The sequence below is a fragment of the Mesoplodon bidens genome (assembly GCF_964165515.1).
Source record: "Mesoplodon bidens genome assembly, chromosome: 12".
Lineage (NCBI taxonomy): Eukaryota > Metazoa > Chordata > Mammalia > Artiodactyla > Ziphiidae > Mesoplodon > Mesoplodon bidens.
Window position 1 is genome coordinate 23,469,586 of NC_138168.1, and position 288,358 is coordinate 23,757,943.

At 40.6% G+C, this 288,358-nt stretch overlaps 1 protein-coding gene and 1 long non-coding RNA gene across 4 annotated transcripts; one reads left to right on the forward strand and one right to left on the reverse strand.

The window, feature by feature from the left end:
* Positions 1 to 35,809: 35,809 nt before the first annotated feature.
* Positions 35,810 to 67,886, reverse strand: TBX18 (T-box transcription factor 18). Its single transcript, XM_081250783.1, has 8 exons — positions 65,899 to 67,886; positions 64,484 to 64,688; positions 62,195 to 62,296; positions 58,863 to 59,034; positions 49,932 to 50,099; positions 46,581 to 46,645; positions 40,634 to 40,728; positions 35,810 to 38,782 (listed from the first exon to the last, which is right to left on the reverse strand). Exons 1-8 carry the CDS (start codon positions 66,203 to 66,205, stop codon positions 38,058 to 38,060), a joined length of 1,839 nt encoding a protein of 612 aa, XP_081106909.1. The 5' UTR covers positions 66,206 to 67,886; the 3' UTR covers positions 35,810 to 38,057.
* Positions 67,887 to 75,606: 7,720 nt separating this feature from the next.
* On the forward strand, positions 75,607 to 190,433 carry LOC308625838. Of its 3 annotated transcripts, none has more exons than XR_014017155.1 (9): positions 75,607 to 75,788; positions 77,696 to 77,763; positions 85,706 to 85,844; positions 118,933 to 119,041; positions 120,017 to 120,138; positions 121,287 to 121,324; positions 176,937 to 177,080; positions 183,626 to 183,691; positions 190,342 to 190,433. It is a non-coding gene; the product is annotated as an uncharacterized lncRNA (long non-coding RNA). The 3 variants fall into 3 exon arrangements; XR_014017156.1 differs by having other exon boundaries at positions 120,020 to 120,138; XR_014017157.1 differs by lacking the exon at positions 77,696 to 77,763.
* The last annotated feature ends 97,925 nt before the right edge of the window (positions 190,434 to 288,358 follow it).

Below are 288,358 nucleotides of genomic sequence, written 5' to 3' on the forward strand. Positions count from 1 at the left end.
ACAAAACCTTTGAAAACATGTCATTGGAGGAAAAATCAATGTACTTTACATCAAATTTAAAACAAAGGTAACAAATCTTTAACAGACTGAGAGAAGATACTTGTACCTTCTAAAATCCACTAGGATTGATTTGTAATATACAAGAAACATCTACCAGTTAATAAGAAAACAAGAAATTATTTTAAAATGGCAGGAGAAGTCTAATCTAACTGGCTAACAAATATAAGAACCTCATATTCAATCAGAGAAATTCACATCAGAAACAACAAAATTTATTTCTTCATACCCAACAGATTTGCAAAAGTCCGAAAGTCAATACCTATTGTTGGCAAGAGTATGGGGTACCAAGAAACCTTATGTTATGGTGAAATATAAACTAGAACAGCCATTCAGTTCTCAATGAAATTATCTCTGCAAATGTCCAGTGACTCAACAATCTCATTCCTGGATATACTCCTAAGAAACTCTCACAGATTCATAAGAAGACATTTATGAGGATGTACATATCATACTGTTGTTTGTGGTAAAAAGTCAGTGGGAACAACCTCCGCATTCATCAGTAGGTGAATTAATAAGTAAAATGCATACTATGAAATACGATGTAGTGGTTAGGAGCACTGAATTCCATGTATATATACAACAACATGGGTAGATATTAAAAACATACACTTGATTATAAAAAGGAGAGGAAAAATATGTAGAATAACATCATGTATTAATTAAAATGATATATGCCCAGAAAACAGCATTATATATTTTTCAAGGATGCTTGCATATCCAAGGATATATATGCTAAGGCATCTGTCAGGTAGAAAGATGGGACTAAGGGTGGATTTCATGAATGATGGGGGGAAGCTAAGATAATAAAATTAAACAAGAGAAAAGCTGTACACAGACCAATAGCAACAGTGTGCCATGAACTAAGGAGTAAGGTTAGCTCAGTTTTCTCTGCATCTGAAGTCCAAATAAATAAAACCTTTTCTATTCTGCACTGGTGAACATCATATGAAAGAGTAGAGTAACTAAAAATAACAGTCCTCACTGTTTTTCTTCAGTTAATGTGTTAATTTGGGAAAGCAATATCTAGAAAATAGTCTTTTAAAAAATACTGGTGATTCAGAAAGTCATTCTTAAGAAGTCCCATGAAAGCAGGGACCATGGCTATTTTCTATGACTCTTTTTAACTGCTACTAGCACAATGACTGTCACATAATAGGTCATCTATAGACATTTGGGAATGAGTAAACAGAACAAAAAGAAATGCACCTGAAGTGCTTTATGGGCTATGTAATTACAGACACTGAAAGAACTCAGTCTGTTGAACATTGGAACCTGTGATGTTTGAATCACTTTTCTGTCCCCTGGGAGATTTAGGGAATAGGAGACAGTGTGGATCAAATTCTCTTTGAGATATCTCCTTACTAGACATGGTGGGATTAACTACACACACACACACACACACACACACACACACACACACACCCCTCTAGCCCCCACTGCCCTATTTTTTGTTTGCTTGTTATTACTGTTGCTTTGGCATTTGTCTGTTTTCTCAAAAGGAGCTTAATCTAGATCTTAATGTGAATGGTGTCATGCAAGTCCCACTTGAGTCTGGAGCATGGTCTACCCAGGATAAATGGTGCGAAGTTGTTCTCTGTGGCACTTCACTGCATGGAGCCTGGGAAGACCCTACCTCTGTGCTCCTTGAAACAGAGGCCCAGCCTTATCATTTATTTTGTATCCTCTATTAAAGCACTTAACCCAGAGTTCTACACACAGCAGATGCTCTGAAAACGCCCTTTAACATTCTGAAGCATGAACTGCAGCTGATTTTTACTACATGAACCTGATTCGGACTACAGAACTATTGTATCCACTTGACAAACTGCACACTGAAGATCCAATGAGCACAGACAGAGCCCAGCCTGCTTCTGGAAGATGGTGCCTGGAAGGACTGCTTTGTCAATTCAACAATGTATATGGACTTAAATAAGAAAGGAATACATGCATACTTTAATGAACCAGCAAAGATAAACAGAATGGGCTAGAGAGTCCTAAATGTTTAGAGAATGATAGGAGTTGAAACACCTAGGCTCAAACCAACGGTACGGCTTCAAACAGTGTGACCTGGAGCAGACCACATCATCTGTCACAAGTTCAGTTTCACCTTTAAAATACATGTATAATACACACACTTACACTAGTCATTCACTAGTGAATCATTCACTAGGGATTTTTTTAAAAAGTAAAGCAATTTAACACAATGTATAATGTTTAATTAAATTATAGAGCTTATGACCTGATCTGAAGTAGGTCACGTCATTTCTCTAAGGCTGTTTCATCTTTAAAATAAGCATATAATATATATATATATATATATTCATATTCCTTCTCACTGGATTCTTAAAAGTACCACGCAATTTAATATATCTAGTATTTAATTAATGTTATAGAGTTTACAGAGCAGTTTCATATAAATTATTTCATTTTAAGCCCGAAAACTTCACTGTGAGGTTCATATTATTAGCCCCATTTTTCTATTATTCACTTTCCATTAGATTGTAAGTTCCTTGGGAGCCTAGACTTTGTCCTGTGTATCACTGTACCCCCGGAACATAATGTTCTACCTGAAGCATTGTGGGCACTTCCATTAAACAAAAATAAGTAAAAATTAAGCCTCAGAGATATCATGACTTGCTCAACCTGGGACCCACGGGAAGAGCTTTTCTATTGACATATCATAGTACAGAATAATATTATGGTCTAAAGCCTTTACTTCCTAAAGAAAGTAACACCATCTTATTTATTCCATCCAAAACTGATTTGGATAATCTACAATCAAACAGCAAGTAGATAATGCTAGAGGCTCTATTAATATTCTTTAATGAAATCACTTTGGGAATTATACAAGGAAACAGTAATGTTTATTCAGAGATTTCTTTTTCCTCTTTAAAATGTATTTGGAACACATAGTTCCCAGGCTTAACAAATGAAGGATATCATTTTTAACAGTGTTTTGAAAGTTTAGAGTATTATTGAAAACAAAAACTCTGGTGTTTCCCTTAGGAGAAAATGAATAGAGAGAAAGTAAAAAAATCTGAAAACAGAGGCTGAGTGGGGGAATTTCCTTAAATAAGTAATTGGGAAGCAATAGATCTCATAACAAGCAGGGGAAAATTGCTGAGGGAATTTTAATTTTAAACCTTGCAAACAGCTTATGAATAATCTAAGAGTAACCTGTTTGTAGATAAGCCAAAGTTCGTACTTGTTTTGTAAGATGTCTTGAGAATAAAGGAGGAAACCAGAAAAAAGTTAGTGGTTTTTGTGCAAACTGAGTAAGAGTGAGCACATTATGCCTAAATACTATATCTAAAAAAAAATCTTGCTGTACACTTCCTTTGTGTTTATTTCATCTCTTACCAACTTATCTAATTTGTAAGAACATAGAAACGAGCAGTTAATTTTTCTAAAAAATAACAGGGTTCATTCATATTTTTATTTCCCTTCTTAGTTGCCTTAACCAAACTACAGCAGCTCCTTTGTCCACCTGGTGGAAATGCCTGAAATTGCAGGAATAGTTTTCAGAAATGCAAACCTCTCCAGGACATAAAGGAAACCCAGATGTCCTTTCCTGTGTTCAACAAACAATTATTAGATACTAAAAAAAAAATGAGATATTAGAACATAATGATGAATGTCAGTGGCAACAAAGTTTTTAAAAGTTTAAAAGTACATCATATACTGGTTAGCAAAGTTTAAATGCAACTGTGAAGTACCTAGCATATATAGCACTCAGTTATTGAATTTAAAATGCTACAGTCTAATGAATGTTTACTCTGGTTGCACATCTATCAGCATTCTAATTAAAACCATGTGTCTTACAACAGCATTCCAGTTCCTGTGAGACAAATTCAGCCCAATATACATCTCATGAAGATCACTTGTCTACCCCCCGACTGTATTGGGCCAGTTTGAGTACCTGTTGCAACTGAAAGTTGCCCAAAAAAAGTAAAACTAAGAGAAAAACAATTACGTGTTCTGATGAGTAATTTAATATAGGATGAGTATTATTCATTTTTCTTGGATACTGCTCAATTTTCCCACTCCTCAGGGGGAAAAGAAAAGCCTATATTTGCTTTATTTTGCAACAAAATAATCTAAAACACTATGACCTGTGAGCTGAAGTGCCTCTTTAAAACATGCTGAAAACTATGACTTTGCTGACTAGTTCAAAACAGTTGCAAATACATAGTCTATAATTTAGGGCGCTGAGCAAATTAAAACTATTTCCTAGCCTGTCCAAGGCCACAGAACTTGCTGTAATAGGCTCTGGAGCCAGTTTGCAAGGGAACTAGTAGATACATGGAAGCCTTTAAAAAATACCCATTTTCTTTTGTTTATCTCTATATCACTCAGGGATACAGAATGAGCCAAGAGCCCATATACTCCGTCTCTTGATTAGGAGGCAAACACTTGATTCAGAGATGTTTTTCTGTCTTTGGACCCAGCTCTGGTCTTGAAATAGGATGTGCATGTCTAGGTGTAGACTGCCTCCTGACTAAGGTGATGAAATGACCACACTGGAAATTCATTTCTAAGGTGTCTGTTTGAACAGCTCCAGATAAACTCATCCATTATCCAAATCAATTCAAAGGTTTTCATTTTTTATTCAAACATTTATTGACCAGGTACCGTATACTTTGTCAGTTTTGGGGATACAAAGAAGATGAAAATTGAGCTCAAAGAACTTACTGTCTAGTGGCCGAAAGCCTAAATTTTATTCTTGCTGAGCTTGTGAAGTGTCCTCATTTCCCTCCAGGACTGCCCTCTGAAGCACACTTTTTAGTTAATAATTTGCTTGGTTTCCAAAGGGTATATAAAACTTAAACCCTTCAATCAGTGGGAGAAGCTTGCTCAGGGATTTCATTCATTCCATCCTATTCCCTGCCCACCTTTATAGAACTAGAATAGAGGGGAGGTGTTATAAGGGAAGCGTGTTGACACCAGAATAGGGAATAGCATAGAGAAAACTCCATTCAACAAGTCATAAAGGGGAAGAATGGCTTTGCTGAATTTTTCTCCTCTCAGGGCAAAGTGATCCCACTTTAAGAGACAAATCTCTGGGCATACATGTTCCAGGTACCTCAGTACTCAGCAAACTTTTTAACTCTATAAACCACTTCCTTGGAGCTGAAGTAGGTCTCTGGGTAAAAATGATGGGTCTTAGCCAGTGGATGAGAAAGAAGGAGAAAAATCAAGAGAAAGGAAGTAGAAAGTAATGAAGTTAAAGAGGAAATGAGGGGCAGGGGTAAAGAAAAGGAAAAAGGAGCTCAAGACAAAAGACAATAGAGAGAATTCCAGTTTGGACAAAAAGAAAGAGCTTATGATGAGCTATTATACTAACAGTGACTGCCTTGGATGCACCACTCTGACACCCACATTCAGACCACTACCCTGTGATTTATTCTTTTCATAGTGTTGGCTTGCTCTTATTGAGATAGTCTAAACATAATAGCAATTGTGATGCAAGTAGGGACTTGGAAAGCACTCGGGTTTGCCTTTTCTTCTTGCTCTTAGAACCCATAAGAAGAAGCCTGAGCTAGCCTGCTGGATGATTAGGAAAACATGATCCAATCACTACTGTTGTCTCAACCAACAAAGAGCCAAGTGTCACACATGGGCAGGAGACCGTCCTATACCTACCAGCTGACTTCAGAGGCAGGAGTGAGTTGAGCCGAGATTAGTTAAGCTACCCAGATCAGAAAAGCTGTCAAGCTGACCCACAGAAAATTTTTAAAAATCCATTTGGAAGCATTCATGTATCTTCCCTAAAGAACTCATTGCTGAGGCAATAGGAGTTGGGAAGTGTTATACGGACACAGAAGGCCAATTGTTTTCTGTTATGTCCACAGAGGAAGATCTCTCTTTCAATGGAATATGCAGGAATTTGTCACCTTGGATGAATTCCGGATTCACTCCACCCTAGTTTTTGATTCCACTAAATAAATATATTTTGAAAGGGTAACAAAAACTTTAATAGCTATTTTTAGGAATCTCCTCTCTTTTTTTTTTTGTGCATTTGGCTCTCAACTCCCTTTGGAACCGCCTTCTACATAATATACTTCCTATTTGTTACTTAAATGTTCTTGTTTCTTCAAACAAAATGTAAAAGTAAAGGAGTTTGATCAGCAGGGCAAAGTTGCTCTCTGCAAAAGGGCCCAAAACACACAGTCTTGAAATCGGAAACTTCCAAGTCTTTTCCTCCACTGGCCCTGGAGTTAACCCTTTTTTGGACCCAGCTGCTTCGGGAGGAATGAGGACTGAAGGAATCAGAGTTGGCAAGAAAAATGTCTCTCCTCTGCTGCTTCCAGCTTCACATTCACTAAAGATGGGACATTTGAAGTAAGAGCATAATCTACCTGTCAGAAACACTTTGATTTTGCTTAAACACCAGGCAAACCGACAACCACTTTTCCCATAACTGAGAAGAATCTCCTAACATGAGAGGCACTTGAAGATGTGTTAAAATTTTTGCAACTATTAACACATTCCTAAGAAAAATACTTCTGGAGAGACAAGAAAGCCAAGGATAACAACCTCCTCTTTCCCATGAAAATGTTCTGTCTGTTTGATTAAAGGAGGGTAAATGAGGGGGCTAGGCAAGCTCGCCTCACATTTTGTACTACAGTTTGGTTCACCTTGAGACCAAGTGGCCTAGCTTAGGAAACATACAGTCTGTCTTCACGTCCCTGCATTCCTGGAGTGGAGGATCTCACAAGGAGCCACGTACCTTCAGCGGAAGAGCCCAATGTTCCCTGGCAACCTCTGCCAGGGGAGGCAGGAGAGAGAAGGCAGAGCAGAGCCATTAAGTGTATGTGTCCTTACACTTATCCCTGTTTCAAGGGATTCAAAGGGAGCCGCAAATTGTCCTAAGAGAACATGACCCTCTGGACCAAGAGAGCTGAGCTCTGACCCCAGCTCTGCAATAACAGTGACTTCAGACAACTCTTTTCTTGTCTCTGAGCTTCAGTGTTCTCTTCCAGTAAACAAAGGGGTTGTTCTAAAATAGTATTTTTCAAGCTGTGAATTGTAGCCATTAGTGGGATATGAAATCAGTTTAGTGGATTGCAACAGGCAATTTTTAGAAAGAAAGGGATAGGATAGGATAGGATAGGATAGGATAGGATAGGATAGGATAAAAAAATTATACTGTATCACATATTGTTTCATTAGACTTTTGTTTCAGTTATTTGGTTGTGTGTGTGTGTACGTGGTGTTAAATATAGTTCTCACTATGTATTTTGTTCTTTAAAAAGGTTTGACTGTTTTTTGTTGTATGCTCATCTTTATAATTGCATCCTTTTTAAAAAAAAAAACATTTAAAGCTTAGCATTCCATGGAGGTCCAAATCTATTGTTTGTTCTTTTTACCACCTCTGCTTCATCGTGGTCTTCCTTCTAGCGGGTTTGGTAATCCTTGCATGTGACTTTATGGCTTGATTGTATTTTGTGGAACTCCTACAGCCCTAATTTGGGGAAACATTCCTTCAGAGAAAGTTTGGTTCTGCCTCAACTGGTCATCAATGAGTACCTATGGCCTGGAACTACTTCAGCCTTTCTAAACAGTTTTAGCTCAGAGCCAGAGATCAATTCAACTTCTCCTCACTACCATTCCAGTGCTTTCTATCCTCATCACAGAGTTGCTGTAGTAACACAGCCTTAAAGGTATACGGATTCTTCCCTCCAAGCTACTTACAGAATCTGGTATACTCCCTACTGCTCTGACACCCTGCTGTTCCAATCCCCCTATTGCTTTGGCCCAAGTTCCCACCTCTGCAGTGTTGATCTTAGTCACCCATGCTCAGCCCAGCTCACCAAGTCTTCTGACTGCCTTGAACCAAGATCAGGCATGCTCATGCCACATGTTTCAGGGAAGGCAGAGAAAGTAGCATCAAATAAAATGCATTAAATTGGGCAAAGGGCAACTCCCTCTGCCTGAAATGGTCTCCTGCCCCAGCTCCATGCCTGACTCTCATCTACTTGGAAGCTTTCAAAACTCAGCTTAAACTTCACTTTTAGAAAGACTTTGATGACCATATTCTATTTGTTCCCCTACGTACCCCAGTAGGATTTAGGACTGAATCCTTCCTTGCTCCCAGGTAGTATCCTTTCTGTTTTTGTTTGTCTGTTTGTTTAATTTTTAATTTGTTTTAAAAGAGGACATGCTCACAAAATTATGGGCAACTATGCCTAAGATTAATAACAAATTTGAAAAACTGCTCCCATATGCAACAAAATTACCAATATCATAAAAAGAAGTAATTGGGAATCTTAACTTCTGACCAATTCATTATTTTACTAAATATACCCTTAATTTATTTCCTACCAAATTGCTTTGGATAGAATCATCACTTACTCTCTTGTGACTCTACTGGATCCCACATGCATTTTAATCATAGCATCTTCAACCTTTTATTTCTGTATTTGTTTCCTAAAATACTAAATTATAAATTTCTTGGAGGCAGTCACCATTTACCCCTATTCCCAGAACATAGTAGAATGTTTAGTATTTATTTCTCACTTAATATGATTAAAGTAATGAATGAATTATGTCCAGAATGATCCCTTTCTGTCTAAATAAAGTATACTAACTCTGTAAGAAAATAGCATACATTTTGTACACTCTGTTTATGACATAAATTTGGGTGCGTGTATTAATGTTAAGTAATTGCTTATGTATAAAAGGTCTTTGTGAAATGATGATCATGAAGTTTAGAATCGTGATCCTGTGTATAGTTCATAGATTTTACAAAAGAGAGCATCCAAGGAAGAGAAAGCTGGTTTTTCTTCACCCAGATTTGCCCGCTTGAGGATCGCAATTCACTTAATTATTTATTGTGAAAGTATCTATACCCTGCCAACTATCAGAACTTGTGAGATGAACCTAACAGTGACTGGTCAAGTTCCAAAAAGGTGAAAATGAATTCTAAAGCTCAGAATTTATAGTATGTCACTTGCTTTGCTAAATCCTCCTTTAATTTATTTGTTGCCAATTTTCTTAATTGAATGCTTTTTTCGGATGGAGGGAATAGGGAAGGCTGTCGTTTTTCCCAGAATGTACCTCAATAAACGTTTACTGAATTAATTATTATTAATCTTATTCATCTTCTTTCATATTGATTTTTTTGAGCAACTGAATGGAACAATTTAACCTATGCATTCTATTAAAAGCCATTAAAAGCTGAACCTAATAAATAGGACTCTCCAAGTATTCTCTATCACATCCTATAGTGATGGATTTGGATTTCTGATACTGCAAAGGCTCTGTATTTAATTTCAACATCTTGATAAGCATGGTTCATGACTTTGTCTGGGTGTATTTCTTTAAAATATGTGTAATGCTTTCTACACTGAAATGTCCAACTCATTGAGCAGAGGAAACTTAATTTCATTATTATTGATCCCATTTTTAAAAATAAGTAAGGTGGTCAAATAAATTTTGAAGTAAAAGCTGAAGCCATCTTAGATTGTATACTAACGTTTAGCAAACATGACAGAACATTCAGGTACAAATCCATTTGGGAAGCAACTGCCAAACATTTTTTCAATTCATTGATTTTCTATTTTGAAAACACAGTTTCCATTTTGATGTTATATAGTGGGGAACAGAGGGATAAATGGTGACAGGTCACCTTTCCTGGGGATTCTTAACTGGATTCAAGGGGAAGGAGTGGGAGATGATGAGGGAGGGGCTTATCAGATTGCTCTGTGGAGGTTTTTTTCACAATATATCTGTTGGACCCCAAGAAAATCTGACTATGGGACATGTAAGAGAGATGGCTACCTGTGTGTATATCTCCACCTCCCATGTTTGAGAGCTGTCTATGTTCAAAATCTAAGTTATCCTGGGTAATATTTATGCACACTCCATATTTTAAAGGCCCTTTGGGAGATTAGGATTGACATATACACACTACTATATGTAAAATAGATAACTAATAAGAACCTACTGTATAGCACAGAGGACTCTACTCAATACTCTGTAGTGACCTATATGGGAAAGGAATCTAAAAAAGAGTGGATATATGTATAACTGATTCACTTTGCTGTACAGCAGAAATTAACACAACATTGTAAATCAATTATACTACAAAAAAATTTTAATACAAATAAAGGCCCAAAGGAAAATTGATATGCAAAGTAATACCCCTTTACAATGAAGATATAATGGTCTCAGACATAACAGTTTCCATACTGTATATTGTATAGTTGGTATAATGTCAACTTTTCCCCTGAACAACTCTAGTTGGTCAAAAACAGCCTAGATACAGCAGAAACTAACACAACATTGTAAAGCAACCATACTCTAGTAAAAATTAATTTTAAAAATAGCCTAGAAAAGGTGATAGTCATTTTTCATTTCTAATGGCATCCAAACTTCTCCTTTATAGAAATTCTGTTAGTTGGTAAATATACTTAAGTTAGTGATGCTGTGTTTACATAATGCTGATTTCATACAGGCACCGTTCTAACTGCTTTACATATATGAGATGATTTAAACTCACAACATCTCAGTGAAGTAGACACTATTATTATCCTCTTTTTTATATAAGTTTATTTATTTATGTATTTAGTTTGGGTTGCGTTGGGTCTTCGTTGTCACGTGCGGGCTTTCTCTAGTTGTGGGGAGCAGGGGCTACTCTTCATTGCGGTGCACGGGCTTCTCATTGTGGTGGCTTCTCTTGTTATGGAGCACAGGCTCTAGGCACGTGGGCTTCAGTAGTAGTGGCTCGCGGGCTCTAGAGCACAGGCTCAGTAGTTGTGGCGCACAGGCTTAGTTGCCCCGCGGCATGTGGGATCTTCCTGGACCAGGGATGGAACCTGTGTCCTCTGCATTGGCAGGCAGATTCTCAACCACTACAACCAGGGAAGTCCCTATCTCCTTTTTTACAGATAAAGAAATTCAGAGGAGTTATGGACCCTGTGCAAGGCCTTAAAGCTAGAAAGTGTAAGAATCTGAACGTGCACTTGCAAATTTAGCACAAAGTCTCTTTCATAAGAATGTGATACAGAAACCAAATGATTTTTTTCTGTACCTATAGAACCCAAAGAACTATCCAAGAATGTCAGATGAAAAGCATGATAATTGAGGTCATTTTAAAAACAGGTAAGGAAGTCAAAGCTCAGGAGAATTTAAGTTATGTGGACTATCAACTTTCCTTGATTTTCTTTCTCTTACGGGGTCTTCCATTCTCTATTTATAAGAATAGGAAAGCTGAAAGTATCCATACAAAATTAAAAACAAAATACACATTCCCTGTTGAAAGTTGGGGTGAAATCAGGTATCTTATATCATCATTATTCTTCCCACAGAGCTATTTCAGAATGGGTCTTGAATAATTGTATGTGAATAGCATAGAGTAGTTCAGGAGCCATTAACCTAATTGTAGGTATACTTTAGGATTTTCAGAGATGAAACAATGTATCTCCATACAATTGGACAATAGCTTCCACACACCAGGTAAACCTCTGTCCCACAATAGTTTTATGCAAGAGGAAAGAGGCAGGGAGAGGATGCTTAAGAACAATTCAAGTACCATCAAGATATGTTCTATATATATATATATATACATATTTTTTAGCCAAATACTATCATTATTATTGCTAATGTTATATTGTCTTGCCCCTTTCTTTCCTCACCCAACGTGAACATGAAATGCTTGCCACCAATAGGATTGGCTGGAAAGGAAAGGCTAGACTGATGACACAAAAGCACTCATCTTCATAAGTGTGGACCTATTCTATAGAAGCATCAGTGTTGGAATATGAGTACAAAAATCACCTTAGGGGCAACATGGGTGACAATGCCTGGTAAACAGCCTGTGATGTTGAATTTCTGTATCAGTCAATGTGTATATTCAAGATGACAAAGCTATAAAAGAAAACATGTTTTTGGATCTCAGCCACAGATTGATCATGAAGGAGAGAGGAAGGGTAACCACTCTTTAGACAAGACAAAAAGTAATGAAAAAGTATTTCTAACTTAACAATATTTTGAGGGAGTTGAGGTGGGAACTGGATTTCTGATGGACAAGCACTTGGGTCAGCCAACCAATCAACAAGACGTAATCTGGGGAGGCCACTTTGTCCTTCATTCCATTGGAGGCAAAACCGTGTTGATGTATAAATGTGTCTCCTGGCTTCCAACTGTTGTTCTCACTCAGCAGTGAAGCATGAAGCCTGGGAAACCACACATATTTGGATCTAAGAAGGTATTTTATTTCCATTCTCCAGGGCTGTAGAGTGGAAAATACACAAGGGTACTTTATCTTAGTCCTGAGAGTTCTCGTATACCTATAGCTCTCCTCCTCTGAGCTTCAAGGTTATTAATTTGATCTGTATGTAATTTTATTATCAAGCGGGCTCCCTGATACACACATCCCTGGCCAGGAAGAAGATGAGTGAATTTCTTCCCTCGTCAAAGGCCACACACCTTATCCTTCTAGCTTTTCAGGTGCCAGAAACAAACCACCATAAAGCAAGGCAGGAACAATCTCTTTGCCTAGTTATTTACCCTCCATAGGCTTTGCTTAAGCAAGCTTCTCACTGAAAAGGAGAAAAATGGTCCTCAGCCCTCCCAACACACACACACACGTGCACACACGCACACTTCTTTTCCTGAAATCTCCATATCATCTTAATCCTTTCAGGACCTAGTCAATCCCAGTGTCTTCTATGGGGGGAAGGGGGCGGTGGGCAGAGGGGCGACAGAGCAGTGGATTCAGGGCTTCCCAGCATGGTTTTTATTTTCCTGAATCCATAGAGACTTCCCTCCACAACTTTTTCCCAGCTGTACTTGGAAGCAGTAACAGATCCAGAGACCATTTTAGAACCTCATTTGTATTATCCTGACACTTAGGAATCCAGTTTCTGTTACAGGGATGTCATCAAAGTTGGTGGGCTCAAAACATGACCTACTTTTTAAAGCCCATCTGTTAGGAGCCTATAGATTTTCTTGGTTTGTTTGTTTCTGACTGTCTACAGAAAGGGCAACAAAAATGTTCTCACTTTCCAAGCCCACCCCCAAATAGCAATCAACTAAATGCTCACCATGAAGGGGATGAATGCCTTCCAAATATGCAGCAGGCCAAAAAAAAAAATCCAGAAAACAATGATTTTCCTTAATCTGGAGGGAAAAGGGTGAGGGCAGGAAGTAGTATTCAGTTTAATTTATGCACATCTAGGCTATTTCCCATCAAAAGTTCACTCCAGACCAAAGAGCAGTATTTGAACATAGAGCACGAGATCTACCAGTTAGCTTGCCAAGCTTTCACCACCGTGGGGTCATGAGGTTATGGTTCCAGCTAACAGTGAAGTTCGAATATCATGGAGCCAAAGAAGGAAGATTTGGGGACTGTAAATTGAAGTTAATGAACATAACATAACATAAACCAATAATGCCCTTGGATAGTATCTCTTCGGTGTGTCCTATCAATCGATTTTTACCCTAGTTCGATGGCTAAATGTACGCATGTGTGAATACACACACACAAACACACACACACGTGCATGCAATGAAATCTCTAAGTTCCCCAAAGTGATCATTCCCGGATTCGAATAAAGCTACAAATAAGGAGGGTGAAGAGGAAGGAGGGAGGGAGGCAGAGAAGGAGGGGGAACGTAAGAAGGAAAAACAGGACTTCCATATATAGTGACTATTCAGCTAAATTGTTCATCTCTACCTAAAAGTCAGGTTCCAGATTCTATTAACAATCAATTTTACATCCAGGGCACCGCAACCCAGTTTTAGTTAGTGATTCAGGTGTTCACCGTAATATGGTTCAAGATCCTAGTTTAGAGTCCTTTGAGTAAAGCCCAGCCTCCTCACGTTCCTACCTCCGACCTGCCATTCTGTAGCATCTCCCCTCTCTACAGCTGACCCTACATGCCACTTTACCCTTACGACTCTTATCCTTAAAGCTGTCAGTGGTTCTTTCTGGTCCCCTGGGAAATGTCTGCAGTTCATGGTCTGACCTACAAGACCTCTGCATCTTGCTCAGATCTTCCATTTTAAACTTATTTTTAGTATACCTTGATTTTGATGTTCACAAAATATCTCTTCCACCTCTGTGATTATATCTGTGTTTTAAGTGAGTAGAAGAATAAAAGTGGAAGGGAATAAGAAATCAAAGGCGGCACCTGGGGCACAAAGGAAAGCAAAACTTTTTCAAGTTTTTCAAGCACATCAATTTATATCCTATTGGCCTAAAGTCTTCACATAGTCAATAACAGCTGCAAAGGAGTCTGGCAAGGCAAATTATTCCCAAAAGAAAACTGAAGTTCTGATAGTGAGGAAGAAAGACAGAATGGTTACTGGCTAGGCAACTTGCAGTGTCTCCCAAAGAGCCCAAAGCCAAGAGTGCAAAGAGGTTACAATATATTTTGGTAACAGACATTAGACAAATACATCAATCGAGTAGGGATAAGCTCTGCATAGCAGCCTACAAAGTGACATAGGATTTTGTTATAACCAGTCAGCTCTAGACAGATGGGATGTAAAAAAAAAATTATTACATCCAGATATAAATATTTTTACAATCTTTTTGTTCTCTTTTCTGAATTCTGAGACCAAATCATGAATTGCTAAGAAACAGAAGGTGGTATACCCAATGAGCTAAGTTACCAGAACATTGACTACTCAACTATTCTTTCTAATTAAAAGAAACCTAGCCCAGGAATAAAAATGAATATCAAAATCACTCAGCATTGTAGCAAACAGCTTGAGCTCAGGTACATTGAGGTGATGGATATTTTTGCATTGAGCCAAGCAAAAATTGTATATTTACATAGCATCAGTCTGAAGGAAAAGAATCAGAACAACAATAAATCAGCTTCTATATGAGAATTTGCATTAAAATGGAAAATAAATGCAAGTGTGGTATTAAAAAAAAAAGTATCTTCCATCGCTTTCAGATAGGTCAACCCTAGATGTGAGGATGGGCAGAAACAATTGTTTTTGTGATCTGGCCTGCAAGCTCAAGTGAGTCACATTCTCTGAGAACTCTGGTAGACAATGCTGAAATGTGACCTGGAGGAAAAAAAAATGGAGTTTTTTCATAACCCCCTTGAACTATGTGTAAGCATTCCTTAAAGGAACTCTGGAGAAGTCTTTCCTGGGTGTGGCAACAGCAGGAAACCTTCCCATCCTTCTTCCATTCTGTCACCAGTATCTGCTAATTTGGGCTGGGCTTTCTTGCTGGTACTCTTATTTTGGCCTCTGCACTATCTTCTCTTTAAACTATAAGCTCCCAGATATCAGGGTTTTTTGTTTTGTTTTCATTTCAGCAAGCTTCTAAGCCAACCCCAAAGATAAGTGTTCAATCTCAGATCTGAAGAAACGCAGGCACAGCCCAGGGACTCAGCTTCCAAGCTGTACTTTGCGACTGACTCACCGTGTGGGCTTCAGGCAATTCATCTCTTTCCTTCCATTCACTCATCTTTGCAGTGGGAATAATAGCAGCCGTCCTCACTTACAGCGCTGCTTCCTTTGTCATTAAATATTTATTAAGCATCCACATGCGTGACACAAAGTTGGAGCTGTACAGGCTAAACCAGACAGACTCCGTCCCTGGCTTTAAAGAGCTTTCGTGATGCAAAACACAGGCGGAATCTGAGCACTTAAGTACAGGGCAAGAGTGTGCAGATTTGTGTGTATGTGTGTGGGTGCGTACGCACATGCTTGTGCACTAAAGAACAATACCTGGAGCTACATCTCATTGGCCATCTTTCTAACTCCATGTGTTTGCCTTGATTTTAGATTATCTTTGACCATTAATATATGGAAATATATTTGAATTTCCAAAGCCCTGGAGTTCACAGGACAGCATAACTAGATTCTGCCTCCTTTTCTATTTGCCCAAAGGGCATTCACAAAGATGTTCCCAGAAGGTATTCGCATAGCAAGTTCTCAAGATGACCTTCACAGAAGAATAAGGACAGACATTCACAGCACCAACAAGATTTCTCACGTGTTGGTGTCACCTAAGTGCATATTACCACAAGGGCATTCTCCTGTAGGATAGATGTCAACATGAGACTGAACTATAACAGCCGTTTCTGCTAAGAAAATACTTTCTCTGGGCAGAAGTGGGCATTTAGAGGAGTGGAAACCAAGAGGGTGCAGAATGGTTGTTACTATGTTAATATGTCTCCAGCTACGGATCTCCAGTCCTTCCCATTAACCTTGGGTCCATCTGTCTTAGCAAGAGACAGTCAGTTACACGAGGTACGCTATCATTCTTTTTTTTTTTTTTTTGTGATACGCGGGCCTCTCACTGCTGTGGCCTCTCCCGCCGCGGAGCACAGGCTCCGGACGCGCAGGCTCAGCGGCCACGGCTCACGGGCCCAGCTGCTCCGCGGCATGTGGGATCCTCCCAGAGCGGGGCACGAACCCGCGTCCCCTGCATCGGCAGGCGGACGCTCAACCACTGCGCCACCAGGGAAGCCCTATCATTCTTTTTTTAAGCGAGTAGTTGGAAGTCTTCATCCGGGCCCTAGCTGCATTTCCCGTTTGCTTAATCTAGGCTTCCGCTCTTCCCGAAAGATGAAAGCCTGCCATTTTCGCCTCCATGCCTCCTAATATGTGCGTTAAACCCAGCACCGCCTCATTATTTATTAATGTCAAGTTATGATACTTGAGTGGAGGATGGGAGCTGAAGCCGCAATGGTGACAGATGTTCCAACAGATCAGCTTATATAATGAGAAGTTGGGCCAAATCTGAGGAAAGGGGTGTTTTTTAAAAAAACACACTGACTTCAAAGAAATGAGTTGTGGCATCTGTAACATCTAGGGCACAGCGCCAGTGGAGGCGAGCGGGGCTGCAGCCGGGGGGAGCAAGCCGTGCGCTGATTGGAGCTTGCGGCGGGGCTGGAACAACATCTGGGCTGCAGCACGCCGGCCAGGACGTTTTAAAAGAGCTCCTGTGGTGCCTCAAACTTTGATTTTACAGAGCTGCCAGGAAAGAAACAGGCTGCGTTCAAGAGCTCGTGTGTTTTGGCTCACACGTTTGTCCTCGGACACTGGGATAGGCCAGTCCGCTGGGGAATCAGGGACGGGCTTGGACCGCCGTTCTCTGTCCACTCTGCTTGCTCTGTGGGTCTATGCCGGGGCCTGGGCAAGTGATCCCTGCAAAGGGTCTAAAATAAGAAATACCTCTTGCCAATCCATGAAAATTACACTTATTCTTTCTCAGCAAGAAACTGCTCAAGGGATGCATTTGTGCAGGAACTTGACACCTATAGCTGGTTTTGGATAGTGCGCCAGTTGGAAACGAAATAGGGTATTGTCTGCGTGTGTGTGTGTAGTGAGGGAATGAGGACTGTATCCTACAGCTGGGAATTAAGAATATCCATCCATTCCCACAGTATACCTGTATCAATTCCCAGTACCACAATGTTCAAAAAAAACTTTTTCCCTGTCTCCTTTCTAGAATATTCAACACATATTACTGTGAAAACAACCCAGTGTGACATAAAGTACACAGAGTCCTGGACAGGGACAAGACCTGGGACTGAATCGCAGCCTTGCAGCCCCCTGCTCTGTGAGCCTCAATCACTGCTCAGATGCTTTGGAAACCCTGACGTTCTCTAACATAGCACAGGTGGTGGGATAGCACGGTGATGAAAAGCATCATTTCTGGGCTTCCCTGGTGGCGCAGTGGTTGAGAGTCCACCTGCCGATGCAGGGGACACGGGTTCGTGCCCCGGTCCGGGAAGATCCCACATGCCGCGGAGCGGCTGGGCCCGTGAGCCATGGCTGCTGGGCCTGCGCGTCCGGAGCCTGTGCTCTGCAACGGGAGAGGCCACAACAGTGAGAGGCCCGTGTAATGCAAAAAAAAAAAAAAAAACACATCATTTCTGGAGCCAGAGTCCTTAGGTGCAAGTCCTAACTGGATGCAAAACCTACAGGTTGTGTGACCTTGGGCACATTATTTGATCTCTCCTTGATACTCAGTGCACAACTATAAGATGAGGGTGATAGCGATAGTAATAGTAATAACAATAACCTATTACAGAGGTTTATTCTTATGACCAAATGTGTTAATATATACGATGCATTTAGAATTTTACTTGGCACGTAGAAAGCCTTATGTAAGTGATTGCTCCTTTAAAACACACATCTGCACGCTCGTGTGCGCACACACACATACACACAGGCACAAAAGAAAGGTGTTACTTCAGAGCTGAAGCCGTCAGATGAGAAAATCAAAACTTCCCTTTCTTGTTTCTGCATCCTTCTCTTTTCACCCCTCACTTGGCCCGATTCTGTCCTGGATTTCCTGATTCCCTTGTTTTTACAACTCTGTGTGTGTCTTTTAATCAATGTAATCTTCCTTTGCCAACTTTTTATGCTTTATAAATTTTGGAAGCTTTCCATTCCCAAAACACAAGCAGGAGCAGAACCCAAAGGGCAGGTTGTACGTATAAATTAGAAATGGAAAAGGAAGCACAGGAGCCTGGAGAGACGGCAGTAGGTAGAGGAAGGGGCTGGGGCCAAGGAGACGGAAGTTTAAGACTCTCACTTAATATTCCCTTCTACATTTAAGAACCCGTGATAAAGTGGGCTTTGGAGAGAATCAGACTTGGTATGAGTCTTGTCTTTAATATTCACTAGATGTGTAACCTTGGTAAATTTTTTAATCTGGTTGAGTCTTAGTTTCCTCATCTGTAAAATGAGGGTAATGATATTTCCTCCCTCCTAGCACAGTTACATAGGTTATATGATATAAAGTAGTGGAAGGGCTTAAGAGAGTATCTGAAACATAGAAAGTATACAATTAAGAGCAGCTATGACCATTGCCACTGGCTACCCCTTAGTCAGGGAGGAGCATAGGGAAGGAATTGCCTCCACCAGGAAGAAGGAAGAGAAAGGAAACCTCCCAGGTCTCTGCCTTTCTTCCTTTCACATACTAGTAAGCATCTGAAAAAGCCTTCTCCTCATGCTTGATAGAAAAGAAATGGGCTAAGGAGAAACCCCAGGCTGTTGGCTCAGGAAAAGAAACTTACCTTTAATAGAATCAACATGAAGACCAAATTTCAAAGAACTTAGGAAGAAAATATTGTTTTGTAAAGGCCAGTGACCTCAGTTCTTTGTGCCTCAAATAAACAAACAAGCAAAAAACCCCAAGCCAAATAGCCAATAGAGCGACAGAGCAGGAGGAATTAAAGAATGACTTTAATAAGATCATAATCTTCACGAGCTATTACATTTGTTCCATTCTCAAAAAGTGACACTCATCAGAGTTGAATGGTTCAGGTTCACATGCTTCAAGGACTTACAGAATCATCCCAGTGTGGAAGCCCATAAATGAGTCACTTTGGGAACAGCACATTTTTCTCTTCTTCCTACAAATTCAGCAATAGCAGAAAGATCATAGTCTCTAGAAGCTACAGTGATAATCCTCCTTATCCAACGTATTTTCACTTCAGGAGGAAAGATGGTGTTGAGACCCAGAAGATTTTTCTTGAAGTTTATGATGGGTCAGCTAAACAGACATAAAGTCCAGCTTCCTTTATGATAGTTGCCTTTTCCCCCTTATCTAATGCCAACTCTACTTTTTATTGGATTTCCATTACTTCAGTGCGCTTCATGGAGACTCAGCTCCTGTAACTGTTACAGCTGAGGGTATTTTAGTACTTTAAACATCATTAATTAACTCGCTGCATCATGCAGGCTGGACACATTTCCATCAAAAGTTGTCATCTTGTCCTCCAGCCTTGTCTTGGCATGGTGCCCTCTCAGAAAGCCTGGATTACATCTAAAACCATGTGGCAGAGAGAGAAGCCAAAGATGGGCTCTCCTGGGAAGATTCAGGCTGGGAACAAACCTCTACTGTCCAAACAATAGGGAATCAGAATCAGCCACACTCAAAACAGCTCCACTGGCCAGCCCACAAATTTCCACATTTCTCTGAACAATTTTACTTGTTTCCATACCAACTGCCCCATCGTGACCCCCTCCACTTCTATTATAGTGGCAAATAAATCCAAAATCCAGTTTCAACTATGTCTTCTTTCCAAAATACATACCACTTTAGCATACCAGGTATACCTAACACTTGTCATAAGCCAATAATCATTTTCATGGACTATAAAAGAAATTCCTCTTTTCTGCAACAATCTTCCAATGGTTGTCTTTATGAGAATCTATCCTGAGTCACAGCCATTAGCCACCCATTGGGATAAATAAGCTTGTTTCTATCCTTTTACTGATTAAGTTATGCATGGCTACTACAATAGATATGAGAAAAGAAGTAAAGGGTGTTAACACTTAATAAGTACCTACTATGTGTCAGTCCCATTCTGTGACTTTAAGGATCTTACATTCATACTATTAATATAAGGCTAACAAATTCCCAGTAATGGCTACTGCTTTTTTTTTTTTTTTCGGTACGCGGGCCTCTCACCGCTGTGGCCTCTCACCGCTGTGGCCTCTCCCGTTGCAGAGCACAGGCTCCGGACACGCGGGCTCAGCGGCCATGGCTCACGGGCCCAGCCGCTCTGCGGCATGTGGGATCTTCCCGGACCGGGGCACGAACCCGTGTCCCCTGCATCGGCAGGCGGACTCTCAACCACTGTGCCACCAGGGAAGCCCAGCTACTGCTTTTTAAGCCATCACTTACAGTGATCCTGTGTTCTGCTTCTATGAGTTTCTCTTTTCAGCCTTTACTTCCTAAAGAAAAGATGCCCTTTTAGCTCCAAGTCCCATTCAAGCCCTCCTGGGGATCACAATGCTCATACTTCTCATTTTTCCACTAACTTGGGTATAAGACTGCATATGTTCAAGTGTTCAATAGAATGAAATTAAATTCCCAAATCACAGAGATTTGGCTCTCACTGAAGCTTGAGGATTATGCTGTCCAATATGGTAGCCACTAAACACTTGTGACTATTGAGCACTTGAAATACTGCTCATGTAATTACAGAACTAGATTTTAAATTTTACTCAATCTTAATTAATTTAAGCTTAAATTTAAAAACAGAAGCAATGTAAAATATTTTTCCATTAAACAAAAATTTAGTTTTGGAAGGGCTGCACTGAAAATTTAGCATCCAAATTGAGATACACTGTTAGTATAAAATAGATACTGGCGTTCAAAGACTTAGTCCAAGAAAACCAGAATGTAAAATATCCCATTCATTGTTTTTATATTAATTACATTTTAAATGATAATATTTAGAATATATTGGGTTAAATAGAATACTTAAGTAAAATTAATTTCACCTGTTGATTTTTTTTAATGTGTTTGCTAGAAAAGTTAAATGTCCACATGTGGCTCATTTTATATTTCTACTGGGAAGTGGTGCTCTGGAAAAGAATTATAAAGAGAATTGAAAGAGTATTTTCTATACTGAAATGCAGGGGGAGAAGGATAGAGGAGGGGAAAATGAGTAACTATTAATTTAGCCCATCTAACTTTATGAAAGGAAAGTAATTTTATTTGAGACAACACCACTGGCTCATAATTCCCTGTAGGGTTAGTTTTCCATTCCATGTTCCTAACCAAAACCCTTCACTGGCCACTTCTGAGTGCTGAGATTGTTCTGTGTGACACTGACTAAATGCCTGGACATGACATGTCCCCTCCTCTTATCAAAGTGCTTCAAATGGTATAATAAACACACAGCTTACAGCAATGGCATGAAATGTTTCCCTACAGGGTATCTGTGTGGAGCTTGATTAGATGGAAGGATTACAGGAAAAGTTTGTGTCATAACGATTCTTTAAAGTGAAACCGTAGATCAAAGTTCACCACTGCCAAATATACAACTTGAGAACAAACTCAAGAGCTGCTATTAATCATGGTTTCTGGGGATTTGATGACACAGATTAAACTGCTGTAAAGAATACTGCTGTGCATCACGTTCTTGCAACTGTCATCAACGCTTCTGCCAAGTGTTCACAGAGCAGGAAGAAAGGCTGTTCAGCCTTTGCTGTAGGGGCCTCTCTCACTGAGATTAGTCAAAAATCGGCAGCAGGTTTAAGTTCATGACAACACCTCAAGGGTATCTGCAAAGCCTCTGCTTTCCTAGAAGGAGAGAAAAGTCTTGGACAGATTGAGAGACAAAGTGGAGGTGGAACATAGGGGGACAAGTCAATGGAGATCAGATAACACATTTAATTTCACTTCCATTGAACTTCCAGTCAGATACAGAGATTCTATAACATGTTTTAAGTAACTTATAGTAGATCATATTTCAAAGATCTGAGGACATGTAACTTTTTTTCACATTTTTAACATCTTCCAAACAGAAATACTTCTTCGAATTGATGGCATCTTATAGTCGCTGTAGCCAGGCAGCAGCTACGATGAAATCATTGTTGTCTGCATGTAGTGTGCCCATTCAGTCATACTGGTCTTATTTTAATCAGTTTCTTTGAGTGCTTTTTTTTTTAAGAATTATTTTTAAAAATATTTATTTTGCTGCACTGGGTCTTTGTTGCAGCATGTGAGATGCTTAGTTGTGGCACACAGGGTCTTGCAGTTGCAGCATGCAGGCTCTTAGTTCCGGCATGTGGGATCTAGTTCCCTGTCCAGGGATCGAACCCAGGCCCCTGGCATTGGGAGCACAGAGTCTTAACCACTGGACCACCAGGGAAGTCCCTCTTTGAGTTCTTTGCACTATTTGTACAACAAGGGCTGAGTTTAACTGCAAAATAAAACGTCTCTAAGAAGATTACATAAGGATACTGTGTTGAAACAAAAGGCTATTGTGGGCCCCCATGCCGGTTCTGCAGGCACATCAGGCCCTGGACCCTCTCCATCTGCTCATGCCAGTGGTGCAGGAAGAACTAGGCGAAGAGCTTCAAGGCCACATCATCGCGGTCGAATTGGAAGGCCATGGACAGAGAAGAAGATACATTCTTTGTAGGAATGTCATCTCCATGATGTCTGAAACTTGCCTTGGAGCCTTCCAAAGGAGGTGGGCAGGTCTATCTACACCTGCAATTTGGGAGTGACAGCTTATATAATGTTCATTTCAGAGAGTGCAGTGTGGCTGACAGGGTCTTGCTGCTCCGGCTGGGTGTCAGGCCTGTGCCTCAGAGGTGAAAGAGCCAAGTACAGGATATTGGTCCACCAGAGACCTCCTGGCTCCACGTAATATCAAACTGCATAAGCTCTCCCAGAGAATCTCCATCTTAACAGTAAGATCCAGCTCCACTCAATGACCAGCAAGCTACAGTGCTAGACACCCATTGCCAAACAACTAGCAAGACAGGAACACAAACCCACGCATTAGCAGAGAGGCTGCTTAAAATCATAATAAGGTCACAGACACCCCAAAACACACTAGAAAGAGAAGATCCAGACTCATCCACCAGAACACAGGCACAAGTCCCCTCCACCAGGAAGCCTACACAACACAGTGAACCAACCTTACCCACTGGGGGCAGACACCAAAAACAACGGGAACTACGAACCTGCAGCCTGTGAGAAGGAGACCCCAAACACAGTAAGTTAAGCAAAATGAGAGGCAGAGAAACACACAGCAGATGAAGGAGCAAGGTAAAAACCCACCAGGCCAAACAAATGAAGAGGAAATAGGCAGTCTACCTGAAAAAGAATTCAGAATAATGAGAGTAAAGATGATCCAAAATCTTGGAAATAAAATGGAGAAAATACAAGAAACGTTTAACAAGGACCTAGAAGGACTAAAGAGCAAAAAAACAATGATGAACAACACAATAAATGAAATTAAAAGTTCTCTAGAAGAAATCAATAACAGAATAACTGAGGGAGAAGAACGGATAAGTGACGTAGAAGATAAAATAGTGGAAATAACTACTGCAGAGCAGAAAAAAGAAAAAAGAATGAAAAGAATTGAAGACAGTCTCAGAGACCTCTGGGGAAACATTAAATGCACCAACATTCAAATTATAGGGGTCCAAGAAGAAGAAGAGAAAAAGAAAGGGACTGAGAAAATATTTGAAGAGATTATAGTTGAAAACTTCCCTAATATGGGAAAGGAAATAGTCCATCAAGTCCAGGAAGTGCAGAGAGTCCCATACAGGATTAATCCAAGGAGAAACATGCCAAGACACACATTGATCAAACTATCAAACATTAAATACAAAGAAAAATATTAAAAGCAGCAAGGGAAAAACAACAAATAACATACAAGGGAATCCCCATAAGGTTAACAGCTGATCTTTCAGCAGAAACTCTGCAAGCCAGAAGGGAGTGGCAGAACATATTTAAAGTGATGAAAGGGAAAAACCTACAACCAAGATTACTCTACCCAGTAAGGATCTCATTCAGATTTGACAGAGAAATAAAAACCTTTACAGACAAGCAAAAGCTAAGAGAATTCAGCACCACGAAACCAGCTTTACAACAAATGCTAAAGGAACTTCTCTGGGCAGGAAACACAAGAGAAAGAAAAGACGTACAATAACAAACCCAAAACAATTAAGAAAATGGTAATAGGAACATACATATTGATAATTACCTTAAATGTAAATGGATTAAATGCTCCCACCAAAAGACACAGACTGGCTGAATGGATACAAAAACAAGACCCATATATATGCTGTCTACAAGAGAACCACTTCAGACTTAGGGACACATACAGACTGAAAGTGAGGGGATGGAAAAAGATATTCCATGCAAATGGAAATCAAAGGAAAGCTGGAGTAGCAATTCTCATATCAGATAAAATAAACTTTAAAATAAAGACTATTACAAGAGACAAAGAACGACACTACATAATGATCAAGGGATCAATCCAAGAAGAAGATATAACAATTGTAAATATTTATGCACCCAACATAAAAGCACCTCAATACATAAGGCAAATGCTGACAGCCATAAAAGGGGCAATCGACAGTAACAAAATCATAGTAGGGGACTTTAGCACCTCACTTGCACCAATGGACAGATGATCCAACATGATAACAAATAAGGAAACACAAGATTTAAATGATACATTAAACAAGGCTGACTTAATTGATATTTATAGGATATTCCATCCAAAAACAACACAATGCACTTTCTTCTCAAGTGCTAATGGAACTCTCTCCAGAATAGATCATATCTTGGGTCACAAATCAAGCCTTGGTAAATTTAAGAAAATTGAAATCATATCAAGTATCTTTTCTGACAACAATGCTCTGAGACTAAAATAGAACTAAAAATAGAACTATCATACTTCCTAGCAATCCCACTACTGGGCATATACCCTGAGAGGACCATAATTCAAAAAGAGTCATGTATCACAATGTTCATTGCAGCTCTCTTTACAATAGCCAGGACATGGAAGAAACCTAAGTGTCCATCAGCAGTTGAATGGATAAAGAAGTTGTGGCACATATATACAATGGAATATTACTCAGCCATAAAAAGAAACAAAATTGAGTTATTTGTAGTGAGGTGGTTGGGCCTAGAGTCTGTCATACAGAGTGAAGTAAGTCAGAAAGAGAAAAACAAATACCATAGGCTAACACATATATATGGAATCTAAAAAAAAAAAAAAAAAAAAAGGTTCTGAAGAACCTAGGGGCAGGACATGAATAAAGACACAGAAGTAGAGAATGGACTTGAGGACGTGGGGAGGGGGAAGGGTAAGCTGGGACAAAGTGAGAGGGTGGCATGGACTTATATACACTAGCAAATGTAAAATAGATAGCTAGTGGGAAGCAGCCAAATAGCACAGGGAGATTAGATCAATGCTTTGTCACCACCTACAGGGGTGGGATAGGGAGGGTGGGAGGGAGATGCAAGAGGGAGGAGATATGGGGATATATGTATATGTATAGCTGATTCACTTTGTTATAAAGCAGAAACTAACACACCATTGTAAAGCATTTATACTCCAATAAAGATGTTAAAAAAAAAAGCTATGGTGCTCATAAAATCATCGAGAGAGAGAGGAAGATGGGGCATAAATTGATATTAGTGAAGTCATCATTGGAGGAAAGAGGTCAAGTCCACCGTCTCTTACAAAGCAACATCTAAGTGCTTTATGGAACTCAACAAACAGAAAAAGCCACCTTCTAGTTTGCTGGAGACATGTACAAAACAATATCCTATTGCATGCCAAACAATGCAGTGGAAGGCAGAAGAAACTGCAAAGCAACAAGAGACTGGTGTGATTGATTCATGTGTTGCCCAGGACGATGGATAAGGCCTTGTGTCAAGTTGAACTGGCATCTTTTGCTCTTCCTTAGTGGTTCAAAAAAATGACGACACATGTTAGATTCCAAAAAATTCAATGTGTAAGTAAATACATAGGCAGAGAGTCATGACGAACTGTGCCCTCAGCCTATTTTGGGCCCCAGTGATACACTCCTAAGAGACATCTTTATCTTTGGTAAATAATAAGTTGTTCCCTGTTCTCCCTTCTAACGTAGGAAATGCTTAGGTAAATTTATATATTTACATTTTTAAATGACTGTTTTAAAATGTGAATCACTTGATTTTTTATAGGTGAGCAATGTTCAATTACAGAAATGATGAAATTTCCCTGTGCCCTCTTGCCCATAAACAAAATTAATCTTCCCTTCTCCTTTACTTAAGGTCTAATAGCAACGACCATAGAGATTTGCAAAATAATATTGATAGGCTGTTTTAATTGCCAGGAGAATCAAATGCCTGCTAGTTAGATGACAGATAAGACTCAAACACATGCCATTTGCATTTTTGTATCAGGCTCATTTGTGTATCAGGCTTATGTTTTCAATACCATACTCTGGTAGTTGCACAGGAAACATTCCCCATCCTTTCTTAGTAAAGCAATTTCACAAATACACTTGGCTCATGGAAATGAGGAACTTGGGAAACCAGTGCCACTCATGTTATATGTGGAGCCGCAGTATAGTGTGTCCTGTACACAAATGTGTGTGTTTAAGTTTTAACCTTAAAACTTAAAATCAAGAATCAAACGTTCCTTTCTTCAATCACATTTCTCCTAGTCTATGCTCTCATAGCACCCTGGATGCCCTTTTCATGGAGAACACTTATGCCATAGTGATTTTATATTTATTTGTTATTATTTGATTATGTCTGTTTCCTCTGCTAGATCATACACGCTATGTGTGCAAGGCAGCTGTGTCTTATTCCAATACTTAGTATTCCAATGTCTAGAATGAGACCTGATTCATAAATGATGTTCAATAAATATTTGTTAAAGATTGAAAGAATGAACACACAAATGATTGTGAGATTTTTTTTCTAAAAGCTACGAGGATTATTTTTAGTCTTTCTTACCGAATTAGTACAGTGTTATGAATGTACTAGCATTATGCCTTAAATTTTTTTTACTTTAGTAAAATATACATAACATAAAATATACCATTTTAAAGAGTACACTTCTACAGAATTAAATATATTCACATTGTGTAACTAACACCACTGTCCATCTCCAGAACAATTTCATTTTCCCAAACTGAAACTCTGTATCATTAAACACTTACTCCCCCTTCCTCTCTCCCCCAGTCCATGGCAACCACCAGTCTATTTTGTGTCGCTTTGAATTTAACTACCCTAGATATTTCGTATAAATGGAATCATACAAGATTTGCCTTTTTGTGTCTGGCTTATTTCACTCAGCATAATGCTTTCAAGGTTCATCCCTGTTGTAGCATGTACCAGCATTTCATTCCTTTTAAGGCTGAATAATATTCCATTGTATGTATAGACCACACCTTGTTTATCTGCTCACTTGTTAATGGACACTGGGATCACTTTTGGCTATGTGTGAATAATGCTGCTGTGAACATGGCTGTACACATATTCATTCAAGTCCCTGCTTTCAACTCTTTCGGATATATATTTAGAAGTGAGATAGCTGGATCATATGGGAATACTATTTTTAATTTTTTAAGGAGCCACCATACCTTTTTCCACAGTGGCTGCACCATTGCCACCTGCAATGCATAAGGGTTCCAATTTCTTCGCATCCTCACCAACCTGTTCTTTTTTTAAATGATATCCATCCTGTTGGGTATGAAGTAATATCTCATTGTGATTTGCATTTACATTTCCTAATGATTAGTGACATTGAGTGTCTTTTTTTTTTTTTTTTTTTTTTTTGCGGTATGCGGGCCTCTCACTGTTGTGGCCTCTCCCATTGCAGAGCACAGGGTCCGGACGTGCAGGCTCAGCGGCCATGGCTCACGGGCCCAGCCGCCCCGCGGCATGTGGGATCTTCCCGGACCGGGGCACGAACCCGTGTCCCCTGCATCGGCAGGCGGACTCTCAACCACTGCGCCACCAGGGAAGCCCGACATTGAGTGTCTTTTCATGTGGTTATTGGACATTTGTATATCTGCTTTGGAGAAATGCCTATTCAAGTCCTTTGCCCATTTTTTTTTTTTTTTTTTTTTTCTTTTTGCGGTATGCGGGCCTCTCACTGTTGCGGCCTCTCCCGTTGCGGAGCACAGGCTCCGGATGCGCAGGCCCATCGGCCATGGCTCACGGGCCCAGCCGCTCCGCGGCATATGGGATCCTCCCAGACCGGGGCACGAACCCGTATCCCCTGCATCGGCAGGCGGACTCTCAACCACTGCGCCACCAGGGAGGCCCTGCCCATTTTTAAAGTAGGTTGCTTTTTTAATTTGTTGCTGTTGTTGTCAAGTTGTAGGAGTTCTTTATATATTCCAGATATTAATCCCTTATCAGATATATGATCTGCAAACATTTTCTCCCATGTTTTCACTCTGTTGATAGTGTCCTTTGATGCACAAACATTTTAATTTTGATGAAGTCCAATTTATCTATTTCATCTTTTGTTGCCTCACATTATGTTTTGTAACACAGGGATTACTGCGAAAACAAATCTGGGATCAGATGAATTTGAGTTCAAATCCTGATTTTGTTCCTTTCCAGCTGGATGGCCCTGGCTAGGTGAGACCCTTATTTTGCTTCAGTTTGCTTATTTATAAAATTGTACTAAATAATACTTGTTAAGATTTTAAAAATTAAAACACGTAAAGGAGCTTTGGGATCACAATTCATGTTAAAAGATTTTCAGGCAGTGACGCCAACCATCATAATATTTAAATTTGAAGCTGGTGCAGTTTTCCTTGAGCCAATACAGCAAGATCAGTGAACTTTGGCATGAGGTCAACTTTTCCATCAAGAAACAAATTGATACAATTCTTCTCCACTCTATCTTCACTATCTCCACATATTTGCTCCCTTTTTTAAGAGGCGTAGAAAAAATAATTTTCTCAGATGAAAGCTTGACTTCAGAAATAATTTCCCATAGCATTTTGACATTTGGTACACATATTTCCAGGGGGATCATAAGAGGAAAAGCTGACCATTTCATTTTTCCTCTTTTCAATCCCTTAAATTGAAGTAAACTTAAACTAATTACACAATGAGGCCATTAGTCAGCTGTGGCTCTAAGGTCATCTATGTAAGCAAACCCAAATCTAAGTCTGCAAATGCTTCAAGGTTCCAAAATCAAATTCCTAGGGACAGCCAATCAAACAGCTGACTAGGCTAGGCTGTAAGCTAATAGTCAAGGAGTAATTCCCTCCCTTTGCTTTGCTTTGGAGTTTATAAAAGTCTGACCCCAAGGTCCTGTCTGTGGAGTGCTCCTAACCACTTCGGTTTAGCACTGCCAGGTTAGAACTCATTTTCACTCAGATAAACTCTTAAAACACTTAATATGCCTCAGTTTATCTTTTAACAACTCTAAAATTTAACCAAGACTTTCCCACTGGCTTCAAGCCAGCTCTGAATTCCTTAGCTACCCATCCAAGGTAGGGGCTGTTCCCGGGAAGCTGGTGAAAAGAGGGAGGAAAGCTGTGGTGAAGGGTTTGTTTGGGGGATTATTCCTGCCAACCAACTGCTTCCCCTAGCAGGAGTTTCGGTCATGCGGAATCAGCAAGGAACACTTTTTTCCCCTTTTTTCTCTTCCCTTCCCTCCCAGTCAGGCTTTCCCCTCAGTCATTATTTTTGCCCCAATCTCCTTCCTTCCATGCTGTCAGATGCTCTTTAGGCAACAGCAAACAGGCTGAACCCCAGTTTGTCACCTGATGGCCCAGTGATTGTGGGCAAGTCCTTAACTTTTGTGAGCTCCAGTTTCCTCACCTATAAATTGAGGATCAAAACACCTCACAGGAGTGTTGTAAAGACTACATGGAATAATGTATGTGATTATGCAGTATGTTCTACAAAATGCTATGCAAACGCTAGTCATTTTTTAATATCTCATATGAGGAATATTTTGCATTACTTTTTCCCCATCTTCTGCTAGGAGGAATTGTCTTCTTAATTCATTTAATGGGGGTAAGGCGAGAGAAAGAATCACATTCACTAATAAATGATTATCTGGGCTTTAATCAAGGGAAGAGGATGACAACCTTTCATCCTGTAATTCACCAGTGGGTACTGCACAGAGAGAGTAAAAAGCAGAGCAAGGAGAAAGGATCCAGGGCATCCAAGTCTCCTCAGCCAGGAAGAGAACCACCGATACCAGCAACTGTCTTTCCTGCTTCAGAATTAATAACCGCTCTTCCCAAAACAAGCCTTGTCAAAGAGAATTACAATGTGTAAATGCCCCCGAAAGGACTCTCTTGGCTTCTGCCTGATAGAAGGGAAATGACCTGAGGCCTGGGTCGTCACCAAATGACTGTGCAACCAGCCCAGTCATGTGGAGGACAGAGGAGAACTGTATAGGTGCTCAATAAACATGTATATCATGGATGGGTGGCCAGGCAGAGTCTTGTAGCCTACTCAGTTTTCAGTGATGGTACAGTCACCACCTACTGGTAGTAACCCTCCAGAATTACCATCCACACAGTGGGTTGAACTGCATATTGGGGAAGATTTATTCTCCCCATTGCCCATTATCCACACTTCTCTTAGGACGTGCATTGCTTTCTGTTTCACAGAGTTTTCTAGAGCTTCGCTGTTCAACGTGGTAGCCACTAGCCACATGTAGTTCTTTTTTTTAATTTAAATTCGAAATAACTAATATTCAATAAAGTTAAAAATTCATTCCCTGAATCACACTAGCCTCATTTTGAAGTGCTCAGTAGCCATATGTGGCTACAAGGGACCTGCCATGATGTTCAATCATTCCTTAGTCCCTAAAGCCAGGGACTACTGGAACTTTGTAACATTCCTTGATAGAAATGACTTTTGAAATTGTCTTTATCATTAATTAGTAAGAGCTTCTATTCTCTTTGAAAAACATACGGTTCAACTAATCTTCCCTTGAAATTCATTTAGGCAAATTAAGAAAAACAAATCTGCAAATCTCTGCAATCCATTTTACCAAATACCTTTAAGAACAATATGCAGGAGTTTTCCAAAAACCTAAACAAATAAGGTTTCCCTTCCTGTAATTAATAGGGAAATATCTACTACAGTTCTGTAAACAGAGCCAAACTGAAACAATTGCATTTAAATGATGTTAGGGTTTCCAAAGAAAACCACGGAACAAACTCAGAATTAGGCGATAATGCATCCCTGTTGTACCCTGGCATAGGAGCACGCATTTTGCAGTGACCATCTGGGATATGTAATATCATAATAAGTGCGAGGGCACCAGCTCACAGAGAAGCCAAGAGGCGACACTTTTTTCCTGCCAACTGTGATATGTTACAGTATGAAGTTTTCTTCCCTAGGAAACCAGCATTTCAACTTTTACAGGGTATTTGAAGACACCAAAATTTTTTTCACTGCAATACCTCAAATGTCTAAAATAATGCCAATGTAGATGTTCAATAAATATTTATTTATTTATTTATTTATTTTTGCGGTACGCGGGCCTCTCACTGTTGTGGCCTCTCCTGTTGCGGAGCACAGGCTCCAGACGCGCAGGCTCAGTAGCCACGGCTCACGGGCATAGCCGCTCCACGGCATGTGGGATCTTCCCGGACCGGGGCACGAACCCGTGTCCCCTGCATCAGCAGGCAGACTCTCAACCACTGCGCCACCAGGGAAGCCCAATAAATATTTATTGATTGAATAAATACTGAAAGTGCCAGCCTTTTTCTATGGTAATAAAAACTTCATGATGCTTTGGGATCTTTTCACTTTCCTTTGAAGACACTTAAGTATGTATAATTATTTACCCAAGGACATTTCAGGTGTGTTGGGAGGAGGTGTAATTTATCAACTACTATTAAATTTATACACCCAAAAAGCACGCTAAAATGCACTTCTGTTACTACTACTTCTACTAAGAATGTGAAAAGGCAGATTTAAAAATTTCATCAAAATGTCTTGGCCCACATAACAAAAGTACAAGCAACAAAAGAAAGAAATAGATAAATTGAGTCTCTTCAAAATTAACAACTTTTGTGAGGCAAAGGACATGAACAATAAAGTTAAAACACAGCCCACCAAATGGGAGAAAATATTTGCAAGAAATATATCTGATGAGACTTGTATCCAGAATATATAAAGAACTCTTACACCTCAATAATTAAAGGACAACCCAATTAAAGGTGGGTGACGGATCTGAACATACATTTCTGTAAAGAAGATATACAGGAAAAGATGCTCAACATCTTCAGTCATCAGGAAAATGAAAATCAAAAACACCATGAGATATCACTCACACCCACTAGGATGGCTATACTCAAAAAGACTGATAATAACAACTGTTAGTAAGGATATGGAAAAATCAGAACCTTCACACATTGCTGGTAAAAATGTGTAATGGTGCAATGACTTGGGAAGACAGTCTGGAAGTTCCACAAAATATTACGACAGGATCCAGTAATTTCATTCCTAGGCATATACTCAACAGAAATGAAAACATATGTCCACACAAAAACATGTACGCCAGTGTTTTTACCAGCATTATTCCTAACAGCCAAAAAATGAAAACAATCCAAATGTCCATCAATGAATGGATAAATAAAATGTAGTGTATACCTACAATGGACTATTATTCAGCAAGAAAATGAAATTAGATACCAGTACATGCTACAACATGAATGAACCTTGAAAGCATTATGCTAAGTGAAAGAAGCCAGTCACAAATGACCACATATTTTATGATTCCATTTACATGAGAAGCCCAAAATAGGCAAATCTATAGACAGAAAGTAGATTAGTGGTTGCCTAGGACTTTGCGTTAAAGAAAGAGTAGAGGGAAAAGGGGTGACTTAATGGGCATGGAGTTTTCTGCAGGGTGATGAAAATGCTCTAAAATTGATTGTGGTGATGGTTACACAACTCTTATTACACTAAAAACCACTGAATTGTTCACTTTATTTTTATTTTTTTTCTTTTTTTTGCGGTATGCGGGCCTCTCACTGTTGTGGCCTCTCCCGTTGCGGAGCACAGGCTCCGGATGCGCAGGCCCAGCGGCCATGGCTCACGGGCCCAGCCGCTCCGCGGCATATGGGATCCTCCCAGACCGGGGCACGAACCCGTATCCCCTGCATCGGCAGGCGGACTCTCAACCACTGCGCCACCAGGGAGGCCCCTGAATTGTTCACTTTAAACAGATGAATTGTATGGTTTGTGAATTATATCTCAATAAAGCTGTTATTTAGAAAAATGTCTTTGCTTTATTATTAAGTTATTCTAGTGACCTGATTAATATAATTAAAAAAAATTTAAATTATCAAATATTTTCAAATTAATATAGTTTTAAAATATTATTTTAAAATTCATATAATTTTTTAAATGAACAAAGGATTGGTATGTTGATCCAGCCTTGTGCAAACTCAATGCATTGCAGAGTAATCAACTTTTTTATATTTTGTATCTGAGTCTCAGCATGAATAAAACCCTTCAAAAAGACAAATTCATGTTTTTTTCTCAGTTAAGATTTAAATGAATTTTGAATGGCTTGGAATGATCTCTAAATATTTTACTAGATGCCATAATTATTTCACTTATTTCCAAAGTGAAACAATTTTATGCCATGCCATTAAGAGCATAATGAAAAGGAAATTTTATTAACATCTTTTTCTGTTCACTATAAAGTAGCAAATACATAATTAAGTGCAGCTTCCTTCAAATACTAATATACAAAAGTATGTCTTATATATTATAACTAAATAAAGCACAGTTCTATTTTTTAAAAACTCTAAGTAGTCCAATAAATTTTAAATAATCCTGGTGGTGTAATGTTCTTTATAAAGATAGATATATATCTAAAATAGTTTTATAAAAACATACCTTTTGGAAATATATATATCCAAATATATGTACATATCTCCCAAAGATATATTTTTATAAAGCGATTTTCCTACTATCAAGGTGAATATTATTTATTCACTAAGGTCATATGAAGTTGAAACTGAAAGGAATAGCACAGATTCTCATCCCAGACACTTCCTTCACATATAAAAAATCTGAGATCTAAAGTGGTTACCTTTTGTCCAAAATCATGTTTGGGAAACCCATTGTTTGAAACTAAGTTCCCTATTCTCAAGAAAGTGATGATCTCACCATAACAAAATTCCAAAAACAGAAAATTCATCATTTGAAAATCTATCAGCATGTAGATGGATACTAAGTTTGTAAACATCTGTTGGATGTTTCTATACTTGAAAAAAATATATACATATATATATTTGTTCATTTCCATCACTGATATTGTTCTCAAGTTTTAAGCTCCTATAAGGCCATAATCACATGTCTCCTTAACTGTTCACATGTTCAACCTCACCTACTGTTTATCTGAGCACATATTTTAAGGAATGATGATCAATGAGATTAAAACACAATATGGTAATAATTTAATAAAATGACTTAATTACCAATGGAAGGCTTAAGAAAATCTCCATGCAGATGAGTCAGTAAACTCCCCACGAGGAAACCCAGCAGAGTTACACTTTGAAATAAAGGATTCTTTACAAACCTGTCTAATTAAAGACAGCATTGGCATAGCATCCACCAACTCTGCCATGACCCCTGAAAGAAACTCATGAAATTAAATAATGGCTGGTGTAATGGCTTTACACCAGGATTGGTTAGTGATCTCTTTTCTTGCACCTTCTCCTTCGCATTCATATTTTCCCAGAACTTCCCTGCTCCAAAAATTACTCCTTTCTCTTAATCAAACCTCCAGCTATCTCTAAAACTTCTGTTTATCTATTTCATACTAAGGTGTGAGTTGCTAATAGGTTTAAATCTAGGGAGTGAGGTCTCAAGAGGAATTCACATTTTAAAAGTGAGGTGCATTTTGCTCAAAATTCCACTAATATAAAGAGTGAGTGTGATCCTTTGCTATATCAGCAACACTGTGCCCCAACCTTCTCTGGGGGCCACCAAAGTCTCCTGACCCCCTACATTCCAGAAATCAGGGGTCAGCAAGTGGGTGCCCTGCTTGTGAAAATCTGGTGACCTCTGGGAGGGAGCTTGTATGGAAGCAAGTGTTAATTTTCAAAATGTGACTGGTTGGGATAGCAGCAACCTCACCTCATCACAATGTCCCTTGGAATGTTTTCTGAGTAAGGGGTCTAAAAGTGATCTGTCATCACTGGTCAGTGGTACAAGCAGCTCATTCTTATATCCTTGCCCTTCCCCCCCCGGACCCGAAACAAAACATCCCACTCTGCCCTCCTCTTCTCACATTTGAATTTTCACGTGTTCAACATTTGTCAGGTCTTCGCCTTCAATGACATGGTCAAGGCACCAAGAAATTATATTGAACACATCAAAAACGAATACCAGGCCCATTTCCCCATGCCTTGGAATCATAAGCTACAAAATTTGTGTTTGGAGTATGCATGTGTGGGCCTATTCTTGGAACAACATTTATAGACACTTCAAATGATTCCCCTCCAAAGCCATAAAAGGGTTTAGTAACACACTTTAATATATAATTTCTTAAGCATTTTTTAATAAAATACAGATATATAATTATAATTATCAATGCCTGTATGTCATTTAATATAATGATAAAAGGCTAGTCTTTGAAGTGACATGATGATTAATATTTACAGTAAAGCCTAAAGGAAACAGCATTTGTACAATATTGCTAAATCGAAAAGAAAAGATTAATTAAAAATGCTACTTGTATTGTGGTATCATCTCAAATCACAAAGAGCAAAAAGGAAGATTCTCATCTTATTAATGCATATAGGTATAGATCATTACTTTCTATGTTTTCTCCAGATGGAAAACTCTCTTGTTCTCCTTAAATTATACCAAGCACTGAGGCTGGGAAGTACTCATAATAAGGACTTTTCCCAAATCTTTGTCAAGTTATTAATACCATACACAAACATCTTATGTAGATCTACCTATTGGATATATGTCATGTGCCTTCATGCTAATTTTAAATTTAAAGATCAATACTAATTGGACAAACTGTTAGAGAACCCATGAGGAAATTTATCAGTATATATAAAAAGAGTCACAGTCTGTGCAAATACTGTTTAAATAGTAATCTCCCTCAATATGTAACAGCCACGCTGTTTTAAAGTAAAGAAGCAAACCAGGAGTTTCGCCCTAGCCCCATCTAACCTAGGGATGGGTTAAAGCCATTCTGTTTAGCACTGAAACACGCTGCTTTCGCTTGGCAAATATATGAAATGTAGTGAGTCAATGGACAGACACATGATTTTACCCTCAATAGACATATGGTAATGCTCTTCACCTTGCATTCTTAGCCTTTCTTATTCATCTCATTATGTGCTATCAAAGTTACTACATGCTTCGAAACCCTGTCTACATTGTTTTAGGGTTTTTTAAAAAATAATGCTGTTTTCTTTTTTTTTTTTTTTTTCAGTTTCAAGGTTAAAAATGATGTTGAGGTTAAAAGTTTTACAGCTCCTTTATCATAATTGGTATCTTCCTCCTTAGTCTTCCAAGAGGAACTTTATAGTAATGGGCTTTGGCCTTTGCACTGCAACCCCCAAACGACAGATTGCTGGAGATAACCCCCTGAAATTCCTTACAGCGTTATTTAACACCATGAAGGCCTAGAATCTATCTGTTTTGAGAAAGACTTCAGACCAAGGGACAAGGTTCAGGAGGGGGGAAGGTTTCAATTTGTAGGAGTTATGAGACATAAATAAGTAGCACAAATGCCTTTTTCCCTTACTTATAGACCATGGGTCAGGAATCTCAAAGCAAGGTGAAACAAAATCCTGAATTAAAAAAAAAAACAAAACACTATAAAAACCTAAGGGATAGCTAACAATATTATTCTTCTTGATTTAAAAAGCTAGACATTTCTCATTGGAATCAAAGAATTTGAGGTGGATTTATTTTCTTTTAGCCATTCCAGTCATATCACATATTCCTTCCCTGGTGAAAACTGGAATTTAAAAATGTCTATAGGACATTCTTTAATAGTCTACTTGATACTAAATAAAATGCGCAAACAATCCAAAATACTGGAAATTTATTCTCTGCAGATGAATAAATACCTCTTACATGTCCAATAGAAAGTGAAAAAAATCACAAGCCTTTCCATTTTCCTTAAGAAAGTAACTATTATGGATTATGAATTTTTATAGGACCAAAGTCACCTAATACCTGTGATAAATAAGAGCAAGTAGGAGCACAAAAGCTAATCCTTCATGATTACAAATACCTCAGTACTATTACTAAGACTTCTACTGACTTAGGTTCTCACATTGTGCCCAAGAATAACAGAAATCACAAGATTCTGTGTGCTGGATACTGCTGGTTATCAACCCTCAAGTAGGAAACTGTGTAGAGCATTTTCCTGATAAATTAAGTTATACGTCTTAGTCTGGTTTGTGTCATTGCCAAGTTTTAAGTTTGCTGTTTGTTTTTTTAAAAAGTATGAGAACTTTGGTTAAACACACTACATTTATGCCAATACTCTGTGTAACTAGGGGGAAAATAGAGGGAGGATGTGGTTTTGTAGGCTGCAAAACTCCACATGCCATATACAGTATACATATGTACCAAAGATAATTACAATCTCACCATGAGAAAGTCAAAAAAACTCAGTGAGCCTTCATTTTCTATTATATGTACATTTTACAAGCTGCTGATAAGTTTCTTTTCATATTGCTTTCCAAAAAGAAAAGACAAGGAAAACGAAGAAAGAATATACATTAGCCAGATTCCAATGTAGTTTAACTTAAAGGCTTCATCAGACCATATGTGCAGACACTTGAGATGATGAGAGAGTTAAGCTTCCTAGGGTCCTAGAATCAAAGAAACTCTGCTGACCCCCACTGCTAAGCAGGTGCACTCCTTCCACGGGGGGCAACATCTGCCGATCCGTCATGGTCCCACTCGGTGAGGACCCCAAGAAACTTCCTTGGGAAGAAACAATTTTCTCAGGACTGGCAGCCAGTTTGGGGGATGTGGAGAAGTTATATCCATACAAGGCACAGGGGCTGTGTAACCTGAACGTGTTATAGGAACCCTGGTGTGTCTGGTTAGCAGCAAAGGCGTTGCTGGGGGGTGAAGGCATGATGTACTGGAGCTGGGGGGACATCCCGGAAATCTGCATGGACAAGCTGGTCTGTGGGCAGCTGAAGGTGTCCCCATCCGTGCCGCCCATGGACATGTTCACCGAGGCGCTGCCGCTCACGCCCACGTAGGAGGGAGTCCTGGGAGGGGCGAAGGTCTCGCCCGTCTGATTGGTGAGCCTATTGTAGGTCTCGGCCAAGGACGTGCTGTATCGGTTGAGGGTTAGGCTAGAGCGGGCACACGCGGAGTAGTCAGCCGGGGCCAGACTACACAGCTGGCTGGTGTTGGGTCCCAGATGGAAGGCTGGAGATGAGCAAGGGGAGCCGGACAGAAGATGAGGGTGGGTGGCCGCAACGCCATTCCCAGAACCTTGGAGTAAGGTGGAGGAACCTGTATTTCCTACAAAAGAAATTGAAATGTAAAGAGCATCTTTTCCTTTCAACTGTGTACACATGAGCTAGACGGACTTGTTACAAGGGGCGGGTACAAAGACGAAAAGGAGATGGACTCCGCTCTCAGGAATTGTAATTTAATTGAATTCAGACTGAAATATTTTAAGCATAGATCCTCTCAATATTTTCAAGGAAATTATCTCCCCAAGGAGTGATTTTTTTTTCCCCAGAAGATATTAGGACACTATCACATAGAATTTTCACATTTTCTCCCTCAATTAGCTTTCTCAAAGTTTTCTCATTTTTAAATAATAAACACTACAAATACTGAATTTCCTGGCAACTTTAGAAAATATAAATTTCATCTTACTCTGTATCTTGTTCCAAAAGTTCCATCACCTCACTTCTACCCAACTTTTACTCTTTCTTTCAGCAGAGCTTCCTCTGGAGCAATATATTTTCTTGCAAGAAAAAAGAAGGAATTCAAAGAAAAGAGCCAAATTGGTCAAAGACACATCCTGCCTCAAACAAACTTGCAAATTCCCACGGCAAGCTTGTGTGCATCGATGACTGTACCACTCAGGGCTACTGAAATAAGGCAACGGTCTAGAACTTTTTTTTTGGTTTTTTTTGGAGTATAGTTGCTTTACAATGTTGTGTTAGTTTCTGCTGTACAACGAAGTGAATCAGCTACATGTATACATATCTCATTTCCAAACAGAAAATGGTTTGGTGAATCACATGAATCACAGGAGCAGAGGTCCAGCAAATAAACAGTCCTGTGAAATAGAGAGGGGGGTTAACCCTGCATCCAATCAATAACAGTGGTGGCGGCTGACTCCCCCCTCTGGATTTGCTGACAGATTGATGTTTGCAACTTGACGGAACTTAGGGAGAGAAGAGAATTCCAATGGGTTGGATAGGTTGTAAAACCTTCATTGCTCTAGTGACAGTGTTTTATATAGCTTCTCAAAATAATCTAAAAAGCCCAATCTGCCCAATGATAATTATCTAAAACCCAGCAATGCTAAATTCTCAACGGGGCGCTGGGCAGGATCAGACGTAAAATGCCTGAGTGCAGGAGTGGGCCCGAGTCCTACCTACCAAGTAGAGGAGGAAGTGTCATCCCTTTCCGTGCTGCTCCCTCTGAGGAAACACCAGCCCTGGGCTAGTAGGAGATACTCAAAGGGGAGCTCAGGGAAGGTTGCCTCAGTGTGCCTGACCCTTCTCATCATAAATACAAGAGAACCCTGCCTAGAGGCAATTCTGCTGAAGGAAGAGGAAGCTGGCAAGAAAGGGTGAACCGGGACCAGCATCAGCAATTATCTGTGAAGTACGCCTGGTACCAGGGCCAACTAGTCTACCTCTAATTTTAAGAAGAGATTTAGGGTAAAGTAAAGGTTATGAAATATACAAACAGCCAAAAACATCCAAGACTTAACCTTTGACCACAACGGCCATTTTCCTGCCCCATCCCCATACCAGACAGAAAAGAGAGGGATCCTGTAATGGGAGGATGTTGGTAATGAGGTCGCCATTATAGAGGACAAGCAATGACTTGTGCAGTTTTCAGTGCCTGAGCATCTAGGCAGGACCTGGCTGTATACGTGACCCAGGAGACTATTTTTTTTTCTTTTTTTGTTTTTAAGACTTTTTTTTGATGTGGGCCATTTTTAAAGTCTTTATTGAATTTGTTACACTATTGCTTCTGGTTTATGTTTCGGTTTTTTGGCCAGGAGGCATGTGGGATCTTAGCTCCCAGCCCAGGGATTGAAACTGCACCCCCTGCATTGGAAGGTGAAGTCTTAACCACTGGACCACCAGGGAAGTCCCTGACCCAGGAGACTTTGTGATTTACCTTGCTTGGGAATTCCAGGTATATCTTCAAAGGTGAGGGTCCGTAGTGAAGGTCTCCAGAATGCATATGACTCCACAAGGGCTTCCAAACCCATTCTAAATGGAAGGGTCAGGATGAGGGTGAACACAAGAAGCCCAGTTAGGAGCGGTTGGAGTTTTCACCCATAATAAGCAGCTCAGAAAACACCACTGGTGTTGACAGTGGCCCCCCACATTGGCAGGTGAGGAGCTTGGCACAAACAGAAAAAAAAAATGGTTCAGAGATGAGCTACCATTCTGTCACCAGGAGCACAAGAGGACAGAAACCACCCAGGATGTCCTGTTAACGTTCTCAGAAAACTTAGCTGATCTCAGGGGATAAAAAGCTGTACCCCTGTACTAGGAAGTTGGGGTGAAGAGAGTCCATCCTAGCTGCTGTGAGTCCAAGGCTTTGCTGTGATCTGGAGCTCATCCTCTCTCCCTGTTACACCACTCTCCCTCTGATGCGGAGAGCTCTGCCACAAAAGCACGCCCTGTAAAGAGGCGCTTCTATCCATCATTCGGTGCCTCGGCAGCCAGCTGAGAAGAGTACTCATCCTAAGAAAACTGACTTTTCTCTCAGAGGCATGATCACCACACCCAGGGCAGCCAGGGTGGGCTCTGGGGAAGAGGGGGCAGCCCTGGCTTCTCAACCCGACCTGCAGGATGACCACAGGAAGGGGATCTCACAGGGCGCTCCAGGATATGGAGCTAGTATCAGCATCAGACATTATTTTAAAGCCCCTACATACACTTAATGAACGGACACTTAGAGAGACAGGATAACTTCATTATGGGCTACTTACATGGATATATGTGTGTTTTAAAACAAGGGTGACTACTCTAAATACATAATAAATGTATGTATCTCCTACCGTAAGTGATTCAGATATCACTGCCATACATCAGATAACGAAGTCCTCCAGGTCATAGAAATGAGGCCCTTCACTCAACTTGCCCATTCTCAAGGCCTCACCACTATTTCCTCAACCATCTCAGTGCTAAGCAATTTGTTAATCTAGGTAACATTGTGCTTTTCATGAAATATATAGCTCCACTGTAGGAAATGCCTGATTCCTGAGTATCAAACAGCACACGAACATCTCTTGTGATTGTCAGATACAGTTTCATTTAATACAGATAATCTGTATTTAATGCTGATATTAAAGACAGGGTCTATCTTTAATAGCTTAGACTCCACGTGCTACTTTCCCTCCATCCCCAAGTCATGAGCTATGAACTAAGACTAGAGAAAACCCCCTCACAGAGTCACACCCCCTATACAACATGGCGAGAGCTCTCCAAAGACCCATGGTAAGTGACCTGTGCGTGCAGATAAAACCATCTTCCCCTGCTTGCCCTGGGCTGCCCTGAGCATGAAGGACAGAGTCTGGCTTCGGATGGAATCAGTGTGCCCCGGAGAGAGGACTATTTTGTGGTAAGGACACTGGATTGGAGATCAGGAGGACTGGGCTGTGACTACAACCCACTAACCTTGAGTAGATGTTTGAAGCTCCCTGGACTGCAGTTTCCCACAAAGTGAGGATTGGAATACAAAGCTTTAAACCCTCTCCTAGCTCTAAAGTTGTTTACCACTAAGTGATTTTTTTTTTCCAAATGAGACATGTTATCTGTGTCTGACTACAAACCAGATCCAAGACCACTCTACTCAGCAATATTTTATGTACATTAAAGTATTGATTGGGGAGAAGTTTGGCAGACTGGTCAGTCCCACATAACAAAGCCCCACATAACATGCAGGTTTCATTTAATATTCAACTTATGAATGCTGGGTGCTGTTTAACTGATGACTCTATTTTTAGCTTGCACTCAATTTTTATGACTTTCTAGAAACAAGCTTTTTTAAGGTAAAGAAGTTAGGACACAGTTTTGTATAAACTGCTTTGTTAAACCACATAGATGAGTTTTCATAATTGTAGTTATAAATATTCAGGATACCAAAGTAGTCCTGGAGTGATCTCAAGGGGAATTTACAAAGAGGTAATTCATGAGCATCTATGGGACCTAGAAATTTATTAGCTGTGGAGATGAGCATCAGTGCATTATTTGCTTTAGCAGTATAAACTTTATGATGCTTCAAATACAAACCCACAGACCAAATTTTTAGGGAGAAGTTATTGATCCTCACAAATATATAACCCTAAGCTTTAAAGGGATGCTCTGAAAGTGACAGATCTACATGTGATCTGATTTGGATCTATTGATATTTTTCTTGAAGCTGTTGTTTCACACTGCAAGTTCTAGAAAGGATTTCAGATATTTTGCAGGAAACAGTTATAAAATATTTATTAGCTGAATCTGGACTTATTTTTAAAAAAGCCTTCATTTTCTCCAGTAATGGAGACTTTTCCCATCTAGTTAAAGAAAAGATAAAAGACACCTCCTGCAGGAGTGTAGCCAAGATGGTAATTTATACAAGATGCTTTTGAACAATTTCCACATTTTATCACCTCACTAATTTATGCTATCAAATGGCCAAGTTTATTTAGTAAAATGGTTATGTTTTTCCTGAAGTATTTAAAGAGAAGAAATTTTTGTACCTTCCTGAGTAAAACATTTTATAGGGTCAACCCTAAGGCCTAACTGAAGAATGAAACTATTCTCAGCACATAAATTCTCCTTCACGTAACAAATGTCTTGCAGGAGAGCTTTTAAGGGCTGAAGCTACTGATTCCTATAAAATAGGCTGCAGAACCATAAATAGCCAGGAAGGTATAATTTTTAATTAAATTGTTTTATAAAGTTTTAAAAAATCACAAGTCCAAGTTTCTTTCTTGTCCTGCATAATTTGTTTATTTCATGTCTAGGGAAAAATAAAAACAGAATGTGTATTAAAAAGCAGTAACAACAGTGCAAGAAAACTGGGGGTATTAAAGAAATATTTTGAATTTTTTCTCATGGGCTTTTTTCTCTATTAATATATGAAAACATATCACCCCTCCCCCAAGTCCTCAGCACCAACGGACCTACCTGGTCTTACAGATAACTTTTTTTTTTAAGGAAAATAATACATAAGTTAGAAATCTTTAAAGCTGACCAAATTCTCTCTTTTCATTATAAGTGTCTTTTGCATTTATCAGTGGAAAATGTTAAAATCAGATTTTTTTAAAACTGGGAATACTGATTCATAGATATTTAGCATTCCAAATGGGCACTGAAGAGCTTTTCTATGATAAGCAGAAGTCATTTAAATGAGAAAAAAAGTGAAAGTATTCATTTCACTAACAAGAAAGCTATGTATAAGTTCAACATGTTTTTCCTATACTAAGATATTGTTTAAACATTTGGAGTAAAATAAAAATTTAAAATTTTAACAACCTTTAAAAAGTGTTAAAACATAATTTATTATTTTTTGCATGTCCATTAAAAACTTTAAAAGGTTTAGAGTCAGGCAATAAACAGTAGCAAGCACCATGGATGCCATGCTTATATACTCCTGAAACAGCCAAAGGGAAGAAAAAATTTCTATCAAACCTAGCATTGGGCTTCCCTGATGGCGCAGTGGTTGAGAGTCCGCCTGCCGATGCAGGGGAAACGGGTTCGTGCCCCGGTCTGGGAAGATCCCACATGCCGCTGAGCGGCTGGGCCCCCGTGAGCCATGGCTGCTGAGCCTGCGCATCCGGAGCCTGTGCTCCGCAACGGGAGAGGCCACAACAGTGAGAGGTCCGCGTACCGAAAAAAAAAAAAAAAAAAAAAACAACCCTAGCATTTGACCTCATGGTATCAAACAAGAGACTCAGTGGTTTATTTTCACCAATGCCTCTGAGTTTTTTTCACTGATCAAATTTTTTAAAACTAATGTCTTTTCATTGTGCTGACTTATCTAGAATTCTTCCTGAAACCTTGTAATATGGATCTTATCATCTCACTTCTACTTAAAGGCTTATCCACTATGACTACTACCCAAAATACACCTTTAAAAATATGTTTAAAGTTATTGCTTCAAGAACAAACTGACAGCAATGTGCAACATGATAAATATAATGAACACTGCTGTATGTTAGAGAGGAAAGTTATTAAGAGAGGAAATCTTAAGAGTTCTCAACACAAGGAAAAAAATTGTTTTTCTATTTCTTTAATTTTGTATCTATATGAGATGATGGATGTTCACTAAACTTATTGAGGTCATCATTTCATGATGTACGTAAGTCAAATCATTATGCAGTACACCTTAAATTTAGGCATGCTGTATGTCAATTGCATCTCAATAAAAGTGGAAGAAAAAAAAAAAAGACTGAGTACAAGCCATGTGACCCCCGCCCAATGTCAACAGCAGTGAAGTCTTTGCTAGAGCCATCCTACAGGAGAGCCTGGACTTAGTTCCTGGCTGTATAGTCTCAAGCCTAAATGCTGCCCCCCTGGAGTTTCAGTGAGTTTTAATAAATTTATTCTCTGCTTTGCAAAAAAGAAAAAAAAAAAGAACTGAAAGGGTCGTAAATAGATAAATACTCTTCTGCTATAACCAAAACCACAAGAAGATTCCATCATAGTATTTGGCAAGGTAGAAAAGGAGTCATCCCAGGGGCTTCCTTCAGTCACCTTACCAGTGACCACCCCAGTTACTAGATTATTCAACTTTCAGAAACTCCTCTGAGAAGCAAAGTTAACCACGAGCTAATGCAACAGAACAAAAGCCAAGCAAAGTTTTTCTGCACATGGAAAGAGACATCTAAAATGACTGAATAATCTCAATACAGCAGACAATGTATAGTAGGAATACCTGCAAATCTTCCTACAGGGTGAAGCCCTGTTATTAGTCAGTCTTGTCAATCTGCCTGCGCTAAGTTAAAGGCTACTCCACTCTCATACATTTAGCCCTCACATTGCATGGTGTTTAAATGAATCATTGCATATGAAGATGAAATCAAGTCTTTCTGCAAGCATTTGAGTTTATTCTGAGAAAAGGTCTCTGTCTACACTACCTTGCCCAGCTAATCAGCTGAAAGAACTAAAAGTCTGCGCTACTGCTTGATTGTTTTCTCTCTACAATTTTAAGTGAAATTGTTCCTAAAATAAGATAATCGGGGATTTTGACCTCATGTAGACACCGCCTATCAATACCAAGTTTTCAAGAAGTATTTCTGGAGTAAAGTGATAAAAAAAATGTCTCAAATACTTTTTAAAAACAAAGTGCTTTTAAAAACATTTAAGTCAAAGTCTTACCCTGAAAGGGCATCTGGAGAACGTTAGTCTATTATTACTATAAACAGTTAGTTTAGAAAACGTTGCACCGAACTGTATTGGGATAGAATCATATCAATAAATTCAAAAACTCTTGGCACACAGACTAGGGTGGTCTGCTTTTTGATAAAAAGTAATAGAGTAGAATTCATTATTGTAGCTCTCCCACTTAGTACAAACACCATAAAACACGACACAGAAAAAATAAACAAGTGTGTGGCTGTCAGTAGAGCCAAGACAAATTTGGAAACCAAAGAACATCAGCTGTCTTGGCAGTGAGGAGTAGTCTCATATTCTAGTTGGAAATCTGAGTGAACAAGAGTCTCTGTCCTATTTCGAAGACAGATCAATACATAATTGTGACATCACTAAGCAAATTCTAAACCAAGAGCAGATGCAGAGAGTATTTTGATTTGGGATATTAAAGCCCCTGGATCTTGAGGGGCAGGTTTCCACAAGGCCCCTTCAGAGGCAGCATGCACTGTACACCCTGAGAACTTCCGTTTTCACCCCAGCATTTCACATCAATATTAACCTTAGAAATGGACAAAATGCCACAACCAAAATAAGTTACATCCAAGGCTCAATGATATTAGTAAATTTAAATCCTCATCAGAAGTGATTTCAAAACCATGTCAGTAAATTTAACTGTTTACTTTGTAATGGAAAATTCACAATAAAAATCAAATATATTTATCACAGCCAGAATGTTTTTCACTAAGACTCACCTGTTACGCCCAGAGTCTCGGAAGCCTTTGGCAAAGGGATTCCTATCTATCTTCAGGCGAGTAATCTGCAGAGCAGAAAAAAAAAAAAATCACATCAAGTCTTATTACAAATGCCAAGGAAGGTTATTAAAAATGGAAATGATGGAAGAACTATAAGTAACTCCAAAATGAACTGTCAGAGGATGTACTGTGTTCTTCTTCCCTGTTTCTCAGGTATTTTATTATATTAGTAGCAAAGCTACATGAAAATTTCAGAACTCATCTAGACATTCACTTGCTTTGAAAAGGACATTCCCCCGCCTCTATTCAAGCTCTGTAATAGATAAAGTTTGCTTTGCTTTTAATATCCCTGGAGAAGGAGATTCTGAATCATCTGTTGATAATTGGCCCTTTGTTTGACAATCTCTCTAAACTAAAGTTCTTCCCTTTATTAACTCTGTGACATGTGTCTGTTTCTCTTGCAGTAGTGGTGATGGGGAACAGCTAATATCCAGCTTCTATTTAACAGCCATTTATACGCTCGAATGTTGTTAACCTTCGTCAGAAATAGGCAATATACATTCCTTTAACTTTGTCTCTCCTTGAATCATCTTTATGGTTCTCATCTCCTCTTTTATCTGTGGAGTCGTGACCTGGTCAGAGCACTACAGTGAATGTCTAACCAGAGGTAACCATGACTTGAAGGTTCTAATGGGATTCAATCTTATATATGTAGGAGAAATAAATAATGGCTTCATTTTAACTACAGTTGTAATTTGTTGACTCACAACCAGATTTTTGCCCAGGAAGACCCCAAGATTTGAGGGAGACATTTTTGCAAGTGGTCTAATCGTCTCCATTAAAAACAACTTTTTTTAGTTATACCGTCCTGAAATTGACAATAATAAACAACATCCCATTTGTTTCTTACCAGATCTCCACTTTGCCCAAAGGAGTTAACAGCCTATTTTCTAAGAAGCACATCATGCTTTTTTTTCTGTGTTCCCTGGTTTAGTGGAATCTCCAAAGTTAATGAACATCCTTCCTTCTTATTGTGCCATTTTGGCCAAGGACAAATGAACACTGCTGGACGACACTAACGCAAAGAAAGTCACCCTTGAAAAGTCATCTGCAATCCCCCTATATTATGCTGTGTATGCTCTCAACCATCTGCCAATCAGCCATGCAACACCTGAGGTAGGTGTACTCCATATGCTACTGTCTTAGTTTGTGGATAAAACTACATTATAAATGAGATAATGTAAGAGTCTGCTAAGTAATTCACCATGTCTGCCACTCTGCCATTGAAAGAAACCTTTATAATTCATTATAGCTCAATTATCTGTTCATTTAAATCACATTTAAAGAACATTTAATAACTTCAGTGTTCATTTAAAATAGTATTTTTAAAAAGAGTACAGATTTATATAATGGTGCCTTGTCTAAATATAGTTTTATCACAATTACTATTATAATGATTTTTATTACTGACATCACATCTGTTGAGTGCACACCATGTATGCTGTAACATGAGTTTTGTGCATTTTATTGAATTCTCATAGCAACTCAGATGTAGTTATTATCCCAATTTTATGTTTCTTTTATACTGGGTTAAGTTTCCTATGATCATAAGGTTAACTGGTCGTAGAACTGGGCTAGCACCCCAGGCTTTAGAGCCCATGCTTGTAGCCACCAAACATGGGCTGCTTACCAATTTTCCAAAAGTTCTTCAAAATAGCAGCCAGGAAGTTTAAAAAAATGAACATGGTTTTTCATTATCAATTTTCTTTTCTTCTAATTTTTCCATCCTCTTAATTGATTTGTCAACATTTGTGAATTGGTGTTAGTCACCAACATGTACCAAAAGCCCACTGCAGCTCGTTTATTGTTATCACAGAGGCTAGTAGAAAATACACTTTTAACACAGTTAATTGGGTGTGTTGGAGAGAGACTGACAGACAGACAGACAGACAGAGAAAAAAGATGAACTGGGTAACAAATGCCTCTGCTCTTTTCTCCCCATGCATTATATTTTTCCTTTAAAAAAAACCTCATTTTCTACACCTGACATATTTTAAGAATATCTTCCTAATTATCTCCAGCCTCTTTTTTTTTTTTTTTGTGGTACGCAGGTCTCTCACTGCTTTGGCCTCTCCCGTTGTGGAGCACAGGCTCCGGATGCACAGGCTCCGGACGCGCAGGCTCAGCGGCCATGGCTCACGGGCCCAGCCGCCCCACGGCATGTGGGATCTTCCTGGACCGGGGCACGAACCCGTGTCCCCTGCATCGGCAGGCGGACTCTCAACCACTGTGCCACCAGGGAAGCCCTCTCCAGCCCTTTTAAAGGTTAATTTCATGTTCCCTCCCAAAAGTGTGTATAGAAGTGTGACAACGTGAGTATGAGAGGGCAGGACAGCCTGGGCTGTGGGACAGGTGTCGCCACATGGACGAGAACAGATGAGCCTCTCAGCCCTAAAGGAGGACGCACAGGACAGGGTCCGAATCTCCTAGGAAGCTTTAAAACAACAGAAAACACAACAGAGAGTTTATAAAGCCTAAAATTGTTAACTGAGATGTATATAAATGTAAAGAGAAGTGGAAACCTAAAATAATTCTGCTGACCATTGAAATTAAAAAAAAAATCTACCACAGACCACATCAGCCTCAACTCCATCGCTATTTCTTATGAAAACTGGCCAGAACTGGATCAAATAATTGCCTCAATTCAATTCTCCACCTGCTTGACACGGCCTTAAAGAAGTACATATACTTACTCATATAGAAAAGAAGTATTACACTTCTCAAATTACTTCTAATTTTATGAAAGGATTACTCCACAATCGCTCATCTCTCAGACTATAAGCATATGCATCACCCTCTATCAAAATTAAAGCATATCTTGAAAGAAATAGCCTTTTTGTATATATATATACTAAAATGACTGCATAGGATACGTGCTTCTGAAATATTTCCCATAATATATGGATGGTAGCTTTAAAATAAAGTGAGCTGTCCAATCCCATGCCCTGTGACACAACTCACTTTCATATCCTACATGTCTATTTCCTAGTCAATACACATGCTTTCTAATTTTAATTATGACATCAGGATTCAATGTCTCAAAATGGAAAGTAAACCTACACTGCCAGTCATGAGACACACTCTGGTCTAAAGAAATCCTCACTAGAGTAGCTTTACACGGGGAATAATGGATAAATAATTGTTATTACAATACATATATATTCTGGATGTCATACATGGCAAATGCTTTATGACAATTCATAACATTTAGATACAGTGAAAAGAAGAGCTAGCTTTCAATCTGCACATGAAATTAAACGTCTAGAAAGATCCCAATTCTGAGAACAGTACCTGCTGATTCTGATAGGCGGTGACAGTGGTGAAAACAGTTTCTGGAAAGGAGAATGCCTTCACTCCCTCCCCAGATGGAACAGGCTTGATGGGAGAAAGATCATCCCCACAGTCTTTACGGATGACATGGACTCGCGGTTGGTATTTGTGCATAGAATGAAGAATAATCTATGTCAAGGAAAGAAAAGCCAAATTTGTCAGCAACTTCTGGCTTGACTAAATATTTAACGTGCAAAACGAACCCCAGTTGGAAATAAAAATATCCAAGGCTCTGAAAGTGCCAATTTAATAAAGTATATCAAAATTGGACTGAGACTGCTGGGAAGCTGTTTGCAAAGTGTGCATAAAAATACAAACAAGAAAAAGTAATCACTATTTTGGCAGAACCCTGTGTAAAACCATACGAATGTAACATCAAATTTTCTGTTTCTGAAAACACAAGAATAAATTCATAAGCCTTTTATTTATAATGAGCCTAATGGAACACAGAGTCCAAAACAATAAAACTAAGAGTGAGATTGAAATGATTATTTGAATTCTACCACACCCATCCCCTAAAAATAAGTATTTGCACACCAAGGTTTGCTTCAGAAACATTTTTCCCTTGTTGGTGACCACAACATGTCTATTCAAGGGCAAAGGGATTCTAAGGATACCCCAGGGTGTGACTTATGTGTGGCTCACAAAGTCTCTGGTTTGCCTGGAGAGCCCAGCGTCCGTGCTCCCATCATAACAAGGCTTCCAAAACCCAGATGCCTGGTGATGCAAAAGCTCTCAGACTCAGCTAGGGGAATCTGATGATATGGTTCAACTGCCTTCTGCCCAAAGACTCCACTTCTGAGAATTTATCCTAAGGAAATATTCCAAATCCAGAAAAGCGTTTCATATACAAAGATGTGCAGCGCACCATTTATAACAGTGGAAAAACTATAAACCACTGACATGAGTAGATTGGTTAGGTAAATGAAAGTGCACACAGTGGGATACAACATTATTCAGCCATTACTAATGCTTTTAGGACATTTTTAACCACATAATGAAACGCTTCTTTTTAAATCTTAAATTAGAATAAAGGATCCAAGTTGTTTTGCAACTTATCATAACTACATAAAAGTAGACAGTAAGAAGGACCCATACAAAGATATGAAGAGTGGTCATAGCTCTGGATGATGGAATTGTGCATGAATGTTTTCTTCTTCTTTATATGTTTTATACTGTCAAGGTTGAGGAGGTGAGGTAAAGAAATAGCCCTAAGCCTCTATGCCTACTTTCTGGAGATCAGCTCGGTGCTTTGTGACCACCTAGAGGGGTGGGATAGGGAGGGTGGGAGCGAGACGCAAGAGGGAGGGGATATGGGTATATATGTATACATTTAGCTGATTCACTTTGTTATACAGCAGAAAGTAACACAACATTGTAAAGCAATTATACTTCAATAAAGACGTTAATAAATAAATAAATAAATAAATAAATGCAGTGTGTGATTCTGGATTGGAACCCAGAGAGGAAAAAACATGACTAAAAAGATATTATTGTGACAGCTGGAAAATTTTGAATACGGACTGTGTATTAAAAATAGTATAAAAATAGTATATATCAATGATTAAAAAAAAAAAAAGAAATAGCCCTATCCAATGGGATTTTCTATTTGCTGCCAGGAATCCAAATTAAGGTATTCACTAATGAGTTTAGTTAATGAATCTATATCTTTCCTGAGCTATACAATTTGAATTCAGGTTTTGAGGAGTTAAGAGTTTGGAGAAATGTTTAAACAAAGGTCTGGGAAAAACACAGTGTTTGGTTGACCTGCCTCATGTTTTTCAGGATGTGCGCAGTTTAATAAGCCAAATTCAGAATCACTGGTCAGCCCAAACACAAATAGCCCTCTACCTGTAGAGTGTGTTTGCTGCCCCAAAAGGATGTCTTTACACTCTGTTATTAACCAACAGTTTGGGGTTTTTTTTAACCCTAAAATTTTCTTTCTATCAGTGGAGGAAATGCCTAGATAGCAGATCTAATGATGGTACCCCCCAGACATTCTTGATGGAACAACAGCAGGAGTCTAAGGAAAGGACAAGAGGGGACAATAGCCTTCACCATCACCCAGGGACACACAACGCAAATCAGCAACCTCTGGAAAAGTCTTTTTCCAGGTTTAAGAAAGGACAGAATTTCAACTAACTCATTCATGGCTCACAACATCAGTGTAAAGTGTTGCAACTGGAAAGTTTTTAAATAACTAAAATTAGAAAATAAAGCAGAAAAATAGAGTGTGCTGCTTGTAGTAAGGATAGGTACTGTTTTCCAAAACACTGTCTGTTTTCTCTGTGTGTGTGTGTGTGTGCGTGTGTGTGTGTATACACTAAGTCTAACGTGAAATGTATGTCTGGCAAAAGTCAGATAAAAAGTATGAAAAAGCAAGATTTAATTCTAATGATTCTAATGATTAGCAAATTCCAGAGCAGACTAAAAATTGGAAAAAGCCACTTTATATTAAACAAACAAAAAGACAGTGCATAGCCAAGAAGACAAGAGTGAACTGGCTTGTAGTGAAGGAAACAAAAATTCATTTGGGTTTCTGTTTACTAGTCAATGAAAAGTGGGTTCTTGTTTTATGAAGTCTTTGTTCTCTCAAGCAGATTTCTCTATATAGCTATATATACTTTAATTTCATTTATTTTATTTATTTATTTATTTTTTTTGCGGTACGCGGGCCTCTCACTGCTGTGGCCTCTCCCGCTGCGGGGCACAGGCTCCGGACGCGCAGGCTCAGCGACCATGGCTCACGGACCCAGCCGCTCCGCAACATGTGGGATCCTCCCGGACCAGGGCACGAACCCGCGTCCCCTGCATCGGCAGGCGGACTCCCAACCACTGCGCCACCAGAGAAGCCCCATTTATTTGTTTATATCCTTACGCAATCTCCAAAATGACTTAAGGCGGGGTATACTGGGGTAGGGTACAGAAATAGATGAGGCATGCCCATGTTTGTACATTAAAGGGGAACTGCCAATAGTAACCTGAAAATTATTCAAGAAAAATAATATACTTTCAATATGATCTATAGGAATGTAGTATATCCCTGGAAATTTTAAGAGAACGCTAAACGAGCCTTAGTTATTCTCATAAAATAGCATTATTTGCTTTTTTTTTCATTATTTGCTTTTTAATGAACTACCAAAGTTATAATGACAAGTGTTCAAGAATATTTTTTAAACATCTTTATTGGAGTATAATTGCTCTACAATGGTGTGTTAGTTTCTGCTTTATAACAAAGTGAATCAGTTATACATATACATATGTTCCCATATCTCTTCCCTCTTGCATCTCCCTCCCTCCCACCCTCCCTATCCCACCCTTCTAGGTGGTCACAAACCACCTAGCTGATCTCCCTGTGCTATGCGGCTGCTTCCCACTAGCTAGCTATTTGACGTTTGGTAGTGTATATATGTCCATGCCACTCTCTTACTTCGTCCCAGCTTACACTTGCCCCTCCCCGTATCCTCAAGTCCATTCTCTAGTAGGTCTGTGCCTTTATCCCCGTCTTACCCCTAGGTTCTTCATGACATTTTTTTTCTTAGATTCTATATATATGTGTTAGCATACGGTATTTGTTTTTCTCTTTCTGACTTACTTCACTCTGTATGACAGACTCTAGGTCCATCCACCTCACTACAAATAACTCAATTTCGTTTCTTTTTTTTTTTTTTCTTTTTGCGGTATGCGGGCCTCTCACTGTTGTGGCCTCTCCCGTTGCGGAGCACAGGCTCCGGACGCGCAGGCCCAGCGGCCATGGCTCACGGGCCCAGCCGCTCCGCGGCATATGGGATCCTCCCAGACCGGGGCACGAACCCGTATCCCCTGCATCGGCAGGCGGACTCTCAACCACTGCGCCACCAGGGAGGCCCTCAATTTCGTTTCTTTTTATGGCTGAGTAATATTCCATTGTATATATGTGCCACATCTTCTTTATCCATTCATCAAGAATATTTTGCTTATTTAATAGAACAAGTAGAACGAGGAGAGCCACTGGCCTTATAAACAAGGAGACCACAATGATAATGCCCATTTCTGAAACTCAAATAATTATATCTGATCTGCATGTTCCGTGCTCTCTGTTCTGTTGAGATGGAGGATATTTTTTCTTTGGGGCATTACCTAGTAGCATAGATAGTCACATGGACCTCTATCCATAAACACGGGGTGCTTTCCCATGTGAAGGTCAATACAGTTTTTTCCCACATTAAAGATACTAGGTTTGAGTCAAAAGAAGCACGATGTTACGTATTTCTGATCTGATCGGCCTAAAGTGCCTGTAGTTTGACAGATACACCACCTGTCCCTTACAAAACAGCTCAATAAGGAAACACTACCTGCTGACTCTGGAAATTTTCTACATGACCTAAATGCCAGTGTTGGAACAAGTCAAGCAAAGGACCAAGAAGGAGCAGATTAAAAAAACCCTGGCTCCCTGCAGTTTTGGTGATACCAGATGCAGACTTGCTTTCAATGGTAGGGGTCAGGGTAGTTACACAGGGTCGCAAGCTCCATAGCAAAGTGGCTTGGGTTTTGTTTCAAGTGTGACTTTGTGTATGAAGCACTCCTTACAAATATGGACTTTCAAATTCATCAGCTCATTTGAGTCACTCAAAATTCTCTGGTTCCAATATAACCCATGAGAGAACCAAGGCCCAGAGAGTCAAAGTTTTTTGCTTATGAACCTTAGACCTCTAAGCTATGGCAAGTTCCTTCCATCAGGGAGATCTAGCAATCTCCCCTGTGACCTCTTGCTACCCCATCTGATTCTCGAGCAGAAATGGGAAGAGGGTGAGGACAAACTCAGAGCTAGGGTGACTGTATCAGTGAATCCTCAGCAGCTGGAAGAACAGACCCTCTGACAAGTTTCCTGGCTGTGGATGCTTGACTGTGCTTCCTTCCAAAGTACACCAGCCCTGTGGGTACAAGTCCTGCCCTGGTTTAAGGTGCACCATTACCTGTTAAATGTCTTGTAATTCTGCAGGGAAATGTTCACCTAAATGTTTCCCTCCAGACAGCAAATTCCAAGTGAAACATGCACATGATGAGAAGGAAATACCCCACCCAAGCATGCTGACCATCTGCCCCCAGGTAATCCAAGGACCAGTCTTGGTTTGTATACAATCCAAGACAAAGCTGACTATGGTCTCCCCAAAGGGCAAGTAGGGATTATAAAGTCTTCACAACATTCAAGATTAGCTGTGGAGATTGAAGTAAGTCAGAAAGAGAAAAACAAATACCGTATGTTAACACATATATATGGAATCAAAAAAAATGGTCTGAAGAACCTAGGGGCAGGACAGGAATAAAGACGCAGATGTAGAAAATGGACTTGAGGACACGGGGAGGAGGAAGCGTAAGCTGGGATGAAGTGAGAGAGTGGCATGGACAGATATACACTACCAAATGTAAAATAGATAGCTAGTGGGAAACAGCCACATAGCACAGGGAGATCAGCTCGGTGCTTTGTGACCACCTAGAGGGGTGGGATAGGGAAGGTGGGAGGGAGACACAAGAGGGAGGAGATATGGGGATATTTGTATATGTATAGCTGATTCACTTTGTCATAAAGTAGAAACTAACACACCATTGTAAAGCAATTATACTCCAATAAAGATGTTTAAAAAAAGACATACATGTGTAGTCCTAAAAATTATAAGATTAATTTTTCTTAACTTTAATAAAAAGTTGACATGCTAAACAGAAAAAAAAGATTAGCTGTGGAGTGGTGGGACGTTTCTATATCTCTAGATTCTTACCAGTATTCCTCTCTAAACAATTCTTTGTGTTTGGAAAGATGAAAAATCACTTTGGGGAAAATCACAATGGCACATAATCTCATGTTTTGTGCAGCCCTAGGTCCACTCACAGCCCCGTGACAATTTGTTTCCTCCAATCTCTCTGTGTTTAATAAAAGTCCCAGGTCTACATGGAGTTCTCAAGTCACCATGTTGAACACTTGTACCTCTTTAGCAGAATAAAACTGGGAACTGAGAAGACAAAAAGTAGGAAAGTAATTTAGAAAGCAAATTAGAAAATTACCTCGCATTTGAATCTACAGCTTGATTGGTTAGAGATTAGTGTCACTTCCTTTAGAATTGGGGGTGGGGAGGCTCAACTGTATGAGGGCAGAGAGGTGAGAGTCCCTGAGAGATCTCTGCATCAGGAAAGGGACTGCTGAATTAGTCCCATCACAATGGTACTGCTCTCTTCTCAGACGCTGAATCACATCAGCAACAGAATAAGAAATGACTTCCTACACTCTAATCTAACCTTATTTAGGATCATCAAACTGAGCAAAGAAACACAACAGACACCTTCTTCACAGAGCCTTCCCAATCTCTCCTGGCTGGAACAATGTGGCAGCTGCACTGCTCTGCGCTTACATCACGATCACCTGTGTGCCTGTCTTCTCTCCCCATCTAGGCTAGAAGATCACTGAAGACAGAGACTATGGCTTCTTATCTCTTACTACATTTTACAAAGTCTTCAAACCTTTGTTTTTAAATAAAGAACAGAAAAGAGCATTTTCCCTCCTACCTTCTCCTCTAGTATCAAGCAATAGGTACATTTTTACTATTTGCAAAGGCAATTTCCTTGCTTCCAAAATGCACAGATACATATTATTCTCTCCCTATTCCCTGCACACACTAATTACTTTCCTTTATTAAAGTATTACATCCTGTCACAACCTTAAAAGAATTTTACTGGAAGATGAAACACTTCTATAGATTTTGTCTGTTTTCTGCTATGTTTTCATTTTTTTTTAAGAGTGGAATTTTATAATTATTCAGGTATAAACAGTTGTGGCTCAAGTTGCAATCTACTCTTTTGTATTTTAAACAATGCTGTGTGATAATTACCGTTATGTGTCAACTTGGCTAGACCATGGTACCTAGATGTTTGGCCAAACACCAGTCTTGATGTCCTTGTGAAGGTACTTTTCAGTTGAGATTAACATTTAAATCAGTAGAGTAAAGCAGGTAGCCTCCATAATGTGGGTGGGCCTTACCCAATCAGTTGAAAGACTTAAGAGAAAAAAGGTGGAGGTCCCCTGAGGAAGAGGAGATTCTGCTTCCAAACTGCCTCGAGGCTCAAGCTGCAACATCAGCTCTTCCCTGGGTCTTCAGCCTGCCCACCCACCCTGCAAATTTCATACCTACCAGCCACCACAATTGTGTGAGCCAGTTCCCTAAAATAAATCCCTCCTCTATCTCTATCTCTATTTCTATCTATATCTATCTATATATCTATATCTATACAGTCTATTGGTTCTGTTTCTCTAGAGAATGCTGTTTTAAATAAAGTCTAGTGAAATTATGAAGTTAAAATCAGATAGATGGATAAATTACTAGATCTATATCTAATTTTGTAGATATGGTAGATATTAGATATAAAGCCAGTAATTTAATCTGAAAGAATTTGAATTATAGAATGACTATATTTATTTAAATTACTTAAAGGAGTTTGGCCCTTATATATGACAGTGTATAGCTTTTAGACCCACTTATCTCTTTAAAAGATATATTCTCAAACTATAGAACTCAGAAAAGCAGGGTATGTTTAAACTTTGAAAACAGGTAACACTTAGTGCCATTTATTTTTAAAATTTTTACTGTAAAAAAAATTAAAGACTCCTCAGTGGATGCACTGGCAAAATTTCACAGTTGGCTCCCTCAATGAGACAGAAGAAACTAGTGTTCTTTCATTGAAATCAAACGAAAAATAACTGTTACAACCTGACTGTGTATATACAGAAAAAAAAGGAAGAGAAGCAAAGTAGTGCACTAAAGTACAGGGCATGAAGTTGGATTCAGAAATAAACTGTACACTGTTACTTTTCTGATTCTGGTTTAGAATATGAAAGGCAACAATAAACAAAAGTACTGGCAGTTTGAGAGAGATGAGTCTTAAAAATCCAGATGCTGCATCTGTACCACAATGAAATTTGTACTTGAATGTCTTCATTAAGGTCAATTTGCTTAAGATATTATCTAGCAACTTACAAATCACATCCTGTCATCGCTGTATTACTAGCTTATGACAGTTTGCATTTTTGTTTGAAAAGATTGGCCCATAAATATGCTATCTTCATGTCACCCCTTTGAGAAATGAACTAGTTGGTATTCCTTTTACGTACCATATATGCTCTTAAAAAGGCATTTCAATCCTGCTTCAGTCAAAACCCTCTCAAATAACAGAAACCTAATAGAAATGCTAGCATTGAGTGGAAATCAGCATGTATCCAGAGTTACTTATTTATTAAAATAATAAGGGTAGTCCTGCCTAGGAACAATACTGTGTAAAAATTAATAAGGTGTTAAAAATGACTATATTATTGAAATGGCTGGCTTTAGCATATATATCATTTTTCAGCAGTTTTAAGATGAAAAGGAATTATTACAACATATTTGACACCTTAGATGTTATTACAAAACAATTGGGAGCTTGCAGGTGGAACACGCGAACAGCATAAGCCTGGGCTGTCATTGAGAAGCATGAGCTTCAGCTGGAGAAAGAACTGGATGCAGGCAGGACACAATAAATCATTATCACTGTTCACCCAACTGCCAAGAATTCATATTCAGAGTATAATAATTGGCACCTCACGGGATTTCAAACAAATGTTTGGCTAAAAATGGCTGCCTGAGGTTCTTTCATTCCAATACAAATGCAATATCTAGTTTTCCCTATTAAATGCTTCATAGAATACTCTGGCCACAGGCGTAATCTCTGATGCAACTATAACCTAGATTTTGCGCAGACTGTGCACAGGCTAGTCAACCAGGAGAGGAATTTCATGATCTTAGAAAAGTTCATTTCCTTCAGGCAGGCACAGTACAGATACAGTCCATGCCATCCAATGGAGGCAAATTAGGGAGGTCATGTACTCACGTGGCCTTGGTCATCCAGTTCATTGTTGGTGAGCTTCAGCTTGTCGAAACTGATCACTTGTCTCATCCAAGTCTCCCCTGAGGCAGGCGAGTCTGGATGAATGTACACCCGGGGTGGCACAGGGGAATCAGCGTTGCCCGCCACCATCCATTTAGAGCTGTGGTAAACATACCTAGAAGGCAATGACAAGGCTCAGTTTGTGAACTGTTGCTTTCTTGGAATTTTCAACTCAGTAGACTCAGACAAAATGTGCACCCTTTAAAAAGTCTAAAATTCGACGATTTGCTCTTTACATTCAATGCATATAAAATAAGAATTCAAGCGCTTTTTAAAAACTCTCTGAAGCAGTGGTAACCTACTGACCACTCAAAGTGGTATGTTAAGGATTTAGTGAAAAATATGCACACTATTCCCACCATAAATGCAAGTATTTTAACTTGGATGAATCACACTTAAACACATTAGACATTCTGTCTGTATTCTGATGTTTTCCATTTTTCATTTGGATGTTCAATTGACATGAAGAAACTAAGTTGTCAATCTCCCCTTTAAGGAAATCTCAAAAATACTTGAGAGTTATATCTTAAAGTGTCCCACTTTCTTTATCACTTCCCATTTTACGCTTATGTTCAAACTGATGAGATAGATGGTAGAAAGACAAGGGGAAATTGTCAGAACTTTCACTAAAGTTATTTTCATAGGGAAAAAAGTTCCATCTATTATCATTTATAATTATTTTTTCTAACTCTATTACACTATAAACTGAGGATATTCCGTTTAATTTTAAAAGTTTGTAAAATCATAAAACATAGGCCTTTATCTCCTGTATTTCTCTTTTTTTGACTATTGTAAGAAAATTCTTTAAATTTTTTTATACCACTAATTAAAATACACATCAAACTTTAAAAATTATGATATATCTAATTAACATTACCTTTCTAACTAAGAGATAAAACATCTTATTCTATTTGTTTGTGTATGTCAACTATATTGACTCTGTAAAAATTATCATTTAAATAGCAATGTTTCAAGTAGTATATAAGACAATAATGTTTAATCTTATATTCAGACCATCATTTATTAATGTTAATTTAAAATACACTAATTCAAAAACTAGAAACTAGTATATCGATGATTGACTTAGAAAAGGGTAGAAAATGAAATTATATACTTCGATGTTTTTCTTCCATTTGTTTTAAAATATGGCATACAATTTAAAGCAACAATTTACAAATAGTCTCAGAGAATTCTACCAGTATATATGCAAATTTCTTTTTAAAATAGCATGAAACATTTTCATAATATCTCTGGTGAGGCTCACTGTTTCAATATGGTCACACATTTCATTCTCTTTTGAGTTCAATATGCCTTCTATTCTTTAATTCCTTTTCTTGGGAAAAAATACATTATCACAAAATAAAGAATAATAATAAAAACAATTCCCCTTAATTGATATAGTGCAATTTCAATAAATAAGCTCCTAAGTGCATGGCCTTTTGTGAATATTAATTTTACATTCTAATAAGTCACAATCACTTTTCATTTCACCAAATACCATTCTTTGATAGCAGAGAATAAGCCAAAAATATTTGTTTCTACCATTGTTGAAAAAGTTGGAAAATAAAATGCAAATCTTAGAAATGCAAGAAAAGCAGCACAATGGGTATAGAGCTATTGCCAAAATAAATAGAGTAATATGCTCTGTCAAAACCTTGAAAAAGTATGCATATTGAATAGTTCAAAAATCCACACCCACTAAGAGAATAAATGCTATGTGTTACATATTCTTTGTGAAACATTCTCAACACAAATGCTAAAAACAATTTTTTTCTTGAGAAGCAATATAAGTGAAAGCAAATTTATGTTTTATAATTTGATCTTTTATAATATGGCATCTTAATACTAATACTTGAAATTTTTCTTGCTTTATGTGTGAATAATAAGGATCAGTTAAGTAAAATAAACCATCCAAAATATATGGAAGAGATTTGGAGAAAGAAATAGAAGACAAACTTAGAAGAAAAAGGAATAATTTCTAAGCTCATTAGAATTACATTGTCTTCCTCAGCGCAAAACCCAAATTAGAATATGGATTTCAAACCAAGTATACTTAAAGAATAAACTTCAATGCCTTCTAGCTTCTATCATGTAGCAGATAATTTTAGCAAAGCTCCCTAATGAAGTACTTAATTAAAATAAGGGATACAACTTATACACAAAACACAAATAAAAATGTCCTTTTTATTACCCATATTTTTAGTATTCCATATGTGCCTGTACTAATTAAATCTGTACACTTTTGACACCATAAACCTGTTTCCAAAAAGCGACTCCCTAAATCTTAAAGAGTAATAAAAACCAAATCTGATTTCATTTAAAAACTTACTAAATGCTCTAGCTGTTTATTTAAAAGGCAGAAACAAAGAAATGTAAAGCAGCATCTTCCGATTTTCCACTCAGAATTTCCTTTTTTAAATGTTAGCATTTTTTAAAAAAACATCTTTATTGGAGTATAATTGCTTTACAATGGTGTGTTAGTTTCTGCTTTATAACAAAGTGAATCAGTTCAGCTCCTCAGGAAAATAAAAAAATTGCCACTGACGACTGTTGATTTGCTTACTTGCAGAAGGAAAAGCAAAGGTTGGTTTGATACTGAAGAAAGTATCTTTTCCAACTTTACTTGATATCTAGATAAATATATTCTCTCAAAATCCAAACACTACAAAACTTTAAAAAAATTACTGTGTTAACTACGAGCCAAAAAAACAACAGTAAGGTAACAAATTCATTGCCAGCTTAAAGATGTCTTAATATAGTAATGAATTGAGATTTTTTTTCTAAATTGTAAAATATCTTCAATAATTTTCTCAAATTAAAGGGAAAAAAGCCTGTGAAGAGTTATGATTTTGTATGTAACACAATAAAGGGAATTTATATAAATGTCCAAAAAATCACGAAGAAAATGAAACAATTTGTTAACTATTATGTATATCTACAAACTTGACTCAACATTTCGTCTCAAAATCCTAATCAAAATGTGAATCAACATTAAAGTCACATATAGTTTAGCAACACTAAACTGACCCCTTATTAAAATTCCTCAACACTTAATGACATTTCTGTATCTACTAAAAGCAAAACAAATTTTTTTTTCACATTTATTGCAAGAGAAGGCACCCTCCAGACTACTGGAAGTGACAGGGTTTGGATTATGGATCTGATAATTCTACAGGCTTCTGGAAACAAATATCATAATCAGCACAGATTAAATAGGCGTATCCTGTAAAAATCCCAGCGTTTTCTTATCCTCTGTACCCATCTGATCACTGTACCTGTATCTTTTGTTGTCCACTGGCACAATATCCATGGCAATGTAATACTGCTGGTGAGGATCTAATCCTGATATCTTCACTCTCATTGCTGGAAACATGCGCCTATGTATAAGGGAGGGGAGGAAAGACAGTTTGGGTTCTGTTTTTGTTTGTGATTACGCTTGGAGAATGAATAAGCAAAGAAAACTCTCGAATCTGTATTTTTCACATGGAAAAACTTATAACATTCACTTTGGTAATGTAATTCAAAGAATCTGAACACAGGACGTATCAAAACTGAGTCATTTAAATGTAATTTGTTGTACCCTGTACTTGCATTCCATGTTTACTGAAATGTCAGTATAGCTAAAAGCAAAAAACCAAAAAATCGTACACTGCAGAAATAATGGCACAGAAAGCACCTCATTTTTTAAACAAAAATCGGTAAGCAGATTAACTTTAATAATACAAATAATAAAGTGTTCCGAATGGTAGAAATAGAAAATTTGAATTTTTAAAAGTGATAAAATATATTATAATGTGAAATTTTAAAAGGGTTATAAAAAAAAAAGTACAAGGAGCCAATGTGCCATGCCATAACCAAACAATATGTTCTTTATTGAGACAGAACTTCCTGTCTGCAGCATGGTAAAGGTGAAGTGCAAAAGTTGCTCTAAATTTGAAAGGTATAGTAAAACTTCTTTATTGAAAGCAGAAACTAAACACAATGTATATTTACCAAATCATTCCTTCCCCCACCAGACCCTGAAAATACTTTCTGATTTAACCACACTTATTCAAAACTTTGCTAATTAAAACAAATGAAAATCCACATTTCTCTTGGCTTCCCAGAGATGCATATAAAAGGAGATGTTAAAATAAACACACCTATCTTTTTAAAAGGGCACAGCAGCAAGGAATACAACAGCAAATTATTGTATATAAAAAAACAAATAAAGCAGTTCTCTTTAAAAGAAACAAACAAATTTCATCTAATGATTTATGTCTAGGACCCTTCTGGTTAATCTAATTTTTGCTAATTTAACCTTATAACACAAATTTTAGTACTGTTATTTACCAGAAATGTTTCCTATAACAATAAAGCCATTAAAGACCACTTCCAGAGAAAAGAAAGTCCATTATTCCTAACTAGGCATGAGAACAGTTTAATACGCTGGCTGTTTTAGTGTTATTTCAGTGCACCTGTAAGATAAAGAGTAAAGGTCTTTAACTACATCCTTTATAAGACAACTGTTGCTTTGTGTTGTTGAAGACTGAATTTGGATCATTAATAAAAAGCTCTGTGAAAATGTAGAAGGTAGCATATGGATTCAATAAAATATGTTTTTGTAATTTCTAATAAGTTTGGATACTTTTATGCTGTCCAGGTTTTTGCCATGTGTACTCCCTGAAAGAGTTGTGTGTGCTTTTTAAAGTTTCTTTTAAGGAAGAGAGTATTCACCGATTTCACTACACTAAATGAACTGAAAACTCTAAAACGCAAATATTTCTGTCCCTCCCTCGCATTAACAGAATCTGTGCAACAAATCAATTTATTTTACTAACTGACGGATGTGAAAATTTCACACTTTCAAAAAAACAGATATAACTTACAAGTTTTTTTGGTATTCCTCAGCAAATTTAGGCTAATTTGTTGGATTTCATTTAGAAAAAAAAAAGTAATCATGTAACTGTGAATCTGTAAAAAGAATGGTTTTTTTAAATCGGGGCAACAGTTTTTGCAGGGATTAAGCATGTATTACTAGTGATTCCACTAATTTTTATCCTAATCTAATATCAAAATAGCATAACACATCACATTGTCATACTGCCAGCAAATCCTTTGATAAAGAACCAACTGGAAGTTTCGAATCTAAAAAAGCAAATGATAGTTTGCTAAAGAGTAAACTGCGTTTTATTATAAACGGGGGAAGGGGTGGATAATCTGTTCCTTAATTTCAGAAACATAACTAAAGCCTAAATAAATGCCTGAACAGATATTAAGTATGATCACGAATCTATAACTACCCTGCATGCGGATTATCAACAGTAACCGTTACCGCCTCCGCGGCGACAGCGATTTTCTCCTTATCATCCAACGAGAGGACAGCCGGGCTGTGCCCCTCGCCGGCCGACTGCACTCCAGGTTAGGTAGACAAAGCCAGTCTCAAAAATGAACCACTACCCGGGGCCTTGTCTGCAGAAACTGCTAACGAGAGACCCCACAGCTCTGGCAGGTCCTTCTTCCCAACCCACCAAGAGGTGGGGTGAGGCCAGAGCCGGGGCCGTTCGCGCCAGCGTGCCCTTTACCTGCCGGCCTTGGTGATGATCATCTCCGTGCCGATCTCGTGAAAGCGCTTCCAGAGCTCAGCTCCCTGCAGATCCACCCGAGGGGCCTGCGGCGAGGGCAGCGGGGTCCCGGGCCGGGCCAGGGCGGGCACCGGGGACCCCTTCGGGGAGTCTCCTGGGGATGCCAGTGGGGAAGCGCCCTGCAGGAAGCCGTCCTCACAGCCGCCTGGGCAGCAAAGGGCAGAGAGGGGTAACCGGTGAGGGCTCGAAATGGGAAGCCTGGTGGGGAGATGAACTCCCGAGGGCGGCTGGGGAGAGGAAAAGGACCGCGAGGAAAGGGGAAGCTTTCTTGCCATCCGGCCCTTACAACAAACAGGCCCATGAGTGGGTAAATACGCGCTCCGCCAGCCAAAGAGACGGACACTCGACGCTCAAGTAGGGCCCTCTCGGCCCCCAAGTCTCAAGTCCCGCAGAGGCGTGCGGCCAGCGTCCACCCCACCCTCCCTGCTTCCGCCCGGTCAAGGCCCCAAAATAAGTTTTGTGCCGCAGCCGGAGTCTGGGATGCATGCCCACCGGAGCCTGAGATGGGTTCCCGAGTCCAGATCCGCCGTGCAGGCCCCGACACACCCCACGCCATGGAGAGCACGGAGCAAAAGCGCCTGGCGCCCCGGCTCCTGGTCCCAAGCGCTTGGGCCTTCCTTCGCAATAGGCGTCCGAGGCGCCTTGCTCCGGGCCCGGCCGGCATCCTCTAGAAAGCTCTTCAAACACCGCTCTCGCCAAACTCTCCGGCCGCCCGGAGCTTCTTAGCAAAGCAGCAGCGGGAAGAGAAGAGCACGAAAAACAAGCCCACGATCGCCGTCGGCCTTGGCAGCGGGAATCGAGAGAGGAAGGCAAGGGAACCGCTCAGCTACCCCTCGGGAAACCACGTTTGCAAATATGCCGCCCTCTTCCTGGTTTGCCCACACCGTTTAGGCATTCGTTTCGGTTTCGGGGGGTGGGGGTATGCCGTCACTCCCCCCACTCCCATGCTATTAAAAGTTAGGAAAGAAAAAAGAGCACCCAGGGGCTGGAAGCCCAAGGGAGGCAGATGCGGAAAGCACAGATCTGCACCGCCGAGCGCCGCAAACTGCAGCTGCTGAGGGCGCGGCGTGAGTGGGCGGCGGCGGCAGCAGCCTGAGAAACCAGGCTGAAAGCGGCATTTTACTGTCTGGAGGGTGACCCGAGTTGCGCGGCGAGAGCGTCCAGGGCAGCGCGAGGTTTGCGCCGTGACACCCAGGCTAGCGCGTTGATGGCTGAGTTGCCCCGGGCGCACAGGGACACCGCGCGCGCGCACGCCCACAACTCGCAGTAGTTCAGGTTCTCCGCTGCGGTACTGGCCCGTGGGACCGGGAGAGGACGTCTAAGGAAGAAGTTTAGGCGGGAAGGGGCCGACTCACCCGCGGCTCCGCGGGAGCCGCAGCTCCGCTCCAGGTCTGCGCAGCTCCGGATGGGCCCGGATGCCGCCCCAGCCGGCGACGAGAGCGCAGTGCCTTCGTCTCCCTCAGAGGAGCCCTTTTCTCCGGCGGCGCCGCCGCGGCTGCAGCCTCCGTCATCTAAGGCCCCGGGCGCCTCCTCCGCGCCCAGCTTTCGCCTCTTCTTCTGAAGCTGTTGCTGCTTCTCGGCGCCGATCAGTGCCTCCACGGAGAAGGCGTGCGCCTTAAGGCTTAGCATGCTGCACGGCGAGCCCCTCCGCTTCTCGGCCATCCCCGCCGCCCGGCGCCCGCCCCTCGCTCATATACACACGCGCAGGCACACGCACACACTCGCTCTCCTTCCCCCACCAAAATCTGAACGAGTCTCGGGGCCTCCCGCAGGCCCAGATCTGCCCTCTTCCCCGCCCGGGCAAAAACAAATTTGGCGTTTCCTCTCTCGCGCTTGTGTTGGGATCCCAGGAACCAGCGACGCGCCCGCCAAGTTTCCTTCCCTCGGTCTCTCGCGCGCTCTCTCAGTGATGGACTCTTTCGCTCCCACCCCCTCCACCTCTTCCTGCAGCTCAAAGATCTGCCTCGACTGATGCGCCAGAGAGGACTAACATGGGTAAAAAACACTCTGCGGACACAAATTAGGGATTGTAATTGAAATTTGTTGCCTTGATCTGTCAGCACTTCCAGGCAGGAGAGCGGTGGGAAGAACTTGCTCATTAGTGTCAATAAAGGGGCGGGGGCGGAGTCCGAGACCCTGTCAATCACCGAGACGGCCAGCCAATCAGGAGGCGCCGACTCCGCTCCGCCCGCGCCCACTTCCTTACAAGGTCGCAAAAAACCTAGAGTGGAAAGCGCCGCCGTCTGGCTTGGAAGTGCCAGCCCGAGCCCTGAACCGGGTCAGTCTCCCTGCCTCCCACAGCCAGTCCAGCCCGGGAGTCTCCAGCTTTCCCCACCGGGACGTGGAAAGGCTGAGGCTCCTGGCTTAAAAACGAAATGATCACCACATTAGAATATCAAGAATCTTTCAAGAAACCTTAAGTTCCAGTCCCATTCCCTTATCACTTAATATTGCTACAACTCAGAACATTTTGAGGAGTGGGGAGAATTCACATCCACCAGGCCCGTCTTTTCTCATGGACACATTCCTGCATTTAGTAACACCCACTCTGCGCCGGGCGTGGCACTAGACTTATTTGTTTTACTCCGTGGATTTTTCTTGGGGAGGGAGGGGGAATTCAAGATACGTTTAAATCCTTTATATTTAGGAGAGCAAAATTTTACCCCATTATTGCTCAGTTCTTTATATGAACAAGTCAGAAAAAGCACGCTCTTTCCGGAATCTCCCATTTCTTTCGAACAATGATCGCTAATTTAAACCTGGTATTTTAATATTTATGTCGTTAATGATAAGGGCTTTAAGACCCCTAAACACTTCGCAGAGTGAAATAAGTTTTAAGATGCAATAAAATTTCCATTGCAGTTTTAGAAAATGTCTCTGTGATTTAACGTAACTTCATGTTTGCCCTGTTTTTGCTACTTCTTTTCTCAGGCTTTTAAAGAGTCAGCATGTTTCTTTAAAACAATTTTTTTTAAAACCTCTTTTTAATTGAATAACACTTAACATGTATCTGTGCAGTTTGTTTTGTAGTTTCAACTGGACTTTTGCTCTGGATTAACAAAAAAAATGGATGTGATGTAAATAGAGCAAGTCTCTTTGTAGAATAAAACTCATGATGGATACTACTCTTAAATCTCTGGTATAAAATACACGACAAAGGACTGAGGGTTTTGTTTTTTTGTTTTTTTTTTTTTGTCTCCCTCGCTCTGTTTAACCTCCACACTGGTGGCTGACCCATTATCTCTTAGTTTCCAGTACAGTGATTCAGGCAGTAGCTTCGCCACTGCGACCTTTTTACCGTAGCTCCAGGGGGAACTCGCGGTTTCTCCAAGGAAACCAGAAGAGCGGGAACCAGAGCGGGTGGTGCTCAGAGGCGTCTCCGCATGCGCCGCCCGGCGGGCCCGGCAGCCTCTGGGTCAAACACGACTCCCTAACAACCTGAAGAGGAGGCCTCTTTTAAAAGATTGAGAACCAGACTCAACCAGGAGGAGGTGTTTTACATTTGCATAGAAAAAAAAAAGGCTTTGCGAATGGTCTGGAGCGGTCCGGACCTCGGTGGACCTCCAGACTCCGCGGCCACCTAGGCGGGTAGTACAGCCTTAAAAGTAAGCGCAAACCTGGTTTCTGAAGGCTGCCCGAAGACGGGCGCAAGCCCGGGAGTGCGAAGAGGCCGCCTGGAGGGCTGGGGCAGGGAGTAGGGAGGGATGCGGTGGAGGGAGGGCCGCAGACCTGGCAGGAGGCTGCCCACCGAGCTCCCCGCGGCCGGGGCATCTGAAGCCAGCATCCGCAGCCTGCGGGGACCGAGCGCCCCGCTCCACTCCCAGGCTTTCAGTGGCCCCAAGGAGGAGCGACCCGAGGCTCCTCTGAGCTGCCCTTGCGGACTTGGAGAGGCCGAGGCGCTGAGGCCCAAGGGTGGAGTCGCCGGGGCCCTGAGGCCTACTCCGGGGGAACGGCTCCTCTGGAGAAACCCCAGGCCGCCAGGGGAGATCGCGGTTTTCTAGACGCGAAGCCTGCTTTGTAGACGGATTCTTGTCCGTTTACAGGCCCCGCGGCTCAAAACTGATTTAGAAGGGACTACACGGGCCTGCAGGGCCCCAAGGCCTCCTATATCCCTACACCGCTTCTTTCTCCTTTACCCCGGGCAGCGAAGGGCGCAGCCCTCGGGACGCGCGGACACCGGGGACTTGCGCCCCACAGACAAGCTGGAAAGCCGGGCCTCACACACATCCACTATGTCAGATAGAAAGTGGCCCTTAAAAATAATCCAGCTGTGCCCTGGGCGCCCGGGACAGGACCAAGGCTCTGGTCTCCTTAGTCCAAGTCCAGGCTGGGCTTTGGGAACCACAGCGATAGAGCCTCACCGCGGCTCTCCACCTTGGGCTCGCATGGAATCCGGCTCAGACTCCGGGACCCAGCGGGACCAGCTGTCCCCGACCCCACGAAGCAGAAGGTCGCAGACCTCAGCTCACCCCCGACCTTCGCTCCCGAGAGGGGAAGCCGAGCTTCTCCAGGAGCCTGAGGGAAGGAAGGCGGGTTTGGCAGGCTGGCGGAGTCGCGGCCTTCGAAGCGCTGACGAAGCCACCACCCTAATCGGGCGTTTTCTCAAAAGCGTGGCACGCGCGTGCCAGAGTCGAGCCAGGGCCTTGCACTTTGCCAGTCAAGAGAGCAAAGGAAGCGGGGACAGGGCGCAAACTGGCGGGAGAAGAACTCGACAGGGTGCGCCCGTGCACGTGCCTGTATGTGCGTGGATGCGCGTGTGTGCACCTGCATGGGTGGGCATGTGTACCGGGGAGCGTGTGCCTCTCGTCACTTTAAGAGAGAAAATGTCTGTTCCCAGTATGAGCTATGTTAAGGAAACGATTAAAACTGAATTAAACTGTCAGGCCTCTGGCAAGACTAGCACGGCTCTATTTCAAATAAAAGTCATCCAGGGAAGAACGTTATCAGAGTGGGCTTCTCTCAGGAACTTGGGCGGGGAGAGAGGGAAGGACACAAGAGCCTTGCGAGTGTTACCTAGTGGAATCTGTGTCCAGCCAGCTAGCAAAACTATCGCGGGAGGGGGGTGGGCGTTGAAAAGCGTAGTCAGTTCCTCTTCCTTATTTTTCTCTGTGCATTTTTAAATTAGACAGTTCTGAAAGATTTTTTTAATGCATTCTGTCGGTTCCCACTGTGCTTTCTCAGCCTAGAGCCTGTTCACACTATATATAGTGTAACATATATATGTTTGGAGAGAGCTTGCTATTTCCACTTACCTGACGTAGCTACTTGTATTTATAAACAGTTACTTATTTTTAAATTCTGAATTTAAAAATCCTATGCGTTAGGATTTCATTCTCTAGGTAGACTTTTTTTTTTCTTTTACACTTGACGGTGGCCATAAGAGTTTCTAACCCTTACGATTAATTTCCCGCACTCAAGACATGACACAGGAGGTGAGCCCTGGCATACAAGAGAATCTGTTCTTGGCCCTTGAATGGGAGTTGCTTCAGGTGGTCCCCAAGTTTCCAAACAGGCGGGATCCGGACTTCCTTCCCATGCGCTAAAAAATAAAATAAAAAAAACGTTATTATTAGCTAGAAGATTAACCTAGGGAGAAGTACAGAAATAGACGGGAGAGTGGGGGTGAGCAAGGGCCCAATCTTAGCACCAAGGGGGGTACTTATTTGGCTGCCTTAATTTGTAACAATTTGGGAAGAAGGTACATCCTAATTAGGGGCGTGGACGTCAGAGCCGCCGAGTCACCTGGCAGCACCTTACTCGCTGGCTGGGGCTCCCTCTCTCCTCCCTTCCTTCCCTTACCGTCTTCCAATCTGTTCGTTATCTGCCGTGCTGTTCTTCTTCTCGCCTCTCCCTCTGATCTGGGTTAATAAAAACAATAAATTATAACCTGTATAAGTTTACAAAGAGTAATTTACGGGAGTTAATTCAGTCGCCCGGGGGGCTGGACCGCTGCGCTCTCGAGGGCTTCCTTCCTGCCGGGTCTCCGGCTGCAGCTGCAAACCCAGGCCCCGTGGAGAAAGCGATCCAGAACCGCGATTCCTCGCGGCTCGCTTCTGTCGTGGATTTGCACACACACACACAGCACTGTCCCACATGTTGGCGATTGTTTGCCATTCGCCTCCTCCAACAACAAGTCTCTTAAGTATTCTCATCAACTGAGACCCAGTCTCGATAGCAAAGAAATCGCGCAGCCCACCGAAGTGCTCTTCGGGAATCCCGAGCGCCCAAACTCAGTTTGGGGTCCGGAGAGATTCCTTTTAGTGCTGGTTTTTCAATCAATGCTCACGTCTCGGTGAGGTTTAGGGGAGGTGCGCAGTTTGGAGAGAGCAAAAGGCGTGTACTCTAATGGTAAGCTTGTCGTCATTACTCCCTCCCTCCCTCCACTTCCAGTTCTCCAGGGAAAGGTAAAGGAAGGGAGAAGTGAGGCCCCTGACCCACCAAGTCGAGGGGCTGTGAGGACGTAATGAACCTGTAATGTATCCGGAAGAAAACTCACTCGGCTGGACGAATGAGCTTCGCCACTCATGTCCAATTTCCAGCAGTATCTGCTCTACCTCCAGACGATGCTGGAATTATTTTTCACCCTGTGCATGAAAAACCGCCCCCTTCGCTTCCTCATTCATTGACCTACACTCCTCTGGCGACATTACTACAGTAAGGGGTTAGAAACAGAAATGTCCAAGAAGCAAACACTTGTCTCTTTCACTAACACCTGATCCAAATACAAGCTGGCTTCAAGGAGGTAATGAAATTAACACCTAGATGTAAATGGATACCCAAAGATGGGTAGATGGACATTGCTGAATTGCAACAGGTCAATTTGGACATAAATCAAACTGAGACAATGAATGGGGAAATTAATATTCTCTAAATAGTTAATGGGCATTTTAATAGTTTATGCTTTATAAAATGACGTTTAAATTGATATTTAGGATATGCAGCTTCATATTCTTTAAATTAAATATTTAATGCTATTTTTCCCCATAAACAAAGATTTTCTTGAGTCTGCTGGTTTAATTAAATGAATTGAAAAGGGAACTGAGTGCCTGTTTAGGCTCCAATAACTAGGTAGGATGTTTAGCTTTTTATACAAATTATTACACCCTCTAATTGGCTGTAAATTGGGCCCTGTTCTCCTATTTCACATCTGTAGATACCCACAGTTATTAAACAGTGAAAATTCTGTGGGCATTTATATAATCTGCTGAAAGTACGAACAATAAAGAATGTGGCTGAAATTTATTCATATTTTTGTACTGACAGATGAGGCATTTCAGTTTCAGCTGAATGAAAAGAATTTTAACAGATTAATTTAAGGCTAGCACTGGAACTGCACAAAAAGAAGTGAGCTATTGAAAAACTGTATTAAGAATGAACCCCGAATTTAAACACTTGGGCAAAAAATTTGAGAACAAGCTTTGACTTTTCTACATTACTTTTGGTTTTGCTTTGTTTTCACTTTTAATTGTGTAAACTTTTCCATCCTTTAATGAGTGTAAGATGAACAATTAAGGTAGCTGAAAAATGAAAGAGTTTAAGGTTTTCCCCATTTTTGATATAAAATATTAAAATTTGTCTCAAATAAAATAATCTTACTGGAATACACTTCCAACCTGGATTTTCAGGAAGAGCCAAATTAGAATCTTCAAGCAAAAGAACAGTAATAACAAGAGGATCTTTACCAAAACATTTAGAAATTTTGGAAATGTTGCTTGTAAAGAATTCTCAGCATATATAACACTGCATTTCCAAATTCAGTCTCAAGAAGAAAGAGGGAGAGGAAAAAAGCTATCCAGGCCAAGCACAATAGGTGATGTAAATTTTGAATAACTAGCATTTCTAGAAAGACTTGTGCTTTTTTCTGTTAACCTTTACTCTTTGGTGCAGGTTCCTTCTCAAATTACATAAAATGTACTTTAAGAAGCACTCACTACCTGCTACAGATGTCCAGGAAAAACTGAATTATGGAAGTCGGAAACATATGGCAGTTGCCTATTGCAAAAGGAAGGTACATATGAAAGTTATAAATTTCTTTCCTTAGGTCAGCATTGTAAATGCATTTTATAGGGTTCACAGTATGTATTACACCTGTAGATTTAATTTTTGAAATATATGTTTTTAGGAGAAATTTGTGGCTTGGGATTCTAAGAGAAAGAACTCGTCTTGATGTGTTAGAAATAAAGAAAAAACAACAAATAAAAATAAATATGTGGAGAGGCAAACATTTTTCTTTTAATTTCCCAGTTGGTTACACTGAAAAGGACATCAGACCATCTACTGGCAAAGGATTACTCACAACACAGGAGTTACCCGTCAGCAGAGCATGCTGCATTTACTGAGTTCCAGATCTGAAGAAGCAGAGATGTCAACCTGAGCAAAACCAGTTTGGGGTCGATATAAAAAACACCAGATTAAGAATTGGATCACACAAATGTCAAAACCACACCAAAATAATTTGTTTTTGAGAAAAGTTTCCAACTACTTGCTGATCTTATTCCCCATCAAAATATTAGATTTAATTTTATTTTATTTTATGCCTTTGAAACGTTTTGTTTGAAGTCGTAATTTAATATTATATATTCGGTATGGATACCAAGCACTATCAACTACCAAGATATCTTCTCTTAAACCTTCGAAGTTATTTGAAAATAATCCCTCCAACTTTCTACCTGAAGCCCCCTTTGGTATCTTTAAACTTAATTTTAATTTGTGGATCTTAAGAGTCACAGTCTCCTGTTCCATTTTATTTGGAGAAATGTTAGAAGCATGTTATGTGAATGGTCTTGGTCAAAAAGAAGTTTAAACGAATATATACTTGTTTAATACCCTAAGACTGGAGCAGGTGCCTACATTTAAGGTTGCTGTGGGTTCACGTCAAGAAAACCGTCTTCAGATTCCCCTTGTGGAAGCTAGGGAAACGCTCCTGCCTGATCTCCGCTTTGCTGTGTTAGAATGAAATTTACTTGCTGGGATGCGGGTTGTGTGAAATAATGCAAAAATAATAGCAGATGCTCTCCACCCTGACAGAACTTTTATTTGGTTGCGTTTTGAATTCCCTTAAGTGATCAGTTGTTGAGTGGTCGCCTGAGTGGGTTTTCTCTTTTCCAGATCCTGCCTTACTGAAGGCCAGTCCTGCCCAGGCTTTAGACCATTCGATCTATGTGCGGCGGTAAGATATCGAGCTTTCATTATTGGGGGCTTCCAGACAGGTGGGGGAGAAGAATGCCTGAGGCGCAGAAAAGACTATCAGATTCTTTTCTGCTTATTCACAGAAATTTGGGAACATGGAAAGTGCCAAGAAATTTCTGGTTTCCTTCTCCAAGTCTTAGGTCGTTTCCAGAGCTCCCACCCTGTCCTGCCCAGACGGTTCTCGTTAACTTTTACAATTGGAGCTCTTCAAGGGGACCCCCCAAGATAGCATATATTATTTAATAACAAAAACAGCAGTAACGGTAAAAAGAAATAAAGAAATCAGTCCAGTTTCCAGGGGTACCTTAGAAACCCCAAGGCAGATCCGACTGGTAAAACATTTACGAATTCACATTCTCGATGAGGTTCCACGCCTAAAATTAAAATCCAGTCTGGGTGTCTGAAGCTCGTTTTGCTTTGGTCAATACCTGCGTTTTCTTTCATTTTGTTTCCGTTCCCTCCTGGGTTTCGTGCCTTTTTTTTTTTTTCCCCATTTGCAAAGACAATCTGATTTACAGTTTGACTGAGAGTTGCATTTCTGTTTAGAAGGTGAAACGTCCAAGTCAGTTAGCCAAATTATTCCCCGACGGCTCCAATATTGCGCCAGAGTCCCAGAGTCAGTTATTTTTATGTCTGACTGTATTTCAAATGTGCAGGGTGATAAATAAAACACGCCTCAAGCTGCAAACTATCTCAGTGTGATGAGGAACAATTGACAAAAATTAACTCAGCCAAAGCGTTGGGGTTCTCGAGAGCGGCTGGAGCATAAATCAGTATCCTGGCAGCTTCGGGAAGCAGCGCGCTTGAAGCCGCGCGCCCGCTGCAGCCGCGATTTTCCAGCAGCTGTTGGGCTCGCCTGGCTTGAGTGAGCGAGGCTCGGCCACGGGGATCCGAGAGGGAATCGGATTCCACTCCGAGTTCAGAGTCATCCGAGGAAGGGACATGTTAGGGGAGAAAGGCATGGCCACGCCTAAGCGACTCCGTAATTTATCACTGAGACTTCTCCAGTGGGTTGTGTGCGAGTGCAGTCAAGAGGACTAGGAAGGCAAACTCGGGGGTGGGGGGTTGAGCAGGGAGTAACAACCCCCAACTTTCTCTGGATCCCAGAGGAGCGTCTTTGATTGCTCAAGTCACTTGAAAAGGAGATTCGTCTCAGCTATTAATGAAACCTATTTTACGGAAAATCAAGGAAGGCGCCTGGAAAGCTCTCTGCGTTAGCGCTGTAACTGCTTGGAGTCCGGAGCCCGCCTGCATATTCACTCCCCAGTGCACACGCCGAGTCCTCGCCCCCTTCTCCGGAGCGAGGTGGCAGGCCGCGACACCCAGGAGACATGGGTCAGGCAGGGCAGAAGGTGTTCGGGTCGGTTGCCGCCGGCCCTCGCCACCTGTTGGAGAGATCAAGCCTAAGATCCCGCGCCCCCGGGCGGACTCGCGCTCAGCGGCCACAGGGAGTCAAGGCTGACGAGCCGCGGGTTTCTGTTGCTAAGAGCAAAGAACAGCCCTTTCGGTGCTAAGTGCACAGTAAGTGCGAAGAATAAATACATCATCTCCCGGGGCGGCTCTCTCGGAAAGGCCTCTCAGCCCCCTGCCGTTCAGAGCCCGCTGAGGGTTATTGATTAGAGCGGGCGCCCGCGCCGCGCCGCGCCGCGCCTGCGCCTCTGCTCGCTGGCTGAGAAGGGCGCGCTGCCCCGGCCACTGCGCACCACTCGCCTGGCGCGGCGCTAGCTCCTCCGAGGGGAACTAAAAATAAGGATCATCAAAACCCTCAGAGATGTCCCCAGACCCAGGAGACCGCACAACCACGCTGACGATGTCCCAGGCCTCACTCCACCCTGCCTGGGGAGCCTGAGTTGCACCGCAGAGCCCGAACACAGCTGCGCGGCGTGTGCGCATGTGTGCATGCGTGAGCGTGCGTGTGCGTGCGGATTCGCCGCGGGCCGCCAGTCCCGGTGGCCGCGGGAGACGGGCAGTGTCTGGAGGAGCGCGAAGGAAGCCATTTTTCTCTTCTATAGCTTCGAATCAAGACTCTCCTTTTAAAAATGGGTTAAAGAACGAAGTGAGTGAAAACCTAAGCGCCCCCCCTCCTCCCGCAGGAAGCTCTAGTTCCGGGGCTGCGCGGGCCCCGTTTTTCCGGGGGTTAGCGCACGGGAGTTGGGCGCCCACCGCGTCCGCTGCTGAGGTCGGGCGGCCGCATCCCGGGGCACCTGGGCCTCTTCGTGGCTCCTGGACTCCACGGCGCAGGCCTCCTCTCGTGCTCGGCTCGGCAATCCCGGGCCCCTGACCTCTGCAGCCGCGCCGCCCACCACCGCTTCCTCCCCCGAGGGCGTAAACCCGAATCCACTCTGGCCTCGGGCCTCGGCCTGCGCCGTGGCCCGCGGACCGCCCGGCTCTGAGGATTCTGGGCGGGGGGAAGGCGGGCTGAGCTCTCCTGACGGGATTCCGCACGCATCTGTTTCGGGACCCTGGCCGTGTCCCGGCCTTAACCTCCTCAGCGTTACAACGGGGATAATAATCCTTGCCGGCTCGCCCGCCAGGTGGTGGCTGGATAATATATTCCGGCGGAGGAGTGAGGAGGGTTGGCAGAGACTGTCAACTATTCCGCTGGGTGGCCGTTCATAGCCCTCCCAGATTGGAGGGTGGAGGGCGGGGGTAGTTCAGCCCCCGGCCTGCGACCTCCCGGAAGAAAGGGGCTCGTGGTCGTTTAGGTTGCGCAGAGCCCGCCACGCTTCCGGCTGGGGCACGTGGCGCCCTTGGGGACCTAAGGCCTCACTGTCCCGAGCTCGGCCTGGGGCGGAGCAGCCTTCTCAGCACCCTGTACTCGGCTCTGCGCGGACGCCACTGTCTCGCCGCGGGCAGCAGCCGTAGGAGACTCCGGAACTTCTGGCCGGAGCAGGAGCTGAGCGTCCCCGACTGAACCCAGGCAGAAAGGGAAGCCCTGTAGGTTGTCCTGATCTGCGGACGCAGTGGAGGCGACCCTGAGTCTTGCAGGAAAACCAACCCCAGAGAAGACATTGGCCTCTGATGGTCAGACCTCCGCGGAGAGTCTCAATGGAGGAAGTCCCACCAACTCTTCACAAAACTATAAAACCATCTAGAAAAGTAAGCGTCCACATGGATTGAGGGAAACAGTTGAGAATTAAAAGGTAAATAGAAGGAGGAACTTGAAAGGAATATTAACGTACATTTTTTTTGCACCTGAGTTCAGGTTAACCCTCAAACAAAAAAGGACTTAAATTTCCCCGGGCCCTGGGCCTGCTAGCGCGTAGTTGCCAGGCCAGTTCCCGTGACCTGTTACCATTATCAGTGCGCCAGATAGGGGGCGAGGAATGAGCTTCTTTGTCATTGTCATTTCCATTTATAACTGCAGAGCACGCTACTGATGAACTTTCTTGACTTTTCTCATTAGTGAGGTTCTCTTGGGTTTTTTGTTGCTCTTTGTTTTGTTGTTTAGAAAGGCACATTTCACACGTTTGTAAGTAGTTCAACTGTTGCAAACGGTCCTATCTTGAGTCATACAGCAGAGGAAAAAATGAATACAAAATAACCTGTATATGGGGGTAGTGAGCTAAGATGGCTATGGGCTCTCAGTTGCATAGTTATTTCTAAGAAGACTTCATTTGAAAAAATGAAAAACATTTTGGGGCAGTTACAGTTACATTAGTACATGTTGTGGAAATAAGCTTGCAGTTAGAGAAAAATTATTAGAAACAGCTGTGATGTTAATGTTTCAAAACCCAAAGTGCTCAATATGCTCAGTGTCTACTTTTCATAATTTTTTCTTGTGCATCCAAATAGTGCACTACTCTGTGTAATACAAGACACTTGTTTAATAAAGCAAATGATTGTCTGTGTCAGGGAGATTTGGTCCTCTTTCCCTCTTCCAGTCCATGTGCAGAGCAGATCAAAGACCTGATTACCTCTGTCTTTCCAAGGGCACCAGATGGTATCTTGATTTTTTTTCAGATATTTTAGCAATCGAATTCAAAGGACTAAAGAACGTGTGTGATGCTACAGATGAAAGCTGTACCCAGGTAAATTATTTTTTAAATTAATGTCATGCCTACCTTACCTTATTCCACTAGAGTTTTGAGGAGTCTCATGAGAATATATATAATGAATAAATACATAAATGGCAAGTAAAGGTTAGAACCAAGTAAAATAGAAATCACAATCCAGAATCAAGATAAGAAGACAATAACTCTGATATGCATGTGGAGTACTATACAGTTATTAAACAGGAACTTTGGATTTGTCAATGAGCTTCCTAGCAGCAAGAGTAAAGAGCAAAAACAGATCCTTATAGTGCACAGGGAGAAATCTAATCAGTTCCTTATAGTAAGCAATAGTTCCCTAAAATGATAATGATGATAGTAACGATGCTAGAAGCAGCAGCTGTTCCATTTGGGAGATCAACTGCCCTTCCCCTCCCTGCCTCCCAAGTTCCAACACATTCAGATACTCTTCTTGGGTTGTTTTTACTTTGTTACAGTTAGGCTAAAAGCTGCTTCTCTGCATAGAGGCAGTTTAGCATCTGGAAGGAACTTTGGAATCAGAGACATCTGAATTCAGTACTGGCTTTTGCACTTAGGGTTCTGCTGTAACCCTTGGCAAGGCATTTAGTCTCTCTCTCTGAGACCCAGTTTTCTTTATAAAGTGGAGACAGTTTATCCCATAGGCTTATAGGAGATAGTTTTCTACATGCTGACACTAAGAAACTCTTTGTGTGAGGCTGTTGCTGTTTTTATTTTCCTTCACATAACACAAATGTTAGTTTCCTTTCTCCTTTTCCACAGCTACACAGCATTCAATGCCACTTCTACCTTTGGGCCTCAGAGCAAATGAGAATGCCAGGCTTTAGACTTGAAGAACTGTCAGTACGGTTATATGAGCAAGGTCTCTGAGGTCCTTTACTCTCCCTACTTACCTGTAGTATTTTTCTGGGGAGAGAAGGGGGTATTGGTAAGATGGACCTTGTCTTAAACCAGCAAGTGTAAAAGGGCATCAGTCCCTGAGGCTGCAGGTGCACAGGTGGGTTCTATACAGCAGCGCCACTCCTAGTCACCAGTAGGGATGGCAACTGTCCGGATGACCTTGATAATGACGTGAGTCATGCCACGAATGAGTTCCAGGAGAAGGTAGATAGACCTCTTGAGTATTTTTTTGGAGGGGAAAGGCGCACTACCATTTTGCAGGCGACTATAGAAAGTCAGTAATCTCGTAAGTATTGAGGATTTGGGGCAGGAGCTAAATACAAGGTGACCCTCCCCTTTCCCCCATCCTCCCTCACCCTGCCTCTTACTGTGTAGAGCTTCTAAACTGAGTACTTGCGAAGAATCCAGTAGTGGCTCTAGGTTTCATGGAGACAGGTTCTCTGTCCTGGATCCACCACCTAAGACTATCCAGGCAGTTGGAAGCTCTCACCTTTCTCCCGCTAAAGCTTGCAGGTTGATAATGGGTTAAATATCAATCTAGTGTATCTAAGTCTTTAGAGTTTCCAAGTTAGTTGTATCTTAGAAAAGAATGGAGGTCTGTATGTGCATGTGTGACCTGTTCTACAAGACTGTAAGCATCCCAAGGTCACAAACGTCACGGTGTTTATGCATTGACTGAATTTGGAACAGCAGATCATTTGTTTCAGATTGAGGTGGCCCCAAGACTAAGATGCCAAGAAGCACACTTGTGCTTGTTGTTTGTGGAGTACAGGCCAAATGATCCAGAATAAATCTCCAGTTTCTCTCCTTAGCAAATGCACAGAATATGGCAGAAGGGAAGCAGCCTTTATGATGGCTTTTTGTGATGGATTTTTTCCCAGCTAATTAGGTGCATAGTGGGTATTGAGCAGTGTGGTGTGTAGCCAGCAGTGGGGTCCACCTGGCCCTGGGAGGGGTTTAGAGAGGCCTACCTGTTCCTGTGGCATGGATTTCGTGGCCACGTTTGCCAACTCTCTGAAGCTCTCTCAGGGGAAGGGAAAGAAGGAGTGAGAAGACAGCTATCCTCTGTTAAAGTATATGAATCTGAATTCCTCTGCTGGCTTTAATGGATTCCAGAATTAAGGCTGAGGGCTTCCCTGGTGGCGCAGTGGTTGAGAATCTGCCTGCCGATGCAGGGGACGCGGGTTCGTGCCCCGGTCCGGGAAGATCCCACATGCCACGGAGCGGCTGGGCCCGTGAGCCATGGCCGCTGAGCCTGCGCGTCCGGAGCCTGTGCTCCGCAATGGGAGAGGCCACAGCAGTGAGAGGCCCGCGTACCGCAAAAAAAAAAAAAAAAAAAGGAAAAGGAAAAGCTGAAGGCAGAACCAGTAGACTGTTTTCTAGAACAATGCTGTGAGAGAAGGATACAGTAAATTCTCACAATAAGGCATTTCCTTGCTTCCTCCATCAGTTGGGTCACTGAGCCTGCAGCCCAGCCCGTGCCTCCGTTCTCTATGCTTACCTTTAACTGGAGCTCCTCCAAGCAGCCCTTCATGCTGTGGCCCACCCAGAGCCTCAGCCCGGGCCAGCTGGTACAGCACTCCTGCATTTCCTCCCTGGAAAACTGGTGCTTCTAGAGCTTCTGCTACTATTGCTTGCAGCCACCAAGTTGCTAAACTTGCCTGTTGCCTTAGTTACTGATACTATCTCCACAGTCACCTCAACTTCCCATTGCTGGGCCTGCATAGGTGCTTGGGTCTTAGATGTTGGAGGCCCTGCTAAAGTGCTTCCTTCTTGCCTGGTTGGGCTGGGATGGTCCAGATCACTTGTCTTTTCTTCCTGCTGTGGATTCTTCTGGTTCTTCCTTCGCTGCCTTCACCCACACAGCCGTAAAAGTGAGCTAATGCACTCTGGCCATTCCTCCTAAAGGTCCCCTTTATGACTGGCAGGCCCAAAGGTATGGAATGGTACCTCCTGTGCACCTCTCCTTGTAGCTGCAGGAAGTACCCATGTACCCACATGTGAAGGCTGGTTGCTGGTCCCCTTCAGGCCAGTTAGGTTTCCTTGAGCTCAGTTGAACGCACATTCATCCCCATCCGTTTATGGTGCATTTATCATATAAGTTTCAGGCTTATTTATTTTAGAAAATTTCAACATTGTAGAAGTTACGTATTCGTCATGGAAAGTAATGCTAACTGCTATATCATACAATCCTTGAATAACAGTGGAATAACCCAATACTAGTTTACTTCTCACTTACTTAAGAGGCCCGTGTGGGTCAGGTGGCATCTTTTCTCCAGTTGGTGACTCAGGCACCCAGGCTGACTCCTTGTAGCTATGCCATTTGGAACTTGACTTCCAAGTTTGCCGTGGAAACAGAAGAATGAATGTATGGGGGAAGCACACCTATTCTTAATGACCTCAGCTTTGAAGTGACACTTAGGACCTCTGTTCACACCAGAAAGCAATCCCAAAGCCCCATGTACCTGCAAAGGAATCTGGAGAATATAGTATTTTTTCCCCAGGAAAATAGAAGTAAATTTGGTGATTACCTAGCTTTTTCTCTGTTACAAGTTTTGAAGGGAAACCCCACCCTTTTCTGTATAAGGGAATGTCCAAGGCTAGTATGCTCCAGACTCAAAAGGACAGAGAAAATAGAATGCACTGTTTAATCAGGTATAAAAACTAAGATGAGTACTATAGGCCAATATTTGGTTTTTGCTTTTACGGAGCTGATTCAAGGACAAAGTTCTCTTTGAGGTCAGGGAGAATTACATTCCATGGAATTGAAACAAGGTGTCTGGAGGAAAATGAGGATGTGACGAGCCAAAGGATCTCCACTTATTGTGGAAACAGCTGTATCAGTGTTAAAAGCCCTAAATCCATCTATTACAGATCTCCATAGTGTTTTTATTGCCAAAGTAGTTTCCAGTGACTTGGAACTTGGGAAGGTTTAGCCAACAAGCTATAGTGATATTCCAAAATCCAGGAATTAATCATGTCTTTTCTGGCCTTTTACTTTTAGTCCTAATAGATGCTATCAGCACTCTCCCTTCCTTCTCTGTCTTGGTTAACATTTTATTTGTACCTTTAATGATTTAACAGATGTCAAACTTTGTTACGGGTTTGACAAGGGTTGACGTTGCTCGAACGTCCTTGCCCGGGTCTGGTTCATTTATGAGGGGATAACAGACCACTGATGTCATTTTCATGTGCTTTGATGGAAGTTTTAGTGTCCCAACTCCCCTGTGGACAGAGTTTTACACTTCTAAAGTGGTTGCAGCCTTCTTGTTAAGTTCTTTTCCCAACACACTCTTGCATTTGACTTTCTCACTGAACAGTATATTGTAATACCATTTAGGATAGTTGGTTCAACACCAGTACGCTCAAATTTTCCAGATGAGAAGTATAGTTAAGAGAAGAAAACTCTAAACCTCCTCTTTTTTAAGAGAGATGATGGACATCGCACATTGATCTGTAGTTCTAGTCTTCGAAGAGACTAGAGAAAACTTGTGCTGTCTGTTCTTAGAATAGTTGCATTTATTGTTTAAAATAGCCTGACTTCTTATTTTCATTCCTGAACTTATGTGTGAGGAGGTCTTAGAAGTCGTGCCAGAACTTTAGAAGCCAGTTGATTGGTTAATGCTCACTGGCCACATTCAAAGCACCTAAGGAAGGCTCTGGCCAAAGAGAAAAGGTAAATGGGGATCCCTTGAGTGCCAGGAGACATATGTTATGAACTATACTGATCGTGGAGAAGACCTGGCCTTTACCTTCAGTATTTTACAGCTAAATGAACTGTGTGAAAAATCAAAAATAAATTAACTGTATTAATAGGGCAGGAAAAGCGTGGTCAGAGGCAAACCAATGATAATACCTAAACGAAATGAAGGTGAAAATATTTGGCTGGTATTCTTTCATGCAGAAATATTAAAAAAAAAAAGCCCAAATAGGAGTCAGGGTCAAGTGAAGGAATAAGAGTTGAGAGGTTGTTTCTGGCGCAGATCCTTTAACTTACTGCCTATATGACTTTGAGGGAAGTTCTTTAACTTTTAGGAGCCTCTGTTTCCTCAACCAAGAAATAGAGTAATGTGGACCCTGGCAAACACATTAACGGATTGTGGATCAGATGAGACAGTATATGTGAAAGTGCTTTAAAACGGTAAAGTGCTGTGCAGGTAGCTTCCCAACCCCACATCCACACACAGACTGTTGCGGCTCTTCATTGCGGCACAAGGAAAGAATCCCACAGGAAACGGCACTTCTGGGTGGAGGTGGTGTGGAGGCGATCGTTTTCTTGGTATGTTGTTTGTCACCATAAGTACATGTAAAAACAGTAATGTTGGTAGAGACCATTTTTTCCCCCAAAGTTCACTTCCAGCTGCTAAAATCATTTGCTACGTGAATGGAAACATAAGTACGGTAGTATGTGGCACTTGGTGATGGCTCCAGATCAATCCTCTGACAATCAATTTGCCAAATTACCAATTGCAGGAAGCCATCAGGTATATATCTTTTACCAGGGTGGAGAAGGTTTGTAAAGAGCCTTTTCACCAGCAGAAGTAGAGGCAGGGCCAGGGCATACACCTGCAGAAATAGAAAAGGCTGTAAAGTGTGTTTAAAGGAAAGCTCATCCATCCACATCTTAAATGCTGAGTGCTGGAGAATTGCTTCAGCATCTGAAATGTGAATCACATGGGAAATTGATAACTGAGCTGCCCTCTCCAGTCATTTGTGAAAACTACTGGTGTGAACAATCACCAAAACTAATCTTTTGAAAAAATTCGACAATAACTCAGTGAATTGGTCATTCAGAAACTTTGTCAGACCAGTAAGGGGTGACCATTGATCACTGATTCAGATGAGAGTGGGTTGGATGTAAATTGCTTCCCCTGTCCGTGTGTGTGTGTGTGTGTGTGTGTGTGTGTGCGTGTGTGTGTGTGTTGAGGAAGGGGGAGCACTGCAGTAGTGGCATTTAGGTAATGGAGATTTTCAGAGCTCGATGAGAGATAGACTCATAGTTTTCTATAGTTTATTCAGTTTGGAGCAGGATCCAGAATAGTATTGAGGGTAAGGTAGGAGCGGAGGCAAATGCTGGGGGTGAAACGGCCCTTGGAACCCAGGTGTACAGGGCCCATCCCATGAACACTGGAGTTCAGACACAAAGAAGCCAATCAGATTTCAGAAGCACCTACAGTGGGTTTAGAGCTGTGGTTAGGGAATGGCTCTGGAGCCCCTCAGGTGGTCAGAGATGTGGGCTGGTGACATCAGTGTCAGCATCTGAGAGCAACAAAGGACCAAAGCAGCCAGTGCTGAGCCAGAGGTCAGGAACCCCAAGTTCTGGCCCCAGTGTTTCCCTTAAATTCATGTAAACCAGTGTTTCCAATTCTTTGTGCAGGATTATTTTTTTGAATGTCAACCCATTTTGGATTGACATATGGTCTTGGTGTACATGACATACACTCAGCTTGTGCCACATGTGACTTACCAGGTGAATTAGGTGACACCCAAACTGGCTTACACTCTGTTCAACGAGATGAGTACACTACTGATGGTGGGCTTGCATGTCACAGAAATACCAAATTACTGTCAGTTTTTCAGTGTTTATTTTGTTTTTGATCTTATCTTTGTGACCTGATAACAGTTTATGGACTTGGTCTCAAAGTTGTTTTCTAGTTTGACACTTTGAAATGCAGGTGTGGGAGGGGCACTAATCTTTCAAATACAGTGATGCTTCCTTTATGGTTCATTATTGGAGAATGAGAAGGTGAAACTTAATATAGGTGAATGCTTCAGAAAATAGAAGCTTAAAATACTGGTTAGCGCCGGGTGCTCGCTCGCGGGAAAGCTGTCCAGGCCACCCCCTCTCTGCCAGCTCTCCCACGCCCCTCCCCCCACCTGGCTGCCACGCCTTTCGCCCAAAGCTCAGTGGGGTCTTCCTCGCAGACAATGCTTAGCGCGTTCCTACTGCGGAGCCCAAAACCGCCTGAAGGGATCCCTGCCCCAACACGGGCGCTCCTGGGTGCCAGCAACACCCTTGTCATCGGGCCAGCGGATCCTCCCTTCAACATCTGATCAAATGCTGGGCAAAGTCTCCTGGTTAATGCAAAATATATGTATTCTACCCAAATTTGACTCACACGATAAGATAAAGGACGGGAGGGGAAATTATCCCAAGAGGAATGAATAAGTTGACACTTGTTATACCAGAAATTGAAAGCAAATAAAGGAAATTCTGATATCTTACCATTTTCACGCACCCAAAATATGAGGGATTACACTCAAAGCTTTCATTTCCTGCCAATCTCGTGGCCTTATCTGAGTCTTCTAAGAATTTGTTCTTCTTATATGAAATTATTGATTTGAGTAATCACCTGGTAATTGTACTAAGACACAATTTTTCAGTTTGTGGTAAAAGAAAAATCTACCACACAAAAGCTTCTAGTCTAAAAAACAAAAAAATAAAAAATAAATAAAAAATAAATAAAAAATACTGGTTAAAAGGAGACTGGTTGTTTTGCAACCTCCATTTCTTCTTCTTCCTTAGTATTAGAACCCATAATCTTTGGTTGGACTCATGACCCTTGGAATAAAAACTACATTTCTCAGCTTCCTTGTAGCAAGGTGTGGTCATTTGCTAAATTCTGGACAGTAGCATATAAGCAGAGGTGGCGTGGCAACTTCTGGGAAGCCTGAAAGGGAAAGCCCTGGAATGTGGACATAATTGCTGGGACTCCGACACTGATATGCTTGGCTGCTTTGGGAGTGTAGGCCCTGTAAAGCACAGCAACAGGACAGATGGAGCCTCAGCCCCTCTCTCCGTGGACTCAGTGTGGCACATCAGCCCCAGCTGCAGTGTCAGACGGATGTGAGACAAGGAAATTCGATTCCATAGTTTTCAGTGGTGTTTTATTTATTTGCTGAACCCAATCCTTAACGATATAAGTATAATTTTAAAGTCCTGATATTTGTATTAAAATATTTATTTAACAAAACACAGTTTATTTCCCTAATCCTTAAACAGAGAGTTCAAAATGTGATTTAATCTCTTTGTGGTTAACAGGCATCACGACACAGGGCTATGATTATCTGTGCCATCATCCAGGAGACCACAACTGCTTGCTTTTGAGGACTGTGCTTATAAGATTGTTTTCCTTGTCAGCTCTACCACTTCTTACTTGCAGTGTGCCTGCATCTACAAGGTAAGGCTATATTCCTTTAAATTTTTTCTGCTTCCAGATGGCTGCAACATGGAAACCCAAAGTATTAAAGTTGGGTTAGATCAATTCCACCTCTATTTATTAAACACCTACTTACATGCCAAGCACTGAACTGGATGCCAGGCATCCACATATGAACTAATATAATCCTCAGTCTCAAGTTGTGTAAAATCCAGTGGGGCATTATTAGTGCCATCAACAAAGTATTCTAGGAGCCTTAAAGAGGAAGCTATTAACTTTTGTCTGGTTTGGGAGCAAGGTTGTTAGGAGGGGTGGGAAATGTGCCCAGAAAAGGTAGCATTGGAGCTGGGTGCTGATGTGGGATGTTACCCGAGGAAGAAGTTGTTGATAAAGTCACTCCACATAGGGACGTAGCTCAGGAGAGCCATAGCAGAGTGACAGTGGATGCCACATTGGTGAGGTAGCCCAAGGAGGTGGAGGCATGTAGCTGGAAAGGGAAGTTGAAGGCACATTTAGATGGATTTTGAATGGTTTATTTAAGAGTTTGGTCTTTGTGGGCAATTGGGAGCCATTGAAGTGTGTTGTTTGTTATTTGTGTGTTTTTAAGCAGGGCAAGGATATGACAAAATATCTAATCTTAGGGAAATAATGTCAGACAACTCTGTGAAAGAAAAATTGAATGGGAAAAAGAATAAAAAAAGGTAGGAATCTACTGCAGTAAATTTATACTACGATCTATTACATTATAGATCAGAACAGGACCCAAGACATTGGCTATGAGGAGGGGGGATGCTTGTGAGATATGTTTTTAAAGAAGCAAGAAGACTTGCTGGGGGAAGGTTGGTTGTATCTGTGTATGTGGGACAAGGAAAGGGAGTCAGTTACAGTTTCAGTGAGACTGACCACACTTTTAACTTCGATGAGACTCAAAAGGAAGATTAAGTTTAGGGAGGAAGGTGATTTTCATCAATCAGATTGTGTTGAGATAAGATCTAAAGAACATCAAGTTTTAATGTTCTACAGGCATTTACAAATTTTAATTATCTGCTCCCTAGGGCAAGGGCTGTGTTTATCTCTCTTCCTGTGGTATCCCCAACAAACGGTGTTTGACTATGACCACTGCACAGTATCAAATATATATTGAGATAATGACTAAATAATTCAACTAATGGAAAGGTCTAGGGAATAGATAGGTATTTGGAAGTCAGCAGTATATGTGTGATGTTTGGGTCTGTGGGAATTGAAGAAATGAACAATCAAAAGCTTAAAGAGGTGAAAAGAGAATTTAGGAACCTTAGGAAATCTCATATAGGAATAAAGAGGAGAGGTAGTGAGGATGTATCAGAATGGGTGATCAGATAACAACATGTTCTAGAAAACAATACAGTTTTAAGATTGAGACAGTGGTGACTTCTATTAAATGCCACCACAGAGTAAAGTTTCATGAGGACTAAGCTCACTGGTAGGTTTGGAATTAAGAATGACAGAGACCATTTAGAGAGCAATTTCTGTAGAGTGATGATTCTCAAACTTCAGTGTGCATCAGAATCATCAGGAGGGCTTGTTTGGTAGGTCTGGGGTATTTGCATTTTTAACAAGTTGCCAGGTAATGCTACACTGTTGCTGATCCAGGATCATGCTTGAAGAACTATGAGAGAAAATGATCAGATTATTTGGGGATGAAAGAGACTTTCCTAAAGGAAGAATTCCTGGAAAGATGAAAAAAAAAAGAAAAAAAAAGCCCACTCTCCTCACTAATTAAGACTTCATCACCTCCTGGTGGAAAAGCAATAGAATAGATTTTTCTTAAATATTTGAAGCTGAAGAACTTTTGTCAAGACATGCAGCCTCTTTGCACTTCTGTCTCCTGTTCTGTATAAATAGGAGTCATAATAAAACCTACCTCTATGCATCGTTCTTAGGAATGAGTGAGATATCAGTGTTGTGATAGCATTCACCTATGTTGAGTGCTCCAATAAATAATGTTGAATCCGAGCATATACACTGTTTATCAAAGGCCAAAAAGCCTACACATAAATGCATCTGGTAACAATAAACACTGCCTCTACCAACGTCTAGCAGTCCTCCAAAGTATTGTTTATAATCGGCACTCCAGTGCCATCTATAAATTATAAATTGAGCAGATATAAAAGGCTTGATGACTGTTTTCAGGGACAGTGGAATTTAATGCCACAAAGCTTTTTCCTTCTTTCTCTTTAACTATGTGCTGTTCCAAAATTTCCATCTCCCGAAATATTTGCCTCTGGTCACTTTTAAAAATAAACATTTAAATTAACCATTCAACATTTCTTTCATTAATGTGATGAGTGAATATAAATCATTAAAACATGTTTGAGGAAAGACTACAAAAATCTATTCAAATAAAAATGTGAATGTTTGCTAAAGAATTTAATAGGAAGCCAAAACAAACTCTGTCAGTATTCTTTATTAAACAAGTGAAGTATTCCTTTAAGTCACACTGTATTTAAATAATGAATCCACAAGACTAGGTAAACAAACCAGGATTTTGAGAAATAAAATTTAAATTTGTCTTACAGATATTCTAATCCAGTAACTAGACTTAGGTAGGCAATAGTTACTGAGTGTGGTTTTACGGCTATATAATAATAATATTTTAAGATTGTGTCTGCATATTAAGAAAAGGAAAATATTTATGATAATATCAACTTCATATAATTGTTCTGATCATTAAATTAAATAATATACATAAAATCTTTAGATTACTTGGAACAGATTAAACACAATAATAACGACAATAATATACATAATAGCTACCACTATTTTTGTCTGAAATTATGGTCAAGTTGTTACATTAGCCTAGTTTAATCACTATTACATTATTATGTAGTATATATTATCATTAGCCTCACTTTACAGATGAGGAAATTAAACCTTAGTGAGGAAGTAATATCCCAAGTACCACAGCTAGTAAGTGGTGGAGGCAGTGTTAGAACCCAGGCTCTCTACCTCTAGAGCTCTCCCTCTCCCCTGAAAAACCACTACTATACAACACCTCCATGTGTTGGTGCATATAGTATTGTGAATCTAATAGAAATGTTGATGAGGGAAGGCATGATACTGAATGTGTATCCAATGCATTTAATTTGAAGGATTTAATTATAAAGCATGTTGACGTTAACTTGAATGCAGGAAATGTGTCTAAAAGAAGACCGTGATCATGTAGAGAGTTACCAAAACATGCAAATAAAATGCTATACACATTTAACAAATCACATATCTGATAAGGGGCTTGTGTCTAGAATAGGTAAAGAACTCTTACTACTCAGTAACAAATAGACAAATAACCCAATTAAAAACTGAGCAAATAATCTGAATAGACATTTCTCCAAAGAAGTTATATAAATGGCCAATAAGCACAAAAAATGGTGCTGGATATCATTGGCCATGAGGGAAATGCAAATCAAAAACACGAGATACCATTTCACACCTACTAGGATGGCTAGAATAAAGAAGTCAGATACACTCATACACTGCTGGTGGGAATGTAAAATAGTATGCAGCCATTTTGGAAAATAGTCTGGCAGTTCCTTAAATGAGTAAACATAGAGTTACCACATGACCCAGCAATTCCACTCCTAGATATATACCCAAGAGAAATGAAAACATATGCCCATCCAGAAACTTGCATATGAATGTTTATAGCAGCATTATTGATAATAGCCAAAAGGTGGAAACACCCAAATATTCATCAACTGATGAATAGATAAATAAAATGTGGTATATCCATATAATGGAATGTTATTTGGTCATAAAAAGGAATGAAGTATTGATATATGCTACAACATGAATGAACCTTAAAAACATTATGCCAAGTGAAAGAAACCATACAAAAATCAATGGCATTTCTGTATGGTAACAACAAACTGTCTGAAAAAGAAATAATGAAAACTATCACACTTGCATAGCATAAAAAACAAGAAAATACTTAAGAATAAATTTAACAAAGGAGGTGAAAGATCCGTGTGCTGAAAACTGTAAGACTGTGATGAAAGAAACTGAAGAAGACACAAATAAATGGAAAGATATCCCATGTTTATGGATTGGAAGAATTAATATTGCTAAAATGTCCACAATACCCAAAGCCATCTATAGATTCAGTGAAATCTCCATCAAAATTCCAATGGCATTTTTCACAGAAATAGAAAAAAACTATCCTAAAATTTGTATGGAACCATAAAAGACCCCAAAGAGCCAAAGCAATCTTGAGAAAGAAGAATATAGCTGGAGGCATCACATTTCCTGATTTCAAACTATATTACAGAGCTATAGTATTCAAAACAGTATAGTAGTGGAAAAAACAGGCATACAGACAAATGGAACAAAATCAAGAGCCCAGAAATAAACCCTCACATAAACAGTCAACTAATATTTGACAGGAGAGCCAAGAATATCCAATGGAGAAATTAGTCTCTTTAGCAAATGGTGTTGAGAAAACTGGATATTCACTTGCAGAAGAAAAAGAAAAAAACAAATGAAACTGGACCCCTATCTTACACTACTCACAAAAAATAACTCGAATTAAAGGCTTAAATGCAATACCTGAAACCATAAAACTACTAGAAGAAAACATTGGAAAACTTCCTCGACATTGATCTTGGCAATGATTTTTTGGATATGACACAAAAAGCACAAGCAACAACAGCAAAAATTAGTGGCACTACATCAAACTAAAAAGTTTCTGCATAGCAAAAGAAACAGTCAACAAAATGAAAAGGCAACCTATGTAATGTTAGAAAATATTTATGAACCATATAAATAATAAGGGGTTAATATACAAAACATATAAGGAACTCATACAATTCAATACCAAAAAAACCTCCAAATAATCCACATAAAAATGGACAAAGGACCTAAGCAGACATTTTTCCAAAGAATACAAATGTCTAACAAGTACATGAAAAGGTGCTCAACATCACTAATCATCAGGGAAATGCAAATCAAAATCACAATGAGATATCGCCTCACATCTATTAGAATGGCTCTTATCAGAAAGATAAGTGTTGGAGGGGTTATGGAGAAAAGGGAACCCTTGTGCACCATTTTTGGGAATATAAATTGATGCAGCCAGTGTGGAAAACAGTATGGAGGTTCCTCAAAAAATTACAAATAGAACTACCATATGATACAGCAATCCCACTTCTGAGGGTATATCCAAAGGAAATGAAATCAGTACCTCAAAAGAGATATTTGCACTTCCGTGTTCATTGCAGGATATTCATAATAGCCAAGACATGGAAACAATCTAAGTGTCAGCAGAGGAAAGGATAAAGAGGATGTGATATATATATATACATATCACATACATACACACACACACATACACACACATACTGGAATATTATTCAGCCTATAAAAGAAGGAAATCCTGTCATTTGTGACAATGTGTGTATACCTTGAGGGCTTATGCTTAGAGAAATAAGTCAGAGAAGGACAAATACTGTATGATCTCACTTGTATGTAGAATTTAAGAGAGCCAAACTCATAGAAACAGAGTAGATTGGTGGTTGCAAGGGCAATGTTTATTACTGAAATTTCTGAGAAAAACCTTAAATGGAGGCATGTAATTAAATTAGGGTACACAATTATCATAGAATAGTATTCAACTGTTAAATGAAAAAGTACAGTGACTATTTAGCAACATGAACAGATTATTATAATGGCATATTAAGCAAAACAAATAAGTAAACTTCAGAAACAAAATCCCTACCAGAATGCAAACTTAAATCAACTGCCTAAAATTATTGTATATATATATATATATATATATGAACAAGGGTTAGGTGGAGACACAGAAAAATTGAAAGTTTGATTTGTTGGAAGAGAGGAACTGTAGGTAAATATTTTTATTTTCTTTCCATTTTTATCAATATAATGGGCAAAAAATAGGAGATATATGGTGCAGTGGAGAAAAAGTGCTGTCAGTTGCACTTACCAAAGCTGACTGCTATGGCAATGGGTGAAGTAAAATAGGAGTTAAGATATTAGGTGAATCATTAGAGATGTCTGATACCGTTTATCAAATATTAGTTTAAACAAAAACTTTTGCAAAAAATGTTCAAGGCACTTTAGGAAGGTTTTACCTTATTGTTCAACTCCTTACCCCAAGTTTGGGAAAGGAATTGCTGTAGGAGATGCCATCCTACCACTGTGTCCCCAGAGGTGGACACATAAGAACTAAGTGCTGAAATCAGGAGTTCTCTCATAAGACCAGAGGAAGATGGTACATAGAAACCAAGGAAGTGGACAAACCCATGCATGAATGCTGAGCCCATCAGCTGGGAGATTGGGACCAAAGGACTGTAAAACCAAAGATGCCAAAGTTGGATATGGAACCAGAAGTAAGAGTAAGTGCAAGAAAGCCAGAAACAGACATCCTGATGTTTCATAGTAATCTGAGATGATTTTTAAAATTTTCATGCTACTTAGTGTGTAGAAAACTGGAAAGAGCATCACTCTCAAACTTACAACAGAAACAATGACAATAGCAAAAAGCCAGATAATCTGAAAAATCATGATTTTTCATGAAACCATCAGAAAGTTGAGATCACAAGGCAACCAACTAATCCAAAATCTTAGGAAGCACAGGTACCTCCAAGGAGAGACAAAACAGGAGCAACTAGGGCTTACCTGGGGCTGATGCTACCAGACGCCACACAAACTGGTAGGAAAAATTGTGCTAAAAACTTTCACAAATTGCTTAAGGCCAAATAGGGGCCAGCATGAAAATATAGAATGCCTGCAAGTGGCAGACACAAGGAGAAATAGCGCCATTTTCAGGCTCCTCTCCACAGAACTCAAAGGGTCCTCACCAAAAACAGTGAAGGTAAGATGAGAGTACCAAGAAAGCCATCCTAGGATCTGGGAGGGGGGAAAGCATCCACAGTAAGAAGGTCAAGAAGACCAGCCTACATCCTTCTCTCCTATTTTTTTTCTAAGAAACAAAAGTCCTAAGCTACTGGGGGAAGGGCAGTGACCCCTGTGGCACTTAGGGTATTGGTGAAGACACATGGAAACTGGTGGCAGGGAACCGAGAAATCTTCTCTACCTCTGAGGGAGGTACAAGAACACTCCTGGTCCTAGACCATTAGAGGTCTTCTACAGCTGGGGACAGGGCAGGATCACAAGAGGGCCCCACCAGTACAACCCAGGGACATAATTCCTGCTTAAAACTAAAGCTTAATCAGAGCAACACAGTAAACATCCCACCTCCTCTTCCCAAAACAGAGATTAAGAATCTTTAAGCAATAGCTAATAGCAGTCTACTGCTGGAAGAGGGGCTAGACTGTGCAGGGATACCTGTCTGAGGCATAGGAACAAAGACCTAAAGCTGAGGAAAACTCTTTTTCCTCAGATACTGAGGAAAACCCTCTGACAAACCAACCACTACAATAAGCACAAAGTAATTCTATGGGAATTTGAAACATATGGTGCACTGAGAATAACCTTAGCATCAGCATCCCCCGACCCATTTAAATTTCTGACTAGATTGAGTCAAACTCCCCTCCCCCACACTAAAGTCCTAACAGAAGAAGTGGTATGAATATTTTCATACATAAAATCTATTTACCTTGGTCTCTACTGCACAAGATGTAAGGCATACAAGGAAGCAAGAAAAATATAACTCAATTTCAAGAGACAAAGAAATTAATAGACTAGACTCAGATATAACACAGGTATTGGAACTATCAGGAAATTTAAAATATCTATTACTAATACATCAAAGGATCTAATGGAAAAGGTAGACAATATGCATGATTAGATGGGTAATATCAGAAGAGACATGGAAACTGTAGGAAGGAATCAAATGTGCATGCTAAGAAAAATCACTTTAAAAGAGATGAAGAATGCACACAATGCCTACTTGTATCATCACTAGAATCAATATACCTGAGGGAAGAATCAGTGTACTTGAAGGTAAGTTAATAAAATTTACCCAAACTGAAAAAAAAAAGAGGGGGAGGGGAAACAAAACAGAACTCCAAGATCTGTAGGATAATATCAAAAGTCTAACATATGTGTAATTGGGATACAGGAAAAAGAGAAAGTGAATGGGGCAGAAGAAATATTTGAAGAAATAATGGCCAACCAAGAATTTTCCAGAATTAACCAGTTTCCAATCAACAGACCCAAGAAGCTCACAGATATCAAGCAGGATAAAAACAAACACACAAAATACCTAAATATAAACACTTTATATTCAAACTACAGAAAACCAAGAACAAAGAGGAAATCTTGCAGGCAGCCAGAGAAACAAAAAACAAATGAGGAACAAATCTAAGAATAACAGCAGATTTCTAATCAGAAAGTATGAAAAACAGAAGACAAAAGAGCCACATCTTTAAAATTCTTGACTGCTCCACCCAGATATGGTCCAATAGGACCCAGAGAAGCTCTGGCTTCCCAGATAGCTGCATGGAGGGGCCTGGTAATATATCAGGAAGTGCTAGGAAATTAACACCTCTTGGGGCAGTCTTTGACCAATGGAAGGCAGGAAATATTGATAGAAATGAACCAGCAAATAAATTGCTCATTTTTTCCCTTCCAATATCCCAACAACAGATTGTTCCAAGTTGTTATGCTTCCATGTGGACTCTGGAGAAGTACTATGTGACCAGTTTACAACCTGTGTTTTTCTGAGAAGTTGTTACGAATTCGCAATGCATCTTCTTGCATTTGCTGACCTTTTTTTTGTGCCTATTCCCTTCTCCCCTTTCTCTTGTTTCACTGGGATTGTACCCTCCAAAAAAGTAGCAGCATATTCACTTTGCTTCAGGATCTATTTTAGAGTAGAGAAAGCTCCACACATTTTGATGTTCATAAGAATTACCTGGGGAATTCAATAAAATGCAGATTCTGATTCAATATTCTTTGGCTGGGCCTCAGATTCTGCATTTCTAACCCAACTCCTAAGTGAAGCCAATGCTGCTGGTCCATGGACCACGTTTTGAGTCACATCGCTGTAGAATATATAGGATAAAGTAACTGGTATGAAAAGGGTTGTAATAACAACTCCTGGTATGCTGTGGCATTACAATTATTAAAGCTTTCGCCTCTTGTTAATTGAGCTGAAGTACGGGTGAATGACATGGTATAAGAAAATTGTCTTCTCTACTTGGACATTATGGGAACAATGATAATCATAAGGATTATGCTGTTGGGTGGCTGCTTTTGACGTCATCAGAAGCCTTGCAAAAAAAATTATAGGCTCTAGACAATTGTTAACCTGTGTCCTGCTGTAAGAGCCAAAGGACCTCATGGCAGCTTTAGAAAAACTTTCATCTCCTGCAGCTGCGAGACTCACTAGGCTGAAATTCAAACGTTTGATCTGAGTATAAGGGTGGTAAGTCGGCAAAGAAAACTAAATGTACAGTAATTCTTCTATATCTAACTCATGGCTCTGATAGGGAAAGAGTTAGGATCCTGAAAATTAGAATAATAACATTTGTGTGCATGAGCCTGAGAATCATTAACCTCCAATTTCTCTTGAATTCTCTGGCCATTAGAAGCAAGTCCTTACTTCTTGCAGACACCAGGAGCCTCCCCTTACCTGGAAAGTACTCAATTGTATATCTCACTTTAAGTAGGTGCCTCAGAAGATGATGCTTTTTGTCATCAAGATCTGCGCCTCACCATATTTTATTGCCTCCAGATAATAACCTGGGTCAAGTTTTAGCACGGGCTGAGCTGGGAAGTACAAGGCTGCTTCAAGAAGAAGCACTTACATCGCAAAAGAATTGTAGTTCCAGGATATACACACATATCAGTAGGAACATAGAAATACATTAGGATATTGAGGGGGCTAGTTAGGGGTAGGTGCAATATATGAGTAAGAGAGAATTCATTGTCATGGGCACCTCACATATGACTCAGGACTCAGTGTTCTGGAAGTATGTCTATTTCTGGTCTTAATAATTTGCCGAGATAACTCCTTGAAACTTGGACATAGCAATGGCCTACAGTAAATGGAACTTTCTTGGCAGAGGATTGAAGAAGTAGTCAGAGGGCTCAGTGTAGTGGAAATCTTAGAATAGATGGATTTACTGTGTGGAACACCTGACTATGTTCCCAGAGAGGCAACAGAGCAAACTCCATTCTCTAAAACTGTAAGAAATGTACTGCTGGAGGGGACTCCAAATATCTCTGAGAAGCTTGGCTGTGGAACTTGGACCCCCAATATCACTGGGAATGATGAGATTTTACAATAACAGGTGCTGGTGACAGCATTAGCCACCAAAAGTAAGGGGACATAATTACCATAATGGGTAGCAAGACAAGAGTGGCAACAAGTGAGCCTTGATTCAGAGACCTATGGTGATGGCTAATAGAGTACAGATTTCTTAGGGCTACTACAGAGGGGAAGTTGACCTGAGTGTTGATTTGTACATAAAAACAACTGGTACCCAGCAAGCAGAAGGTGAACGTCAGTTTCAGCAGTGGAAAAATCATGGTACTTTATTTACCCTGTTTCCAGATATAGGATAGTTTACAGAGCTAGAGTATATTGAAAAAGAGATCAGTCCTTTTGAAAAAGAACCTGAAATGCCATCTCAAGTACAGTATGGTAGTGGCAAAAATAGACATATGACCAGTGGGACAGGTCCTTCCCTTAATGGCCCTGTGGTCAAGGTAATTGTCCACTGTGGAATACCCAGGCTTCTTAAGTACTGTAAAATATGAGGGCTGAGATGATACTAGTACTAGGAGGTCTGAAATACCATGTTGGTCCTCTGGTTAGAGTGGGGATTTATGGAGGTCAGATAATATATGGACTTTTAGCCCAAGTTTTTTTCATCATGAGTTCAGTGGCTTCATAGATCTAACTACGGTTATACTCCAAATATATACTTAGCAGCTGATAGAACTCTTACATAGAAGGGCCCATTGAAAGCCGCTGAAATTAATCCCCTACTCTCCCAGTCCAGGATAAGCATGCCAGAAGGAGTATAACATTCTAAGAGGTATGGAAAATATTAGCAGCGCTATCACACATTTAAAGCATGCAAAGTGGTCTTCATCAGGTCTCCATTAATTTACCTACTAGACCTCCAGAAAACCCAGATGGATCACAACTGATGAGTGTGGACTACAGTATATTTAATGTACATGTGTGGTAATGGTAGGGGGGCATTAGTAGCTTCACTCTCAGCTGCCATGACATCAGTAAGACCCTGACACCTAGTATGCAGCTATTAATTTGGGGGAATGCTTTCCTTTGATCTCTAGCAGCAGGAAGAATCAAAAGCATATCATATAACAGGGATAGCATTATGCCTCCCCTATCTCCTTTCATAGATATCAGACCTGCATTGTACTCTCTCACTGCCTATTCCTGTTCCTTTTCCCTCTGTCCATCACAGGCATTTCCCCTAATGAATAACTTATACAAATAATCCCATTTTGGAGGGGAATATTTCTTCGATGATCCAAACTAACATAAGGTGGAAGTAAGATTGATCCTATTTGCCATCATTCCCAGTTGTCCGTTTATGGTATTTCCGATTCCCCTTCCTGTAATGTTAGGCTCTGTCGAGCTATATTCCTTGGTCATAGATGGTGGGGTACTTCCTTCAGGGACAAAGCAAGATCCACTGAACTGGAAGCTGTGATTACCACTTGGCCATTTTGAATTAAGCATCAACCAACAAAGTGACCCAACAAAGGCTGAGATAACTGACCTTAATTACCATAAGGAATTGTATGAGGACTACAAAATTGAGGGTCTAGAAAAACTATGTCTGATGCCCAAGAAAATCACTGGATTGTATATTGGTGCTCCTGTGGCCAGGGATAAGTGTGAATGGGTAATTGCATCAACCATGGCAAGACAATTTAGGGTTTAGACCCCTTGGGAACGATCATCAGCTTAATTCCACTATGTTAGTACAATGCTGGCCAAGGGAAAGGGAAGTCTGGAATGAGGTAGAGGAGGGAGCTGATCCCTATGAACTATGGCTCCAAGAGCAAGTGCTGCAGCATCAGTGATTATAGCTTAGATTGATAATCCTGTTGAAGTCTATTTAGGAGATTACAACTGGCCATTAATTTCAAGAATGAGACACCTTTTCTCTCAGGGAGGAAGTGAGGATGTCTTGTTCTTGCATGAGATTTGGTTATAGTAAAGGGTGAGAACAGACCTGAGAGGTGCACGGGGTGAATTGTACTAGACCAGTTTGTGCACCAATCCCTATTTGCTCGACATTTTTATCCCCTGGGTCTCTGGTGTCGCTTTCCAGCCTGAGCAGCCACAGTGATGGCTTCCACCGGTTCTGCAGTTCACTTTATCTTCCAGTACCATTGGTGGTCTCAGCTTCCCCTGAGGGGTGAGGACTGTTCTGAGATGCAGTTGTTCCAAACAGCCTCTTTGGAAATATCCCACATGGCTGACAACCAGCTATGTTTTCTTCAGAGACTGGCCCATCTGGGTAATGCACTACTTAGTATTTGCTTCCTCTTTTTCCCTGCCTTACTTCCCACTTCTTGCCTGGGATTGCACTTGCTAATAGAGCATTAGCACATAACCTGCCTCAGGTTTTGTCTTCCTGGGAACCAGGCTAAGATAGCCATATGTGTAATAGGAAGGCTTTTAAGTTGTATTTTAATTATTTGTTTTCCTGTCTCTCTTCCACTTCAGATTGATATTTCCGTGCGCAAATATCATGTCTTAAATCAGGGTTCAACACACTTATTCTGTGAAAGAGCCAGATATGAAATACTTTTTGGCTTTGTAGTCCATATGGTCTCTGTTGCAACTGCTCAACTCTGCTCCTGTAGAGAGAAGGCAGTCACAGTAAAACATAAATGAAGGAGCATGGCTGTATTCCAATAAAACTTTATTTACAGAAGCAAGCTATAGGCTGGATTTGAACACAGGCCTTAGTTTGCTGACCCTGCATTAAATTAAAAGCAGGAGGGAGACGCAAGAGGGAAGAGATACGGGAACATATGTACATGTATAACTGATTCACTTTATTATAAAGCAGAAACTTACACACCATTGTAAAGCAATTATACTCCAATAAAGATGTTAAAAAAATTAAAAAATAAAAAAAAATAAGAGCAGCATGATGTGATGGAAAGAGCTAGAGTTTGGCAGAAAAATAGATCTGGATTTGATTCCTAGTCCTGCTACTTACTGCTGTGTAATTGTGCAAGTTTATTTCTCTGAGCCTCAACTTTCTCATTTACTAAAGTGGGCCTTGCAACATTTCACATTTTTGTAATAATTAAATGAGATAATGAGATCATTTTTGCAAAATATTTGACATAGTATAAATGCTCCATGAGTCAAAACAATTGTCTTATTTTATTTTTTCTGAACAGCACCTGGCATATAACCCAGAACATTTTAGGTATTCAGTAAATGCTGGTTAAAGAAATAAAAGCTACAAAATCAGCAAACTGCTTTCTCCTCATGACGGGTTCCCTAAGTAGGCTTTCCTAACATCTTTCCTGTCCTTCGTATAAATGCACTGATTACCTGTGCGTAAGCTGTATACTGTACTTCTAATAGTAAATCACTGAATTGGGATTTTGCCATAAATCAGTCTCATGACTTACAGTTATATGAGTTTTCCAAAAGTCTGATCACTAGAGAAGATCCCTGATGTTCCCACTTGAAGCTCTGCAGATCCAATGTATTAGAATATAAAGGCTGCCTGAAGCTCTTTCTTCTCCTCCAGGTCTTCTCTGAATTTGAGAGAGCCTGGGCTAGTTTTGAGACTTGCAGTGTATAAACCAATAAAGTGCCAAATGGAGTTAAAATCGTGCGGTATATTTTAAATGTTTACATGAAGTAAAGTAGAGCTTTTAACCCTCAAAATAGAATGTATTATGTTCCCTTTTGACTGTAAGCTGTCAGAGGTCTGAACATGAGGCCCATCATGAATGTAGGGCTGGGGCAAATGGACCTCGGGGTTCAACTCCTCTGAGCCTGACCCTGCTCAACTCATAAGACTTCTAACTTGTTGGCACTTTAAAGCATTTTTCAACAACTGTTTTATGCTTCTGAGAAGTAGTTCTGCACTTCCATAAAGCGCACCTGGAAATACTGGTGCATTTTGGATAATAGCTCTCATATTTCAAAATTAGACCTGATAACTTACTCAATGTGGAATGAGAAAAACAGACACTCAGCCAGAAGAAATTCTATAAAATGCAGTTTAGGCTGATATACCTAAAACCATGCATAGGTAATAAGTAGTATCATCCAACTTGGGGGAATATGTTTTGGAACTAAATGCTATTCTCTTTTCTTAAGTTTAAAGAAATGATATACATAGGAGGCATTCAAAGTATATATGTCAGTGGGAGCTTTTTATTATGAGTTGATATAAATTATCCTTGGAGTCCTCTAGAAGTAAAATACTTTGAAATAATATTTATGAGTGTGCCCATAGCCACAAAATTGTGTAATAAAGACTATAAGGGACCATAGGCACAGCATTTTGTTGTAGACGAGGGGTTCAGAATGTCTCCCTTGTGATTTTATACAGTTGAGCATCCTTCTGGCTATCAGAATTCTATTTCTATTGACTGCTATTTATAGAGCAGTATATTGTGTCAGGCCTCTGCTATGAGCATTCACTTAAGACTCCTTAAGAATGGTTACCTGATAATTATTTGTGGAATGTTTTTGAATGGATACACTATCATATTTTATTCTCACTCTGACCCTGTGAGGTATGTATTATAAACTCAGCTGTGTAGATGAGAAGCTGCAGTCAAGTAACTAGTGAGTAGTAGAGTTAAGATTTATTTTCGCATCATCTATGCTGAGGTGTCTGGAGGGCCAACTGTATTCATTGTACTATGATCACTTTATATAAGGGATTTGAGCATCTGTGGATTTTGGTATCTGTAGGGGCTCCCAGAAGGGTGACTAAGCGGGTAGCTTTGATCCAGTTGAACTTAAGTGGTCATGATATTGTTATTCCATAGTATCTGTTCTGTATCAGAGACCGGGGTAGACATTGGTTTATGTTGTTTCTAAATCTTAAACCAGTGATGTTTCCCTGGAAACCTGGGCCAAGCCTTCCACGAGCAACTGGGAGGTGTTTAGATTGTATTTTAATTATTTGTTTTTCTGGTTTTAGCTATCCAAGGGCAAAGATCATGTCTTATAATGGGAAGCGGCATGATATGATGAAAGGAGCTCAAGTTTTGCAGTTAAATAAACAGACTGTCCCATTTTATGGGCAGTGAAACAGGACTAATAAGATGAAGTGACTTGTCCGTAGTCACACTGCTGTGAAGTGGTAGAGCCTGGATGAGAATACAAGTTAGTGTAGTTCAACAGCCACCTTCCTCCTTCTTTCCCTCCCACCCCTGAACAATGATGAAGGAAGGAACAATGATGGTGCTGTTGTTTGGTCCTAATGTATAGTTGGATCCTTTCTGCACTGGTTAAGACATACCTCTGGATTTATTGATGTCTCATATTTTTACACTTTAAACCTGGGCAGACAAAATCAGACAGTGGAAGCAGGTACAAAAGGGTAACCACCATATTCATTGCTGTGTAGAGATGTTTGAAGGTTCAATCACTTATGTTAATTGTGCTGTAATGCATGGCTTTCTATAAGCAGGACACTTGGATCCTGGCTGTAGCTTTGATTGCAGCAGCTCCTTCCAGATGGCAAGAGCAGGCTTGTGTGGCTTGAGAAGTAGTACAAGATCTGACCTAAGGTAGTTTCCGAGGTTGAGCTACAACTGACCACACTGCCGTGTTAGAGCCTTCTTCTCTCTGGCACATGGTAGACGTGATTCTGTGGAACCTGCTAAAGTGATGCTTTGAGCGGAGAATAAAGAACCACGTTACCTAAAGGGACCTTTGGCAGACTCGGCCCCTCTGTGGAAAGTGAGCCAGGTGCCAGGCTCCGGCCATACCCACAGTCAATAGTTCTGCTGTTGGTAGGTCATCTGACCTTCTGTGGAGATGACTGTGCCGAGGATTCCACCCAGAATAGACTGAAAGCTGATGTTTCAGTCTGGTTACAGAGCAGTGACTGCACAGACTGGTTCTTGCTGGGTGGTCTGGAGCAGGGTATTGTTCCAGTTCAAAAGGATAAATTGGAAATGTGCCTACATACACATTCATGAAACAGTCTGATGTGTTCTGGAAGAAATCGCTTATAGAGTGCTGCATTCTGAGGAACTGGTACTCAATCCAAATATCACCACAGAATATTTAAATTTATTAAATTATTTATTCTTTCATTCATCAAGTATTTATGGGCCGCCAACCGGGTGCCAAGCACTATTCTAAATCACAGAGGCTCAAAGATGAATGAGATACAATCCCTGCCCTTGAGGGGCTCGCAGCGTAGTGGGGAGACAGATATAATAATGGGCAGTGATAAGACAAGGTGAGAGATTATTGGCAAGTATAAAACTGCAGGAGATATTACTGGAGCAGCAAGAAAGGACCTCTAAACTAGCCTGGTGTGTGGATGGGGTTTCAGGGAGACTTCCCGGAAAAGGTAGCTCTTGTGTTGAGTCTTAAAATAGATGCTGTAGTATACCTGGCAAAATATAGGGTGAATAATAGTCCGTGTAGAGGAGCTTGGAGCAGTAAAGCACCAAGCAGCAATGTGCCTTTTTGGAGAATGTTGCGGAGTGTATTGCTGATGGAGCACAGTTAGGATGGCTATAATATGTCCAGAAGGTAATCTTCTTTATCTAAAATCATACCCATATTGCTCTCTCTAGTTCTAATTTGGTATGATCTATATGTTTCAATAACTTGAGTGATAAATTAGAGTTCAAATGATGAAATTTGAGTGCCCAATTATCATTACAACAAAATAACAACATGTACTCTGTTTCTGTGTAAAGATGCCCAAGGCTTAGTGGGAGACATCTAGTTTCTGCCAGGACCAGACTGCCAAATTCAACAGAAATATAACTGGGAACACCATCCCTGTATCTTTTAGGTTTTCATAGTGGCACTAATCTCCACCATCCCTCCTGGTATGTGATATTGTTTTTGATTTACTATCTTGGTCTTTGAGACAAGAGCAGTTTCAAAGGTTTCTATTTGGTCTTCCCTACTATGATAGGTCTTACTCCATAAGCTGAGGACCCAATATGGGGGTTACTTTAATTGCTTAACATGTCAGTTCCAATTATAAGGTAGAGAATTAAGGAAATGACCACTGGATAGGTCTCTAAAACTTGTAAGCCAGACTTTAGCCATAACTGCATTTATTACCTGTCATCTATAAGCCCCCAATCTAGCGGGGGGACCATGATGATGCTTTGGGCCTCTGGGATTCACTGTCAATTCAGACTCTGAATCCAGTAGCCTCGATATGTCTGGGTATTCCCCTTTCCCCCGTATATCCAGTCACCCAAGTATATGCCCATAGATCCCACTGGGGAAGAACAGGGGGAAATCATTACAATATGTCCTTATAGCAGTGTTATAGTGTTCTTCTTTCAAGGGACCCTTTCAAGTCAAGGGATTCTGGATCTGAAAACTGAGCAAGGGATTGGTACTTTTTTTCTGACTGTAGAAGTAAAGCAGCATCCTTGTTGCTCAGTGGTCTATTTTGCCCCTACAGACGCCACCATGTTATGTTAACCATCTCTGCAATTCCCTGTACGTCAAGACCTCTTGGCTACCCCTCTGGTCTTGCTTGTAATAATTATGGTAACTGGCTTCTGGTGGGTAAGTACCCCCATGTAGCCTCTAGTACTTTGGGGCTGAATGTTATTGAGCTCAGTTCTATGATTGCCTCCCCTACAGTGAGCCCAGCCTACAGAGAAGGGCCACCATGAATATTTACTGTTGCTCACGCCCCTCCCACCATTGCCATTTTAATGGCCTTAGTGAATGATACGTTCTGTTCTCTCGACTTCACTGTAGAACATAATCTTCTGGCCTTTTAATATATTCATTCCAGCATGTCCACTTCCCTTAGCCTCTTTATTTCTTCCTCTACCATCAGCCAAGGCAACCCAAGCATTTCCGTTTCTCTCAGCATTGGCCATAGTGTTTTAGAAGCCTCTAAGAGCTACTCTAGCAGTGAGTTTGTTGCATCACCTGGGATCCTTACCATGATATTAAATGTAAATATACTGGCTTGGACAATAAATGTTTGCTCATTTAATCTTACATTCTGGATTCTTGGATGTACATTCTGGATACTTGTATCAGTCTAGGTCTAGTCAGGAAACAGAAACTACAGTGTAATATGAACAAGGGATTTTTAATATAAATAATGATTAAACCATATAAGAGATGCAGTAACTATAAGGATGCAAAAAGAACTCTAAAGGAACCCCTTGGGCTAAGGAAACATACAGCTTGGAATGGAGGCTCCGTCCCCAAGGCCAGGCTTCAGACCTCACTGTGGTAGGTGTGGTTGCAATTGATGGTTGAGATGTTTGCTGGGTTTCTTGGGTCAGAGTTGGTCTGCCATTGTCAGGCAGTAGGACGTAACTCTTTGGAGTGTAGGTAAGCTGAAGCTGGTGGGTAGGCATGAAGAAGGAGTTGGGGTGCCACTTGCAGTGCAAGTCCTGGAGCGCACCAGTGTTGATGATAGGGCAACTGCAACGAGGTGCTCACCAGGCCCAGGCAAGGGCTGTGGGGTCACCAGTGGAGGCTGTTCAGCTCCATATACACTCTTCTACACCCGTGAGAACTCCCATGCAACAACTGTACCACTCCCTATTTCTTCCTAACGAGATAGAGCTATCTTCCTCACAAGTAAAGAAGTTCTCACCCTTCCCCCAAATGAGAAGACACACAGTTCCAACAGGGGCTCTGAAGGGGCTCTGCAGAACCAGCGTCTTTAGGGGCATCCATCCAGATGGCCTCATGCCATATTTCAGGGGCTCAGTTTTTCCCAGCCAGGGTTCTTAGCCTAACAGGGTGCGCATTCAAGCATCTCTGGAGCTCTGACACTCAACTGTCAGACCTCTAGATCTCTAGGATGTTGCTCTGCTGTGTCTGCTCTTCCATTCAGGGGTTAAGGACCTCTTAGTGAGCTACCGAAGATATGCTCTGGCTCTCACACTCAGCTCTTAAACGCCTGTTAATGGCTCAGTTTCTGGTCATCCCTCTGTAGGAAATCAAAACAACTTAGAAATAAGTAGTCACCTCCACTGTTCTTATTGTTACTTCACATCTTTCAAATGTCTGGATTGTTTAATCTGCAAAGATATTGCCTTCCACTCGGACATTTTCCCAGGTAACCACTAGGGAAATCTCTAGCAACTGAGCTGCCAACTTGTGTCAGGAACTATCTATGCTCCACTTACCATTCAGGATAGCATCCTTTTTGCCTTTCCGTGACGAGTAAGCCAGTCTCATGTTCTTATCTTACCACCTGTCTCTCAGACCGCCTCCAGTATCACTTGCATTAGTTCATGCCTACTGAGAAGCAGATGCCAAGATGGAATGAGACATGTAGGAGATTTATTGGGATAAGGAGCTGGAGAAGGTGGGGAGAGGCTTCAGGCTACACGTAGATCTGACATGTATGGAATATAAGGGAGAAAGAAAGTGGATGGGAAAGAGGAGTCTAGTTTTGTACTGTGAGGTGATTTCAAGAAAGGTTCCTCCAGGCTAATGAGGAGTCCTCAAACAACACCACGTGTTCGAGAATCCCCACATCTTGGCAGAGCACCTCTGCCATGCTCAGGCATTGCCTGGGAGTGGCCGGTGGGAAATGTGCACTTGGTGTGAAAACAGTCCAGACAGGCAGCAGGGGGAGGAGAGGTGGTAGTCCATTACTCTCCCCAAGTCAGTGAAGTTGAGCAGGCACTGTCATTGCTCGCTTGGGGAGTCTGCACCACAAAGCACACTTTCCAGCACTCATCACGGGGGCGGTTGATGGATCAGGGCACTGAGAGCTTCAGGAGACAGCAGCTGTTTTAAGTTTGGAGTAGCCTAAGTAGGAGGCATAATAGAGAAGGGACTGAGGCTTGGCAGGGTCAAGGGCTGATGGTATCCTGACTCACTCCAGCAGAGCTAGAGCCAGGCCATGAGCTGCCTCAGACTTTTTTTTTTTTAACTCTTTATTGGAGTATAATTGCTTTACAACGGTGTGTTAGTTTCTGCTTTATAACAAAGTGAATCAGCTATACATATACACATGTTCCCATATTTCTTGCCTCCTGTGTCTCCCTCCCTCCCACCCTCCCTATCCCACCCCTCTAGGTGGTCACAAAGCACCGAGCTGATCTCCCTGTGCTATGCGGCTACTTCCCACTAGCTATCTGTTTTACGTTTGGTAGTGTACATATGTCCATGCCACTCTCTCACTTTGTGCCAGCTTACCGTTCCCCCTCCACTTATCCTCAAGTCCATTCTCCGGTAGGTCTGTGTCTTTATTCCCATCTTGCCCCTAAGTTCTTCATGACCATTTTGTTTTTTGTTTTGTTTTGTTTTAGATTCCATATATATGTGTAGCATACGGTATTTGTTTCTCTCTTTCTGACTTACTTCACTCTGTATGACAGACTCTAGGTCCATCCACCTCACTACAAATAACTCAATTTTGTTTCTTTTTATGGCTGAGTAATATTCCATTGTATATATGTGCCACATCTTCTTTATCCAGTCATCTGTCGATGGACACTTAGGTTGCTTCCATGTCCTGCCTATTGTAAATAGAGCTGCAGTGAACATTTTGGTACATGACAATTTTTGAATTATGGTTTTCTCAGGGTATATGCCCAGTAGTGGGATTGCTGGGTCATATGGTACTTATATTTTTAGTTTTTTAAGGAGCCTCCATACTGTTCTCCATAGTGGCTGTATCAATTTACATTCCCACCAACAGTGCAAGAGGGTTCCCTTTTCTCCACACCCTCTCCGGCATTTATTGTTTATAGATTTTTTGATGATGGCCATTCTGACCGGTGTGAGATGATATCTCATTGTAGTTTTGATTTGCATTTCTCTAATGATTAATGATGTTGAGCATCCTTTCATGTGTTTGTTGGCAATATGTATATCTTCTCTGGAGAAATGTCTATTTAAGTCTTCTGCCCATTTTTGGATTGGGTTGTTTTTTTGATATTGAGCTGCATGAGCTGCTTGTAAATTTTGGAGATTAATCCTTTGTCAGTTGCTTCATTTGCAAATATTTTCTCCCATTCTGAGGGTTGTCTTTTTGTTTTGTTTATGGTTTCCTTTGCTGTGCAAAAGCTTTGAAGTTTCATTAGGTCCCATTTGTTTATTTTTGTTTTTATTTCCATTTCTCTAGGAGGTGGATCAAAAAGAATCTTGCTGTGACTTATGTCCTAGAGTGTTCTGCCTATGTTTTCCTCTAAGAGTTTGATAGTGTCTGGCCTTACATTTAGGTCTTTAATCCATTTTGAGTTTATTTCTGTGTATGGTGTTAGGGAGTGTTCTAATTTCATTCTTTTACATGTAGCTGTCCAGTTTTCCCAGCAGCAGCACTTATTGAAGAGGCTGTCTTTTCTCCATTGTATATTCTTGCCTTCTTTATCAAAGATGAGGTGACCGTATGTGCGTGGGTTTATCTCTGGGCTTTCTATCCTGGTCCATTGATCTGTATTTCTGTTTTTGTGCCAGTACCATACTGTCTTGATTACTGTAGCTTTGTAGTATAGTCTGAAGTCAGGGAGGCTGATTCCTCCAGCTCCGTTTTTCTTTCTCAAGATTGCTTTGGCTATTCGGGGTCTTTTGTGTTTCCATACAAGTTGTAAACTTTTTTGTTCTAGTTCTGTGAAAAATGCGGGAGGAGCCTACGGCGGCAGAGGCCAGCGTGACGTTGCACCAGCCTGAGGCGTGCCGTGCCGTGTGTTCTCCCGGGGAAGTTGTCCCTGGATCACGGGATGCTGGCAGTGGCGGGCTGCACAGGCTCCCAGGAGGGGAGGTGGGGATAGTGACCTGTGCTCGCACACAAACTTCTTGGTGGCGGCAGCAGCCTTAGCATCTCATGCCCGTCTCTGGGGTCCGCGCTGATAGCCACGGCTCACGCCCATCTCTGGAGCTCATTTAAGCAGTGCTCTGAATCCCCTCTCCTCGCGCACCAGGAAACAAAGAGGGAAGAAAAAGTCTCTTGTCTCTTTGGCAGCTCCAGACTCTTTCCCGCTCTCCCTCCTGGCTAGCTGTGGTGCACTAGCCCCCTTCCGGCTGTGTTCACGCCGCCAACCCCAGTCCTCTAGCTGGGACCGAAGCCCAAGCCTCAGCTCCCAGCCCCGCCCGCCCCAGCGAGCGAGCAGACAAGCCTCTCAGACTGGTGAGTGCTGGCCGGCACTGATCCTCTGTGCGGGAATCTCTCCGCTTTGTCCTCCGCACCGCTGTGGCTGCGCTCTCCTCCACGGCTCCGAAGCTCCCCCGCTCCACCACCCTCTGTCTCTGCCCACGAAGGGGCTTCTAGTGTGTGGAAACCTTTCCTCCTTCACAGCTCCATCCACTGGTGCAGGTCCCATCCCTATTCTTTTGTCTCTGTTTTTTCTGTTTTCTTTTGCCCTACTCAGGTACGTGGGGGAGTTTCTTCCCTTTTGGGATGTCTGAGGTCTTCTGCCAGCATTCAGTAGGTGTTCTGTAGGAGTTGTTCCACGTGTAGATGAATTTCTGTTGTATTTGTGGGGAGGAAGGTGATCTCCGAGTCTTACTCTTCGCCATCCTGAAGTTTCTCCCCCTGCCTCAGACTTTAGTGGTGGTTCATGAGCCATCAAAGTTGGGTGTGAGGGCCTGGTACCATCAAGGACTGGGCCTCACCAACGGAGCTGTTACTTTTAAACAGTGATAGAGAAATAGTCAGAAAGGCAGAATGGGGTAAGTAGTTTAAAGTTCAGTGTCTGAAATAAGATATACGTGTGTTTGAGTCTCAGTCTACTTACTAGTAAAATTGGGATAATAATAGTGTTGATCTCAGAGGAATGTGATGATGAGGATCAAGTAAGAACATCTACATAAAGCTCTTAGCACCAAACAGGACATGTTGCACTCATTAGATTTCCACTGTAAAAAATATTAAACAGTTAATCAAAGACTAGCACCATTTCACAACCGCACAAGTGAAAGAAACAGGGAAGCAGATACAAGAAAGACAAGCAGGGCGGTCAGAATGTTTCATTGATCACCTTCTGTTGCTGGCAGGTTTCTTTTTGAAATGGGCAGCTCAGCATCTCTTGTTCCAAAAGAGTTCTTGGAACCCAGGGATTGAATTTATAAGGATACAGCAGTGAACAAGCTGATTAAAATCTCTGTTAATAGAGCTTACGTTTCAGTGGGAGAAGGCTGTGTGTACCCTCGTTTCTGCAGAAACCCTCTCTGTCTGCATCAGAGGAGCTCTCTGCAAAGACTAAGAGTTCAGCTGGAGAAGGGGGGCTTTAGGTGGATTTCAAGAAGGGTAGAGGAGAGAAAAATCCTCTCGCATCCTCCACTGGTTTCTGTATCACAATTTTCTGCCTTCTCTGTAGACAGTATAGTGGTTAAGTGCAGGAGCTCTACCCATATTAACATTTTGCCTTTACTCAACATTGAGTAGTTGTATGTCCTGGGTGTGTTACCGTGCTGCCTATACTTCATTTGCCTCTCCAGACCTGTTCTCCACTCTTCTCCTCCTTGCTCTGTATTTGGGAGGCTGGCCTTTAGAGCTGCATCACCAAGTTCCCCTGTCCTGTGGTTTCTAGTTGAGTCAGCCAGTGTGATATGGTTCAGGAGATCAGAGAGAGGGGAGACAGAGGTCAGGATATTTATTCTCCTAGCCACCTGCCTGCCAGGTCACAGTTTGGCAGTGTCTGTGTCCTTCTATCAAAAGCTGTTGGCTGGTCTTATAGTGTTCCAGCCTGCGATAGTAAGAACTGCCAGATGGGGTTATCCTCTCACCATTGCTTGCTGGTTTCCCCTAATTTTACGCACAACTTTGTAAATAGTCACTTCATTTAACTCTCTTTATTTACCCCTTTTGGGGTGGCATCTCTTCCCTGCTGGGGTGGATCTCAACAGGTACAATTGTTTTTCATCTCTAAATCTGTTCCCTCACTTATAGAATGGGGATAATAATGGCACCTATATCATAGAATTTTTGTGATGGTTAAATGAGGTAAAATTCTTAGCATGGTGTCTATAACATAGTAAATGTTCAATGAATGTTAGCTGTCGCTCTTGGTACTGTTATCATTATGATTACAATTTTTATTCAGGTCCGGGACATTGGGGCTGAGATAAGAATGCTGAGAATTGGACTTTCATCCAAAACCTCCACTTAAGTCAGGATACTTGGGTCCCATTAGACCCCATTGCATGATAAATCCACTTTGCCAACATACAACTCACAGCAGGATAGTTCTGATCATCATTATTTCCGAGTGCATTTAAAGACCGAAGGTTAGTGCCATTACCATTTATATTTCCCTTGATGCAAATTAAATTAATTTAGAGAAGGAATTCTCAATCAGTAGCATGAGGTAGAGGAAAAAACCCTCTAAGCACCTCAAAAGACATTACTACAACTTAGAGAAGCAAGACTTATTTCATCCTAAATGCTTTATAATTCCTGAATATATATTACAATGAAAAGAAACCAATACCTAAAAGAAATGCTGTAATTTATCCACATTATCTGTGTAATCATTCTAATGGTCTCATTGTGGCTTGGATCAGTTAGTATATTTTGTCATCGAGGAGATAATAGTCTTTGATGAGGCTAGGTTTCAGATTTTATCTCCATGTAGTCCTCATAGCACGGAGAAATATTCTACTCCATGACTGAAAACTGTACTCATAGTCTGATATTCCAGTTTGTAAATGCATGATGATGATCACGAGAAGAATGGAGAGGAAGTGGGAGAGGGTTTGGTACCCATTAATTTGTAGAAGTGGAAGATAACTCCAAGCCCATGTTTTTCTGGGAGTGGGTAAATAATATTATTTTCCTATGCAAAAGTCTAATTTTTTGGTATGTGAATAGAATAAACTGTCATGTAAAGAAAGAACAATGTAACTAATATACAAGTTTTAGTAATACACCCTTAGTGTCTGCATCAGTTTCCTTGAGCTGCCATAACAAATTACCACAAACTGGTTGGCGTAAAACAGAAATGTATTCTCTCATAGTTTTGGAGGCTAGAAGTCCAAAATCAAAGTGTCAGCAGGGCCGTACTCTCCCTGAGGGCTCTAGGGGAGGATCCTTCCTTGCCTCTTCCTAGCTTACGGTGGGTGCTGGCAAACCCCGGCTTTCCTTGGCTTGTGTGGGCATCAACTCCAATCTCTGTCTCCATCTTCACATGACCATCTTCTCTCTGTGCCTGTGTGCAAATTTCCTTCCTTATGTAAGAATACCAGTCATATTGGACATGGGCCCCACTCTAATCCAGTTTGACTTCATTTTCACTTGATTATATCTGCAAAGACCCTATTTCCAAATAAGGTCATATTCACAGGTTTTGGGGGGACATGAATTTGGGGGGAACATTATTCAATCCATTGTAACTACTCAAGGGTTGGTTCATCGCTTTGTGGCTCTTTTAGGCTTGTCCTTTTTCTTCTTCTCCTTTGATACTTGATTCACATCTTTTTAGCCATTTTTCTCTCTTTTTTTAAAAAAAATTGATTAACTTATCCAGTGGAGAAAGATTTAAGTTACATCATTTTGGTGATTACACAGCAGACAGGCCCTGTTTGTGGGGCAAGGGTTTGTCTCACCCCCCTCACTCCCTTCATGGGGTGTATATTCATATTTTCACTGTCCCTTTGCTACCTGGAGGATTATTGGTTGGTGGGGGAAGTAGATTATGGTGAATAATGAACCATCAGCAGGCTTCTCCAGATGGTGTTTTACAGTCCATAGACTCTAATAAAATGCCTGCCAGATAATCCCATTCTCTGTTGCCCACTCTGTTGCCCACAACGTCTTCCTTCCTCATGCTCTCTTTTCTGAAGCTACTCCCTAGAAAACACCCCTGGCAAACAGACTTATATTGCTTGAAAGAATCCCACAATTCTCTCCCAATTCCCAGCAAACATATGTTTACAATAATTAAACCTGTAGAATTTAAGGATTGTTGGGCAGAGAGGAAACATGGGAATGGAGAGATCTTCTGCCTTTCCAATCCCTCTCTGCTCAAGCCTCTTCTTCACCCTTCCCCAAATAGGAAGAGTTGTTAAGCTGACTGTTTAGAGTCCAGGAATATTGACTGGTGGTCTGATGATCAGGGTTACTGTATTCATGCTCGTGCACCCATGGGCTTTCTTCTGTGCCCCTCCATGGTGCCACTGGTGCAGTGAGAAAGCCTGAAGCTGTCTTGTTGCTCCCCTCAAAGTATGCCTGCACTTGTTGGTCATCGCTCTGATTTCTGTCCCATATGACTGGCCAGAGGTGGTAAGAGCCTAATATGGGTTAGGAGTAGGGCTAAGAAGTGGCTCCACTTTGTAGTTTAGACTATGCTGCATACACAGCCCAACCGAGTTTTCACCTTCATTTTGCACTGGAGGTAATTGGGCAGGGCTAAACCAATAAAATCCAAGAAACAACCCCAGCACTTTGCACTTTGCTTCCTTTTACGTGTGTGCGCGCATGCGGCACAGCAGGAACCTCTGAGGAGAGGTGATTGTTAGAACAGAATATGTATTTTTTTGATCGTTTAGCCAAATATGTCAACATCCCAGCAACAGTTCTAACAAGTATGTTACAAGCAATGTCTACAATAAGAGAACTGGGTTTATTTGCTGGCTTAACTTATTCAGGCCATTCATTAGTTCAAATAATTAGGAATTGTCCCCATTGTGGGAGCCCATAGTATGTCCTAGACAGGTCAGTTCAGAGGTGAAACTATGTTAGATTGTTACAAGAAGTATGAAGCATGTACTTCGACAGCAGTTTTGCACTTATTCATGGCGTTGATGTACAACGAAAGAGGATATCATTTCATAGTGGCTCTGACTAATGTGTTATTAGCTGGTCATTAGACCCTAGAGCTTGGATTTCTGTATAATACTTCAGTTTTACAGGACAAAACACTCTAGGAATAGTGGTGTTATTGGAATATTTTTTATTAAACTATTCAGTGACTAGCTTTGAGGTTGTGACAATATTTTAGATCCTAAGTCATTAACTGTATATATATTGGACTCTAGTTCTTTGCCTTATCATAGAGAAAGGTATTATAATTATGAAGGATTTAGTCTATGAAAGGTCTATTGCAGGATCATTAGTTAAAAAAGGATTTGGGGGGGCTTCCCTGGTGGCGCAGTGGTTAAGAGTCCACCTGCCGATGCAGGGAACATGGGTTCGTGCCCTGGTCTGGGAAGATCCCACATGCCGCGGAGCGGCTGGGTCCGTGAGCCATGGCCGCTGAGCCCGTGCGTCCGGAGCCTGTGGTTCGCAACAGGAGAGGCCACAACAGTGAGAGACCCGTGTACCAGGGGAAAAAAAAAAAAGAATTTGGAGATGTGGCTTATTTCAAGTTAAACCAAAATATATATTAAAACAATTCAGATGCCATTAAAACCAGCAGGACTCTTAACCCTTTTAATGGATTGGCTAAAAAAAAAGCAGAATTTTAAAATCCAGATGTATACAATTTTGACACGATAAAATAATTGTTTGATCTATTTCTTAAGAATAAGAGCTTAATATTTTTAAGGAATAATAATTTTACTTATACCCAATTTTAGTCATTTGGTTACCCATTTAGCATTTTTATAGTTCCAAAAGAACCCAGGCTGATATAAATAAAGATTATTAGAAATATATAAAAATAAAAGTATTAAAAATATTTTGTCACAGGTAGGGTACAATTATTACCTGTATATTAGTATAATCATGGATGATGGATATGATATAGGTAAAATTTTTCAATAAATTGAGAAGAAAGAAACATGTTTTTGTGGTGTGTTCATTCCAGAACTTGAATGGATTCTAATGGGACAAACTCCTCCTTGTTTTTTCCCACAAGAACATGAATAATTTTTTGTTCCAGTACCATTCATTGGAGATCCTGAGTAATGGCTTATCTCTAAGGCTATCTTTGCTGAAACTGATGTAAAGCTCGTATGTAACTTTTATTTCCAAATGTACATGTATGTCCCACGATGTGTGAAAGGTAGCCTTTCTTAACTATAATCTACCTCTTTATGGCACTGTCAATAAACTTTCAGGAAATGGCAGAGTAGCTCCATTTTGAGGCTGAGGAAGCAACATCTATAACCAGAGTTCAAGAGAGCTCACTGGAGGTAAACTAAAGCCCACAAAAATTAAATGCTTATCCATGGTGACCCAGAAAATCATTAGGCTCAAATCCTCTGGCTCCTGAGACAAGCCCTCTTTTTGTTCTCACTTATGGTGTTATATGCTTCCCTGATACATGCCTTCTGAGTGTACTTCTCAGTGTGTGCTTTGGCATGACTAAATTAATTGAGGCTGTTACCTGGACCTTGAAAGGCACGTTCCACTTTGTGGCCCTCCACAGATTCAGATGTAAAATCTGAACTGGGTCCTTATACCACATACTGACTTCAATCCTTTTGGGCAACTTCAACTTAATATCGCTGGAAATTCCTTGCACGGATCACGAGTAACGTGTGACCCCCAAGCTCCTCTAAGTTCATTATGATCTTTCATTTCTTCTAGAGCATGTGAACTGGATTTTTTTTCCATTTATGCTGCCTTATCTTTTAATCATTTAAAGAAATATTTAATTGTATGAAAATGAAGGTTGCTACTGAAGGAGAAAGAGTATTCAAGGGGTGTTTGCACTGCTTTTTCTTGGCTAACTTGCTCAAGGTGAGTTCACTGCAACGTTACCAACTCACTGCTAATGAGATGGTCTGAAATCTGCCAGCCTACCCCATTCTTGCTTCAGGTCCTGTGCTACTGAAGTTTTTGCTCATGGCATTGGCATTGTTCTTCCTTGTATCCATGACTGGGTCTGCTAAGACCTTTCATACAATAGCCTCAGAACTCTGGTTGCAATTAGGGTTTTGATTAGCTGTCAGTGATGTCATAGCCATGGTTATTTTAAATCCACTGTGCTAAGTGTTTCCCTTTTCTTAAAGTACTATAGAAATTCCATTTCTTGACAGCAGTAAGACACTTCAGGCAGTGTGTTTCAGGGCCAATATTGCACTTCTCATGGAGTTAAGACACTTGGCCTTCAGCCTCATGACTTATAACACAATCTGAGTTATACTATAATCACCCAGATATATACATGGCCTGTTGTGTTTTATTGCTTAAATGGAACCTGTCCCAGCGCCTCATCAACTGTCAAGGTGGGAATACAGCCCCAGATGACTGTTCAGATTCCCACCGGGGGTTGCATTTGGTCAGATCTCCTTCAGCCTTTCAGGGGTTGCACTGAAACTGGAGGCCTTTGGTGCATTTACCACAAAACAGAAATCAAACCCTCCAGCGTCTCAGGTCTCACTGCCAGACTGCCCAACTTAGGTTGCCAAATATCTCCCCCTCAACACATTTACTGAACTTTAAAACAGCAGAACAGCATTGAATGAAGTCCAATAATTTTTATAGGATATATTTTAGTCACTAGGCTTTGAAGACTATTCCAACATTAATTATAAAGTTTCTGTGTCTGGATAACCTATTGTTAACAGTTATTTTGCAAGCGCTAATGGCAAGATGGAAGATTTCCAATAACTTTATTGAGGAAGTGGCAATTAAAATGTTGAGCACTACAGGGTACATACAAAATAAAAATAATCTTGCAAACACGGCACTGTACTTCATGACAAAAATGGAGGTATACTCTATATTTTCAAATAGATATGATGATTTTGCACTTCCACCTCTTTTGGTTGGAGGAGGATCAAGAAGTTTCTTTTTTGTTGGTTTGTTCACCTTTAAAGGCAGCGTGAGATGCCAGTGCTCGGGGCTAGGCTGACATTATTTACCACAACGTCATGAAATGATTTTAAGACAAGTTGTCACCATACTTCTTTCAACAACAAATATCACTAAAATGAGATCACTGGCTTCATGTGACAATTTATAACTCTGGAAATGCATGAGCTGTCTTTTCTAAAGACCCTCAAAGACCTCATCCAGCATGGTTTTCCCTCCAGAGCTCTCTAGTATGACCACCCATCTTCCAAACTCACCCTACCACAGTCAGCCAGCAGCTTGGGGTTGTTCGCCGGTCAGAATGCTGAGAGCAGCATGGTGGACAGCAGGAGGCAGCAGGCAGGATGGAGGACACTCCAGTTCATACGGTGTCAGGGCAAGACATAGAGGGTTGAAGGGACTTGCCCAAGGTCACAAGGCTGGGAACCCGTAGATGGTGCATGTGGGCTCTGGGTCCAGATGTGTGTCATCTTCACCATATTGCTTCCAACCATTTTAAATTCAGAGTGCAAATTATTAATTACACAGTCAAGACCCCTGGAATCAAAACAAACTGATTTTCTGTCAACTTGGTGCAATTACATTTCGAAAAGGATTTTAGACCAAGAATTCATTTGCTTTCCAACTTGACTTGGCTCACCACTTTCTTTTTTTAGCATATCCTGATTGCTGTGTAACTTAGGCCTAGGTTTCCCTTATTAATTTGGTGAAATAATTTTTTACCTGAAGTGTAATCTATATTTTCTACTTGGGTTTAAAGTGGAATGTTTGTTAGTATGGGCTAATGATATCAAACCGTGCTATAATATCACTGTGTGAAGTTTCCTGCTTAAATATTTTCCTTAAGGTTATGTTTTTCTGGGATCAATATATGCTTCCCCAGGTCTTCTTTTGTGGATTATATCTTAAAAACACCTTATCTCTGAAAGATCATAAAAGAGCAGTGGGATCAGGAATTAGCTATTCTTTTCTCAGGCAAGAACAATAGTGAACATAAGAAGCTGAAGTTACCAGGAGTTTTCCACCCACTTTGCTAAATCAGAGGTATTTTAAAAGACATTTTTAAGGATCTATACTCAGAAAGGCAATAATTCTCATTAATGGGGTCTCTTCTTTTTTAACCCCTGTATTTGTGGAATTAATTCTTATATTTTCACATTACTTTATTTACTCATTCTTATGAATCCTAAATATTAAACCAGATTATTAGATTACTCTTTAGCTTTCTTAACTATTTTGTTTAACAGCACATCAAGGGCATATTAATTTCAGTTAAATAATTCATTTCTAGAATTTCATGATCTAGCCTGAAAGCAAATACTTCTTTAGCCTGCCATCCCAGGAGAGGATTTTTCATTTGTTGACTTATTGTTCCTTATGAGAGGATTTATTATTTATTGTTTAGTGAATATCATTGGTTCATATTGGGTAAATATATTACCTCTCCACCTTTGCTTCATAGGGGGCAAAACATGTCCATTTTCTCTTTTATGTTCAATGTGTTATGATGTCTTTATCTAGTGGATGTTCAAAAAAATGCTCATAAACATGTGGAAACTGAATATATGTATTTAATCCATAGCATATTTCTTTTCTCTAAGAAACATATTCTTAATTCGTGAGCCACAGAAGCTATGTGTTTAGAAATTACTGATTATATATAAGTGACATTGGAAAATTTTTCTGATTTTCCAAGTGATTTTTAAGACTGATAAACTAACACAACAGAGCACAGAAGAGGGAAAAGCTTCTGGATAAAAGCCAGCATCAGGGGTTGGGATGGTAAACTGTCAGTGAATTTCAGCATAACATTGTCACTCTTCTATTTTGCTAGTATACCTCAAAGAATATTTACAAAATTGATTTTGAAATGCAGGGTTTTAAAGCTAGAAATAAAAATTATATGAACAGAATTTGGTTGCAAAGATGATCTGGGAAATTAGTTTTCCTGTTGGTGGTTGGGCCCCCTGGGAGCCAACTAGTGAATTCTTAATCTAAGTTATATGTCAGGTCCTGAAACAGTTAACCTCCAAAAAGTGTACAATTTATCCCCAGGATGGATATAAGTACTCTGCGATTAGATGGGAGTTATTACAAAGAACTTGTAGTAACTGTTACCTATATAGGAGTCCCTGGAAAGAGCAGTAATTACCTGTTACTGACACTGTAAGTTTTTATGACTAATACTTCAGAAATTTTTCTTCTTGATTTCATTCCATATCCTCATGACTCTGTAGCTGTTCTACCAGATATTAAGAACCAAGGTTTGGCCTAGACCCAGGGTAGCCAATGAAAGGCAGAATCTTCTAGCATTTGATGGTTTGGGCTTTGACAACTGACGGATCTGAGTTTAATTGCTATGCCTGCCTTCATATCTTTGTGAATTTGGAAAATCCAGTTGTGTATGACTTTCTTTTACTATATTGCTTTCAGACAGAATGGTAAGACAATTACAGGGACTGAAAAGGCAAACTACATTTTCAGGATATATTAAAAATATGAGATATCTTTCCCCCCTTTTTTGTGAAAACCACTCTTTATCCCAATTACCCATTTGTTTCATGATCTTGCCCAATTATCTATGAAGAAAATTTTTGAAGGTGCTCCTATTGAAAATATGCCAGCTATGGAAAAGACTTCTAGATGATCAATGAAAGCTTTTCTCTCTCTTCCAGGCCATACAGCCAGATAACATTTTATAAGACTGTATTATACTTAGATGTAGCCAGGTGACTGATGGAATGAGTTAGAAGTGATGTGTAGCACTTCTGAGCCTGGTGTATAAAAACCTCCCCTGATAGATTCTCTAGGCTGTTTTCCTTCACGTGAGTTGATGCCGAGGAATGTGGCAACAGCTTTGTGTTAAAGCTGATGGAGCCACAAATGGGAGGAGGCCAGTACCCTGAATCAGTGGCCGGAGGGGAGCCCCATCAAATCAGGAACACTCATCTGGCCATCCATGAGTGAGAAATATGTGTTTGAACCGTTATAAGCTTTGGATTTGTTTTTACAGCAGCAAGCATTACCTTAACTAATAATCTGTGTAATTAGAATCTTGTATAGAATTTATTTTCTTTCACAATCTATTACTTATGAATATTAGAAGTGCTGTTGTCAGCTTTTAATGATGCCATTGCACATGAGTGAAAGAGTTCACACTGAATAAATGTTTATCTGTTTGACCATATTGTCACTACCCTTATTTTTACTGTTTTCTGCCATCCCTGAATTTACTAATACACAAACAGGCTAGTCCAATTTCATTTTGTCTTTCACAGAGGCTACATATCCCCTCTATCCGCCCCCTGCCTCTGGAATTCTGCCTAAAATGAAACAGCAACAGAAGAGAGGTCAAGAACTTGGAAGGATTCATATGGGAGAAACCAGGTACAGCTTGATTTAATATCAATATTTCATATGTTCAGAGCGTGGAGTTTTCAGGCTACAAGATAACAGCCCATCATTTTTATGCCTTTCCATCTGTGAAAAGCTGTTCCTCAAAGCACAGTGTATGAACAACCTAGCAGCTTTTCATTTTAGGCACCATATTTTTTTGAGGAAAAAAAAAAGAGATCTTTTGATGCATAACTAAACTCAGAGGATAATTGAAATCTATGGAGTTTTAGGGCCAGACTCATAAAGAATGCAGATTTCCTCCTGAAATATATTGCTGGGGAAAGGTACAGAGCACAAATCTTTAACATAATGAAAACTTCACCTCCTGCTTATATAAAACAAAGGTTACACCGTCTGCTATCTGCCAGTGAAGAAACAAGTACTTTATACACGCTTAAGAGATAGTATCAATAGAATAGGAGGAGCTACAGGGATAGAGTAAAATTTTTAAAGAGGGTTTGGCAAGGGAACGGATGAAAAAGCAAAACGTAGAGTATTTTTAGGGCAGTGAAAATATTCTGTATGATACTATAATGATGGATACACATCATTATACCTTTGTCCAAGACCATAGAACACATAGCACCAAGAGTGAATCCTAACGTAAACTGCGGACTTTGGTGACTATGATGTGTCTATGTAAATTCATCAGTTGTAACAAATTTACCATCCTGGTGGTGAATTGGGTAATAGGGGAGGCTGTGCACATGTAGGGGCAGGGGGGTGGATGGGAAATCTCTGTACCTTCCTCTTAATTTTCCTGTAAATGTAAAACTGCTCTTTTAAAAGTCCTGAAAAGTTTTATAGGAAGTCAAATATATAATGCATTTAAATTTATGGGGTGAGGTTTTGTTTAAAAGGTATGAATAATAATAATAGTAATAATAATGATACAGCTAAATCCCATGAAAAGCATTTTATAGCAAAGCATAAAATAGAAGTAGATTCATATTTTCTTATCTTTAGCAGAACTCCTGACATAATGACAGACAGTAGAAGAATCCGGGACTTCTCTTCCTTCCTGTCTTCCTATCGCTCCTGTGATAGGAGTGAAACCACCAATGCGAACCTTGGACCAGGCTTTTCAGGTACCATCCCAGGTCAGGAACTTGGTAGGCAGGTACCTCGCTTTCCATTAAGGCAGGCAACCGTACCCACAACCTTCGAAACCCTGGGGGACACTGTGGCAACAAAAAGACCAGTTAGTCTGAGGACGGTTCTTATAGTTCCAAGCTCAAAGATGGAGATGGTTGCCCCTTTTAGTGTACTTTCGCAATAACATTTTTCCGTGGGAAAGGTCTCTGTGAAGTCAAGTGTGAATAATTCATCTATTTCATGATTCACATAGGAGTGACTTTTCCGAAAAGTCGCACTTTTGTTGAGTTGCACCTAAATCGTAACAACATAAAACTTCTAACAAGAGAACATGTTTACGAGAATCATCTTTCTTTCATCACGTCTCTTCTGTCACATCTCTCACTGAATGAATTGTAAGCTACTTCAGTAGGTTATTCAAGTGAATCATAGAATATCATTTTCTAAATACTTCTTACATGTAAGGAGCTAGATCTCTGAGATATTTTTTAAGTCACCATTCACTCACTCGACTTTAATCAAAGACTTACTGTGTTCTAGACTACAGCTGCAGTAAAGCCTCAAGGAATAAATAAGCAAAAAAAAAAAAAACCACAAACAAATACATAAACCAAAGCAGCTAACAGTTATTAGATGTCATGAAATGGTGTAAAGTCTTGATTACCCATCATTTCATTTAATCCTCACAGTCACCCTATAAAGCAGGTATTAATAGGATCCTTGTTTGCTACATGAGCAAACTGAGGTTCAGAGTGGTCAAGTCACCCACCCAAGCTGGTAAAGGGCAGAGCCCTGCTTGGTTCTACTCTAGAATGTGTGCTCTTAACCTCCACACAATGTCTTCCATTGTCTTTACTCTAGGATACTACTAAAAACTCTATTGGAGGGTACAAATGTGCTAGCAAGTAATTTTGGTTTTAGTTTGTTTGTTTTGTTATTAACATTTTTATTCAATTTATTTAAACTAAAACATAACCAGGTCACCTATTTCTCCCACCCCCTACCTTTCGCTTCTTGCGAACACCAACCTGTTCTCCATATCTATGAGCTTTTTGTTTTGTTTGGTTTTTAGATTCCACATATAAGAGAGATCATATAATCATATGGTATTCATTTTTCTCTGTCTACTTTTTTCATTTAGCATGATGTCCTCAAGGTCCAGCCCCATTGTCATGAATGGTGAGATTTCATTCTTTTTTATGGTTGAATAACAGTCCACTGTATAGTTAAACTAAAATTCCTTTTATTTGTGCATCATTTTTATTGAAGTATAGTTGATATACAATATTATATATTACAGGTGTACAATATAGTAATTCACAATTTTTAAATATTATACCCCATTTATAATTATTATTGTAAAATATTGGCAATATTCCCAGTGTTGTACTATATAACCTCATAGCTTATGTAGCTTCTTCTATACATAATAGTTTGTACCTCTTAATTCCCTACCCCTGTATTGCCTCTCCCCCCTTCCCACTGCCCACAGGTAACCACTAGTCTTTTCTCTATATCTGTGTCTGTTTCTTGTTATATTCACTAGTTTGTTTTATTTTTTAGATTCCACATATAACTGGTATACAGTATTTGTCTTTCTCTGTCTGACTTCACTTAGTGTTATGCCCTCCAAGTCTATCAATGTTATTGCAAATGGAAAAATTTCATTCATTTTCTTTCATGGCTGAGTAGTAGTCCATTTTATATAGATATATGTATTCAATTGTGTATATATACATACAACATCTTCCTTATCCATTCATCTGTTGATAGACATTTAGGTTGCTTCCATTTCTTGGCAATTGTAAATAATGCTGCTATGAACACTGGGGTGCATGTATCTTTTCGAATTAATGTTTTCATTTTTTTTCTGGATATATACCTAAAATGTCTTTATCCATTCATCCATTGATGGACACTTAGGTTGTTTCCATACCTTGGCTACTGTAAATAATTCTGCAATGAACATGGGCATGAGCATATCTTTTTGAATTAGTGTTTTTGTTTTCTTCAGATAAATACCCAGAAGTGGAATTGCTAGATCATATGGTAGTTCTAATTTTAACTTTTTGAGCAACCTCCATACTGTTTTCCACTGTGGTTGTACCAATTTATATTTTTGGTGGAGTCTTTAGGGTTTTCTGCATATAATATCATGTCATCTGCAAATAGTGACAATTTTTACTTCTTCCCTTCTAATTTGGATGTTATTTATTTATTTTTCTTGCCTAATTGCTCTGGCTAGGACTTCCAATACTATGTTGAATAAAAGTGGTGAGAGTGGACATCTTTGTCTTGTTCCTGATCTTAGAGGAGAAGCTTTCAGCTTTTCACTTTGAGTATTATGTTAGCTATGGGCTTATCATATATGGCCTTTATTATGTTGAAGTATGTTCCCTCGATTTCATAAGTGAATGTTGAATTTGGTCAAGTACTTTTTCTGCATCTATTGAGATGATCATACGATTTTTATCATTCATTTTGTTAATGTGGTGTATCACATTGACTGATTTGTGGATGTTGAACCATCCCTGCATCCCTGGAATAAATCCCACTTGACCATGGTATATGATACTTTTAATGTATTGTTGAATTCAGTTTGCTAATGTTTTGTTGCATCTTTTTGCATCTATGTTCAAATTATTCTGTGTTCATCTAGATTGTTCAAATCAAGCAAGTAATTTGAATGCATCAAGAATGTACAATGTGGGACTTCCCTGGAAGTCCAGTGGTTAAGACTCTGCACTTCTACTGCAGGGGGCACGGGTTCAGTCCCTGGTCGAGGAACTAAGATCCCATATGCCACATGGTGTGGCCAAAAACCCTCCAAAAACCTAAAAAACAGCAAACAAACAACAACAACAAAAAAGAATGTACAATGTAATACTGGAGCACAGCAGAGGGAGAGAATAACTTGTGCTGCAGAAGTGAGAAAAAAAGATATTATCATATTGGGGTTGCTGGATAAAGAATGAAGGACAGACATTGCAAGCAGAGGGGAGTTGTTTTCAGACCACAACAGGCATGGTATTGTGCACTAGTGATGGGATTCAGTGTAGAGGTTATAATGAAAAGTAGGCAGAGGCCAGATTGTTAAGAAGTCTAAATGTGCAATATGTTGAAGAGTTCCTTAAACAGAGATATTAAATGGATTTTTTCTCCCAAACAAAGCTGTTTGTAATGCAGTGAATGGACAGAAACAGTGATGGTTGGGCAGAATGATGACCTTTGTACCATTATTTATTTATTTATTTTGTTTCCGAGGATATTGTTTCAGAAGAAAGAATGAGATTTATGTCTTGTGGAAGGAGTTGTATATAAATAAAAGATAATGACATCTTCTATGTATTAAGAGCCTACTATGAGCTAGTTGCTGTTTGAAACTTTGCATATGTTATTTTACTTAATCCTCAAAAATAGTTTTGCAGTTTTTGTTTTGTTTTGTTTTGTTTTTTGCGGTACGCGGGCCTCTCACCGTTGTGGCCTCTCCCATTGCGGAGCACAGGCTCCGGACGCACAGGCTCAGTGGCCATGGCTCACGGACCCAGCCGCTCCGCGGCATGTGGCATCTTCCCGGACCGGGGCACGAACCCGTGTCCCCTGCATCGGCAGGCGAACTCTCAACCACTGCGCCACTAGGGAAGCCCAGTTTTGCAGTTCTGCTGCATTTGTATTCTGTTGATAGATGTCTATGGAAAAAAATCCCCATTTTATTGATGAGGACTTGGAGGCTCTGAGAGTTTAAAACACTTGTCCAAGGTAATTCAATTCTAAGTAGCCAAAGAATGAGTTCTAATTACTCTAATTCTGAACAAGGAAAGTAGATGATATTTGCAACCTTTCAAATGGCTTTATTGAGACGTATAAATTCTGGCATGTCTGGTTTTTAGAAAGTCTAAATACTTTTTCAGTCACACTTACTATTTGGTCACTGTTGATCAGGATGGATTTTTAATCTTCTCATTTTTAAAAATAATCTTGCAATTAGAGTATATTCATATTACCCTGCACTCTAAGGGAAAATACCAGTGACAGACACAGAACAACTCTCTTAGATTAATAGCAACCTACGTAGGAAATCTAAAGAGATTGTGTAGTACTATCACACAAACCCATTTTTGATACTGACTTCTGGAACCAGGCACTGTCTGCTTGCCATTCTCTGCAGTGGGAGTTCAGGGAGCATCCAGCCAAACTAAAATAGAGTTTGTAGAATCAGATTGATTTTTTTTGGTATTTGCCCTCAGTGTAGCATCATTTCTCATATACTTGAGGCCAACCTAAGTTTGGGAAACTTGCCAATCAATTGTTCAGACTTCTTACTTTATTTTATAACCCATAGGATACTATTGACCAACACAGGAAAACGTCTGTTATAAAGAAAGCCAAAAGCTACTAAGAACTTAATAATAGATGGTCACCTTGTCCTTTTTATAGGCACTCCAGAGTTGAATGTTAAATTCAATCAGTCCAGTTATCTTTAATTAATTACACTCTTCTGGAGGTTGATGCCTCACTTTGTCCAAAATTTTACGAGGTAAATAGGATAATTTGCCTAACAATTCCAGGATTTGGAATAGAGCTGGGGAGAGGCGTGTTAACAGATACAGCACGACTCTTTTTCACTCCTTAGCAGAAGGTTGAAGTTCAGCCAGAGGTCTTGTTTAATAGGAGTTTTTAGAGGATATTTAGTGAGGTCCCTATTGGAATGTTATCTGTATCACAAACAACCGTACATCATTTGGTAATCATGGGCAAGTTTCAACTTGGGAAAGCCTTGTGTTGATTAGCTTTATGTAAAATGGAGAGGTCCCAATTTTGAGGATGCCAACATACTTCTATCCTATCAAATCCCTCATGTCAGGCGGGATTATCTGGTGGAGGAGTGGAGGTAGGGGAAAGGGAGAGAAGCTCTGGAGCCATCCCTGGACACCAGGAGGTTTTCACACATCCTTCTTGGCTAGGATATAATATGAGGGGCTGGGCTTCATGGTCTCCAGAGTCTCTTAAAGCTTACAACACTCTGCTCCTAAGCTCTGTCACTTGCTCTCTCTGTGTGAATGCTGGCCAGCGAATGAATGGCCAGCGAGAGTTCCCAACAGGGCCATCTGCTGCTGTTGTCATGAAGGCAAGGCTGAATCCTCCAGCCCCAGCTCCTTACGTTCAGATGCAGCTGTACCACTCCTGACAGCTGATGGAAGCTCAGGAGGCAGCTCACCTGCTCTGCAGAAATGGCCCAGCCACCCAAGCTTGGCTGCAGCTCTTCATTTTTATTATTTTAGTTTATATAGCAAATCTGCACTGGCCTGCTAATTCAGGGGCTTTCAAACATTTGGAGACACAACCCACAGTAAAACAGAAGAATACATTTGATACATACCTAAATACTAACACACAACTCTTACAATATTTTCACAAAATAACATTTTGCCTTATTCCATGTCATGCCCTCTGATATTTTCATTTTTGATATCGTAACCCGTGACAGATTATGACCTACAGTTTGACAAGCATTGTTCACACTGTTTTAACTGGATTAGGCATTAGTTTTTATTTCATTTTCTCTTCTCAAAGAGAATGTAAACCCCCCAAGAGCAAGGACACTGCACAAGCGCGTCCTTGTATTAAATATGGCAAATAAATACAAATTCATGATAGAAACTAGAGGCATTTCCTTACTGTCTGTGTTACTGCAGCACTACAAAAAGCTAACCTGCACCATTTTGAGGATCCTTACGTGTCATCCATATCCTGGAATCATACCTGAAATTCACAGACTTAGAGCACTTTCACCCAGAAGTCAGGTTTTATTTCCAGGAAATAGGCAGTAACGAAGTTTCTCACCATTCCTAGCATTCGCTCTCATTCCTGCTCAGTCATATTTATTGAACTTTAGCTTACAGCAATTTCCCCAGGGTTAGGCATTTATTAGCATATAAATTTTCTATTTAAAAAAATTTGTATACATACTTTGTTGACTGAATTGTATATATCTTTTTTTCATGCTTTTCAGAACTAAATATATTTTTAAAGGAAACCTAAAACATTCACTTATTTTTAATGATGATTATGATTGTTGGTGTGTACTTTTATGGTACAGTTACATAAATTCAGTAGTTTCAAAGCAACCTCCCAATATTTTTTCATAAATCTTAACTATGAGTTTCTCAAGAGTTTTATAGACAGGTAACAAAGAGCTCAGCGTGTTTAAATTCCTTGCACAATGTCAAACTAGGCATAGGAGAAAAATACCCAGGATTTCAGACTTCTAATAAAATTCTTTAAATAAATAAGCCTATTTTATATTAAGGTGCTTGATAAAGACTTGAATTAAATATATTATAATTTAAGCTTTACAGTGTTCTGAGAATGTGACTGGCTATACTATGGTATTAAGGAGAGAAAATACACAGCACCCCTTCATAGGCTGTTCCACAGCCACAGACTGTATTTTTGTTTTCTTAATTCACCATTCACCCATCATTCATTGATTCTTTCATTAGGTTGTCCACAAACTTATGTCAAATGTTGGTTGGCACTTGGCAAAAAAAAATTGGTTAAAGGCAACTAAAGATATACAAGACATGGTCTTGGTCCTTAAGGAACTTATAAGTCTACAAAGTCATAAATCACTATGATAACAACTGCCAGTTGGTAGTACAGCCATTACCTGTGCCATGTGTGTCAGGAATTCAAATAACCAACTTAATAAAGTCAAATGGTTGTGGAAAAGACTAGGAAGATTCTGAAACCACTTTGAAAAAAACAAAGGACCTTTGAAGGGAAAAGTCCAACAAGCTTCCAAACAGAACCATTAGTCTATAGGAATTTAATTTCTCTACTATAGATGATGACTACACAAGATGTATACTGAACATTACTAGGAAGAATGTGGGAAGCGTATGATAAGAATGGAGGGCTAGGGTGAATATTATACTAGAAGCCTTCATATAAGAATGGAAATCCTTTGTCTTGAAGTAGTTGTTAAATATCCATGAATTTTTGTTTTAATAAAAGGTAGGAAATGCAGACAATAGTCTTGTCACAATTAATCTTACTGTAAGTCTGCATGAGAGGAATGTATGTTACATCTTTATTGACAGATGGCTTTGACCAATGAGAATGCATAGATACCGAAAGGAATTTGGAGAGAAGGACATTGGGAAACACAAGAGAAAACTGGATCCCAGTTCAGTTCACAGATTCTAATGACATCAACTGTGGAGAAGCAAATGCTGAGAAACAAGAGCTTCTGGAGGAGTACCCTCAGTAGGTTCAACCATTAAAACAAACTTCATTCTACTAATTGCTCTTAAGGCGTAGAAAACAAGAAGACAGACAGAGGCCTTCTGGGATCTCATGCAAAGTTGCCATCTCATCTCTCTCGCGCTATCTCAGCATGACAGTGAGAAGAGAGAAACAGAAAACAGTCACGCAGATACTGCTAGAAGGATGCTGACCCATCTAGAAGATTAATTCACTGGGAGCTCAAATACCTCACCCAAGGTAGTACGCTAAATCAAGTCCCACATGGGGAAATGGAACCTGGCTATCCGATGCACTTATAATGTACAATTCTGTCTTTTTTTGTTGGAAGAAACTCATGAAATCCAATTGCAAGTCTTGGAAATAATGATTTATTTTAGCTTAAAGCTTAATATCAGTACCATAGAGAGTTATTAAAGAGCGACCACCTTCCAAAGAAATAAATAGATAACTCAAAAACTAAATTCAAATGCCTAAACAATATTAAAAAAATCAAATTTTGTCATAATAAAAAATAACAAGCTATTCTTTAGTTTAATAGTATTATTATCATTATTATTATTATTATTATTATTATTATTAACAGCCAGTTTGAATGGAGATTCCAGGACATGGGTGTTCAAACTTGCTGATTTCTGGATAAGTTGATGACCTGTATCTAAATAAAAATGTTTATTCCCTTTCTTTTAGCAGTTCTGCTTCTAAGAATTTATTTAGTCCAAGAATATAACCATAGATGTGCTCAAACATTGATCTATAAGGGTGTAGGATGGCTTATAATGGAAATAATACAAGAAGGGAACAGAACAAATGTCACTTAATAAGGGGCTGATTTGGCCTATCCTGGTACCTTTACATGCTGAATACCAGCCCACTGCCTCCACCTTAGACCCAAGATACTCCCCACTTTATGTCACCATCATCTCTTAACTGAACTACTGCAATATATCCTAGCTGGTCTTGAGATCTTCACACTTGTCCTCCTCCAATACATTCTTCAATAGCAACAACACTGTTGTTAAACTATAAATCAGATCATGTCATTCCACTGCTGAAAACCATCCAAGGGCTTTCCACTGTGCTTGAAATAAAATCTAAACCCATACCACCACGTCAAAGTCCCTGAATGAAATGGCCCCAGCTACCCTTGTTTGTGTGTGTGTGTGTCCTTTGTTGTTTGTTTTTTGTTTTATATTATAATTTATAAGATATAAGTGTATAATGTGATGAGTTTTGACAAATGTATTTACTCATGTAACACACACCCCTATCAGGATATGAAACATTTCCATCACCCCAGAAAAATACCCTTCTCAGTTAATCCCTGCCCTACTCCCTAACTTAGGGACTATTGTTATGATTTCTATCATCAAAAATGAGTTTTGCCTGTTCCAGGATTTCATATAAATGGAAGCACATGGTATCATCTCTTCTGTGTCTGGTTCCTTTTACTCCACACAGTGATTTTTTAGGTCATCTATGTTGTTGCCCATAACAGGATCTGTTTTATTGCTGAGTAGTAAGTAGTTCATTGTATACCCCAGGTATTAATCTCCTGCCTACCTTTAACTGCATTTTATGATACTCTTCTCTGTACTCACTAAACTCCAGCCACACTGATCTTTGATTGGTTCCTTGGACAAGCCTCTTTTGAATCCTCAGGGTCTTTGCATCTGGTGTTCCCTCTGCATGGAATGCACTTCCTTCATTCTTTGCATGGCTGGTTTCTTCTCATCATTTTAGGTCTCAGCTAAAATTCCACCCCCGAGAGAAACCTTCTCTGACTAGGCTATATAAAGCACCTCCACGTAAGTTCTCTCTGTTACTCTTACTCTTTTCTTTCTGTTATAACACTGATCACAATTTGTAATTCTTTTATTTATTTTCCTGTTAACTTGTTCTATGCCTTCTTTTCCAGCATATAAGTTCTCTGAAGGCATATAAAATGCCTCTAATTCATTGATTTATCCCCAGCACCTAGTGGAGTGTTGGCATATAAAAGATGTTCAATCAATTTTGGGTAAGACTAATGTGATTCAAATAAATAATTACCTAAATGTGAATCATTATTTCAATAGCCATTAAAATACCCTTGAGGAAAAATATATAATGTCATAGAATATTTAGGTTAGAAGGCAGTTCAGTAGGTAGGTTACATAGCAGTATACACGGTATAAACTCATTTTTGTGAAAAGTAAAAATTACATATGTCTGTGCATAATTAACATATTGTTGAGTGGCATAATTTTTATCTTCTTCCTCACATTTCTTTTTTTGATGTGGACCATTTTTAAAGTCTTTAGTGAATTTGTTACAATATTGCTTCTGTTTTATGTTTTGGTTTTTTGGCCGTGAGGCATGTGGGATTCTTGCTCCCTGACCAGGTATGGAACCTGCCCCTCCTGTATTAGAAGGCGAGGTCTTAACCACTGGACCGCCAGGGAAGTCCCCCTCACACTTTTTGTATTTTCCAAATTCTGTGCAGTGAATGTTAATAATTTTAATACTTGAAATTAATAATTTATTTTTAATCAGTGCCTCCATGTGGATCCCAGTGCCATGCTGACATCCATGTCTTCGCGTGCCTAGATGGCATCGGGCAGGCATAGGCTGAGCCCAAATTAGAGGGAGTTCATTCTGTGTATTTTGTGGTGGTATCAGGTGGTCTTCTAAGAAGCAGAGAAGTCAGGAAGTGGCTCCAAGTAAAATCTCTTCTTCTATTACCAAACTTTTGTGTAAAAGGCCAGCTAGTAAATATTTTAAGCTTTGTGGGACATTTGGCCACTGATGCAACTACTCAATTCCGCCTTAGTGTGAAAGCAGCAAAATATAATCAAATGGGTGTGGCTGTGTTCCAATAAAGCTTTATTTACAAAACAGGTGGTAAGCTGGATTTGGCCCAAGGGTCTGGTTTTCTGACACCCTGATTAGTGTAACATCTCAAATTTTATTTCCTATTTTTTTTCTGACTATTTAGTAGAGTCAAACCACCTGGCTTTACTATTTGCAGGCAGTGTGCTCTGTTGAGCATGTTATTTAATGGCTGTAGGCTTCCATCTTCATGCCTGTAAAACAAGGATAATAGAAGCTTTTTGACAATTAGATAAAATTGTCCATGTAAAGGCACCCAGCCCAGGGTCTGGCATAAGTGCTCTCTCTAGTTATCCTCTGTTTGCCCCACATCCATTCTCCATCCTGCTCTGCCTGGTGCCTGCAAGACTGGACCCTGCAAGTGGCATCACCGTGTCCTTCTTGCTGGCTGGCTGCCAGTTGAGTTCACCCAGTAGCCCAATAGGAGACACTGGCCAGAGACGACAGGGTGGCAAGAAAAAGCGGGTTTGAGGTATTTCTTCCTCTCTCCCTAGCTATTTCAGCACTGCCTCTCTGTCAGCAGCTGGGTGTCTCCCCACGTGTATTCTGTCTTCAGCTGTCACCGTGACTAAAACACTGCTTTTGTGTTAGGTGCAATGAGGATAATAGTAACTAATGATTATGGTGTCATTGTTGTAGTTATCAAGTGTTTGGAAAATTTTCAGGTCTAGGTTTTGAATTTTCTGTTTTTCAGTATACTGTCCATTGTCCTGCTTCTATTTCTTTCCAATATAATTTCCATCAGCCAACGCTGTGACATGTGGTAGTTGGTTATGGTGGCTAGGAGGTCACCTTGGGAGGTCAACTAATTTATTGTCTTGCTTCAAGTGTGAAGCAGAAGGACAGACAGGAATCTACAACACTGTGCCTTTCATCCCCTTCATGTAGGGAGAATTTAAATATGGTAGTATAAGCCCGTGATAAATTTTCCAATAGTATGGAAATCACTGAGCACATAGAACAATGTATACATTCTCATGTCATTCTTCCAAGTGGTGGACAGGAATAGGGTGATGGACAAGGACAGCATAACAAAAGCAAGATAACTCAAGACAGAGCTGGAAGTCCCTGACCAGGTATTTAGAGAAGTAGTCTCAGGTCCATGGCAGACAAGTATGACAACCCTCCTATAGATTGGGCCCTGGTATAGGGGCTCTGAGCTAGGATCACCCAGTAGCCCTCTCCCTGCCACCTTCCTGAAGCTGAAACTGAGCTGACTACCATTCTGGTTCCTTGGGGCTATTCATATTTGAGCTCTCCTAATTAGCTCCAAATATTTGGATTAGGTGTATTAGCGCTGTGCTACTTCCATTTTCCAAAAGAAGCCTAAGAGAAACTATTTTCAACACTCTCCATTTTAAATAACAAAGTACAGAACTGAGCTGAATTTTACTTTCATTTCAATTACATTGTTGAATATATCTGCAGACTGACCAGAAGGTCTCAAAAAAAATTGTATTTTGTCATTTATAAAATGAAACTTTAAGTGATCATTTTTGTGTACACATACACACACGCAAATATATATAATACATATGTATTTATTTTGCCAGCTGAGTTTTCTCAGAAATGATTTTCCTTTACCCTGAAATACTTTCAATCATTTTGCATTAAAATAATCTTTCTTTTGAAATTAAAATAATGAGGATAATACCAGCATGTGCCAGGCATGGTGCTAGGTGCTTTGTCTGCATTTAGCAGGTAATTTATGTGTAATTCACAGGAGAAGCCTAGGAAGTGAGTACAGCTGTCATCACCATTGTAAAGAGACTAAAACTGAGGCACAGAGTAGTTAAGCATCTTCTTCAAGGTCTGGAACAAAGTAGGTAGTCTGACTCTACAGCCCAAACTTTGTTTTCTTTTCTTTTTTTTTTTAACGTCTTTATTGGAGTATAATTGCTTTACAATGGTGTGTTTGCTTTATAACAAAGTGAATCAGCTCTATGTATACACATGTCCCCATATCCCCTCCCTCTTGCGTCTCCCTCCCTCCCACCCTCCCTATCCCACCCCTCTAGGTGGTCACAAAGCACCGAGCTGATCTCCCTGTGCTATGTGGCTGCTTCCCACTAGCTATCTATTCTACGTTTGGTAGTGTATATATGTCCATGGCACTCTCTCACTTTGTCACAGCTTACCCTTCCCCCTCCCCATATCCTCAAGTCCATTCTCTAGTAGGTCTGTGTCTTTATTCCTGTCTTGCCCCTAGGTTCTTCATGACCTTTTTTTTTTTCTTAGATTCCATATATACGTGTTAGCATACGGTATTTGTTTTCCTTTCTGACTTACTTCACTCATTATGACAGATTCTAGGTCCATCCACCTCACTACAAATAACTCAATTTCGTTTCTTTTTATGGCTGAGTAATATTCCATTGTATATATGTGCCACATCTTCTTTATCCAGTCATCTGTCGATGGACACTTAGGTTGCTTCCATGTCCTGGCTATAGTAAATAGAGCTGCAATGAACATTGTGATACATGACTCTTTTTGAATTACAGTCTTCTCAGGGTATATGCGCAGTAGTGGGATTGCTGGGTCATATGGTACTTATATTTTTAGTTTTTTAAGGAACCTCCATACTGTTCTTCATAGTGGCTGTATCAATTTACATTCCCACCAACAGTGCAAGAGGGTTCCCTTTTCTCCACACCCTCTCCAGCATTTATTGTTTGTAGATTTTTTGGTGATGGCCATTCTGACCGGTGTGAGATGATATCCCATTGTAGTTTTGATTTGCATTTCTCTAATGATTAATGATGTTGAGCATCCTTTCATGTGTTTGTTGGCAATCTGTATATCTTCTTTGGAGAAATGTCTATTTAGGTCTTCTGCCCATTTTTTGATTAGGTTGTTTGTTTTTTTGATATTGAGCTGCCTGAGTTCCTTGTATGTTTTGGAGATTAATCCTTTGTCAGTTGCTTCATTTGCAAATATTTTCTCCCATTCTGAGGGTTGTCTTTTGGTCTTGTTTATGGTTTCCTTTGCTGTGCAAAAGCTTTTAAGTTTCATTAGGTCCCACTTGTTTATTTTTTTTTTATTTCCATTTCTCTAGGAGGTGGGTCCAAAAGGATCTTGCTGTGATTTATGTCATAGAGTGTTCTGCCTATGATTTCCTCTAAGAGTTTGATAGTGTCTAACCTTACATTTAGGTCTTTAATCCATTTTGAGTTTATTTCTGTGTATGGTGTTAGGGAGTGTTCTAATTTCATTCTTTTACATGTAGCTGTCCAGTTTTCCCAGCAGCACTTATTGAAGAGGCTGTCTTTTCTCCACTCTGCATTCTTGCCTCCTTTATCAAAGGTAAGGTGACCATATGTGCATGGGTTTATCTCTGGGCTTTCTGTCCTGTTTCACTGATCTATATTTCTGTTTTTGTGCCAGTACCATACTGTCTTGATTACTGTAGCTTTGTAGTGTAGTCTGAAGTCAGGGAGCCTGATTCCTCCAGCTCCGTTTTTCATTCTCAAGATTGCTTTGGCTATTCGGGGTCTTTTGTGTTTCCATACAAATTGTGAACTTTTTTGTTCTAGTTCTGTGAAAAATGCCAGTGGTAGTTTGATAGGGATTGCATTGAATCTGTAGATTGCTTTGTGAAATATAGTCAATTTCACAATGTTGATTCTTCCAATCCAAGAACATGGTATATTTCTCCATCTGTTTGTATCGTCTTTGATTTCTTTCATCAGTGTCTTATACTTTTCTACATACAGGTCTTTTGACTCCTTAGGTAGGTTTATTCCTAGATATTTTATTCTTTTTGTTGCAATGGTAAATGGGAGTGTTTTCTTACGTTTGCTTTCAGATTTTTCATCATTAGTGTATAGAAATGCAAGAGATTTCTGTGCATTAATTTTGTATCCTGCTACTTTACCAAATTCCCTTGCTGCTTTTAATATGTTTTCTTTGTATTTAATTTTTGATAGTTTGCTTAATATGTGTCTTGGCATATTTCTCCTTGGATTTATCCTGTATGGGACTTTTTCTTTTTCTCTTCTTCTTCTGGGACCCCTATAAGTCGAATGTTGGTGCATTTAATGTTGTCCCAGAGGTCTCTGAGACTGTCTTCAATTCTTTTCATTCTTTTTTCTTTATTATGCTGTGTGGTAGTTATTTCCACTATTTTATCTTCCAGGTCACTTATCCATTCTTCTTCCTCAGTTATTCTGCTCTTGATCCCTTCTAGGGAATTTTGGATTTCATTTATTGTGTTGTTCATCGTTGTTTGTTTCACCTTTAGTTCTTCTAGGTCCTTGTTAAATGTTTCTTGCATTTTGTCTATTCTATTTCCAAGATTTTGGATCATCTTTACTATCATTATTCTGAATTCTTTTTCAGGTAGACTGCCTATTTCCTCTTCATTTGTTAGGTCTGGTGGGTTTTTGCCCTGCTCCTTCATCTGCTGTGTGTTTCTCTGTCTTCTCATTTTGCTTATCTTACTGTGTTTGGGGTCTCCTTTTTGCAGGCTGCACATTCATAGTTTCTTTTGTTTTTAGTGTCTGTCCCCAGTGGCTAAGGTTGGTTCAGTGCATTGTGTAGGCTTCCTGGTGGAGTGGACTAGTGCCTGTATTCTAGTGGATGAGGCTGGATGTTGTCTTTCTGATAGGCTGGTCCACGTCTGGTGGTGTGTTTTGGGGTGTCTGTGGCCTTATTATGATTTTAGGCAGCCTCTGTGCTAATGGATGGGGTTGTGTTCCTATCTTGCTAGTTGTTTGGCATAGGGTGTCCTGCACTATAGCTTGCTGGTCTTTGAGTGGAGGTGGGTCTTAGCATTGAGATGGAGATCTCTGGGAGATTCTCACCATTTGATATTACGTGGAGCTGGAAGGTCTCTTGTGGACCAGTATCCTGAACTTGGCTCTCCCACCTCAGTGGCACAGCCCTGGTATCTGGCTGTAGCACCAAGAGCCTTTTGGGATGTCTGAGGTCTTCTGCCTGCGTTCAGTAGGTGTTCTGTAGGAGTTGTTCCATGTGTAGATGTATTTCTGCTGTATTTGTGGGGAGGAAGGTGATCTCCGTGTCTTACTCTTCCACCGTCTTGAAGCTCCTCCCCCTAACCTTTGTTTTCTGATATTAGATTGCAGTTACTTTTTGTCATTGCTTTTAGTTTGGAAAACTTTACCTGTCTTGAAATTCCAGCACCTGGGAACCACTAGACTCTCCTTTTTGTTCGCCATATCTGCTCCTCTGTCGCACATAAGCCTCATAGAAGGGGATACTGTGGGCTGGTTTAAGGAATCTTGTCTGAAGCACTGCATTTCCTGAGGGCTCATCACAGTGAAGGACTGCATAGGCAGGTGAGATTGACATGACCACAGAGCTGTCCACAAAGTCATTGACCACAGGAACAAAAGGGCCAAGGAGAGGCATTGAGGCTCTCATGACACCACAGTGGGGTGTTATTTCGTTGGTGCTATCGCCACCCCCGTAGCAAATAACACCACCCTCACCATAAGAAAGCAAACCTTCCTGAAGCCGCACATTCTGAGAAAATATGGCTGCAATCCAGGAAGCTGTTTCCAGAAACCACGCCAAGCTGAGAGCCCTCACCCCAGCTGGAAAGTCTGGTTATTGTTTGGATCAGCTTGTAAGGTCCCCATGGGACTCCCCTGCTCTCTATGATAGTAGCAATAGAACACAGGCTCTGGGAAGCAGGGTCTCTCGTGCTGCTACACCCCTCACCTAACATCAGGGCAATGTATTCTTGACAGGCATGATGGTGTGAGTATGAAAGTTGAGTTGTCTCAATTGATCTCAATTGTATGCTGCAGAAGTTTACCCTAAGAGAGTAAAGGTATTCTGGGTGAAGCTTTTCCTAGAGTCAGGGCTGGAAGGGAATTGGGAAGCCATCTACTCCTGCCAGTACCAGAAGTACACTAAACCACAAATACATAAACTGAAAGCCAGGCAGAATACTGGTTCTCCAGTTACATAGAAACATGAATCATCAAATCAGTGTGTGTGGTGTATGTGTGTGTGTGTGTGTGTGTGTGTGTGTAAGATGTCAGAAAATCCTTCTATTCAGTCATCATCCACATGGGTCACCAAAATGTCAAATCTATACCTAAGCAAATGCCTACAAGGTATATATGTGACGACAGTTCTTTGGTTTCCAGTTCTGTGCTCTCTCCTGGGGATATACCTCTCTTTATTCAAATCTAGCCTTGCTGTTTTTCTTGCCAGACCAACGATGCACTGCTCAAACTGTTCTTTAGTGTTTGCTTTTAGTCCACACCAATAATGTATTGCTTGAAGTTGTTCTTAATGTGTCTTTATTATGAATAGTAGCTACAATTGACCAAGCTCCTGCTCTGTGTCAGCCATCATTCCAAGGAATTTACACATATTATCACATTAAGTTATTATAACAATTCCATGATGAAGGAACTATATTCCCATTTTATAGATAAAGAAATGAAGAATGGAAAATTTGTAACTTCCCTAAGGTCAGGGCATCAGGAGCAGAGTTGGGATTTAAACTAAGAAGGTTTTTCTGGCTCCAAGATTCACTCTCTTTCCATACACCAAGGCTCCCTCTTTTCAAGCAGGTGTTCTCCAATATGTGTGTAATTATTACACTTCTGCTTGCTACACAGCAGCTCTGGAGGTATCTTGCCACCTCCCTGCCCCACAGTCCTGTTCAGCATGGGGACCCAGTCACAGGACCAAGCCGGGATGCTTGTTGCTCAGCAGAATTGATAAAGATTCTAGCTGCAAGGCCTTACATACCTGGTTCTGCCAGCTAGTGATAAATAGGTGTTAACAAAATTTATTTTTAAAGTTGCTTAAAGAAACAAGTTTTCTCACTTTAGAACCATAGAGAAAGTTAGTTGGTAGAATTTTAGTTTGAGAACTCCTGTGTCACAAGGAGAGCATCTTGATTTTGGTGCTTTAGTTTTCTGTCAGTTCCCTATTGGGCAGTCTGCTCTTATGGTAGAAAGTTGGGCTCCAGATCTGTAAAATCTAAGGAAAATTTGGATAAGTGGAGGGTTTCACTGAGTTGGGTTGATCTTGACCTTCTCCCAGGCAAAAAATGGATTTCCTAAAATGGCCCACTCTTCTTGTCATAGAGCAAATAACCTGGATAAGAGGCTTGAGAATTTTTGATGATGCTTATGTCATGCTTAAATGGAAGATTTTACTTTAATTTTGGAAATATAACCTAAAAGCAGATTTCATGATGCCTCTTGAAATTTATTTCAGCAGACATCTATTGAGCATGTACTATGTGTCAGACCTGTTGTAGGTGCTGGAGATAAAGCAGTGAACAAAGCTGATAAAAGTCCCTGTGCTCATGGAGATTATGTCTTGCTGCAGGAAGACTGACAATAAACAAATAAGTAGAACATATATCAGATGGTATAAATACTAGGGAGAAAAGTAAAACAGCAAAGGCTGGTGAGGGGCGATGGGGTGGGAAGGATATTACAATTTTTTTTTTTTAATTTTTAATATTTTTTAGAATAATTCTTTATTTTATTTTATTTATTTTTGGCTGTGTTGAATCTTCGTTTCTGTGCGAGGGCTTTCTCTAGTTGCGGCAAGTGGGGGCCACTCTTCATCGCGGTGCGCGGGCCTCACTGTCGCGGCCTCTCTTGTTGCGGAGCACAGGCTCCAGACACGCAGGCTCAGTAATTGTGGCTCACGGGCCTAGTTGCTCCGTGGCATGTGGGATCTTCCCAGACCAGGGCTCGAACCTGTGTCCTCTGCACTGGCAGGCAGACTTTCAACCACTGCGCCACCAGGGAAGCCCGGATATTACAATTTTTAATAGGGCGATCAGGGAAGGCTTCACTGAGAGAGTGACATTTGAGCAAAGACATGCAAAAGCTGGAGGAATGGCCATGTGGATATTGGAGGGAAGGGTATTCCAGATAGAGGGACAAACCCCAAGGCCCAGAGAGAGTGCCAGGCATGTTGGAGAGTTGGCAGGACAACAAGCATGGACAAAGAGAGCAGTGAGAGAGTAATAGGTGAGAGAGGCAGTGGGCACAAGTGGCCTTGTGAGCCGTGGTATAAACTTTGGCTTTTGCTCTGTATTGAACAAGACACTGGAGGGTTTTAAGTAGAGAAAGTACTTCCAAATTCACAAGATTCTCTGGCTGTGGTGTTGAGAATAGATATTATTGGGAAGAGCTGCTAATATTAGTGTATTCATTTTCTATGCTGTGTAACATATTACCACAAAGTTAGCAGCTTAAAAAACATGTATTTTTCTGATCTCACAGTTTCTTTGAGTCAGGGGTGTGGGCACAGCTTAGCTGGGTCCCCTGCAGGCAGGAGTCATGATATCAGCCAGGGCTGAGGCCTCATCTGGAGGCTCGATTGGGGAAGGGTCCACTTGCAAGCTCCCTCAGGTTGTTGACAGAGTTCATTCTTTTGCAGCTGTAGGATTCATGTAGACGTCTCCTTCAAAACTAGCCATGGTGAGAAAAAAGAGGGAGAGAAAGATCATGAGAGAGAGAGAAAAGGAGAGATCCAGACTCTAGAGCAAGTCTGTTAGCAATATAGAGTCTTATATAGCAGAACAGGATTGTGGAGTGACATCCCAGTACTTTGCCAAAATGCATTGGTTACAAGTGAGTCATGGGCCCCATCTATACTCAAGGGAGGGAGAAGATTACACAAAGGTATGGGTACCAGGAGGTGGGGGGGCATGGAAGCTACCTTCCAGTCTATCAGCCACAGTTAAGAAAAAACAATTAGGAGGCTCTTCCAACAATCCAGGCAGGAACTGTAAGACTCAGACTGGAATAAGTAAAGAATCCATTATAGAAGATTTATTGGTTCCTTTGGTGCTGATGATGGCTTGGACTGGACATGATGAATTTGGAAATGATAAACCAGAGAACTTCATTACCTTCTCTGGGCATCCTTTGGTCTCACTCAGTCTCCCCTGTCTTCCCTGGTGCTTCGCCATCAGGTCTGTAATGGCCTTGCCTGAATGATAATGCCCATCAGAGTTCTCCACGCAATCCTGTCTGAGCCAGAACCTACACTGCCCCAATCCCCCTTCCGTCTCAGAACCACTCCCAGCAGCCATTTGGGGCCAAGTATTCCTACGCAGCAGAGGTCAGGGCCCAGTGTGGGGCTCTGGAACTACTTGCTGAGTCTGCTGGTAGGCCTTCTCTACTCATGATAACCTTCTCTGTGTGGCCTTGGGTCAGAGCTCACCCATCTTCAGGGTCTCCTCCTCCTGGTACCACCTCCCCTATTCAGGTATCCCCTATGGATACCTGTTCAGAATTATTGTCTTAATGCCCTCCTCCTATAACTGGCATCTTCCTTAACCTCTTCAGGCAAGTTTCTTTCTGGTTTCCTGTACTATATTCCAAGGATTCTCAAACTAGGGTCACCACCACCACCCCACCTTAGGACCTGATTTCCTTCCCTAAGTTCCATTTGGTGTTCCTGCCTGTACCTCGGAGGATTGACAGCTTCCTGTTTGTTTTTCCCAAAGTGTGGCATTGTGGCCTCTTGCTGCCTCTCAGACCAGCTCCTCTAGCCTGTCTAGGACTCTTCTTCACAAGTGTTTTTACACTAAGAGTAAAACTGACTCATTGTTGATAAACAGCAAGATAACCACACAATGAAAGTTGCCCCTTGAGGGTCCAGACTCAAGGTTTAGTGAGATACTATTGCAGAGTTGATAAATGAAATAAAGAGTCCTTTCCTGTTTTGTATGTTTTCTGAATCCACCATGATGCAAAATCACATCACTCTTCCACATTTTGGCCTCAAGTTCCATTGTAAATCTGAGGGTGCTTATTTTATAGGGTCACTCAATAGCTCAACACAAAAGCTTTGGGCTAAGGTTTCTGGTCGAGGTGTAAAGTAACCTGAGTATCTCTGTCCCTGCCTCAGTCACGGCCAGAATTGTTATGAAGCCATCTGGCTTTTTTCCTGAAGCTTTGTGTCTTTCACATAAAACAAGTGGTGATTTTTGCACCTCTGGAATTTGGTGGCATTTCTGCAGTGTTCTTTTTGTTGAGGAAATATGCATGACTCTATTCATTTAGCACTTTTGGTCAAGAACTTTCAGTTACTCTGCCAGCAAGTCTGTCAGGTCAGCTTGCCCCATCTCCTCTTCCATTTGTCTTCCCCAATTCTCCACACCTTTAAAATTTCTTGGAAATATATTTTTATTAGTCTGTAGACTTAATTGCTTCATGCCCACACACCCAGCCTAGAATCTCTGCATAGAGACTGCTCTATCTCATAAAAGCTTCCCACAAATTATAACTCCTTATCTTCTATAGTCAAGAAAATCTCTCTGACCCCACCCCTTTATATTCCCCAGCTTCTCAATCTGTTATCTCCAATCACATGATTATTTAATATTTCCCATAAACATACAAGACTCAATAGAAACCACTGTGCCAAAACCACCAAAAGTGTATGTCCTGAAGAATTCACATTCTGATGTCACTCTGGTTGTTGTCAACACATTAGAGCCATAATATCATGTTGGTGCCACAGAAGAGTGCAGTCTAGGAGGGTAGCATTACTTCCAGAAATTTTAGAAAGGACCATTTAGTCAGAATTTGGATCCTTCATAGAACAGTCTGCACTAAACAGAACTGCCCCTGACACACTGCAGCTCCCCTTTAAGTCAGTGAGAGCCTCTCTGGTCTGTGAGTCATCCTATCCCAGGTTTTTAAGGCTTAGATACAGTTTTGATAAAAGACAGTCTAAGTTGTTGCAGCTAATTCACATAACCCTTCGTTTGGAAACGTATCACACCAGAATTTTCTAGTTCCTGCCATAAAGACTTCCTAATGAAGCTTATAGAAGTCCTGCTGGATGTATAACTAAGCATTCAAATAGTACTGGATGATAAAAGAAAAATGTTATAATTGCCTCTTTAAGGAGTTGGAAGGAAATGAGTAAACGAAAGGATATTGACTTTCTAGTCTGTCAGACTGACATTTGAGTCACAGCTTACAGTGGGCAAGTTTCTTATTTTCTCTGAATCCTAGTTACCATTTCTGTAAAATGGGGATGATAATACACCACATACGATTCTTCATAGAATTAAATATGCAAAAATACCCTGTGGAGTCCAGGCACCTTATAAGCATTTCCCGCTTGTGAAGTGGAGATGATGCGTATACAGAATCCACCTGCAAGGTTGCTTATGTGAGCACTTCACATTTGAGAACAGCTAACAAGCTTGTCTCATTGGACTTTCCCTGTGAACAGTACAGATTCAGAATTTGTCCTGCTGTCCTCCTGCCTCGCCCAGCCTTGGCTAAAGGAAATGCAATAAAGCAATAACACTTTAGATCACCTTCAAGCATGTTCACAAAATATGGAACCATGCAGGAACCAGAAGATTCTTAAATCTGCCGGGTACTCATATGGAGGCACCAAAGAGATTTCCCAAAAATAAAATGATAGCTCAGAAGCCAACAATATGGTCAAACCAGACTCTTTATTCATCTTTTTATGTGAGAAGCACCTTACAGGTGATGTCCAGGATGGCAGGGGAGGATTTCAGAGCTGGACACTTCAGACTTTCTGGACCATGCCAGCCTTCTCAGTTTCTTCTTCTATACCTTCGTGTGGTGGGAAGACTAGTCTCTGGATGTCAGAAAGGAGTGTGTTTGTGTGTGAGTATGTGTGGGGCTGGCAGTGTATTTTATTTAAGAGTAAGATTTAAGAGTGTACTAATTTTTTATTGCTGTGTATCCTATTAAATACATCAGCACTCCATATTTTCTACACTATTATACTTTCTTATGTTAGCTTGAAATTACAATCAAGAGAACTTGATTTGTGCCCTATATATAATATCTTTACGTCACTGAATATTGTACAGCTCCATGAGCAATTTCCCAAATTTCTGTTTTTCTGTTGTTGATTTTATTTTAACCAAGAGGTAAACAAGTAATCTGAAAAAAAAATTCAGAATTGTATGTGGGTATCACTTTGATATATAAGTATTTTTTAAACTTTATTGTATTAACATCTTTATTGGAGTATGATTGCTTTACAATGTTGTGTTAGTTTCTGCTGTATAACGAAGTGAATCAGCTATATGTATACATATATCCCCATATCCCCTCCCTCTTGCATCTCCCTTCCATCTTCCCTATCCCACCCACCTAGATGGTCACAAAGCAACGAGCTGATCTCCCTGTGCTGTGCGGCTATCTGTCTGTTTTACACTTGGTAGTATATATATGTCGATGCTACTCTCTCACTTCGTCCCAGCTTACCTTTCCCCCTCCCCGTGTCCTCAAGTCCATTCTCTACGTCTGTATCTTTATTCCTGTCCTACTCTACATTCATCAGAATCTTTTCTTTTTTTTTTAGAGTCCATGTACATGTGTAGCATACGGTATTTGTTTTTCTCTTTCTGACTTACCTCACTCTGTATGATAGACTCTAGGTCCATCCACCTCAGTACAAATAACTCAATTTCATTTCTTTTTATAGCTGGGTAATATTCCATTGTATATATGTGCCACACCTTCTTTATCCATTCATCTGTCGATGGACACTTAGGTTGCTACCATGTCCTGGCTGTTGTAAATAGTGCTGCAATGAACATTGGGGCACATGACACTTTTTGAATTATGTTTTTCTCAGGGTATATGCCCAGTAGTGGGATTGCTGGGTCGTATGGTAGTTCTGTTTTTAGTTTTTTAAGGAACCTCCATACTGTTCTCCATAGTGGCTGTATCAATTTACATTCCCATCAGCAGTGCAAGAGGGTTCCCTTTTCTCCACACCCTCTCCAGCATTTATTGTTTGTAGATTTTTTGATGATGGCCATTCTGCCCGGTGTGAGGTGATACCTCGTTGTAGTTCTGATTTGCATTTCTCTAATGATTAGTGATGTTGAGTATTATTTCATGTGTTTGTTGCCTATCTGTACATCTTCTTTGGAGAAAGAAGATGGTGGCCTCGTAGAATGCGTTTCAGAGTGTTCCTCCCTCTTCTATATTTTGGAAGAGTTTGAGAAGGATAGGTGTTAGCTCTTCTCTACATGTTTGATAGAATTCGCCTGTGAAGCCATCTGGTCCTGGGCTTTTGTTTGTTGGAAGATTGTTAATCACAGTCTCAATTTCAGTGATTGTTATTGGCCTGTTTATATTTTCTATTTCTTCCTGGGTCAGTCTCAGAAGGTTGTGCTTTTCTAAGAATTTGTCCATTTCTTCCAGGTTGTCCATTTTATTGGCATACAGTTGCTTGTAGTAATCTCTCATGATCCTTTGTATTTCTGCAGTGTCAGTTGTTACTTCTCCTTTTTCATTTCTAATTCTGTTGATTTGAGTCTTCTCCCTTCTTTTCTTGATGAGTCTGGCTAATGGTTTATCAATTTTGTTTATCTTCTCAGAAAACCATCTTTTAGTTTTATTGATCTTTGCTCTTGTTTCCTTCATTTCTTTTTCATTTATTTCTGATCTGATCTTTATGATTTCTTTCCTTCTGCTAACTTTGGGGTTTTTTTGTTCTTCTTTCTCTAATTGCTTCAGGTGTAAGGTTAGGTTGTTTATTAGTGATGTCTCTTGTTTCCTGAGATAGGATTGTATTGGTATAAACTTCCCTCATAGAACTGCTTTTGCTGCATCCCATAGGGTTTGGGTCATCGTGTTTTCATTGTCATTTGTTTCTAGGTATTTTTAAAATTTCCTCTTCGATTTCATCATTGATCTCTTGCTTATTAAGTAGTGTATTTTTTAGCCTCCATGTGTTTGTATTCTTTACATATTTTTTCCTGTAATTGATATTTAGTCTCATAGCGTTGTGGTCAGAAAAGATACCTGATACAATTTCAATTTTCTTAAATTTACCAAGGCTTGATTTGTGACCCAAGATATCCAGGAGGAAGTTCCATGAGCCCTTGAGAAGAATGTGTATTCTGTTGTTTTTGGATGGAATGTCCTATAAATATCAATTAAGTCTATCTTGTTTAATGTATCATTTAAATCTTGTGTTTCCTTATTTATTTTCATTTTGGATGATCTGTCCATTGGTGAAAGTGGGGTGTTAAAGTCCCCTACTATTATTGTGTTACTGTCGATTTCCCCTTTTATGGATGTTAACATTCGCCTTATGTATTGAGGTTCTCCTGTGTTGGGTGCATAAATATTTACAATTGTTATATCTTCTCCTTGGATTGATCCCTTGATCATTATGTAGTGTCCTTCTTTGTCTCTTGTAATAGTCTTTATTTTAAAGTCTATTTTGTCTGATATGAGAGTTGGTACTCCAGCTTTCCTTTGATTTCCATTTGCATGGAATACCTTTTTCTGTCCCCTCACTTTCAGTCTGTATGTGTCCCTAAGTCTGAAGTGGGTCTCTTTTAGGCAGCATATATACGGGTCATTTTTGTATCCATTCAGCCAGTTTTTGTCTTTTGGTTGGAGCATTTAATCCATTTACATTTAAGGTAATTATTGATATGTATGTTCCTATTGCCATTTTCTTTATGGTTTTGGGTTTGTTTTTGTAGATTTTTCCCTTCTCTTGTGTTTCCTGCCTAGAGAAGTTCCTTTAGCGTTTGTTGTAAAGCTGGTTTTGTGGTGCTGAATTATCTTAAATTTTGCTTGACTATAAAGATTTTAATTTCTCTGTCAAATCTGAATGAGATCATTATTGGGAAGAGTAATCTTGGTTGTGAGTTTTCCCCTTCATCACTTTAAATATGTCCTGCCCCTCCCTTCTGGCTTGCAGAGTTTCTGCTGAAAGATCAGCTGTTAAACTTATGGGGATTCCCTTGTATGTTGTTTGTTGCTTTTCCCTTGCTCCTTTTAATATTTGTTCTTTGTATTTAATTTTTGATAGTTTGATTAATATATGTCTTGGCATGTCTCTCCTTGGATTTATCCTGTTTGGGACTCTCTGCACTTCCTGGACTTGATTCACTATTTCCTTACCCATATTAGGGAAGTTTTCAACTATAATCTCTTCAAATATTTTCTAGGTCCCTTTCTTTTTCTCTTCTTCTTCTGGGACCCCTGTAATTCGAATGTTGTTTCATTTAATATTGTCCCAGAGGTCTCTGAGACCGTCCTCAATTCTTTTCATTCTTTTTTCTTTATTCTGCTCTGAGGTAGTTATTTCCACTATTTTATCTTCCAGGTCACTTATCCGTTCTTCTGCCTCAGTTATTCTGCTATTGATTCCTTGTAGAGAATTTTTAATTTAATTTATTGTGTTGTTCATCACTGTTTGTTTGCTCTTTAGTTCTTCTGGGTCCTTGTTAAATGTTTCTTGTATTTTCTCCATTCTATTTCCAAGATTTTGGGTCATCTTTACTACCAATTCTCTGAATTCTTTTTCAGGTAGACTGCCTATTTCCTCTTCATATATTTTGTCTGGAGGGTTGTTACCTTGCTCCTTCATCTGCTGTGTGTTTCTCTGCCTCTCATTTTACTTAACTTACTTTGTTTGGAGTCTCCTTTGTGCAGGCTGCTGGTTCGTAGTTTCCACTGTTTTTGGTGTCTGCCCCCGTGGCTAAGGTTTGTTCAGTGGATTGTGTAGGCTTTTTGGTGGAGGGGACTGATGCCTGTGTTCTGGTGGATGAGACTGGGTCTTTTCTTTCTGGTGGGCAGGACCATGTCCGATGGTGTGTTTTGGGGTGTCTGTGACCTTATTATGATTTTAGGCAGTTTCTTTGCTAATGGATGGGGTTGTGTTCCTGTCTTCCTAGTTGTTTTGCATAGGGTGTCCAGCACTGTAGCTTGCTGGTCGTTGAATGGAGCTGGGTCTTAGCATTAAGATGGAGATCTCTGGGAGATCTGTCGCTGTTTGATATTACACGGAGCCGGGAGGTCTCTGGTGGACCAGTGTCCTGAACTCGGCTCTGCCACCTTAGAGGCACAGGCCTGACACCAGGCCGGAGCACCAAGACCCTGTCAGCCACACGGCTGAGAAGAAAAGGGAGAGAAAAAGAAAGACAGAAAAAAATGAAATAGAATAAAGTTATTAAAATAAAAATTTAAAATAATTATTAAAAATAAAAAAATTGTAAAATAATTAAAAAAGGAAAAAAGAAGAGAAAGAAAGAAAGAAGTGAGCAACCAACCCAAAAATGAAATCCACCAATGATAACCAGTGCTAAAAACTATACTAAAAAAAAAAAAGAAACAAAGGAACAGGCAGAACCCTAGCACAAATGGTAAAAGCAAAGCTATACAGACAAAATCACACAAAGAAGCATACACATACACACTCACAAAAAGAGAAAAAGGAAAAATTTATATGTATCGTTGCTCCCGATGTCCACCGCCTCAATTTTGGGATGATTCCTTGTCTATTCAGGTATTCCAGATATGCAGGGTACCTCAAGTTGATTGTGGAGATTTAATCCGCTGCTCCTGAGGCTGCTGGGAGAGATTTCCCTTTCTCTTCATTGTTCGCACAGCTCCCGGGGTTCAGCTTTGGATTTCGCCCCGCCTCTGCATGTAAGTCACCTGAGGGCGTCTGTTCTTTGCTCAGACAGGACGGGGTTAAAGGAGCAGCTGATTCCGGGGGCTCTGGCTCACTCAGGCCTGGGGGAGGGAGGGGTACGCCTATTTCATGCATTAGAAAAGGAATACGTAGCAAAAGCTTTCATGTATTTTATGATTAGCTCATCAGATTTGCATCTGTGCGGACAGAAAGCCAAAAAGTCTGTGTCTCTCAGGACCCTTCCTCTGCCCCTGTGCCTGCCTCCTCTTCCAGCATTGTCTTTAAAAGATCTGGTCTCACAGGTCCTCAGAAGTAAAATAAAACTCAAACTCAATAACTTGCATCTGTATTGGTCTTTTAAGCTAACAGAATGTTTTTATATAATCTCATTTGATTCTCACAACTACTCTATGGGGCTAGCAAGGCAGGGAATAATATTCCCATTTTACAATTGTGGAAACTGAGACTGAGAGAAGAAAAGCTTCATGGCTTGTTTCAAATTATCCAGTTATTAACTAGTAGAGCCTGTGACTTGAACCCAAGTCATCTGGCTCAATTCAATACTGCTTTTTTCACTCTGCCCCAGCTGCCTGTGGGAGACAACTCTAGCATGATGCCTAATGACCTGAATAATCTCCTCTTCCAAAGTGTTCGTGAAACCTGTAAATATAATGAGACGTCACTCCTTGATCACGTTACTTTATATACAAAAGGAATTTTGCAATTGTAGTTAAGGCCCCAGATCAGTTGACCTTAAGATAAGGAGATTGCCTGGGTGTGGCCGACCTAACCATAGGAGCCCTTAAAATATGGGTCTAGAGGTCAGAGATGGAGGAAGTCAGAGAGATTCAAAGCATATGAAGGATTCAATGTGAGGGTGATTCTCTGTTGCTGGCTTTGAAGTTTGGGAGGCCTCCGTGGCAAGGACTCCCTGCAGCCTCTGGGAGCTGGGGGTGACCCTGCTGACAGCCAGCAAGAAAATGGGAACTTCAGCCTTAGAACTGCAAGAAACTGATCATTTGGCCAATAGCCTAAATGATCTTGGAAGCAAATTCTTCTCCAGAGCCTCTAGATGAGAACTCAGGCTGGCTAACGATGATCTTAGCCTTGAGATGCTATGAACAGAGAACCTGGTCATACCATGCTGAACTTTCAAACTTCAGAACCGTGACATAATAAATGGTGTGGTTTTAAGTTGCCAAATTTGTGATAATTTGCTATGCAGCAATAGACAAATAATAAACTGCCACTCATAAATATTTATTGAGTGCTCATTACATGAAAGACAGTAGTTTTTATTTCAGAGATGCTTTATTTTGTGCCTGTGTCTAGGATGGTTAGTTTTTTTAAAAAATCTGTAGACTTGTGGTAACACTAGTATTTCTCCTTACCTGTGGGAACATAGAGAATTCCAATCCTTATCTTCTTGAAGGTAAGCATGACTATGTCCCTTATTCTGACCAATGAAATGGAGGGAAGTGGCATACGTCTCTTCCAGGACAATGGCTCCCCAGTTCTCCCTATTCTTTTTCCCTCTTGCAGCAAACCCTGAAGCTCTGGATAAGAAGGGAGTTTCCCTTGGGACTTCCCCAGTGGTCCAGGGGGTAAGACTCTGCGCTCCCAATACATGGGGCCCAAGTTCGATCCCTGGTCGGGGAACTAGATCCCACAGGCACGCTGCAACTAAGAGTCTGCATGCCGCAACTAAAGATCCCGCATGCCGCAACTAAAGTTCCCATATGCTGCAACAAAGACCCGGTACAGGCTAAATAAATAAATAAATACATAAATAAACATTTTTTTAAAAAGAGAAGGGAGTTTCCCATGGTGGGGAGCACCTGTCAGCCTGGGTCTAGGGAGCAGAGCCTTCCACCCATCTGCTTTGGGCGTATAGTGTAAGCAAGGTATACACCTTTATTGCTTTCAGTTTCTGAGAGTGTTGGGTAGTTTGTTTGCTCAACATAACCCGACTTATCCTGACTGACACGTTTGCCTTGAACATCCTGGAGCAGCATGTAGTACTGAGCTTCATAAACACCGATTGCCGTCCTGCTACAATAGCGAGGAAGGCCGGGTGATCTGTTCCTGGGACATTTGGCTGAACATTTTTTGGATAAGAAACATTATTTACCACCACTTTTCCCTCCATGTAATTGAGGAATGGGGAAAGGGATGGAGGAAGTAGCGTAAGACTGAGAAGATAAGGAAAACAGGAAACAGCCTGTGATTTTCTGACTGAGCAACAATTACTGAGTGGCTACAACTAAGCTTTGTGAGTGCCCCAAATGTCGGTGGAGACAGGCCCACTTTCCACAAGACTCTGATGACCACGGTCAGTCATTAGTGTACCAATGAGTTGAAGTGAAGAAATTGTGTACTTTAAGTACTTAAGGTACTCTGTTCTCTAGGTTTGCTGGAACAAACTACCCTAACTCAGGAGAGGGAAATCAAGACTGTGAGCAAATTTTAAGGGGTTTCCACATTTCATGTTTCTCTGTGTTGTTTCTGTAGATGACCTAGAGGGTAGATCTAGATGGCGGCCAATTTAAAAAGCAAGTTTTATATTCAGAACAAAGTCACTAACAAACGTAACAACAAGTCTTACTATTTTGTTTGCAATGAACTATGTTTATAATCATTCATCAGCTATCTTTTCAAAAAGCAACATTAGATAAAACATTTCCTTCCTGTCAGGATAGTCATTAAGGTTTAGAATGTTAAGTGAGCCAAGCTGAAAAAGTTGGTCTCTTTAACCATACACAACAAACTTCTTTTGAAACTAAATTTGGTGGGGTGGGGGGTGATAAATTCCATATAACTGCTAACAAGTGGAGGTCAAAGTGAGCATCTGTTGAAAGCATTATTTCAAGAAGTTTTGATACAAAGCAGGAAAACTCTATGTAATGTTTAAGCTCTTGGTTTCCAGGCACATCCCATCATCACTATTTTTCCGTTTATTCGCTAATCAGATTAATCAACTCTGTAAGGAGTTTCTTCCATCCATTGGTGAAGTTTTTCAAGTAGATCTTCTCAAACTAAACTAAAGCTAGAGGATTTCTTTAGAGCTTCAGAAGATTTCTGGAAATCAAAACCAAACAGGACTTTTTCATTTTTTAGAAGATAATTTCAAAAATGTGGTTTGATTTTCCTCATTTCTTTGCAATTCTTAAGTATATTTTAAGGTAATTCTAAAGGAATTAAAAGTTGAATGTCCTTCAAGATCACTTCTCTTTCTCTCTCTCCCTCTCTCTCCTATATTATCAAGTCAGCATCTTGGCACCTGGAATAGAAGGTATGACTTTCATGGTATAACAAATGGGTGTAGATTGTGAATTCTGAAGACACCCCTAACTCTCACTGCAGTGACAATTTGGAGTTAGGAATGAGCTTTACCAAAGGTTTCTTGTGTCCTGGCCTGGGTAGGGGGAGATGGTACCTTGGGAGGATGAAGCAAGGCTGGACTACATAAAACTACTACCTGGTACCTCCTGAAATTTTCTATTCTTCCCCCACTGCCATATTCAGCTTCTTCATCAGCATGTTAATTTCAAACTAACATGATTTTTCTTTAAATGAGCAAATTTTCTCTTCAGAAAGTACATGCAACAACTAATTCCAATCTGGCCCTGAAACAAGAGTGTCATGGAAGGCATAAAAGGGCCAAGTTTTCAAGTACGACTTTTTTCCTTTCCCCCCATGCAAAAAACACACACATTTAGTATTTCTTTATTTAAAGACATGCCCGCCCACAAACATCTGAGAAACATCTGTAGACAAAATGCCAAAATGCATAGTCGAATTTTGACTTACACCTCACCACCCACCAAGACCCCTGTCAACTCACAATAAACACCTTTCTAGCATCTGCCCCAGAGAAAGAAACGCCACATTACCCAAAGGTCAGAGCAAACAGATGTCACTTATTGCAGACCCTAATCATATCCATATCCAACCTTAGGAGGCCTGCAGTGAAAGCCGACTTCTGGAGTCAGGGTTCCTCCAGTTAGAGACGCTCACCCCATTTAGAGACTCCCTCCCTCTCACTAGAGCCAGGGGGCCTTAGGAGCGGCCGTCTCTAGGGGCCACCCCTGCACCCCGCTCACAGAGCCCATGGCTGAACATGGGGGTTAGGGAAGCAGCGGGAAATTCTTCATGGTTGGCCAGCATCTGAGCAGTCCTCCTGCTTCTCATTCTGTCAGACAGACCTGGAATATTTTTCAAGAACATCTCCTGCCTCAACCTTCCTGATTCACTGTGGAAGACTTGAAACTGCTCTTCTCTGTTCTCATAGCCCTTTGTGCACATCTCTGTACCTCCTTTTATAGCCCTTATCATAGTGAATAGCATCACCTTACATCTCTGAGCCCCATGAGACTGAATTTCAGTTGGAGGAAAGAAGAGGGAAGGAAGGAAGGAAGGAAGGGAGGGAGGGGAGGGAGAGAGGGAAGAAAGAGAAAGAAAGAAAAAGAAAGAAAGAAGGAAAGAAAGAAAGAAAAGAAAAAGAAGGGAAGGAAACGGGGGTGGGATATGAGATTTACAAAAAGAGGTTTAATGAAAAGACAATGTTGGCAATCCAATTTGGTGGGGGGTTTTTGCTTGTTCTTGTCTTTATAAACTGATAAAGCATAATACTCAATTCAGTAACTGTATGTTCAGTATCTATAAAAGATTCTTAGAAAGATAAATGTGTCAATATTTTCTGCTTATTCCTGCAGACCTACCCTTTACCTTTCTCCTATCTTCTACCCCTGTTTCAGTCCTGGCGGGGGGGACAGGTCCAGTTCATTCAAGGAGAAATACAGTGAGAATCATAAATAATCTAGAATTTAGAAGATATAGAGGTGTAAATCTCATGATATTAGCCTATACATGTGAAGGATTCTTTCTCATGATTGCAAATAAGTTTGGGAAGGGTTGATAGTTGAATGTGATATAAAAATAAAAGCAAAAAAAAAAATGAGGAATCGGGCTTCCCTGGTGGCGCAGTGGTTGAGAGTCCGCCTGCCAATGCAGGGGACACGGGTTCGTGCCCCGGTCCGGAAGATCCCACATGCCGTGGAACGGCTAGGCCCGTGAGCCATGGCTGCTGAGCCTGCGCGTCCAGAGCCTGTGCTCCGCAACGGGAGAGGCCACAACAGTGAGAGGCCCGTGTACCGCAAAAAAAAAAAAAAAAAAAAAAAAAAAAAATGAGGACTCTAGCTCACTTTCCATAACAGTGTTCAGTCCCTGCCTGCCTCACACAGACACATACATTATATACCTACAGCCTGAAGGTTCAGCCTTATCCAGTTCTTGAGAAAATCCTACCATGTCTGTCCGTGTATTAGGAGCTCCATCCCCTCAGCGACTGAGCTCTGGATGCAGTTATGCTGTCATAAGCCTAGTACCTCGTGATCCTGGAGTGGCTCCATATGCTCCCTGAAATCTTCTCTCTATCCTCATGACTGAGCATCTGTTTTCCGTGTGTCTGTGTCCCAGTATTTTCCCCTCTTGAACTGGAACCCTATTCTGACCCTTAGACCGTAGTTGGGAGCCTTCTAGCCAAGTCTTGTCAACTTACCTCCATGGAGACTGAACTCTGCTCGCTGGCTGAACTGTGCTCCGACAACAGCCATCACTCTACTTGTTATTTGTGTCTGCCAGGGGCTCATTGTATATTACTGGAAATTCTCACCAAAACCATTCAAGGTAGATAACATTGTCCTCTTTTGCAGATAAACCACAACTCAGAATTAGAGATATCTAATGCCTTAACTACAGCTAAACAGCTACAAAGTAGAAGAGGCAGGTGCCTCTGATTCCAGAATTTATGAACTTCCAACCCCTCGTCTCTGGAACTTTGACACTATTGATCCACCATCCTTAAAGACCCCGTCTTCCAGAGATGCCACCACACAGTACACTCAGATATCAATGCCAGACCAGATTGGACATGGATTTGGACAACTGTGGAAGGGGCAGCCTTTGCTCCACTGTCCCAACTCCACCCAGAACCGCCTTACTCTCCTTGCGTACATTAAGAGTTAGTTATAAATTTTTTATGACAATCCTACAAAGCTTTAGCATCATCTCAAAGGCTTCTTTAAATATTTTTTTCTCATATGAGAAAACACATGCACAAAAATGTAGGCTTTTAGGGATGTTTTTTCATACAAACATAACTACCCTGAAACCTCATCACATGAATGTTGATTCTTAAAGGAGTCCCATTTCATTCTCAATCACTAGAATTTACAGAAGTGAAATTTAATATCCCTAAGAGTTTGAAAATTCTACAGACTTGTAAGTGACTCTTGTTTGCTCTGAACTGAATTATCCCATTTAGGTATACTGAGTCTTCTTGCTTTTCTTTCCTCTTGCCTTCTGAGTTTTTCGAATAAAATCTATCAGATAAAAATGATTACTGAACATTTCTGTGTACATAGTACTGGTCTACAGTATATCTATTTTTCGAATATCCATTAGTGGATGGATTTTATATCTTTATGATTCTAAACCAGGTTCTTGAGACGTTGTTGATAACTTAGAAAAATAAGAGATGCCCTTCCTAAATGATGATTGTTTTTAAAAAAGTTGATGACTCTTAAAAGAGTCTCCTTATTTGTTCAGATCTTTCCAGATTCCTATTTAAAAGTTATTTAAATAACTTTTATTAATAAACATTTGCCAGTATATATATCAATAGCTGTCTTGCCCTTCTGTATAAGCTTCTCCAGGTCTTTTCAGTATGAAGAAAGACCTGTGTTATAATATACAGGTAATATATAGGCAAAGCAATGCCAGCTGCTAACAAAGACCCAAATGTATAATGGTTCAAATACAATAGAAGTTTATTTCTCATTCACGTAAATTCCAAAATAGATGTGTCTGATTAGCAGATGACACTTTTGTCAAGCAGCAAAGCAGAGACCGAGCACCTTCCTTCCTGTGCTTCCATCATATTTACCATATCCAAGGTGTCTATGCATGTTTGCCTCAAGCCTGTGGAAGGAAAAATAGTATAAAGTAGCGTTCTGCATGAAGGATTTTATGGGCCAGTCCTGAAATGGTACACATCATTTCTATTTACATCCAGTATGTGGAACTTGGTCACATGACCAAATCTAACTACAAGGGACTACAAGGGGTCCAAGAAGAAGAGGAAATGAATTTAGTGAGCCCACAATGTGTGTTTAGAGTCAGGCAGATCTGGGTTCAAATTCTAGTTCTACAAAGAGTTCTTATGTGAGTTTCCATGTCTCAATTTCCTTGCCTTTTAAGGGATAATAAAGCTGATTTCAGCAATTGTTGTTAAGCGTAAAGGCAATAATAAATATACAATGATTAACACATAGTATTGTTAGTTGAATCTGAAAGGCCAAGATATATTTGTTTTATGGTTATACAGGTTTGTATAATTTTAGATTTTGCCTGGTCCCTAGCAAGTTTTGTGATGTTAAAATGCCCTCCTTGATATTTTGAATTTTCAGCAATATTTCACAAATGCACTCATGTTACCTAGCAACCTAACTGAACATGAAATAAATATAATAAATTGGTAACATCTCATCTAATGATTATCCATGTTTTAAGTTACTCCTACCAAAATTTTGCAGATTACACTGAAAAAATAGATTTTTTTTTCCATTTCACCATATTTAGTTTGGTGAATTGATACAATTTGGTGGAAATAAAAATAATGGCTACAATTGAATTCAACCATAATGATGGCTTTCAAATCCTGTGACCATAACAGTGGGATAAACTCTTAAAATTCTCTTCAGAGTTCAGAAGGTTGACAGTCTTAAGTGTTAAACCTTCATTCATAATCCAGGTTCATAAAAGCATTTGCCATTCCAAAATCAGAAGTCACCCAATAACCAAAACTTTAGAATAAATGGAAAGAATGATCAGGGTTATTTTTTGATACGTGTGCAAATCACATGCATTTACCTCCTTTTGATTCTCCAGATAAATTTTATCCTTTGTTATTTCTTTTTCTTTTCTTTCTTTCCTTCTTGTTTTTCTTTTGTACCAGCAGCAATGGGATTTCTGCCAGAACTGAACTCAGCCACTTCCCTGGGAATGTTGTCCAGTTGCTAATTTCACTACCGGAACTGTGTTCCCTCACGTTCTGGCCTTTTTCCATGCATGCCTCCACTGGAATAAAGGGTCTGACAGTTCTGTGGATAATGGTAAACATATGTAGCCAATGATGTGCAATTCTTTTAGAGCCAGAAAGCATTAGTAGGTATTTCAGTTGCTGGCAACAAAAAAATCAATGTAAGGCACTTCAAACACCAGAACCCAAAGAAAACTACACATCAATGATTTTAATGCACAGCAAAGTTCTTCTTTCATTCTTTCTTTTTTAAATCATTGACTAATTAAAAATGAAAGTCAGACTATTATGACAGGCTAATTCCAAACTTTAAAACTACAGGGAAAAAGGTTGGGTTTAGGGGGAAAGAGAACATTACAACTTGTTTATTTTGGATACTATTCCAATTTCAAGTTAGGCCTTTTGATTCTTTAAGTGTACAAGAGAACTTTGACTTTCCCCAATACACAAGGGAAAAATTACATATTGTGATGTCATTGCCTTGTGGATTTCTCATACCACCAAACACATTAGTCACACTGTCAATGTCTAGGAGATAGAAAAGAAAAAGGAAAAAAACCTATTATCTTCATACGAGAATCAGTAATGATTTCTCTTTGGAAGTATTTCTTCAAAATTGTTTCGCAAATTCCAGTGGAATCTAAGAGAGCTATTAAAAAAATATGTAACAACATTTCCAACAGGTCAATTTGTAGTACTATATTACCAGCTTAATAAAAACATTAGCATGTAATGATAAATAAGAATACAATGAAGGATACTTTGGATAGTGTCTTATTGGCTGTATAACTTTGACCCAGTTAACGGTTTTATTATTCTATATTGTGTGTTGATGATTGCAGGGAGACATTTTTATCCAAATATACTGAGAAGTGATAATCCTCCAGGGTTCTTGTCTACGGTGTTAAACTGACAGAGGTGTCCCCAGGCTCCCGACTGTTGGCTCTTTTGCCAATCCAGCATTGCAGCTGCCTCCTCATTTGCCTGGAAAACCGTCTGCCATCCCTTACTCGCTGCTTTGTTTCCTGCCCTCTGGCTGATTAGAATTCCTTCCAATATAATGGAGAACGTGCAGGATTGAATGTCTTTAAGATATAGTAGAATCATTCAATGCTAAGTAGGAGCTTCTCTACCTAAACTCAGAGCAAATGACCCAGAATTGTTTCCAAAGAGGGGAACCAATTGCAGAGACCCAATGTAGAGAAAATCAGAGATACTGATTAGACCAAGAAGAATTCTACTTGACTGCATTTGAATCCAATATCAAGATATTCAGTTGGCTCAATTCCCCAGAGGCTGATGAATTGTAAAGAGAGAGACGGGCACACACCTATTCAAACCTCTTGATACAGTGATGTAAGTGAGCCAAAGCAAGTAGGACCATTTGAAGTCCTTTCAAATCAGTTAGTTACTCTGGATGCACGAGCACTTGGACCATTTCTCAATTGCCCAATGTTTACTTAGATGCGGGTTTCTCGATCTGGGCATTATTGACATCCAAGGCTAGATAATTCTTTTTTGTTGGGGGAGAATGGCTGTCCTGTGCATCACAGGATGTTTAGCAGCATCCCTGGCCTCTTCCCACTAGATGACAGTAGTGCCTCCACCCTACTTGTAACAGCCAAAAATATCTCCAGACATTGTTATTTGTCCCTGGAGGAAGGGGAGCAAAACTGGCCCTGGCTGAGAACATCTGAGTTAGACAGATCTGTGCCTGGAGGGTTTTTTTGTTTTGTTTTGTTTTTTCCGGTACGTGGGCCTCTCACTGTTGTGGCCTCTCCCGTTGCGGAGCACAGGCTCCGGACGCACAGGCCCAGCGGCCATGGCTCACGGGCCCAGCCGCTCCGCGGCATGTGGGATCTTCCCGGACCGGGGCACGAACCCGTGTCCCCTGCATCGGCAGACGGACTCTCAACCACTGCACCACCAGGGAAGCCCAGCCTGGAGTTTTTGAGATGAGTGCCCAGACACTGGCCTTTAGCTTAAGCAACAGTGTTCCAAGCCGTGGGGCTGGTGGTCAGAATGCTTGACTGTTGGGAAAAGAGACAGGGGTTGTGAGCTATGTAAATGGGGCCGCTTATGAAACAAACAAGCAAACACACACTCCACAAACTGTTTCACTTGCCCTTTGTGACCCCCATGAAAATGAATATTTTGCCTCAGAGTTGAAACATTCTGATCATAATAAGCCCCTGAGTTTAATTATTACACACTACATCTCTACAGAGCTATAGGTACATTCTTACATACAGGTATAGGTAAACAGATACAAATAGTTCCCAAAACACTTTTCTCAGACAGAACCTTAAGTAATTCTCTCAACTACCTGTAAGGTAAAATGGTCAAGGGTTCTGGTTACTCTCATTTCATGGTTGAGGAAACTAAATTTCAGAGAGTTTACGTGATTTTTTCCTAGATTATACAAGAAGTGTTCGTATCAAATCCAGGGTTTCTATTGCTCTGACTTCTTTTAAAAACAAAGGTTAAATAGTGACAGGTGGCATATGCTTATACCATAAAAATATCTAGTTATGTATCCCATAAACAGAGAAAGATTAAGTGTCTCCTTCCCTGTGATACAGGGAGAAATTCCAGTACATGTTGGCTAAGATGACCCCTGAATTAGGGGCTCCATGGTGTTCATATTGGATATTTATCAGTGGGGCTACAGCAGCCCGTTCGCACCAGGAATAAACAAAATAATCTTTAATTCTCTCTCCTTTAACATCCAGAATTTGGATCTAGTTCGAAGGAAAGGAATGATTTTCTCAACTGTGACAATGCTTTAAACAACTTCTTGAACTCATTTAGCTGCCACTGCCACTGATCCTATTGTTTTGTTTTTTACATCATCGGATTTTGATCAAAGGGGTCACAAAAATTAGAAATATAAAGAGCAGAGCATGCTGTGCGTCAGCTGCCAGTAGAGAACAGATTAAACAAACGCCAGGGTTTATCACAGGCCTGGGACTACGCAAGCCAGCAGTTTCAAATACAGCAAACCCTTAAATAATTTCAAATCCTTTTTTTTATTATCCTTTACAAAAATAAAGCTGGATACATACTAGATTCATAAGCATTCTCTGAGACACAGACAATCATCAAGGGAAGAGCCCATATCATGCCAGATCAAATGCTGTTTCTCAAAATTAAATGTCCAATAAATATAAACAACAAATAAGGAATGAACTTTTTCACGAGTTCTGAAAGGATTCTGCTGGTGTCACACTCTACCTTGATAATTAAGCAGTGTCATGTCATCTCATGTGTAAAGGTTTTTAAAACAATTTTTGTACAACTAATACGTGTTCTTTTTTTCTTTTGAAAACACGATACAGAGAAGAAACTAGAAATCATCAATAATCTTCACCTATAGTATATACTGCTAATGTGGGGATATTTTATTCTAGTATTTTCACTGTGTATTACCATATATAGTTAATTTTAAAATCATGCACTATCTGATATATACAAAAAACATATAAGCCACGAGGCACAGTTATAAAATGACACCCCTGACTTACAACTCAAACTAGGAGCTAGAGCATTATCAGTAACTTGCACCTTCCCTTGGGTTCCTCCTCTACAGTCTCCCTGCTTTGCTCTCTAGTCCCAACCCAGAGGCAACCTCTGTTCCAGGGATTCTCATGTGGGGGCAGCTTTATCTCCTGTGGGACATTCCACAATGTCTGGACACATTTTTGGTGGTCACAACTGGGATGGAGGTTGCAACTGGCATCTAGTGGATAGGGACCAGGGATGCTGCTAAACATCCAACAATGCATAGGACAGTCTCCCACCACCAAGAGTTATCTGCTTCCAATGCCAATAGTGCCAAGGTTGAGAAACTCTCTTCTATTCTGTGTGTTCGACTTATCATGACAGTGCTTAAAACAATAGTTTTGCCAGACATATGATCTCCTAAATAATACGTAATTTACTTTTGCTGGCCTTGGAATTCTATTAAAATACTATCATGCTGCATGTAGTATTCTGTCACCTTTTTTCCTCAGTAGTTTGTTTTAGTAGTCGTTTATCATTTTGTCCATTTATTTTTACTGGGGTATATTATTTCATTGTGTGAATATACCCCAATGTAATTTTTATTCCATTGTCAATGAATAGTTTGTTTGTTTACTGTTCTTTTTGTTGTTCTGGGGTTTTTTGGGTTTTTTTTTGCTAATATGAACAATGCTTCTAAGAACATTTTGTACAAGTCTACTGGTGCACATATGCAAGAATTTCTGTGAAGTGTATATATAGAATTAAAATTGCTAGGTTGTAGGGGATATGAGCCTTAAGTTTAAAAGATAATGCAAATTTCAGTATGACTGTACCAATTTGTATTCTTACCAGAAAGATACAAGATTTTGCCTTGATCCACCTTTTCTCCAATTTCGGTATCTTGGCTAACTTTTGCCAATCTAGTGAGTATAAAAGATAAATCAATGTGGTCTTAATTTGCATCTCCTGAATTACTAGCAAGATTGAGCATTTTTATGTTTATTCACCGTTTGTGTTGCTTTTTCTCTGAGGATCTTGCTTTTCTCTGAAGTTTGTTAGTGTTCTCAATCTTATTTGTTAGATGAAAAAGCCTTCCCCATCAGTTTGTGACTTTTCCTTTATTACATAATATGTCTTCTACATACTAGATTCTGTTTTAAAGTTATCCATTCTGTCTCATTGATCTGTCAATTCTTTGCCAATACCATATGGTTTTAATCACCAGAGTTCCATGTTACATTTTATTCTGTGGTAGTATGAGTCTGACTTCAATATTTCCTTTGTTCAAGATTTTATAAGCCATTCTCATACCTCTACTTTTATGAGCTAGTTCAATGTTAGAATCATTTCAATAAGTTAAAATTTAAAAAATAAATTTTGATTAGTAAATGAGTAATTTATCTTTAATATTTAGTGTCATTCAGAAACATGACATTTCTTTCTCTTCTTGCATATCTTTTGAATTACTGTTATGGTTTACTTCAAAAAAGTTACTTCTGTGCTTCACTTCAAAAAAAAGTCACACTTGCTTGTTAGTATTTTGTCTAGTTATTTTATGTTTTAGGTTACCATTGTGTCTGGAATTCTCTAACTGGCTATTGCTTATATAAAGAAAAGTTATTTTGGATATTTATCTTGAACTTCCTCAGCATGCTGAAGTATCTTTCTTATTTTAAGAATTTTTAGTTGTGTATTTTTAGTTCTGAAAGAATCTTACATCCACATAATTTTTCTCTTCTCTTTAGGCATGCGTGATGTTTCTCTGTACCATCTTACCGTGTTAACCAAAACCTGAAAACCAATTGTACTAGTAGTAGTAGTGAGCAGGATCTTGTTTGTTTGGAGGTTCTCGGAGTGTGACTTTGGAGGCACACTACGACTTCACCATCAAGTATGGCTGTAGGTTTAATACAGTTAATTTTTCTCATGCTGATACTTCTAGCCCAGTCCTAGTTGTCTAATTAGCAATGTATGCAGAACCTGATTACTTTTTCAACATAAATGATACTGATGAATTTCAGAAAGTTGAATGTCTCAACAACTCGACAATGGGTCAAGTGAGACAGAATATTTAAGATTCCACGTGGCAAAAGCAAATATGTATATTTTCAACCATTATAAAGACACGTGGATTGCTCTGGAAACTACTTGCAGTGCTTGCATGCTCCACTTTTCTAGCTTAGCTCTAACATGTCCTCATGACTTTTCAATATTGACTTTGGCTAGCCAACACCCGCTTCCTCTTCTTCCAAGCCTACCTCTCGGTTCCTTGACTGTATTTGCTGTTGTCCAGGACTAATCCTGCATACTCACGGTTTCAGAAATCCTCATCTAGAAGCAGCAGGATGCAATAGTTCAAAACAACTCAAAGAGAGATCAAAAACTGAGAAACATTATTTCTGTAACGTTGGTCCAATTTGAAGTGCTCAATCTACCTGGTTCGGTTAATCTACCATCTACTACCATTTTAGAAAATAAGATAAAATATAAACTCAGGTTTTCCTGTTGTGCCCTTTTATATCATTATTATTACATAATACAATAAATTAATAGTATTTATTTATATGTAAGGTTATTATATATAATACTCTGCTTGTATGTCTTGGTTAAGTCTCATTCCATGCAGCAATCTTATACCTATCAGAAACTGAATTACAGAAAAAAAAATTGCTCATATTATGTTAGATACATTTAGTGAGTTGCTAATATCTACCTTGTGATCATTCCTCTTCATTTAAGGAGTCATTATTTTTAGAGGAGAAATCATTTTCTTTGCAACATTATTACTACATGAAGTCTCATTTTCTGTCTAATGGGTCTCTAACTTTCTTCCTTAAATGAGGGAAGAAATTTCCAGCCTAGAAATTTACTGTTATCTGATGCTAACTTTATTCAACTTTTTTCCCATTCTTAGAACTCAGCCTTTGTTTGTTCATCCATTTAAAATTTCTAACAGCCTCAGACCATGAACTAGATGTTCAGAAATGACATTTTCATTTTGCATTTTAACAAGTGACATTTAAAAGAAAATTTCCCCTTGTTTACAATCTTCTACCCACCCCCAACAAAAATCAAAAATTCTTACCATCTATGCTCATTTCTTGTCTCTCTCTCCCTCTGTCTCTCTCCTCTCTCTCTCTCTCTCTCTCTCTCTCTCTCTCTCACACACACACACACACACACACACACACACACACCTGCATGTGCACAACTAAATGTTGTCAAGTCTTGTGGATCAGTGATTCCAAGTTGCTGAGAGGGCAGTTAAGAGGATGGCACATAAGCAGTGTAAGGAAGGCTTTGGGGTAAGATGGCTGATTGCAGATCCTGGCTCCTACAATTACAGTGTTTCTTTCACTCTGTTTCATTTTTGTAAAATATTTATAAATGGGGCCTTGATTTTATAATAACAGTCCCTTCCAATAAGTTTTGTGAGGATTAAGTAAGTGGAATTATGTAAAATACTCAAAACATTGATCAGTGTGGCAAATGCTTAAGTGTGGTTTGTTTGTGTTATAACTTCATACTAAACAAATCGGCTTTGAAGAAAAGGAGGCCAAGGATAATTTCATCCTTCAAATGTCTTTAAGACAAGTTCAAGAGACTGAAACATTATCAAGCATATATCCTAACTGTGCCAGAAATAAAGGGTTAACAGAAACAATCTTTTGAAACCGTGATTGCAAATGGTTACATATGCCTATGCCCAGTAAAACAGGAAGCAGGTACGGAAAGAGACACAGTGTACTGAATAAATACCTAGGAGTGAAGTTGATAGGTGACAGGATAAACGTAAATTTAACCTTCCAATCCTTCTCCAAATGGTCATACTACTTTACATCTCCACTAGCCGCAGATGAGAGTTCTGGTTATACAATACCCTCAGCAATATTTGGTTTTGCCATTCTTTAAAAAATATTTTAACCATTCTCATGAGCATGAAATGGTACTTATTAAAGGAATTGAAATTGTAATTAAAAACTTTAAAACTCCAAACTCAGATGGTTTCACTGGTAAACTCCCAAGCACAGGAGGAACTCTTACAGGTTTAGGGAAATAGAGAGTGAGAGAACACTTTCTGGGGCGGGGTGGGATCTAAGAATCTGTTGCTCAAGGATTTCACCCACACTTCTCTCCCTCACTCCCAGGCCAGAGATCCCTGGCTCCACAGATTCCTGAGCATTGGCCTTTGGTCCATTGGCGGGGTGGTGATGGGGACTGGGGGAGGGTGTTAATTAGTTACAATTAGGCTCCCCGATGGGAACTTAGGGCTCAGTTTTCTTGGATGAGCTACTTAGCCCCTCCTCATCCTTCAGCTTTTCCAGCTTTCTAAATTTTGTTGCCGCCATCTCATCTCCTGTTTTCCCATCTGTCTGAATTTGTCTTTAAAAGAAGTCCCTTTCACTGGTATTTTCACTGGGGCTGAGGGAAGGAGTGAAGTTAGATGTTGGTCCCCCAACATTTTCTGTGGCCTCTCTCCAGTTCCACTCTGCAGAGGGATTCTGATCTCTGGTGAGATGGGGCGGTGGTGGAGCACAGGGGCTTTGACTCCGGAGGCCCTGGAGGAAGAATGGGTTGGATTCGTCACTGACCACTTGTTAGGGATTTGGTGTGAGTTACTTCTCTCGCCTACTGCGTGTAGTTAGGAGGATTAAGTAACACATGTATCACACCCAGAACAGCGTCTGGAACGTAGTGAGGTTTTCATAGATATGAGACGTCACCACTTACTACTCATAGGAGAGCGTGAGAAGGTGAGTTTCCTTTGGAGGGTAAACAGGGGTAGTGGTGAATGTCACCCAAGGGAGTTTTTAAAAACTGTTTGCAGGTTTGTGTATGCAAATATATATTGCAACTTTTGCTTATTATTTCTATTTGTGTTTTTTTGATCCACGTTTATCTTTGTGTCATGTATAAGATTCAGCAAACAGGATCACGAGACTTGCTTATTAATTCTATTTGTACTTATTTCATCCAGGTTTAAGTTGGTCTTTATACCACTTCTAAGTAAAGGTTTAGCAAACTATTTAATGGTCTAAAAAAATATTTCAAGGGGCTTGTTTAGCTTGAAGAGGACATTGTGCTACTGACTTGCTCACTTTAGCACAGCAATCGTATAGAAACAGATCAATGAAATTTGTATTCACTAAAACGGAGACAGCAGTGAATATCGGTTAGTGTCAACAGGGAGAAAGTCTTTAAACCATGTTTTCAGTAATAGAAAGCAGCTTGCTTTTATCTGTTAATTAGTGACATGGTAATTATATTCCTACAGTGTAACAGGCAGTGTACTCACATGCATACATAATTTGAGGTTGAATTTACATAACTCCTAAATATCCTAAAATAGGAGAAAGTATTAACACATTTACTAATTAAACTTCTATTTACTTAGTGTTTTGAACTCAACCTAGCTGCCTATTTTAGGTAGCTATGGCAAATGTCACCTCTTACTGTATGTGTGAGTGTGTGTGTGTTGGGCGAGGGGTTCAGCAAGTAAGATGTAGTGTGGCATGGACTAAGGTGAGCTGCCAGGTGAGAGGGATATGAGTGGTTGGAGAGGAACTGGGCAGTATTGCCTTTGGGTTCAGGTAGAGGAAGAAGAAGTCCAGGGTCAAGAACCACGTGTCAGTAGGTGAGTAGCCAGATCTGAGCAAGGAATGTACAAGAACCATTAAGCTGAAAGTAGGCTTAAAGGACTGACAAAGAGAGGGAAACTGAGAGCCACGTGGGGACAAGGAGGACAAAAGCGTGTTCAGCTCTGTTCAGATGTGTTCTCAGTTCCAGTGGCCTGGCTCTACGGTTGTACTTCTGCCCATCTGGAAAGGGTAGCATGGCATCTAGTAGCAGAAACCTGAGGTCACCCGTATTACCACATATAGTTATGTGTTCTTTTGGATGATGGTCATTCACGTGTGGCCACGAGAAGAAACTAGGAGAGGGTCAGGAAAACAAAATGCATTATACTCACAGGCCCTAGAGACAGGAGGCAGGCCAGACAGCACCACGTGTGGAAGCACCAGCATCGTCAGGAGGTTACGTGGACCGAGGTGAGGGGAGCGTCTAGGCCATGGCCTTTATTAGAGTTTCTTTGAGAAGGACAAGGCAATCAGTTTAGGATTGGATAGTTCGAATAATTTTGGCAGACCCTAAGTGATGGGCGTGGTCCCTGGTTGCCTGGCACCTGACCCTGGGATGATAAAGGCAGAGGAATATTGCCTCCAAGGATGCTTGGGCCACGTAAAGGAGATGTGGCTCTGGATTGGTTAGTTTATATGTGAAATGCACGCTCCCAGCTGGGCTCTTAGCTATTTCTAAGAATTGAGGCTAGCCCCAGGAGGGGAGTCTCTCCCCAGCCAGGTTTTTCAGGTGTCAAAACATCATAATATACAAAAAATAAAAATATAAACAATACATGTGTTAACTCACTAATTAACACAAGATTATTCCCTTGCAAGAGAATTACATGAATAAATGTAGTGATTGTTGTCCTCAACTAAAGAAATTAACTCCTGTTCTATCAAGAGTTAGGGCATCTATATAGTCATAAAAGGCACAGCTGGTTACAAACTTGCTTATATATCACCTCATTTTATCACTGTTTACTCATGTGTAAAATGGACTGATGACCATAAAATGTTATAAGATTACTTTCTTAGGAGATTTGGTCATTACCATTTTTGTAAGCTTCAAGCTGGTATTTCCTGCTCACCTCTCTAGAGATTATAGGGTGCTTTATATGTTCATCCTTTACTAAATCTTTTTTTCAAAACTCAAAATACTCCAGTCTTATAAAATGTGTGGGTTTTATTTTCTAAAGAAAAATAAATTGGCTGGGAAACAAATTAACTCTATAATAGATAAGTTCTATTTTTATAAAGATTTGTACCCCAGAGCTACTCTTGCATTCTATATGTGCAACTTGGATTTGACTTTCAGTAAAACTTTACCAAAACTAAGAAAGCATATGAACACAATCCCTAGATGATGAGTCTACACCCGGAGCCCAAGGTGCAGATGGGGTAGGATTGCTGGAGTTCCCTTAGACAGACAGTCTGTGACTGGGCTCCACAGTTAAGAACACACAGCTAGGCAAGTGCATGCAACAAATCCCTAGTGTGATTAAAGCGAAGTAGAGGTGACAAATTCAGTTTGAATCTCATTGGGTTTTTGTTTTTTCTGGTTGTATCCCTTTTAGCAAAATATGTAAAAATGCTTTGGTGTCCATGAAATGTCTTTTGTTTTCCATATCCTGTGACCATTCACCAACTCTGTTCTCCAAAACTCAGTGTTTCAAATGTTGAAAAGGTTAACATTCAAGTGATGAAATCCATGGCATATCTCTCAGTACTCACTGAACTACTTTTAGTATAATCAAATGCAGGGACCCCAGCTGTTCCATAATCCTTCCCCCCAGATTCTGGCTCTGCCAACCTCTGCCCAACTGACTCGCCTGGGGAGAAAACATCACGGCTAGTACTCCTGAACATGATTGCATTTATTAATAGAAATTAAAAGTAACTGCCATTTCTTGAGGGCCCATGATGTGCCTGGAGTTTTATTTTCATCATCTCTCCCTCTCCCAATAACCCTATTAGGTAGGTAGCAAGAATGTTAATTACATTCATCACCCTTTCAGCAAGCACTGTACTAAAACTTCTAAATACATAATCCCAATATAACCTCACAAGGAGCTCATGAATTATTGTCTCCATTATACTAATGTTGAAACTCAAGTTTGGAGAGGTTAAGTAACTTGCCCATGGTCACAGCTTGTGATCTAGCACAGCCAGGACTCAAATCCAGAGCAGTTGACTCAAGGCCTCAGTTGTTTCAAAATAGCATTCTGGGTCATCTGGATCTGTCCTCCCATGAACAGGTAGAGCCACAGACCAGAGTTCCCAGCTAGAGCCTAAATACCACACACACAAACACACACAAATACACACACACACTATGCATGTGTGCTCTTAAACCTACTTCTAAAATAAAGGTTGTCCCTGTAGAAGCCAGTGCTTCCACACTTTTGAGTATGAGCAACATCCCTCCCAGCTCCAGCTGAAGCCAATACCATCCTCTTCTCCAACAGTGCTTCTACTGTTTCCTTTGGAAGGAAATCCAACAGGTTGGCCACCAGATGCCGGGTTGTGCCTGGAGCCACGTGAAAGGTTTTACACATTAAAAGCAAAACTAGCAAACCTCGTTTTTGACAGCTTTGTGGACTGTGAAAAAAATCATATTTCTCTGGCACAGTTTTATGAGTTTTTGTCTTCAGCAAGAGGGAAGCTTTGCCTTTGAAAATGGTAAAAGGGTCATGCAAATGACCTCAGCACTGGCAACCTGATTTGAGATCCAACGAAACTGAAAAATTTCACCCAAATCCTCAAATTTTCAGTGCAACTGCAGAATAGCTTTCCTTTGCATCCAGGGACCCTACCCCCAACCCCTTTGCTCTATCACCTGCAGCTGGCAGGGCCCAGAAAGCCCAAGTCTAGAGATCTCCATCAAATGCCACTGAAAAGAGTAACTGACCATGATTAATTACCACACAGAGCAGGGTATTTGCAAGGATTCTTCCAGAAGGCACATTTGCACAAAAAGATTATTTGGCTGGACTGAAAACATAAACGTAAGAGCCTGGTGGAGGCTCATGAGAAAGAAACTCTCTCTACAAATCTACTGTCACGGAGCTAACAAGAGGATGGGAAGACAGAAAATCTAACCCTCGAGGTATCCAGTCTCTTCCCATCATTTCAAACAGGCAGTTCACCACACAGCTAACCTAGCGTGAGCCTCGGGGCCCCGCCCTGCACATCACTGGGGAGAGTCCTGCCACGCGACTGCATGATTGTGTCTTTGAGTTTGTCAGCCCTTTGCAATTTTAAAATTTGTTGCATGTCCTCATGTGGTCTTTCCTCTACGTGTGCACGTCTGTGTCTTAATCTCCTCTTACAAGGACTCCAGTCATTTCAGGTGAGAGCCCACCAAAGGACCTCGTTTTACATTCATTACCTCTGAAAGGCCCTCTCTCTAAATACAGTCACATTCTGAGGTGCTCAGGGTTAGGACTTCAACATATGAAATTTGGGGGGGAGACAGTTCAGCCCGTAACCCACCACCCTCTCGTTTGCCATAAATCACATAGTTCTCACATGCAGATACGTTCACCCCAGCCCAAAAGCCTTAACCCATTCACGAATCAACTCTAAGTCCCCAATTCTCATTTGTCTCATCACTGTCACTTCAGTTTTGCCTTTTGGGATGTTGAAATTCTGGGCAAAAGGCTTTATTACTCCTAGGACCCAGACACCTAAGCCTGGAGCTGACCTTAGCTGCTGGCATAACATAGGAAGAGGTGGGCTCAGACACTGGGCAGTTAAAAGAACAGCTCACTGTTGAATAGTTCAACTCAACATTTGAAGTTGACACGACTATATTTTCCTCTAAGAATTTAATTGGCCTGGTGTATGACTCTATTCCAGCCCCAGAAGGCTGATTTCACAAGCTGGGTCATTACTTAGCCCCTTCCCTACATCAGCAGGAATCTTAGACATGCCAATTCATTTTCCACCAGAGGATCTCCACATGCCCAAGGACCCTGAGGGTCCTTCATGTTTATCCAGCTTAGTTTCTACTTCCAACATTGCTACTTTTAATGTCCAACACCCCAAACCCACAAACTACCCCCAAAAGAGACTTACTGGTGAGGCAATTAAAATGGCAAATCTCACTTTGAGTTGGCTGGATGAGTTGCCGAAAAGTGGCAGGGTGGCGATCCTGACGTTTCCATATTTCTGTTTCCATATTTTATCTCCCGTAGGAGAGACCTGAGGGGTGTGTGTGTGTGTGTGTGTCCGTGTGTGTGTGGCAGCAAATGGATATGGTAAGAGAATAGAAAATTGTGAGGGGGTAGAATAAAGGTAGAAAAATAAGACAACTCTAGGATTTGTAGGTGACGGTAAAGGCTACAAACACATATTTGTACACGCACACACATATACACAATTGCTGCTGCAAGGCGAAACAACCGCAGACAAACAAAACCCAAAATCCTTCACTTTAAATGTCATAGACCCACGATGACTCGTGAATCCTAAGGAATAAAATTGGAAGCCATGGTTGCTGTTAGGCTATTTTTCTTCTTTAGGTACAGAGTGGGCACTAGGGCCTTATTAGTCTGCTCATTCATTCAACAAACATGTACTGAGCAACAGTCACGTGTCAAGAACCTTCCTAAGTGCTGGGGATTCAAAATGAGCAGCAATGTAAGGCGGCTACAACAATGTAACAGGCTCCATCGCCAGCCCCTCACCTCCTGCTGTGTGGCCCTGTCTGCGGGCCGGGGGTTGGGGACCCCTGGTTCAGGGTATGGGAAGGACAGAGTGCACCCTGGCCGGGGTGGGGGGAATCAGGAAAATGGGGTGACTTAGTGCTGGATGCTGGAGTGGGGATTCTGGAGAGAACATCCAAGGGGATGGTCCTAATGCAGGGAGGCTGTGTTCAAAGATGCCAAGTCATAGAACAGAAGTTAGGGAAGAAGCAACTCAGGCTGATAGAGTGGAAGTTGAGTACAGCATACAGAGGAAACCTGGACTCAAAATCCTTCGAGGTTTAAGGTTTCCCTTTCATTTTTGTCATTTTTCTAAAGGGAATGAAAAGCCTTTGGGTTAACCTAAGAATGGTTCACCCTAAATATAAGATCAGTAGCCACAAACAACTTGGGGACTATTTCTGACAGAAATGCATTTGAAAGGAAATTCTTCCGGGAAATTTATATTTTGGATGTGGCTTATTTCACCAACTGGAGGTGAATAAACTTGGATACAGACTGTGTCTATTTCTGTTTATGCTTAGAAAACAATTTACAGTGCTGATGCCAGCTACAGTCAGCAGTCTGCAATCTTTTATTCCATGTAGGTAATTTAGGTAATGTGTGGAGTAGGTGCATAGGAAATATAGACTAGGGAGGCCCCCAAAGCAGGATACGGCACAAGGGTATTTGTGGATGCCCCTTACACCAGCGCATATTTTTAGTATCCTGTATCCAGCATCACTTCAGCAGCAGAGTTCTGGGTAGTCCGGTATGATGAGTTGTCTAGATTTTGGAGTATGGGCTGAAAAGAGTTCCATAAGGCCACCCAAGGCCTAGCACATGGTCTAGCTGGGACTTAATAAATGTGCTGAGTGAATGAATGAATTCCAGGTACTAATTGAGTTGAGATCATTAAAGCATTTTAATACTAGATCACTCTAGATGTATAATACTGAAAGAAAAAATTTTTTTTAAAAACCATGGCCATATTGTTTACATAAGCTCCTTCTTCGTCTCATGATTTAAGCAAAAAAGTGTTTCTTGGTGCTTAAATCTATAAAACCAAAACCTTGGAATAAAATTGATGTTGAATTTTGTCTAATTTGGCAATGACTAATTGAAAAGGAACAACTAAATGAAAAAAAGAGTTCCATGTGTTTCATTAAATGATGCATGTCTAATAAATGTTCATTTTTACGTTTATAAAACATTGAGTGTATATTAGTGTTGCTTTTGATCAGCCATGTGCTAATTATAATAATAATCCAATATAGGATAAATGGTTTAATATTTAGAGCCTTATGTCATATAATAAAGAAGTATTTAAATTTATATACACATTTTTGTTGCAAAGAAATATCGGATCCTCAACAGAAGACACTTAATCCTGAAAATATACTCCAGTAGGATGGGATTCTACAGGGGAAGTAGGATGGAAATACAGGTCAAAGGAGGGGGATAAAAACAATGTAAAATTTCCAACTTGTTTGTGTATTTTTTACAACTTTTTTGAGGTATAATTTGCATATCGTAAAATGTACCCCTTGTAACAGTGCAACTGCGTGGTTTTTAGTAAATGTATACAGTAGTGCAGCATTCCCACATTCCCACTTCAGACCATCTCCATTATCCCAGAAATACCCTTGAGCCCACTGGCAGTCAATCTGCATATTCTAAAAATAGAAGACAATGGGTATCAAATAGCTATGTTATTTAGATTTCACTGAATACATTTAAAAGAGTGAAAATGTTGATATTTACAATGCACTGGAGATTGTATCTGATGTATCTATAAAAAACTATAATAAACAGTTTCAGATATCAACCTAAGAATAAGAGAAGGGAGCTCCTAGCTAATAAAAAAAATGTTAGGGTTACCCAAGCACAAATGACGGAAAACCAATAGCCTACCTCTTATCATTGATCATTAATTATATAATAGTTTATTCTGTAGTGTTTTCTTTCTATTTTATTTGATAAAATAGGTAAAAGTCTGGTCAATTCTGTACTTGTTTGGTTGGTTGATTGAAGTAGTTTATTATATTACTGACTTTGATCCAAACCGGGGGGTTCAAAATGCCTTTTTCTTTCAAAAAAGATGCTGTACCCTAGTCTGTATCACAGGAAGAGCAATAACATACTTCTTCCTCATTTAGAATGACACAGGACAGAGTTTCAAAGTCAGAAGACAATGTAATTATATTCTTGGATGACAGCTAATGTCATGTTTATGCTCTGAATCTTTGGCAATATTTCTGTTGACTTAGGCCCCCTGGGATTCTCTTGGGCTTTCTTTTTTTTGTCCCTTCATTTTTCTTTTGATCTGGTTATTCTGGTGGTAACAATTTTCATTCAATAAAACTCTTAGACTTTACTGCCATGAGGTAAACAATATACATTTACATTTTGTAGATGCAATAAGACTCCAAATCTCATTTTTAAATTAAGTTCCATAAAAATGTTTTGTATATATGTATACACACACACACACACACCTATATTCTCATGGATATATATGTATGCCTAAAAAGTAGATTTTAAAGGATAATCTTGGACTCCATCCTCACATATAACCTTCTCTAAGACCATGAAAGGATACACAATTTAAAAAATTTAAAAAATTAAAAAAAAATCAGGAATAGAACTTGCTTCTAATGCATAAAAATAAAAGGTGGGTTTGTTTTATTTCTCATTGACTTGCATACTCCATATTCTTAATAAAAAAAATAGAAAAGCCCCTCAATTACTAGAGATTAAACTGTAAGGGTCTACATCAGCATGATAAAGCTTTCTAACTGTGATTAAGGTTCCAATCTCATGACATGTGGAATAACCTATGTAATTATATTCCCCTTAGTGCTACAGAAAAGTCCAAGTGACTGTAATACATGCTAACTTAATCTTAGCCACAGAAAATGTGTTTCTAATTTTCAAATTCGGCAATTTTTCAATAAAAGTTGTTGCACTTCGTCTGATCTATTCTCAAAATACGGAAGTGCTTGAAGCCCGACCACCTGCAATAACAGATTACTGCTCTCTAAAATATTACCATACACCTACAATGTGGACGCACAAAGCTTTGCTAAAAAAGATCTTTGTTGTTTTTTCTAAAAGAAAGAAGTGATCCCAAAGTAAAGCTGGTTTTCAGCAGCCTCTCTGCTCTCAAATGTGACTGGCATCAAAGTCTAATGAAAACCTGTTTGCGGACACTGGATCCAATCCAAGGTACACCATTGGCATATTCTAGACCCCTTGGGACATGACTCATATAAAAAACACAGGGCTGTCATCGGACGGCTGGTGGCTCAAATAAATCAAATTTACTTTGAAAACTGAGGCATACCAAAATTTTATTAGGTGAAACTTGGGCATTTCTTATAGCCAACTTGCACATATATTTTTTTTATTACTTACAGCAGTTAAAAGGTATGCTACCAATCATATGCAAAACAAGAAAAGGTTGCAGAGTACATTTTTTACTGGGTGGTAATAGGAACTACCTTTTTTTTTTTTTTTAAGAAAAAGAGCAATTCCAAATAATAATAATAATAGGTGGCATCAAAGAATTCAGCTCAGTGTTTACGTAATTCATAAGCCCTCTGGTGCATATTTCTCCATTGCACCTCTATTTAGCAGACCCCATCACTAGTCTTAAAAACTGACTTTTACCCCAAAGTGATTTCTTGCTCACTAAAACTATCAACTGTACCACACTTCATGGGATGATGACAGATAGTGTTTATAATGTGCATTTATGAGAAACAGACATGAACATACTCAAGTTCTTGATGATCTAAAAGGGATTAAACTTTAAGCTTCAAAGACCTACTACTGCTTATACTCTAACCCACACACTAAGTCAGTTTCAAATTCCGGATTAGGAAAGTTCAGTGTTCTCTTTAGTTAAATACTAGAAATTTCTCTATTTTTAAGTCTAATATGTTAGACCTTTTAAATATGTTGATTGGTCATCAAAGGCATAGCAGAAAACAGGCCCTTGCCCAGTGAATAGCATATTTGCAAATTAATATTCACTTTTTAAGGCCACGTCTGTCACATTTCAAAAGTGGTGGCGGCTTATTTTCCTTCAGTGGCAACTCCTTCAAGAGTCTTACGTGGTGAGGCATGTACTATTGTGTATATGTTTTAGTACACACACAAATTTTACCGGATAATACATAGATTGCAATTGTCTTTGTCAACAGAGTTAAATATTTTGTCATATTGTAATTGGCCAGTTGTATCTCTTTTTTGTGTGTGTAATTTTTTTTTTTTTTTGGCGGTATGCGGGCCTCTCACTGTTGTGGCCTCTCCAGTTGCGGAGCACAGGCTCCGGACGCGCAGGCCCAGCGGCCACGGCTCACAGGCCCCGCTGCTCCACGGCATGTGGGATCCTCCCGGACCGGGGCACGAACCCGCGTCCCCTGCATCGGCAGGCGGACTCCCAACCACTGCGCCACCAGGGAAGCCCCGTATCTCTTTTGACTGTTGCCTGCTTATGGTCTTTAGCTCATTTTTGGTTTTTTCTGTTGGTGTGTTTGTCTGACCTTACTGATTGGTAATTGCTCTTAGAATATTGACCCTTTGTCAAAGATGTGGCAAATCTTTTTCCCAGTTTCATAATTTGCCTTTAATTTTTATTTGTTTTTTTTTCCCCTCAACAAAATTTTAAAATAAGTGATAAAGTCAAAGCTAGTAATCTGTTCAGAGGGAGAAGACTATTCAGGTTGAGGGAGAAAAAAGAAACAAACACAGGCAGCCGGGAGTGAGGCCAGCTCCTGCACGGCTGCTCTCAGCCACTGTTGTCTTCTCTTCCCATCACAGTCCTGTCCTTCCAAAACCCTGAATTGAGCTCACTCCTGTAAAATACGCGGTACTGCATCATTTGGCATGGATGGACTTACTGTCCTGTATTGCTCCTAGGATAATTCTTGTAATCATTCATGAATCCTCAACCAGATTGTAAGCAATTTGAGGACAGAAACACTTTTCTATATTTCTTTCATAATTTTCGTACTTCTAGCACCATGCTCTGCAGGTAATAAGCCTTGAACAAAATTACTTGTTCATTGATTACAGATGTGTTTCCTCCCTTGCATTCCATGGCCAAATGATTCCATTTTTCCTTTCTCGAATATTTTGTGGAGGCTAAGTTTATGTATGAAAATCACTGAGCCATTTTAAATGAAGTGATTTCTGTTCTGACAAATTACTAGTCAAAGCTCTATTCAGAGTAAGTGACTTCCTTAAGTGATGGGTAAATTCAGTCAAAATAGTTGATTTGAGCCTTTGAGTCGCCCCAGCTTGCTCTCAGCCAGTAAGAACACCTAGAAAGTTGGGTTTCCCTGGATGCCTCCACTGCTTGCCCAGTGAATTGTGGGGAATTCCTAGCATGATACTAAAATAGAGAAGCTATACTGGTGGTATAGCTGGTGATCTTTCCTAGAATGATACTAAAATACAGAAGCTATACAAGAATATATATAGAAATATTTCTAGGAAATCTTAAAAAAATACGTATGATAACATAATTTTAATAGATTATTGTTTTAGTTTGGGGGTAAAAGCCATTCTTTAAGACCAGTGATGAGGCCTGCTAAATGGAGGTGCAATGGAGAAATTTGCACCATAGGGCTTGTGAATTATGAAAAAACCGGGTTGCATTCTTTGACATCACCTATTACTAACTTATGTGAAGTTCCTTTAAAACAAAAGGTTCAATTAAAGCCATGCGGGCTAAACCTATAAAGGAATGCAATTTTTACCAACCTAATTGCCAAAGAATGATTAAAAATTATAACACTTGAGGTTGTTAAAGATTGAGAGGTGGAAACATTTGTTCACAGATACTGGGAGGAAAAATTGTATCAATTTTGGAAGGCACTTTGGCAATATGTATTAAAAGTCTTAAAATATATACTGATCTTTGACCCAGAAATTCTATTTGTAGGACATATTCTTAAGGGAATATTTATGGATGTGTTCAAAAGCTTAAAGATAAGAAGGATTACAGCATTGTTTAAGATAACAAAAACTTGGAAATGATGCAAAGATCCAATAACAGAAGATTAAATAATTAAAGTTTAAAATTAATGATAACTTAATAAATAATATTAGTGATACGGAAATATGTCCTGTACACTAAGATACAGAGTAGGTTACAAACACTATATGGAATACATTTCATATTTTAGTAAGCATATACAGAAAATAAATTAGAGATACATTAATATGTAACCAGTGTAATAGTAATTCTCTGGGTGCTGGGAATACAGGTTACTTTATTTTAGTGTTTTTTTAATTAAAAGTGTATATATACAATTTTTTGTTATTTAAAGAAGTCTATTCATAAAACAAGCTGCAAAAAATAGTTTGAGGCTAAAGTGGGTTGTACACGTTTAAGGTGGTTTTCTTAGCCTGCAGCACCAATGGTTGCTATGGATCGCTTAGAAATTCTTCTGGATTTTCTAAAAATACGCATTTCCAACAGGGATTTATGATAATGTCCTTTTCTTTTCACCGTAGCTTCAGCAAGAGGCTGAATAATAATGTTATAGAGTTTAATAATGTTATAGAGTTCTGTTAATTTACTTTTTAAAACATCTTTTGCAATTTCTTTTTTAAAGGGCTGCATTTAAACTTGTTTCATTAAGGTGACAGCTAGCAGCTTAATTTTTTAAATTTCAAGTAATAGGTATAAAAGTGAAACATTTAAAATATGTATAATTGTACAAAATTTTATCGGTGTTTATTGATAGATTTAAGAGACCTTTTCCTAAAATGTTCTTGTGTGTGGAGAAAAATGGGATCGGGAAGAAATTGGCTTCATGTTCTTCCTGTATGACTTACCTCAGGAGAATTTAAGGGGCAACACGAATCAAAATCTCCACATTCTAACCAGGCTTTGCTTCATGGCTTTAAAGACAACTCATTCTTGACTGTCTTAACTAACGGAAGAAATAGTGGGGATGATCACACTCAATAAATAACCAAAAGCTTTTGATTATTGTCTTTGCAACAAATGATATAATTTTTCAACAAATATTATACCAAATATAATTGCCATTGATTATTGAAAGGATGAGTTTGGGAAACACATAGAAACATCTGAGGGAAGCTGGTTTAAATTTTAAATAATTGCAGAGAGAAACAAGATAGACTATGGATTTAAAAAGTTAGTTGTGCCATGTTTCTTTGCCAATTTGGCTCCAAATTCTATCTTGAAACATAAGGATATGATTAACTTGCAGAAATTATTTCTTCTGGAAAAGTGTAAGTTTATTCTCACCCATACTCTGAAAATAGAAACGTTTCCCAGACTGTTCCAGTGTGATGGTTTTTCTTTAGGTCGAATCAGACCTTTGGGCCAAAGCCCTTTATCAACCAGTCAACAGGAAAGCTTTTCTCAGTCATGAAAAATGATTTTTTTTTCTTTCTAAACATTCCTGAGAAAGGGGGAAGTTTTCTTCAGGTTTAATTTATAAGTTAGAGGGGGATTTCTTCCATGAATAGAATGATTTTGTTCCCATATTTGAAAAAATAACATGGATAGTGTCTGAGGTTTTGATGAAGGGACTGAGGAAGAATAACCTGAGTTGTGCTTCTGCAAGTGATGGAACCCAGCGGTGATAGAAATACGGTCCTTTGCGGAGGGAGTTCTCTCTTATAAACTGGACTCTATGTCAAGTGATTCCAAATCCCCATCTGACCTTGTCACCAACCTGACCCTATTCCAACTCATTAGGAGCAAAACTAGTGACCATTTGGAACAAAGTACCTTCGTGGTCAGATACGAGAGCTAGACAGTAGGAGCATTTTACTCTGTAACCTGAGTTGCAACCACAATCCTCTGAAAACCTCCCACAGTCTCCTTCTCAGATAGTTCTCCTGCAACTATCTTTGCCCCTCCTTCCCCAGCTGCTTTCCCCTCCTCATTAAAGATATAAGAGCAGCTAACTGGAGCGGTGTTCATCTGGCTGAAGTTTTCTTAGTTTTGTAAAAGACAGTGTGGCATACTCACGCTCCCAAGCCTAACAGATAAAACTAGAATGTCATTAGCAGAAGTAAAGTGAGAACGGTGGGGAGAACACTGCACCAGGGCTCAAGACACCTACATTCCTACATCTCTCTCTCTCATGCATGAGGCTTGTCGTTAAAATAGTCATTTGGTGAAACTTCTTTGTGCCTCATTTCCTTCTCTGAAAGAAATGAGGAGTTATGCTACCTAGGTCCTTTCCAGCTTTCATGGTCTGTGAATCCAAATCTTTTACAAACTATCCTTAAAAATGATTTTTATTTCCCTTCCTCAATAAGACAAACCTTTTTTTCAGGCCAGTGATATCAAAGGATTACAGCCTGATTTGCCACAAAACTTCTCAACAAGTCTGATCATACAAATATTCTTGGAGATTATTTTAGGAAGCCTATGTGCTAGTACTTTTGACTTCAGGAAGGGAAACAAAGTTTCTCCGAAGGTAAGTGTGTGTTTATTTTATCTTGTCTTATTTTATTTTTATTTTATTTTATTTTATTTTCCAGGGGGCTCATATGATAGAACAAAGTACAATATTACGTGGTTAACTCATTTATAAACATCCTAATAAAGTAAAAAAAAAAAAAATTGAAACCATAAATATAGCATCATTACTGCAAAACAATACAAACTTGCTCCATCTACTTGGCTTTCCTACTCCTTATAATAAGCAACTAATTAGATATGATTGTGGAAGTCAAAAATGTTATTTGCAACCATTGTATTTATATGTATTCAAAATCAGTATTAAATATCAGGAATAAAACAATTATTAATTTCTAGTAAAATCCAGAGTGCACTTTTTACCTTCTTCATAGAAGATTGTTGAGCATTTTGATTGTGATTCAGAATGTACCTTTGATAACTGACTACTTCACACGTTTTCCTGCACTTGATCCATATAAAACTGGTTTGCCTGCAAACTCTGATCTCTTTGAATTTTGTAGTAGAGAATTGTCAGTCATTAAATATATTCACACTCTTATTTTGAGAATAAAGGAGTTGCTGTTCTCTCTCTAAATATTATCATTATTGTTATTAAACTTATGGAATACCAGATATTTTCTCCAAAAAAGAAGGAGGTGACTTTACCCTCTTATGGCTTCTAAGAAACCCCAGTCACTTTAAATACCATCTTCTTGACAGATAAACTGCCTCAGATGTGTTGAGTTGTATTAATAAAATATATCAACATTTGAATAGGTTTTATAAACACATTTGTTTTGATTCAGTAAGTATTGGTAAACCTCCCTTTATGAAAAAAGATTATTTCAGGGACCATGTGACATACATAAAGCAATACATTAAGGGTTCTACCTTGGTATAGCAAAAATATATAGTTGGAGATAAACCAAGGAAACCAAAACAGCTATAGCAGTGTTCAATAAATGGCAAAATACATTTTTCTATGAAGCAAAGAAAAAGTATGATGCCTGGGTGGTTGATCAGATGGGACTTCCTGGAAGAAGTTATTTGAAATTAACTGTTAGTACATCCCTTCAGAGATTGCTATGGGGACAGTGTATTCCAAGTGGCTCTAGACTGACTAGGTAAGGACATGTTAGAAACAATGAAATTGGCCCAAGTTCTCCTGATGTTAGTACCTCCACTTAGAACTAGTTCCCCATATCACTTGCTAGTTATTGGTTGCACTCTTCCTACAAGGATTCTAACAAAGGCCACTGAGCTTAACTGTGTAGAATGCAGAAGTGGAGGAACGACAAGAAGCCAGATTAGAAAGGCAAACTGGACCCACGCTGTGGAGGGTCCTGAATGCCACACTGAGTGTGGAGCTGGCTCTAGGGAAAACCAGAAGCCATTCAACCTTCTGAGCAGAGTTGCCCCATAATCAGATTTCACACCAACCTGCTAGCTGTGCATAGGACGGCTTGGCCCACGGTCCTTGGATTCAGAAACAACAACGCAGAAGTTTTTGAATACTTGACCCTGGGTGATGGCAGTGAGAAGAGGGAAGGAAGTGGAGTGGTTAAAGAAACAAACAAGGAGAAAATTGGTAATCTCAATTATGTAAGAAATAATTCTCAATTATTTAATACCATGATGGTTCCCAAAAGGGATTTTAGAATTTTCTACTTATGAAAAATAGAACCAACAAAATTCTCTGTAGCTCAGGGTAACTAAGCAGAGGTCAAGGAAGGGATAGAGTAATTTTGTTAATTTTCTTAATTCTCTTTTTTAAAATATTTTCATTAGCTTTTCTTGTTAACAATTGGCTGAGACCTGATTTTTAAATGGATTTCACAATGAATTATTTTCTGCTTTTAGAAATTTAGGAAAAAAAACAATGTTTAAAAAAATAATCGTTAAAAGTAATTCTATCAAATCAATTTTTAAGGGTACTCTAAAATTTACAGCTTCAGAAAATCAAACTGAAAAATATTTTGTCATATTAGAGTAAGTGATATTTGTACTTTTTAATTTTTAGAATTTTAATTATTGAATTAAATAGAAATGAATGTTTCACTACTTGAAATTGACTCAGTTTTCGTGTGATATTTTAAAATTTTCCTGAAAATGTAGACAACCTAAAAATGCATTTGGAAAAAAAAATTAAACATGAATCATAAAGGCCTACAGTCAAGAACTTTATATTTAAATAGAATTACTTTTTATAGGTATTTATTTTATAGCAAATACACAACAAAGTACGTATATCTTCATATATATACAAGACAAACCCAGTAGTGCAAATAAAAAGTGTAAGTTACAAAATCAATAATAAAATGATTATTTCAGATACAGATTCATATGCTTTCATAAGTTTTCTCTTTCTCGGCCTAAATATCTTATTTACATAGAAAAATTATCAAATGAAATAATGATGCCAATAAAACAAAACACTGACATCTCACAATAAAAGAGTCATTGGACACAGAAAACAATTTGAACTTTTTAAGGTACAAAATAAGAAACATGATTTTTACAAAGAGATTAATTCTAAAAATGGCAGCATGTTGAACTCAAAAAACCTCCTTCCAAGGTGGCATAATTAACAACCAAAGTCAACTTTCTCACATTATCACAGAATTGTTCTTTTCACCACACTGCATGAGACATATTCGTACCTCAAGTGGAGCTAGCTGGAAAGGGAATCCAAAAGGGCCTATTTTTAAATAATAGTATTTGTAGATTCATTGATAACATGTCAGGTGACAGAGAAAACATTGACCCAGAAGATTATAAATCAAAAAAAGTTTTCATTGCTGAGTAATACTAATAGTAATAATGCTTGTCAGAGCCCTGAAGAAAAATACTTGGGAGAACCATATTTACTCTGCCAGAAAATTTCCTAACAAGTTACTGGAGTTGCAACAGTCATTAGAAGTAAGTAATATGGGATTCCCTGGAGGCGCAGTGGTTAAGAATCCGCCTGCCAATGCATGGGACACGGGTTCGAGCCCTGTTGCAGGAAGATCCCACATGCCGCAGAGCAGCTAAGCCCGTGTGCCACAACTACTGATCCTGCGCTCTAGAGCCGGCGAGCCACAACTACTGAGCCGTGTGCCACAACTACTGAAGCCCACATGCCTAGAGCCCGTGCTCTGCAACCATAAGATTTGACTGGCTGCAATGAAAACCTGTGCACCGCAACAAAGAGTAGCCCCCGCTCACCGCAACTAGAGAAAGCCCGCGCACAGCAACGAAGACCCAACACAGCCAAAAAACAAACAAATAAATAAATAAAATAAATCTATATTAAAAAAAAGAAATAAGTAATATTTTATGGTAGTACCGCAAGAAGGCTTTACATCAGGAATTCCTTCTGAACATCCAGAGACTAAGTAATATATTGTCTTATTTATACAGGTGCTCTCAGATATAAATGTCAGTCTACAGATCTGAATTACACATATTATCAAAATGATAATCTAATAAAATCCAAGCATCCACAGTCCTATCTATTTTCAGAGTTTTGCAAAAAATACCATCAGAATACCACTTTCTGCTGGTTCATATTTATTTGCATTGGCTGTCCAAAGGAAAAGTTTTGTCAACAGTTTATAAACTAAAAGAGAAATTGAAAAAAAATTGGACATTTTTCACTTTGCAGATTTGCTGAAGTATGGTTTTGGCTTCAAAATAGCTTATTGATGGAAATTTGCAAAGATTATGGAAAATGTATTAATATGTAATGACAAAGCAAAAATTTCAACTTTAGTAAATTGAGATTAAAATAATTTGCAAGGGATGCGTAGTCAATACAATAACTTGAGTATTTACAAAAACTTATTAAGACCAAGTAACATTTGTGTATTGTTGAGGAAAATCTTCATCAGTATTTGAAATACTTGATTTTTAAAAATACCGATTGGATTTGAAATTTGTTTTTGTATAACAAGAAATTCAAATATTATATTTATCAATGAAGGAAAAAGAAGAGTTATTATATTTAAAACATTGATATACCATTGATGTTTAAAGAGTTTGCATTGTTTGAATTGTGTTCAATGGTATGAAGGAGTCTGTCAAAAAGAGAAAAAGTAATAAATATGTTTTTGCTATTCGCTACCTCCTATCCTGTGAACAAAGTTTCTCGCAGATGATTTCTATCAAGAATGTGAAGAGACCATCATTAAAGAAATCTTGATTAGGATGTATGTGTGGCCAGCAAGCCATAAAACAATCATAAAATGCTATTATGCTAAAGCAAGCTCCAATTTCTCATTTTAAAATGTGAAAAGATTTTATTTGGAAATTGTATACAAACTCAGCATGTAATATTCTCCCTAGCATTTGTGGTTTGCTTTTCTTAGCATATCTATATTAGGTAAAGAAAATACCACATTTTTTTTTGTATATAAGTGCCAAGTGCCAAGTGCCATATAGAAACCTCCAAAATCCCCCCTAGTTTACTCTGATGTGCTGTACAAATACAATCGTTTTATATGTGACTTGATATAAAAAAGCTTGGGAATAACTGCCCTAGGGGAATGAATTTAACTGATTGTTAGGCAAAGTACAGTAGAGCAGTGAAAAGCCCAAGATAACCCAAAAGTCAAAAATATTACCAAGGAGAAAAGTGGGACTTGACATGAGCTCAAATGTGACTTTAGCTCAAGTTGTTTCTTAGGAGATTTAAAAGAGCGTGTGGTCTCCTCAGACATCAGAATGTAAAGACACTCCAGAAAGCAGCACACCCATCATCTGCCACATTTCCCTAATGTGGCTCCCAATGCGCTAATGGTGGAAACCGGTATGGGCATTAGTTGTGGTTTCTTATAAAGACCACGTACAGAAGTTGTCTGAAGTTGTAGTCAATGACTGAATCTTACAGAACTTGAGAGAGTTTGGTATTTGGGAAAATCGCTTCAAAGCTTCACTATTCTGGCGACTATCTGGGAACAGGAAGGGAAGAAGCATGAATATACTCTTAAAATAACGTACATTAATAAATCAACATTCATACTAAATTCTTTGAGTGGTGATACAGATCAGAATTTCTGTTAACTGTGGAGGCACAAAGAATCTTTTAAAAAATATGCTATTTTAAAATCCCATCCAGGAATAGGTCTGAAGTTTTAAATATGTATTCCAATAACTCGTATTTCTTAGGACTTCTATACTTTTTATCTCATCTACTATTTGAGGATTTTCCAGGTTCAATATTGTGTGCATCAAATTACCCCATATTCTTGTATGTTTCAGAGAGTCTGAAGAGACAAAATAAAATACTTTCCTTTTGATCTAAAATGGCATTTCCTATTTAAGAACAAAAAACCACAAGAAAGTTTTAAGGCTCCTACAACTAATATATTCAAAACCTGTGCAGCTTAAGACTGAACATAAAAAAAAAAAAAAAAAAAAAAAAAAACTGAACATGATTTCCAGTGAAAGGTTTCCAAACCTACTGGAAAAGGCTGCATCAAGAGGAATGCCTGTGTGCTTACAAATAACAGCAAAACTCTGGGCTGCGAATAATAACCTAAGAGTTACTGAAGGCATGAGAAGAACTTGTAAAAAGCAATTGTAAAGCATTTTGTAAAATATTATTGCCATTCAAATGTTAGATGATGACAACAGAAGCTCTTCAGGGACTGGTAAAAAGCAAACACTGTTGGAAGAGGAACTATAAGGAAAAAGGAAAGAAAACAGAGTGGATATAAAGACCTCATAAATTTAGGAGAGAAAAAAAGACAATTGTGAGTGACAAACGGAGAAGGCTTACCAATTTTATGTCCTATTCCATCAAAATAAATAGCACATTTTTAATTTCAAGGGACTTGAAGCCAAATGGGAGAGTCAAAGTTAATCTCTTAAATGTTTATAGAGACATTTTTCACACATATAAGCAAATATAGAAGAAATATATACTAAGTGATTCTACTATTTTATAAGACATATAGTACAATTGAATTCTTTTTAGGGAAACAAAGTAGGAAGGATGCATCATTTCTGCATTGTACTAATAAACAATGGAGCAGTTCTATATGAAAGACAGAAAGACAAGATGTTCAGCAATCTTCCTTACTCACTCCTCCAAATCAAGGTCTTTGGAAAAGAGCCTTGATAATCGTCTTGTTTCCTAAGAACCAAACCTTCATATAATTATTATTATTAATAATTATTATAACAGTAAATACCCAACAGAGTACCTTTAATTCTTCTACTTTTCTTTTGGAGTGACAAAATCGATGTCATGGGGAATGCTTTCTGAAACTGGTATATTTAACTAAAATGAAGAAAAAAGAAAGGGTCCTTATGTAAATCAAATACAGGTTTTTCCAGTTCTGCAGAAAGGACTCCTTATTCTTTGCCCTATTTGGCACTTGTATGTTCTTAATTATTGCTGTTTGGCCTCTTCGAAAGAGAAAGTGGGATAAAACGTGAATCACACTAGAATGTTTTCTGACTTGACAATAATGAATAGCCTTTTTTTCTTTCTTAAAGATTAAAATAATAGGATTAGGGTCAAAAGATTAACTTGATTATCTCTATTTCATGGGTGCGTTTTTATACATTTTGCAGTGGTCATCTCCAGGAAGAAGACTTAACCGCTTATAGCTAAAGAAGAACGGTTTCTGGAGAAACAAGGTTTGTTCTGTGTTTATGTTGCATATTCCATTTCTTCATGTTTTTTCGAGCTCACTTTTGTTTCCTCTGTAGGGCCTGGGTTATCTTGTTTAGATTTTATATTGTCTACATCAAAGGGTGACTGCTGAATCCTCACTTCCCATATGCTGTGAAGAAAAGGTGAGAAGAAACAGGAGAGGGTATGAAAGAAGCAGAAGAGGGTAAGAGAGAGAAAGAGAGAGAAAAGAATCAAAGAGATTTCCTCCTACGCTGTCTGCCCCTGAAGGAAACATCTGCCTGAATGCTTTACTCTGGGAATGACCTGTTCACATAGTCCAAACTTAGAGGGAAGAAATACAAACTTTCTGAAAATTGAGAAACAAAAGTGAATGGGTAATATTATTTTGCTTCTTCAACATTATGTAAATGTTATAGCTAGAAAAACACATGTGCATATATTTAGGCAGAATTTATAAAGATCAGGGTTCAAATTTCAAGAAATGCGTACTAACTGAAAAGCCACCAGTCCACATTGGGGAGCCATGGGGAAGAGGCAGGGACAAAGTAGAACAAGGAGAGCATGATGTTTCAGCATCTTTGTCCAATGGAGTCAATTTGTTTGACTCAGCTAGGGTTTAATCTCACCCAGTGTTCCTGGACTTAACTATTGCAAAGCTTTGTAGAATTCTAAGGGAAGTCCTGCCTTCGTACTCATGGTCCCTTTCTAGCCCTGAAGTTACTCATCTCTAGAGTGAGCCCTGAGGCCCTGAAGCTTGGACACCGCTGCTCACGAAGGCCCTGCCTAACCCTGCCTTGTGACAGGACTCTGTAAGTCACCCCACGTATGGCTCTGGGACCTGAGGACTTTCTCTGGAGCAAAAGCCATACCTTCCCTTGGCAGGTGCTTCAGTGTTTAACGATCAATGGCCCTTTCATCTGGATGACTGTTTTTTATAACAGAAAAATATGAATCTGATTTCTTTGAGGAGATAAAATGGATCTTTCTGATGAGTGACTACTAAGGAGAGCATGGATTCACAAGTTAGGGAGATTCATGATGAACAGAAAGGGGCCAAATAAATGCCAGATTAGCAAAGGAGATTTATACATCAGAGGGGCCTTCAGGCTGGCTTTAGGCCAGGTAATGGGGGCAGTGACCACAAAAGAGTTTAACTCACATCACAAGAAGTCAATGCCTCCTGAATCCCAGCTATCAAAAAAAGATGACTTTATTTGACAGTAGACATATTAAAGGAGAAAGGGGGATGGGTAACAAATTATTGTCCAAAACAACCAAACATCTTTGTTGAATCAAAGGAAAACCGTTTCAAAAGCCCCTGACTGAGCCCACTAAAGGTCTCCAGAGGAGAGGGGCTACCCTGGTCACCTTAGAAATCTGCTTTAAACCTTACAGTTTAAGTTTAATTTATTATTGGGTTTTAAAACCTTACGGTTTAAGTTTAATTTATTATTGGGTTGGCCAAAAAGTTCGTTTGGGTTCTTCCATAAGATGGTATGAAAAACCCAAACGAACTTTTTGGCCAAGCCAATATATCCAAACCCACCTCCTCTGCTATCTTTTATCTTGCCATTCTTAATGAAGACAGAATTGCTGCTTCACCAGACCTTTAGTGACAACATGTCTTACCCAGAACCACCAAATTAGACATTTGTCTAAAAAAATATTGTCTTAGTTCCCAGTTTTACAAGAACAATAGTATTTCAGGAGACAATGGCCTCCTTAAACTAGGAAATTAGTTTATTTCTTCCACAGTGATTTATTGAACCAAGCACATTCATTCAAGGAGGCTACTCACTGGTCTCAGATATCACAAATCCTAGGGGCACCTAAGCTTAAACATTGGTGCTCGAAGAGTAGACCACCCCTTCTGTTCTCAGTGAGCTGGCATTCTCTCCTGCTTTTGAAGATTTAAAAAACACAACAGTAGCTGTTGGTTTCTTTAACTTCCAGGTAAAGAAAGTGGGAACTGAAACCAAAGGGTCAGAAGAGTCTACAAATAGGGGATTAGTGCATTGCTGCAGGAGGAGGATGGCCAGTGAGTTCATACAATGTTGAAGCATTGTGGCTAAATTGATAAAGTTAATCTTTCAATTCACTTTTTATTTTTCAAGTTAATAGGACTGATATATGGAAACAATCTAACAAAGTTATAAGAGTAATCCATTTGTTTTTTATTTATTAACCCAACCCGCTTTTTGTGTCACCCAGAAATTTATGACCCAGACTTGACACCCAAGGAACTTATACTCTTGTTGGGGAGACTGGACTTAGGCTTGAGATACAATGAAAGAGGATTCCAGAGATGGAATTTAATCAAACAAGTGCTGATGACATTGTTTTATTGTGTGCGATCTCCCTGTGCTTTCTTATCCAGAAAGGAACTCCTTCAGCATTTCCTCTTAGATCAAAATTTATATGCCCAGAAGTATTTTTGAGATGCTTGTGTTCTTCTTTTCATTTCCATCACATTTAGACTATACTGATTTACACTAATACAGTCTAGTGTAAATGAGTGCTCCCTTGTGTTCCATCAAGACCTTCCATACCAATAATTGCTGTTAGTATGCATTGAACAAGTACTACGTGCAAGGCACTGTCCTGAAAAACGCCCATCTAATTGCAATCCTGTCATTTAGGTATTAGGATCATTCCCATTTTGTAGACAGAAGATTTGAGGCAATTTAATCATCTGTTCAAGTTCACAAAGCAAGTAAGTGGTAGAGCTGGGAATCCAATCTAGACAGACTACTTCCCAAGCCCATTAGTTTAATCACAACACTGTATTGTTGACTTTTGTGTAATGATGTTTAGGTTAGTCATTTGAAATGATTTGTACAGAATAAAGTAGATTGGTATGGAATGAGCTTTACCGTATCTGATTGATCATTTCAACTCAAGTGTCAATTAGGTGCCAAGCATTGGATCAGACACTGGGGGTTCAGAAAAGAACCAAATCCAGTCACTGTGCTTATGAATCTCAAAGTGTGGTAGGATCCTCCCAGCTGGAGTGAGAGCATTAAGGAGTGTAGGTGCAGCACTGTAGGATAGGGAGGGTTGCAGCAGTGAACTCCTCGAACGCCCAGCAACGTGAAGTGTCTGAATGAGCATCTGTCTCAGAAACTACAACCCGAGGAAAAGTGGAACAGCCTTCTTCCCCTGCAAGTAGACAAACTAAATCTTGCAAAAATTTAGGCACTCCTGGCAAATTAGAACTACCCATCTGTCTATGAGCTTGCTAATCATTCCAAAGCTAAACTATAACCTCTCAAGAATGTCTCGGATTTATTCATAGGCCAATTTGGTGAGTCATAAAAAAGAAGCAGCATCTGTATTCAGTCAACCTAGTTGGAATTCACTGAAAGTCTGAAAATACTTGGAAAACTTTCTATCAATGATGAACAATCATGCTCAACATAATAAAAACTCATTACAAAGGAACTGGGGGCAGGGGATGGGAATAAGAAAGGAAGGTGAAGATTAAAGCCAAACCAAAATATGGATAGATTGTTACAAGATTAAGAGGATCTTTGTATTAGAAGTAAAGGAAATTAGTGCAAGTTTGTCCCCGGAAAGACAGTGAAAACAAAATTGTCCCTTATGTCAGCCAATTTTGGATTTTCTATTATTTATTACCACTTGGTGATTTATAACAAGAGGAAGGCAATGGAGAAATTGAGAATCATTAGAATGTAATGATGAGTTTCAAAGTCAGCCCCTAATGAAAAGCAGAAATTTTAGAAAATAAAAAAACCCAAATCATATTTGTTTAAAATCTGTAATGACTTCTTTTGAAGTCCACTGAGCTACAGTATGTGCTTACATTGGCTGTTGAGTTATGATTTAAATTTATGCTGTATTTAGGAGGTTAATATTTGTTGACTTACATGGAAAAAATTTAATTGTGGAAAGTTGAGGAAAGAAAAAATGAAAACAATATAGTACTCATTAAAGTTTACTGTATTGTTTTATAAGAAAAGAAATAGGCGCATAGTTTCATATAGTCAGCTTGGGTAAAATGTATGTGAGCAAAATACACTAAAATATTAAGAGAGTTATCTCTGCAATGTATCATAACTGCAGGCATTCTTTTTCTTTTTTCTTTGTACTTCACCTGACTTTTTAAAGTTTGTACAATGAGCTAGTACCACTTTTATAATTATAAAAAAGTCATGTTATTTTTTTTTTTTTTTTTTTTTTTTTTTGCGGTACGCGGGCCTCTCACTGTTGTGGCCTCTCCCGTTGCGGGGCACAGGCTCCGGATGCGCAGGCTCAGCGGCCATGGCTCACGGGCCCAGCCGCTCCGCGGCATATGGGATCCTCCCAGACCGGGGCACGAACCCGTATCCCCTGCATCGGCAGGCGGACTCTCAACCACTGCGCCACCAGGGAGGCCCAAGTCATGTTATTTTAAAATAGACTTGTATCCATGTTCTAGAAGGAATAGATTATATGATGGTAAATTGAACACCTATTAGAATACAAGTGATTAGCAGTATATAACCAGCGTTTACAAAAAACAAATCAAATTATACAAGCTTAATAACTTCTTTTTGGCTTGCACTGTAAGATTCAGCAGATGTTATATTGGAATTTTAGTAAAGGACATAATATGGTCTCCTGAGATTTACTGACAAAAAGAATTTATTTTCTGTTAAGAACAGAGAAGCTGCACTTAGCTGGAAAACAGGGCTGAAATTCTATAAACAAAAGGAAATAATGACATGATCCAGGGAAGGTGCTAATGAAACCTGTAGCATCAATCAACAGAAGCCTTAGGGATAAGGGCACAGCGTAGGTAGCTCATGGGGTATCTAAGGAAGTAAAAGGCACTGGTGGGAAGTAGAACTGGGAATGATAGGAGGAAAAAAAAGCTAATAATTACGTATCTACTTTGTGCAAAGTATGGCGCCAGGCTCTTCTCTTCAGTTAACAGGTGAGGAAATTAAGAATAACGGAAGCCATTAAATAGGAATACTGATGGATACGTTGACTTGTTTCTTTGGTTAAATGTGATCTGAAGAATAAAACCTATTATTAGTTGGAATCTAATTAACAGGAAAAAACACATAGAAATTAGTGGGCTAAACACTGACAGAAGTGTACTAGGTGATGTGAAAGGAAAACCTCTTTTTTTTTTTTTTTTTTTTTTTTTAGCATAGGCACCTCATTTTACACTTAATAACAAAGACACAAGGACAGTTAGCCCCTCTCTCTACAAGTATGGTGATATTCCTGGGGCTTTGTATCTCATTACGAGAGGTTTATTGTAGTAAAGAGAGTAAGGTCCATAACAACACTAAAGCAATGCACATGGAGAGCCCGACTAAATGATAATTTGGATGAGTCATAACATATATGAAAAGCATAAGCACTTGGGGAAGATGATGTGGCCTGATCTAAACAGGATAAGTGGGATAAAAGTATGGGAAAAAAATAGGTCAAATATCAATAAAAACTTTTCAATAGTGGGAACTATCAAAACCAGAAGATTTGTTCCCAAAGGAAATTCATGATTGTGGAAGATTTAATACTTGAGTGAGTAAACATGAAAGAATAACTAATCGAGAACAGTTCTAAATTTTATGCTTCTATAGATTCATTTGTAAATAAACTATGAACAATGAGGCCTCACTTATTCATCAGCATCAGGGAACACATTGTTCCAGAGAAGTCAGTTCCCCAGATACTGCAAGCCTCACAACAGGAACAGATTTTTCTTTAATTTCAACCTCTCCAGTGGAGATTTATTTAAACGGAATGACTCAGATCCTTGGCTTCTTAAATATTCCAATCCAGAATTAGGATATGAGATGCCAGAAGTGTGTATGGAAAGGCCTCTGGATCATAGGGTCAGGACAACCAGAGGTCCAGTCTTGGTTCACAGAAAGGTGATCTGGAGGTCTTTTACCACTCTGGTCCTTAATTTTATGTATATATATATATTTGTAAATAAAAGCACAGGAGAAGATGATCTTTAAAATTTCTTCATCTAAGTTCTCTAATTCTGAACATCTGCTACCTAATTGCACTATACAGGCAGACCTCACTTTCTTGTGCTTCGCGGATTCTGTGTTTTCCACAAGTTAAAGGTTTGTGGCAACCCTGCTTCCATTTTTCCAGCAGCATATGCGTACTTCATGTCTCTGTGTCACATTTTGATAATTCCTGCAATATTTCAAACGTTTTCATCATTATTGTGTTTGTTATCATAATCTGTGATCAGTGATTTTTTTTTTTGATCAGGGATCTTTGATGTTACTATTTTGACACTTTTTAGCAATACCGTATGTTTTAATTAAGATACGAACGTTTTTTAGACATAATGCTATTGCACACTTGATAGACTACAGGATAGCATAAATGTAACTTTTATACACACTGGGAAACCAAAAAATTCACGTGACTCACTTTATTGCGAGGTTCACTTTATTGCAGTGGTCTGGAACTGAACCTGCAGTATCTCCAAGGTATGCCTGTAATATTTGTCTCTACATTAAATATTTTAGACACTTTTTTCTGCTAGTGGGCCTTAGCTAAGGCTTTATGTAAGGTGCTACACTCCATCAATGAATAAAAGGCATGTGCTTGATAGTAACTCTTTTCCTTGGTACTCCAAAGCTTCTCACATGGTTTTTAAAATTATTTTCAGGTTCACAGGTAGCTACCTAAAATTGAGGCTGCTGGAAGTCTGATTACCAGGTACATGGGTCGAGACTGTATTCCTATTTGGGGAAGGTCAAGTCAGAGGTGAGAATAACTGTTGTTATTCTAACTGTCACTTCTAAGCAGACGTTTTCAGAGTCAGCCTACTGTTTGCCATGCCCTCTTTTGCTTCTGTCACAATGACTGCACTGCCCCACACGGAGGTGGCTCCTTCAACTGAGGCCTCTTTCCTGGCTTGCAGATGGCTGCCTTCTCAGTCGTGTCCTCACATGGTCTTCCCTGTGTGTGTGTGTGTGTGTGTGTGTATCCCTGATGTCTCTCTGTGTATACAAATTTCCTCTTCTTTTAAAGACACCAGTCAGATTGGATTAGAGCCCCCCCGAGGGCCTCATTTCAACCTCCTTAATGGTCCTGTCTCCAAATGCAGTCACATTCTGAAATACTGGGAATTAGGCCTTCAACATATAAATCTGGGGGACACAATTCAGCCCATAACATAACTAGAGTCTTGACTTGCTATGAAAAGGAGTTCTAGGCAGAGGAAGCCGAGGTAGCAGAGACAGTGGAGAAGGATCACTCTATACAGCTGTGTATAGAATGAATAGAGGCAGAAAATACGAAAAATGGAGCAAGAAGTAGGGCTTTTGGGTTTATTCTGTGGAATCATTGCTCTTCAGTTTTATAGTAGAATCACTTGGGACTTTAAAAAATGCCATCATCCCAATCCTGTTCACAACCAGTTCTCTCTGAATCTGTAGGAGTGATATTTTAAAAATATCTCGCTAGGCGATGTTAACGTGCAACCACATGTAGAAGCCACAGCTATAGAAAGTTGAGATCTAGGAGCCTAATGAGATGAGATTTGTGTTTAGGAAGCTCCCTCTGACTGCAAGGAGGAAAATGGGCTGGAAGACTGTGAGGCTGGGGGTAGAGAGGTCAGCTTGGAGGGACTGTTGTAAGAGATGGTGGGGTTTGAACAACACACAGTGATGGGAATGGATAAGGGACAATATGAGACATGAATAAGGTAGGAGAGAAAGAACTTGATTCCTATTTTAATGTGGGGAGAAAACCAAGAGATTTGTGAAGACTCTTGCATTTTTGGCTTGAGTTAGTGAGTGGAGAGAAATTGAGTTTATTAATAACAACAAAAATGCAAGAGGAAGATAACATTTTAGGGCAGTGACACAGGCTCAATTTTGGATTTCTTGGGCTTGAGTTTCTTGTGATGAAGTTCATGGGGCACTGGTATATAGGAGAGAAAGCTGAGCTAAAGGCAAAGAGTTTGGGGTCACCAGTATATGAATCACAGTTGAAGCCATGGGAGTGTGGAAATGGCCTGCAAGAGAGGAGGGCTGAAGACTGCCCCCTGGAACAATAAATGCATAAAGAAGACTGGGAAGACAAACCAGGTAGACCAGGGGATGACAGTGACAAAGAAACCAAGAAAGGAATAAGTGGAGGCAAATGCCATGGAAAGATGAAGAAATATCAGGATTGACACTAGTCCATTGGATTTGTTAATCAAAAGGGGATTAGTGATCTTTGCTCCATGATTTTAGTGAAACCTAGTCTTCATTAAAAGACTAGGGGGGCCTCATCTTAATTGCAAACTGATGAATTTGTGTTGTGTTGGAGTAGGTTGAATGAGTGTAAAATATTCTTTGGTGGAGGAGCATGCAAAGTCAGAGTGTGGGTAGACTGTTAGAAAAGTTGCAGCCAAAGTAAGAGCGGTCATGAAGATGTAATGAGAGGAAGGGAGTGAAAGGGGCAAAGGCATTGAAGGTTTTACTTGGAGACTGATATAATAAAGTTTAAGATTTCAGGGTGGGGTGAGGTCCAGGCAATGATTATATTTAAAAAAAAAATCTTTGGAATGAGCTGCTAAAACAGAGTGGAAGAGGTCAGTGAATTTTGAAGCTAAGTTACTGAATTGATCAACCACACAGAGTCATTGTGATAAAAGGACAGTTTGGGCTAGGGCAGCAGAAGACTGAGAATCAGGTGCTAATGTCATCTATGGAGATACAGATAATATTAATGGTTAGAGGCGAGGTAGAGGAGGGCCAAGGTTACTGTGTGGGCCTAACCTGACCAAAGATGAGGGCTGGAGGGGAGGTCCTGGAAGTCCAAGGTAATGTAATAGTGATCAGCCAGGTGCAGACATGGTGATGGGCTTTTAGGATGAAAACAAACAACAGCAACAAAAAGGCAGGCACAAATACATTCAGAGACGGGACTCACATGTACCTGAGCAGCCTTGAGTTGCTATAGTGAGCAGGTGGAAAATGCAGGTGGAGAGCTGGAAAACAGTAAGGCTTTGCAGGGCCTTAAAGGCTAAGCCAAGATTTTAGTTTTTCACCTGAGATCATGGGGGAACCATTGCCTGGTTCAAGCAGGAAGGTGACATGGTCAGGTCTGAGTTATAAAAAGCTCTTCTGGGGACCATGTGGAGGATGTATTGTTAGAGGAGTCAGGTTATAGAGACCAGTTTAGGAACAAATTGTACATATTCATTTAGAGTCTAGAATAAAACAGGGGTGGTGGAGCTGGGGAAGAGGCAACAGCCTTAGCAGCCAAAATGTAATTGACTTGGTTATGAGGAGAGAGAGCTTGAGACAGAAGCCAAGCTTCCTCCTATGTCTGTCAGCATCAACTCTGTATACTTAGGTAAGAAATCTTACTCAGAGAACAGACAGACATGGAACATACACTTGAGTACCAAACTAGAACGTAGAAGGGCTCAAGGATAAGCTGGGACGAAGTGAGAGAGTGGCATGGACATGTATACACTACCAAATGTAAAATAGATAGCTAGTGGGAAGCAGCCACATAGCACAGAGAGATCAGCTCGGTGCTTTGTGACCACCTAGAGGGGTGGAATAGGGAGGGTGGGAGGGAGATGCAAGAGGGAGGAGATATGGGGATATGTGTATATGTATAGCTGATTCACTTTGTTATACAGCAGAAACTAACACACCATTGTAAAGCAATTATACTCCAATAGAGATGTTAAAAAAAAAAAAACTTATGGAGAGAGGGGAGGAAAAGGAAGAAGAGATGAAGAAGTCCTTGTTCTCAAGAAACACATGATGTATATAACTGGATTTGATGCCCTGTATTCTGATATATATAGTAAAATGTGATATTATTTTTAAAAGTCTCTGTCAGATATTCTTCAAATTTCATAAATCAGTTTAAAGTAAGTGCTTAGATAATCTTTGGCTGACAAATTTCAGTGATTAATTTATCCCTGCCATTATCACTTGCATTGCTGTTGTTTACTATGAAGTTAGTCAAATGGAAATATAATCATAAACAATAGGAAAACCAGAATAAAATGTTTTATAGAGTTTCTTTTTAAGGGCTTAACTTACACTGAGGAAACCAGAAAGCTGAGTGTGATCTATTGGTGTTGTTAATAATCCTGATTCTGTCTCTACTTGAGGAAATAAAACATAGAGTATCTGATTGATTTCATGAAAGGTTAAGCACAACCCAAGCATTGACAAGGACACTGATCAGGCTTGAAGGGAATTTATTCAACTGTGTAAAATAATAAAGGAGATAGGAAATATGTAAAATTAATGGGGTTTTATGTAGGCTTCCTTAGAAATACAGAAATCTATTACTGGAAAAAATATGATTATGACTTGCAAATTCTTTACAGGAGGAAAGCTTTGAAACAGAGTCCTTCTTTTAGGACTGCAGATATTCTGACTCAAACAAAACTGAAACTTTAGCAAAATATTATTTGTTTGAGGAAATTTTCTCCCTTCTTCACTAGAGCCCTTTCCACACATTAAAACTATGAAGGATCATTTCTAATAATCTGGGAAACTTACATAGTATTCTTACATCTTTTTTAAAGTATGGACTCATGGTACTTTAGATGCCTTGTGAAGTGATGGGTTCCTGTATTGGAGATGTTCCTACAAAGGCCAGGTAGCACAAGCATCATATGGGAGGCTCACAAGCTGGGCTGCAAATTAGGGCAGAAGGATCTTCAAGGTAATTTTTATCATTAAAAAACTTATTATTTCATACTTTCTAATTTCTCAGTATTTTTGATCCAGCATGTGCCTCATAATATTTTTGAAAACAGAAAGCAATCAGACTTAGCAACTATAACATGGATGAAGCTACCAAACACTGTTTAGTGAAAGAAGCCAGACAAAAAGGAATAAATACTGTATGATTCCATTTATATGAAGCCCAAACTGGGCAAAACTAATCTAAACTGTTAGCAATTGGAAAGTGGTTGCTTGAGGTGGAAATTTACTGGAATGGGCCACATGGGAATGTTTTATAGGGTACTGGGAATGTTCTATAACTTGTTGGGTGGTGGTTACACAGGTGGATACAATTGTCCAGCTGTCTTCAAACTGGAAACAAATTCCCTACATTTTATTGTACATAAATTATGCCTAATTCTAAAAAATAAGTGCTCAGAGACTCACCTTAGGGTGAGAGACACACACAGACTGAAAGTAAGGAGATGGAAAAAGATATTTCATGCAAATGGAAAAGATGAGAAGGTGGGGGTAGCAATACTCATATTAGAAAAAGTAGACTTTAAAACAGAGGCCATAAAGAAAGACAAAGAAGAGCATTATATAATGATAAAGGGATCAATAGAAGAAGAGGATATTACACTCATTAACATATACACACCCAATATTGGAGCACCTAAATATATCAAGCAAATACTAACAGACATAAAAGGAGAAATTGATAATAATACAATAGTAGTAGGAGACTTTAACACCCCACTGACATCAGTGGACAGACTATCTAGATAGAAAATCAGTAAGGTAACAGAGGTCCTAAATAACACAGTAAACCAGTTTGACTAAATTGATATCTACAGGACACTATATCCAAAAAAAAAAAAAACCCAGAATGCACATTCTTTTCAAAGGCACATGGAACATTCTCTAGGTTAGACCACATACTAGGTCACAAACAAAGCCTCAACAAATTTAAGAGGATAGAAATTATTTCGTGCATCTCTTCTGACCATAACAGTATGAAACTAGAAATCAACTACAAAAAGAAAAATGGGGGAAAAAAGAACATATGGAGACTAAACAACATGCTACTAAGAAAAACCAATGGGTCACTGATGCAATCAAAGAAGAAATCAAAAAATACCTAAGACAACTTCACAGATGTCTATGGGAGGCAGCAAAAGCAGTTCTAAGAGAGAAGTTCATAGCGATACAGGCCTTCCTCAAGAAATAAGAAAATTTTGAACTAAACAACCTAACCTACCACCTAAAAGAATTAGAAAAAGAAGAACAAAGCCCAAAGTCAACAGAAGGAAGGCAATAATAAAGGTAAGAAAGGAAATAATTTAATAGAGATAAAAAACAATAGAAAAGATCAATGAAATCAAGATGTGTTTTTTTGAAAAGATAAACAAAATTGGCAGACCTCTAGCCAGGCTCACCAAGAAGAAAAGAGAGAGGACCCAAATAAACTAAGAAATCAAAGAGGAAAAATAATAACCAATACCATATAAATACAAAAAATTATAAGAGAATATTATGAACAGTTATATGCCAACAGATTGGACAACCTGGAATAAATGGACAAGTTTCTAGAAACATACAGCCTGCCAAGACTGAGTCAAAAAGAAGCAGATAGTTTGAACAAACTGATCAATAGACAGGAAATAGAATATGTAATTTAAAAAACTCTGCAAACAGAAGTCCAGCGCCAGATGGCTTCACTGGGGAATTCTATCTAACATATAAAGAAGAAATTATACCTTGCTTCTCAAACTACTCCAAAAATTTGAAGAGGAGAGACCACTCCAAAATTCATTCTATGAGGTCACCATCACCCTGATACCCAAACCAGACAAAGACACTACAAAAAAAGAAAATTACAAGCCTATATCTTTGGTGAATATAGATGCAAAAGTCCTCAACAAAATATTAGCAAACTGAATCCAACAATATATAAAAAGGATCGTACACCATGATCAAGTTGGATTTATTCCAGGGTCACAATGATGATTCAACATAAGCAAATCAACGTGACACACCACATTAACAAAAGGAAAGACAAAAACCACATGCTTATCTCAATAGATGCAGAAAAAGCATTTGACAAAATTCAACACCCATTCATGATAAAATACTCCCACCAAAGTGGGTATAGAGGGAATATATCTCAACATAATAAAAGCTGTGTACAACAAACCCACAGCCAACATAATACCCAACAGTGAAAAGCTCCCTGCTAAATTCAGGAACAAGACAAGGATGCCCACTCTCACCACTTCTAATCATTGGAAGTCTTAGCCACAGCAATCAGACAATAAAAAGAAATAAAAGGTATCCAAATTGGAAAGTAAGTGGTAAAACTCTCACTATTTGTAGATGACATGATACTCTATAAAGAGAACCCTAAATTCTCCACACAAAAACTATTAGAACTAATAAATGAATTCAATAAAGTTGCAGGATACAAGATTAATGTACAGAAATCTGTTGCTTTTCTTTAATAACAAACTATCAGGGAAATTAAGAGAGCAATCCTGGGGCTTCCCTGGTGGCGCAGTGGTTGAGAATCTGCCTGCTAATGCAGGGGACACAGTTTCGAGCCCTGGTCTGGGAGGATCCCACATGCTGCGGAGCAACTAGGCCCGTGAGCCACAACTACTGAGCCTGCGCGTCTGGAGCCTGTGCTCTGCAACAAGAGAGGCCGCGATAGTGAGAGGCCCACGCACCGCAATGAAGAGTGGCCCCCACTTGCCACAACTAGAGAAAGCCCTCACACAGAAACGAAGACCCAACACACAAAGAAAATAAATTAATAAACTCCTACCCCCAACATCTTCTTAAAAAAAAAAAAAGAGCAATCCTGAGAAAAAAGAAGAAAGCTGGAGGTATAACCCTCCCAGACCTCAGACTATACACAAAGCCACAGTAATCAAAACAGCATGGTATTGGCACAAAAACAGACATATAGATCATGGGAACAGAATAGAGAGTTCAGAAATGAACCCATGCACCTATGGTCAATTAATGTACAACAAGGGAGGTAAGACTATACAATGGAGAAAACACAGTCTCTTCAAGAAATGGTGTTGGGAAAGCTGGGCAGCTACATGTAAAAAAAAAAAAATGAAATTAGAACCTTTTGTCACACCATGTACAAAATAAACTCAAAATGGATTAAAGACCTAAATGTAAGACATGACACCATGAAACTCCTAGATGAGAACATAGGCAAAATGTTCTTGGACATAAATCATAGCAATATTATCTTAGATCAGTCTCCCAAGACAAAAGAAATAAAAGCAAAAATAAACAAATGAGACAATCAAACTTAAAAGCTTTTGCACAGCAAAGGAAACCACCAATAAAATGAGAAGACATTATACAGAATGGGAGAAAATATTTGAAAAAAATACAAATGACAAGGGGGTAATATCCAAAATATAAAAACAGTTCATACAACTCAATGTCAAAAAAACAAACAACCCGATCATAAAATGGGCAGAAAACCTAAATGACATTTCTCCAAAGAAGACATACAGATGACCAACAGGCACATGAAAAGATGCTCAACACTGCTAATTATTAGAGAAATGCAAGTCAAAACCACAGCAAGGTATCACATCACACCTGTCAGAATGGCTGTCTACAAAAATTCTACAAATAATAAATGCTGGAGAGGGTGTGGAGAAAAGGGAACCCTTGTACACTGCCACTGAGAATGAAAACTGGTACAGCTGCTATGGAAAACAGTATGGAGGTTCCTTAAAAAAAGTAAAATAGAGCTACAATATGATCCAGCAATTCCACTCCAGGGTATATATCTGAATAAAAATGAAAACTCTTAATGTGAAAAGATACATGCACCCCAATGTTCATAGCAGCACTATTTATAATATCAGAGACATGGAGGCAACCCAAGTGCCCATGAACAGATGAATTTATATAGAAGATGTGGTATATGTATATACAATGGAATATTACTCAGCCAGAAAAAAGAATGAAATTTGCCATTTGCAGCAACATGGATGGACCCAGAGAACATTATGCTTAGTGAAATAATTCAGAGAAAGACAAATACTATGTGATATCACTTATAATTATACAAATGAATGTATATAAAAAATAGAAACAGACTCACAGACATAGAAAACAAACTTACGGTTGCCAAGGTGGAAAGGGAGAGTGAGAGGGACAAATTAGGAGTATGGAATTAACAGATACAAACTATTATACATAAAATAGATAAGCAATAAGGATTCACTGTATAGCACAGGAAATTATACTCAGTATCTGATAATAACCTATAATGGAATATGCAAAAAAAACCCAAAGCTGAATCACTATGCCATACAGCTGAAACTAACACAATATTGTAAATCAACTATACTTCAAATTTTTAAAAATGTGCTCATAAAAAATCATCAATCTTAAAACATCTTTAAAATATTTTATCTCAGGTTAACATACAGCATAGGATCAAAGCAGGTTAGACATAACACATAAATGCCTATTTTCTAAAATTCTAAGAAGTTATTTGCTAAAATTATTTTTTTCTTATATCCAAAATCCAGGAACGTATAACTGCTGACTGCCCATTGATATATTATAAATACAAAAAAATTAAGGAAGGGTTTATTTTTTGGTATCTAGCCTTTGTATCAGCTTGCGTACTCAGGAGGTATTTTTTATGCTGTGAGAATCACCTATTTTTACTTTGAAGGAATCTCTCTTTGTGAGTTGGCAAATCCTAAGCATGCACATAAGCAAAATACTGGTTCCTCCCTGACAGGCCCAGTGTCAATCCAGGGCAGAGAGTTTCTTTGTTACAGGTATTTTTGTAACAAGAAAAGAGTAACAGCCAAAGAGAAATAGGCATTGAGGTAATGGGACAGAGTTTTTCAGGCGCTTCCTAATCCAGAATGTATTCTAATTCCATGCAGAATCAAAGAGGTACAGGAAACTCCTCCTGGCACAGTGCAGATGAAAGATCATTTCACAGAGCACAGGGGAGAGGGTGATGGTATGCTCGTAACGCCTGCACTGGATCCATTGCCTGTACTCAGTGATAGCAACTGGGCACCAAAAGAAAAATGACAGAACTGCAGAGCAGAACCCTGTGTATTTGTGGTAGAAGGTCTATTCTTTAAACCCTGAACATGAAGAAATTGCAGTCCAAGAGACTTTCTGTATAATCAGAAACAATTCTGCTACCAGATGGAGCACAGAATGGACCAGAGTGGGATACACAGGTGCACAGCACATATAAAAGACCCAAAGGTGGGACAATCAAAGAATGCAAAGTTATAAATTAGGGCAGACAGGAAATTTGCTTCTAACTAAGAACTTTACCCTAGGTTTTCATAGACCAATTGGTCATTAACACCAGACTAACACCATAGTTTACACCTGAAGATTATTTGTTACTATACATAATTTATTCCATAGGTGGAACATCATTCTCTTGCTTAATTATTTTCTTATCCTTGTAATATGGCTTGAACTAATATAACCATTATAGCAACAATCAGGAAGATGACCTGCTTTGATGGTAATTTGCATTTACTATTTTGGAGCCCCAAGTCAGAATCCCTTAAATGAGAATATAGGACAAAATCAGACCATGTGAGGCTCTGTTAATAGTATGTTTGTTCAATATGTTTTTGACTTTCTGAGCAGAGGCATAAGGATACTGAAAGGTAAGTTCCTAAACATTTCCACCAGCAGATTTTTGACCATTTTTATATTCTTACCTTTGTCAATAAAGTAAACATACTTCATAAATGCATGATTGTCATTTTCCTCACTAACACCTAATGTTGTTTTGCTAAATATGCATCTATAAATGACTGTTTATATTAGCCCTTAAGTATATGTAAAGACTCATACAGGACTACCTGTCTTTCCAAGTAGAGGCTAACAGTCTTGAATTAAATCAGGACAGTGTAAACAGGATGGCATATAAAGTGTGAGCCAATATACGGAGGACAAAATATGTATGAAGGATAACTGATTAATAAAACATGGCTGGCCTTGATTTCGTTTATAAGAAACTTAAGACATTTATCAACATCTGTCTGAACCCAGCTCCAGTCTCTTGGACTCTGTTGTGGATAAGCTGATTAATAAAAGATGATGCCTTAGGAAGGAAGCTTAGATCTTTGTAAGCAATGACAAAGGAAAAGGCAAGGCTGAATCTACATATGAAAGGAAATTGTGAAAGTAAACTAGTTTACCACTAAATGCCTGGCTGCCACTTCCCTATAACATTTCACTTCCCTCATATTGTCTCAAGTCTGGAGAAATAGGAAGGAATTTCAAAAATTAAGTGTGGAATTAATTTACAAGACAGATTATAGGTTTTTTGTGCCTTTTTTTTTTTTTTTAACTCTGAAATATAATCTGGTTCCCTTGTGGCTTCCCCCTCTTGGTGTTCTTAACTTTGCAGCTTTCCATGTTTGTTTTTCATTTGTATACTTGATCTTTTAGGCTTTCCTTTCCTCTTGGCTAGCATAAAGCACCAGGACTGAACAAGTGCCTCCCTTTACCAGCTGGCAGACTGTTGCCCAATAAATGTTGCCCTTAGGAAACCATCAGTGCCCTGTGTTCCATCTTCCAGCTAGCCATTCCTCGAATCATCTCCCATCCAGCACATTTAATTCACATCTGGTCACTTTGGGATTTCTTCATTCAACATCCATGACCCCGGAGTTGGAGGTCAAACAGAATAGTAAATGCAGTAGTGCCTGGAAATAAACATCTCTGCCAAAACATCGCATTATCTCCTAAATGTCGAGGAAAAATCACTACATAACACAGAGGAGGAAGGGGTCTAAACTTTTAGCAGAAGGTACCGTGGGTTACAGAGGGCATTAGAATCAGCACAGTTTTTAATGCTCTCTATGGAAGTAAATGCCTTCCTCAATACTTCAGCACAAAAAGTAAAGTTACGTGATCAACACATTTCATTCATAATGGTCAAATAATAAACTTGAGAAAATTATAAACTCTTTTGATCTCACGTCGTTACAGGACATCAAAGCACTGGTTGCTCTGACGTCTGAAGCTCAGTTTTCTGGCTGTGTCTAGAGTCTAGGTTGGATATTCAAAGTCCAAACAGATAATCTGAAGAGGAGAAGTGGAGATGTGGGTCAATGCTGAGGGTGGGTCCACTGAAGACTTGGTGGTCATACATCACCTGGGCCATTTATATTCATCTACCTAACTGGATAGTCCCACAATTACAACTCTTCTTTGCGCTGTATAAAATTACTTGAGTCAAATTAACTGTATATCAGTAAAAACAGAAGCAAAGGACTGGAAGAACACAAAGAAAAATATTCTCATCTACTGTTAGAAACAGAGGTCTGAGAACATTTTGATGTTCTGCTGTTCAGGTTGTAGGACTTATCCCCCAACACCAAAGACTCTAATTTATATATACAACTTTCATTTATATATAAATTTAAAAGACAAGAAGAAGCAGCCAAAAATCTCACCGGGGGGGATTATAGGAATCACTGTTGCAAAACTGATTTATAAATCAATCTAAGGAGTCAAACAACCCCAGAGCAAGAGGAGGGCCGGAAGCCTGGCTGCCAGTGTCCGCTGTGGGGAGTTTTTGCTATTTTTGATATCCTTATTCCCTAGTTAACTGCAAGTTGTCCAAGAATTCTTTTTCTAAGACTGTTTTTGTAATCTAAAACAGTCCTTCACACAAATCAGTAACTTGCCATGCCAATCCTGAGAACATGATAAATATTAAACAATTAAAACTAAATGATTTGTTTAGCCATTTGAGTATGTGTGTATATGCATGTGTATGCACTTGTATATGTGTATACAGTCCATATGTATATATGTGCATGTATATATACTCATATATTTGAGAGAGAAACTACAATGATGGTTCATATGTATGTTACCTGAAATTAACAGTGTTCTGTGAAAGTCGTGAAGGAGCCTGTATACTTTTGCTTTTTCTTTTGGAGGGGTGTGTGTGTGTGTTCTTGTTTGAGCAGTTGCTGACAGGAGCTGGGGAACTGAGACTGATAAAGCTGCAGGAGGGCTGTGCAGGCATAACCTTTACTTCAAGCAGGAAAACCACCATAAAAAAAAGGAATTGGGCCGGGCTGGGCAAAGCTAGAAGCAGGACTGTCCGGGAATGTCAGACATGTGGTATTATTTAAGGCTGAATGCCCCAGGGCTGGGAACGGTACTGCTGTTGGGATATTGTGCTCTGCAGCGATCGCCCTGGTGGGGAATGGGGTCGGAGCTGAGACTGCACTCTTGTGGGTGAGAGGTCAGATTTCCCCCAAAGGGAGGGGTGATTGTGCTCCCAGCCATCGTGGGAAGAGTGGGATCCTGGGTCAGGAAATAGGGACTCAGAAAAGTCTTACACAGCATATTCCTTGCAGACCTAGATGGGTCCCCTCTGTGTCTGTCAGTGTTGTTCACTCTAGATCAGAAGCAACAGTGAATGTTCTGTGATTCTGACGGATGCTCCATTCCAGGGCTCCTGCCCACAAACTGCACGCGGTGAACACCTAAGTCACTGGCTGCTTTGCTTATTCCTGAAGGTCTGTGAGAGGCCCTGCAGCATGTCTGGCTTCCTCAAGGTATCTAGGGCGTAGTGGGTGGACAAGCATTAACTTGGGCATGACTTGGGTTCAAGTTCTCCAGAAACCACTTACTTGCATTTCTTCACCAAACCACTACTGTGCCCTCCGTCTATTCGTTGGTAAAAGGGACAAAGCAATACTTGTCTTTTCTATTTTCCAAGGATCTGATGAGGATGAAATGAAAGAATGTGACCCATAAACCATGAAGCATTATTTATTCCCATACACTCCTGCCTCAGGCCCTTTGCACTAGTGGTTTCTCTGCCTGGAATCCTCTTATATCCTAATGGTTGTACCCTTACTTTCTTCAAGTGTCTGCCAACTGTCATTTCATCAGAGAGCACTTCTCTGGCTGCTTTGTATAAAACAGTGATCTTCCTGACTCCACTGCTTTTGACACTTGTCCTAACCCTGCTTTATTTTTCTGCAGAGCCCTTGCCACCATCTGACATATATATTTTGTATATTCTTCAGTTGACTCCATAAAGAGGAGGATTTGGGGCTGTTTATTCACTGCTGTCTCCCTAGGGTCTAGAACAGTGCCTGACACATAGTAAGCACTTAAGGAATATTGTTGAATGAATGAATGAGATGATTCATTGCAAGATATTATTAGAGTTGCCCAAGTCTCCACAATAAAAATATACCCCAAAGTTACAGAGGAATCATTTCTCATCACTCTTGTCCAAATGCTGTTGCATTGTACAAACTACTGAGAGGCCTGGGATGAAACTCAGAATTGTCTCCAAGCTCTTAGATGTTTTCCCTGGCCTGGTTCATTTTGAAGTATGACTGTGAAAGCCTCAAATTTATGTGTGGCTTTTTCCTCTGTTTTTCAAGCCATTAGACCTCAAGAACAAAAATTGCATTGGCAAATGACTACACAAGGCTCCCTGTGAACAGAGGTCTCCTGCAGGTCTAATAAAAAGATAACAGAAACTCTATAGATTTCTCATATGTAGAATAGGGATTATCATACCTCTTCCCAGTGTTGTCTTGATGATAGTCTATGATCTTGTAAATTGTCTGGTAGAAGAGGCACAACAGGGAGAATTCTTCGAAAATAATAATTCCCTTTCCTTTCTGCTTCAGCTTAATTTCTGCTCTCCCATTGAATTTGTATACTGAGCAAAATCAGTGAGTTCCCTCCCCAGGCTCTGACTCTTCTGATGATTTGAAAGCCCCTATGTTTCTTTAGATGAGCTTAGTCATTATCATTAGTGTACTCTCCATTTCAATTAAAAAAATAAACAATTGTTTTTAAAAAAAGAAAAAAGATAACAGAAGCAAAGCATATTCAATTTCTCTTTTCCCCGGTGTGTTTCCTTTAGACTTGTTGCCTGAGTTTCTCCGTCTTTCTCTGGATTTCTCTGAGAATCCTGTCTGCTCTAGGTGGCTTTTCTAATACAATGCAGTGTTTGCAGAGTGTATTTATTCTTCAACACAACATTCTGAGCCTTCTTAAACTTGGTTTAATAGAGAGTTAAAAGGCACTGGCCTTCTGCTCTGGTGCTTGTCACCTCTCTGATCCTGTCAGCTCTCCCCTCCACCCACACGGGACTCCTGGGACATACCAAGCCCAATCCCATCTCCGGGCCTTTCTTCTGGAGCTCTCTTCCTGCAGACACATGCTTGGCTCACTCCTTTCAATTGTTTGCTCAGATTCCACCTTCACAATGGGGCCAATGTTGACCACCTCACTTAACCTTGCAAACGCCTCCTGTTCTTGCCTCACAGCCACTTCCCCAATACCAGCCTTCCTCGTCCTCCTAAACCCTTTTTTCCATCTTCTCTTTTTTTTCATAGCATTTATTATCTTCTAATTCATTATATAATTTACTTTTTTTTTTTTTTTTTTTTTTTTTTTGCGGTACGCGGGCCTCTCACTGTTGTGGCCTCTCCCTTTGCGGAGCACAGGCTCCGGACGCGCAGGCTCAGCGGCCGTGGCCCACAGGCCCAGCCGCTCCGCGGCATGTGGGACCTTCCTGGACCAGGGCACGAACCCTTGTCCCCTGCATCGGCAGGTGGACTCTCAACCACTGCGCCACCAGGGAAGCCCCATAATTTACTTTTTATTTGCATGTATTGTTTGTTGTCTAACTCCCTCCTTCTAGAACATTAGCTCCATGAGAGTAGAGATTGCTTTTGGGTTTTTTTCTGTTTTTTTTGTTTTTCTCATTTCTGCACTCCAAGGATCAAGGGCAGGACTAGGCCCAGAGAAAGTGGTCAATAAATAGTGTTGAAGAAACGAATTGACTTTAAAGATGAGTGAGGTGATTTGCATATTGCTGGCTTTCCTTGTCCTGACTAGTAATTGTAGGCTTTCTGAAATCCTAATTCTTTGTAAAATGTATGGCATCTAATTTGCTTCTCTTTCCTTCATAGAAACATGATGCTACTGAACAATACTTCAATTCCAGGAGCATGAACTGAAAACCACCTAGGAATCGGGCAGTCCTACATAGTCCCTGACTTTAAGAACACAGACAGAAATGTAAGCAAATAAATTATAATTCAGTATCATAAGAACAACAGTGGAAGCATACTCAAAGTAAAGAGACAGCCCAGGGGGAAGAGATCTGGAATCTTCACGTGGGATGGGAGAAGGTTATCAAGGAAGCCTTCCCAGAAGAGGTGCTGTTAGAGCTGAATAGGGGTTTCTCAAGATGAATCAGACTTGGAAATAGACAAGCAAAGTAAGGAAGGTCATTTCAGGCAGAGGGAACAGCATGAATGAAGCCGTCAAGCAGTGTGGTACCTATGGGGATCTAGAAGTTCAGTATTGCTGTTCCACAAAATGCAAGATAGTTGGTTCCTTTTGGGAAAATAACAATAACGATAGCCTATACACAGGGTGCTTCTCACGTGCCAGGCAGTGTTTTAAGTCTTTATACATTAGCACGTTCAATCTTCCCAGCAACCCTGGAACATAGGCCCTATTATTATTCCTATTTTGTAGATGGAAAAACTGAGGCACAGAGAGGTTACTATATAAGATGATAATACTGCACAGGTTCTAAGGAAATAGTATATATTTTTTCTTTTTATTAAATCATTTTTTGTTTTCTTTTTTTTTGACTTTTATTTGTTCTTATACAGCAGGTTCTTATTAGTTATCCATTTTATACATATTAGTGTATATATGTCAATCCCAATCTCCCCATTTTTTGTTTTCTTAAAGCAACTATTTTAAAAAGTCGGGTCTAGCTGTCCAGGACTGATATACTCAGAGGAGAGCAAGAAAGAGTAATTGGTGATTAAAGGAAGAGAGAGGTTTTTTTTTTTTTAATCTTTGAAAATAGTGTCATTTAAAGTAAAACAATTGTGGTAGTGGTGTTGTCTTAGTTCCTTAAGGATTTTTAGTGCACATAAATAGAAAGGATAAATATTTCTTATGTGATTAGTAAGCAAAAAGGAGTATGAAAAGTGGAAATAAGTATGTATGCTTTTTAATACTTCACAGAAAGTTATATTAAAACTAAAGGCCCACTGGATATTTATTTTCCCTCCTCCAGTAACAGTCTTAAATAAATATAATTACTTTTGGACAATAAAGTGCTTCAACATTGTATACTGAAAACCAATAAAAAATACCAGTCAGTCACTTGGAAGAGGTCCTGTTTGGAGGCTGACCTGGCCCTTACACAGCAGAGTCAGAAGGTGAGAGGTTAAAAGTGCATACTTGATCTTAGACTGAACATAAAGTGTAAACTCCGGGTTTTTGTTTTTTTTTAAGCCAAAAGTAGTTTTATTTCCTTCTCTCTCTTTTTTTTTTAAGTTAATTAGCCACTAATGTGGACAGTCTCAAGGACCCAAGTCAATTAGGGCACTTCGTACGTAACTTATCCAAGCTGAAGCCGCATGCCCTTTGCATTTATAGCTGGTGTACTCTGGATAAAATCTCTTTTCAAGGAACAATAAAAGGCTGAATGATGGAGACCATGAGCTTAGGGTTGATGTCATAAAAGAAGTTCTTAATATTTTGGCACTTCCCTTCTGATGTGAAGTGTGTTATTCTCATTTGGCAGGCGGTGGCCAAGTGGAATAAGAGAAGCACGGGCTAAGCCACTGCAGCTCTAAAGTGACAGCAAAAGGCATCTGCTGCATTTCCCATTTGGATTCTGCAGCCCCTTTGATTCACACCCAGTTTTTTCAGATTAGATCTCTGCCATTTTATTTATATATGTCACTACCACATTCAATTCACACATTATAACCTGCCACACAACGTAGCTTTTCTTATCCTTATAGATACAAATGACAGTATTTGACTGTTTTATCTTTAGAATTATTTAGTATCTACCAACAATCAGGATCATTTCTTTTCTTATACTTTGTTGAAGTATGATTGACATGAAAAGTTGTACAAATGAACTTATTTACAAAACAGAGATAGAGCCATAGATGTACAAAACAAACTTATGGTTACCAAGGGGGAAGTGGGGTGGGGGAGGGATAAACTGGGAGATTGGGATTGACATATATACACTACTGTATATAAAACAGATAACTAATAAGAACCTACTGTATAGCACAGGGAACTCTACTCAATACTCTGTAATGACCTATATGGGAAAAGAATCTAAAAAAGGCAGGTATGGGCTTCCCTGGTGGCGCAGTGGTTGAGAGTCCACCTGCCAATGCAGGGGACGCGGATTCGTGCCCCGGTCCGGGAGGATCCCACATGCCGCGGAGTGGCTGGGTCCGTGAGCCATGGCCACTGAGCCTGTGCATCTGGAGCCTGTGCTCCACAATGGAAGAAGCCACAACGGTGAGAGGCCCGCATACAACAAAAAATAAAAAAGTAAAAAATAAATAAAATAAATAAAAAAGAGTAGGTATATGTTTATGCATAACTGATTCACTTAGCTGTGAATCAGTTGTGTTAACAAAATCAGCTGTTGTGGTAGCAGAAACTAACACAACACTAAATCAACTATACTCCAATAAAAATTAATTTAAAAAATAAATAAAATAACCTATGTGGTGTTCTAACTCTCCAAAAAACAAAAAAAAAAGTTATACATACTTAATGTGTACAAACTGATGAGTTTGGAAATAAGTATACACCCATGAAACCATCACCACAATCTATGCTATACATGTCACCTCCAAAAGTTTACTCCTGTCCTCTTTATTAATTATTATTATTATTATTTAGTGATAAGACAATTAACATAAGATCTACTCTCAGCAAATTTTAAAGTATACAATATGGTATTGTTAACTATACACTCTATGCTGTACAGTAGATCTCTAGGGCCTTATTCATCTTGTATAACTGAAACTTGCTGCTTTTTGACTAATACCTCCCCTCTCCGCTCTCCCAACCCCTGGTAACCACAGGATCTTTTCATAATGAGCGCTTGCTGCTCTATTTTTAATACTACCAACATTTCCATTTAAAGGGGGAGACAAGCTTATAGCACAGAGTCCTACATTTCTAAGTTTAATTTATATTTACAAATATAGATTTACATATACATGTGTATTTTGAGAGTTATTTCGGAGGAAGAGTTCACAAGTCTTAATGACTATTTGGACATGGGAGGTGAGGGAAAGGGAGAATTCAAGAACAGTCCTGAGGTTTCTGGCTTGAGCAAATCTGTGAATGGTGATGCCTTTCAAAGCCCAAATGGAACAGGGCCCATTTGAATGCACTGGGCTTGAGGTGACTGTGGGATGTCCAGGGGGTGAGGGCCAGTGGGTGGTTGGATGTTTGGCTTTGAAGCTCAGGATGGGTTTGGGCTGAAGATAAGGCACAGGGGTCATCAGCATCAAGGAGGCAATGGAAGACAAAGATGTAGGTGAGCTCATCAATCAGAACAAGTAGAATTTGAAGAGAAGACAACATCCTAAGGAAGCCCAATGTTTGAGGAGCTCTAGTGGAAGAGAAGTCACAGATGGACTGAGAAGGAGCATCCAGAGGGGACAAGAGGAAAATAAGGAGAGTACAGGGCCCTAAAAGCGAAAGAAAGCCCACAGTTCAAGGAACCAAGGGGGCTCAACAGCCACGGGGTCACAAAAGATCATAACTGCAAAGTCACCTTTGGATTTAGCAATGATGACATCAGCGACCTTGATAGGATCACTTGCAGTTGACAAGTTGGGGATCATCCCATTATAATAATAGAAACAATCTTCTTAAATTGATGACATGGATCTTTAGAAATTTGCAAAGAACATTTACACACCTCACTTCATGCTCATAATACTCTTGTTAATTAGATGTGACTGCTTCCATTACATAAATGAGGAGAGAATTAGAAAGTCAAGTAATTATATGATAATAAAACAATAATAATAAAAATGGTCTTTCTAAAACACTTACTATGTGCAAAACATTTTGCTAAACATTTACTTTGCAAAAAAGATTGCAGTGTAGATTTTATTTATTTAAGGAAGGTCCAGAGAAGTGGGGTAACTTTTCCAGGCTCACACAGCTAGGAAATGGCAGAATGGGGCTTTGAACTAGGATCTGTGGCGTGCTGAAGTCCAAATTCTTTCCACTATTAAAGACTGCCTCACCAGCTGTTCAGGTTTTCAGGCAAATATCACTTTAAAATTTTTTCTTGAGGGTGCCCCTGGTGGTGCAGTGGTTGAGAGTCTGCCTGCTGATGCAGGGGACGCGGGTTTGTGTCCCGGTCCGGGAAGATCCCACATGCCGCGGAGCGGCTGGGCCCCTGAGCCATGGCCGCTGAGCCTGTGCGTCCGGAGCCTGTGCTCCGCAACGGGAGAGGCCACAACAGTGAGAGGCCCGCGTACCGCAAAAAATTTTCTTGAAAATCAATATGTATTCTTGAAAACATTGACCGAAATCCAACTTTGCAAACTGAATTATTTCCCTTCTTGTTTATGTTATAATTTAAAAGATGTGTCTTCCATGGGAGGAAAATTCACTTTAAACATAGTATTTGGCTGCACAGAAATCATACATTGAAGGTAAAATGTTAACCTCTGTAATAAAATGTTAACCACAGAATTCCATAATGCAAATACTATACTGAAGACAGTGCTGGATTCCATAAGTAGAGAGGAGCCCCTTGAGGTAAGGAAGGAAAGAATGCTGCCCTGTTGGAGAAACTTCTGAGGGAAAATTTGTTTCCAAGGTGGTGGCTCAGACAAACCTTCTGTATCTTTTTCTTCCACTTGACAAATATCTGACATTTTTTGTTTTAGTAGTGAAGCTGCAAGTGCCTAGCATTCAATTTCTACCACTTTAATGATAAAACATGAACTATATTTTAGATTTTAGAAACAAATATATATATTGTATATATATGATTTTTTCTTCTAATAAACTAATCGGTGAGAAATTAAAGCTAAGTTTGGACCTATGTGGTGTATGTATGTGATTCATTCCATAATTCTTCAACTTTTCTGTATGTTTTAAAAATTTTCCTAATAAAATGTTATTAAAAAAAATTAAAAGGAAGAAAAGATAAAACACCAAAGCACCAGGAATGTAATAAGCTCTAGATCCAGGAAAGAAAGTTTACTCTATGAATATAGCTGACTTGTCTCCCCAAAGTACTCAACTGTCTTCATTTCAACGATTAATATTGAGTTATTTTATGAAAAAGTTTAGATCCAGATAGAACTAAAATAGAGCTGATTTCTGTCCACTAATTTGTCTCCATAACAAAGTTACCAAAGCTTTCACATTTCTCTCGTTTTACTTCCATTTCCAGGAAATCATGAAAAGTATGGCACTGGTTCATAGAAGTTTTAGGATATAAATTGAATTTATAGTTAGTAAATGAGTTATGATATAAGCTAATTTTAAAGCAAACTGACTTTATAATTTTATTTTTAATCAGGAAGTAAGGTAATCTTATGACCTAAAGTTTGGAGAAAAGAGAAAAAATAAAATAAAATCCTCCTCCTTAAATACAATGGCTATAATTTATATATATTTTTTCTGGTCTTTTATTTCCTAAAGATGCTTTTAAATAGTTGCAAACATACAGGTTTAGACCCTGCTTTTTTCACTTAGTGTTATATATTAAGTGTTTTTCTATGTCAACATATTTAACATATTAAAGGTTGCATAACCCTTTACTATTATAAACAGTGCTGTGATGAATCTTCAACTGTATGGCTTGTTTTACATTTTGGATTAGATTGCTGGAAGTGGAATTACTGGGTCAAAGAGCAAGAAATTTTAATAGCTCTGTGTATTAATAAATTGCTTTCCAAAAGTGTTGTACTAATTTATATTGTAAATGTAATGTAGAAAGTCATCTTTGCCAGCATTGAGTATTATAACTTCTCAAAGTTTGCAAATGATTGTCCCTTATTGTTTGCATTTGTATTTCTATAAAATATTTTAAAACAGACTCCTTCTGCCTACCATGTGAGTTGACAAGCAGGAAGTATGACAGTCAGTGGATTTCATGATCCTTCTGGTTATAATTAAGTGTTTCCCTATTGCCCACCACAGCAAATTCAAATTCCGAGCTCTAGTCTTCAAAGTCCTGGACCAATTCTCTGCCTCCTCTCCTGTCTTGACAGCTCCCTCCCAATGTGTCTCAAAGTTCGCTGAGAAGGATCACCTGGGCTGCTTGGTAAACACACACATGAAGGCTCTGAGCCCCACTGGACACCCCTGAGGGTGGGGAGCCCGTATATTACCCTCTGCATTTGTTTCTTCATGAATCTCCTTGGCTTCCTTTCTTTTATAGATTTTTATGCCAGGAATAGTCAGATTAAATTCAAAACTCATTTAGGAGACTATTTTCCCCAGGAAGTCTGCATAGGTTAGGCAAGAAACGAATTCAATATTAGTACTAAAGTGATGAAATGTAGCTAAAAGTGAATGATGATGGTCTTTGCCATCTGCAAACATACCTCGTTCTTAACTATGGAAGAAATAGAGCTATTCCAGTAGGGGACCCAGGTGGCTGGATGCTCCTGCTCTAAGCAGATTGACTCACCCGCTAGAGGGAGAAACAGAAAAGTCCATGTGAAGAGAGGGTTAGATATGCTGGAGACCACTGGTGAGGGCGGGGTGGGCTGGAGCGTGAGGGTCAGCCTTTGAGAAAGTCAAGGCAGCTTGAATGGGAAAGTAGGGACTTACCAGGCCTAGGAGTGTCCCCAATTCTTCAGATCAAGGTAGGGAAATATTTTCTTCATTTCTGTTGTTATGACTATTTCAGTCTCAGGCTGACGAAGCCAAGAAAAAGACCTGTCATGTAGCATAATAATTCTAATATTCACGATGTCACAGATCATATTTTTAAGTACGCATAGTGTGCCTGGCATGGTGCTAAGTTCGTATGATTTCATTTTAACCCTCGTGCCACCACCTCGCGCATGAAGTAGGCACTGATAGGATCCTTGCCGTGTTACAGAATAATAAATGATCCTGCAGTCACCTTGCAAACATCCAAATATCTTGGTCCTTTGTTAGCTGTTTTTTTATATGGGACTGTAAATTCCCCAAGGTTGTCAACCATGTCTTCTATGGTTGACATGGATAGACATGTCTTCCATGTCTTCGTACTCACAGGAGGCAGGGCTGGAGACAGATCCCAGTCAGGTAGCTCCTCGACATATGAATTGAACTATAATGAGAGAAAAAGAATGCTTAGAAGGTCTCTTGGGATTTTCTATTAAAAGATTTTTCTTAACAAATTACAAAATGGGTTTCTTCAAAAACCACCATAATTATTTGGGCCTTCCTCCTGCCACCTCCTCCCACCCTTTGCCCAGCAAACCCTTGGAAGTTCCTTTTCCTTTTGGGTCCAGGTTAAAACCGAGCAATTCAAATTATCAACCACTAGGCTTTTATTTTTCCAGACAATTGGCAAAGGCCTCAGAGTCAGTAAACAATATTGTTTCTATTCCCTTGAAGTAAGCACATATTTTAAAATGCAAACTTGGATGCATTTTACGTAGGTCAAATCTTGGTCAAAATGATTGAATGGCTTGATTCCCACCTCTCATGTTGATGAGTGGAGGCCCATCACTGAGCTAAAACATCACACATGCTCAGGTCTTAGAAGGCCCCCAGGAGGCCCAAGTCGGTGTCGGCACAACACATTTTTTCAGCTTGAATTACTTGTTTGGGCTTAGATTCCTATTTCCTATTAAAGCTACTGGAGGAGAATAAATGAGTAAGAACTCTGACAAACCCACTCCGCCCCAGCCGGGTGCTGGCAGCCCTTCTCCAGCTCCCATAGACAAGGAATGGCTCTCTCCACCTCCCACCCTCCAAGGCAGAACAGCGCTCTATGCCTGCTGTTCAAAGCCTCCATTTCTCAGGTCCAAAATCAGGCTATGGAATAAAACTAGGAAGGTTTTCATGGCTCTGCTATGTATGTCAGAAACTTGGGTAAAAGACTAAGAAAGCCCACACTACATCCATTCCTAAAGGCTTGAAGGCATCACCCACTTGAAAGGCAGCCAAGGAGACCCTGTCCAGGGTTTGATGCTGATCCTCTTCCTTCTCACTGGACTGGGATGCTGAAGGAAGGCTTACAACACAAAGGAGCCTGGGTTTCCTTCCGTGAACCACAAAAAAGACCTGTGCCTTAAAAGAAAAATGTAAATGAAGCAAGAGGAAGTTTTAGCCCAGCAAGATGATGTAAAGTCTCCCTTTTCCAGCTCCCAGGAAACCCTGTAAAGGTATGAGAGAGGCTCCCTCCTATGCATTTCTTAAAAGTTGTTCTCCCAGATTATCCCTCTTAGAGCTTGAAACTGAAATGTCTTCCCCTGATGATGACATGACATTGAGCTTCTATTTCTAAAGAAATACTCAGCCATAAAAAGAAACGAAATTGAGCTATTTGTAATGAGGTGGATGGACCTAGAGTCTGTCATACAGAGTGAAGTAAGTCAGAAAGAGACAAATACCGTATGCTAACACATATATATGGAATTTAAGAAAAAAAATGTCATGAAGAACCTAGGGGTAAGACAGGAATAAAGACACAGACCTACTAGAGAATGGACTTGAGGATATGGGGAGGGGGAAGGGTAAGCTGGGACAAAGTGAGAGAGTGGCATGGACATATATATACTACCAAACGTAAAATAGATAGCTAGTGGGAAGTAGCCGCATAGGACAGGGAGATTGGCTCGGTGCTTTGTGACCACCTAGAAGGGTGGGATAGGGAGGGTGGGAGGGAGATGCAAGAGGGAAGAGATATGGGAACATATGTATATGTATAGCTGATTCACTTTGTTATACAGCAGAAACTAACACACCATTGTAAAGCAATTATACTCCAATAAAGATGTAAAAAAAAAGTGAACTTGTTACAAATCAGGGTACGATGCTTAGGTAACGCTGCTGACTTTTCCTGCCAAGTCTACCTTAAACCGTGTTTTAAGGGCAATTGATTCTAAAGGCATTGATAATGATAAAGAAAAAAGAAAAAGCTATTTTTTAATTGAAAAAGAGCTCCATTATTTTGGGAGCTAGTCAAGTTCTTGGAAGACTTACACCTATACACCTAGGAGCGGCTCTGACTCCTTCTACTTGGCTCTCTCCTTGTTCCTCCTGGCTCCTTATCAATCTTTATCCACTCCCAGTTTGCGGTTGTTTTATCCCCAGCTAAGAAACGATGCACTTCCGTATGCTACACTCCCCAACCCCAGCTCTGACCTTAGAAATGACCCAAAGTTGATCCTGATACTCCGCATACAACCGATGAGAGAAAGTGGCTTTCCAGAGATTGGAATATCCATAGTCGAATGAGACAACAGTGGCAGAAAAGTTGAATCCTATGTACCAATCTGTCAGCCTGTCCCCTGTAGCACCGCGCTGGCCACGCACTGTGCGAAGGGCACCTGTCAGCACCTGCTAGAAATGCTTTTCAAACCTCCTATACATTTCAATAGAGAAAAATAAACCAATGAACTCCAAACATTTTAATTTAAAAATTTGTTTCTACTTCATTGTTTGGCTCTGTTTTATTTCGTTGAATTTTGGTGTGGAAAGGACGCTAAGAGGACAACTAATGTCCTACCGATGTCCTCTTCCACTTTGTGAACAAGGAAACCAAGCCACCAAGCACTGTCCTATGGTGGCCACAGAACTTATTCATGTCAGAGTTACAACTTGAAGGCCCAGTGCTTTGCTAATTTCTATTTTTTATTTTTTAAACACCACCAGAATAGGAGTAAAAGAGAGCTTTTACTCCTATTAGAAAACATGATATGTTTAATTTTTAAGATAAATTTATATTTCTGAGTTTTGTATTTCTAAGCCCCCTTTTCCCCCAGATATCTTTTTTCTTCAACATTTTTCTCTGTCTCCTAATACTCTTGGTATCTTCAGCCTTTTAATTTTTCTGATTTTTCCCCCTGCATTTGATCTTTAATCCCCTTGGTTCTCTCTCTCTCTCTCTCTCTCTCTCTCTCTCGTCTACTTCTATAATTCATTTGTGTGCATCATTTTCCTTCCTCAACATTTTCTTATATCTCATTCGTATTTTCTCTTTATTCTTTCTAAACTTCTTTCCGGAACCTCTACCTCTCCCCCTGCATTCCTTTTCATCTTGTTTCTATCTGTATTCCTTCCTTCTTGAATGCTGTTCTATTAGACCATTTTTAACCCTTTCTTCATTTTTTATCTCCTCCTTTTTGTCCTGTTTCAACATGACCTCTTTGTTTCACTGCCCTTTCCACACAGCAATGAAGGATATGTGACTGAGTGTGTGCGCGTGTGTGTGTGCACACACGCATGCACACATGCATTTAGAATTACTTGGGGTAGGGGTGGAGAAAAGGAGAGAAGAGATTGAGGGAGACACCAAAGAATGTGTTCATAGAAGGAGAAATGCTTTGCTTATTCTCTCCCTGGGGATGTTAATCAGAGAGTTTCGTTTCTAATGCCCGTTTAATAAATACAAGTTATGTACATATGTTTCCTATATAAAAGTATCCTGAATCAGTACTGTATGTGTGAAATGTTTCAATTTTCCTAAAACATTCTAAAACTTATTCCAGATCCATTGTACAAATAGTTAAGGAGGAACGGGATTGCTTTCTGAATTTAATTTGGACCTATTTCAAGTGTAATAAACACATGTTAAGATTATGTTTTGAACATCACAGAAATGTTTATCAACTATTTTGAGACAACTATAAAATTACCATGGTAGCATTGAGTAAAGTTACTTGCTACTTTCTGTACAAGAAAAATCTAGATATTTAAGCATAGTATTACTTAAAAAATTAATTTTTTTCGGGGCTCTAGACTTTGAGTGAATTTGATTAGTGTATATTATTTAAGAGTACTGCTTTTTAACAAAAGAAATTTGTTTTATTAATCAGAGTACAGTAATAAAAATGACTGTGTGTGCGCCTTAAGGATTGATGTCTTAAATATTTATAAAGGTTTATCCTATCTATACCATTAGGCACAAAATGTTTGCCTTTGTTCCATAATCACAGATCCTTACCCAGCTCCATGACTGAGTAATTCAGAGTTGGAAATGAGCCCATGTATAACTGCATACGTCTAAGAATCAAATCTTAACAATGACTGAGGACAATCATGGCCCCAAAAGAACTTAAATCAGAAATAATTCAAATAACTCTCATTCATTTCTTAAGTCTGAAAATTATAAAGCATCCTTAAATACTAATGAATAAAAAAATAAATACATGAACAATAGTAATTACCTTTTAATTACAAGACCTCTGCTTAAAATCTTGTAAAAGGATCTTTCCTCACAGACTGCTTTTCGGTCATCTTATATTGGTGAGTTTGCCTGGTGTTCTCCCAGATGACCTGGGTTCAACATCTGCTCCGAGGAAAGATTCTCCTGGCTCAGTAATTAAAATGCAATGATCTTATTACAGTTGGAAAAAATGATTTATTCATCTTTATTATACATTGATTTTTGGCATGGCAGAAAACAGGGGAGAGATATTACATGTAATTCCATGGGGCCGGAGATGGGTCTAATATTACCTAATATCTTCAGAACTGACCAGATCAAATTAGACAGTAATCCAGAGTTAGAGAGTCTGACTCACACTTTGAAGAGACGGAACACCGCAGAGGCCATTGAGCACTTGATGAATCAGTGGGATCAGATGGCTTGAAGGAGGGACACTGTTACATACACCTGGAGGGCAAGAATAAAATATATGAATGGTGGGGGAGAAATCCACAGAAACTGACAAAGAAGAAAGATTATCAATGAAATGACACATATGCAAAAAGAACAGAACTGACCTGAAATGCAAAAATAGAATGACCATGTGAGGGAACTATTCTTTCTCTTCTTAGACACAACTGTCTAAGGAGAGACACTATTGTTAAATCATAGTTTGGAAAACTAAACTGTCTGATTTTCTCCTGGCAGAAAGAATATGGGAATGCTGTGCCGCGTTTAATTCATCATTACTCTTTCTTAACGAATGAATTTGCTTCTCAATTCCTCACTTTCTTCTAATGCCAAATTCTAAATTAATGCATTTAATTGCCACCCCATCTTAACCTTTTACCTGTATGTAATCAGGTGTATTTATTTTCTAAACTGATTCAGTATTTCTGACCATGGTCTGAATGTCTATCTTAGTGTTAACAGTACAGAAAATAACATGGCGACAGATTAACAATGTTTTTAATACAAGGGACACTAATACATATAAGAAAAGATGACATTAAAAAATCAGCAATAACTGGGTAGACTGTTCACTTTCATTAAAATGCCTTGAGTCTGTCTGAAAAAAATCAGCTATAATAAATACTTATTAGGTAAATGGAAAGGTCTGTCTCTATAAAATGTTGTGACATCATTCTGTTAATCCTAGTTCTTCATAATTTTTCTGTTTAAAATAAAATCACATAGAATAAGTCACTAAATTTTCTCTTTTTGAAAATTATTTTGCATATCCTAGGTTTTTTGCTTTTCATACAAATTTTAGAAATAACATCAGTTTCTATAAGAACTCCTGCTGGGGCTTTTTATTGGAAGTATCACCAATTTAAGTGATAGTTTTACAATAATGAACCTTCTGACCCACCAGTATGGTGCAGGTCTTGGGCATATTTTGTTAAATATATCCCTAAGTATTTAATATTGTCGATGCTGTTACAATTGGTATTTTTTAAATCTCAATTTTCAATTATTTATTGCTAATACATACAAATACAATTGATTGTGTATGTTGACCTGTTATCCTGTGGCTTTGATAAACTCATTTAATTCTAGAATATTTATGGATTCCTAAGCATTTTCTATATGGACCATTATGTCATCTGCAAATAAAGATAGTTTTATGTTCTGCTTTCCCAAAATAAAGGCGAAAAGTTGACACTGATCATTTTAAAAAATTGATTGGAGAATAACATTCTTGACAGACACACTATTTACATGTTTAAAAAACAACTATTTATAATGGGAAATTTTGGGAGAATAGTGACTGGAAGAAAAACTATCCATCTTTGTTTAACAATGAAGTTTTAAAATTTTTCCTGTGGAATGGTTTTGTGTCTTAGAAAACCACAATGGCTTCTGCTGCTAACAACTTAAACATGGGGAGAAGAGTGTGTTAAGAAAAAAATAAAAATAGGTCCACTTGTTCTTGGAGATTTATAAACCATGAAAACAAGGTCATAACAATTAAGGAAAATATAAGAGGGAAAAAGTCAAGACACAGAAAGACTGAAAAAGAATGTGACGAATTGCCTTTGGAAATCAGTATATCAATAACTTATTATCTGAAAGAATTTCTTGGTTCTTTCCAGAAATACAGGTCTTATGAAACCAAAACCGAATTCATCAACTTCCCCTCCAAAACCAGGGTTTTGGTTTTTTTTTTTTTTTTTTTTTTCCATTTCTCCATTCTCTTTCATCAGAACCACATTTCCCAGTATCCCAAGTGGAAACCAGTTAGTTATCTTTGGTCCCTCTTCTCCTTCACTTTTGACATTCTACCCAAGTGCCAAGCCCCATGCATTCTGCCTAAAAAAATCTCCCGGCACCCACTGCCCCCCATTTTCCCTTCATGCGGGGCATGGCCGCCTACTTTCCATTCCTCCCAGGGTCATCTGAATGTCAGTTACTTATCCCATGGGCAGAGCATGCCTCACACAGTTGCTGGTCAATGGCTCATTCCTTCTCTTTCGTCTCCTCATCTTCTCCAGTTCATCTTAGACCAAGAACCAGGAACACATTCTGCAAACAACTCAAGGACACCATGCCTGTGCTAAACATCCCACTCCAGGCCCAAGCAGGCTGGTGCTCACGGCCGGGGTCCCTCTGTCTCTCATGCTACTCTGCCTGCTCACTCCCAAGACCTGCAGTCCCTGGCTTGCCCCTCTTGGGAGGCAGCCCCCAGAACCCCAGCGTTCCCTCCCTGACTCCCCCTCTTCCTCTGGGTTTCTTCATCCATTCCCATCAGTACCTTTCCTGTTAGCATGTAAATTTCCATTGCTATGTATAACTTTAGATGTTTCATGGGTATAAGTCGGAGCCTACGAGGTAACCATAATCCTTTCCATCTCCCAAAGCATCTAGCAGGCCTCATTAAATGCTTATTGAGTGAATAAGTCAGGAAATCAGTAAACACAGTTTCTTTAACACACATCAGGCCTTTTTTTTTTTTTCCCCTAGGCTTTTGGTATTCACCAAATCAAGATTCTATTAAAATGAAAGGATTTAATTTTTTTATTTGCCAAGGCAGGATTCTATTAAAATTAAAGAAACAATTTATGGTTTCAGATTTTTTTGGAGGAGGAAAAAAGGCTTCTGTAACATTTTCAGATAATAAATGACAATGATAATTGTTGACTACTGATCACTATGTGTCAGTCACAGTAAGTATATCAGTTTATTTAATCTTTACAACATTCCTGTCAAAGATTCATATTACTCTCACTTTGTAGGTGAAAAAACTAAGGATCAGAGAGGGGAAGCAACTTGCCTAGTGTCACACAGCTAGCCTGTTTCAGGACTAGAATTTAGATTTAGGTAAATCTGGCTCTGTCTTCATCAGACCAGGTTACCTTAGCAAAATACCACAGGCTGCATAGTGTAAACAACAGAAATTTTTTATCTCACAGTTCTGGAGGCTGGAAGTCTAAGATTAGGGTATCAGCATGGTAGGGTGCTGTTGAGATCTCTCTCTTTGGCTTACAGACAACCCCCTTCTCTCTGTGTCCTCATGTTCCTATTTTATTTTATTTATTTATTTATTTTTGGCTGCGTTGGGTCTTCGTTGCTGCGCATGGGCTTTTCTCTAGTTGCAGCGAGCGGGGGCTACTCTTCGTTGTGGTGCATGGGCTTCTCATTGCAGTGGCTTCTCCTGTTGCGGAGCACAGGCTTCAGGTGCTCGGGCTTCTGTAGCTGTGGCACGCGGGCTCTAGAGCACAGACTCAGTAGTTGTGGCGCATGGGCTTAGCTGCTCAGTGGCATGTTGGATCTTCCCGGACCGGGGCTCGAACCCATGTCCCCTGCATTGGCAGGCGGATTCTTAACCACTGCGCCACCAGGGGAGCCCTCATATTCCTCTTCTTATAAGGCTACCAATCCTATCAGATTAGAACCCCAATTTATGACTTCATTTAACCTTAATTACTTAAAAAGTTCTATCTCCAAATACAATCACATTATGGGCTAGAGCTCCCATATAGGCACTTGGAAGGGACATAAACATTCAGTCCATAATAGGCTCTAAAGAGATGTGGGGATACGGATTGGGCATTACAAAATGAAATCCAAGAAACTGGCTTCCAGAGATAGATGGTCCAACCACCAATTCATCACAACTTTCAAACTCCCAGACTTAGTTTCCATTAACTCAGCATGCCAGCTCACACTAACACCCCAGTCCTAGCTTCTCAACAGCCAAGGGATTTCAATTTTTAAAAACAGAGTAACAACTCTTAAAATTTTCCAGCCTGTACTGTTCTGGATTTCATGCAGATTTCAGGATGTGAATTTAGCGGATATGTTTGACATGGAGGGGCATAGTTATGTGAGGCTGCACAGAGGCTGGGATGCCTGTGTTCTGTGGGTGGTGACAACACACACCCACCAGCGCTGGCTGGACTCTGCTCCGGTGATACAAAGGCAGTGGAGAAGCAACCCATAAGGATGTATCTAGTTCTAGGCGGCTCCACTCATAAAACTCCAAAATGCACAAGCAGAGTAATTTTCTGTAAGGCAGGTGAAAGTTGAACTCCTTGGCTGCTGGGATGGGCACCAGGCTTCCCAGGAAAATCAATCCAGTGTTCAGATTCTTCATGAAAACAGTACTGGCATTTCTGCCTTAGAGAACTGATACCCTGTGCCAAGCAGGATCCAGACATTCCTGCATGTCTCCCCTCCCGTGTGGTCATCTCTCAATGATTATTGATATTTCAGAAAAGAGAGGCATTTCGGCAATTTCTGTTTTCATTAAAAACACATCTCACAAATAGTTTTGTCCTTATAAAATTTCTCTTCATTTCATCATCATTTTTGTTTTTAAACTTTTCCTACTGTAATTTATTTGGCTGTTGTGAGGCTTTGGTTTACTTATTTCTTTATAATTATCTTTACTTGGGTGGAAGTCACTTACAGTGGTGGTGTTTTCCTAGTGTGTTTGCCTCCAAATTCTCTTCTCTCTGCTTCTCTCTAAGACCCTTTTCTGCCCTGCTGCTCTGCATGAAATCTAACAGTATATGAACCCAGCATAAAGGTTTTATCCTAACAACTTTTTCTGTTGATTTTTTAAAGTGGATTATAGAGAGGCAAAAGGTAAATCTCTTTCCCTCTGTGAGAAATGGCATGGACATTGTTTGATCTAAATTGGAGGATGCTGTAATTCTTCTCTTATAGTGATTAATTCAGTCCATCCAGAGAGAAAATGGGGAGGTGATGTTTCCCAAGCATGCATTACTTAAGTATTCACAGTAAAAATAATTGTATAAAAATGACATTAAAATGCTACCGGATAGTTAAGAAAGTACATCTGAAGTTGAAATTACCAAAACTTGTATTCTGCTCCAATTTTTGTAACAGGTAAGATTACTGAGACTCATAAATGAACTGATAACAGTAAGTTCACAGGTATTATATGAAAATGGATGTATTATGCATTTTCCACTGTTTTACTGCTGACTGAGCAGGGCTGTGAGAGGCAGCCTCTTTATACTAAGACCTCCCCATGAATGTCACACATTCTTACATGTGACTATTATCTCTGCCAGGAAACTCTTCTTCACCAGCTTAAAATCCTCTTGAAATAACATCAGTTCACTTGGTTTTATTTCCAACTTCTACGGCAATGGAGAACAGCTAGTCATGAAGGAAAACTTCTATGTTCCTACATTCCAGACTAACCCAGAAGTCCTTTTACATTGTCACCCTAGAAGAGCTACAGTATGCTTATCCTTCAATGGTCTTTTTGTGTCTGCTGAGCTACTTTCCAAGCTCTCTTAAAGTAGTGATTTCAGACTTGTATACAGTCCCAGTTTTTTCTCTGTAAAGCCTCCTTGAGGACAAGGACTATTTTGACATCCTTATGGTGCACAAAGAAGTGGTTTAAACCTAGGAGACACAAATATATGTGGAGTGTATGTATTTCATTTAACACTGGTTGTATAGCGCTCACTGTGTGCTTTACAAATATTAACTCCATTAAATCTTATAACAACTCAATGGCATAAATATTATTTTCATCTCCATTCCGCAAATGAGGAAATCAAGGTGCAGAGAGGTTAAGAAATCAGCCAAAGGTCACATAAGTTATAAATACCTGAGCCAGGATTCAAACTTTAAAATAAGGAGGGCTTCCGTGGTGGCGCAGTGGTTGAGAATCTGCCTGCCCGTGCGGGGGACACGGGTTCGAGCCCTGGTCTGGGAAGATCCCACATGCCGCAGAGCACCTGGGCCCGTGAGCCACAACTACTGAGCCTGCGCGTCTGGAGCCTGTGCTCCGCAACAGGAGAGGCCGTGAGAGTGAGAGGCCCGTGCGCCGTGATGAAGAGTGGCCCCCGCTCGCCGCAACTGGAGAAAGCCCTCGCACAGAGACGAAGACCCAACAGAGCCATAAATAAATAAATAAATTTAAAAAAATAAATAAATAAAATAAAATAAAATAAAATAAAATAAGGAAGTTGCAGGCAACAGAGCAGCGTATAAGTTCTTTAAGTATGTTATGTTTCCTTGCATGCGCTGTGCACCAAGTGTATAATTTAGATATTACTTAATTTTTTAAATTACTAATTTTGACATATGCAATAATCTGTAAGCACTTAGTTTTGTTGTTTCAAACCCTGATATAGATGAGGCCAGAGTCAACTTTACTATGACCAATATCAGACACAGAAAAATAGACAAGGCAGCTATCTACTGTACCAATTAAATAATGGGTATGACTTGTTTATCATTACATTTTATAATTATAGCATTTTTGGTATCAAAATGAGTTTATAAGATGGAATATTAAAAAAGTATACATGCAAAAAAAGAGAGAGAGAGAGAGAGCTGTCTTTGAGCAGGACCACTCTCTATGTAATCCCTCTCTGAGTGAATAAATACATGAAGGCATGGATAGGCCATCCTCTGATAAATTGTTCCTAATATTGTACCTGCTTTGATCACAGTAGTTACTCATTGTGAATTTGTCGTGACAAATTGTTTTCTTCCCTAACCATACTGAATCAAGTGTTGCCCATTTTCTGCTTACAATGTGTACTCTTAACAATTCTTGCTTCTCACTCCCTTTTCCTTCTACACTGATTCTCTCTCACATCCAGTTAATTTCAGGGACTTGGCACTCCTTTTCCAGTTTATCACAGTTGTAATATATTTTGGTGTTATATTTTTTTTTACCAGATGCTACTTTCTAAAATTACATCATCTGCCACTTTAACAGTGCACACACAATTTCACCATCCAAGTGAATGAAAAAAATTCTTCTTCAGGGAACATCAATCAGGCTAATTCTTGGCCATGTCACGCAATTTTCTACTTGGAGAGGAGATTAGGAAATTAGTGTTGTGCCCTTTAAAAATAAACACCTTCCCAATGCGTGTATTCCACAGGTAATGTTTCTAGGATTCAAAGCCCACCTTCTAGGAATTTATCTAACTACAAAAATTCCTATATAGCAGGGAGAATATTATTATAGCAACACAAGTGTGACTAAGAAATATTGTATCTCTTTATTTTTTAAAAAATTAACTAATATGAGGTCCCCATCTGGCCCATTTTTTATTTAAAATCTGTAGAGCACAGGGAGCTCAGCTCGGCGCTCTGTGACCACTTAGATGGGTGGGATGGGGGTGGGTGGGAGGGAGGCTCAAGAGGGAGGGCATATATGTATACATAGAGCTGATTCACTTCATTGTACAGCAGCAACTAACACAACATTGTAAAGCAATTATACTCCAATAAAAAATCCTCTATTTCCAAAAATAAAAATATAATCTGCACTCTTAAAAATTCTTGCTTTCAATCTCTCATTCCTTTTTTTTCTACACTGATTCTCTTTCACATCCAGTTAATTTCAGGGACTTGGCACTCCTTTTCCAGTTTATCACCATTGTAATGTATTTTGATGTTATATTTGGGAACATAAGCTAGTGGGAAGTTAAGTCTTGGTCACTGTTGGGGCTCATTGCTCTTCCTTGATAGTCTCATGAGAATCTGGAGGCTTAAGTGGTACCCAGCAGATAGGGGAGGTTGCCTAGTCTTTACTCTACTGTCATCATGGATATCCTCAGCCGTCCATGCCTGTATGCTCCCCCGCAGTCCAGGAGCAATTTGCTGATGGGCTACGTGTAGAGCACAGGAATGTTTGTCAAGGCTGTTCCTTGGTCCACGCAGGGGATCCAGCCTCCCTAGGTGTGCCTTGCCTTTCCCTCTGAGGTTCTGCCACTTCCCCAGAGACCGATCAGGGTCAAATATGCCCACTAGTTGAAGTATCTGCACACCTTTCGAACTTTCCCAAGCTGGGGAATAATATCTTCCTCTTTCCTGTCTTCCTATCCTTGGGCACATCCCTCCCGTGCCTTCTAGAAATATTCCGTTTCTTCTATGAGTTCAGGTGTTTACCAAAGACAGAGAGAGCCCGACTGTAGGCATAGTTTCTCTTAGCAACCAAACTTTCTTTGGACAAAGGGCTGGGGGAGGGAAAATATAGGTAGGAAAAGAACTAAATTACCATCTGAATCAATTATTCTGACATACTTGGTGATAGAGTTCTTGCTGTTCGTTTGCTTCCACCTTTAAGCCAAGGAGAAAAGACATGTTTGCCATGCAGAGATATCAACATGTGATCTTGCTAGGTGAGCACTATCCAAAAAAGCCTAAGAAATTCAGAGGGCAGGAGTTCAGGTACACAGAACGCTTCTCTGGGACTAGCTAGAAAGAGACGTGGCTTATGGGAAAACTTGTTCAGGGAAAAAAATGAGACAGGTTTGAACCAGGAAAGTAAAAATGTTCAGCCATTTCATTAACGACTCATGGCAGGAAAAAGCAGTAGGAAGGCAAGGGGTGAAAAATCAGACATCATCTCAAAATTGGTGCTTTTGTCCACACTTTAGGGGTAGAAAAGGAAGTAACACTAAAGTGTAATGAAAGTACGTAGGTGTAGTCTCTGTATGGTAAGAGTTGGTGTGTTGGCTGTGCTGCTTTACGGTATAAGCTCCAGGTGGGAGACATCTAGTAGATGCTAATCCATGAAGCTGTTCAGCCTTGGCCTTGAACCATGAAAAGAAGCGGTAACATTTTAATTCCTCAAACTAACTGGTACCCAGCTTTTTATCACACCACTAATCACCCCACTAAATTGGATGTTCTTACTTATCCTCACCCACTTAAAAATGGAACAATCTTAATCCAGGAGGAAAGGGGTGGTGGTCTGGAGGTGGGTGTGTTGTATGACACACCATGATGGGGGTAGGAAGAGGAGACCTAGAGCTACCTGGTGAGAGAGGGATTTTTATGGGATATACAAAATCCAGTACTGTGATCCGAAAGAAACAGTAATGGGATGTTGAGGTTACTTTTTCCATCAAAGTTTTCAAGGACTTCAAGCCAATTTCTGTGAAAAATAAGGTATAGATTTTTGTTGTCTACTTCCTTCGCCTAAAAGGTTAGTGAAAAGACACATGTTGCATTACTGCTCTATTCCATTAAATTTAAGTTAAATCATTATTCCATGTTCCACTAAAGAGAAAAAATACCATCAATTAAACTGACACGCTATTTTCTTATCATTTAACATTTGTATATTATTGAAAACTATTTTGAGACTCATTTGAGGCATAGATTTCATTATATATCATATTTTTCTGTTCCTGTGTCTTTCTATGTGCATACTAAAGCTTCAGTGCCAATTCATGGTGTAATTTTTTTGAAGACATTTTAAAAAACAACTAAACTCAACCTTTTTTAGCATCACCCATACACAGAACTCCAGGAAATGATAGCAACATGAACAGCTACGACCACGTATGAACACGCACAGGCTGAGCAATTATGTCAAAGCCACGGCCTGATTAACAGCGATTGTAAGGTGCATCCCAGTTAAAAAGGTGAAAAGTTTGCATCTCAGAATCAGTGAAATACAGCATTTGGGGATGACTAAAGCTTCCCTCTGCAGACAGTTTGGGTGTGTTTGCATAACTCTCCATTTTTCCCCTAAGGATATGCTGCCCTTTGAATAAGATCTTGTGCCAGACCTTCATGTTTAAGATGAAGCTATCATCCATCATGAACTTGGAGTTGCTTTTCTAGTTGGGGGAGTGCAGTAGTGATTCATGGACACGCTATACTCAGCCTCCTTGCCTAGAAATGACCTTGGCTCAGTAAGTGTATTTTATTCCACACAATTCCAAAGGCAGAATTTGGATGTGTCCTTGAAACCCGAGAAAACTTTACCCAGCTCCACACCTAAGTTACAATCTGAAGATGAAGTTGGCTCCTTGACTTAAGATTTCTGTCTTGCAAAAGCAGTTCTTAAAAGCTTCCACGGTTTGGATATCTAAAAGGAACCAAGTTTGGAGGTGCGGTTTAAATGCTAAGGAGCGCCTAATTGGTATCAATCAAAAACATAGAAATTTGGTTATTTCCAAGAGGAATCAAAGAGAGAGAATGTAGAGAGGAGACAGAGGTATTCTGTGAGGTGGCACCGTCAGTGGGAAAGTCCTAGTTATGCGACAGCTAAGAGGATTTGGGGAACAAGAATACCAATTATTCAATATTAATATAAAGCACTCCATTTGTCCAAAGTGTCTGTACCACCTGCTACGCACACAAAGATCTCATAAAGGGGATGTGTGTGATACGGAAAAGAAAACAAAACATTGTCTGGTTTCCATAGCTAAGAAAACCTAGTACCTAATAGTACGAAGGAAAACCCCTAACCTGAATTGATTCCATGGAACCAAGAGCTCAGAGTCAAGAGTGAGCGTGAAAACAAAAGTCTCCCACAAAGTCTCAGCAATGCTGGGGAAGGCCTTACGGATCCCCTCTAAGTCATAGAATGAAGGTGTAGAAAGAAAACGACATTCTTTTCCTTAGTTTACATGCCAGATTGCCCCCAGGTGGCATCTAGTTTCCACGCAGTACAACTCTGATGCCTGGCCCTGCAGGTGGACAGTGAACAGGTGAGGAAAGCAAAGGAAGGCAACGGGTCTGAGTCCAACCAAGAAGTCGGCTACCGGGCTTCCCTGGTAGCGCAGTGGTTGGGAGTCCGCCTGCCGATGCAGGGGACGTGGGTTCGTGCCCCGGTCCGGGAGGATCCCACGCGCCACGGAGCGGCTGGGCCCGTGAGCCATGGCCGCTGGGCCTGCGCATCCGGAGCCTGCGCGTCCGGAGCCTGTGCTCCGCAGCGGGAGAGGCCACAACAGTGAGAGGCCCACGTACCGCAAAAAAAAAAAAAAAAAAAAAAAAAAGAAGAAGAAGTCGGCTACCAAAGGACTTACATGGGTCTGAGGGTCTTGTTGCTCCTCGGGAACCAACTATGAACAAGGAAGAGTGACAAACAGAGGACTCAGATGGTAAAAATAAAAAGAATGTGTGTTGTTAGGAAAAATAATCAGATCCTGGATAACTACCCTCTTAGTATTCTCTTTGTAGGCTCCAGCCTCTTGGCCCCTGGCCTCTGGGTTACCCTACCTTCACTTCTTTCTTCCAATTTTACTCAGTCGACCATAGATGCTCTGCGGGCACCAGATCCTGGGGTGACCTGGCCAACGTTTGATATGACACTTGGGCTTCCTTCCAAGGTACCTCACTCTGTGTGTTAATCAAGGATCCACTCTTATTTTCACTAGAGCAAGACCTTTCACTAGATCTTGGCCATTGTTTTTCTTCCTGAAGCATCTGGCTGTAATCTTCCATTATCATGATCAACAAAGCTAACTTGTGACCAGAGTTATGAGTCCCCTCACTGCCAGGTCTTGATAGCCTCCAGCAAAGAAGCAAAAGCAGCCTGCCACCAGCTACCTGGCCAGGGAATGCTGGAGCTGAGCCATTTGGGCTCCAAAGGATACTACTCTTTGCTAGAGAACAAAGTCAGCACCGAGGAAAACAAACAGACGGAAACAAGTGTAAGTCCTACACCTGCTCTAGTCAGGAGCACTCGAGGGCATGTCCTAGAGGAGGCTTAAAGGGCTCCCCGGGTGAGACTAGCCCCTCATCAATAGAAGGGAGTCATGAAAACAAAAATGCTAAGGGGGGAAAGTGAGCCTGGTGTAGGGAGAAGCATAACCAAACCTCGTTCCCATTCACACCATCCTCCAGCCACTTCTTCACCTTTTTTTTTTTTTTTTTTTTTTTTGCGGTACGCAGGCCTCTCACTGTTGTGGCCTCTCCCGTTGCGGAGCACAGGCTCCGGACGTGCAGCCTCAGCGGCCATGGCTCACGGGCCCAGCCGCTCCGCGGCATGTGAGATCTTCCCGGACCGGGGCACGAACCCGTGTCCCCTGCATCAGCAGGCGGACTCTCAACCACTGAGCCACCAGGGAAGCCCTTAACCTTTTTGAGCAGGCATCCTAAGGCAATTTTTGAGCACAGGCTTCATATATAAATATTTACTTGTTTATCATATATGTGTGTGAGTGGGCGTGAGACAGAGAGAGAGATGAAAGACGTAGGGGTTAATATAGCATGAAGAAAATAATAAACAATTACAACATTAAAATATCCTGATAATCATGATGGCTTCATACCTTAAGCTAATATCTCAAGACACAATATACGCTCATGGCAGGGATCATCATTAATGTGAATGCCTATAAATCCACATTTCAGATAGTCTTCTTGGTAATTTTACATTTCTTCACCTTCCTGTCAGATCTGATTAGCTAATTCATTCTTTGCTTTCCTTCCTGAAAGGACTGATGCAGAACTGGAGCAGGGTGCTAAGCACGGGGTAAGGGACAGCTCTGCTGTCTTCTTGTGGTCTGCTTGCATACTGCATTACGATTGCATTCATCTTACCGTTTCTTCCCAAGAATCTTTTTCAGCCTCTTGACCATTTTGTGAGAATTGGTTGGGTTCAAACTTTATAATAAAAATGCACACCTGCCTTCCCTAGGAAACCCTGCTCACAGCAGCATGGCAGACTGAGCATGGAAGCAATGCCAATACATGCGCTAAACACTAACAGTACTTAATTACTTTCCTCATTTTTAGATTAAAACAACAGATGAGTAGCGGTCCTAACACTTTCTTCCTGCGCCCTCTGGATTGTTTGTTTAACCCACTGGCATGTTACATCCGAATTTGGAGACTACCGTCTAAACGACTGAATTAATCTAATATGTAAACATTTGAGGAGTTGAAAAAAACTCAAGTTGAAGAGTCGGACCCATTTTTTTTTACTCTCGATTTAACGTAAATGTGAGGCAGGGTGGGGTGGATTTTTTTGGGGGAAAAAACCTAAAATTATGCCCTTATATATTTTTAAATCTTTAAAAATGTACTATTAAATCATTCCAGTAATTCTGTGATGCCAGCTTTAGACTGAAGACAATGAAAACTCTTCCAAAAGGAACAAAACAATAATTGCTAGCCGCACACAACGAGGCAGTCGGTGGCTATGTGATCCGTCATAAATCCCGAGAGCCAAAAAATGTGCCTGATGTTGGATAATGATGATGAAGTGTATCCAAGAACATAAATAAAATGGACTGTGTTATTTTAAGGGAAAGACTGTCATTCCCTCCTCTCAAAAGTAGGAAACATTATATTTCTTAATATAGTGAAACATTCAGAAACCTTCCAGTTTACATAACCACTCAGATAATAGGCTGGACGACTTCTCACCTGTGACCATACACTTCCTTACTCCTGATATACTGATTCATATTAGAATAAAGTTACTCTCTCTCTAAAGAGTACACTGCTAAGATAGAGCATTATAAATATAATATTTTGGGCTTCCCTGGTGGCGCAGTGGTTGAGAGTCCGCCTGCCGATGCAGGGGACGCGGGTTCGTGCCCCGGTCCGGGAAGATCCCACGTGCCGCAGAGAAGCTGGGCCCGTGAGCCATGGCTGCTAAGGCTGCGCGTCCGGAGCCTGTGCTCCGCAATGGGAGAGGCCACAATAGTGAGAGGCCCACGTACCACAAAAAAAAAAAAAATATATATATATATATATATATATATATAATATTTTTATTAAAGTTCAAGTCAGAGTCCTTCTACTTGTTGGCTTCTATGGAAGGCTGAAAACCACTACTCTGATGACCCAGAGTGACAACTTCAGATAGTTACAAGTATAGCCCTTTCCTGAAAGCAGAAATTCACTACTTCTGTTTAGCTCTGGATCTTTGTCCAATTCCATGAAGACTTCCTTAGCTGGATGAAACCTTCATAAATAAGACATTTTCCCATATACTTCATGTGTCAAGTTTTGGTTGGGACTTCCTAAGGCAAGGGTTCCATGGTGTTACTTTATCAGGCCCCTCAACCTCTGAGGTGCAATGATTGTGATGTTTGCTAATAGCACATTCCTTAAGTCAAGAATGAGAATGGACTTCCACTGCCCCAAACATACCCCTCCTGGTCGTGTAAGGAGGAAAGAGAAAAGGGCAGAGTGAGAATAACAAGTGTGAGACTCCCTCAGAAAATAATACATGTTCATAGTAATCACACTGCCACCCACATTCAGTTGGCCAGGACTCATTCGTGTGAATACAACCTAATTGCAATGGAAGCTGTTAAGTGCAACCTTCCCCTATGTCTAGAAAAGGAACTGTGTAGCGGACACAGCATGGTCTCGGTCAAGTATGTAATAGCTCCCCGACCTCAAGAGTGATCAGAAGATGCACATACAAACAACAGTAAGAAACCATTTCCTCTCATCAGATTGTCAATAATTAGAGAGTCAAATAATACAAAGGTGAATGAAAATAGGAACCATCACAGACCACTGGTGGATGTCTGCACTCATTCTGGCAGAGACTCTCAGAGCAATAAGTGCATGTGAATATGCACGTATCCTAGGACCCAGCGATTCTATTCTTGAGCACATGCCCTGTGATAACTTTCACGCAGATGCCCGTGCAGACTTGTATAAAGATGTTCTCCACAGAGTTATGGATGAAAATCATGGCAATCAAAAACTCCATCAATAAGGAAATGAATAAAGTGGAGCATGTTTTCAATCAACAGAATACTATGCAGTGATCAGAAGTGCTGATAAATATAAATATTCCTTCTACTCTTTTTATTTTGCACTATAGAAAACAACAACAGCCAGTAACATATTGCTTTTCTTCACATCCATATGGAGAAATAACCTACAGACAAAAAGAAGCAGTGCCACATTGTGAAACCTGCAAATTCCAGAAGTGGACAGCTTGAAGACCACACCCAGGGGCGGGGAAGAAAATAAATGTCACAAGAGAGAAGACGTGCATATTAAAGATGGCAAGCCGGGGAAATGACCACTGTCAGTGCAACTGACCCAGATTGTAGTTGCCCTTTTTCACCTGGCATCCACGGCCACCACCTCAAAGGGATGGTTTTTTGTCTGAAGAACTCTTTTCAAATGACACAAGAGTTGCTTTGGGGAGCAGTGCAAAAATGAAGATATCTTTGAGATATTGAAGATAAATAGATCTCAAAAACAAAAGTGAAAGAAGTAAAACTGAATGAGATTTGTAGCAAATATTCTTTATGTAAATTTTTAAAAACATAATCACACTATGTTGTTCAAGGATACACATTTTACAGAAATAAATAGAATTTGCAAGGACATACACAAGAATGGGTGCTTATGAGGTTGGAGGGGAATAGGATGAGGATGGAAAATAATATAATCCAAAAAAGGAGAAGGGCATACACGATTCAATACTTATTAGTGTGGCACCAGCTGAAGAAGCTGATCAACCAAATTCTGGTCCTCTGGGGCGTCGCTCCATCCCCTCTGTGTAAGTGCCCCGGGAACCACGGGAGAAATTTGGATTAGGGGTAATATTTTATGATCATTTCTTCTACTTCTGAATCACATTTAAATCACATGTGTTTGGCCTTAGCTTCCTCACATTCTTCGAATACGATTCTGAGAATAGTTCAAGAAGCAGGAGAGCTGAGGGGACCACCAGGTCATCTGGTCCGATCTTCATTTCATAGATAAGGAAACTGAGACTACAAGCAGTCAGGGAATCTTCAAGACCTCCTTTCAGTCTCTTGGTTTCTCTTTATATGTGAATTTTGCTTAAATTCATTTGAGGAATTTGTTTCCTTTTCTAAATACTATCTTTCCTCTCTGCAGGGTTGCTCCAAATTCAGAAAAATGAATAAACAAACAAACAAACAAAACCAGGGGGCTGAAGAGGATTCAAACCAAAACTATTTTAAGTGTAAGAATCTAGGCAGATAATAAAAACATGTTTTTTTTTAACTCATTTAAATTGTGCGCATCTGCATTTATTTGTTCTCAGATTTTGTACATTCTGTGGGTGGTAGCCCAGGAAAAAACACACGGAGACATTTGCTTGGGGGCTGTACCACATAAAGAGCATTACCACGATGGACAGGAATGTGCAAGCCAAGACCCAACACAGGTCAGAATCCAGATCCACAGTCAGTTGATGCCCTGGAAGGGTCCATGGCTTGCCTGTATCCTTTCCCTGTTGAAGGTCACGTGCTTCTTCACAGATGCAAAGATCTTTAGTAATACATTCAATTAACTACTGCTCTGTGTCCTGGTTACAATCATGTACTGCCAAGTTACTGTTTGGGCAACAGTTAATTATCAGCTGTCTCTACTAGCTCACGGTAAACATATTACAGTGTTTCATCACTCATGTTTTATTTAATTTCACTTGTCATCAAGGTCCTTGATTGGAGCTCGGTGATTTGGTCTGAGAGAGGTGATTTCTATTCCCGTTGAAAACTGCTTGTCATTCATTTCATGCCCTGCTCCCAAGGCAAGGATGCTCCTTTCTCCTCCATGAGGCCAGGTCTGGCGCTCCCTCTGGCAACTCCGAGAAGGAGCCGGGGCCATGGATTGTAATTGCGATGGGATGGCAAGAGGCTAAATGAGAGACACATGGCGTTGCGGGTGGTATCATCTGTCTTCAGTTTATAATGACATTTCCAGTGTGGATTACTAACAAGAAGACCCCAGGACCACTGCCCAAACTTCATATGTGAAGAATTACTGAGCTCCCACATAGGTTTTGTGAACAATGAAGAAAACTTTAATGATGAGATACAGTTTTTCATGGAGATGTTTGTGTTGTGCCGGATGCTCTGGCGATGATACAGAGCCCCCATCTTCGACACACAGAAACACATGCGAGCACATACACACACTGAGACGTGCCGGCTGATTTTCTCAGCACACTGATCGCAGGCCTCCGGGTCAGCCCCGTAGTGAAGCCAGTGGAATAACCTGGAATCAGCCCCAGCTCTAACACTCAGGTGAGTGGAGAGGTGTAAGAATGATCCTCCACTGTGAAATGTGTCAGGCAGACAAACACACCCCTGCATGTCCCGTTCCTCTCTAACATGGACAAGGCACAGGCAAAATACACTTCTTCCAAAGGAAAACCACCCCTCCAATGACCACCAGGTCGTAGCCTGTGGGCTGGGTTCCCAGCCAGAAAGGGCAGAGTTTACTCCTGACTGTAGAAGGAGCTCAGAGAGGAACTTCCCATCCAAAGAACTTGCCTGACCCATGAGGTTCTTCAGTACAATTTGAGGGCTTCCATTTTCGGTGGTAACAAGTAAATAAATAAATAAAAATAAACAATGGGACGAGAATGTCATAAAATCAGTAAGTACAGCATGTCCTTAAAACACTTATTTGCCCCAAATCTCTGCATCTGTTATTTTCCCTCCCGTCAAATATTAGACATCAATAGCCAGCGTTATTTGGAGCTGATTCTAATTTTCTAAGAGTATTGGAAACAAACCTTAGCTACTTAGCCCAGGATTATCTGCTTTGGTACATAAGAGAGAAAGAAAGAACTCCAGTTGCAAAACAGTTAATAAGAGGACTTCTTGTTATTAAAGAAACAACACATTAATAATAACCATGTCTTTCATTTGTAAATGTATACTTCTGTAATGAATAATCTATAAAATAAATGACCATATTGATCAGCAAGGGGCACCAGTCACTCTAGGTGCCCTGAGCAACTATCAGTGCCAGGCAAAGCTGGGAAAGGAAAAGGAGGTGCGTTAGACGTGGCTCTTGCCCTTGAGATGCTCACAGCCTACTTTAGGAACAGATGCACACAGAAATATTGGCATAGTAACAAAAGCACCATAAATGGCAAAATGATCAGAGGACTACAGAAGCCCAGACAAGGGAATATATAGTCTCACGTAAGTATATACATGTCCCAAATATGTGTGTTAGAATAATTGCAAAAACTTAGTGGAAGAAGCATAGTTTTTATAATCAAATTCTTCTTTATCTCTTATTAAATGGCTTTGAGCAAGTTGTTTGGGTGAGTAGTCAACGTGAATGTGGACACTGACATTGATCATAAACTTCACGAGGGCAAGGATGAAGCCGTCTTACCACTGCAAGCCCTCTGAGCATCTGCTGAAGCTGCGCTACCAGAGTTGTGACATTTACTAGCAGTGTGCCACTGGGCAAGCCATGTGGGAGTGAAGGGTCTGAGACTTCTCGTCAGGTGCTCTCCCAGGACCCTCACAGCTCTAAGGAGGCTGTGACACGCATAGAGGCATTTGCCTCCAGGGACCTCCCTCACAAGGAAAGGCTGAACAGTCTCCAAGCACCCAAAGGCCCCTCCCTTACGTTTGTGCTTTCACTTTTGTCACTCTCTCCCTTTGGTCTAGAGGTCGGTTCTTACCACAGCTGGCATTCCATACGTGAATGTCCAAGACTGGAAACACGTCCTGAAGCACCATTTTCCACAAACTGTTCCTTGAAACACAGGTGATCCCTTGAAAATAGATCAAATAAGACTAGGAGATGCAACAGACACTCACAGGCACACTAACGTATTAAAGGATTGGAGAAATTCTTCTGCAACACCCGCCCCCCTTTTCTTAACATATTTTTTCCTAATCCATAATATCGCTTAGAGATGATGGTCCATACATATTAAGGTAGATCCAGGTGATTCTCAGAGAAATCCTGATTCTCTGGCAAGGTTCATAAAATTCAGTAAGGTATAAGGATGGGACAGGTTGCTCTCAGGACCATTTCTAAAGAATAAGAAGGATGTGTTTCATATATATGGAATTTAAGAAAAAAAATGTCATGAAGAACATAGGGGTAAGACAGGAATAAAGACACAGACCTACTAGAGAATGGACTTGAGGATATGGGGAGGGGGAGGGGAAGGGTAAGCTGTGACAAAGCGAGAGAGAGGCATGGACATATATACACTACCAAACGTAAGGTAGATAGCTAGTGGGAAGCAGCCGCATAGCACAGGGAGATCAGCTCGGTGCTTTGTGACCGCCTGGAGGGGTGGCATAGGGAGGGTGGGAGGGAGACGCAAAAGGGAGGGGATATGGGAACATATGTATATGTATAACTGATTAAATTTAAAAAAAAAAAGAGGGAAAAAAAAAAAAAAAAAGAAGGATGTGTTTGCAAAAATAGCCCCGATTCTTCACTCTGCCCTGAATCCAAACTCTTTAGAGTGTGACTTTCCAGCTCCTCCTATTTAAAGGGTAGAGTCTACTTCCCCACCTTTGGAGACTGGAATGGCTTTATGACTTGCTCTGGCCAATTAAACAGAGGAGAAGGGACCTTGTACCATTTACAAGCCTAGGCTTAAAAAAAACCTTTCATGCCATCGCTGGCTTCCTTGGAAACCCGTCATCACTCTTCAAATGACCCTGGGCTAGCCTTCTGGGTGATGAAAGATAAGGCGGCCCGGTCACCCCCATCACTCCAACCAAGAGCCAGCCAATCACTGGACATATAAATGAGACCATCCTAGACTGAGCCAATCCCCACTGAGGTACCAGCTGACCACAGATGACTGAGTAAGCCCTGCTTCCTGGGTCACTTGAACTGGTCCAGTTTAGCAGAACGACCCAGCTGACCCACGAAATTGTGAGCATTAAAAAATGATAGTGGTGGGCTTCCCTGGTGGCGCAGTGGTTGAGAGTCCACCTGCCAATGCAGGGGACGCGGGTTTGTGCCCTGGTCCGGGAAGATCCCACATGCCGCGGAGCGGCTGGGCCCCGTGAGCCATGGCCACTGAGCCTGCGCGTCCGGAGCCTGTGCTCCACAACGGGAGAAGCCACAACAGTGAGAGGCCCACATACCGCAAAGAAAAAAAAACTGGTAGTGGTTTTAAGCCATTATTTTGAGGTGCTCCACTACATAGCAATTCAATAATTGATACACAAGTTGAAAACCCTGTTTATTCCCATGGACAAAAATGGAACGCTGAAAAATATAGGATGATGATACATTATAAAATACCACTGAAACGGAGAAGGAAAACTGGTTCTAACAAAAATTATAAGCATTTCCAAGGCAGGGGTTAGGTCTTATTCACCTTTGTATCCCTTATACCAAACACAATGCTGTGCACATAGAGTGATCAATAAGTGATTTTGAGGAATAAGGGCTTGGTAAATTGTCAGTGTACCTGACAGCCAACCCTATACCAGGACCAGTGAATTATGTATCACAGTTTGAGAAAGAATATAAAGAAGAAGCATACCTAAAACCAAGGAGAAATGATCCTGATGGCAGACAGTTGGAAATTAATAGTTTTCCTGATCTGAACTCCTGTTTCTCATGCTCCTGGGATTACAGGCAGGCGGCCCTTCCAGCGTTTGCACCCCGGGATTAACATCTGTGAAAATGTGGCAAAAGAAAAAGGCAGAGTGGATGAATTCCTGAATTGTTCTCCCTGACATTCACAGATATGTTTTCTTGGATGATTCCAGTTCACAGGTGCACTGGCCACACACTAATTGAAAGAATTATTTTCTTAACATTCAGTGTCATCTGCAAAGCCTTTTGTGAAGAGCAGAATTGTTTCAACCAGCTGCTAGGAGCTGTTTTTATTAATTTTTTAAAAAATCAAACAATGCCAAAGCAGGGGATGTTTGTAATATTCCCGCCCCTTCACATTCTTTCAGGGGAAATCAGTGAAAGACAACAACCTACAGCTCCATGAGGCTAAGACCTTTGAAGACCAAAGAGTTGGGTTCTGTAAACAGCAACAACAAAAATGTGTCCTTTTTCTCTCTATTTTTATCCTCACCCCATGATAGACTGTCTGCGTACGGCGTGTCTGGGGGACGCCTGCTGGCATTTGTGGAGCCGGTGCACTCATTCTGCCTGATAGACTTAATCCCATATTTCCACCATGTTTGTGCCCTTAAACTAGAGAAGACGCCTCAAGTTCAACGACCTCTGCTCTCTGGGTGGCTGCCAGATCCATCTCCAAGAGACTGGTCCTATTGCTGAAAAAAATCTCCTTATGGAGTCAAATCTCCAATGTATAAGAATTCCCAAATTTTCCCAAAGGCATTGACAAACTGTAAATGTTTCTAAGTCTAAATGTCACTGCAGCATTAGACTACTTTCTTCTAATTATTTGCTTTCCCTCCCTTTTTGATTTTAAGTTCCTGAAAGTGGCAAGTTAAAAAAAAAAAAAGGAAAACATCCAAGAAAGAGATGAGTGAGAAACTAAAGGAAAAACATGCATGTTGTCACTCACATCACACGGGGAAACCAGCAGTGACCTAGAACAGGATTGTGACAATCAAGGTTGAAAGTGATAGACAGTCCTTTTAAGTAATGAAATAAGACACAAATCAAGATAAAGTATTATTTTATAAGGCAGAATTGGGCTCTTTGACTACTTGGAATCTTTGGAAATACTTCTTTTAGGTCAAAATAGATGCTCTGTTGTAATAACCTATAATGGAAAAGAATCTGAAAAGGAATATATATATATATATGTGTGTATATATATATATATATATATGTATATATATATATATATATGTATATATATATACACACATATATATATAAAACTGAATCACTTTGCTGTACACCTGAAAATAACACAACATTGTAAATCAACTATGCTTTGATTAAAAGTTGTTCATTTTGAAAAAAAAAAAACCAAGGTGCTCTGAGAGGAGTTTTGCACACACTGCCATCAGATTACGGTATCATTACAACATGCAAGAGAAAATGTGAGCGTCATCCTCAAAGCGTAATGCATTCATTCTGGAGCATGATTTCCTTACCTTTACATTTTTTTTCACATTACAATCAGCAGCAAATTAAATGCAAATATCTAGAGAAATGAACCACTTGCGCTACAAATTTACACGCACCAAATCAGAAAAAGAGAAAGTTATAGGCCTCTGGCCGATTGTAAACCCCCAGACTTCTAAATCTGTACACTCAATGCATTAAACAGCAACTTAACCTTGCTTGGAGGACTTTGACTTTTGCAATTCCCAACGTATGTTTATTCTTCAAACTAAAAATTGCATTTCCATTGGGTTTAATATTAATATGCCAGTTTCTGCTAGCGCTTAAGCTACTTGTTAGAAACAAGTCTGGCACTTTAAAAAAATTACCTAGAGCTTTTTAGATAGCTGGAATCCCACATAGAAGAAATGTCATCAAAGGGGAATGCCAATTTGTAGTGAAGTACCAGACTGTTTTAAAAGACAAAACATAAGAAGCAATCACATATTCAAAGTCACATGGGGACAAACTCTGACACCAAATGCCAACGGGTTTTGCCATCACTTATAGACACATCTCCTGGCAGGCAGTGTTTGCAGTGAGGTTATTGCAGCATTAGTGTGACATTTTCTCAAATTTAATGCATCACCCAAAGTCACCACCCCCACTGTACCACATCCACCGAGCTTCACGTCATCCTTTCCCAGATGTTGGACGTATTAGATAAAACGTTGGAAATGGTATTAGACGTTGGATGTATTAGATAAAATGGGGAAATGGTACACTTCCACTTTTTAACATTTCTTTGTAATTGCTTCACCTAACGTAGCTCTCAATCACCCTCGTCCTTACTGATCTTCTCAGAACAGAAACACATGTGCAGTGTCATTGTATACTCACCACTTAATGATTAAAAACAAGGGAACTGAATAGGGCAGGACAGGGTTGAAAGTCACCATGTAGATATTGGGTTTCCCTCTGAGTTCCCTCAGAACTCTGCCGAAAACCCACAGAGGGAAAGGAGAATTAGAGTGAGAATCAAAGCCGCCTTTTGCCGAAGTTACTCGTATAACAAGAGAACCCAAAAGATGTCTTTAGTTCTCCCAACACCCCCTGCTATGTATTCTTCATTTAAAAATACTTTATAGGGACTACAATCCAAGAGACACTTATTCACATACAAGGAAATGAGGAAGATTCCATTGACCAAAGAGGAGTATGTGTAGTTTACGGGTCAACCTGAACAGTACAGAATATTTTACTCGATAGTGAAAACTCTCTTGCTGAAAGATTCAGTTACTTCGGAGAGGAAGCCACCCTCTTGTCCTGTCATGTGGAAGCTAAAGCCACAGGAGACCTGGGACCCGACGGGCTGGCTGCAGGTGATCCAGATGTGCACATCTGCTGCAGCTGCCCCCTCCCCCGGGCCATGGCTGGGCTGCAGTCCCTCAGTGGGGACAGCCAGCTCAACGGGGAGGGAGAAGAACACGGTAAAATGACACTTGGAGGGTTTTCTGAGTTATGATGATAGTCTTTGAAATTCCCAAGCGTTGTGAAGGGTCTTCAAAGGGATTCTCAGCTCCAGGATTTAGTGCTCTGGGCAGCCACCCAGGTACCACAAAATCCCCATGTGTGCACGTCTCCTTTGTTACCCGTGTACAGGCTCCCTCCCTGACGTCAAAGCCATGTTTGCTCAGCTTGTAGAAAATGTGTTCTTCGCTGGCCACATGCTTCCCTTTTCTGAGTCGGTGAGGCTTCCACAGAGCTATGGCCCTGAAGCTGCTCCCGCCATAGATGGGTTGGGGAGGGAGGACAGTTGTTTCTGTGTCGAGCCATATGTTAACCAGACAGGGCTTGTTTGCCTAAGAACCCTTGTGTTTATTCTTGTTTCTGTTTGTTTTTGGCATCTCACCAGCATTGTAGTAAAATATCTGTCTCTTAGCTTTGTGAATGGAAGACTTGTGTAAGAGGGGCCTCCTCTCTACTCCTTGGTCCCTGGGTGGAGAATTGTGCTCAGAATGGTACCGGACCTGGCTTAGCCCAGCACGTGGCCAACTTCTCTAACTTGAAGAAGAATAAATGTAGCATTGGTGGAAGGTGGTCGCTTACTGCTATTGTGCAAGAGATGGTGATTGTCATTGGCTCTTCTGAGATACAAAACATCTGAAAACTTGCCAAAGTTTTGATTGAACTGTAGTCCAAGGAGTTGAAAAAAAAAAAAAAAAAGCAAAAATCAGCTTGATTATTCAATGAACTTATTTTTTTTATTAATTAATTTATTTTTGCTGTGTTGGGTCTTCGTTTCTGTGCGAGGGCTTTCTCTAGTTGTGGCAAGCGGGGGCCGCTCTTCATCGCGGTGCGCGGGCCTCTCACTATCGCGGCCTCTCTTGTTGCGGAGCACAGGCTCCAGACGCGCAGGCTCAGTCGTTGTGGCTCACGGGGCTAGTTGCTCCGGGGCATGTGGGATCCTCGCAGACCAGGGCTCGAACCCGCGTCCCCTGCATTAGCAGGCAGACTCTCAACCACTGCGCCACCAGGGAAGCCCCAATGAACTTATTTTAACCGTTTTGGAGACTTAGTCATTTACAGCTACTCCAAGTGGGATGGCAAAACCTTCATCATCTCCTTTGAACGTATTGGTCTTAGCTTAGAGCCTAGAAAGAAGGATTTGTGACCAATCGCCTGGTCTGTTCCATGTAATTTATTGGTACGAATGGGGAAAGGGCCCAATGTTTGTTACACGTCTCTGATATGACAGACTTTCAGCAGGTATTATCTGACTTTAAATCTACCAGATAGTTGGTCCCATTTTACAGCTGGGACACTGAGGTAGAGAGAGCTCATAGAACTCCTTCACTTTCACATAACTGGTAACTGATGAGAGCAGAACTTAATCCTGTGCCAGAATGACATCAGAATGCTGAAAAACAAGGCTCTGACACTATATTCTTGACACAAAGACCTGATAACTTCATGGCTGGCCCCAGGGTGCTGCTGTCATGACAACAGAGGTCAATGCAAAGCAGAGAGCACTGGAAGCTTCTGATGAGCCCCCCGACTATTCCACTCAGGGTCCTGCCCACCTTGGCACCGCACCCCACCCCTCTTACTCCTCAATATTTATTTCTCATGTTGCAAAAGGGTCTACTCCACACCAGCTACTCTTCAGGGCCCTTGGTTTACCATGGTAAATGGTCTCCCCCAGAGAGGAACTTACATCCTAGTAACATTATCTCCTCACCTCTAGGATAGAGGTAACTCAAAATGCACTTATTTTCGGAGCTGAGACTTTAAAGAAATTCTGCACTCATTGACATAGGCTCACACTTTTCTACCTAGCTCAGCCATTCTCAATTTGGAGCCCCTGAAAACAGGGGCATCTATAAGCTGTTTAGTTATCTGAATGCTATTCTTTGAGAGTTATTAAAATATTTGATCAGGGGAATTCCCCAGTGGTCCAGTGGTTAGAACTCTGCACTTTCACTGCTGAGGGCACGGGCTCGATCCCTGGTTGGGGAACTAAGATACCGAAAGCCCTGTGGTGTGGCCAAAAATAAAAATAAATAAAATATTGAATCAGATTGAATGGAAATCATACCTTTACTTGAGAAATATGGCACAGGCTAATTCAAGCAACAAAGTCCTTTGCGTTTTTATTGAAATTACAGTGAAATAGGCCTTCCACTCATTAAAATGGGAAAACTATTAGTTTATAAAATAGTGTACAGGGTAGGGGGGATAGCACTGGTGATATCAAGGGAGGAGCTAATAAAATAACTTTACGGTGGCAAAAAAATGATACTATTGACCCACTGCTTCAACTCAACACCGACAGGAAGGCATTTTAGAAATTATACTTCATACTTTTAAAACAGGAGATGAAAGTGATTAACTCAAGATTACCTCAAATAGTTGCCAGCCTAAGGAATAGACCCCAGATCTTCTGATTCCAAGCCCATGATAACTTCTAGGACATGCTAATTCAATCAACGTGTACGTGGAACGCCTGCTTTCTAGAAAATTATTTGAAGTTCTGAGAACGTGGTTAAATTTCTAACACTTCTGCAATTAGATGAGCATGTATTATACTCTAGGTTTTTAAAGCTAAATAGTAAAGTGCCAAGAGAAACAAACCTCATCAAATTAATTGTATATTGCAGGAAAATTTGTATATCTAGACCACCTATGCACTTGGTTGGCCAAAGAACTTAGACCAGTGGATAGGTAGAAACACAGCCCCAAAGAGATTTGTCAATGAGGAGTTAAGAAGTAGCAACAACATCTCACTTACAACTAATATTACCACGCACAAATAATCTATAACTTCAAACACAGTTTATCTGGTGTCCCATTTTCCCTGTCCATAACTCCCATACTGAAGGGTAGGATCTCATGTAGGGTCTGCTACATGGAATTTTCACCACATTTTTGATGAAGGAAGAGTGCCAAAACACCATAAAGAAAATTGGGTCCATGGGCCAAAACAGCAATTATAGCTAAATGAAACACAAAAATTGAAGGGTGAATACTTTATTCAGTTCAGCTGTTAAGTCTTAATGCAAAGAAATAGCTTTCCACAAATCTGTAATGGACACCAATTTAATCTCCTCCGTTATTAGCTTTTGAAACTCTTATCATGATGTATTTTGGCAGCCAACCAAACCCAGGATGTTCAGCTTAATAGATTTAACCTGAAATTTTAGGGTTTCCCCTCTTCTGCCATTCAAAGCATACAATTAAACCTCTTGGTGAACTGCTGATAACATTTCTCTAAGCTAAATTTGCTTTTGGATACAAAAGACACATTCCTGAAGACTGACATAACATTGCCACTGGGCCAAAAGGCAAACGTGCTGCGGAACTTTTTTTCAAATGACAAAGTATATTGTTTCAGGATTATATGCAGAAATGGCACTACATCACTAACCAGATATCAGGCTGCTGGGGCTGAAATAACATCCTTCGTGGCCAGAGCGGGTGTGTAGTTAACAGGGATGTCTCTATGAGACCAGTTGTCTGGACATCAGCATACACAAACTCTATCATTGTAGATGGTACAGTGAGAAACAGAACTCGAATGAAAAGGGTACAAGCTAACACGTGCTATTAAAGCTACCTTCTGACAGTTACAGAGAAATAGTAACACTGCCTGGACCAATACCAGCCTGAAATATTGAATCAAACAAAGCAATGCATTCATACAACAAGTGCTTACTGATTATCTAAACTGCATCTGGCTCTGTATCAGGAGTAGAGATATAGTGATCTTACTGAGTTTACAATCTGCTGGATTACAGGCACATTAATCAACAACTCGTGCAAATGAACATCGAACTGCACCTGGGATAAGAAAATAAGAAGTCTGAAGAGGATGCATGGTTGATAACTTAGTGTACTTCAGCTGTGTTAGCTTGGCTACACTGCCTAATTTCCCTGAGCTTCTTTTTCTTATTTTTTTTCCATGTTTTAATTGAAGTATAGTTGATTTACAATGTTTCAGGTATACAGCAAAGTGATTCAGTTATATATATATTTTTTTTCAGAGTCTTTTCCATTATAGGCTATTACAAGATGCTGAATATAGGTCCCTGTACTATACAGTAAGTCCTTGTTGTTTATATATTTTATATACAGTCCTGTGTATCTATTAATGCTAAACTCCTAATTTATCCCTCCCGGCCCTTCCCCCTTTGGTAATTGTAAATTTGTTTTCTATGTCTGTGAGTCTGTTTCTGTTTTGTAAATAAGTTCATTTGTACCATTTTTTTAGGTTCCACATATAAGTGATATCAAATGTTATTTGTCTTTTTCTGACTTACTTAGTATGATAATCTCTAGGTCCATCCATATTGCTGCAAATGGCATTATTTCATTCTTTTTTATGGCTGAGTAATATTCCACTGTGTGTGTGTGTGTGTGTGTGTGTGTGTGTGTGTATATACACATTGTGTACATATATATACATACCACAACTTCTTTATCCACTCATCTGTTGATGGACATTTAGGAGAACAGTATGGAGGTTCCTTAAAAACCTAAAAATAGAGTTACCATATGATCCAGCAATCCCACTCCTGGGCTTATATCTGGAGAACTCTAACTTGAAGATACATGCACCCCAATGTTCATAGCAGCACTAATTGCAATAGCCAAGACATAGAAGCAACCTAAATGTCCATTGACCGATGAATCTTTTACTTACTTTTTTTTAATTGAAGTATAGTTGATTTACAATGTTGTTACTTTTTCTTATTTTTAAATGAGGTTAATGATGGTCCCTGTCTCAGAGGGTTGTTATGGGGGATTATATGAGATGATCGATGTAAGTGTTCATAACAGAGCCTGTCCTATAGGATGCTCTCAGTAAATGCTAGCTATTATGATTGCCACTCACTGTTATTTTCATTACTATTAGTAAAGGGGGTCAGAAAAGGCTTCCCTGGGGAAATGAGCACTGGCTGGGGGTTCTTAGGATTAGTGGGAGTTAAAATAGTAAGGAAGAAAGGGATGAGACTTCTAGATGGGGGACCAGCAGGTTCACATGCCCGGTGGAAGCATGGCATGGAGGAAGAACCCAGAGCAAGCTGGCATGGAAATACTGAGAAGATGGAAAATGAGGCTGGAGAGGTGGACAGTACTGAATATCTTTGTGGATGTATTTAGCTTACCTCAAATATTTATTGTGAATTTTTAAAAACACAAAAAATGGTGTTTCCATTAAAGTAGAAATCCTAATTTTACAATACTTTGCACAGCAAACAGAGCATAATTCTGTTCCTGTAACATTATAGTGGACCATGTATTTATTTAATCTTTTTTATCCATCTTCCAACCATTCAACACTTATTGAATATCTACTGTGGGTGGAGCATGCAGTCCATGCTGAAATTACAAAGGTGAATCAAGCACCTTCACTTTCATGGTGAGGGAACTAGAAATATGAACAAATAAAATAACTCCTCAAATTACTAAGAGAGAAGAACCAATGTCTACAAGGACAGAGGAAGTATCCACTGATTGTGTGGAGAATAGGGGGAAACATTAAGGAAGAGATTTGGAGACTTGAAGAATAAATAGAAGGGAGAAAAAGAGGAAGGAGGGGAGCGCAAGAGTGAGGCCAGGGAGGGCAGGCAAAGCGATGCAGGGAGAAGCCGCAGGGAGATGCGCGGGGACGGCTGGGGAAGTCTCGGGATGCGGGCTTTGTATGATTTTATTCGTTGGGAACCTGGAACCACAAGATTGGAGCAGAAGCCTCATCACTGGGACAAACCAGGATCCTTCCATGTTCGGACTGCGAGGTCCTTGGGGTAAAGCAGTGTGAAGCACCAGCACATGCCATGCTGTGGAACTGCTTTTTACTCTGTTGGACCATCCAAGCGGCTTCTTTCCAAGCTGAGGCAGAAGGTCAGAGGACAGAGTTGTCACCTAGAGTGAGACTCGGAATCACTGCGGGTTGATGGTGCAAACCTGAGGCAGGAAATGTGGAGCCTTAAAAATCGTGTCTTTGGCAGCTTCTCTGGTGGTGCAGTGGTTGAGAATCTGCCTGCTAATGCAGGGGACACGGGTTTGAGCCCTGGTCTGGGAGGATCCTACATGCCGCGGAGCAACTAGGCCTGTGAGCCACAACGACTGAGCCTGCGCGTCTGGAGCCTGTGCTCCGCAACAAGAGAGGCCGCGATAGTGAGAGGCCCGCACACCGCGATGAAGAGTGGCCCCCGCTTGCTGCAACTAGAGGAAGCCCTCGCACAGAATTAATTAATAAACGCCTACCCCCAACACCTTCTAAAAAAAAAATCGTGTCTTTGACGAGTATTTTATATCACCAAATTCTCACCGTATAACGCTAACTGAACAAAAACAGGAGACAGAGCCATACGTAAGTGAGAGACTCCAATTTGGTTGCGAACGTGGGGTGTATGAAAGAAACGTTCAAAGGAAAAACACCAAAATGTTCAAGGGTATTATCTATGAGATTATGAGTGATATTATTTACTTCTCTTTACTTTGGGTGATTTTCCAAATTTTCTTCAAAAAAATATATTGATTCTATAGTCAGAATAATAACGTGTTAATTGAAAGTCGTATTAAATGAACATCATCAATAGTCAAGCTAACATGGAGAGAATGTAATAAGGAAACCCTGGACCCACCAGCGTACGACCCTTTGACACCAATTATTTAATAGCTTGTAAATAACTCTAATTCATGCCACCAGTTCACCCCTCAACGTTATGTCAAATATAAGGTAGATGATTAAGGGAGCTAGAAACAATAAAGCTTAATTCGAAGACAATCTATATAAAGCACCTACTAGAGGGTCAACACACCATAAATGATAGATTTAGCCCTTTTCCCTGAAACTTACAGACTTTACCTCTCACAGAGGAGCAGACACTAGTGGCAAAAGAGTGAAACAACTTAGCCATGAGAGGCCTGAAGGAATATGGAGCCTTCCTACTGAGTACAGAGCAAGAAAAGGTATCTTACAAATAAGCCCTGAGGCAAAATACAAGCATGTCAATTATGGCCAGTTGCAGATCATAGAGCACTGAAGCAAAAGGGATTTATGTGGCCAAGAATGGGCATGTGGGTATGTCTAAATCCCCAACCTATGGCCTGATTATAATCCCTGAATATAACATGTAGCATCATGCTCCCCTGAATACCTTGTAAACCCAACTGTGCATAAATTATCATTATTATTTTTAAGAGGTGAGTCATTTGGGATAAAATAAGAAGGAAGGCCAAACCAAAAAAAAAGAAAAAAGAAAGAAAGAAAGATAGGAAGGAAGGAGAAAGGGAAGGAGGGAGGGAGGGAAAGAAGGAATGAAGGAGGGAAGGAAGAACGAAAGAAGGGAAAAACTTGAGAACATATAACTGCAACCATTTATTGAAGACTGGGAACATGAATTGGAAAAAATTGGATACCCCATCTTCTTTATCCATTCATCTACTGATGGGCACTTAGGTTGCTTCCATGTCTTGGCTATTGTAAATAACGCTGCAATGAACATAAGGGTGCATATATCTTTCCTAATTAGTGTTTTTGTTTTCTTCTGATAAATTCCAGGAGTGGTATTTCTACATCATATGTCAGTGTTATTTTTAATTTTTTGAGGAACCTCTATACTGGCTTCCATAGCGGCTGCACCAATTTACACTCTGACCAATAGTGCACGAGGGTTCCCTTTGCTCTACATCCTTGCCAACACTTGTTATGTGTTTGTTGTCTTTTTGATAACGGCCACTCTGACAGGCATGAGGTGATATCTCATTGTGGTTTTGATTTGCATTTCTCTGATGATTAGTGATGTTGAATATCTCTTCATGTGCCTGTTGCCCATCTGTATGTCTCCCTTGGAAAAATATCTATTCAGATCCTCTGCCCATTTTTTAATTGGGTTGTTTGGTTTTTTTTTTTTGATGTTGAGTTGTATGTGGTCTTTGTATATTTTGGATATTAACTCCTTATCCGATATATCATTTGCAGATATCGTCTCCCATTCAGTAGGTGGCCTTTCTGTTTTGTTGATGGTTTCCTTTGCTGTGCAAAAGGTTTTGAGTTTGATGTAGTCCCATTTGTTTATTTTTGCTTTTGCTTCTCTTGCCTGAGGAAACGTATCCAAAAAAAGATTATGAAGACCAATGTCAAAGTGTATACTGTCTATGTTTTCTTCAAGAAGTTTTATGGTTTCAGTTCTTACATTTAAGTCTTTAATACATTTTGAATTTTTATGTGATAGAAAGAGAAGGTAGGGAGAGAGCAAGAATGTGGAAAGACATACAGAGATAGAGTAGGGAGGCAGCTCGAGGTCCACGCCAAGCTCCCAACACTGAAGGAAGTCTCCTCTCTGGGAAACGAGGCAGGACTGAGGGCCACAGAAATCGCTGCCCAGTTTTGGCATCCAGACGTTACATGTTTGTGGAAGTACATCTACTTTCAAGAGAGAAGGTTACTTTACCGGTATTTTTTTCCCTCCGCACCTCTCCAAGTGGAATTTAGACAATATTACTGGTACCTTTTCTCCTCACAGACCCAAACTGACTCAGATGAAGGAAGCATCCAGAAGAGCACTATCAATGAGAGCTGTGATTCAGGTTAATCAAATGCATTTTGGGGCAGCAGAAGGCAGGTGGATGTTATTGCTTCCCAGGGGATTTTTTCCCTTGATTCTGTTTTATGTAGCAGAGTTCTATTTCCGCTTAATCTGTCTTTTTCTGACTATCTTCTTCCCACGCATCATATGCTATCTGGTATCTACAGAGTCTACATGTTGTAGTCCACACACTGAAAATAAGAAATAAACTAAGAATACATGAGGAAGCAACACAGAGCCTGCAAACTTAACCGGACTGTCCAATAAACTCCACATTAAAAACTAGAGCATAAAGGATTGGATTCTTCATCAGATTTTCCCCTTCTGAAAGCTTACCCGATACACGGGAACACTCATTCTGAGAAATTAGAATCAGAGCATTTGGAATACAATTTTTTCTCTCCTTGTTCCAGTTCTCATCTTCATTTGATTTTTCATGAATGAGTACTTGTAGTATTCTTGTACTTTCTTTGATGAATTATTGAGAATTATCTGATGAATTATTGCTTCCTTTTTCTAGCCTTATAGCCAATCAAGGGTTCTGGGCAAAAGTGAATCACTGCAGATTCGTGTTTGAGATCAATCCCTTCAGCTCTGAAGAACAGATTCAAGGTGGGTACGGTTGGGAACAGGAAGTCCAGTTAACAGGCTGTGGTGGCCCAGGTAAAAGGTGTTGAGTCACTGAGCTAGGACAGTAGAGTAGGGATGGGGAAGCTAGGAAAGATTTTAAAAATTAGATTGAGTGGTTGAATATGTGCTTAAAGGAGACAGGGAATTTGGAGGAAGAGCCGGTTTGGGAGCAGAAATAAAGATTTCATTCTCAAACAAGTTGAGCTTGTGGTCCTTGTGTATGAATCAGATGAAAAGGTCCAGTAGAGAGCTGTACAAACATGAAATTCATGGAGAAATCCCTGGAGTTATAGACTAAGGCATCAGCAGCCTGCAGGTGACTGGAATGATGAGAGTAGTTATGATAACTCAGGGGTAGTTTGCAGTGTAAGCAAGTATTAGCACAAGGACAGAACTCTTAGCAAAAAGACTTAACAGGGAGAGAACAAAGTGCCTGTGCCTGATAATGTGCCGGAGACCGTGTATTCACATTCAAGACTAGTCTCACCCTTCTGAGCTCTTCCTTGTATGGCAGGGGCTGAAAGCCTAGAAAATGTATCTCTCCAGCTCCCTTGACAGGAATATTTCCATTCAACTCTGTAAATAGAAGGTGCTTACATGAGAATTTGAAGGCAGGAGAGAAGAAGATGTGACTCTCTGAAGGCTTGTGCTTGAGCTTGGTGGCCTTGAATGTTTAACAGAAGCTTCTGGGCATCTTCCTGAAATCATCCACTTCAGTGCCGCAAGCAGCAGAGTTTTGGGCTGAATTTTACTATGATTTTGTGGAGCTAACAGCGGCTTCCTTAAACTTTGCTCCCTGAAGCAAAAGCTTCTAATTTCCCATTTTCAATCTCTTCTTACCCACAGTTATATGGGTGATTAATCTACAATAAAGGGGCCAAGAATATAAATGGAGAAAAGAAAGTCTCTTCAACAAATAGTGTTGGGAAAACGGGACAGCTACATGCACAAGAATCAAACTTGACTACTCTCTCTACCATGCGCAAAAATAAATTCAAAATTTATTAGAGACTTAAATGTAAGAACTGAAACCATAAAACTTCTTGAAGAAAACATAGACAGTATGCTCTTTGACATTGGTCTTCATAGTATTTTTTTGGATACGTCTCCTCAGGCAAGAGAAACAAAAGCAAAAATAAACAAATGGGACTACATCAAACTAAAAACCTTTTGCACAGCAAAGGAAACTATCAACAAAACAAAAAGGCCACCTACTGAATGAGAGATGATATCTGCAAATGATATATCGGATAAGGAGTTAATATCCAAAATATACAAAGAACACATACAACTCAACATCAAAAAAACAAACAACTCAATTTAAAAAATGGGCAGAGGATCTGAATAGACATTTTTCCAAGGAAGACATACAGATGGCCAACAAACACATGAAGAGATACTCAACATCACTAATGATCAAAGAAATGCAAATCAAAACCACAATGAGATATCACCTCACGCCTGTCAGAGTGGCCGTTATCCAAAAGACAACACATAACAAGTGTTGGCAAGGGTGTGGAACAAAGGGAACCCTCGTGCACTATTGGTCAGAATGTAAATTGGTGCAGCCACTATGGAAGCCAGTATAGAGGTTCCTCAAAAAATTAAAAATAGCACTGGCATATGATGTAGAAATACCACTCCTGGATATTTATCAGAAGAAAACAAAAACACTAATTAGGGAAGATACATGCACCCTTATGTTCATTGCAGCATTATTTACAATAGCCAAGACATGGAAGCAACCTAAGTGCCCATCAGTAGATGAATGGATAAAGAAGATGTGGTATGTGTGTGTGTGTGTATATATATATATATATACATATATACACACACACACACACACCACACTGGGATATATATACTATATATACACACCCACACCCACACACACAATGGAATGCTACTCAGCCATGAAAAATATGAAATGTTGCCATTTGTGACAACCTGGATAGACCTAGAGGGTATTCTGCTAAACGAAACAAGTCAGACAGAGAAAGACAAACACCGTAAGAGCTCACTTATATGTGGAACCTATAAAACAAAACAAGGCAGCTGCTCACCTGCATCAGCCCGCTGTCTCCCGAGAGTGAACTCTCACTCAATAAACCCTCACTGTGCTTTCTCTGAAACAATAACAAACAAACAAAAACCAAAAAAAAAAGTGAACAAACATAGCAAAACAGAAACAGAGTCATAGATACAGAAAACAAACTGGTGACTGCCAGAGGGGAGGGTGTGGGAGAGGAAAGAAATAGGTGAAGGAGATTTAGAGGTACACATTTCCAGTTGCAAAATAAATGAGTCACAGGTATGAAATGTACAGTGTGGGGAATATAGTCCATGACTACATAGTATCTTTGTATGGTGACATATCATAAGTAGACATACTATGGTGATCATTTTAATGCATAGAAACATGCAATTGTTATGTTGTGTAACAGGAACTAATAATGTTGTAGGTCAATTATATTTCAAACAAACTCGTGGAAAAAAGAGATCAGATCTGTGGTTATCAGAGGCTGGGGGTGGGGGAGGAAGGGAAGGGGAATTGGATGAGGGCAGTCAAAAGGTACAAACTTCCAGTTATAAGTATAAGGATGTAATGTACACAATAAGGATAACATTGCCGTAGGTTATATATGAAAGCTAATGTTAAAAGAGTAAACCGTAAGAGTTCTCATCACAAGAAAAAAATTTTTCTATTTCTTTCATTTTGTTCCTATATGAGATGATCGATGTCCACTGAAATTATTGAGATAATCACTTCATGGTGTATGTAAATCAAATCATTATGCTGGACACCTTAAATTTACACAGTGCTGTGGCATGGACATATATACACTACCAAACGTAGAACAGACAGCTAGTGGGAAGCAGCCGCATAGCACAGGGAGATCAGCTCGGTGCTTTGTGACCACCTAGAGGGGTGGGATAGGGAGGGTGGGAGGGAAGGAGACGCAAGAGGGAGGGGATATGGGAACATGTGTATATGTATAACTGATTCACTTTGTCATAAAGCAGAAACTAACACACCATTGTAAAGCAATTATACTCCAATAAAGATGTTTAAAAAAAGCCATAAGAAAAAAAATCTCTTCCTTGAAATACAATAGGGTCTGTCTTCACGAACAAACCTTTATTAATATAGAAAGTATGGTGTCATAGAGGTGTAACGACAGCAGGTTGAGAGTGAGTGATACATGAAAAAAGTAGAGACAGGAGCATAGACAAACTTTTAGGGGGAAAACCCTTATGAGAAGTAGAGGCAACAAATTAGACGTCAGCTGAAAGGGGAGATGGGGCAAAATATTGAAGTGTGTGTGTGTGTGTGTGTGTGTGTGTGTGTGTGTGTGTGTGTGTGTGTGTGTGTGTGTGTGTGTATTATGAGATAGACCTGAGCAGGTTTATACACTAAGGCAGGAGCGAGTAGAAAGGAAGAAGGTGAAGACACATGACATAGTAACCATGACTGATAAAGTCAGATCCTGGACCAGATGGAAGGAGTCAGGGCTACTGGTGGATAGGTTGGCCATGAACAGGAGGAGGGGGAATCTATTCTTCTAAGACCATGGCAAGAAAGAGGACGTGAACTGGGAAGTGGAAAAGGGTCCACTTGTCTTGATGAAGTAGGTTCCCAGTGCAGACGACACGTCGGTTTGGCTGCCCAGCCTCCACGCCCCCTTCTTTTGGTAACCAAAGCCTGACTTCTCTTGGAGAACCGCCCCTTTCCATTCTCCACCCTGTGACTCTGGAGTGGAACACGTGATCGCGTCCTCAGCCAATCAGGGCACCGCATTTTCTGTCTATAGTGACTGGTCCAGGCATGGGTTACAATTGGAGCTAACAGGATGTGATGGGACATTGGCTGAGGCTTCTGGTTAAGAGGCCGGTAAACTTTCCCACAGAGCTTCAAGCTGAGATGATCTGAGTTATATCTTGTTTCTGTGGTGGGAAAAGATGCTCTGAGAATAGAGTTAAACCAGAAGGAATGGAGCTGAGAGAGTGAGAAAAATCAGGTCTTGGTGATAGAGGTCAAGGCTCTGCTCTGAGCTTCATTGGAAGCTAGATCTTTTCCTGGACTTTTCAATTAGTTTAACCAGTCAATTCCACTTTTGCTTAAGCCAGCTGGAGCTGGGTTTTCTCTCATTTGCTGAAAAGAGTCCTAAACCATAGAATGAAGTTGTCTGCTGAAAGTGAAGGGGGTGGGGCATATTTTTTAAAAATAAAAAGCAGACTGATAGCATAAACAGCAAAGTGAAGGATCTTAACAAATAATCACCCAGTTAGGCGATAAAACACAGTTCAGTTTGGCTGAACTCAACCATGCTAAACTCAAGCCCAAGTCAATAATTTGGCTTTTTAATGTTCTCTGTGGCAACTAAAAGAACTAATTTTTTTCATCACTTGCGATTGCCTTTGTGAAGTATGGACCGCCTTTGACTGGGCTCATGTGATGCCTAACATCTGGATAAAAACTGAAAAATGTGATGTCAACCATGTGGTCTGTCAAACACAATTACAAACCCCTGGGTAGTTAGAAAATATCTAATAATTGTTTCAGATTTCGTCTGAATCATGTGCACACAGAATTTGTGACTCCAAACTTTCACAGTTAAGGAAGATAATCTCTGCACCCACCGTTCCTCTGTTTTACAAGTCAGTCCCCAGCCCAAATGTGATGTCAGCTTTTCCAATATTTCCCGCGTAGTGTTTCCTCAATACAAATACATGAAATTTTCAGCTCCATGAGCATTGGAGTCTTATGTCTTATAGTTTAATTGTGTGGCGCATACACTGCAGTAGAATGTAGGCTATTCCAGTTGGAAGGTGAATGTCGATTTGGAAAGGCAAAACCAAACCTTTCATTTTACCAAGGATGAAACTGATGTGCAGTTCAAGACAGCTGAGAGACTTGTGCAGAGTCCCATTCCTAGCTAGTGGCTAAGCTGAGGCTTGAACCCATGACTTACGGCTACTGCCACCGCTCCATGCTGCCTCTTCCTCCATAACCTGGAAATTTAGGTTACATTATGATGTTGCAGTCAAGGGCACTTTGTGACTATGAACATCTTTAGAGCTACCCAAAATAGTGTCAGTCATCCCTTAAATGCTTCCTTCTAAACATCTAAAAAAGTGCAGGCTTCAGATATCTAAAATGTTTCTCTACATTATTAAATACCTTAGCACCATAGCTATCATCCCTGCCTATACACAGTTCCTGAGGTTTATTGTTCAAATACTTAATGATAACTCATGTGGCTACTACATTTAAAGGGACTTTTACATGAATTAGCTCATCTGTGTGATTCTATTTTTATGTTTCTGGAACAATTTTATATTTGCTACTACCTTGTGGAATGGAATGGAATATAACAAACAAATTCATGCAATATGATCTCATTTGCAATAGGCAGGGCAGGGTTATCTTTACTTTATGTAAATATATAAAGAGGAGAGCTTAAACCCCTGTCTTTTGAAGTAAGTCTCTTATTTCAGAGAGCGATCTGAGATTCAGCATCATTTGTTCAAGCCGTAGGGAGATTATGGCCCTATGACTTCTTGCTTATTAATTCATTCCATTAGAGTTGTAATACCACCAAATATTCCGTAACAAAATTTCCATTACTTCACTACGTTTTATCATTATCATCAAATGGATTCACATAAACATGGTTCTGAGCTAAAAATTATACAAACAAGCTACATAATTCATTCTGAATCAATTTCAGAAAAATATGTTTTATCATCTTCCTCATGTTTTAGAGGCAGAATCAAGATTATGAGTTAAGACTTTAAAAAGAGGGGTGTTTGGCTCAAAAAACCTAAAGAAATGAACAAAAAATCTGGTAATTTAAGCAGTCAGTATCTATTTTGCTTTTTTTAAGTCAGGAAAGGTAAAAGTGAGGTCGAGAATTTAGAAGAACATCATCTTTTAAAAATGGTAGCATTCATGGATCTCACAGTTGTTTTTAGCTGCAAGGAATAATATTCACAGTAACTATCAAGCACCCAACCAATTAACCAACAAATATTCACCACACACAGTAAATATAGGACACTCAGAAGTGTGAGACATGGCTCTGGATTCTAAGAAGTTTATGATGCCATAGGGATGATAAGTCAGGGAAACAATTAGTGGAAAATATCATATATCATCTACTGAAGTGATAAATTCTTCTTCTTCTCCCTCATGCTCTGGTCTACGCCTAATAATCTGGTTAGGACTTTGCCTGAAGCTTCTTGGGGTCAGTCCCAGCTAGTATGAAGGAACATAAACTTTTTTTTTCTTTCTTTTTTTTTTTTGCAGTACGCGGGCCTCTCACTGTTGTGGCCTCTCCCGTTGCAGAGCACAGGCTCCGGACACGCAGGCTCAGCGGCCATGGCTCACGGGCCCAGCTGCCCCGCGGCATGTGGGATCTTCCCAGACTAGGGCACGAACCCGTGTCCCCTGCATCGGCAGGCGGACTCTCAACCACTGCACCACCAGGGAAGCCCGGAACATAAGCTTTTTTTTCCTATTGTTCAAACCTGAAGTCAGTAAATTGATGATGATAAAATGACTCTTCATTCTGAGGACTTGGCTTTTACACAGTAGATAGATATATAGTCATTATCTCATCAAAATAATTCAGAAACCCTATAATCTTGGTAACAAAAATGTTTCTCTGCATTTTATAAAGAAGCTCAGGCTGAGAGAGAAGACCTCTCTTGGTGTATTCAGTAATCCCTAGATAACTGTGGCACAGTGAAATTTAACTTAGTTACAGTTCAAATTTAATTACAAGGGCATTCAACCTAAAAGTCAGGAGAACTGGGTAAAGTCCAACTTTACCACTTATTAGCTGTGTCATAAGAAGCATGTTACTTTCAGTCTCTCTGGACCCAACTTCAGAAAGAGCTGCCTATATTAGTAAAATTAGGTTTAGTTCTGAGTGCTAGGAAACCAAAAATAAGAGTGACTTTAAAAAAATAGAAGTCTATTTCCTTTACTCATAAAACACATCTGGAGGTGGGCAATCCAGGGTACCCCCATGAATCAGGGCTCCAGGCTCCTTTTACATTGTTGCTCTATCATTTTTCAGCATGAGATTTCTACCTCAGGGTTCAGTATAGTTGCTCAAACTCCAACCATCACATCTGTATTCCAGCCAACAAGAAGAAGGGTGTACCACTTCCCCTTCATACACCTCCTGTGAGTTGCACACAACACTTCCATTTTTGTCGGTCAGAAGCTTGTCACGTTCACATCTACTGCAAGGCAGACTGGGAAATCAACTCTTATTCTGGAATGTTATGGTCTTAGCTGCAAGTCAGGAGTTATATTACAAAGGCAAAAGGAGGGGATAGGATTCGGAAATCAGTGCCAGGCTGCTATACTGTCCTGTCAACATCATTGCTAAAATGTTCACTTGAGACATTATATGTAGAAGTGTATACCTTATTCTATAACATAAGGCAGTTTCCTGATATTTCCAATGAATCTGACTTCAAGTGTACAGTGAAGGATGTTTCCTCACATAGCACTATTCTTGGGTGTTTCAGATGAATCCAATATAGATGTGACACCATGAGAATGTACTTGCAGCCTTCCCATCACGGGGAGCCTCTGTAATTGACCACATGCCACACCTCCCGCAGCTGCTCCCAGCCAACGAGGGCTGGAGCAGAACTGCAAAGACAGTTTCATTCCTGAGAGACCCAGGACACCTCTGACAGCTGCTTTTGGCTCAAAGCCTCTGGACAGTTTTGCTGAAACTTCCTTAGACGGCACAGCAGTCCAAGATGCTTCGCCTAACCTTCCTCCTGTCTTCACTCGGGATCAGGGATCAACCTTGACCACGGTCTCCCAGCCCTCTCCCTATTTTCTCTATTTTCTCTCACACAGACCACTTCCCTTAATAAAATCCTTGCATGTTTAATTCTGTCTTTACGTCTTCCTTTTAGAGGACCTGGATGAACAAAACATAATATTTTGTAAAAAAAGATTGAACTCACAGAATTTCTTGATTTAATAGTCTTTTTGGCAACACTAAGCTTGTACTAAGTAAGCACATCTTCAAGATCATGTTTTATGTCCACATTAATCTCCAAAAAGTTCAAGTTCTCCTCTTAGATTACTTTTAATTATAACAGGTACTAAATACTTTGTATCATTATTTCTTTTTAGATACAATGGTAACATTTTACTGGGTTTGTAACTATAGAATTGGCTTAAGTACCCCATAGCAATATTTTTAAAATCCAAGATAACACATATACATTTAAGGACTCTATTACTAAAGACGCTTTAGATTTAAACTTTTTGTTCATTCATTTAAGCAACATTAAATATTGTGCACCTACTACGGTGCTGGGTACACAGTTAAAACACTGAGAGACAGAGGTGAGTAAAATAGATGCCCTCTGAGCTTGATGCTTTGTGACGACCTAGAAGGTGGGATAGGGAGGGTGGGAGGGAGGCTCAAGAGGGAGGGGATATGGGGATATATGTATACATACAGCTGATTCACTTTGGTGTACAGCAGAAACTAACACAACATTGTGAAGAAATTATACTCCAATAAAGATGTTAAAAAAAACATAGATCTGTGCTCAGGGGCTCTGTCATCTAGTCATAGAGGGACAATCCTAACAACCAACCATCAAGGCCTCTTAACCACACCCTTCCTTAGTCAGTGGGAATCGTGACAGAGGAAGGACCACAGCCTGACCCCAGAGAGGCCTCCTTGCCAACAGATCGCAGCTGTACTTCCCAAATTACTCATGGATGTCCAGTCCATCTACACACGGAGTAAGACAACCAGGGAGTAACTCAGAAAACCACGGAGAACAGCTGCAAAATGGAAACAATGCACGCCTACACTTCTTTCTTCAAATGCTTCAAATCAGCCATGTGGAAAGAGAACTCGAGACAGCAAAGGGTCGAGGAAGAACCACGAAGCCAGCAGTCAGATCCAGGATGGCAGAGAACAACCTGCCCATCAGGGGCTGACACAACACGCAGTTTAGAGAGACTCATTAGACATCCCCCAACGGCCGAGGAAAGCACTGGAAAAAAGAAGGTCCCAGGAGAAAACGTGAAGGAAAAAGCGGGCTTACTTTTGTTGTTGTTGTTTTTACAATTCCCCAGAATCGGTCTAGCCTGTCTGGGGTGTCGTCCTCCACTTTTTTTTGCCAGCTCATACGCTGGCAAAAAGTAGAGCTGTTAGATTCCATGGAGCTCGTGGACTCAAAATTTATTTTGTAAAAAAATGTAAAACATTTAGAAGTAAGTTCAAACTAGCTAGTTTCAATTATTTCTGAATAAATTATATTTTATACTGAATATCAAATAGAATCATTTTATGAGCAAAACAAGTTGTTGACTGCATTACATATTTTAATGTTCTCCAAGTACTAAAGTGACTTTAGCTCTGGAAAACATTCCTAAAATATAAATATTGCCTATGTTTCAGATTTTGCCAAAATGTCTTTTCTTTCCCAGCTTAATTCTTTTTACAGAAATACTATTCTTTCCTACAGGATCACATATGGAAAAAGCAAGCAGTCGTGAATGGCAGAGGTCCAAGGGGTCAGTAAAAATCAAGGAGACTAAGCAGAATTCTGAGAAGCCCTGATGTTTCTTGAGGGGAGTTTGTCATATACCTGTTCTGTGGCTTCCCTCATCTCCTAGGATGGGTCTTGATGCCCGAATCCTTTTGAATTGGGTGAAGGATGGACGGTTGAGTGGAAAAGAACTAGGAAAGGAACGGAGAGAGGTCAGAGAGGGATGAGGCCATCTCAGAGCACTTAGTATTGGACAGAAACAAAAGAAAAAAAAAAGAGCCCTGGATCCTTGGGAACCAAAGACCTCAAAGCAGTCAAGAAAATATATAGCAGATTGTCTTTGTCTTCAAAAACAAACAGTTGGAGGAGGTAAACACCTGAACTAATGAAAACTGGTGCCTTATGGCCTTCTCTAAGGAAATGCAAACAGCTTGTATACGTTCATGGTAGACACAGACGTCCAGAAACCCCTAAGGGCTGCTATGGCATCAGTGAAGGTGGGGCGAGAGGCAGGTGGCCACGCACACCCTGGGAGCCTCCCCTCACAAGTCCTTTGTCTTCTCTGAGAAGCCGTGTTCCCTTAGAAGAGGGCTCATGTGGTCCTGGCCCCAGGTTTCAGTTTGGCTTTTACTTAGTTAGCATCTGCCTTGGGATTGGAAGGGAAACTCTTTGAATTCTGAGGCAGGCTGAATTCTGGCGGGTGCTGCACAGCCGGGCTGGGAAGCTGAGGCATGTAAAGGCTGGGAGGCTGAGAGCTCTCTCCAGGTTGTAATAAGGCAGGACACAGAGTGCACCTTGGACATCACCTTCTTCCTCGGGCCGGCCAGAGGAAACTGCTATTTTCTCAAACTTGAGCAATTTGTGCATTCCTTCTAGGGTTTCTCTTAATCAGCTTGTGTTCATTGTTTGTGAGCTTGTCCTTTCTCTCTTAAAAGACCACATACGTCCTGGAGGTGGCAGTGTTCGTGTGTATGCTTCCCCTGGGGCCTGGCTCACAGGGGGTGCTCGTCACATGGCTGCTGAATGAGTCAATGGATGACAGACAAGTGGAAAGCTCACAGCAACATCTACATCCACTGCCTCTACTTTCCCACCATGAACTCTCTCCTCCTGGGATTTTTATTTCTCTCTCTCTCTCTCTTCTGAAATCTCCCTTAGAAGACAGTCCCAGACAGCGAAATCGAATAGCTTCTCATCTTCTCTCCTCCTTTTGCGTCTCTTGGATCTACACGATGGCCTTCCATCGTGTTTTAGGGACCTCTCACTCTTTGGGGTTCTGTTGTCTCCCTCTGAGATCATTCGTCCTCAGTCTTCTTTGCCTTTTCCTCCTTTAGCATTAGCTAACAGCCATCCACAAAACACAGCCTTCATTCATTTGATAACATTCTATTGAGTGTCCAGGATGGGCCAGGTACTGCATTCATGGTTTTGAGGAGGGAATCGGCTCGTCTGAATTCAGGTACCACCTCTGGGAGAATGTGCTGGGCCTGGGACACCAAGAGGGGTTCAGCTCTCCTTGAAGAGTGAGTGATGCTGGCAAGCAGACGGGACCCTCACTGTGGTTCAAGGAACAGGACAGCTTGGTCCTCTAACCTTTCTGAACCATGGACTTCCAGCTTCTCTCTTCATTGTCCCCCCTCAACTGCCCCTCCCCTGCTGGATATTGTACATCATCACCCACCTACACGCCGTTCCTCTTACAAAAAAGCACCACTCTCCAGTCCCTTTCCCCACTTTCTAAGCTAAATTCCATTTGAACACATTCCACTGCAGAGAAAACCTCTTCACAGCAAGTAAGTGATGTCCAAATCCCCCAATATTGCTAAAATAACCCTTTCCTCTGATGATATTTTCTGATTCTCACTGAAAATTTGCTTTGCAGTTTTGCAAAACACTTCCTCTGTAATTCATTCTCAATTCGGTACAAACAAGCATTGCAGACATCTCCCGTAGCAAAGTCTGTGTGCAAAAAACAAATAACACCACCCCTGAGTCTCTGCCCTAGAGATGCTCCCTCTTTGGCAGAAGCAACAAGACCAAGTCTACAGAAACAAATCAGTTCTTCTGCCCAACATTTCTATCTGCCTCCAGAATAGATACTCCCCACTGAGTAGCCAAATCCTTCCTAAAAGAGTTGAAAAATCTCTCCCCAACTATGCAATTTCCAGATGCAGCCCTGATGCGAAGCAGCACCCAAGTGGACAGGATCCAAACTGCTGGACCCTTTGACTCCAAAGTCAAGCACTGTTCTCCACTGCTGGCTCTAAAGCATGGTGCTGGTCCTCCCCAGCCGACCAAGAAAGCACTGGAGGGACTTCCTGGATGCCCGACTTCCAGCCAACCTGAAGCTTTCCAGGCTGCGGGACACCTCGACTGATGGGTGGTGAAGAGGAACGAACAGAGATGGAGCCCGGCAGCCTTCTGGGGTCCGCGAAGAGCATCTCCGACTCCTTCTCAAATGGCTTGAATTTGGCAAATCCCAAAATACTCTTTGCCAAGAACTTTTTTGCCTTAATCTTACACCCATGTGAATTTCAAAGGAAATTTCGTCCGTATGTTTCTGATTCATTTACACTTAACTCATCACCAAGTTGTTGTGAAATAGCCATTTGATGTCCAAGAAGCCTTTAGAAGTCCTTCCCTTCGCCTTTTCTCCCGTGCCAATGCTAAAATAGTTCCACTCCAGAATCTCTGTAAGTTGGATCGACACTCAGAACTGAAAGAGGACTCTTGTCTTGATAAAACATTCTTGTCGGCACGTAGACGATTTAAACCCATGGGAAACAGAATTCCCTGAAGCTTCTGAAACTTCCTCCAATTCAGGGCTTGTTTTCCCTTTTCTGAACTCATGTTAGAGGAAAAGCAGGAATGCTGGGCTGGAAACAGACATGGCACCAGGTCTCACCTCAACCACAGCAGAAATGCCATGGAGAACGGTTGCCCCAACCTTCGCTAACAGTTGTTCCGGCTCCCAGTCTTCGGGAGAGTTGCCATCATGCTCCCGTGGTAAGACCTTTCTAAGACACAAGAGCCTTTGATGTTTCCAAACTCACCCACTAGGATCCAACATGCAGTGTAGCCCAGCCATCAGCTATAGAAGGCCCAGACTGAAATAAGTCTCTGCTTACCTCCTAAATAATATAATCCTAACACAAGCCAAATTCAAACTGATAGAATTTAGGAGGAAAGGCTGTATCAGAAGTGTGGTTTCCAGCTGGTCCTTTGGTGTGGACACTGTGGTGTGGGTTTGAGTATCGAATACTAGAAAGGAGATGCGTGGGGTTAGGATGGGTCTTTTGTGCTTGCTCAAGGGTCTGTACACATGAGTGAACTCGGAAACCTCACGCATCCTGGGGAAAGTGGGCACTGCCCGCCCGTCTGGAGAGGAAGGTGATGAGGGTTCACCCTGGGTACCTCTTGGCAAGCACGCATGCAGGCCCGAATGCTGCCTCAGCATCCTCAGCATCTTCCTTCCTGCCAGCCCTCTCCCGCAGAACAAAGACTCTTCAGATCCCAGGACGTCAAGACTGGGTCACGGCAGGAGGAGAAATCCCTCTCTAACAATCCCCTCCTTCACCTCTGTGCTCCCCACCTCCATCGTTTTTTATTTCCTGCTTATTCTGAAATCATTTTCTTAAGCATTTTTCAACAATATTTGCATTTAATCATCTGGAAAAATATCCTTTCTCGCAGCCTCCGAGCTCTTTCAAATACCCGTTCATGAATCTAAACAGAACTTGAACCATTTCACCTAACTCCCTCTTGGGCTCAGTAAAGTTGCCATGTTTTTTCCCCCTTATTTTAAATTGTGCAAACAATCAGACACTTTGAAAACGGCATACATCAAGTCGGGCAAGTCAGGTTTTAATTACTTTAAAACATTTATAATCCCTGCTGTCAGAATCAGCCTTCTCCCTTTGGGCATGTCAAATTCTCGCACTGTTGTGATATCTTTCACGTTTGACCTAAATATCTATTTACTTTATTGAGTCAGTATAAGGCCTGATAGGTCAAAAATTAGGCATGGGTGGTTAATAAGTAAATACCTGCTACAAGATGCTGGAGTTAAGAGGAATTATAAAATTAAATGCATCTTTAGAGGTCTGTAACTAAGTTCACATTTGCATTTAAATACCAAGTAATCTTCCAATTTTTATGCATAGTTTTCAGTCACTGTAACGAAAACATGATGTCGCCCTCATGCTGTGAGCCCGGTGCTTGGCTTCCTTGTTTACATTCACAGCTATAAACACAGTCTTATCCAGGCTAGCTTGGAAGCAAATTTCCCATTGTTTTCTGCATTCGCCATGTAGAGAGATTTCTAGCATTTTTCTTCATATTCTGGCCCTAAGTGCCTCAACTTCGCAGGGTCTGACCACAGCTCCGCCTACCAGCATCCCATCACAGATTTATGGTCTCTGCATTTTTAACCCCTCTCAGATTTCAAAAGCTGTAAATAGAAAATTGTGCCAAGGGTATTTATTAAAAGTCATTTCTATGCAGATGCCTTTGCTTTAGCGTTAGTCCATACTCTAGGCATCTTTCCCGCTGCTTAAAACCCATCTATCTTTCCAGAAAGAGCTCAGCTAGCCCCAGCTTCACCAGAGCCACCCTTGGCAACTAACTCCAGGGAGCGGATTTTTAGATAGAATTTTCAACTCTCTTCATGGACCCAAAAGAGAAGGACCCTATGTCAACGCAATGGCTGGAAAGTACAGTAAACTGGGCTTCATTAACTTGACCAACAGAAAGTTGAAAAGGGATGTAGAGGAACAGAGATAAAGGAAGGAAGAGAGAAACAGATGATGATCAGAAAGAGTTCAAAGCAAAGGAGAGAAAAAATATTGAAAAGCAAATACCAGTGAAAGACCATTAAATGTATTAAATTGAAACAGGGCAAACAAATGTGAACGTGGAGAGAAAATAATTAAATTCAGAGTGACTTTGCCTGTGTAGAAACATGGACTGCAGAAATAAAATTCTCCAAATGCACATTTTTATTACCTACAAATACCTACCTTGTATTATGGAATTAAGTTCAGTGCGTGTGCGTACATACACACACACATTCTTGGTTTGCTGCTCTTCTAAACCAGATGCAGTCAACGAGTGTGCCCTAACGGTGAAGGGACTAGCCCCACGTATCCCCTTCCCACACCCGCAAACTCCAGGTCAGGGGTGGTCTCCCACCTCCTTGGTACCAGCTGGGATCAGAGCATGGCATTAAGTCACCAATCACCACCCCCACGAAAACCTCAACCAGCACTTCGCAAACATCACTAAGAGAGTGGGCCTCACTCTGGTCTCTCAGCAGCATCCAGCAGCCAAGAAGGCACGGTGTTCCAGAATCCACAGCCTATCTCTGCACAAGGCTCTTCCTCGGAAGTTCTCAAGCACTCAGTCTGGATTTACATAAAATGTAAAAGCCCCTGCCCCTTTGTTGCATGGCCATATTTCACCCAGATGGGGTGCCCTGTTAGGGATCATATGTTGCCTATCTGGCAACTACACTGAGCCTTTCTCTCTGTCTCATGAATGATGTTTAAAAATAAATTGTATAAAGATAAAAAGATTTCTATCTTTAAAAATAAAAGAGGTAGTTGTCCCTGCCACGCTGTACTTTGCTGATGCTCATTGAAATCCAGCCCACCTTTCAGATTCTATTACAGCCCTTGTGTTTCTGACTCATCTTTTGACAGAGAAGTGTTTTTCTTAGATTACTTTTTTTGTTGATATCTACTGGTTTCTAAAACACAAGATCTAGTTTTAAACTTGATTTTATTCTTTGTCATTTTCTATCAGAAGAGAGAAAAATATACTCCTGAGGTTCCGGTATTGGCACAAATATCTAAAATCCTATAGTCTCTGAACTCAATAAGAACTTCTTTACGTACATGGAATACTTTTAGGGCTAAGCAAAAAACATGCATGTAATTATCTAATTTTTAAGCCAGAAGGATACAGCTGAGCTCACCAGGGACAGACAAGATAGGTCTACCTCCTTTAAGGGTTTGGAGGCCTTCCATAATTTTGCTGCACTTTTCCAATGTAACAAGCTCAAAGGAGACTCCAGAAAGCACAAATGACCCTTTGTTTACTGTTAGAGTGAAAATTAATGTTGATCTGAGACAACAAAACATCTTGAAGTAACTTCTAAACCAACTAATCCATAAATAATGTCCAATATCCTTGAATATGTTTTAACACATTTTTAAAAAATTTAGACATTCAGTGTAACATCTTAACCACAAAATCCTGTTCCCTGACCATCCCGTATGAAGGAAAAGGAGCCACATAAAGTGTTCAAATCAGCAGAAAGAGGAAACCCTAAGGAGAGCAGCCCAAGCCAAAACACTGGTTTCTCAGGGAAATTGAGTGAAAAATAATAGAAAGAAAGCAAAATAGAGGGTAGGAGAGGGTGAACGGGAGCTGTAGGAAAAATGAAAATGAATGAAAACTACAGGTGGAATGACTGCGGGCCCTTTGATTGGTTTCCTGAAAGCAGTTAAGTCTGCCGGCCGGGCGCCAGGGTGGAATGCGCATGCCCACAACATTCTACCGCTGCTGTTGTCAAGTTCATAGACCCCCTCAGAGCCACTTGTAGCACTCTAGAGAAACAATAACGGGAACATCTTTGAACCCTACAGTAGTGTTTAATCAAGATATTTAGGAAACAGGAAACTGGTGAAAAAGACAGCTGTGTCATTCAACACAAAACTACCACCCCAAACTATTTTGCTTCAGTGAAGGCAGAGGAGTCTGCTATTAAATCAAAACTTGTGTGAAACCCAGGTCAAGATATGGTTCTACAGTCCTTTTTATTTTCTTCAGAGAGATTCTATTAAGAATAAGGTCATTCTTCGAAGTTTTTAAATGTGGGTATCATTTTAAAAGTTTTGATGCTTCTAACTCAATAATTTCACGTGGTCATAAAAATAATCTGTGTTTAAGACCTCTCCAAGGATTCTGTTCCAAGAGCTGCAATTCCTTTTATTTGGCCTAAAGCCTGGGTGACATTTCCCTGCTAAGGGTCCCCTATGGGTTCCATCTGGATCATGCGAGTCTCTGGGCAATTTGCGTTTACTTTATGTTGAGTCAGTCCCTAGTTCCAATGTTTCTGGGTCAGAGATAGAGCCAGATGCCGTTTACCTGGGTGATTGAGACTTCAATGTTTCTGACCCTTGTGCCAGAGAGGCTACCTTCTGAGGGAACTCATTCCAAAGAGAGTAAACAAACTCTGGAAAAATGTTCAACCTCACTGGTAATTAAGGAATTGTAACTCAAGCCAATAAGTTACTACTCTACAGCATGTGTTAGAAATAAAACAGAATATTATTCCCAAGGCTGATGGCACTGTCCTTTGGTACAGTCTTTAACAAATTGAAGAATATTTTAGTAATACATAGGAAGAATGGTAAAAATATTTATTCCCTTTGACTCAGTCATTCCATCTTTAGGAAAACTTGAAAAGAGTGAGAGAGTAGAAAAGACACATACCAAATTGTTTCCAGCAAGTGAAAACAAGAAATGGCCTAAACAGCCAACAATAAAAGATTGGTTATCTGATTACGGTTAGTCCATGGGGACACTGTGATCGCCACTGACCATAATAATTCTACCTCCAGGCCAGTGTGGGCTTGTGAATGGCCACAGGACTTGATTCTGGCTACTAAGATGAGAGGAAAAGTTTCCTTAGGAGTGTTGGGGGGAAAGGTATCTCCCTCCTAAGAAAAAGGCACGGGAAGAAACAGCTCATCTTCTAACTCTGGGTGCTGTGCTGGATGTGGACCCTGGCACGGGTGCCGCTATCTTAGATACACCAGAGGGGAATTCAACACCGAGGTGAGCTCCCCAGAGAAATGGAAAAAAGGTGGGTCCCTGACAGGATGACAGCACTGAGCTACTAAGTCAATCATCCCAAAGCCTCAACTTCCATTATATGTGAAAAATCCCATATCTGTGAAATATTAAACTTTCTTGTACCTTAAGCTAGTTTGAGTTGAGTTTTTCCGTAACTCACTGCCAAAGGAATCTAACAGAATCAAAATTAATTTAATCTTGCATATCCCTCATAACAGTGAAGACCAATGTAAACTTATTTTGTCAATAATCTTAAATAAGACAGTTAAATACCCCAAAGTATATCCAATATAATTATAACTGCATAAAAACCATGAATATATCTATATATGTACATTATGAATAGAACTAATAAGAAATAGTTATATCACAGTTAAAGAAATTAAAAGTAAATTATAAAATACTTTAAAGATTTTTTAAGTTTTTTTTTTTTTTTTTGCGGTACGCGGGCCTCTCACTGTTGCGGCCTCTCCCGTTGCAGAGCACAGGCTCTGGACGCGCAGGCTCAGCGGCCATGGCTCACGGGCCCAGCCGCTCCGCAGCATGTGGGATCCTCCCACACCGGGGCACGAACCCGTGTCCCCTGCATCGGCAGGCGGACTCTCAACCACTGCGCCACCAGGGAAGCCCTGAAGTTTTTCATTAATATTTTAAGCACTGCCTTCTATAATTTTTCTTCACATCGTTTCTCAAGTTGGTGAGCTACCAAAGGTTAAGTGGCAAATCTGATTCATCCCAATTTCAAGTACAATTGCTAGAATATTTTTTAAAATACATCAGGATGGATTCAGTTCTGCTGCAGTAACGGACAACCCAGCAATCTCAATGCCTTATAACAACAAAGGGTTGTTTCTTGCTTAGGCTACAAGTAGACTGGGGTTAGATGGAGCGGTGGCATCGTTGGGCTGACCAGAGTCACTGAGGGATCAGACGGATGGGGCGGCCACCATTCCAACCGTTGACTGTCACCATGCCAGAGGGTAAAAAAAAAAAAAAAAAAGCATACAAATTGTGTTCTGAATTTCAATGCTTCTGACACATAACTTCCACTCACGTTTCATTAGCCAAAATAGGTCACGTGGCTTTGCCTAAGTTCAAAGGAAGAGGGGAAGTTTACTTCTCCCATGTGCCCGGAAGCCCCAAATATTGGCAAACAGCCCTAATGACTAACCACAGGGTTACAGCAAATGGCATAGTTTCATCAGATGTACAGAAGGTAGACTTTTTTCTAAAACCCCAGAGGTAAGAGAGAGATGAAGCCTCTATGTAGTAAAATTAGTCTAGTGAGACACAAAACATCCCCTCACATGTTTTAAATACATGCTCAACTTCACCCAGCAATTGATTCCGCAGGGTTCATATGGTTGCTAAAACATGTGGTTCAAGTCTCAGCCTATTATAAATGTAGTGGAGACTTTTATATCATTCCTCAAGTGCTACCACGAAAGACCACCAGACAGCAGAGAGATTCATCGTTACAGAAGATCTCCCTTGCAAAGTCTGCACGCATCAGCAAAAGCAACCAGAATCTGCCTGATAGGACATACCTAGCACTTCTCTCTACTCCCTGCTTTCTGCATGTGTTTTGGAAGTTTTTAACATTTTAGGCTCAGTTCAAACATAAATTCTGAATTGTGAGACTCAGAGTGTACTTATCCTATTTCATTCCTCATCTCGTTTTTCTCTTCTTCCCTTACACTTCATTCTCCTAACCTATACCCGTGACTCTCCAGTAGCACAATTTTTCCCGTTGCCAAGTTGTTAACCTTCCACCACTGAACTGACATTCTTCCTTGGCTACTTTCTCCAACAGCTCATGAAAATCTTTGGGTGTCACCAGCTGCTAGAACTCTAAACTCTCCACCTGAACCCTAGGTTGGTTCCTCCCAGTCACCGGAGGACCAGGCAGAGTTCCTTCTCGGGAGACTCTGTCTCTGAGAGCAGTGGACTAAGAACGTGGCCAGGCCCTGGGCTACGGGGATGGACTAGCAGCTGACTTTGGCAGGACAAGATTGGTTTAACTGCCCCCTTATTGGTCCATTTCTCATCGTGTTCTACAGAGATAATCTTACCCTTCCCAGAGCACATCAACCAGAAATGTTTAGATGATAGGTATCAGAAACCTTCACTTACCCTGGATTTTTTTGAAAAAAGTATTTATTTATTGGCTCAAAATTTTCAAGGGCAGGGCTTGTTGGTGGCAAAGCTTAATCCAGGGGCTCAAGTGACGTCCTCAGGAGGTGGTTTCTTCTTCTCTGTTTCTCTGCCCTCCTTTCTCCATCCTGGCTTGCTCTGTGACAGCTTTTCTCTCATGAGTGCAGGACGGATGCCAAGAGCTCTTCGGTTCACGTCTAGTTCTCAGAAGACCCAGAGAACGCCTTGAGCTCCACATGCTGAGAGGTCAACACACTGACAGGTCACGTGGGCCCCCCAATCAAGGCGTCCATAACTGGCCTGGAGGATTAAATATGCAGGCTGAATGAGGCCAATCAGGCTTGCCCCTGGCGGTGAGGGTGGGGGTCATGTCTCCCCAACCTGCGGCGGTGGGGAGGGGACATATAATGTCCCCCCGTAAGAAATCCAAGGTACTCTTATAGGAAGAAGATTGAAAGGATGCTAACAGCCCAGACACGGGCTCCCAGGCAGCCTTTCTTGGACTCGGCTCCTTGCCTTTGCCCCCTTCAGAACTGGCCTTTCTTTTGTTTCACTCTGGACGGTTGGGGGAGATGGCCTTAGTGTTCAGTGACAGCGAAGGCTTTAGGTGCTGAAAGCCACATTTCCATTTTCATGAGAACTTCCTGAAGACCCAGTGGGTCAGAAGGAAGAGCCTTGGCCTGGTGGTCTAAACCCCTAGTGTTGGATCTCGGCTCACAGACCTTAGATAACTCACTTCGTGGACTTGGTTTTCTTATTCACGAATAGGGGGGATGGACTATATGATTTCTGGATGCTGTGATTTTTTTGTTCTATAATGTTGGGATAGGTTTGCAAACCTTACTCACTCAGCATATCACGTGTGACACAAGGTGCCAACCCCACCCTCCAATTCCAAGGGAAGGGCTCTTTCTAGAACACCACAGCTGTCACATTGTAGGAATGAAAAAAGGAGGGCAATGTTGACAGACTTGCTTGTGGATTGGTAAAGGGGGTTGGGTGGGGGGAGATGGAGAAGGCACATTCACCACCACATTTTTCAGGTTGTTAACAAAGATGGCATTAAGATTAGCACAAGAAGGAAAATGTTGACTATTTTCTGATCCATGGAGGAGACAAGTCTGGCCTTAGACATATCTGCTTTATGGTGATTGTGGGACAGCGATGTGAAATGCCCAGGAGATCTTTAAAGTGGAATTGGAGCTTGGCAGCTAGGACAGGGCTGGAAATGTGGACACGTGAGAGGATGAAATAGAAAGCTTGACAGAACTCAGAAGGGTGGGTGAGAGTCCTGGGGGACATGGCACAGGGTGAGGTTCTAAGACCAGGAAAGGTCTCCCTTTCAGAGGTAAGGGGGCGGGGCACAAAGAGACCTGGAGGAGGAGAATCCAGAAGGTCCATGAGAGAGTCACTGAAAACAGATGGGAAGGGAGTTTGGGGACGGTTGGGGTGAGAGACGGAGCAGAAGAGAGGCAGGGTGGAGTGGGAACTCAGATTTGCTAGCAGAACAGACCTCATAGGTCTCCTCGGGTGGAGGGTAGGGGTCCTGGCAATGACAAAGCTAAAGAGAAAGTGGGTGTTGAAGTGGGGGCATGTCCATCGGCAGAGGAATGGCCAAAGAAGATGCGGTACATATGTATGATGGAATTTACTCAGCCATAAGAAAGAATGAAATAATGCCATTTGCAGCAACATGGATGCAACTAGAGATTGTCATACTGAGTGAAGTAAGTCAGACAGAGAAAGACAAATACCACACGATATCGCTTATATGTGGAATCTAAAGAAAGGGTACAGATGAACTTATCCACAGAACAGAAATAGAGTTACAGATGCAGAAAACAAATTTATGGTTACCGGCGGGTAAGGGGGAAAGGGAGGGATAAATGGGGAGATTGGGATTGACATAAACACACTACTATATATAGAATGGATAACTAATAAGGACCTGCTGTAGAGCACAGGGAACTCTACTCAATACTCTGTAATGGCCTATATGGGAAAAGAATCTAAAAAAGAATGGATATGTGTATATGTATAACTGAGTCTCTTTGCTGTACAGCAGAAACTAACACAACATTGTAAATCAACTATACTCCAATAAAAATTTTTTAAAAAGAAATGGGGGCAGTGAACACAGATGAGACAGGAAGCGCTGTCTGACCTGCAGCCAGGGGAGGGGTGGGGTATGGGGCTTGGGAACGGGGGAGACTTGGAGAAATGGGACAGGAGCTCTGAATCACAGCGGTGAGGAATAAATTAGTGAATCAACAATATTTGGTTTTGATTTGCCCAGAAGAGCTGACTAACTGACGTTAAATTGTACAGACTGCCCCTCCAGAAGCGTGCTGGAACTAAGTGTCAAGGCAATGCAACAGAAAACTAGAGCAAAGCTCACAGAATACAAACGAAGTGCACTCGTATTTATTTGGGTTCCTCAGGGCTCTCAGGAACCATTCAATCCCTCAAGGGCCAGGACCTTGTCTTCCACTCCCCTTTCACTCCCCTCATGTTTGGCAAAATGTCCTGGAGCCCAAGGGACCCAGACTCAACCAAGGGTAGGGGACAAACCCTCCAAAAGAAAGAAATGACCAACGGATGAGCAGAATCCCTTCCTCCAGAGAGAATCATTCATTTCCACACACTTTCAGATCGTATAAAAGGAAACGTGGCATGATTACAAATGGAATTATAAATGCCTGCCTTATCCCCGATAAGCTGGGGCAGAAAATATTCTCTCACTTCTTACACAAAGAAGTAGGCCATTGGGGAGGAAGTCGGACCCACTGCTGAAACAGTCTGCAAAGGCACACGCCTCTGAATGGTCGTTTCTCAAGGGAAAGGGAGAGACAGAATGAACCCTTGCTAAGCGGGTGGGAGGCCATCCTGGACTTCTCGGTCCTGCTAAGACGCAGACCCCGGCTGGAGAGTAGAGCGAGCTGTGGCCGTGCGCTCTGTGCTGCCACCTAGTGGATGTAATTGGTAACTACAAAGGCTTGGGAAGGGCCAGGAAAGGAAAACTTCCTGCTCCCCGATTTAAAAAAAGAAAAAGAAAACATGTCCTGTCCAGAGTATCCGTAGAGCAGCAGCAACCAGCCTCCTGACAGCTGCAAACACATCCCTTATTAGTCCACCCTGTAGGCCTGAGAGGCCCAGCGACGCTCCTAATGCTGAGCGCTGGAGAAACACAGCGGGCGCTGCAGGCAGCGGAAGGCAGGTGAATCCTGGGCCCTTCGGGGACATATCCTTTGCTGTGGTTCCAGTCCTGGCAGCGGACTCTTTCTCTTCCTGGTCTGGGCTTTGCTGTGCGGCAGCCCTTTTCAGTCTAGGACTGAAACCAGCGGTGATGAAACCATCAGTGACCAGTCAGTAGGCAAAACACATGCTCGTCCACTTTGGGGGAAGAGATGTGACAAGTTAATGAGATGCAGCCGCAGCCTCTTCCGGGTCGCACCTCACGCGTGCACACAGGCAGGCCGGCGCTCCCAGGAGGTCCGCGCAGCCGCAGTGTGCCTGGTGCCGGCTGACTCTAATCAAGGCAAGCATCGGCTCGCGTGGGAGACCTGCTTCCGGTTCCACGTCCAGGTGGGATCCCTCTCCTGTGCTTCGCTTCTCTGGTGAAGAGTCGCCAAGGCAAAGTGGCTCAGAGATTCCGTTCTTAGTTAGTCACCAGCCAAATACCAGCTTAGAGATGGCCCGTTCTTGATGCCAGGGCCACCTTACCGCTGCAGCCTTGTTCCCTCTCTAGGTGTATATGGTAGAGGAAGAGCAAAACAGACCTCTGCAACCCGTCACTTGGCATCTCACGAAGGAGTAACAGATGGTTAGAAGCCTGGAACCATGGTTACTCGAATTTCGGACAGGATCTTTAGACATGTCTTCCCTGCTGAACAGAAATGTTCTATCACTTAATTAAATAATTTCATGAAGACAGCTTTGAGACGGACAAGGAAGAAGAAGGCCCTGTGAATTCCACAGAATGTTGCCAAAGGCAGTGCAACTATCTATTGTTTTAAGAAATAACTGACTTTTAAAAACCTCCATACGATTTATAAATCAAAATCATTTCTCCCTCGAGAGCAATCCAGAAAGAGTAAAACATTCAAAGCACCAAACTTTCAAAAGACCTGTTGGATTTCAGGGTTCTATCCAAGAAAATAACTCCCTGGATTACTTAAATGGCCATGCAGCTCTTGGAGACTCAGATGAAAGACACCATCAAAGTAGAGAGTGTTATTAATAACCCTTGGTGTCCAGCCATCTCCTTCCCCTGCTCTTTGGGCAAGCATCTGCCTGGTTCTATTTTGCTATTTGATTTCATTATGTAGTTTTCCGACATCTGCTCCCAGGCTCTCTGAGACAACAGTGAATTCCGCTCAGAGATGAAATCACACAAAAAAGGGAAGGAAGACCTCGTCAGCCTGCTGGCTCTCATCCCTCAGGTCCCTCTGCCCTGCTTGCCACGGGGGCGGGGCAAGGGGCTGGTTCACCCTCCACAGCCAGCACCTGCCTCGCTCCTCCAAGAGCTGTTCTCAGACTCCGCCCTTGGGAGCCTGGGAATTGAAGCCCTTCCCACTTCAGGCAGCCCGGATCCAAAGATGGGCAGGTAGGAGAGAACAAGTATTCCAGCTCCCCGGCCCCTGATGGAGACCAATCTGGGGGGTAAACTATGTTATCTTCAGAGCTTCCCTGCAGGACAAAGCCAAAGTTTTAAAATGTCCACAAATTCTTTGACCCTCCTCCCTTCAAAAGGTGGAGGAGCCTAGTGCTCGCTTCGGCAGCACATATACTAAAATTGGAACGATACAGAGAAGATTAGCATGGCCCCTGCGCAAGGATGACACGCAAATTCGTGAAGCGTTCCACATTTTTGAGAGGCCCGCGTACTGCAAAAAAAAAAAAAAAAAAAAAAAGGTGGAGCCTAATTCCCTTCCCCTTAAATAAAGGCCAGCCTGAGTGCTTCTGCAGAACAGGAGATGGGGGAAGTGATGCTCATCATGGTCCTAGGCTAGGTCATGAACTGGATAGCTTCTGCCTGGCTCTCTCTCTTGGGCTACACACCTGGGGACTCCCACAGCACGAGGACACTCAAGCAGTCCTGGGAGAGGCCCATGTGGAGAGGAACTGAGGCCTCCCACCAACAGCCAGCGCCAGCTCTCCAGCCTGGTGAGTGAGCTGCTTTGCAAGTGATCCTCCCGCCCCAGGTAAACCTGCCGAGATCTTGACTGATACTGTGGCTACAACCACAAGGAGACCCCGAGCCGGCACCGCCCAGCCAAGCCACTCTTGAAATCCTGACCCACTTAAACTCTGAGAGGTGATAAATGTTTATTGTTGTTTGGGGCAATTTGTTACACAGAAATATAGAAGGAATAGTTTCCCTCCTTGGGGCTTGGCCCAGTACTACACCATCGCCTGCCCTCTCTTCTTAATCATGAACTCCTGCGCTCCCATCCCCCTACAGGCTTTCCCTGGGACGCTTCCTAATACAGTTGAGCCTTGCGCAATGCGGGGTTGGGATGCGGGCCCTCTGCACAGTTGAAAATCAGAGTATGACTCATCGTCAGCCCTCCATAGATGCGATTCCTCCATATCTGGGAATCCTCCATTTCCATGGTTCCTCCGTGTCTGTGGTTTCCACATCCAGGGATTCAAGCAACTGGGGATCGTGTAGGGCTGTGGTATTTACTATTGAAAAAATTCCACGTGTAAGTGGACCCTACAGTTCAAACCCATGTGTTTCGAGGGTCAAGGAAAATCCCTTTCATAAGAACCCTTGTCTCAGAATTGAATTCCCCTCTGGGAACTGGTTAAAACTTCTCATAAAATAATTCTAATTCAGGGTCCTTTTTCCCAGCCCATTTCCTCTTCCACCCCAAGAGTCCTCTTTTCTCATCTGGTTTTGCCTCTTTCCATAGTAACTATCCTCACTCCCTTCCTTCACCCCCTGCATCATTGCAACGCGCCTTCCTCAGCTCATGGACCACTGGAGGGCAGGAGGCTGATGTGATAAAACCGAACCGAAAGGGAGAAGGCCCTTCCTGCCCGTCAGCCAGCTACGCGAGCCTTTAGCCACCTCGGCAATGAGTCCCTACTCTACTCTTGCATCCTCTGGGTGACCATGGGAACCACAGGTCTGCCAGTGGGATGGAGGGTCTCCCTGCTGCCCAGCTGAGACTCAGGGGGTGGGAGAAGCCTCCTGAGCTCTGGCCGTGTGTGAGGCAAGCAGAAGTGTGTGTTCCCTGGGCATTTTGCAAGGCACACTTTGGAACCAATGTCAATTCCTTTTTCTAAATAAACTTAAAGGGGGGGCATAGGTTCTACAAACTCCTAGCTCTGTCAGTATCTCCCAGAGAAGGAAAAAATGAAAACAAGTAGTCTTGGGATATTTCCCACATGGAAACTCACAGACTAGGGAAGCAATCCCACTATAACATAGACTATGCTGAAGGGTCAGACACAGCAGGGGACAAACAAGAACAAAACCCCCACTGACGATCCACACAAACGTTGTCTGAGTGGGAACATGATTCCTCTAGATACGTTTCATGCGGGAGATTTTATTTCAAGCTAAGCCAGTTTTTAAACCCCTGAAATATCTGAAAAATGAACTGATTTGAATTCGTTCCTTTGTAGTGTATGATCATTTGCCTGCATTCTGTCTAGGCTTATTTTTCTACTATCAGTGAAGAAATAAATAATCTGCTAAGTGAATTCATAGGCTAGAAAGTTGGTGGGGAACGTAGCTGATCTTCTTATAAGAAAAATCTTTCAAGAAATTTTAGCACGTTTATACTTTATCTGTAAAATGCAGCTTCAGGAGGAAACAAACGTCAAGAAAAACACTCAAGAGTTTTCCAAGCCAATATACTTGTTTTCAGTAAATTTGCACCCTTTGAAAACAATTTTTTTTCTCAAGGTGAGTGTATTAGTTTGCTAGAGCTGTTATAACAAAGTACCCCAGACTGGGTGGCTTAAACAACAGGGATTTACTTCTCACCATCTGGAGGCTGGAAGTCCCAAGGTGTCAGCAGATTTAGTGTCTTCCCAGGCCTCTCACCCTGGCTGGTAGATGGCCTTTCCCTGTGTCTTCACAAGGTCTTCCCTCTGTGCATGTCTGTATCTGAACCTCGTCTTCCTGTAGGGACAGCAAGTCATACTGGATTAGAGCCCATCCCACAGACCTCATTTAACCATAATTATTCCTTTAAAGACCTATGTCCAAATATGGTCATATTCTGAGGTACTAGGCGTATTTCAACATATGATTTTGAACAGACACACATCAGCCAATACCAGAGAGTTTATTAATTCAGTCTAGATTTTGCTCTATAATAGTTCCCTGAAAATAACATTTTGCTAGGTATTAACATTTTTTAAGAACAGGGTAAGACAAGCCCAGTGGGAGTCATACTTGTAATAGAGACAAGAGAAGAAACATGGTGTGTAGAAAACTATATGTCTTTATAATGTCTTGGGGGGAGGGGTGGCAGGGAAGCAAAATCCTGGTCTGAAAAGACCTCCGGAAATAATGCGTCCAGTTATTTCCTCGGGGTTTGCTCTGACTTCCAACTGGCACCAAGCTCTAGGGGGCGGTGTTGAGCCTCCTCCATCACTCTTCTTCCTTACAATGTGTTTGTGGATCCACTAAAACACAACGTGGACCTGCCAGACTGACCCTGGCCACTGCTGGCAGGATGGCTGTTTGGCTGCATCACAGCCCACCTTCATGGCACAGAGGATACGCGCCAACTGTTCCCAGGGTTCCGTTTGCACTGACAACCATGCCCATTTACCGTGACAGGCAGGGCAGACCTTGAGAAAGAAGCTGGCCCGGGGCGAAGTTTAGAGGTCGGCTGAACCTTTCCCAACAGTTTGTTTACCAACTCCAAGGACTGAGCTGAATATGTAGTCCCTCAATGAAGAGAAAATATTTCCAACCCTATTGAGAGATTCCACATGCATCGCCTCACCACATCCCATCCTTCAACACCCTCAGAACCAAGGAGGGAAAGCTGGAGACACCTAGGACAGCAGCGGTTTCCTCTGGCGAAGACATGATGGAAACGCTGGGAGTTTCATCAGTTTTATTCATCTGAGAAATGTACTCAGATGCGTCATTATGTTCCCAGATCCACAGCTGATATCCAGACGAAGGAATGTGTAAAGTTGTATAGTGGGAGCTGAAAATATCCAGACTTGTGAAAAACCCAGAACAGGAAGCCTGAACTCCCCCTGGAGACGATGAGAGAGATAGTAAAAACTTGGATTTTCACACACGCAAGCGCACACGGAGAAAATCCTGCCCAGAGAGGGAATGTCACCGATGGGATGAGAACTATGGGGTTTGAAGAGTCCCTGGTGATAGGAGGGGGCCAGATACCAGCTGATCCACACTGCCAAACAAGTAGGCTATGTAGGAGGATTTGACTCAATGAATCAAGAAGAGGCCTGGCTGGAGAAGGTCTTTTAGGAGATGGGGGACATATGAGTGCTTTGAACTCAAGGGATCAGGAATTTTTTTTCACAAGCTTTAAAAAATAAACAAGACGAAAGAAATCATACGGTAAGGTGCCAGGCTCCTATTGTTTCTGGGCTTGAGTCCTAAAGATCAGGGCCAAAGGGAAGAATTAAGCGTGGTTTAACACACACACACAAACACATACGCACGGATTTTGTTAATGTATATAATTATGTCTGCAGAGAATTTTTCCAATGCAGGTTGCCTTCAGTGAGAAAGCAGAGACTCTTTAAATTAGCCTCCAGGGAAGGGACTAAAGGAGGCAGAAGTTTAGCTGGAAGCATCACAGGTGACACCAGTCCACCCCTTTGCTCGGAAGAAAAGGTAATTGAAGTGGTCCTCCTTCATTGGATTTGAACCTCTAATCAAAAGGCTTCTCGGCAACTTCCATTCCTTCTTTGCTTGACCTTTATCATCTGTAATGTTGTTCTGTCTTTAAAGGGGATGTGAGGTTTTAACAGTCATCTCTGTGCGTGCAATATATATTTTACTGCTCAATTTTTCCATGTGAATTGTGATTTTTAGAAAGGCTGGATTCATTTAACCTCATTATCAGGACATGTTGACTTCAGAGGACATGGATTCCTGTTCCAACAGGCTTCATCGTGCTTTGGTGGCTGAGGAAAACCTCCTTCCTTGACCAGTTGTGACTCAATCTGGCTCCAAGAGTCATGAAGACTCCACATGTGGCTACACGTTAGCAGAATAAAATATGATCTAATCTTAAATCCTTAACAAGTATTTTCCACAGAGAACAAGGGAGGGAAGAAACTGATTATTTTGCCTGTTTGCTTAAGTTCTTATTATCTTTATGTGTTTTCCATTCATTATCGTATTTAATCCTCACAAGAACCGGGGCAGGAGTATTTTTAGATGAGTTTCTCTATGATGCTTAGAGAGGTTAAGTCATCTGTTCATCATCACACAGCCAGTCAGGTTGACCCCAAAGCCTAAACTCCTTCCTTTTCAGTGTTTGGAGATGTGAGAGATTTGTCAGCCCACCAACCGTCGAGTATGATTCCTGCAATGAACATGACATTCTGGTCATAACCAGTCATGATACAGTCCTTGTTTATTCAGAACTCTGTCGTCTAGAGAAAAAGAAAGTGCGTCTATGGTGGGTCTGGTTAAACAGATGCTGACTGAGTGAAAATGGATGGCATTTTTAAGATGTCTACTGTCCTGGATGTAAAACATTCTGGGACACTTTGACATCAGTGTCCTGGGTTGAAAGGTCCCAGCTCCTTTGTCTCTCGTCTCTTCTCTCTCATTCCACATCTACAGCTGACCAAGTAGCCAACTGGCACTCATCTGTGATACTGCCATGGGGCAGGACCCGCTTAGTGATGACAGCAGTGTCTTCTGGGCACCAGCAGAGGCAAACAGACTCCCAGAGGAGTGACATGCCTGCGTGTCATCCTTACTACTCCCCGGCAGCATCCAGCTTTGCAATGGCAGCCCACGCCCCTTAAGTTCAGATCAAAGCAGTGCCTGCTCCCATTCATAAAAGGGCAGTGTCCTTATTTGCTGAGAGACAGAGGGTGTTTATCCTATTCACATCATCATAACATACCTAAAGAGTCTAGTTCACACACACACACACACACACACGCACACTCTTCTTACTAGGACACACTTACTTCGATAATCTTCCTTCAATGACATTTTCATTACTTACAAGTTCTGGAGCTCTTGGGTGAGCAGCGACTATATAACTGGCAGCCCTGCTCACTTATGCAATGTCCTCTGTACCAACTTCCTTGTGGATTTAATTCAAGGGTCAGGATGACCAGTACCTTTAGAGCAGATAGAGCTCTGCACACACTGGGAATGAGCCCCCAGTGGTTGGAAAAACTGAATCTGCTGGGTAACGATAAGACTCGTCAGATTTCCAGGTGACAACTCGAAGTAGCTAAGCTTCCCAATTCCGCAGAATTAGCTATAAATCACGCAAGGACCTACCTGTCCCAGAGACCGAGCCCTGGCAACTCAATGGAAACCGCCACAGCGATCGCAGTTTTTTAGCAATTTAAGACCCAGACCAAATTCAGAAGGGTGAAAATTACACCCAATAGGAACTAAAAGAAGAAACAGTCTGAGTTTTTTATTCTGTTTTTGCCAAAGAAAGTTTCCATCTCGCGTCCTCTCCCGTCACAAAATGATTTTTCTAATTTTAAGTGTTGATGGAGAAAGGACACACGGACCAATGAATTAAGCATCCCAAACCCATCCCTAGACCTGTACTCGCGCCACCAATGAAAACAGCGACGGACCCGCCGTCCACCTGTCCACAAAGGAGCAACCCCGAATAGTTATAAAATCAAGAATGCATCCACAGCAATGTCTTAGCATCCTGCTGGCCATTTATGGACAACTTGGCGTGTTCTCCGGTGGTGGGGCCACTTTCAGACCCTTAATTTGTAGAGACACATTTTCCACACCACTAGAGCTTCAAACGGGCAGCTCCTACGCCCTTTCCACATAAAACCCTAACCACTAACATGCCTCACAAAGGCCCCCTAAAATAAGAATCGACTTGAATACACAGTGAACTTAATTGCTCATATTCCCTGGCAAATCAGATCCACTATTAACAGTCTAATAACGAGTATGCATAGAGGCGCCCCAGCGCGACCAGATGCGCGTGTAAAATAAATAAATAAAGTCGAACTGCCACGCTAAATAAAGTTGTCCTGCCACTTCAGGTTACCATCTGTTTCGAGTTTGCCTCAACAGTTTTCCCTCAGCTTGTTTTCTCAGCTCCAAACAGCTCCAGCTGGTGGGCCTTACGATGCAACGTGGACAGACCCACGAGCGCTTGGGTTACCTCAAGCTTCCCGCGAGCCCAGATTTGGACGTGACCTCCACGCACAAGATCCCTGCCATCCTGCAACTTTCTGGTCCCACATTCCCTCAGTTTAAAAAGGGCGGTGGGTTGCGGGCAGGGAGTGGGGCAAGAAAGGATGGGGGGTAAGAAAAATTCAAGCGTGCTCCTGTGGGGAGGGCTGCTAATAATGGACAAGTGTGAGATTTGGCAATAAATTACTGTCCAGATGAAGGGCAAACAATTACAAATTAGAAACATTTATTCAAACTCAGTGCATTAATGAAAACTTAAAAAAAAAGAGAGAGAAAAAGAAAGAAAGAAAACTAAACTGTGTGTACTGTGTGGAAAAAAATAATGGCCCGGCAGGCCCACTTTTTATTAACAACTCATCAGTAAGCAGGTTGTAATTCATAACAAAGAATTCACCCCGAGGAACACCACATGACTGTGAGTTTCCTAAGAAAATACATATGTTGTTCCACTTGGTTTCCTTTCAATAAAATCCACCAGTTAGCACTTCATTTTCAAGCTGTTCTGACAAATCAGGTGAGTTAGCTTTGTAGAAAAAACAGAAGCCAATTTTTCAGCTGAGAATTGTAGGGAATTTTTTTTTAAATAACTTAGATAAATTTCCCCAGTGGCAAGGAAGCCACGATAAAGGCTATGAAATGAGTTCGTTGGGAACGGCTTGAAAGAAGGTCCGTTTTAATGCACTTCATTAATTTTTCCTGAGGAACTATTTAAGGATATATCTCTCGCTGCTAAGGTATGTGTCTGAAGGGAGGAGGGGAAAAACTGTGTGATTTCTGTGTTTTTTAATCCCTCAGAACGTGATTAAAGATTTTTGGAGAGCATTCAGCAGCTCCACAGAATGTAAGACGTTAAAAGGGGAGCAGCAAGGGCTTCCTGCCACCAAACGGTTACTGAAATAAACACAAACGCCTCCGCTCCCTGCACCGTGGCCACCGCCCATGCCATGTGATCCCCTCACTCCTCCTCAAACACCAGGTAAGCTAGACCGTTGGCTGTTCCCAGCAGAGAATGAGGACTTCCCAGCACTTCCTCTCTGGGCAACGACCTCCTTCCTCCCGGATCTCCTTCACATCTTCCAAAGTTGCCTTCATCCTTTGAAACCTACTTCATTTCCAGCCTCCTCCAATGCAGTCTCCACTGATCACCCTGAGTAAATGAACAGAGCCTCATCTCTCTCTCTCTGAATCCCCACAACACAATGTTTATTCCTCTGAGGTTCTGCCTTGAAGAAAGTCCCATGTGAAAGAGTTCTCGGAGAATTCCGCTTTATGAGAAGGTTGCACAGCCCGTGTGTGTGGCAGAGGTGCTAACCTGACCAAGTATTGCATTTCTTGGCCCCTTATAGTCTTGCACGGTCATACGACTCATCCTGGCCAATGAGCTGTGAGCAGAAGTGACATGTTTTCTACTCACTCTCGCCCTCCCTCCTACAAAGCCAACACAGAGACCTTGGGTTGAAGTGGTCATCGACGAGATGAAGGTGGCCTGGACCCTGCAGTCACAATGGTGCCTTGTCCTGGAGAGTTTCTTTACCTGCAGTCTAGTCATGGGATAAGAAATAAGTATCTGTTGTGACGGATGCCTCTGAGATTTGGAGCCAGCATGACCTGGCCTATCCTGATCAATTCAGGGTGCACTTAATCTTTGATATTGAGAATTATGTACTTGGACATGTTTCACTCTTCCCTTTGGATGCCAGGAAACTCAGAACTCGAAGCTCTAGGTTGACCTCTACAGTCGCCATTCATGTTATTCCCCCTTCTTATACGAGATCAGGATTTTTTAAATTTAATAATGTCCTAATTTAAATGTAACATCATCTTATTGTGGAGGTACTTGTGAGCAGCTCACACACATTCTGTAGGATGAAGCATTGCATATAAAGATATATATATATATATATAAATATATACATACACAAAGAAAGAGAATTAATATGGTTGTTAGTGTCTGTGCTTGTCTTACTTTCAGTACTAGACTGTAAACTGCTCCAGGAAAGCACCTGAAAGCCCCCCATCTTCCCATCCCTCAGAGTTGTTAACAAAGTGCCTTGTCTAATAAATATTTTTGAGTGAAATAAACTATGAGGGGCCTGAAGATGAAGACAATAAAAACAGCACAGGTCACTTTGTCTGGCTGCACAGTTGGTGCACTGCACAAAGGTACCTGCTGAGGGGACAAGCAGCTCAAGTAGGGGCTGAAATCCAGCCTATATGCTGCCAAGCCTTACACCTTGGCCTGGAGGAGAGAGTCCTTTATGTAATTTTATCACCTGGAAAGGACATCATTTTGTACTTTATTCACCTAGAGGGAGCATCCTTTTATAATTTGTAGAGCTAGCACTGCTAGCTTGTACCCACTGAGAACACAAAGACGCCTAATTATGGAATTTAAAAATATAGCAAGAAGCATTGATCATAGAAGTAAAATAAAAAGTGGGAAAACGCGCCAAAATGCAGATAGAGCTACCCAGAAGAAGTATGTATCACTGAACAAAAGAACATATAGAATATATAATATTTTTAGTTAAACTCAGTGTCAAAGGTCTGTAAAAACAAAGTGTACTGTTCTGGGAAATGATAATACCAGAAAACCTGTATTTGTCCCCATGTGTTTAATGCATCAAAATTTCTATTATTTGGCTTCATTAAATGTTAGCATCTTTGAAACTCATCCTCCCCACAACCTACCTTCCCCTTCGATGTACAAGTAACACGCTGTGTGCTGCTGAACTACGGTACGAGTGCATGGCTGCAGAGGATGGCCACGGAAGGAAAGACTCCGGAGGGTGGAATTTTCGGTCCAGAAACTTCCCATACAACACGGGTGACATACTGCACCTGGACACCCTAGCACTGCTGTCTGCAGACCTTAGTGCACATTAATGAAACTGGTCCAATGGAGTTCTTGTTCCTACAATTTGGGAGGGATACTTTCAATTCTATTAAAGTGATTGTTGACAATAAACTTTGAGCTGTAGTTCTTGATGAGACTGACACTAAAATGTAGAGGAACTACTAAAACTACTCTGTACTTAACCAAAAAGATAAAAGTCTCCAAACCTTTCCAGCTGACATTTTCCCCCTCACGTTTGCGATGACCCTGTCTCTAAGAAAGAAAGTATTGCCCCCGGGACCTGCCATGTGACATCACACACCTGGGAGAATACAATCCACAATCCCAGCCCACGTGGAAAAAGACCCCACTTCTTATTACTTCCTTTTGGACCACCAGCCACTATGAACGGGCCCCCAATTGTTCTTTATCTAAAAATAAACTTGTGGTACAATTTACAAGACCCACATGGTCCATGCCCACCTCTGCAGCTTTGCCTAACTCCCCGTTTCTAGCTCTTCTATTGTCCCTGCTCTTTGCCTCCTTCAGGTCTTCCTACACTGAAGCCACGCCCCCTTCCACAGTCTCTCCCCGCCCCACCTCCCCTTGCCTGGCTAGCATCTCCTTATCCTGCAGCCCTTGGCTTTTAAACGCTGCTTCTTTGTTCAGGAAGGCATCCCTGACCTGTCAAACTCCCGCATCCTCTACACTTTTCCTTTTCAGCACTCAGACATCGCCCATTTTTTTCTCCAGGCTCCTTGAGGGAAGGCTTACTTATGTCTTCCTCATTGCTGCATCCCTAGTGCTAAGCTCATGCCTGGCCCTCAAATACTTTTTGAACAAGTGAATAAATGGGTGGGTAAGTGAGAGTTCGTGGCGCAGAATGGAAATTCAATGGCTCTCCCGTTCCTACACCCAGATCCTGACGTGTAAAAGACATTTGCCAAGTGAAGAAAGTCATTCTCTGCATTTGACATGAACCTCATCTCCTGACAGTTTCCTTTCCTACACCTCTCTGTTCAGAAAGAAGATACAAGTTTATCTTTGGCAGGAAATTGTCCAGGCTACGATGTGAGTTACAAAGGGACATGTCGGTAAGCAAACTTGGCAAAATAAATAAAGAAGCGCAGATTTGATCTTTCAGTGAGAGAAGACGTGGTTCTGCTAAAAGAAGCTGCTCAAACTTTCCACTCTAGTTGGGACCCCTTAGGTCCAGTCTTCCCACCTTGAGGAGCATCGAGCTCAGCACTGGACAGTGTCTGTCCTGCTCGGCCCCATCCACACTTCCTCACTCAGCCTTACTTCCTCCTGACATCCTGGCTTTGATTTCTGCTTCCTGCTACCAGCCCAGAGCCACCACTGCTTGAATGACCCACTTGGGACCACTGTTCTCACAATGACCTAACCCGGATCCATGATCCTTAATTAATAACATCTCTCACCATTGGTCTCACACCTATTTCTATGGATTAGAAATAGAGATTAGATTAGATGTAGATTAGATTTCTAGAGTCTAAGGATTCTCTTGCTACCATCCCTAGCCCTGCGAAAGCCACAAATGCCAGCCTAACCCCCCGGATGAATGCTAGGGAAAGGGACTCAGACTCAAAACACTCACCAGTGCACTCTGGTCCCCAGCGCTGGCCTCTGAAACACAGCTTGTCCTACTCATTGACTTCCCACCTCCTTCAGATCTGCTTATCCTCCTGGTTAAAGAAATCACCATCCACTCACTCTCTTAAACAAGAAGTTGATTCATCCAGTCTTCTCTTTGTCTCTAATAAGCCTAAATTAGCCTGTAAGTCTGATCAGTTCCATCAATGAACTATTTCCTGTTTCCATGTCCTCCTCTACATCATAATGCTTGTTCAGGCATCTGTTGTCTCCATCCTGGACCACTGTCATCACCCACCCACCCCCAACCTGCATCCTGCTCCCTCAGTCCCCTCCCTCTGCAACCATCCTCTGAAATATTATCCAAACCAACTTCAAAATACTAGTAGTCTCATATCACTCTCCTTCTCCAAAACAGTCCATTACACTCGGCCACAGGATGAAGCTTAAATCCATTGGCATTCAAGTCTCTCCCAGTCTGGCCCTGACACCTTCAGCTACTTTCCTCCCCACCCATGGGTCTTGTACTCAGTCATATCAGACAATTTTCCTTTTCTGTTGTCCTTTTATCTGCCTGGAATTCCATTCTTTGCCCCATCTCCCTCCCCCGACCCCACCTCATCACCAATCTTCCTATTTTTCAGGGCCCTTACTTCCTGTCTAACCCCCGTGGAGTAAGTAATTCATTCAAACAGCATTCATTGAACACCTATTAGGGTCCTCTCTACTCCCTTCAATCTTTTTTGATGCCTCTACAATAATATTTGGTGGGTTGTGGTTATTGTTTTTGTTGTTTACGTCCCTGTCTATAGACTGAGTTCTAGGTACACAGTACATCTCATTGACCTCCCAAACCACAGCACCCGCAGTGATGAACAATTACAATTCTGATGAAAGTGTGAATGAATAAACACTCAACTTGGTCTTTGATTCAACTGAGAAGCTTAATCCTTGGCCTATACCAACCAACCTCTCACAGGAGCTTCCCCATGCAACATTGCTGACAGAGACCATTGCATTACCTACCTAGGACCCTGGAAAGAATCTAAAAAAGAGTGGATATATGTATATGTATAACTGATTCACTGTGCTGAAACTAACACAACACTGTAAATCAACTATGCTCCAATAAATTTTTTTTTAATTTTTAAGAAAGAGTATATTAACACCTCATTTCCCATAACATCCATTCTGCTCCTGCTGCCCCACTTTTCCTCCCTTAATTCAAGGTCCCGGGGGGTATCTTGGACTTTTTCCTCTGCTCCCTCATCCTGTGTATCAGCCTTCAAATAAGGCCAATTTCACTTTTACCATATCTTGTAAAGCCACCCCTTTCTCTCTGTTCCATGGTCACTGCTCCTCTTTCACTTATTTAAATCCCGGTTGGTTGCAATAACCTGTTTCTCCAATCCCTGGCTTGCCCCCCACTTCCATCAAGAGAAGCCATACAACCTTCAGTGTAATCTACAAACATGCAAATCCCTCTTGCTCCTGCCCGCTTACAGCCCTTTGATGGTTTCCAGTGGTCTCAGGATGACATCCAGTCTCCTCGATTTGGCCTTCAAGATGTGTATTCATTCAGGTGACAAATACGGATTGGGTGTCTACAATGTGTCAAGCACTGTTGTAGAAGCTGGGCTACAGCAGTGAACAGAACATCTAAAACCAGTTATCCTGGAGTATGTATTTTCACAGGAGAGACAAGCAGTAAACAAAACGTACTTAGTGATGATGAGTGCTATGGAGAAACACAGGCCTGGGAAGGTGGATCAAAAGTGCCTCGAGGGGGCTTCCCTGGTGGCGCAGTGGTTGAGAGTCCGCCTGCCGATGCAGGGGACACGGGTTTGTGCCCCGGTCTGGGAAGATCCCACATGCCGCAGAGCGGTTAGGCCCGTGAGCCATGGCTGCTGAGCCTGCGCGTCCGGAGCCTGTGCTCTGCAAGGGGAGAGGCCACAACAGTGAGAGGCCCGCCTACCGCAAAAAAAAAAAAAAAAAAAAAAAAGTGCCTCGAGGGAGCTGCAGTGCTAAGTGGGAGAGGAGGGGAAGGAGAGCCCTCACTGAGGAGGTGGCATTTGGGCAGAGACTGGAAGGAAGTGAGGCAGTGAGCTCTGGAGAGAGCTGAGAGGACGCTTCCAGTGGACAGGAGGGCCGGGCCCAGAGGCGCAGAGGCCGAGCGTGTCTAAACATGTGGGACGACCAGCAAGGTGGCCACCGGTCCTAGACAGGTGTGAACATGGAGGAGAGCGAAAAAGAGGGAAGAAGAAAAGGGACCGATCACACAGGGCCTGTAGGGCCTGGGAGACTTGGGTTTGTACCCTGAGGGAGGGGATTTTGGCAATGGGATCTGATCTCACTTCCACTTTACCAGCTTTACCAGGACAACTTCTGGCTTCCCTTTGAGAATAAACTATAACAGGGGGAAGGTGTCCTCGGCTCACTCCCAGCCGCACCTCCCAACACCCACCAACCCTTCCTCACCTCACGCTCACACCTTCTGATTTAACAACACGCCTGGTTGTAGCTCCTCAAATGCTCTGTTCCATGCCCCTGTGTCCTTCCATGTAGCACCCCTGGGCCTGGAGTCACTGTGTCTGACCCCTGGGCCCTACATGCAAGATCTCTCTGCATTTGACTAACCCCATCTCTGAATTGCCTCTTCTGGCAGACTGCCACATTCTAGAAGAATCCCAAATAAGATTAATTTTGCTCTTCTCTGAGCCACCTTTGAACTTCATCCATGCTTCTATTTATTGCTCTTTCCTATCTACACGTTTGCCTTCCCCAGTAGACTGTGGAAAACTTGAGTTTGATTCATCTTCATCTCCACAGCACCTAACTGAGTGCCTGGCACTACACAAGGGTTTTTCTCAGATTAAGGAAAAGAGAAAAGAAGGTGAGGATAAGCCCTAGAGCTGGTCTGAGGACCTGTGGGCATGATGTCAATAATGGTTTTGAGTTTTCAGCTGTAAGTTCATGGAAGGTCGTGGACCAGGCTGTGATAATCTGGGAGCTGGGTCGGTAAATAAGGATGGTAATCAGACCCCAGCGTGCTGTACTGAGCCATCACCTATACAATCTTTATAGTCTGTACAACCACAGATTGATGGCTCAGGTGAGCTGGTCGTTGACACACATCTGGACTAGTCTTAATGCAGAACTACTCTTTGTATAGAGGCTGAGAGTAGGGGTGGGGATTGAGCTTCTACAAGTCTAATGTGACCTCATTTCCTAAGACTTGGTCATCCATAACTGCCCCACCCCTGAGGTTTTGGGGGCCTGGAGGCTTGCCCCCAGGCTCACACTCAATTTCTTCTATATCTTTTAGAAGATATCACAAAGCTAGAGGTAACTTTATTGGATTTGCCTGGATGGTATCTGTGTCAGGCCTTCCCATCAATCTGGGTTTACTACTGACATTTGTCAAGTTGTCATATGATTGGAAAGAAGGGAGAGGAGTCTTACACTTAGGATTAGATGAAGCTGAGCTTCTCCAACAGGGTGACTGGGAAATTCAGAGGACATTTTAAGTCATACCTGCTTCAGTATGTAGTGGATGAAAAAGCTGGACGTGGGGAGGATATGAGCCAAGATACTCCTGGTTCTTGTTTTAGACCAGCCAGTATGGCCTTCATCTAGAATTCTTACATGATGCCATTTACCACTGAGCTCT

Coding starts and splice junctions, on each gene's coding strand:
- TBX18 (XM_081250783.1), bottom strand. CDS start 66,205: ATGGCCGAGAAGCGGAGGGGCTCGCCGTGCAGCATGCTAAGCCTTAAG. Junction 62,297..64,483: donor ATCATCACCAAGGCCGGCAG/GTAAAGGGCACG, acceptor CCTTATACATAG/GCGCATGTTTCCAGCAATGA. Junction 50,100..58,862: donor AACTGGATGACCAAGGCCAC/GTGAGTACATGA, acceptor TCCTTGACATAG/ATTATTCTTCATTCTATGCA.